This window comes from Thermobia domestica, chromosome 5, assembly GCF_964235325.1.
Source record: "Thermobia domestica chromosome 5, izTheDome1.hap1.1, whole genome shotgun sequence".
NCBI lineage: Eukaryota > Metazoa > Arthropoda > Insecta > Zygentoma > Lepismatidae > Thermobia > Thermobia domestica.
In genome coordinates, this window is record NC_137458.1 from 30,168,000 (window position 1) to 30,377,410 (window position 209,411).

The 209,411-nt window shown below is 36.2% G+C and overlaps 1 protein-coding gene across 2 annotated transcripts; it reads left to right on the top strand.

Moving 5' to 3' along the window:
• Positions 1 to 66,275: 66,275 nt before the first annotated feature.
• On the top strand, positions 66,276 to 200,703 carry LOC145685828 (leukocyte elastase inhibitor-like). 2 transcript variants are annotated; one of them, XM_081758418.1, is made up of 8 exons: positions 66,276 to 66,357; positions 71,173 to 71,285; positions 83,614 to 83,796; positions 87,238 to 87,451; positions 105,418 to 105,638; positions 125,494 to 125,673; positions 152,506 to 152,647; positions 200,500 to 200,703. In XM_081758418.1, exons 1-8 carry the CDS (start codon positions 66,336 to 66,338, stop codon positions 200,637 to 200,639), a joined length of 1,215 nt encoding a protein of 404 aa, XP_081614544.1. In that variant the 5' UTR covers positions 66,276 to 66,335; the 3' UTR covers positions 200,640 to 200,703. The 2 variants fall into 2 exon arrangements, with proteins under 2 accessions (XP_081614544.1, XP_081614542.1); XM_081758416.1 differs by lacking the exon at positions 66,276 to 66,357 and adding an exon at positions 66,362 to 66,470.
• Positions 200,704 to 209,411: the final 8,708 nt, after the last annotated feature.

The window sequence follows — 209,411 nt, forward strand, 5'->3', positions numbered from 1 at the left end:
TTATGATGTCTTGGTCGAGTCATTATCTGGAGATGTAAACAATAATGAGAGCAATAATGTTATGTCATTTAACGTAAACTTTGTAGTCGAGGAGGATGAAGAAAAAGAAAAGCCCGACTATTATTTTTCTTCTTCCCCCGTTGTTAAAGCATTGGCGGAGTCCAATTAACCTGTACTATTGACTGTGGATCAGATTTATGCCTTTTGGACTGGAATATTTGGAAACAGTTAAAATTAAAATTTTCATCTGCTAAATTGCGACCATATACTGGTTTATCATTAGGTGCCTTTGCTGGTACAGAGAAGTTTTCGGTTCAAGGTGTCCAGATATTTAGTTTAAATATTCAGGGTCATTTATTTGATATTCCGTTGTTTGTTATAAAATATTTTCGAACAGATCTTATTTTGGGTTGTCCATTTTTAGACAAATTTAAAGCTGTTATCGACAGGGAGAGAAAAGAAATCCGATTGCGTGATAATGCTGGTAGTCATGTCGTAATTCCGACTAATCAACCTAGTATTCTTATGGTAGCTTTGTCTTCAAACAGGGTTGAGATCGGGAGGACTGAATGGCCATTCGATAAGCAGGAATTACTTCCTTCCGAAGTTTTGTGTTCTGATGTCAACATTTTAGAGGTTCCTTCTCCAGAGGAAAATTCAGTTGCCTTTTCTGTGTCAGATGTGCATATAGTTCCTGAATCTAACCTTTCAGAAACTGAAATTCAGGACTATATCTCATCTCGAGAAGATTTAGATACTAACGTTAAGCAACGTTTATATAATTTGTTACTCCGATATCGTAATATTTTCTGCGAGTATCCTCGTAGGATACGAACGCCTTTGTACAAGATAGAATTAACTGACGAAGAACCTGTCGTAGGACCGTATTATTCTGTGCCAAAATCCATGGAAATGGAATTTGAGGCAGAATTACAGAAATGGATTGAATTGGGCATAGCCCGTGAACAGACCTCACCGTACCGGAACCCCATGCATTGTGTTCGCAAGGCGTCTGGTGCTGTTAGGCCTGTAATCGATTTTCGCCTACTGAACCACCGTGTTCGGGCTCCTAAGGCTCAGGTGGAACCAATAGGTGATATATTGAACCGTGTAGCGAAAGCGCAATACTTTTCGAAGTTTGACTGTTTGTCAGGATACTATGGTGTAGGTCTCCATCCTTCGTCATACCCCTGTACGAGTTTTGTTTATAAAGGACGTCAATACGTAATGATGGTCTTACCTCAAGGAATTAAGAGTGCGCCCGCTATTTTCCAGAGCGTCATGCATAGTTACTTCGATCAAAGTACTAAAGATTTTGTCACTTTGTTTCTGGATGATATTTTAATATCTAGTACTTCTCTAGACGAACACTTCGCCCATTTGGAGCGTGTGTTCGAAATTTTTGAGCGTGGAAATTTTTCCCTGAATTTCCGGAAGTGTTGTTTCCCAGTGAACTTCCTGGGACATGTCATTAGTGGTCAGACTGTTAAAGTTGACCCACGTCATAATGAACCGATCCGATGCTATCCCATCCCGAAAACCAAGAAAAAGATGCGTCAATTTCTAGGATTATTGGGATGGCGACAGCGGTTTATTCCCAATTATTCGACTCTTACTTCTCCGTTGTACGATCTCATTAAGAAGGATGTTAAGATCAAACTCACTCCTGAGGTTTTGGATCTCTTTTATAAATTGCGAGAAATCGTCAGTAATCCACCGGCGTTGGGACAACCGGATTTCAATTTACCGTTCCACATCCATTCGGATGCTTGTTCAGAGAATTTGGCTGGTTTTCTGGCACAGTACCCTGATGGGTCCGATCATCCAAATGTCATTGCCTACGCTAGTCGTAGAGTTAAACCTCACGAACTTTCATTGTCTTCTTTTCAATTAGAATTGCTCTCTGTTTTATTTTTGTGTGAACGTTTTTCACAATATATTCTTGGAAGAACTGCGTATATTCATACGGATAATGCTGCCGTCACTCATTCTTTTTCTATGAAGAACTTAGATACTAGGACGACTCGTATGCTTCTTAAATTACAAAGGTTTGACCTTGTTTTTGAGCATTGTCCTGGAAGTCTAAATTTTGTAGCGGATACATTGAGTAGGAATCCACCGGAAGTGCCTTCGAAGTTAGAAGAGTATCATGTAAATTTCTTGTCTGTTCAAGATTCGTCTCTTTTCAACCTGGAGAAAGTCAGGCAAAAGCAGCAGTATGACGACTTCTGTATTAAGTTAAGGTCTTTATTGGATAGTTCTCCAAAACATGTCCCTTGTTATCAAGGTTTGTTATATTTCAAACATAGAAATTCGAACCAATGGCTTTTGGTTATTCCTCAAGAGTTAGTAAAGGAAATAATTGGAATAGTCCATTCACGTGGTCATTTTGGAGCTAGGAAATGTGTGTCTTTATGTCGTTCTTTATTTTACTGGAAGAAACAAAGGCTGTCAATTCGACAGTATATCAGAGATTGTCTTGATTGTGCTGAGACAAAGTTCGCCAATCAAGTAATACTTAAAGAAGAAATTCATATAGAAGCGAGTCGACCTCACGACCGCCTAGCGGTAGACCTCGTTGGGAGGCTCCCAGTTAGTAATGGTTATTATTATATTTTATCTATTATTGATATTTATTCTAGATTTGTTTGTTTCTTTCCTTTAAAGACTGCTCATGTTAAAGGTATAATTTCAGTGTTGGAAAAGAATTATTTCTATTTGTTTCCTTATCCTAATGCCATTGTCTTGGACAAAGGTTCACAGTTCGTTTCGCGCCTCTGGCAGGACTATTGTAAGGAGCATAATATGAAATCAATATTAACGTCCAGTTATTCCCCTTCTTCGAATGGTTTGGCGGAGAGGAGCCATAAAGAACTCAACCGAATTATTCGTTTAGAGTGTCATAGTAATCATTCTAAGTGGAGTACTGTACTGAAGCAATGTCAGGAACTCCTCAATTATTCATTATGTAGTAGTATTGATTGTACGCCTGCAGAGCTATTTTTATCCTATTCTGCTATTGAAGCATTTAAAAAGAATTTTCCTTGGCCTGGTGTTCTAGAGAAGACACCTACCCAAGATCGTCATATTACATTGTATCCTAAAGTTACTAATAAAACTAAGAAATCTTTGAAACGAACAGGAAGGGAGGTTAAGTTAGAAGAAGGAGACCTAGTAATGGTTAAACTTCACAATCTTTCCTCTTCAGTCAAAGGAGAATTCGCTAAATATATGAAATGTTTCTCGGGCCCTTTCTTGGCTAGAAAGGTTCTGAAAAACTCAGTGATTTTACACACCCTCACTGGAGAAAGTGTGGGAACGCAGAATTTTCGTAACTTGAAGAAATTCAACTGCTCCAAAGAACGGAGAGATGAACTTCTTCGGAATTATCCGCATAATTAATTTTTTTCCCTTTTTTCTTTTCTTTTCCCTTTTCTGGTTTGTTTGCTTGTCTCTAACTAATAATATATATAAGGTGTTTAAAAATTTTTTTTCCTGTCCTCTGGGTGGATGTAACGTTCCTCTTTGAGCGTTACATTTTCTCAAAGAGAATATTTGCGGAAATGTTTAATCAGCTCTCAGTTAATGTTATTTCTTTCTATATTTTCCCAATTCTCGACTCTCATGAAGGATTCAAGATGGTCGACAATTGGACTAGTGTGTGTAGTTGTAGTATGCTACTTTTCTTTGTATGTCTATGGTTTGCGTTGAGCGGATTTTGAGAATAGCTCTGACTGTTTGAAATAATTTTGAATTTCGTGTTTCGTTTAAACAGAGAGATTAATTATAAACGTGAGTATATAAACGTTTACATATATAATTTTTATTTCCACTCAGTCATATATACATTATTATTAAAGTTGTCGTTTCCATTCTACGCTCTGATGCGCAGTATGGAGCGACCAATCAGGAGCGAGCAGGCCGTGGAGCGTGCTTCCCCTTTGATTTAGCTTCTTTGTAATAACAAACATGGTGGATGTGTAGTGAGAAGCATAAATCTTATGTCTTTGGACGTAAAATTTCCTGCGAATTATGTAGTAAACGATTGTCCTTTTTATTATCAATGCCCCTTTAAGCATCGCTGTGGTCAAACAGTATGTTGGAGGAATGAATATGTGATGAATTAAAGGGGATTCATCTAGAACTTGCTCAGCGTGTGTGTGTCTGACGTATTACTGGGATTGGTGCAATACTCGTTAATCACTGTTGTGATGAGAGTTGAAGTCTAGTGATCCTTTCAAGTCTGTTTTAGAACTACATTCAATTGCGTGTAGCCTCGTCTTTCAACGTAGTGATTCTGTGTCATCAGATTCCTTAATAAGGGACTCCATCCTGTGTTACTGGTTATTGGTCATACCTGCTTCTGTGGGATTAATGTTCCTGGACTGCGGTCGCTGTTGCGAACACAAGTGTTGCGGCAGCTTTGCAGCGAACTTCCGTCTACCTGGTGAAAGTAGTGGTGAAATGTGCTTACTTGGCATAAACTGAGGAGATGTCACCCTTTGGTCAACATGTGCCGAAGTTATGGTTATGATTGCTGTATGGTGAGATGTTGGAGAAGTCGTCAGGACCGGTGTCACCCTGGGACATTGTTTCACAATGTTTCTGCAGTGTTCCTACTCGTGGAGTTGTAGTAAGGTTTGATGAGCTTTGGTAACTGTTTTCCCAGGTAATTATGTCTACTATTCTTTATTCCGTCTCGTGAAGAAACTGATGTCGTCCAGGAAGTTGTGAAAGAAATTTGTCCACCGTTTATAATCCGTCCAAATCGTTTCCAATCACAATATCTAACGTCATATTAATATCTTCGTGTGTTCATTCTATTGATACAGATCGTTTATAAACAAACAATAATATACATTCAATAATTCTTGGTTTTTCAGTGTATATATATATATATTATCTGCGTCAGTTCACAATGTCTATAATATTGTCTAAAGTGAGTTTTGTCGGTAACATGTCCGAGTAAACGAAGTGCGTCTCTGTCCAGTAAGTCGAATCATACGCCGACGGGGTAGTCTAATATAAACACCGTTTCTTTCTTGCTTAAAAAAGGGGGAAATCATTTCCTAGAGTTGTTTAGATGTATAACGTATTACTCGCTACCATCTAGCTCATGTTCGTCCAGTAGCGGGCATTCCGTATTGTCTATTTTCTCAGGTACTTCATTGGATAAAGTAAAGATTGATTAGCGATGGCTAGTTTATGTCTGTCTAGTAGCGGGTATTCCGTATTGTCTATTAATATCTACATATATATATAGTTCACAATCCAAGTATTAAGTCGCCACACCACAAATTTTGTGTTAAATCCTCGAGTTGTCTTCATGTCATGTTTAGCTATAATGCTGCTCACTAGTTCAGTGAGGCGTGCCAAGACGGTGGGTGTACGATACCGCTCGTACTTCAATGCGAAAGTGTCAGGAGCTGAGTCTAATTTCACTGGCTGGTCTTGTATTCCCCATAATGTTCTACAGTGTGTATTGTTATTACCGCCGCTGTTAATTGTAAATTATGTTGAGGGAAATGCCCTCTTAACAGTTGGATGCGGACAAAGTGGAGATGTTATGTACTAAAAGGGGGAAGGTCAATCGACACAGCCGTAGGTCTACTCTCTCTCTGCAATGAGATGTTTACGAGCAGTAATGTAATTGGTAAATTTCCTCTTTGGTGAAGTAGCCTACCGAGGATTTTGTGCTAATGTCTAGTTAAAATGTAAACAACTCTTTCACTCTTATTACAGTTCTGTTTAACTTCTACTGTTACTGACCTTTGAGTTGTGTTGGCGTTAAAGGCTTGAGAATTTTAAACGGAATACACAATTTTTTTTCTCCATGAATCTAGCTATCCATGATCATAAATGTTAATGAGAGTCTAGTATTATACGTTATTACAAGGAAAGTTAAATAAACAGAGTTATAAGATATATGACGTTGTTCTGGAATGATTTTTTTCATCTCTCCTTCCTCAGCATCGACGATGCCATTAGTGTACAAGAATCTGGAGTTAAGTAGCGTTGTGTTTACTGGCCTATGAACTATAGTGTAAGAAGGAATAACGGCGACCCAAAATTTTTTTTCTTTCTTTCTTTCCTTCTTTCGTTCCCCAAATGTCAGCTACGGATACAATTCAAGGTAATGTAAATTGTTGCGTTTCAAGCTGGCTACCCAGCCATAGAATCGAACTAGCGTAAATAGCGCTTTTCAAGTTTGGCTTACACAGCCAGGATTGGCTCTTTTCAAATATAAGCAAACAACATTGACAGAATTATTAACTGACCTGCGAAATTTGGTAGAAATCGTTCGAGCTTGAAGTCCATATTTGATCAAGGCCAAAAGTCAAATACATACGGACTCTTATTACTGAGGAAGGAATTGTCCGATTTGAACTAAAATTGTCCTGAAGGCAGACACGTAGCCAAGGGGGGGTCCGGATCCCCCCTTCGAGACCAGAAATGAAAAAAATTAAGGAAGGATGAAACAAAATGAAATGATAAAAAGAAGGATCAGCGTTAAAAAATAAACTAGGCCCTACAGGAAGCTTTTGGTTACTCCTTCTTATGAGGAAATTTGTATTAGTTGCAATACATGGTTGCAAGGTGAGCGATATATCCTGGAAGAGTGAGGAAATTTGAAATTTCTAGAAAAGTTGCGGAATCCTCAGAATTTCTGCTACTTACTAGTCAGGGAGATTTGAAGCTTCCGAAAGCATAGTGCCGTTGTGTAACAGCGTGGACATTTTTTATCATAATTTTTCGTCATCGCATCCTTGCAATATCAAACACGTTATTTCAAAAACAATTTTCTACTGCTCCTTTAACCTGTCATTTGGAACAGATAGTAGCTGACGGAATAATAAAAACGAAAATATATGTGGAAATAAAGTTCTGTTGACATTCGATTCAACACAAATAGGAACACAGATATTGCAAAATATTTTACAAGACATTATTGACTATGTACTTTTTATAATAGTGAATATGTACTTTTTATAATATTTGAGGTCATATTGAGAGAAAAATTGTTATGTTTGAATAAACAGTGAAAGGATGTAAATATTGTATAATCTTTTTCATTACTTTTTTTAAAATTTTACTTGAGATTTCTTCATAGTTTATTAAAATACTTACCAACATATCCTCACAAACCAATATATGTTGATAGTAAAGTAGTTTAGATTGATCGAGCTCCTGGGCCTTCAGAATTTCATGTCACGCATTCCCCCTCCTCCCCGTTACGAAATCCTGGCTAAACGAACCAATATATGTTCTAGTAAAATTGTTTAGAATGATCCAGCCCCTGGTGTGATGACCAAGGGCGCCGATCCTCGGACCCCTTCCAATTCACGCAATCCTGGTTACGTGCCTGCCTGAAGCTTTCTTCTCAGATGGTCTACCAATTTTGATTAAAACCGGTATATACTAAAGGGATATTTTTTTCCACAGCCAACAACCCAAGCAGAAAAAATAGAAAATGGTTTCAAAATAAAAATGATAGCGAAAGGTATCGGAGGTCCTATAAGGTCGGAAGATAAAAACCTTATCAATAAAGCCTAATTTGGTTCCTGGAGAAAAGACAATGCTAATGTAACTTTTATATCTGAGAGACAGCTTGACACTTTGGGGGGAAACTGGCATGAAATTCTGCATAAATGTCTTTCCAGATTTAATTGATATCGATCAAGGACTGAAGAGTGAACCTAGTTTGAATTTTTTATTTCTCAAGAACAGTTCGATAGATTTGAACAAAATTTGAAGTCAAGATAATTAATAAAATATTTAGGGATTATGAAAAATCGTTGAGTACAGTGAAGGTCTCAAACACTGATTAAACGAGTTGGACCAAAATCGATGTGAACTCAATTATATCCTATTTCAGTGACCTACTAAATTTGGTTGATGTCAAAGATGAAATTTCGTTAAGGTCAAAGCACAAAACTTATAATGGATCAAAAATAACTATAAATATGATCAACCAGAAGTAAAAGTGGATCTGAAAAGGTGGGGGGACGGTAGGTAGCGGCATGACGCCACGCAGTTCTCCGTGGCTATCTTTGCCCATTGTAATTTTTTAAAAACTGGGCGTACATATTTTTTCGAGGTACGGTGATGGCGTCCTCCGCGTTCCCCCGCACCTTTATCCCTGTGATCAACAATACGTTTGCAATACCAAATGAATGGGGGAATGGTTTATAATGATTGTGGTAGGTTGTACAAAACAGTTATACTTTCTTACCATGCTAAAAAAATAGGTATGTTATAGTGTAAAAGATAGCAAAGTGCAAGAATTCTGATGAAACCTCTCAAGAGACACAAGGTGAGTAAATGGAGGGTGAGGATACTATACCTCAACTTTGTTGGTCCCAAATGATATTTCGAGCTTCTTCATATGGATCTTACTTAGTTCGTGTTATTAAAATTTTTTTTCTTACTTGATCCGTCCTAAGGGATTGCTGGATGCCGTAATGGATTATGCTTTTTAACTCGTATCCAGATCAATCCCAGAGCTCTTGATTCTAAACGATCCTCTGTAATCCCTTGTTTCAGGCATCGAATTAAGAATTCACGTCTATCTCTTTCTAAAGGTCTTATTCATAGAATGTCCCCTCAAGATCTGGTTTCCTCCAAAACATGCTTTGAGTAACACTTAAACTTTGATAAAATTTCCATCGTGTCCACTACACTTAAGCTGAGTGTCACTTTACAAGAATCTTGTAGCTGTTATAAAAAAGATCTTGCAACTCTACAACATTTCTCCATGTAAACATAGTCTTGAAAGAGACATACAACACTTTTTTCATCTTACAAGGAGTCAAACCATGTGCAACTTTCTGGATCGTCTTGCTTGCTAGCTGCTATCATCCTCCCACTGACATAAAGAAAGAAACAGTTTCGCTGCTTCCGAAACAACGAATTCTTTTCGAAGGGGAGGGGAAGCGCGCCAAAATACACGTTTTTAATAAAGAGGTTTACTATTTGTCTACTAGAGTGCAGTGCTGCATGGGTGGAGATATCTTTCTTGCTTTCAGAAAATTGTAATGTGTAAACAGTAAATAGAGAGATCAGATTACAAGATTTTTAATGACAGCTACTAGATTCTTGTAAGGTGGTAATCCAGGTTTATTCATAAACATGTTTCATGGATTTCTTAGTGAAAACGCATCTTGGTCAAGAAGGAAGATTTAGATGACTTGATGCCATTAATTCCAAAGGATGCCAGATGTTTTCACAAGTTTCTGAAAAAAAAAGAAAAAAAAACTTTCGGCTGAAGATGCCATAAATGATGTTGATGGTTTCGGACCCAGTGTAGATTTTAATGTTGACATTGATGAAAATTAGCCTTCAGAATGACACTGTTATACAATATTTTTCAGTTATAAGTAATTTGTTTCATAAGTTTCTTTTTTTTTTTTTTTTAACTTGGCATGATTTGTTATGTTTTCCCAATTGTGTGGAAATACTGTTGGCATCAACAACATATCGAAAATGTAATTAATAATTTGTTCACAGTGTTATTTGTACTTAATGTTTGGTTTGGAAATACACAGATGTCCAAAAGGTAAGCATAATACAAGAAGTTGCATGTAAAGTCCAGGAAGGGCATCGAGAGCATAGGAATTGTGGTGGATGGCGTGTATTGCTTGTGAAGAACATTGAAGCGGTTATGACAAAGGTCGGCCTGACCTCCCACGGGAAGAAAGCGAACGCTAGTGCTTGGATTCGAAATAGGTGCATTCTGTGTGTGCAGTGAATGGAGTGTTGTAGTGTATGGAGGGTACTGCTGAGGTGAATGTGACAATAGATTAATGGAATATGACACAAAGACGTCATTTGAATGCGTTTACCAAAGGCTGGATCATCAGGTGCTTGCAAAAAGGTAACACACAGACAGCAGTAATACGAGCCATCAATATGTCACAAAACGTAGTGTCAAGGTTGTGGAAACAGTTTATTAACATCGGAGTCATCAGCCGTAGGCCTGGTGGAAAACATCCACGAATGATAACTAAACAACAGGACCGATACTTGTCCTTAATTGCCTGCGAAATAACTGTCAGCGGAGCTTGCAACCGCCTCAGGGGTGAGAGTGTAACGCAATGCTGTGTACTGGAGACTTAGTGCCAGTAGTATGTATAACCGACGCTCATCAACATGCGTTCTGCTGACTCAGACACACAAAATGACCCTTTTACAGTGGTATCGAGAACAGCACCAGTGGACCCAGAACAAATAGGGCTGCGTACTGTTCACGGATGAGTGCTGATTCAGTTCTCAGAGCGTTTCCCATCGCACTCTGATCTGGCACGAACAGTGAACTCGCTCACCTCCCAAGAACATCGTGGAAAGGCATCGGTATTGTGATAGTGAAGTATTGGTCTGGGCAGGCATTACGATGAATGGTGGTGCTGACCTGCATACCTTCGAGTCTGGGTCCATCAACGGCCAAAGGTACTGAGACGAGGCTCTACATGCCCGCGAATTTTCAGGGCCGCACTTGGCCCACATTTTCTGCTTATGGGTGACAATGCCCTTCCACACCGAGCCAAACTGGTGGAAGAATATCTAGATTCGGAAGACATCCAACATATTGAGTGGCCAGCGTGATCTCCTGACGTAAATCTTATTGAACATGCATGGAACGCACTAGGAAGACGTGTTGGAACTCGCTAGCCACCTCCAGGACACACCAGGAGGTCTGCATTGCTCTTCATGAGGAGTGAAATCAGCTATTCCAAGAGCTCTTCCACAACCTGATCTTAAGCATGGATCGTGGACATGTATAGCTGTTCGAGGCGATCATATCCCATATTAACCTGTTTTCGAAGCCGTTAGTGCGTCTCACAAGGTTCTTGTGGTTATAAATATTTTGGTACCAAGTTTTGAGTTTGTGTTGTATGACCCCTTGTACCATGTTTTCCTTCAAATTTCGCCTGTTCCGTGTTCGTGTGGCCTTTGCGTGTGATATGTTGGTCTGGTGGTTCCAGTTGGTGCCCTATGTACTCGAACAGTCATTGTGCTTAAGTTTTGGACACCTGTGTATTAACAGTAATGCATCATGTCATCATTTTTGATTCTGTTTTCACAGTGAAACAAAATAAAGTGAAGATGAATAATCTCTTGTCTGAATATACTGAAATAATGTACTCGCATTACCAAACCAAGAAATTATTATTATTATTATTATTATTATTATTATTATTATTATTATTATTATTATTATTATTATTATTATTCAAATTGTATTACTTAAAATTTATATCGTTACAAAATTTGTAACAATCAATTAAGGCACATTTTAAGTTTCAAATGATTGTTGTAGATCTGAATTGAGCATCATGTGGTTCGGATTCCACGTTAATCAGTACCGGTAGGTCCACGTCTCAAATAGCCTCGCTGCTGAAATGGACGCTAAACTAAAATCAACAACTGTATTGAGCATTATTCGAATTCGCAATGATCAACTAAACCACAATCTGAGCTTTAAATTATTGTTACAGATTGTTTGTTCTTCGGTACAATCAGTTAATAGGGTTGTCAACCGTCCGGTATTATACCGGACAGTTCGTTTTTTTACCTGTTGGTCCGGTGTCCGGTACTACCTCAAAACAGGACGTTAAATGTCCAGTAATTTTTCTTCTTACTAGTCCTATTCTCTGTTCTATTCAGATTATTTTGAGGTGAGGGAAGAAATCCTTTGTCAATGAACATGGTTAAAGCACAGGTTATAATTCACTTTGATATCGACCTGGCGTGCGCAAAATTTGCTGAAGTGTTAAAAGCAGCAAAATTTACTGCTAGGAACTTATCAAAACTGCAAAAGTCAACGAAAGTATATTTTCGAAGGAGCAGGTACCACTGCTTCCAGGTCTAGTAAAAGTATGTAAGCATTATGAGACATTACCAGCCCCAGCGAAGCAGGTAAGACTTATTTTTTAAGTATATTTTGTGCATGCCATTATTGTATTCCAAATTATATTTGATTTTCAGTTTTAAAAATGATGTATTACTGATGGTAGACTATAAAAATTACATGTTCCAATTAAATCAAATCGGTAAGTTTAACAAATGCTTCAAGAGTAACTAAAGTTATTAAATTCGAACCCCAAATCGCTTAATTTTATGTAACGTAACCACTTTTATGTTTTTCACATTTTTTTTCACGAGTGATGATGTTACAATCTTAAGAGTATATAGGCCTACTTCAGAAGGGTGCCCGCTATTTACATTTTCAAAAGTTGGCAACCCTATCTGTTAAACTATTACTTTGTGGACATTTTTGGACAAACAACAGTTTTCTGGAAATAATCTATATATATAAAAGAGAACGTACAAATCCTTTGTTCCCTCATCACGCTAATACGGCTGAACCAATTTCTTTCATTTTTGGGGGGTTATTAGGATTTGGACCCTAGATGGTTTTTATCATATCACTTTAATTTTTAATTACCAGTGTCTTGAGATAATTGACCATTCAAGTGTCCATAACGTACAAATCCTTTGTTAGATCATCATAGGTAAAAATAAACGTATTTATATGCAACCCGCATGACCGTGTCACTCGGCGGGTTAACATAAATGACAGGCGCTATAATGTTAACATTTACTGCAATCACTTGAAAGCGAAAAAGTAAAAATTATCTAAGTAACAAAGTTTATTGCGTTCCGGGGTGACCGCAGCGAAGCGGGGCGGGTTAACATAAATGACAGGCGATATAATGTTAACATTTAATGCAATCTTCTATGGTTTTTATCATATCACTTGAAAGCAAAAAAGTAAAAATTATCTAAGTAACAACGTTTATTGCGTTCCGGGGTGACCGCAGCGAAGCGGGGCGGCTTAACATAAATGACAGGCGATATAATGTTAACATTTACTGCAATCTTCTATGGTTTTTATCATATCACTTGAAAGCGAAAAAGTAAAAATTATCTAAGTAACAAAGTTTATTGCGTTCCGGGGTGACCGCAGCGAAGCGGGGTGAACGCTGCTAGTGAGGCAATAAATGAGTTCTCACGTGAAACACCTACCAACACGCATTTTTACACCCTTCTAAATGAAAACAACAGTTTGACAACAATAAAACCTAAAGCTACGAGTTTCTAAGAACTGCTTTGTTGTAGGTTGGCATGGTTGCATAACATCGCCCATATCTCATTTAAGGATACTTCTATTGTTGTCATTGAAGTATCATAAGCAGGGCCCGAATCTTGTTGACCTAAAATTTTCTAAAAAGTGACCTATAAAATGACACTAAAATTTCTGTAAAATGACCCTAAAATTCGCAAAAAAATGACCTTAAAACTTGTGTTTTTTAAACGTTTATTTTATTAAACATTGACAGTTTTTTAATTTCTATTGGATTTTAATTACCATTTCTCACTTATTTTCAAAAGTTTTGTTTCAGTTAGTTGCAGTCCATTGAACATTTTTGTCTTTGCTTAAAAAAAATTAAGCAATAATATAGGTTAAAGGTACCCAATATGTAATACTTTTTGTTTCTTCTTTATTTCTCAGAAACGTGTATTCCAGAATAAAAATATTATACATCATAATACTTGTGGTACCTTTGTAAAACAAAATACAGGTATGAAAGTTTGTTCCACATTATTGTTTTTTTAAAATATTACGAAATTGAAAGAAACTCAATTTCCCATATTAGGCACACCCCGCTCCTAATATGGAACACTACCTGTTCTTAAAATGGAATACTAGAACAAAATATGCGCATCTGCCTACAATGCGACACTTGGATAATTCGAGCATGGGCAATGCATTCGAGCAATTTATTTGCTTATTTAAGAAATAAATTTATTTATTAGTTCAAGAAAAGGAGCAACGGCCCAACTCCGACAGCACATCGGCCCTTAAGATAAGTCTACGAATTGGAAAGGACTCGATCCTGACTTCAGGGAAAGAACCATCCCGACCAGTAGCGTAGCCAGGATGTGTTTGGGGGGTCCAAGTGCTGTTATTGGTACATATAGAAAAATTACAAACAAAAAAATATATAAACATGAAAATATATATATAAAAAAATTACAAACATCAAAGTACGAAAGTACATTGTCGGACCTCTTTGGGGGGCCCGGCCCCTCCGGACCCCCCTTTCCCTACGCCACTGCGACATACGCCTGATAGGACTGAGGAAAACCACAAAAACTTCACTCAGGATCGGTGGTCTGAGCAGGGATCGTGCCCATGATTGAATTATCCAAATGTCGCGTTGTAGGCATTGTAGCCTATATATCATATTTGATAGACATATCATATCAAGACAAGTGCACATAAAATTACATAACATTCTTAAGATAATTAAAATACAAAACAGCAGAAATACCAGAATTTACGTAGTACAAAGGTAATTATCGAACTTGACTTGACTTCTTCATTATTAGGCCTATGTTTGTAAATTACTGTAATAGGCTATAATATCTACTTATTTTAACTTTTGGAGTAGTTATAATATCTTTTAACTTGGAATAAGTATGTTTACTAGCTACAACCAATAATAAAAATAATAGAACGGGAATCAAACTACGTGCAACAAATAAAGTAAAAAAAAAAAAAACTATATAAAAGAAAAAAGTTCAAACATACTGGATTAGCGTGTCTTATGGCGTCTAAATTTTGATTCCAATTTTACTTTGCAGAACAATGGCCACAAACATATTTTTCTCCATCTTTCACGGGAGACATTTTGTGGGATTACCTTTTACAAACTGGGCATTGTAACCAATCTCCCTCCCCTGCACTGAGCGACTACAATTTACCACAATGCCCGCTTTCCTCATCATCGTCAACATCATCAGTAGGATCACTTAAACTGTCACTACTTTCGTTCAAGTCACTCACTGATTCTTCGGATTAACTATCTAATTTGTAGTAGTGTGAAGTCCTTTTCTTTGGCTGTTTCGATTGGATTTTGTTGGGTGGGGCTTAGAAAGCTAAACACCTTTTTAATTACTTGCAATGATGAGGTAAAGGTCCGTTGTGATGAAGTAGAGGCAGCTTCTAAATCGTTTTTGTGCGGAGTACTCGTAAGTACTTTTGCTTACCTTGCTTTCGACTACGTGTGCTGCGATGCTGCGGCTGTAGCTGTGGTTGCGGACTCACTACTTCAATCGGTACTGTCGTGCTGTACTCTTCACTTAACACTGCATACGACACGGCAGTTGAGACATTTGAACAAATAATTAATCTGTGAAAGTTTTATTCGAATTGGTTGATGTGCTCAGGAGTTATCGCGAGACACACAGACACACACAAACAGATAGCCACATACAGGGTTTCCATAAAGTCTGGGTAAATAGGGAATTCTAGTAATTTGCTTTTATTTTTCCAGATTGAATGATGACTGACTAAAGAAGAACGAGTCGAGTTGGTACTCTTAAGTGGACGAAAAGGATGATCGTATCGCAAAAATGCGCAAGAATTTAACCATCGACACCCTCATTGTCAACCTATTTGTTTTACTGCCGTCGGGAAATTAATCACGAAGTTTAAAGAAACAGGCAGTATGTTGGACAAGCCCCGTTCCGTGCTAGGACCTTTCTTCTTTGATGAACATATAACTAGTGAGACTTATCTAAACATGATGAGAAACAAATTGATGTCTCAAATTGAGCGTTTGACTGAGGGACTTCCAGACTGGTTTCAGCAGGATGGGATCCCAATCCATTTTGCTGCAGCTATTAGAGATTGGTTGAATGACAATTTCCCTCACTGGATTGGGAGAAGAGGTCATGTGAAGTGGTCCCCTCGTTCGCCAGACCTTTCTCCAATTGTTTTCTTTTCCTGGGATATGCTGAAAGAGAAAGTTTACTCGATGAAGATTAGAAATTTAAATCGCCTGACAGAACGCATTACCAATCGGTGTGCTGAAATCGACGGCAATTCAGACCTATTCCATCGAGTTCACCTTAATCTTGCAAAGCGCATCAAATTATGCATTGAAGAGCACGGAAATAATGTAGAAAATATTATTCATTGGCATTACATTGACTAAATTGTGCATTTCCCCATGTATCCAGACTTTATGGACACCCTGTAGACAGACAACACAAATGCGAAACGTTTCGACTAGGAGACTTCCCTGATGCTCGGTCTAAAACAATGTCAGGTCTTATATAACTTACAATTCAGTTATTCTTCTTCACTTGTAGTTCACATACGTATGAACCTATTTAGGAATATTCCATATTAGGATCCTGCTGGTATTCCATATTAGGAAAATCGCCATTTTGGATAGTTATCTTCCTACAAACGCTTACGTGATTCTCTGTGTACTGAATCTTTATGTCCTTATGGTACATTATATATGTAATCTAAATATCACAAACTCAACAATAATATATGCCTCTTTGCGTATATTCAGCAGCCTGGAAATGTACGTCCGAAAAACTCAAGTTCTTCAAAAAACTATTCTGCAACAAAAGGAAATGTTATGTTATCGTTCGGCAGCAAACCACTCATGCGCAGACGGAGGCTGACACAGTGCACAAGTTTACGTAAAGTCTATTCGGTGGCAACACATAGCAGACAAAATAGTCTTGTAGGCTATTTCATATTAGGAACGTATTCCATATATGGCGCACCCACCCTACTATTAAAACTAAACTTTGACAAATTTAGTAAATAGCTAAGCATTTCATATTTGCATTACAGATATATAAGCTTATATCCACTTAAACAACATATAAACATTTTATAATCGGTGACACAACAAACTAACTCAGGAACTTTGTAATCGTTACATAATTTAGCTCACCCCTTATTCAGCATTGCAGTAGATAACTGTAAACATGTACAAGTTCTCTTGAGTGAATGAGCGCCTGTTGCCCGCTAGCACACTCTTATATTTGGAAAAGCTCCTTTCAACGTCAACAGAAACTATAGGAGCATAATGGAAATGAACCATGTCATGGGGGTTAAATCTTCAACTTTGGAGGATAACACTTCACCTTGAGGTAAACTTGAAATTGCGCCAAAGTATTGCATCTGTTGTTGGTTTCCAGCATACATTTCAATTTACACACAATACTTTTGCCAACATCACCTGACACTTTTTCCAACGCCGCTTTTGTTTCTTGAACTACAAGTAAGGATTCCGCAACGGAAGCGCCTTTTGCCTGAAGAGTCATGATTGTAGGCAGGAAACCGAGATTCGAATTTTTATATGCCAATTGACACACTACTTCACTGTCGGAAAACAGATCCTGGGCACATTGGATTGCCTTTGCATCTTGTAATTCAAATGAGTTAGCAACACGTTTTACTACATTAGAATTATCGCAATAGTAAACGCGAGCGTCGATCCAGGTTCCCCTTCTCGTAACAACAGATTGTAGTGGCAAAGAAATGTTTGGCGCGGCAGATTTGACTGCCCTTCTGCGGACTGGAGCCTTCACAAATATATTTTTGACATTCGAAACCAAGGAATCGATTTTAGGGGGAAATGCTCGTACTGCCATTCGGTGTAAACCACGAACTAAGCACGTCACATGGATCAGCAGTAGCAGCCTTAATTATATACGGAGCAACATCTGTCACAAAAAATATATGGTCATGTTGGACACCTTCAGGCCAAAGTAGGGATATCAAGATACATTTTCATTTTCACGTTTACTATCCCAATTTGATTCTAATGTATATTTTTCTTTTACCATAATTTATTGTTCTTTTAGCAAAAAAAAAAAAAAAATCGAAAAGTTTACATATTGTAAAATGGTTGACAGATCCCAACACTTCACTAGTTAGTAAAAATATTTTGCTAGGTTCGTCGACTTTCATTGCCTCAACAGTAACATTGGCTATAGGCTACCTGTATAGCGTCCCTCCACATCACTAGTAGGGGCTGCGATGGCTCAGTAGCAGAGCGTTCTATTCTGATGATTGGGCCCTGGTTCGATTCCAGCTTTCGCCAAGTGAACTTTGTGATGGATAAACACCGTGTGCGTGAGCTTCCTCGGGGTTCTCCCGTTTTCTTTCACTCTCTTCATTCCACCGTTTCATTCATTTCTCATCATCACCGTCTCCTTTAGCCTAGAAGAGGTAATCTTGGGACGTAAAACTCAAAGATTTCATTTTTCGACACCACTAGTCTCGTCTCTCTTTCTGATTCCGAAGTTCCTCTCTTATTTTTCTTATTGTGTCCTCGCGACACTTTGGCATGCAATTTTTCCTAAGAGTCAATTCGTCTGAAATGGAACGACCTGTATGCCATTCCAGGAAATCCCACAACTTCACATCGTTGAGTTTCCAAAGAAGAATGGTTGAAGACATAAAAAATTCACACATTTTTTTTTTTTAATTTTGAGTGTTTACCTTTACTATTTGAAGCACTCTACACAAGTAACAACTGCAAACACTTCTTTTTATGCTTGTTTTCAACTGTGCGTAAATGTTTCTTATAACTGATATTCTTTTCCACAGTGTATCTTCTCTGTTGCTACTTTTACTTCACTTGCACCATCAGTTCTAAAAACATCCTAACCAAATTCAGAAACAATCTGTCTTAAATGAAAAGCTGTAGATGGTTAGGCCTCGGCGTTGTACGTACTGGAAGCGTCAGTTCACTCCCGAGTTGAAACTAGGAAACACACTTGAAGAATAAAAGTTTGCAAGTGTAGACCGTATATACGAGAATAATAGATGAAATCCTTGTTTAAAATCTTTGTACGCCTTCTAATTTATTTTTGAATTATTCAGGTGATCACATCCTTCGTGGTCAACAACTCAAAACCACATTCATTCCTTCGTTTTAGCCACCAAGCAACCTCCACCCCTCGTGAACCAGCTAGAACTAAAGCTTAGCTTAATGTAGTTTTTCCGCTCTAATAGTCAGGAAGCAGGAAAAGAGATCATTTAACTTCGTGTTTTCCAAATCCGTAAACAGTATTCATTTTAAGATTTCCTTATGTAGAAGAAAAAAAATACAAAAGACCATAAGTGATCTAAAAGTTACCTTAAAATATTAAAAATAACCTGAAACTTCAAAATGGCAAAAAGTGACCAAAAGTTGACCTTAAAGAAATACATTTTTAGAACATAGAGTTGGTGGGTAACGTTTTTTTTTTTTTTTTTTAACTTGCCTTGTCCTATGCTTAATAGAAGAAAGTTGACTTGTCAACAAAATCCGGGCCCTGATCATAAGGAAGAGGTAAATGATGAAATATTTTAGCATCAATTTCGCCTAAGTACAGTATGTGGTAGGGTTGCCAACTTTTGAAAATGGAAATACCAGACACCCTCCTGAAGTACATAATATATTATATTATACTTTTAACATTGTGATGTCATCGCTTGTCAAAAATGGGAACAACCTGAACGTGGTTATTTTACATAAAACTGAGCGATTTTCGGAGGTAGAATTTAATAACTTTAGTTACTTTTGAAGCATTTATTAAACTTACTTATTCCAGTTTTGGATGAATCGACACATGTAATTCTTGTAGTCCACCATCAATAATACTTCGTATTTAAAACAGAAAAACAAATATAATTGAAAATATAATTATAGCATACACAAACTATACTTGAAAAATAAACTTTTACCAGCTTTGCTGCAGCTGGTGATTTCTCATAATGCCTACATTCATATTTTTACTAGATCTGGATGCATTATTTAATTGAAGGATGTAGTTGAGATGAAGCAGTGCTCTTGAATTTTTTTTTTTTTTAACTTTCAGCAGTTTTGATAAGTTCAGTATATTTTCCTGCCTTCAACGCTCCATCATGTTCATAGACAAACGATTCCTTTCGTCACTCCATAATAATCTGAATAAACCAGAGAATAGGACTTGTAAAAGGAAAAATTACCGGACATTTAACTTCCAGTTTTGAGGTCGTAGTGGGCACCGGACAAGGAAGTCGAAAACCGAACTGAGTGGTAAAATATCGGATGGTTAGCAACCCTAGTACTTGAAATAGTGATTGTATTGTATCACTTTCTAAGCTTACAAAGAAATTATTTTTCTTCCATTTTTCTATAGGAATATGCATGAGGTTTTCTTTTACATTCGTTTATCTTTGGACATTTTTACCCGTTAAATTGTAATAACATTATAGAAGTTTCTTCTATTCTTTCTTGTTCTTCCACCAATATTTGTCTATCTATTTTATAGCAGCTGAAATGCCCATTCTTCGCATGGGTCATAAAATATCTATGTAAACAAACTGAACAACACAAGGAAAAAAAATGGATCGAAATTTAAGAAAACGTCTCTCTCCTCCAGCCGATGGGGGCTGTATTTGGAAGTCAACGCCTGTGGGAGTATCACCATTCATATCAGCGACCACGAAAACTATGGATTTGACGCTAATGTCGGTCATTTTGGATGATTTTTACATGTCTCAGTAATCTCTCCCCGCCCCCCGCAGGTGACTTCTGGCCCGCATACAATGGTAGCTGAATTTGAAAGTCACCGCTAATGGAAGTGTTACCATTGATCTCAGCGACCGCGAAAACTATGGATTTGACACTTAATATCGGCCATTTTCTACTACTTTTATATGTCCCGGTAAACGCCCCTCCGCTGAGACCCCCCCTTGTTTCGAATTTAAAAAAACGCTTCGTCTTGGTCTGCGGCCTGGACCAAGGATCAAAATTTGGTAACTCTCAGTCATTGGCGTCTCTGGCATGTAAAATTTGGGGGGGACATCAAAGGAAATGATCTAACTGCTAGTATCTCAGCGGAAATTTAGATTATGTCACTCAAAATATTGGGGGGGACGCGTCCCCCCGTCCCCCCCGCCAGAGACGCCCATGCCCTCAGTCCACTTGTCTGGGTCGCAGGCCGCACATAGACAGACAGACACACACACACACACACACAAATACTCTATTTTATTTACTGTATATTAGATTAGATAACACGAATGTTTCTCTTCTATATTCGGCAGCTTTTCTCATATTCACTCTTCGTACGCTTGTGAATGTTTCCATTGTTTTTAATTATTAACAGAAGTCGTCATTACTGTTGTTATTAACAAATTAAAGCCTATCGTTAGCGTTCAATGTAATGAAAAATGCAATAAGAAATAATTAACACCGTAAAGATAAGAGGGTCCAACTTGACAGATAATTATAATCATTTGATCTGTTTGTAGCGTTTTAATGTTCCGTAATCGTCAATGGAGGATTTGCTTTGAATATTATGTTTCCTGTTTATAGCATCTTACTTGATATAAAAGCTTATATCGGTGAAGAAATTCTTCCATGATTTACAACCTTATTAAAACGTTAATTATGAGAAAAGAACATTGAGAGACTATTTATATTGTCGCATTATGTGAAACAAAAGAAAGCAGCTTTCCGTGTGAATTGAAGTAACTACTCACTGTTTTACACATTTGTATAGGATTAATCATAACGTAATGTTTATCCTCTAGAAATGTTATCTGATTTGCCATATAAAGAAAATATAGTACTATGTTTACAATAGCTAGAATCAATAAAACAATGAATAAAACTGGAAATAAAACTGGAAGAATAAAATTTCATAATATTAGGAAATAACCATATGTGAAATAAATTGAATCATTCCCATATACAATATTTTACAAGAGGTTCTTAATTGTAACTGCAAGAAGTAGAGCATTCAAAATTGCACATAATGATTTGATGAGGAAAACTAAAAGAAACGAGTGTCTATTACAATTCCAAATTGAAGAAATGAATTGAACGAATCTACTCAATTCCAAAATTATCAAAATATATGAATTTTCTTAGAAAACTTCTTCAAAATTAATATCTTCTACAGTGGTGTACAATTATATAAAGAAAAGCTTCTATTTATATTTTTTTTCTGAGCAGCAAGCGCATTAATACAATAAAATTAAGTCGAACTTCGTGAAATGAATTATCAAAAGTTCATCACGAGGAAGGTAAATATTGATGGCACATATACTTACTATATACAGTTTGCAAAAATCATAAAACACTATTAAATAGGTAAATATGTAAATATGTATCTTCGTCTATGTAGATATGACTTGATCTCTGTTTGGTAGAACTACTTTAACAAAATTTTTTTTCGACTATTCTGCAAAGTGATGGTGTGAAAAAGGCGTCTTGAGGGTATACAATTGAAGAATACTGGGGGAAAAGGCGAAATATCACTCTTTGGTCGAAATTGAGTTATAAACATCAGTGTGCACGCTTCGAAGGGTGGGATCTGCTATCTTAATACAGGGTGTCCAATATACAATGTAACCCGGAGTTTAGGATAGTAGAACTTTTAAATCGGAAGCAATACATACATAACGGTTATACCAAAACGAAGCCTTGTTCATGCATATATATATATTTAAAGTAGGAAACAACGATTGGAGTGTACTAGGAACCACACATTGATGCCAGGTGTATTTTTTTTTTTTTTTTTTACAAATCACTTGAATTGCCTCATAACTCATACGTATGAATGTTCTGTCGTTAATTTTCAGTTTGTTTAGTTGTAACAGCTTGGAAACTCTGGAGAGGGAAAAAGATTTTTTAGGTTCTACTGATAACCAATCGAATGTGGCCTCTGTAAGGGGTAGGCCTAACTAGCGAAATCGAAGTTTTCATAAATTAACACTCAGAATTGGCAACACTGCTGATGTTTCTGTGCATCAAAAGGTGTGTTAAGGATCTGTCTACATTGTGCAATTCTTGAAAACAATGAAAAGGAAACTTTAAAATTATCATGATAAAACTTTTATTTACATGCACCCGGCAACACTGCTATTCATCATAAAGTGAGTTGTCAGTTCTACAGCAGATGCTGGAAGTTTCCCCCGTTTTGATTGAAACACATGTTTACACGTTTCACCACTTTGGAAGCAACTTTATCAGTGGCGGAGGCAAGGGAGGGCCAAGGGGGACAGGCCCCTTTGCTCGAATTCTTAGCCCCCTAGTGGCACCCCCACACAGAATGATATTGCTATAGATTGACAAACGATGAATGTGACGTGGCTACAAGTGAAACTACTACCAAAACATCTCTCGACAACAAAGTTATTAACTGCAGAATACCGTATGTTGCAATAGTCTGCGTTCGGAGTAAAACAGCATCAGGCTGGTTTTTGTTTGTAGTACAGCAAGATCTAATTCACTGAAATCTGAGCTGCATGCATTGACCTCACCAGCTGAAAATTCATTTTAACCTCTGTCTCTTATCTACTTTTCTCCTTTGTTTTTGACAAAGAACCAGAAAGAAAAGCAAGAGCAAATGGCATTCTCATTTGCTTCAAAGTTGAAAGTCATACTAAAATATAAGGCGCTTACTTACAAATACCATACACTGGAGTAAAACATTACATTTGCTTTGGACGAAAGAAGCTTTCGTACACTAAGTAATTAATTTCCATTGATTATGGCACCATAGAACAAATGCATAGCATCCATTAAATAATTTGGTAATACTATTAATAATTTTTTAAAGAATCTTAATATCGAGCCGTCTTGTTTAATATACAGTAAAAGAAGAGAGTAGGAGAAGAAGATTTTTTTATTATTATTTCTGAAATAATCATTCTCTCTGTTGTTCGTATTCCGATCGTTTGAGAAAAATAAAATACTGAATACTACCAACACTTACTATTTGCTACTGATACTGGTTTTTCCTCTCGATTACTTTCTGCTCCTGCCTCTAGTATGTCTCGTTTCTAACGCTCTTGGCCTTTGGCAACTCTGTAGAAACCTTCTGCTACGATGTTAAGAAGTGATACTAGCCACCTTCGGGAAACGGTGTCAGCGTTTCGTGGACCCATACTACTAACTAAAGGCTGGAGAAATGTAGTAAAAAAATCAGTGCCGCTCCTTCATATCTAATCTCAAAACAAACAATAATTATTTAGCATCGACTACAGGATAGTAACATTAAGTTACTTGAACTATACTTGAATTTATTTGAAGACTTTGAAACATCCGAGGCTCAGAGGATAGAAATAAGGGAAATGAGTCAATTGGGCCATAAACATTCTTCTAGTGACACCGAGGAAGAATTTTGGTAAACTTCCAAGTCGAAATATTTACCAGAGAGATCGATCACATCATCTTTTGAATCTGAAGTCGATATTCTACCTCTGAGCTTTGGCTGTTCAGTGTGGATCTGAAATGTTTGAGTATTCGAATTCACGTCAAATTCTAAAAACTGGAGAAGGTAAACAAACGAAAGAAAGGAAGAAAAAGGCCACTATTCTTGTTTTGCTGTAAGGATTTCCCATTGAAATGTCTGTTCTATTACTGTTTCATATTAGGAATAGAAAAACACATTCCCTCTCTTTGCTTCAAAGAGTGTTCACTTTATCATTTTAATTAAGTAAAGTCAAATTCATTATTCAGTTATAGACCTCAAGAGTAACGTAACCAAAAATAATTGAACTGCGTGCAGATCGAAATAAGAGGCGGTAGCCGGGGCAGTTGCTATATATACGAGGGTTGGCTGATAAGTTCTCGGCCCGACCCCCTTCCGAATGTACTACCCTGATGTAATTGATGTCATGTGAAATGTTGATCTTTATATGTTTAAGTACCAAATTTCACGATTCTACCATGAACGAATTTTATTTTAGAGGTAATTGAATGAACCATGGCGGCGCCAGATGTCAAATTCACCAAAGAGGAGTTGCGAAGTGTAGTGAAGTTCTTCTTCCTGCAACAAAAGTCGCCCAAGGAAATCCATGATTGCATGCTAAACGCATTGGATGGATAGTGCCCTTCATACTCCACTGTGAAGAAATGGTGTGCGAACTTCAAGCGTGGTGAATTTTCAACAGAAGATGGTGACAGGTGTGGCAGGCCAGTGTCGGTGTCAACTCCGGAAAAAGTGGACCAGATTCATGACTTGATTTTGAGCAACAGACGGATTTCGCTTCAGGAGATAGCTGAGAAAGTGCACATATCCAAAGAACGTGTTGGGTCAATAATCCATGATCAGTTGGAAATGCGCAAGCTTTCTGCGAAATTGATTTCGAAATGTTTGAACGCGGATCAAAAACGCGAACGTATGAGATCATCGTAGGTGATTTTACGGCATTTTGCGAACTCCAAGGACGATTTTTTGAATCGGCTTGTTACCCAGGATGAAACGTGCTTGCATTACTTTGATCCGGAAACCAAACAGCAGTCATGCGAATGGCGCCACTCAGGATCTCCAAGGCCCAAAAGATTCAAAGCACAAAAGTCCGCAGGGAAGGTGCTTGCCTCAATATTCTGGGATAAGGATGGTGTTTTGCTCTCAGACTACCTTCCAAAGGGCCAAACCATAACTGCAGAGTATTACTGCAGTCTGCTGGCTAAGGTAAAGGACGCTATTAAAGAAAAGCGCCGAGGATAGTTGACACGAGGTGTATTGTTCTTGCAGGACAAAGCTCCCGTCCACAAGGCTGGCAGAACAATGGATTTTCTGAGGGACCTAGGGTTTCAGTGCATTGACCACCCACCTTACTCGCCAGATATTGCCCTTTCTGATTATTATCTGTTTCCAAAATTCAAAACATCACTGAAAGGACAGAAATTTCATAGTGATGAAGAGGTGATAACAGCTGCGGAAGTTTTTTGTAGCCCTTGAGAAATCTTTTTTATTTTTTTTTTAGAGGGGTTGGAGAAGTTGCAACATCGAAGTGTGTTGACCTTCGAGGGGACTATGTTGAATAGTCTCACACTTTCATGCCTGGAGCTCAAGTCCTCCTGGATCGGGCCGAGAACTTATCAGCCCACCCTCGTATATAATATATATATATATATATATATATATATATATATATATATATATATATATATATATATGTGTGTGTGTGTGTGTGTGTATGTGTATGTGTATGTGTATGTATGTATGTCTGAACCAATTTTTCATTCATTGAACATGGCCCCCTCAAAATTTTCTTGGGCCCTTCATTGGCCCTCCCTGAAAAAAATCTAACTACGCTACTGAGCTTTACGAAGAGTAGAAGTGATAATGTTTTCAGTGCCACTGCGAACGTTTGTTTTCAGGTGTTTTATAATACGAGGATTGTTCTTAAGCAGCCCATAGAAATGAATAGTAGTGTTGTCAGGTGTATGTAAGTAAAAGTTTAATCATGATAATTTCAGTTTCTTTTTCATTGTTTCAAGAATTGCATAATGTAGACAAATCATTAACACACCTTTTGAATCACTGAAACATCAGCAGTGTTGCCAATTCAGAATATTATTCTATGAAAACTACGATTTCCCTAATTACCCCTTACAGAGGCCACATCCAATTGGTTATAGGTGGAAATGAATAAAATATTTTTTTCGCTCCGTAGTTTCGAAGCTACTCTAACTAAACAAACTGAAAATTAAAGACAGAACATCCATACATATGAGTCAATTTACGTGATCTGTAAGATATATATATATATATATATATATATATATATATATATATATATATATATATATATATATATATATATATATCTCTTTGGTTACATCTGGCAACACTGTGTGGTTCCTAGTGTACTTGAATCGTGCTTCCTAGATTAAAAATATATGCATGAACACAGCTTCATTTTGGAATAACCCTTATTTGTGTATCGCTTCCGGTTCAAAAGTTCTACTCGACTTCCATTGTATATTGGGCACCCTGTATTATAGACAAATAGTGCATACGTTATTTACAGTCAATAGATTTTTGGCCCTGTTATATACTAAGTAGACTGTGGATCGAAAGTGTAAAATTTAATTTTATCAGAATGACGAAATATTGACCTTTCGCGTTTCTTCCCTGTGGTCTTCAATTGGTCTACGGGGTATGTTTTCTATGCCAGGAAAAAAAAATATTGTCTTTTGGGGCCAGTATACCCTATTTACAAACGAAATGGTTTGCTTTCTCCTGTCCATGGACATTAAAAAATAGCATCTGTTGTAGCCTTGTTGTGTTCCTGTGAAAATAACAATAACTTCCAGTCGCTGCATACGTGTCGTTTGAAGTTCTTGTATTTGATGTAGATTATTATGAGCGGTAGACCACATGCTCCACGAACAGACCGATTAACATTGTCAATATGGGGAAGGACTGCTTCACACTTTATTTCGAGCTATCACTAAACAAGCGCCAGTCGGCAAGATTAGAGTCGTGTACCAAAGACTGTAATAAGCCTTGTATTACTTTGTCTACAAAATAGCCGCAAAATGTCTTTGTCGTTTCCTAAACGAATTTATTTTAACAAAGCGAACTTATTTTAACGAGTGTAGGGGAGGGGCAGGGTAAATTTCTTTGTTTTCTGGCATCATTTTTGGAGGCATTCTCCCCTTACACTCATAAAAAAAAATTGGTATGTGAAGCAATGAAGTAGTCTACTACATGGTACCACCTGTATGTGTGCTCGTATTTTATATGGGGGGAGGAGGGGCCAAAATTGACCAATTTTTTGAGTCTCAGTTTTTCTGAAGTAAATTAGATTTATTTTATTTTAAGAACGGTTCCATATAAAACAAATTTTAACAGAATTTAATCTAGAAGCATAGTTTTTCTTGCTACCTCGTTGGAATCTGTGTTCCATAACCTTTCCAACGATGTATCATTTATATCTCTGTGATAATTAGGGGGGTCACCAGGTCCCCAAGTCTACGATTTCGTTCAAATCCATGGCAGGCGTAGAAAGGTTAATACTGTCATTGGCTCATTAGTTGTTGAAGGTGATCTATTTGTGTTGATTACTCCAAGCATACTTGCTTGGAGTCTATTGCATTCATTAAGTCAAGTTTAGACCCCTACTTACTAACTAAGTAATTATGAAAGGCACTACAACTACATGTATTATACCGTAAACTGGGGTTAGTTGGAAAGTTCTTTTTTTCATAATGCCCATTGTTATTTACTGCAATTAATATTTCTTCTTCTTGTGATGTTTCTAGAGCTTAGTCCATGTTAACTTTTCCTGCAGTCACAACAAAATTTTACTGACCGTGAGACTGAAGCCTACCAGCAGCCAGAATATGCTGTATCCAAGTAGCCCCGCTTTTGGGGCTACTCGGAAAATATATGTCTTTTCGTAGTAGTATGAGTTGTGTGAAAGATGGGGCTATTTGGAAAGAACCACTTACAAGATTACACTTTCCTGAAAAGATTGATATGCAACATGTCTCTGTTTCTTTCATAGTAATGTGTTCCTAGGCTGTCTTAAATAAAAATACTTTTTTTTTTGCACAATCTTTTAGTTAAACACAATAAATTGTTAAACCAATCTAAACTAACTACAGTGGTAAGCTTGTCTTCCTGAACAGAACAAGTTTTTTTTTTTTTTTTTTTTTTTGCAATATGCTTTTATAAACGTGGTAGTTTTTTTTAAACATTTCAAGCGAAATTTTGGCAAATGCCAATACACGCATAAGCTCTTGAAACTTCTTCAGACACTACAACATGTCGTACATAATTTTATGAATTTATGTATGCATCATATCAGTAATTGCCTTACATTGGTTTCCAAAATTACCTGGTACCATTTTTTACAAGAGTACATTTACGTTAACTCTTTGCAAAAATATCATATGTTACTGTTATAATAATAATGTAACACAGTACGTTAAGAACAAAAAATAAATGCCAAGCTAGACTCTACTGGTAGAAATTCACATATTGAAATTCCTTGCTGCAAAGTCATATGGAAAAACAAGTTGTTCTCTGCAAAACTTCAATAACGTGATCGTTGTCCATCCCCTGATCAATATTATCATTTTTGGTAAAGAAAAAAAAGGAAAGGAAACAAAAAATGACCACAGATTGTCCCAGAAAGGAAGTGGAAATGTAAAACTAATTCGTCTCATTAAGAAACTTCTGAAATCAATGATATTTAACACAACCAGGTAAAAATCACTCTTCATTACTGAAACACAAGGACAATTTACAGAAAACTGATAAATAAACATAAAAAGGTATCAATTGCTGTGAGAATTTTATACTAGTCTATAACTAAGACACAACAATTATATCCATCTATATCTTCTTTTAGCTGACTATTTTTCATTGGAGTGGGAAAGAAACGACATATTTGTCATAATTCTCTCATTATTATACCAAGTAAAAAAATGTCAGTTTTCCAAATAGCCTCAGCCAAATGTCAGGTTTTCTAAGTAACCCCAGCTTACGGTACTTCCTGAAATCGTAAAAGTAACCAAAACATTTCATGCTTCTACATAGTGCTTTCATCTGCTCACTGTGAAGATATAACACAGAAAACATCATTGGCATTGTGTACTTGCAGTGAGAAGTATTGTGCATATATTAAGTGATTCTCTAGTGCTTCCATCAAAAGGTTTTCTGGCATGTGGTATTTACACGAATTTCTGTAGGCATTATGGTAATTCAAGCTGAACAGTTGTTTATTGATCAATCTAAATTAATTATTGTGCTAAGGAAAATTATAAAGATTATACATGTAATAAAAAATCAGAACAAAATGTGTTATTCTTCTCTTTTTTAAATCGGGACAATATTTTGTATTCTCAAAGGGAGCAATCGCGATTAATTGGGACGTACGGTCTACTCAATTCCAGTAGGTACACTCATGTCCAAAACTATTGTGATATGTCTATAAATATGTTATTGTAGGAATATAATTTGGTAACGAATTCGCCCGATATTTCTTATAATGTTAGTATCTGTATAATCGGCAAAGAAATGTATGTGGAAAATTTCATGTCAAAAGAGGAATAAATAAGAACAATAAAACGAAAATAAAACTTTATTGTCCATTTGGCAACATTTTGTTTTACTCATTCTAATTTTCGTATTTATAATTATTTTCCTATGAAATTTACCACAAATATACATTTCCCGATTATGCACATAGTATTAGTATTAAAAATACCCTGCAAAGTTATTATCAAATTACTAATTGTTACTAGAAGACAGTTATAATTATGTGGCATTCATTTTGGACGAGTGTAGGTAGATCCATAGATGGATATGTTGTTAAAATACAAGTCGTATTTTTTGATCAGACTTGCGCAAGCGATATCTAACCTTTCTGAACAATAGCAGCATGAAACTAAAACAATAAGCTTGTTTTCCAATACTAGTTTAAGTTGTTTTAAAATAAATCTTCAAAAAATCTAGTTCGCAAGCATCAAAGTTTGCTGCAACAATTTTATTACAACCATTGAAATCCACTGAGTGACCTACAACAGTACATGAATAGTTAAATGAGTTCCTAATGAACATTTTCGCAACAGTTCTCTTTCGTGGTATAGTGGCGCTGGTATAGTGCGTGGGATGAACTCTATTCCAAATAATATTGGTAAATTTAAGTTCAGCGACAATAAAGTTTTTGAATTTTTATTTCTAGCCCTGAACAATACGAAAAATCAACAGCTAATGTATTTTTTATGTTGTACAGAGCACTTCCCTCTACATTGTTTTCTTATTTAACCCTCGAGAAGTCGCGTTGGAAAAGTAACGCTAGTAGTCGTGCGCGGTCAAAAGGACCGCATGAACATAATGTGTTGCAAATATTGTTTTAAACATTTTTGTTGTATTAGAAACGTAATTTTGTATATTTTCTGATTAAGGGGAAATAAAGTTTTTACTATTATAATAAGTTTTACAGTAATAACTATTAGAGGAACCTACAATTAGACATGTACTGTTTTTTTTTTTATTTCTTATTTGCAATAAAATGTTTTTTTCGTTACATATTTCTTTAGATAGGCCTAGATAGCTACGCATTGGTTTTATTGAAAATTCTAAATCTGATGACGATCTTTTGTTTTTGTCAACTCTGGTTCGTCTAAAATTACAAATGCAATAGTAAATTAGTAAAAAAAAAAACTACACTATATAAACATAACACTAAAGCTTCACAGCGCATTTTACACTCAATTAGAGCTCACTCGTAGCTAAGCGGTTAGCATACACTCCTTTGGCGTGGGACTTCCGGGTTCGTTTCCCGGTTGGAGCTCATCTAGTTCGGATCCCACGTTAAGCAGTAGGTCCACGTCTTACATAGCCTTGATGCTGAAAATGGCGCTAAATTGAAATCAAATCAAATTTACATTGAATTATTTTACGGTCCTGTTATTTTGAAACTTCACCTATACAGTACTACATTGAATTATTTTAAGTTATCTTCAAATTTACACTGTTCTACACTTCGTTGTCGCTTATTTCGTCCTCTCCTGCTCTGACTACATTCGGGGAATCGCTGGTCATTTCTGGGTTTAAGATCTTCTGATTCGTTCGCAGAATCCTCCTTCACCTTTCGTGCTCACTCACTTTTATATATATATATATATATATATATATATATATATATATATATATATATATATATATATATATATATATTTGTTATGATCATCCTCAGACAAAGCTTCCAAGAGCTCATCTCGGCTGATGTATCCAAATAGTACATTTCTAACATTTCCCTCCGTTGTTTTAAGCTGTTCATTTCTAATTTTCTCTTTTCTCACACTTGGTATCAGTTTTTTAACTCTGTAGACCTCTCTTCCGTCCATCAAAATAATATTTATGTTTATAAAGCTTAAACCATCTCCAAAGCAAAGGTTACGTGCAGAGCGAAACACTGAGAAAAAACATTACACGGTTAGTCGCGCGCGGTGGTAAGCACCGCAGAATCACTAAACAATCACTAGTAGATAAACTAAACAACGGATAACGGAGTGATTGAGCAGGAATGTTCGGGAAGATGAGAGGGAAGATTAGCTAGACGGAGAAGTCTATCGGAAAAACAGAATGGACAAACGATCAAAAATAATTTCCCTGCGGTGCTTTTGACCGCGGCGCGACTACTCGAAGGTTAAGGCTTCCATATTTTCAGAGCGTGAAATCAGGACATTGTTCTGAATCTTTCCAACTGGAAGTTAAGAACACATGTCAGCCATTGACATTTTATCGGCTAAAATATACGTGTTAGTAATATATTTTGTAAGTGTTGTGAGAAAAAATAACAACGACAATCTGAAATAGAATCATTGACCGTTAAAGAAAGAAAACTGACATTTGTGTGTTTCGATCTCAGTTGAAGAACGTCGGCAAAAAGAAAGAACTCTTCCGACGATATCGGGATACCTGGTAGCCTTAGTCTTTCTCTAATAGCTGTCTACGTGAAATAGTACGTTATCAAGTTAACTTGTAAAACAATATTAGTGGTTTAGTTTGTGATTGTTTTCATAGAAGTACTGAGCTTCCAGTTAACAGTTGCTGTTACTCAACTATTTTAGTAAGTATTGCATTGTTATTGGAAAATTTAAAGTTAATATTGTGTGTCTATAACTCAGTGGCGGCTCTTAAAGTAAGTTCATCAGCAAAAAATTTATATTTTACTCCTAGATGCTATAATTTCTTCCCTTATCATGTAGCGATAAACTTAATTTTTAACGATGTGACTACAGTAGTAGTCCCCCCGTTATGCGCGAATGACTCATCCTCACTCTCTTTTATGACCGGGATTTTTGAAATTCGTTCCCTTTTACGACTAAGATGAGTGCTTTTGTACCTCGATTCTGATTGGCTGAGAGAGGTCACGTGACGTTAGGCCCCGCCCACGCGGGAAATTCAAATTTTCAGGTCACGTGGTATGACGTCATGAGTCACCCTGCGGGGAAATCCCTCACCAAGATTTTTGAAAATTGTTCCCTTTTACGGGTAAGATGAGTGTTTATGATTGGTTGACAGAGGTCACGTGATCTTAGACCCTGGGATATTTGAAATTCGTTCCCTTTTATGGGTAACATGAATGCTTTGGTACCACGCTGATGATTGGCTGACAGAGGTCACGTGATCTTAGGCTCTGGGATTTAAAAAAAAATTCGTTCCCTTTTTACGGGTAAGATAAGTGCTTTGGTACCTTGATTCTGATTGGATGATAGAGATCACGTGATTTTAGGTCCTAGGATTTTTGAAATTAGGGTGTCCTTTCCGATGTATACTTTGGTATCTCGATTCTGATTGGTTGATAGAGGTCACATGATTTTAGACCCGCCACACAGTGAACAGGTTACATGGGAAAACCCCTCACTTATTTGTTTTATTTTATGTGTAAGATGCGTGTTTTGGTACCTCAATTTTGATTGGTGGATAGAAGTCACATGATCTTACTCCCCCCCCAGTCCATGAGGGAAATACAGAGCGATATGACGGCGATCCATCCTAGACCAGGATTTTAGAATTTAGTTCCCTTTTTATGGTTATGCGTAAAGTTCCCATGAAGGGTTCAACCTCCTCCTTAAATAACCCTTTTTGGTATCATGATATTGTACTGAAGTTTACCTTAAATATTATCGTTCTCTTTGACAGATAAGATGATTACCAGCTTTTTTTACCTTGATGGAGATCCTGTCCTTGAATTAGTAGCCTATGTCTCTGGAAGTAACAATGGTGAAAGAGAGGTGTCGCTTGTAGATTTCTTATAACACATTGTTGTGAGTTTAAGCGATTTTTTTAAACGCTCAGTAAGCGCTTCATTAATGGAAACAGTGTTGCCAGATTTTTTTTTTTACCTAAACTGCTCCGATTCTTTTCGAAACGGTTCCGCAGAGTACAAGAAATTTTAAACTAAAAAATTTTTCGAACTAAAAAAAAATTTCAAAACTAAAAAAATTTTAAACAAAAATTTTCAAACAAAAAAATTTTCGAACTAAAAAATTTTGAAACAAAAATTTCAAAAAAATTTCGAACTAAAAAATTTGAAACAAAAAAGTTTCAAACAAAATTTTCGAACCCAAAAAAAATTTCGAACTAAAAAAAATTGAAACAAAATTTTGTCGAACTAAAACATTTTTTAAAAACAAAAGTTTCGAACTAAAGATGTAAATCACATCTACAAATTTTCGAATCAAACTTTTTATCGAACTAAACTTTTAAAATTTTCGAACTAGAAATTTAAACCAAGTTTTAGAAAAATCCTAAGAAATGTTTTTTCAGGAATCGAACTCAGGTCTTTCAAACCAAAGATGTGTATCCTAACCGCTTAAATGAATTCGGATTTAATCATGCTTGGTGGGTTTCGAACCATGGTCCTTGAAAAGGATACACTTATACTTTAAGAAAATAAATCTGACAGTGTAACGCTTCTCAAATCAAACTTTTTATCGAACTAAACTTTTAAAATTTTCGAACTAGAAATTTAAACCAAGTTTTAGAAAAATCCTAAGAAATGTTTCTCCAGGAATCGAACTCAGGTCTTTCAAACCAAAGATGTGTATGCTAACCGTTTAGCTATGAATGAATTCGGTTTTTAATCGATCTTGGTGGGTTTCGAACCATGGTTCTTGAAAAGGATACACATATACTTTAAGAAAATAAATCTGACAGTGTAACGTGGATTAAAATAAAATGCTGATAGACTTTTTTGTGTGACGACATAGAAGCACATATGATTGAAAATGCAAACGTCAGCGGATCGCATTACTTTTGTTTTACTACGAACGTGTCAGCATGATTCATGGAAAAAAAAGCAAACATTGACATTCTCGTATGGAATATGAGGAAAATGAAATGTCGTCACAGTTACGACAAGTAGTGACATGATCCTGGCAGAAGGGAATTGGCATCGGAATTGCGATATTATTGAGAAACGTGAATGACGTCACGATCGATTGTTACACATCGTTTTCGTTCGTGATTCATGACAAAAGCAGCGAGCGTTTTGATTGGTTCGTTGTGATGTCATTTTATAAATTTCCTCGTTTCTGATTGGTTGACGGTGACGTCGTTTTCACAGCGACCTAAATAAAAATCTAAATTTCATTTTTCAAATTCTACACCGCTCTCAACTATCGTGTGAGAAGGTCTGTTCTTTAAAAGTGTCTTCATTTAAGAAGCTTTACTACACCGACTTTTCGTTCATTGAATTTGAGGTAAGTTCAGTGAGATTTTATTTTTCACACAAGATTCGAAAAATCATTTTTATTTTATATTTGTGGGGGTGGATCACGAATACACTGTTTTACTTTTAGTACGAAATATTTAGACTATGAAGAAATTAGTGGAATGGGAAAGTGGAAGTACGAATCAGGAACCCCCACACATTAGAAGTAAGCACGATAAATGATATGTTTAGCGTCCCTTCAGCTTAATGTTGAATGTGAACTCCCGTCGGGAATTGAACCATGGCCAAAGATGTGTGCGCTTAGTTTTGAAAAGAATACATTACAAAATTTCAGAAACTATGTCTGAGAATAATATGGTTCGATACCCTTTGAAACCATTAGCGTCCCCCTTCAGCTTAACGTGATATTCGAGCAACCGCCCGGGATTGAACCAAGGCCAGAGGTGTGTACGTCAACCATTTAGCTTAGTTTTGAAAAGAATGTATGATAACGCATGAGAATATTAAATTTCAGAAAAGGCTTGACAACGCTCCGACGTGGGAAAGCAAACCCCACCGAGGATTGAACCAGGGACTTCCACATCCGAAGCATGTACGCTAACCGCTTAGTCACAATAATAATAATAAAAAAATACGCTATACAGATTTTGTTTTGACAATTACGTATGTGTAACGTTAATGGTTGGTGAATCTCTTCAACTTGCAAACGCATCATTTAAAGGTCGTTGTGAGTAGAAAAAATGCTTACGCGTACTTTCTAACATCTCAGTACTGTTGAAACATTCATTCATTCATGCATTCTTTTTATCACTATAGAATGGTAGGTCAGTTACATGCTGATGTAATGGTCTCGAGTTTGACAGCAATAAAACACACATTTCAGTAACATAATTATTTTTAAAAAAACTTTGATTTCTAGTACACGTGCTTTCATAATGAGATTCTGAACGTCACCGCCAGGAATCAAACTCAGGACCTTTACATGAATTGCTTAGTTAAGAATTTATCATGAATGTTATGATTTCCCGGGCTAAGCGGTTAGCATACGTGCATTTGGCGTGGGAGACCAGGGTTCGATTCCCGGCGGGAGCTCATGTGGTTCGGATTCCACGTTAATCAGTAGGTCCACGTCTCATATAGCCTCGCTGCTGAAAGGGACGCTAAACTAAAAAATCAAAAAATCAACTCAAATTCACGCTGCTCAATTCCTTTTTTCCCATTACATATTTGTTTTACCGTACCTGTTTGTTGTTTTCATTTTTTAATCATGGCCGAATCGGGTTTTACTGTTTGTAATGAAATCACTCGTCATTATAGACGATTTATGTACGTTTATGTATTATGAGGTGTGCACGTCAACCATTTAGCTTAGTTTTGAAAAGAATGTATGATAATGTGTGAGAATATTAAATTACAGAATAGGCTTGACATGCCCCGACGTGGAAAGCAAACCCACCGAGGCTTGAACCAGGACCTTCCACGTCCGAACCATGTACGCTAACCGCTTAGTCACAATAATAATAAAAAAATACGCTAAACAGATTTTGTTTCGACAATTACGTATGTGTATCGTTAATGCTTGATGAATCTCTTCAACTTGCAAACGCATCATTTAAAGGTCGTTGTGAGTGGGGAAAAAAAATGCTTACGCGTGCTTTATCACATCTCAGCACTGATGAAACATTTATTCATTTCATGCATTCTTTTTATCACTATAGAATTGTTTGTCAGTTAAATGCTGATGTAATGCTCTCGAGTTTGACAGCAATAAAACACTCATTTCAGTAACATAATTATTTTTTAAAAAAAAACTTTGATTTCTAGTACATATGCTTTCATAATGAGATTCTGAACGTCACCGCCAGGAATCAAACTCAGGACCTTTACATGAATTACTTAGTTAAGAATTTATCATAAACGTTATGATTTCCTGTTTATCAGGTGATTAAGATTTTTTCTTTCTTCTTTTCTTTTGTAGTAAATTCACGCTGCTCAATTCCTTTTTTCCCCACATTACATATTTGTTTTACCGTACCTGTTTGTTTGTTTTCATTTTTAACCATGGCCGAATCGGGTTTTACTGTGCGCAATGAAATCACTCGTCATTATAGACGATTTAACATTGAGGGCAGAATGCTCGAAATTCAATTCAACGCACCGCCCGTAGGAACCGATATCATACAGTATGTACATAACAGTTTCCAAGCGATGCTGGACCATTTGTTAGCCAATGTCGACGATGAGGCGATGGTTGGTTTATCGGTAATATCGCCACGCAATACCAATAAACCATTTTGGGTGAGTTTTCGCCAAGCACGAAACCTAACACTGGAAACGATGTGGGCCTCGTTCGAAAGAGTGTTACAAAGTAACAATGCATTTCTCCTGCACGAACCATTCACCGTTCATTTTCATCGTGTGGATATTCCAAGAGGATACGGATATGGAGATCGTTTAGCACAAGGAATACTTCAAAATGAAGAATTGTTACGTTGCAAGCGTGGGATTGTACGAGTAAAAAATCAAGATTCAAGGTGTTTGGCGTACGCCCTTGTTATTGCTATTGGCCTGAAGGCATACAAGAATGTAGATATGCAACGATATTGGCAATATCAACGTCAATCGAAATGTATTGTGGACGATGAAGTTGATGCATTATGTGCAAATGCAGGAGTCAATTTGGATCATGGTGGCAGTGTAAATGAAATTCGACAATTCCAGTCATACCTCAAAGAATATAAAATTACAGTGTATACTAGTTTTTCAGGTCATGACATCATGTACGAGGGGCCCAACGACGAAAATCGCACTCCCATAAATTTGATTTGTTTGGCTGGCCATTTTGATATCATCCAATCTTCAACTGCTTGTTTTGCAACCAAGTTCTACTGTGAAGCGTGCCATAAAAAGTATAGTAAACGTAATGAACATGTAAAAAATTGTCCTGTAACATGCTCCAAATGCTTACAGAGACCACTATGCGACAAGAACTAAACGCCGGTATTATGCAACGACTGCAATCGTCAATTTTATGGGGAAGAATGTTTTAACAATCATCGTAATATTGTATATCATCATGGGGAACCTGTATGCAAAATGGTGAAGCAATGTACTAAATGCTACAGAGTATATTCTTTTGTGCATACAGGACAACGACTTCATGATTGTAATGAGATCTTTTGCAATGTTTGTAAGAAGATTGTTCCGGGATCACATCAATGTTTTATGCTTCCTGATCGACAATGTTTGAAACCTGGTGTTCCTTCACTCATGCACGCAAAGAAAGCCTTGTTGATATTCTATGATATAGAATCTATGCAGGACACGAATATTGGCGATAATACGTATGTACACATTCCAAATTTATTGGTTGCACAACAAGTATGTTATGCATGTGTTGAAAACAATAATATCCAGCAGTCTTGCAGTACGTGTGGTCAGCGCCAGCATATTTTCCAAGGAGAGGATCCAGTTTATAATTTTCTCCAGTACTTGCGGGAACGTCGTCCCAATATAAATAGGATTTTCTGTGTCGCGCACAACGCTAAGGGATACGATGGGCATTTTATCCTAAAGGCTATGGTAGAACAATGCCAATGGAGACCTGACGTCATATTAAATGGGACCAAGATACTGAGTTTAACGTTGAATAATCTGACGTTCATTGACTCGTTGAACTTCCTACCTATGGCATTAAGTAAATTGTCAAAAGCGTTCAATTTACCCGCAACCAAAGGCTACTTCCCGCATTTCTTCAACACCAAGGAGAATCAATCGTATATTGGACCACTTCCAGAAACAAAGTATTATGGTGCAGATGAAATGGCCGTCGAAGACAGGAACAAGTTCATGCAGTGGTACAACGATCATCGTAATGACACGTTTGATTTCCAGAAAGAAATTCTCAAGTATTGTATTCAAGATGTCAATGTACTGCGACAAGCATGCGTTTCGTTTATGACGTCATTTGAAACAGAAACCAAAGTGAATCCCTTCTTGGAGACGATCACGATTGCAAGTGCTTCCAATTTAGTATTCCGCCGGAATTTCCTTAAACCCAATACCATTCGAATTCTACCGGCACATGGCTATCGATGGAGAAGTACCCAATCGATCGCTGCAATGCAATGGCTGGCCTACATTGAAAAAACCGAAGAAAAACAAATCTTACATGCGGCCCGACAAAAAGAAGTGTTTATTGCGGGATTCCATGTTGATGGCTACTACCAAGATCCTGAGACGTTAGAGGAGCACGTCTACGAGCATGCCGGCTGCTTTTATCACGGGTGTAAAGTATGTTTTACTACAGGCCGTAATCAGCCCATCTACAGCAATCCAGAAGACACCATGGAATTCCGTTATGAACGAACGCAACGCAAAAATGCAAGACTGCGTGAATTGGGGTACATTGTACATGAAATGTGGGAGTGTGAATTTAATCAGTTCTTAAAACAAAATCCTGCAATGGCGACGTATCTGAAGAATCACCCGTACATGAACCGCAGACCATTAAATCCAAGAGATAGCTTTTTTGGAGGAAGGACCAATTGCGTGAAATTGTACCACCAAGTCGATGAAAAAGCAGGAGAAGTAATAAAATATTACGATATTGTCTCGCTTTATCCTTACATAAATAAGTGTGCTAAATACCCTGTAGGCCATCCACGAATTTATCTACAGGGTGATGAAAATATACCACCAATAAATAAAGTCAATGGTCTAATCAAAATGTCGATATTACCAAGTCGCCATCTTTATCATGGTCTCCTGCCTTACCGATGTAACAAGAAACTACTCTTTCCACTGTGTGCTGCGTGTGCCGAAGAAATGAACCCAGACCCTACAGCAACGTGTACACACAACGACCAGGAGCGGTGCCTCACTGGAACATGGGTATCATATGAAATCCAGAAAGCAGTAGAATTAGGATATCAACCAGTGGAAATTTTTGAAATTTGGGACTATGACATTGAACAATATGATCCCATCACGAAAACAGGTGGCTTGTTCACGGAATATATCAATACATTTTTAAAATCAAAAATGGAAGCGTCTGGCTGGCCTAGTTCCTGTGTGACCGAAGAAGACAAATCAAAATTCATACAAACCGTCCTGGAGCGTGAAGGTATTGCATTGGATCCGTCCAAAATTGAAAATAATCCTGCACGAAGAAGTTTATCTAAGCTTTGTGGGAACTCTCTATGGGGAAAGCTTTGCCAGCGTACAAACTTTAGCCAGACCACAATTATTGATCGGCCGGAAGAATTTTATGAAAAACTCACTTCCCCCGACATTAAACTCCATCAAATTGTACCCATCAATGATACGATGTTGTATGCGTTCTGGGAGTACAATGAACATGTGCCTGTTCAAAACCGAAACACCAATGTCGTGTTAGGTGCATTTACAACATGTCAGGCACGTCTGGAACTGTACAAGTACCTGGAAATGTTGCAGGAACGTGTTTTATATTTCGACACGGATTCTGTGATATTTACAGAAAAGCCCGGGGAGCCAACCATTGAACCTTCTACGTACTTGGGATGCTTATCGAATGAGATGGAGTCTTACGGACCACGAGCATACATCAAAACATTTGTCAGTGGAGGACCAAAAAATTACAGCCTAGAAATATACAATCCGGATACCAACGTCACCAGCTACATATGTAAAATTAGAGGATTTACATTAAACTACAATGCAGGACAACAATTAAATTTCAATACGCTAAAAGAAATGATTACAAATCAATGCCGTGGACAAGTCACCATCACTATCCCCCATAAGATATGCAGGACCAAAGACCATACCATCGTCACACGAAAGGAAGAAAAAATGTACAGCATCCGATACACAAAACGTCGATTTAAAGAATTCAATTCTTATGATACGGTTCCGTACGGATATGTTAAAAAACAGAAGATGGAACTGGAAAAAGAAGATGAAAAAGAAAAAACTGTAAACACTCAATAAGGCCGCCATTTCTTTTTTTCCTTTTCTTCTTTCCCTTCCTTAACCACAAAGCAGCAACACCAAGAAGAAAATGAAGTACCCACAAGAGTTCATAAACCATCAACAACACCATCAGTGGAAGAAATGCAGAATCTCGTATCCAAGGGGAACCTTGACCATAAAGGTGCAACAGCTAGAAAAATGCAGTACCCAGAAAAAGTTCGTAAACATCCATCAGTGGATGAAATGGTGTTATCTCGTACCCGAGGAGGAAGATGAGCCTAAACAGATCCATCATTTACGAGTAAGTTTTATTTCTCTCTTATCAATATTTACTCATTTTTTATTGTTTCAGGAAAAAAAAGAGAATTCATAAAGTAATCCGTCGTTTCTTCTTTTTCTTTACAGGATACGTCTACAACATTCGAAGATGATGATACGTCCAACATATTCATTAAACTAGATCCTGTATTTATTATGTTAATAAATTGTATGAGAAGAGCACATACCTTTCGTTAAAATACAACAAGTTGAAAAAAAAATATGTTTTATTATTTCTTGAAACCCTGAACACTTGTTTTCAAATAAATGGTAATCTTGAAAGTTTAAGGTGGAAAATATATCCAAGATTTGGTTTACATGATTTTGTTCGAAAAATTAATTAAAGAATTTTTTAGTGTCCAAAATTTGGTTTTTAATTTAGTTCAAAAATTGATTTGAAAACTTTCAAATGTGGTTTACAACTTTAGTTCGAAACTTGTTTTTAAAAATTGGTTCGAAATTTTTTGTTTAAATTTTTAGTTCGAAAAATTTTGATTTGAAAATTTAGTTCTAAAGTTTTTAGTTTAAAATATTTTTTCGAAAAAATTTTTAAATTTTTTTAGTTCGAATTTTTTTTGGTTCGAAAATTTTTTAAATTCCCTTTAGTTCGAAAATTTTTTGATTTGAAAAATTAGTTCGAAAGTTTTTAGTTTAAATTTTTTAGTTCGAATTTTTTTGAAATTTTTGTTTCAAAATTTTTAGTTCGAAAATTTTTTGTTTTAAAATTTTTAGTTACAAATTTTTTTTTAGTTCGAAAAAATTTTTAGTTTAAAATTTCTTGTACTCTGCGGAACCGTTTCGAAAAGAATCGGAGCAGTTTAGGTAAAAAAAAAATCTGGCAACACTGTTTCCATTAATGAAGCGCTTACTGAGCGTTTAAAAAATCGCTTAAACTCACAACAATGTGTTATAAGAAATCTACAAGCGACACCTCTCTTTCACCATTGTTACTTCCAGAGACATAGGCTACTAATTCAAGGACAGGATCTCCATCAAGGTAAAAAAGCTGGTAATCATCTTATCTGTCAAAGAGAACGATAATATTTAAGGTAAACTTCAGTACAATATCATGATACCAAAAAGGGTTATTTAAGGAGGAGGTTGAACCCTTCATGGGAACTTTACGCATAACCATAAAAAGGGAACTAAATTCTAAAATCCCGGTCTAGGATGGATCGCCGTCATATCGCTCTGTATTTCCCTCATGGACTGGGGGGGGTAAGATCATGTGACTTCTATCCACCAATCAAAATTGAGGTACCAAAACACGCATCTTACACATAAAATAAAACAAATAAGTGAGGGGTTTTCCCATGTAACCTGTTCACTGTGTGGCGGGTCTAAAATCATGTGACCTCTATCAACCAATCAGAATCGAGATACCAAAGTATACATCGGAAAGGACACCCTAATTTCAAAAATCCTAGGACCTAAAATCACGTGATCTCTATCATCCAATCAGAATCAAGGTACCAAAGCACTTATCTTACCCGTAAAAAGGGAACGAATTTTTTTTAAATCCCAGAGCCTAAGATCACGTGACCTCTGTCAGCCAATCATCAGCGTGGTACCAAAGCATTCATGTTACCCATAAAAGGGAACGAATTTCAAATATCCCAGGGTCTAAGATCACGTGACCTCTGTCAACCAATCATAAACACTCATCTTACCCGTAAAAGGGAACAATTTTCAAAAATCTTGGTGAGGGATTTCCCCGCAGGGTGACTCATGACGTCATACCACGTGACCTGAAAATTTGAATTTCCCGCGTGGGCGGGGCCTAACGTCACGTGACCTCTCTCAGCCAATCAGAATCGAGGTACAAAAGCACTCATCTTAGCCGTAAAAGGGAACGAATTTCAAAAATCCCGGTCATAAAAGAGAGTGAGGATGAGTCATTCGCGCATAACGGGGGGACTACTACTACTACCCTCAAAATCCGCCAGTGTTAATGACTATGAAATATCTTTACATGACCACGACAATATTACAAAATATGAATCAGGAAGCACAAATCTTACGAAACGGAAGAGAAGAAAGGACAACATCCTTAAGAATGTATTGCCAATTATTTAAAACCAAAACTAGTGAGTTAGAAGCGCAATTGGTTGTGAATTTGGCTATTCACTTGCATATTTTAGTAATAAAGGATTCAATACAGTCACCGGTCTCTACGGAGATAATGTCTTCGACGTCAACATTATCTACTCAATCAACGCTATCAACAGCCAATGAAAATATCACCAAACAGTTAAACTTGCAAAATGATCCAGAAATATCCCCATGCCGTAAGCGTCGGTGGACCACCAATGAACAACTATCGAAATCTCGTCAAAAATTGGTGGTCCTGCTGCCACAATCTGTGGTGACCCCACTTTCGTTTTGAAAATTATACCACCAGCAGCAAAGATGCGACAAAACGCCAATGAACCACAACATTACTCCTCCAAAATATCCCTGTATTTTAAATCGAATGTATGCTTGATTATTTACATTAAGGTATCTAAGAAACAAAAACAAGTACCCGGGGTGGGCGCGAACCGACAACCATACGATTACTAGGCACATGTTCTTTCTACTTCACCACGGAGACGATAAAAGAAAATCGCATATAAAGGGATAAATCGTTGAGGTCTTTTTAATTTGGTCAATCAGATGCTTCTTTAACCGTGTATTTTCGACGATAAGCGTTTGGGATAAGATAAAATCAAAAGTCGGAGGGTGAAGTCCTCGTTGCTACGCATTGATAACTTCATCACCACCCCTTCCCCGACTATAGATATGTGTTGCGACTCGACGAATCCCTGCCGCCTTGGCACACTAGCGGTTATTCTTCGACTCTTCGCTGTATCGGCGATCGACATTTAACGGCAAGTGGGCCACTAGGTGTTGGCGACGTTTACGGCATGTGAATGACCACTGCAGATAAGTGACATAGAACGGAATATAATTCTACGAAATAAGTTGAATTGATTTTGAGTGTAACGTCCCGTTCAGTTGTTAGATCCAGAAAGAAATGTTTCCCCGTAAAAGAAGGTGGACAGTATTTTAGTAAATTTTACTACAATAGCTAATACAAAACGCAATTTATACTGGTAAAGCGATGTCGCTCATGAGAAGTGAAGAGACCCTTCTAGTTGTCGCCAACTTGAACTTCAATTTCATAATTTAATAAATAAACTAAGATAAATTTTATTTTTGTTTTTTTTACATATGTCTCATTATTAGTTGATTAATATCAGACTTCCGAAGAGAAATCTAATTGAATTTATTAACCGTGTCTATAGCGACAACTCCCAGTCACGACCTGTCTTCAGTTATATTAAAGGTAGGAAAGACTGCGAAGGAGATAAATGAAGTCATGGGGAAGGTAGAAGAGAGAGAAGGAGAAGAAAGCAGAATAGAAGAAAGAAAGAAAGAGAAAACTAGAAATGAAGAAGTACTGGATAATTATGGAAATATAGTGAGAAAGTTTAAATAAATATTAAAAGGTGATTCATATCCGGATTTTATTATTCGAGAATCAATTCTGAATTGTTCCTGATGAGACACATGTTCCCTCATTCTAAAGGTGATTCATATCCGGATTTTATTATTCGAGAATCAATTCTGAATTGTTCCTGACACATTTTCCCTCATACTACTCCGAACTGGATTCAGGTAACTTCACAAGTTGGGTTACTCTGACCCAGCCCAGACGATGAGAAGTATTAATGTAATCGTTTGTCTGTTATTTCTGAACATAAAACAAGTTTCATCCAGTAACTGATTTTTCATAGTGGAAATTGGACATACATTTGAGTTAGCCAAGGAAAGAAAAAATTCAACATAATACACATATTTTCCACCAATCGGAGTTCCTGAAATTCTTGAAAAGTCTGTCGTTATCCCAGCTTACTCTGTTGTTTCGGCTTACTTTCAGAGCCGATTTGGATTAATTTAGAATTAGTTTTCCTTCATGACCTCGGTCATGAACCAATACACACATGTTATAGTCATACACATACATAAGAAATGTTATTATTTTAGACCAACATTAGAGATTACCACTTAAAGCTAAAGTTATCACTCATTCACACACAAGCATACAGGACAATGTATTGATACAGGTAAGTAGGTAATATTTGCTTGGAACAGTGTTGCCACAATCCTTGCTCTGAAGTGGGCTGAAAAATAGTACCAAATTGAAACAAAAAGGGCTGAATTCATTATTTTATACCAGTGTAATACATGGTTCTATAGCACGAAACTAAAAGAGATAAAGTTCTCAAATCAAGAAAGTGCTCTTTTTAAAAAAATATTTTTAAAAAAACATCCAAATAGGAGGACCCAGTGGCGTAACAATGGTCTTTGGCGCCCCTAGGCAAAATCCCTAGTGGTGCCCCCCCTGATCCATATAATAGGCCAATGTATGACCATGGGACGCCGTCAAGGTTGGACGACGACAAGCCTGGACACTTAATTTTGGTCGCTCCCGACAAGGTTGGACAATGACAAGCTTGGACGACGACAAGCTTGGACAACGACAAGCTTGGACACTTCTCAATTTATCCTCTTGCACCAGTCTCGAACGAATTCCTGAGGTGTCCAAGCTTGTCGTGGTCGATCCCGACAAGCCTGGACACATCTCATTTTGGGTCGTTGACGACAAGGTTGGACGGCGACAAGCCTGGACACATTCCTGTTGTGTCCAAGCTTGTCGTGATCGATCCCGACAAACCTGGACACATCTAATTTTGGGTCGCTGACGACAAGGTTGGCCAACGACAAGCCTGGACACATTCCTGAGGTGTCCAGGCTTGTCGGGATTGATTTTGGATCGCTGACGACAAGGTTGGCCAACGACAAGCCTGGACACATTCCAATGGGCCGATTTGGTGCTTTCAAAGCACGTAGAAATAAGTTTGTTTAGCGCTGAAAGAGCAGCATTGCGTGAATTTCCACCAGAAAAGTTTCGTTCCGTTTCCAGGCTCGGGAGATGATAAATACCCAGGAAAGTAGCACCGCAGGCTCCATAAAGTTGCTTTCTTCTTTTTTACCAAAAATATTTCAATTCAAATATAAATTTTATGAAAATGAATATATTTGTGCGTGTGTATGAAAAGGTACAAGTTCGCGGGTATTGAGCTATTTGTGTTTTCTTAATGCTTGTTAAAAGTAATAACCATATAGAATGTGGTTTGAATACAATTTCAGCATTAAAAATTACTTTCATAAAGTTAAAAAAAATTATACACTTTTTATATACAGGGTTTTTATGTACATTTAATTTGACAAATCAAAATATCTTTGGAACGAAGAACAATTTTCAAATTCGGTTTACGCAACATAGTGTAGGGGGCACCGTGAGACGCTATAGAGTAGTATCTGTGGATCTAGTCTTCTTCTTCTTCTTCCCGAGTATTATCGATATGCAAAATACTGATTCCCCATTTCATCCACGGTAGTTCGCAGTGGAACAACATAAACAGTCTCGTTAATGTATCCTATCCCACACAAAGTGAGAACAGGTGATAATCCACTATTAGAGATCCTCTGCTAGAAATTCTAGAAAATTTCTATGCAGATTTTTCGAATATCACTTCTGATAAAAACATCACCCTTATTGAAAATATTATACTGATATTTCCAATAAGTATATTACAATGTATACACGGTGTCCGGTGAGGAAATGCAAAGATTTTGGGATGTGATGGGGAGGGGGGATCGGGAAGGTCACGCTAAGCACAAATGCTTATGTAAACATAGGGTCTATTCCCCTTCGTTTTGGTGATAGGGGTGGGGGTAACGTTTTTCGTGGTGCACTTGCCGACATTATAGCCCACCCTGTAGTTGGTCTTACGTTACATGCAGTTTATCCAAGTATTTTCCTATTTTTTAAAGGTTACTAGCCTTAACGCCCGACTTCGTACGGGAAGATCTGGTTTCTTAAAAATATTTTGGAATACTATTACCTATTTCTACTACATTATGCTACTACTACTACTACTCCTACCTACTACTACTACTACTACTACCTACTACTACAATTACCTACTACTACCACTACAACTACAACTACCTACTACTACCACTACTACTACTACAACTACCTACTACTACTACTGCTGCTACCACTATTACCTACTACTACTAATACTAATACTACCACTACTACTACTGAAACTACCTACTGCTACTAACACTACAACTACCTAGTACTACTACAGCTACATACTACTACTATTATTACTACACCTACTATTACTACTACTAATACTACTACACCTACCTGCAACTACTACTACTACTACTACTACACCTACTATTACTACTACTACTACTACTACTTACTACTCCAACAACAACAACAACAGCAACTACTACTATTACGGCGTTTGGAGTGTTAACATTGATCTAAGTGACCTCACCACCTATGTACAAGACCTATGTACAGGATGTATTGGTCATTTTCGACAAATTTTACATTTTAGCCCCTCCACCTTCGCTAGGAGTATTCCACTCCAACATTATTATCCACCAGACTATAAGGTATATGTGTGCCAAGTTTCGTTCAAATCGGTTTAGTCGTTCTTAAGATATTTCATTAACAACATTTATGCCATTATTTATATTTCAACCCCTCCACCTCCGACCCTGGACGCGCGAGGGGTGTTCTACTCCAATATTATTTTCTGCCAGACTATAAGCTATGCGTGTACCAAGTTTCGTTCAAATCGGTGTAGTCGTTCTTAAGATATTTTATTAAAGCCATTTATTCCATTATTTATATATATTTCACCCCCTCCATCTCCGCCCCTGGACGCGCTAGGGATGTCCTACTCCAACATTATTATTCGCCAGACTATAAGCTATACGTGTGCCAAGCTTCGTTCAAATCGGTGTAGTCGTTCTTAAGATATTTCATTAAAACCATTTATTTATACTATTATTTATATTTCACTCCCTCCACCTCCGCCCCTGGACGCGCTAGGGGTGTTCTACTCCAACATTATTATTCGCCGGACTATAAGCTATATGTGGGCCAAGTTTCGGTCGAACCGTTCTTAAGATAATTCATTAAAACCATTTATGCAATTATATCGCCATTTAAAAAGCATTGTGTAGTGTTCCACCCCCTCCCCCTCTGCAACGGGGTGAGTATGGGGTAGCTAACCCCGACAGTGTTGGTTGCCTAGTAGCAAGAAATATTTGTGCCAAGTTTGGTCAAAATCGGTTCAACCGTCTAGGAGGAGATGTGGAACATACATACATACATACATACGTACATATATACAATCATTTTTATATATAAGGATAACCGTTACTTGGTTAATAAGCCGTTTTTCTACAAAACTGGAAATACAATACTATTCTCAAACATACGAAAGCTCTACATTTCCACGTAGGAACAGAAGTTACAATAAAAATTGTGACAATAATAACAGTAACAATTAAAATAGGAGAAGAAATTATAATAATCATTATTACTAAACAAGCAAAATTGTTTGTTTCCAGTGGAAGTCATTATTTAACAAATAAACCGATTAGTAAGAAGTGTTTATGGCTTCTAAAGAAGATAACAACTTGACACCTGTGTATAGTTTTCCCCAAATCAGAAACAGTTTCTCTACTGACAGAGTTTCTACTCAAGAGCAGTGAAAAATTGTGTTGCAAAAGAGAATTAAAAAAAAAAAAACTCCGTTACTTCCCTATTGTATGCAGTGTTGAGACAAATTGCAGACCTCCTAAAAGCCTGTTTCATTAGCTTTAAAACAAGCTATAATATGTAATGTAAGACCAACTACAGGGTGTGCTATAATGTTTGAAACAAGAATGGGCAAGTGCAAGATGCAAAAAGTTATCTCCACCTCTATCTCCGAAACCCTATATGTTCACATAAACATTTTTGCTTAGAATGACCTTTCCTATCACCTCCCAAAGTCTTGGATCCAATATGGTGGCCGAAAGCATTTGTCATAAAAATACAGAGCCTAGACGCTGAGGCTAGAGACACCAAATGTGATATAAATAATGACCATCACGAGGAGGTTAGAAGCAGAAAATAAATTTGGGAAAAGTCTCCATCCTGAATCCAATATGATTCCTAAAATATAAGCACAGTATATGCACAGCCCGAACTACTGAACCTAAAAATACGAAATTTGGTATAAAACCCTTTCATCAAACGTGCATTAAAAGAATAATAAAAATGTTCAAGAAGTCGCCATCTTGAATCCAATATGGCGGACGAGAATATATTTCACAGTCGCTGGGGATAGAAACACCCAACACACAAATATTGATTATCGATATGTGATCAGAATATTTGGTATTCTTTCCTTTACCTGCCCATTCTCATGAATATTTCTACCAAATTTAGTACCTTCGATTTTTATTATAGGAGGCCATTTTGGATTCAAGACAACGACTTTTTCACACTTTATTTATCATTTCGTGATCACATCTTGATAATCAATATGTGTATTTCATTTGGTATTTCTATCCCCAGCGATTGTGAAATACATTCTCATCCACCATATTGGATTCAAGATGGCGACTTCATGAACTTTTTAAAGAAAGTATTTTCGTAACACACGTTTGGTGAAAGGTTTTTATATCAAATTTCGTATTTCTAATTTTCATTCTCATTCCCATTCATCATAATCAACATTTGTCTTTGATGTTTCTAGCTTTAGCCATTTGACCTAGAAATATAGATGAAGGTTCTGAGGTCCAGGGACTTTACCGTCCTTTAAAAATAGGACAAATTGCAAGAAAGGGTATTTTTTGCGGGGATATGAAGATTCGGTGTAGGGAAGTTCGGTGCAGGCCCTGGACATAAGGTGGACGCTTCCAGACCCTGGACCTGTTGTATCAGCAATCCATCATTCCTAGCAATTCTTGTGCAGTTTAGAACATTTTAAAATGATATAATGCATTGAGGAAAAATAGTTTTTAAATATTAATATATAATCATTTCTTCTGTATTTTTTTTTTTTTTTTACAGTATTCGATCTTGAGACTTCACGTTATATTGGTTTACATGTCTCTGTAAAACTGCTGTGGGTATGTCATATTTTTTACTAACACATCTTTTACGTTAGTTTGTTAACCATAATGCCCTTTTAGCTTTTTCAGTTAGGTCATTTGGGTATTTGCGATATTTTTTGGCACGGGGTTATGGTTTATTTAAAGACATTACGTACCTGTTCACGTGCCACTCTCAAAAATGCTGTTGTTAATATATAAAAATGTCTTTAAATCAAATTATGAAATTTCAAAACTAGTTTTGCACATGAAACATCGAAGTACAGTCAAAAACAAATTCTTTGAAGTCCCACAAGTCAAATTGCTTGGAGCGCCACCTTTGGAGTGAACAAAGTTAAACTAAGTTAATTAGTATTAAGATTCTTTGAACAGTAGACCTCGCGATAAATTTCTGAAAGATTTACTTAGGTTCGTCAGTTCTCATTCTTGGATCATTCATTTTCATTTTCTGGCTACATCCTTATCTGATTTCACCACCCTCTCCATCTTCCTCCGAAACAAAAGTAATTCTCCAAGCATATTTGTTCATTTCCTGTCAAAGTATCGTTTCGATTCATCAGTTTCCATTTTTGATCACCCCTGTTTCATTTTCTGTCTACACCCTTAGCTATTTTACCCCCACCCCCTCCGTAATAATATGCCGTAATCCGCGAAGTACGTTTGCTCGTTTTCTGTGAAACCCACACAGCACATAATGTATAATATAAGCATATTAAACGTCTAATACACGTTAGAATGTTTATTATACGTTTAATATACGTATATTATACATTGTGTGCTGCGTGGAAAGTTTTGTTTCGATTCGTCAGTTTTCATTTTTAGATCACCCCCTTTTCATTTTCTGGCTACACCGTATCCGATTTCATGCATCTCCGGAAACAAAGGTCGTAATCCCCGATATATGTTTGTTCATTTGCTGTGACAGTTTCGTTTTGATTCGTCAGTTTTCAATTTTAGATCACCCCCGTTTTTGTATTCTTGCGATTTTATTCCTTATCCGATTTTACCCCGCTCCCTCCGAAACAATAGGCCGTAATCCCCAAATATCTTTGCTCATTTGCTGTGAAAGGTTTGTTTTGATTCGTCAGTTTTATTTTTTTTTTTTTTTTAGATCTTTCTTTTCCGTTTTCTGGCTACACGCTTATCCGACCCCTCGCCCCACACCTGCGAAGTAACAGGTAATGGCCGAAATATGTTTGGTCATTTCCTGTGGAAATTTCGTTTTGATTCGTCCGTTTTCATTTTTAAATAACCCTCTTTTCTACTTTCTGGCTACACCCTTATCCGATTTTTACCCCCTCCCCTTCCTCCGAATCAATAGCTCATAATTGCTTATTTATTAAGCTCTTATAACAGAGAGTAGTTCATCAAATTCGTTTTTAATTGTGGTTTTCTTCGTTTTTCTATATTTTCGCACTATTAAGAGGGAATTTCACCCTCTTCCCCTGGTCCGATTTTGTTTCCCAACGAACTCGACCTGTCATTTGAACCAATAAACACTCTGTGAAACGAACAATAGACCTCGTGATAAACCTGCGAAAATTTCATTCGTATTTGTCAATTTTCACTTTTAGATAACCCCCTTTTGTAATTTTCTAGCTACACCCTTGTCCGATTTACCCCCCCCCCCCCTTTCCGAAGAAATACCTCCAGATCCCCGAAGTATATTTGCTGATTTATAAAGCTCTTGCAACAGAAAATAGACCATTAAATTAGTTTTTTTTATTTTCTGTGTTTTTCTACATTTTTGCACTTTTAATGGGGTTTCACTCCCTCCCCTTGGTTCGATTTTGTTCTCCAACGAATGATCTGTAACTTGAACAAATAAACAATCTGTGAAAGTTTCATTTGAATCGGTTCACGCGTTCGACTTTTATCGTGCGACATACACACAGACAAACAGACAACACAAATGCCAAACTTTCGACTAGAAGACTTCGCAAGCTCGGTCAAAAATTGTCAACAGTAATGTAGCTAAAAATAGTTGCAGAGAAAAAATGTTAAAGCAAGTCGCCAATCCTATTATTGCATGCATAGCAAGATTAGAGTATGAAGAGTACCTCAAACAATTAATATAGGGTTTCTCTTGCATTTATAAAACCTAAGAGTGAACAAATTTTAAAAAAATGAAAGTTTTGTTCGTATTCACCCCACTTGAAGGTATAAAGCATTACCATAAGATCTGCAGGGCAGGGATTTTTCTATATTCCTCAAAACTCCCCCTAACATCCCTTCAAAATTATTGAGAAACCCATCCTTCTCACTTATAGCTAGGAAGTTTCGGCGCAGGAACCTTCAATGCAAGAAATTATTATAATAGTTGTATTTCCACAAAAAACTATGAGACATGCATGGTATAAATTATTTAAGTCCTGCAGTAGGCCTACTTTTTAAAAAAAAAAAAAAGGCATGTTTTGATATGTAATGACATATATTATCTCTTGCAGGTCCTATTTTACCCTATCATTAGTCTAGACATTATTATGAAGGTAGGATTCAAATGAATACATTTGCTTCTAAATCCATGAAGTATCTGGGTTGTATAAAATATTTTATAGATACAAAAAAATAAAAAAATAAAATATGGATGATGTAATGGAAAATAATATTATGGAAGCAACACATATAGACAGGGTTGGAAATGGAAATTCACAAGTTATGGAACGCTGTAGTCCGCTCCGGTCCGAGTCGAGCCCTGATTATAGGACAACCTACTTTCGTGCATGGCAAAGTATTTACATTTTAACAAATAAATATCAACATTTTTTATCTTCTTATTGGATCACACAAACTGTTGTAGATGATGAATCTAAATTTAGTATGAATATACACAGTGGCGGCGATTGGACGTTAAAAGTGGGGGGGGGCAAGATATGATCTGAATATGTGTATATCAATGTTAGTGTTTCTGGTTGTTTCTAACACTTTGAAGAAAGGTTGTATAGCTAATAGGATACTATCTTTTTCAGTTAAAATGCCGTATATCGTGTTTCATATTTAATTAAATAAATTCACAAGAGCAACGCACACTGGTACTAACCCTTGATTCCTTACTCATGAACATCTTAAAATTCTGTCTGGAAAATTGTGTGATCAGATTATTTAACAACATATTTGTAAAACAAATAAATAGAAAGGATATTATTAATCAAACTAATGAATAATGAGGCTTGTTTTGTAGAAGTTATATTGAAACTGGGGATTAATGAACAACTTATATTTTTAATTCCACACTTGCCATTAAATGTATGTTATTACTGTTATTTATCTTGTTTCTGAAAGAGTTTTTGGTGTTGTGAATGCTGTTCACAACTTCAAATGTTTGTTAGGCGAACTTTACAAGGTGTTCAGTAAGTCATCTACATCTGCAACACTTACAAGTATCACGACTGTCACAGATGTCGCAGGACTGCTGAAAATCAAAAGATTGTTTCAGATACGTTGGATTTCAAGTGAGAAGGATGCATTATTGGCAGTCTTTACATAATTTTCTTGTATAATGCAATTCCTACTTTTGGAGTATGAAAATACTGACCATTTCAACAGAGACAGTTTTAAACTGAGTGGTATTTACAAATAATAATAATAATAATAATAATAATAATAATAATAATAATAATAATAATAATAATAATAATAATAATAATAATAATAATAATAAACTGTCGGGGAAAAATAACATTCTATTGCTCGCTTTTCTTCTGAATATTGCGTCCATTCTGTCTAATATTAGTAAAATGATGCAAAAGGAAGCAGTTTCGTACACTGAAATAGAGAAAAAATTGGCTCTACAATCCAAGCTCTGAGAGAAATGCCTATGAAAGATGATGTCAACCAAAGTCTTTGTAAAGATAGGTATTTAGTGCACTGCAGATAAGCATCTGATACAGGGAGTGATGATAGTGAGTTTGATCAAATAAGGGGGCAGGTAATCCAGGGTTTAATAGACGAAGTGGAAAGAAGGTTTCCTTTTAAAGATATGCTAAAGTGCTTTTCAATGTTTGAAAATAAAGATTGTAATAGCCTGAATGGTTTATACGGTAACGTAGGCGTACATAAAGCAGCTTAATTGTTTGGATTGAATCTTGATAGTGCAGTGTCAGAATGATTTGGTTTGATTTAGTTTAACGTCCCACGGATATGCCTGCTAGGCTAAAGGAGACGTGGACCTACTGATTATAATGGAATCCGAATCACTTTGGTCGTTCAACTGTATCCCACCGTGGAACCAGGGACCACGCTAACCGAAGTCAAGCGTGCTAGCCAATAGACCAAGCGGGGGTTCTACAATGTCAGAATGGAGAGAGTACAAGTCAATTTCTAAGTCGGTAAATAATTTTCAAGTTCTTAAAGCCTTAACGCGGAAAGTTCGTTCTGTGCCATTATCAACTGCTGCCTGTGAACGTGGATTCAGTGTTGTTCATATTAAAAGTTCCGAAAGAAACCGTATGTTGGCGGGTACCTTGAAATCTTTATTGATAATTAAACTCAGTGGGTTTCCTTTAAAATTATGGGATGCTATTACTGCTGCTCATACGTGAGTTTCTTCTGGCCATCACATTTTCAACTCCCGTTACACACGGAAAGAAAGTGAAGTTTAATCTTAAAAATTTTCTCTAATGTAAGATACGTTATTGCAAACCATATTTTAGGTCTATATATACAGTAACACAATCATTCAATACTCGTATTATTGTGGCTCTCTTCGGTGGTCGGTGGAAATTTAACGTCCTACGAATATTCAGTAAGGCTAAGGAAGACGGTCATGATGAGATGAATTATAAGGGTGGATTAAGAGAGAAGGAAGCGGGAAGACTCCGAGAAAACCCCAACACAATTGTTTGTATACCACAAGCAGAATTTGGTGCAAGCTAGGATCCAACCATTGATCCCACGCACCTGAGGTGAGCGCTCTACCACTGAGGCAACACGCCTTTTTGTTGTCTATCAAGTATTTGTATTGAAATCATATCTGTTATTTATAATAATATATTGTTGCTAATAATACAATATAGATACATAGTATTATTTAGACTTACAAAGGTGACCGTATATCTGAACGACCAAACTGAAACACTACGTACGTAGCGAAGAAACGAGAATTTCATAAAAAATAATAAAAACTATACTCTGACTCTACAGCTCATGAGGATCTATGGTTGGCCAGGTGGAGCGCTTCAAGTTAGTAGTTCTAATGCTTGGTTAGGACATCGGTTCTCAGGGACTATTATTTCTGACTTATATATCTCTACCGCTATTTTCGTGAATGCAGTCTTCAATATGATGGTAAACACAAGGGTACTGTGCTCCCACGAGAGTCTAACCCTGGACCATATGCACCGAAGTGTGTATTAAATGCAGTAGATAAGTTACCAATTTTGGGTAAATGAATAAATAACATTAAAGTATTTTTAAATAACAATGACGACTAGTTTGATCATTTATTATTATTATTATTATTATTATTATTATTATTATTATTAATATTATTATTATTATTATTATTATTATTATTATTAGTAGTAGTAGTAGTAGTAGTAGTAGTAGTAGTAGTAGTAACAATAATAATAATAATAATAATAATAATAATAATAATAATAATAATAATAATAATAATAATAATAATAATAATGTTTATTTCTGTGCCATGAACAGCCTAACGGCAAAAATACAGCACTTTATCAGACAATATAAACACATATTACATACAATGTAAGCTATATACTGAAACAATAAAACATAATGATAAAATAAAGTAAAATAATATCGGATTAATAATTCCTTGTCAAATTAACACCATTTTTTTTAGTATCAAAATAGTCGTCATAAATGGTAACTAATATTTGTCAAGCTCAAAAATTCATGCTTTTATACTGTTAAAAATAAATTAAACAAAATTAAAATAATTGGTCAGTCTTCTTAAAATTACAGATTTCGGATTCAACGGAACTAATGTTGATATATTTCTTGTATTATACATTGGTACCCTTATACCTATATTATGCAAGCAATATTCACTATGATAGCTATTGTCTAGTAATTTCTTAATAAAATCTCTTTCAATAACTTTTCTCCTGTCGCTCAATGCCTGCAATCCCCAAAATTGACACCAGTATTCATAACTACGTGAGTAGTAATCTCGATTCATTTTATAGCAGAGTAATAATAATAATAATAATAATAATAATAATAATAATAATAATAATAATAATAATAATAATAATAATAATAATAATAATAATAATAATAATCCATTAATATTTCAATTTTTTGGAGGCTCCACGAAGCATTAGTGTGGATCGTTGAACTTCTTCCCCCCCTTCCCATTTTCAAATGATTTCGCACCCTGTTGAAGGGCATGTATGTATGAACTGTAAACGCCTTAACTGGTAGAGATTGTTGGAACAGACATTTCAAATTGGGTTGTTGACGACAAGCCTGGACACATTCCTGGGGTGTCCAGGTTTGTCGCGGTCGATCCCGACAAGCCTGGACACATCTCATTTTGGGTCGTTGACGACAAGGTTGGACGACGACAAGCCTGGACACATTCCTGGGGTGTCCAAGCTTGTCGTGGTCGATCCCGACAAGCCTGGACACATCTCATTTTGGATCGCTGACGACAAGGTTGGACAACGACAAGCCTGGACACATTCCTGAAGGTGTCCAGGCTTGTCGGGATCGACCCAGAGATGCTTTGGCATATCTCATTTTGGGTCGCTGACGACAAGGTTGAACAACGACAAGCCTGGACACAAAAAGTGTCCAGGTTTGTCGTCGTCCAACCTTGGCGCGGTCCCATGACCATCTGTAGCTTACGCGTATGCGCCACATCCCACATTTGGCTAGCTTTGGGCAGTGTTGCCAACACGAAATTTTTCTTTCTGCTAAACAGGGCTAAAAATTCGCTAACTGAAAAAAAAAGCTATCACGTCTACAAAAATATTGTAAGTAATATTGTAATCGGTATTTAAGAAGATCACCTAATTATTACTCTCAAATAATGTTGAGATTAGAGCTTAAATAGGTCAGTATCGTGCTCATCCATTTAACACCACGTCATCTCAGTCAACGTCAGTAGCGGACGAAGGCAAAATTTTCCTCCTGCCAATGAGTCTTTGCCTCCTCACCTAGTCCTAGCCTATACTTTACATTTTACTACAGTGATGTTAGAAAATACGTTCGAAAATTTATTTTGGAGTGCTTGTTTGGGCGCCCCCTGACGTTAGCATCCCGGGCAGTTGCCCGGTTTGCCCAACCTTTGGTGTTTGTGCTTGGTTCCGTGTAGCCGCAGTACGTGGCAATTGTGCTGTGCCTCATGATAATACTTTTTAACTCGTTTTACTCCAGATCTTATAGGTCATAGAATTTGTCGTTATTGTTGAAAGCCTGCTGCGTAGGGGGATTTTATTTATAGTTAGTAAGCTTAGTACATGTAATATAGTACTGATATTGTATTATATCAGGAGGATTAATTTCTTAATCATACAGTGCTATAACCTCGACGAGTTAACAGTAATGCCAATAATTTGATACGCAAATGTAATAAACTGCGAGCGAAGTGAGCAGGAATTTTTATTCTTGCCATGTTTGGAAATGAAGACCACGAAAACTTGGGGCTCCATTTATATAATTTGCTTCTCTTTTACTAAAAGCCTGGGGCGCTCCCTAATATACCGAAACGTCCTGAGCCCATAGGCAATGCCTACCCTGCCTACCCTATTGCTACGCCACTGGGAAGACTCCAAACATCCGTGGAAGTAGATGAAACTTTTGTCGCACGTAGGAAGTATGACAGAGGCTGCAAATTAAAAGAGAAAACAGTTATCGTCTTCGGTATATATTGTAAGGAAACCAAACACGCCTCTATTTCAAAGTGACCAATAAACCAAAATGGTATTATGACCATATATGAAAAAAATGTATATAAAACGAGAAACAAATCAATCATCTCCGAGTTCGATCCTCATGACATCACACAGTATGAGTAACGTGAGATGTAGGAAAAGTCTTACTGACACTTTTCAAAATGTGACAAGTATTTGTTAAATGGTGCTGAATTGGGTGGAATTGTACCAACTTTTTCACAAAAGGGGCTGAAAATGCCAGCGTGGTACCAAGGGGCCGATGAATGACAAAAGGGGCTGAATTTGGTACAATTGTACCAAGTGTGGCAACAGTGGCTTGGAAGGAAACTACTACCCAGCTACAGTTTGGTAAACATTTATTACACCTATTAAAGGTAAACACAAATAAAATATTAATTACATGCGAATAAGTATACATATAGTTCTATCATTATACATGAAATGTTAAATTATGTCAATATAGATTTAATGTTAAAAGGGGATGACAGAAGAAAAATATAAAATATAGGTTAAAAATTAGTCATATCAAATTGCATCTCGTATGAGTTTAAAAAAAATTGTCAAGCGAGTCTTTTCTCGTCGTTTCAGATAACATTTTATTTTACGTGTCCATAATGCACCCTTTTGGCGTCTATGAACGTAATTCGAATTCATTTGGGTACATACATGAACTAATATCCATGCATTTGTAAATAGCACATATTCAGTTTGTAGAATTACTTGTTTATGCATTTTACCCATTCATAAATTAAGAAAGCAAAATTTTCTGTCATTGACTTCAATGTAACTAAATCACTTACTTCATCACATCGTTTGTTATTTAGTTAGCACTATATTCCTTAAGTTATCGTCGTATTATATTACATTGCACACACATATTCGTAGTTATATTAGTACAATTGAAAGAAACTAAACTTTTCGTAAGTTCGTAGAGGGTTTTTCGTTACAACGGTCGAAGGATAATCAGCAAGATATTATAGATATTGTTATTCACTCTCGCACCTAGACCACGATCACTAAGATGGAAACACTATTTGGGTTCGAGGGTTTGTATATGACAGGGAAACACTATTTGGGTTCGAGGGTTTGTATATGACAGGGTAATGGAGAAACAGCTGTATGGGAAGATTTCAGGTTCATGGACTTAAGGATAAACTTGATGGTACCTTAGGGTTATGATAACCTGCGTTGTTTACATGCAACATACAATTAGTACGACAATATGAAATGTTAATATACACATATACAAGTTAATCACATTACGAGGTTAAGGATGATTTTTAAACATAGGGCGGCATATTGCAAATTTACACTTTAAAATTTGTCGTATTTTATGAAAGTATGGTATGGGGTAGGTAACAAGACCCTTTATTCACATTTATCAAAGTATTTCAACATTATAAGTTTTTTCTTCAATATCACATTTACATTCATTACATCTTTATAATTCAATATACATATATTTAATCATTATTTTACCATTTCAAATTAATTACCCCGCTGAATACAATTTTTAGGTTGCAGCACTACATCATGTACAGTAAAATACATTCGACTATACGATGATCGAATAACCGCGAAATATTGTAAACGCTTACATCCTTGACGATTTCGAAACTAATGAACATTCAAGATTTGGGTCAGGTACATAAACTGAACGACGATACAAAAATTCATTTGACAATTTGCCATCCAGACAGAAAATCGTAAATTTTCCTTCGATCAGAAAATGGTAAAGGAAAACGAAAGCAAAGTTAGATTATATACTATGCGATCGATCACGACTACAGCGGGTCAAATAGTGATGGAAATGGTCCCTTGATATCTGACGAGATTACATAACTCCATGAACTATATCTCGCAATATCTCAATTGAATATTCAAGTTCAAATAAGGTATGTTAAGTGGTTAAGAATTGTCAAGTTAAAAACGGGGGAGGTTGAAAAATATTTCTTAGAGAAGAGAATAAGGAGATAGCTAGAGAATAGAAAAGAGGCGCGCCAAAGGAAATAAGCTAGAACACTAGATCCTATAAAGGTAAGTTGTCAAATTTAAACACAAGACAATCGTCAACTTCACAGCCAAATATACTTTTCAATATACCGAAACAGATGGCCAACTAGGTGCGTGGCCCAAAGGGGTCTCTGAGCGCCTAAGTACGAGTCCGTGCCTTCTAGGCAACCATCTCACAAGGAATAAGCCCTGTGGAATGATTCACTATTAAGCGTTTCCGGTACCAATTCAGTCAGGTTGCAGCCGGTTCAGCCGGAAGGTTGGTGAGGTCTCTCAATTTAGAAATTTCTAATACAAAAAAGAATATCCAACCCCTCAGAAAACTGAGATGAGTTCAAATTAAAGTATGAAAATAGCGTAGAATTTGATAAAATAAAGAAGTCTAACTGGAGTTTGCCAAAATTAAAAAAAATAATAAAATAATTTTGTACTGACAAATTAATATAAGCCAAATTTTGCCAGTCGCTCCCAGTTCACAGGATTCGCTAAATCTTGAGGTGACGATTAATTTCGATTACTACATAGTTTAGAACTAAGGAAAATGAAGATATATATGGAGGGAACATCGACACGCTGGTACGGAAATCATAAGACTCTACAGTAATAAATCTACTATGACATTTACTCTTATTCATTCTTTTACCTTAATGAACAGTGATGTGGGAGAAAAAATCTCAGTTACCAAGTAGTATCGTGAATATAAGGCTGGACGCGTATACTTCAACTGCATCAATTGCGGAAACAGCTATACTGTTCTGTTGTTACTTTTAAACTATCCAAAAACTTTACTACATAAACGCCACTCACGTCGTCAGACCAGGTAGGCAGTTAGTACGTATGATTACGGTTGATCGTCAAGCTACGAAGTGAAAACATAGTCTTTCATTTCTACACGACACTCATTCACATACTAAATTCCGATGTAGATTTCACTGTTCGAAACATTCATATCATAGCAATTCTCAACAAATGGCAAAGAATATACTGGGGTCATATACATCAAGGTGTCCTATCATTTGATCACAATAGTGGAATAAATATAAGTGAGTATATATATATATATATATATATATATATATATATATATATATATATATATATATATATATATATATATATATATATATATATATATATATACTCATATTTATTCACTTTTTATATCATAGATTCATTTTTAGACAGCCTATTCTTTAATTATACCCAAGACTATTTAAAGTAGTCACATTCTGTACTTTAAAATCCATATGCTACTAAAGAAATTATCGAGCACAGACCGGTACATGAAAACTCGCATGAACCAAAACTCAACTCTTACAATACACGCCACACTATATTCACACTTCACAGCTTAAAGATCGTATATACACAAGAAAAATCAATATTATTTACTGTACTCTTTGATAAATGTGCTTGTATTCTGACAACAACAATGAGATTAACTACCGAAAGCAAAAAAAAAAAAAAAAAAAAAAAAGGAAAAACTTTTATAACTATGATCTAAAGATGGAAATAGCGTCATGTATACTGGCTTGTGTTATGCACGAACGTAAAGTTTATTTTTGTTAATTATTTAATTATTTCACTACACAAAGGGATAATATTCAAAGTATAAGGCAACTAGTAAGGTACTTTATTCATCTAACTACACATACAGACTGGCTACCATATAATTTCAAATATTGACGAAAATAAGCAATTTTAACTTTACTAATCGTCTTAACTATGTTGATAAATAAACGGTTCGCGATGAATGACTATTCACTGGCGATTAGAGGGCGCTATAAAGTGACAATAACTTTGTACTGGAAAAAACGTGCTTTGTACTCGATTAGAAGCTAACTACAAGTTGTATATTATGAAATGACGATACAAAATCACGATGGTTTTGCATTACGGACGAATTTACTTATTATGTTAGGCCAGAAGAGATGAATAGTTACGAATCAACAGTACGCTGTCCTTAAACAGGTTAATAACACTCTCACACACATCAATACATACGTGTTACATCAACGTACGAACTAAAACTGCACATACTAATACATATCACTACAGAAATTTAAATTCTACATATCTAGACTAAACAAATCACTAACATCACCACATTTTCAATCGGCTCTGATACAGAAAAAGGAGGGAAGGGAATTAGGGCCAGGTGGCCCTTGCACTCAAACTAACCCATGTTTTCAGTTATGAGGTTATTGTTTATAGCACCAGAGAGACATATCAAAACTATTAAAGGAAATATCCCTTTCCTGAAGGGGAGGGAACCATTACGAAACTATTTAACCCATGATACGTAGGAAGCTGTCAATTTAAGAGTAAATAGGAGTTCCAGCAAGAGTTTATTATGACATATCGAAACTTAATTTAACTACTACAGAAACTTAGTATACTGCCATGTTAGAAAGAAAATCACATATACTAAACACATATAAAATTACATCTGGACAGGTTACCGCAACCAAACTGAATTCTGAGGGTGAAGGAAGAATTTTAGATGAAAGCACTAATTTCCAAACTTCGACGAGGTCACAAGACCGGAAAATCAACACACTTCAATCAGATAAACCTGTTCACTGTATCTGCAAACATGGCATCTGTTATATGGAATTTCAACATTTATTTTTACTGCTTGCATTTTTGGTCAAAATCCAATGGTTTGGAACTCCTTTTGCTTCCTACTTATTGATATGACTATTTTATCTAAGATTACCTGCTTATTGTTGATTTATTCTACAAAATATCCAAAATTTTACGGAGCAACTATTGAGGCAGTCTGTCCACGACGATTACAACACAAAAGAACGAGGTAAAGGCGCGCTAGAATACTGAGGTAGAATATAGTTACCAATCACAGCAAGGAAATTTTCGCGGCGGAAAATATAAAGCAAATGAAGAATGCTAAAAATTGGATCAAACCGGATCTTAGCAGAATATGAGCATCTTAGCAGGACAAAGGGGTCTAAATTATTCTACCAAATATTGGATTGGTGGACAAATTCAGAAAATTCTACCCAATTACTAACCTATAGATTAGATTGAAATAAAATATATAATTTCAATATTCATCCAATTGAGGTGCCTACATACATAAATTTACGATTAAATATTATATAAATAAAGAAATTATTCCCTAAAACAAAATTTTTCCTTGATTATTCTGAATCTAATGCGTAATATTGATTTGGACAAGGAACAAACGGAATTAATACGTAAACTAAAAATTATATAGTAAAATCTAATAATACACAATACGGTCAAAACTTCTCGGACCCCCCATAAAATTTATGCTACCTCAACTGTAATTGAATATTACACTAGGTTACCCTTTTCCAATCTAAAATGTCTGTACTGTTTTGCGTGTCGTTCGCTGAGCTTTGATAACACAGATTGCATTTGATTGAGGGAATACGCTAATCGAAGCATATGGGTAAGTGAATATATGAAGTTTCATTAAAACATCAAACACCACAAAGAGTATACAGTATGTTGAAAAGGTTTGATCTCGAAAAACGACTGAAACCTGAAACAACTATACTGGTTGTCGGAATTCTAAACTCGAGCAGAACAGCAGTGGAATTATATTTTAGAGAACCCTTCCTAAGTTTTTACCTTTACATAATGTTGCAATCGGAAGTCATACAGAAAATATGAATTCCGATTTCAGCTTCATATTTGCTTAAATAAGTTGCTGTCTTTGATGCAACTTTCCACAAAACGACCAGCAATGAGATTAGTCATCAGCATCTCGGAATAAAAAAAGTTAAAATAAAAACATAAAATTGATGACAAGAAAAAACAAAAAGCTAAGAAATGTTTCTTCAAAAAAAAGAACAAGAAGAAGAAATGAAACACTATTGCATTTTTTCTTGATTGTAAACGACATATCTCCTGTTGAACAGCTCTAGGTGATATCTCGATTTGTAAGACTATGCTGAAATCGATAACTACATATTTGCTTGTCGATATTTTGACGGATGAATTTTGGTTGTTTACATTTTTACTTTTCATATCAGGTCTAGTAAACGATGAAGAACCCAGCTAGTGAGTATGCAGCTCTCACTAGACTTCGTAGGAGAAAATCAATTGTGATTGGCTGAGTCTTGTTACTGTGCTAGAAAAGACAGAAAAACACTTTGTAAACGTTTTCTTAAAGATGTTTTATCTTTACTATCAAAAGGCACACAGAGTTCTCCCCACAGAGCTACTACTGTCTGCATCGCTATATAACCCGTGCGCCATCTGGTGGCTCATTCCCTAGCGAAGTCAACACACTATAAATTCCACATTTTAGTTTGCAGTAATAGGGAAAGCAGTTAAAATCAAGGATATTATAAAATAGAGGATCTGCCCATACAACAAAATCGTGAAGCCATACGTCACAGCTTCGCCACACCTACTCTGCCCACTCCGCGCCATTAAGATTGCAATGTTTCGAGCGAACAATCATGGCGGAAACGAGAAAAGCCAATCAGACCTGCCGGCTCAGACGATGCTCGGTTGTTTTTGGCTTCACTGATTTCATATGATAAAGATACGTATGGGCAGATCCTCTATTTTATAACATCCTTGGTTAAAATTGATTTTTTCATGTTTTGGCATTGCGTTACACACCTCAATTTTTGCAAAGTATGATACGAAATAAAGTTCGTGGCAGATCATACAATCATATGGACATTTCTGAGTTAATTTATGCAGTGTGATGAAGGAAAATATTTTGAAACTTTTATTGGGCAGTGTTGCTCTCAAGCAACATCGCATTCTATTGCGTTATCCGCACGAATTATAACTTCAGTGATCATTTACTTGGCATTATTGCGTCATACAATATTCATACACATGATTTGCGGGTCGCTTCTTCAGGTACTTCTAATCTTCGTCAACAGGGGATAGGTAAATTTAGTATTGTGGAAGCTTTATTTCCTGCGTTCCGCGAAAGTTTTTATTTTTATTTTTTATTTGTAGTTTCTTGCTCTGAAGGAAAATATTTCAACGAAACTGTTGGTAATTACTGAGAGTATTCTTATGATATTTTAATATAATAGGGCAATGCTGCTCAGTAGCTACACATAAAACCTATTTTATGGCAATGTTGCTTTGAAATGAATACACTGTATTTTGTACCCAAAGTACAAAAATACTTTAAAAATTACGAAATTATGATCAGGAAGACATGGTTCAACCATAAAAGCAAACTAAATATTTTTATGGTAATGATATTAATGCTTGCCCATTAAAGAGTTAAATAAAAAAATAAACTGTTTATTGTTTTAAAATATTAAATAGCTATTGACTCTTCTTCTATCCTTATATATTATATAATTTGAGCCCTGGAAATTAGTGTTGCTGAAATTATTCTGTTACCGATAATTATAATACTTTGTACATAATAGGTATACTTGAAATAATTAACTATAGTAGTATGTAGAATACCTAAGAATTGCATTGCTTGCTCGGACGTATACAATTGTCAGAACTTCGTCAATTCCCGGAATGTAATGGAGGATATACCTACTTAATATTTGATAATTTGAAGTATATTTACCTTAAATCAAGAATTTAATAGAGGCTAGAGGCTATAAGGGCGATTATATCTGTATCTACCAAAAATTCCCTTTAGATAAAGGATACGAGGACAAATCTGGTAATGATGAAGCTCAAATTTCTAATTATTCGGCCGCCGTTTCGCATTCGGATTCCAGTCCAGGTTGACCTGGGTCATCTCGCTTTTGTCAGTGCAAAATCCCCTGAGTTGATTCGTGCCGAATGAGACTTATGCGCACTGAATCGAGCTGGGTTCGACTCAGATATATATGTGTGCTTATCCGTGCCAGAATTTTCACAGCAGTGACTCCACCAGAACCGGAAGAGATTATGAATTTAAATGAAAACTCCGTACTAAACGTCTCCACTGGATCCAAAAACTGACGAATACGAATACTAATTACATCAACGTGTCTCTATCAAATGCCTTGTAAACATGTATGCTTCAAAATCATATTTTAAGCTTTTGAGAGAGATAAGGACATTAAAAAGCCCTGTGAGATAAAGAATTTCATTCCGCAAAAGCATATTAAAAATCTCTGTGATACAAAGAATTTTCGTCCACTGGAGTCTACACCAACATTCTGACAGACAACAGCTTCGTCAATTCTCATGTATACACATATAAATTAGCAAAACAAATGTAAGTTTTTAATGAAGTAATTTATACATGTATTGTACGTGAAGAATGGAACGCAGTAACTTGCAAGTAAAAGAATAACTTTTAGAGATTATTTTCATTTCAGATATCCGTTATAACAAGTTAATTATTTCGTGTAAGAAGAAGAAGAAGAACACTGAACAAGATGATAAAAGGTTCAATTTTAGGTAAGTTGTTAAATCTAGACTAATGAAGTTTCTTGACTTTTAAGTGTTTTTCAAAATTTAACAGATTAACATAAAATCAATGCTTGAAATTTTGCACTATGAGCCATACACATGTAAGAAGATTAGAGAAAAAAAAGTCGTGTAAATTAGACACAAGAAAGTAACATAACCCCAAAATATTTGCATGTATACGACTCTATGTAATCTGTATATATTCCTGTTAGACTAAAAATTTATGTTTTTGTTACTTCGTAAAAAAAAAAGTTTTGTTTTGGAAGAAGAATATTTCGTTAAAAAAGAAAAAGAACAGAGAAGTAACAGGACTTACTTGGAGAAGTAATACTCCCGGAAGTAGGAGCTAAATACACGGTTTTGATTGGTTGGCGTTATCCGTTTCTTATCACGTAACTTACATATAGCAGAAAACAAACGCTAGCTGCTGTCGGACTTTGTAGCCGATCGTGCTAGTGCAACATGCTACTAATGGAAATTGATTTTGGCCTTTGTTCAAACTCAGCCCAAGGGAAGTTTTTTTTAAAATTATCATAACATTTTTTCCATTAAAATAATAATGGAAAATAATACTCAAAAAAGGATTTACTTACTTTTATGTAGATAAGTAGTAGTAATTGTAGTAGTAATAGTAGTAGTAGTAGTAGTAGTATTAGTATTAGTAGTAGTAGTAGTAGTAGTAGTAGTAGTAGTAGTAGTAGTAGTAGTAGGAACGGGTTAGAAGCCCCGCAGAGCCTGTTTTTTTCCACCTTGACTTCTATGATATAGATTTTGTGATCAACTTAAAACAGCTGTCTAGGGTAGCGCGCGAAACAGTTACTTCCAGGAATATTACTCTCCCGAGCGGGTCGTGAAGTAATTGAGTGATTTTATCAAGGATGTTATAAAATAGAAGATCTGCCCATATGTATCTTCATCCTATTAATTCAATGAACCCCCCCCCCAAAAAAAACGAGCCTGATTGGCTACTCTCGTTTTCGCCACGAATGTTGGCTCAAAACATTGCAATCTTATTGGGCGGAGCAGGCAGAGTCGGGTTGCGAAACTGTGACTTAAGGCTTCATGATTTTGCTGTAAAGGCAGATCCTCTATTTTATAAGATCATTGGATTTCATAACACAGAAGGAAGGCAAGTCCCTTGGTTAATAGGTCAGCTGTCAATCAGAGTATGTTTAGGTTATTTGCTAAGCTCCTTTCCTTTTTTTAAATTTTAGTGAATAACTTAAAAACAATAAAGGACATCAGAAACATAGACTAAATTAAACTAAACTAACAATTGTTTCTAAACCTTTTCTTTTAGACTAGAAATTTAGAAGAATGCCGTCATAATTCCTGAACATTCAAATTCATATACTATACGGAAGATCTTAAAAACTATTACTAGTTCATATAGTAACGTTTTGTATATACATTTGGATTTCGAGAAACACCTATCTTTTACTCCTATGACAATCCGTTCCAGGGAACGCACATCAAGTATGTTTTGAAGGAGTTAACTACACACATCCACTCTCCTCTGGAGCTGAGATAGAGTTATCTCGTGTGACATAATGTGGAAGTTCCGTATGGTTTTCCCGAGCTCCTCAAGGTGCATTACATTAGACTAGGACACGCCGAGTTGATTTGACGATTGACGTTTATTGTGGGAGGATCTTCCTGAATGGTGTGTCTTATGACCTCAGAATATGTTACATTAAGACGACCGGGCCTTAGTTGATCTTCGACATTATCAGGGCTTGAAAAATGCACTCACCTGCTCGCCAGAGACGAGTATTTATGTTTACAATTGAGAAGTAAAGTTCATTCAATCAAAAACGTAAATTTAAGAATAAATAGCAGATGTCACTTTTCTTTTCATTTGGAAGAGACATACCAATAAACAAAATAAAAAATGTATTGATATGTTTACTGTGTCGCAAAGTGATTTTTGTTTAATTATATGAACACTGTGACTGCGAAATGGTCTGGTTAGATTTTTTGGCTGGCGAGTACTTGCAACCAAGATTATTAAAGCCCTGGACATTATTACAACCTGGAAAAAATTTCTGAAAGAAATGAGTCTCTGTACTGTGGTTCACTGTACCTTCCCTTTCACACGGGAAATGTTTCGGGTTGCTGACGCAGCATTATGCCCGAGTTCGAACTCATAATAGTTCACCTATCAGATGTTATTGAACACTCTTCATCACCGACAATAAATATTGAAATGAAATGAAATGAAATCTTTAAGTTTTACGTCCCACGGTTATGCCGGTTAGGCTAAAGGAGACGGTGATAATGAGAGATGAGTGAAAATGGTGGAATGAAGAAAGTGGGAGGAAACGGGAGAACCCCGAGAAAACCCACGAGCACGGTGTTTGTCCACCACAAAGTTCACTTGGCGGGGGCTGGGATCGAACCCGGGACCCCAAGCACCAGAGGTGAACGCTCTACCACTGAGCCACCGCGCCCCCGCAATAAATATTGAATGAAGATACTAACGAAAAAAATGAAATGAAATCTTTGAGTTTTACGTCTCACGATTATGCCGGTTAGGCTAAAGGAGACGGTGATGAGGAGTAATGAATGAAATGGTGGAATGAAGAAAGTGGGAGGAAACGGGAGAACCCCGAGAAAACCCACGCACACGGTGTTTGTCCACCGCAAAGTTCACTTGGCGGGGCTGGGATTAAGGATGCGCACGAGACGAGTCAAGACAGGATTTTCCTGACAAAATTCGAGTCGAGACACGGCTCTTCCAATAGAAAAATATACATTTTTCGAGTCGAGACATCACTTTTACAGCACATTTTTCGAGGCGAGGCATCACTTTTACAGCACATTTTCGAGACGAGACAGCAACAAATCTTGTCTCGTGTTCATCCCTAGCTGGGATCGAACCCGAGACGCCCAAAAGATACTAATGGAGTGGCGGACTGCATGTTAAATAGTTTACTTGCCACACTACCTCTTGGGCTAGTTTGACCTTTGCAGTTACGGTCTATCACGGCGTATACACTTGGTTGCTGTTGGGTTGTGGAGATATTGCCAAACTTATGATTATTCCTTGTACTTAATTCTACCCACCCTAAAAGCTCCTTTCTATGAAGCTAAACTCTCTGAAGTTCTCTATTTAATTCTGAATTGCATAAGACACGTGCAGCAATAATTTAGAAATGGAAAAGAATTAGAATGACATAATGCAAACGAAGGAGAACGGGAACATTAGCCCATCGTCACCACTTTGTTCTTTTCCTTGCTATGCCACAGTGTATTCGGAATGTTAGCAAAACTGAACAAGGCAACACAGAAATGAAAGAATCCTGTAACAGCTGTTACGGGTAAATATTTTTACCAAACTTACTTGTACCAAAACGTACATATATATATATATATATATATATATATATATATATATATATATATATATATATATATATATAAAAACATTTGATTTTAACCTAACATATCTTCGCTTATAAACGTAATACATAAACTTTCGTGGTAGCTCTATATTCGTAACGGGAGTTACACCATTTAACAGGTTGATAAATTTGCCCTAAAATCAAGCAATATACTTTTACATTTATCTGTCTTTGATGAAAATTCAACAGATAAAACAATATTATACTCTTCCCCATGTTTTCCAATCTTTCAGCTGCTTTCATCCATTTATAGCGATGTTGCCAAGTACCAGAATAAATTAATCTTCTTCAGCCCACTAGAAGTTTTCTGTAAGGAGGGATGCTATAAATCAAGCATGTGCAAGTTGGAATGGGAAGTGGGTCAATCGCAGAGGACTTAATGGTTTCATGGGCAATATAAGAGGATTTATAACAGAATCACAAGAACTGAATAGCCATAGTCAATGATATCGTACACTAACACTACAGGAACACAAAAACTGTTATAATAGCAACGGAAATGTTTACTTACTAAAATAAAGCAGAGGGGCTGCGGTGGCTCAGTGGTAGAGTCTTCACCTCTGGTGCATGGAGTCCCCTGCTCCCAGCAAGTGAACTTTGTAGTGGACAAACACCGTGTGCGTGGGTTTCCAAAGGGGTTCTTCCGTTTCGTCCCACTTTCTTCATTCCACCATTTCATTCATTTCTGATCATCACCGTCTCCTTTAGCCTAACCGTCATAACCGTGGGACGTAAAACTCAAAAACTTCATTTCATTCTTTTTAAAACAAAGCAGGAAATATCTATGTATTTACTGTTTTAGTGGAAACGAGACCCTTCATGTTCTGAACTAGTCTCTCAGTGCTCGTTGGTACATTTCATGTTCCTACGCGAAGGGTAATTTCAAATTGAACGTCAGTTCTCCAGAAAGAAAATTAATTCCGTTTCAGGGATAGCGTAACAAATAGATTTTCAAAAATGGGTCAGGAGGGCCGGATGAAAGGGTTCAGTGGGCTAGGATTAGTCCAAGAGCCCGCTATTACCCTTGTAAACTATGTTATAAACTATATGTATGTTTTTTTTAATGATATTTTCATATATTCCAAATTTCTAATTTCATTTTGCGTCGGATATTATTGTTTAGACAAAGTTTCGGCTTGCTCTAACGTGTTTCATGGTCTGTTTCTTAGAGACTAGAGACAGAGGCTCGATTTAGTTTAACAAACAATGTAGTTGAACGACCATGCTGAAGTCTTTTAAATTCCATCACTTGTAAAATTTATTCAGTAGTGCTTGTCCCAAGTTGCAGCCGCATGCCTCGTACACCTTTCTATACACCTTTCTATTTATAATTTCAGTTAATAACTCATCATAGTTCATTTGCACTGCAGTAAAGAGATTTTCACTTTTTCTTTCTTAGCTCTCGCAGTACTCTTAGCTCTTGTTAATGCAACTCTACAGAGAGAAGCTCATAGCAAAAAGCAGAATGAAGTTCGTGATGGAGTGAACTCTTTTGCCATCCAGTTGTTGAAGGTAAGTGAGGAATATCCTATAACACTTTTAGTTGATAGTTCTTTAGTATTCTTATTGAGCAGTAGTGGTTGTCGGAATGTGACGCATAAAACGAAACTTTTAGGTCTTCGAGATTTTAATGTTCACTATCTCCCCTCAAAATTAAGAATAAAATAGTAAACACATATTGATTAACTCTATGAACTACCAGAACTGAAAGAAAAATTTTTCATACTTATTAATAGAAGGAATACTTTAGAATCGTTCCCTTTGTGAAATCAAAGGCTTTCTTTGACTAGATATTTCATTAAAAATATCTTCATTACATTATTCACTATTGCGGAAAATATACGTCTTTCATTGATTTTTAAATGTAAGTTTTAGTTAAAAGTAGCTACTGTACACATTGTATTGACAATAAAGCTAAGAAAACACAAAAATAAGAAATAAACAAAGGTTTTGGAAACATCGAAAATCACAATCAAAATGTGTTTAGAATCATTGAAAACTTGAAGCAGAGAAAGTGTTTGAGACACTAAAACTAAAAAGCAATGAACGTTTTTGAAAACATCAAAAATAAAAATACGTATGTTTGGAAACACTGGATACAAACAGCAATGAAAGTGTTGGGAACACCAAAACTAAGAAACAAAAAATGTTTTTGAAAACATCAAAAATATAAATTAAAATGTGCGTTGGAAACACCCGAAACAAGAAGTAAAGAAAGTATTCGAGGCACTAAAACTAAGAGGCAAAGAAAATTTTTGAAAACATAGAAAATATACATCAAGATGTATGTTTGGAAACACCAAAATCAAGAAGCAAAGAAAGCGTTTAATAACACCAAAACCAAGAAGTAAAGAACGGTTTTGAAAACTGATAATATAAAGCAGAATGTGTGTTTGAAAACACCTAAAACAAGAAAGAAAAAAGCTTTTGAAAAGATCGAAAATAAAAATAAAAATGTGTATTTGAAAACTCGAAGTAGGATAGTAAATAAAGAAAACGTTTGCAAGAAAATGCCGAAAATAAGAAGTTTTGTAAAATTTTACAAAGTGTGATAACCAAAAGAAGTCTATAGTTCTAGAACAAGAGTAAATACTGACCTCTAGTTTGTTTAGCAACAAAACCTAGAGTTTTCTTCAGATTTCGTAGATGTATAAGGAAAATCTTTCAGTCCCTAATTTTTTGTTGGAAAAATGTGTTTTTAAACAGATTGTCGTTATACACTATATTAGTTTTTACCTCTGACAGTCATTTGCTACATGTGTAAAATTGATCTATCATGCTCACATTTTGTGATAAGTAAAATATGTATTGTTGGAAAGGTCCTTAATTTGAATTTTATACAGTTTCTGTCCAAGCCAGATTTTTATTTGCTATTTAAACAGTATTGTTTTTACGTTTTCATTATCCCCATTTTTTTAAATTTAATATTTTGATTACCCATAAAGTATGAACCTTGAGCCTACACACTATATTCACACTTTTATACGAGGTGTGTTCAAAAAGTGTCGAACGTTTGGTTGGCAAAAATACATTTATTGATTTGGAAATCCGAACAACTAACCTTCTTCAAAGTTGTCCCCACTTCTTCCAGCGCTGCTACCATTGTTGGAAACAGTTCTGGAACGCAGTGTTTGGAATGGTGAGCAACCGTACCGTAGCATTCTGCGTGTTTTCTTTACTCAAATAGGGTTCTTTTTAGTGGCATTTTCAGCTTGCGAAATAATCAAAAGTCACACGGAGCCATGCCAAAAGTCATACCGATGAGTAGGGAACTTGACGACACACTGGAATGTTGTGTTTTGGGGATGAAAGCCTGAATCAAAGCTCGCAGACACTCTTCTCAATCTCAAATTCTCGTTCAAAATTAAATGTACCGATCCGATTATATGGTTTCCACATCGGCATCGCCAAGCTTTTGGCAAAATTTGATGCAATGTCATTGCTTAAGTTTTTTTGTCATTTTACAAAAAAAAAAAAAAAAAAAAAAAAAAAATTGAATTGTGATAATCGCTTAGTATACGTCTTCACTTGTTGGCCGACTGCCAGCGGCTGACGCTTTCTCTGGGCGTTTACGCGGGAAAAAATAAAGTTCGATACTTTTTGAACGCACTTCGTATTACAGGTAAAGACTTACTGTAATGTCAAGTTTGAACTCGATCGGACTAGTTCTATTATTTTTTTTCTCTTTTATTTTTGTCTTTCCGAAAATATGACTAGAAATTTGACCATCCATAACTCAAAAACCGAAAGCCTGTGCAACGTAATAGCACAATCCTATATAACAAGTTAACGTCTACCGCAATACCATGTTCAATCTCGGTCGCATGAGATCGAGGTATCTTTTTTCAAATATTTTCAAAATTTTACTGCCATACCTTGACAACTGAACTCCCACGCAACATAATATATTTGCAAGATTGTCCAGCAATGCCATGCTTGATACCGATAGAATGAGTTCGGTGTAAGCCTTTTTGTTTTCGAAAATTTCATTCAAAATATGACCGCCCATAGGTCGGTAACTGAAAGCATGCACAACATAATATCTCACATAGTTATAGAGTACGTTAAAGTTTACGGCGATACCGACTTCGATCTCGAGTGGATGAGTTTCGTTACATCCGTGCTGTACTATATACAGGGTGTCTCAAAAGTCCCCTCGTATCGCGAAGTTCTTTTACTATCAGAGTTACAACAAAATGTAAGAGGGAAAACCGTCTCCAAATATGATGTTTTCAATCTAAAGTGAAGCAATATTTTAAATCGGAAGAGTCGTTTTGGCTGTACAGGCTTAATGTGCCCAATCGTAAATGAAAATACGTTGCCATTTACCGGGAAGTGGGTAAATTTTGTAAGAGTATGGAGAATGGGGGCGTGTTTGAAATGGTGGCTGGCCATCGACACGTAGCGTAAAAGACAGTAACTTCATTCACTTACGTTATGGGTCCAGGTAAATGGCAACGTTGCATTTTCATTTAACATTGGGCGCATAAAGAGTGTACAGCCCAAATGGATCGTCCGATTTAAAAAAATCCGTCACTTTAGATTGAAAACATCACATTTTGAGACAGTTTCTCTTCTTACATTTTGTTGCAACTCTGATTATAACAGAGTTACCCTATGTCAGGGAAGTTTTGAGACACCCTTGATTTTTAAGAGAAAAATCGAAAAATTAACGCAAAGTCATCAAGATTTCCGTTAATAAATCAGTGTGAATCCGTATGGCAATGTTTTTATAGAAGACTAAGAGAACCTTGACGGACAAAATCATGGAAAGGAGAAAGGGAAACATTGCATAAGACTGCATATTGCAAACAAGTAGGTTTATTAGGATTCCCTTTAGTAACGGAAGTATGGTGAGGAGACTACTATGTTAAGGGTTGAACTCATTTTGGGTAATATATATATATATATATATATATATATATATATATATATATATATATATATATATATATAAATTCACACCTGTCCTAAAAGTATCTCCCCCCTACGTGCTCTAATTTCATTACTTGGGGTCCAGGTAATTGGCAGTTGTTAGAACGCCTGGACAGATGCAACCCAACTTACACGTAACTTTTCTCGGCACTGACAGCAGTTGATAGCATATAGGTCTTTAAGCAAGTAAAATTGTGAGTAGATGACGCACGAAACATTTCTCCATTCTGAGATGAATGTCTGTGATTCACAGCGTGTTATCCATTGAGCATCATATATTAACCTAAATATTGCTGTGTATGTAATGTATTATTTCATTATATACTGTATATTCAAAGAAATAAAAACACTGATCACACATGAATTAGAAACTGCTTGAAAGTAGCTGAAACATCAAATCTAAAACAACTGCTGGAGATAAGTTTATAAATGACTGTCTCCATTGACAGACCTTCTCCAATTCTCCTTATTCCAACATCTTTCTTTCTAGGGAAGACAAAATCATGCTTCTCACACTGAGTATGCATTGAAATTGAAATTGAAACAGAAACACTTGAAAAAGTTTCAGCAGGGCCGGGATTCGAACCCGTGTCTACCGAATAGAAGTTCAATGCGCTAACCACTCCCCTACTGAGTCTTTACTATATATTTACAAGACTTTACAGAAATTTACATAATACGGTTGGCTCCTTAACAATACATTAGAACAAATACTGAGAAACAAACATATATACTAAGACTAACTTAACAATTGAGAGCACTTCCAAAGGAAAGCTAGCAGTAACAAATAGGAAAGGGAGGACTCACGAAAGTATTTCTTCTAGAGATCACTTACCGCGCCACTTAATATTCCACCCAAACTAATATCTAGTTAAAATCATGGAAAATATAAATAAGATACTAATGCTTGTGTGAGTGTCTTAATGACTTACTCGAGATTTCCTTGTTTAACTTAAAAACAAGTTATATAGACGTTCCTCAATGAGGGAAATATCACGAAACGTTCTTCAAGTTGAGGCTATATCATCAGTTTCAGGGATAGTCCCAATATACATTACATTTCATCTTTACCACAACTTATAATTTCCAAAGAAGAAAAGACGACAGAAATTATTTTCGGATTCTTTGAATTGTATCAACACGTGTAGAAATAGACAGTTCCATGTTTATGTTCCATAACTACTAGTTTATTTTCTTATATTCATATGAGGAATTTGTGTCAAATTGAACCGGTGGCACTAGCCGAGTGATCTCGGGCATTCGGCTTCTGGTCGTGAGGCGCAATACACTAGGAGTGCAAACTCCTCTGAAGAGTAAGGTCGGAATTTTAACTGTCCTCAGTATTTCTGTGTTCGTGTACCTGTAGTATTTGGAATACGTCGAAAGGACATGAGGTGCCAGGGGCGAAGAATACCCGGGTGGGGCGATTGGTTTAAAAATGTGAAAGCAGAAAACTCCCATTGCAGCTACTTGGGTTCAAAACCCGTCGTGGCAATTATTATTTTTTCTGTGTGGGAAGGTAATGTTTATGTAATTGTTATTATAATTATGCTATTCCTGTATTATTATTATTATTATTATTACCACAGAGGGAAAGAAAAAGTAATATAGTCGAAGGTATTCATAGGAACAGAAAAGATATACAGTTTGTGAGAGGTTTCTTAGGTTTACACATGAACGAAATAATATTATTACATTTATGGATTTACAGATAGAATTATCATATTACGACAACAATAAATCGAATGTATATATTTGTTAGTTGATATCAGTAATGCATTTTTTCGAGCTTCTTCTAGGTAGAAAGGTGAGGTAACATCTTAAATAGGATAATTCTCGTGATTAGAGTTGTAAATTCGATCACTATTTGCAATTTGTGCAGAGTTAGGAACAATTCCTTGGAACTCATTTTTGGCCCATAATATAGCAGTAAGGTCGTGTTTAGCCTTTATGTATTCATCAATTTTTTTGTCCAAACACGTTACGTTCTCAGACAGTTAAGAATGAAGGTTGATACGGATGACGTAATTTTGTGTTGTTGGCATTTCACTTGTGAAGGAAGTCGTCTCAACTTTTAGACCCAGAGAAATTGAATATTTTTCATGTTAGTATACATCAGAATTATCAATAGTGCAAATTATAAAACTTTCCTGAATTATCACAGTCGGAATCGTGTCTACGACCCCAACATTATGAAACTAACGCTTAAGCCACTACTCTAAGACATCATTATTCTGGGAGAAGGAAAAAACTGGATGTACAGTGAATTCACTAATTACACATTTACACGATTTCAGTGTAAGAATGCTGAAACTCTGATTTCAATCATGATAAAATAGTAAGGTATTATGCAGAAAGAATGATCCAGAGAAGTCAACTTTAAATTGACAACTCGTATGTATGGAGGCGCTGCCGTATGCTCTCGCCTTGGCCCTGATTTTTCACGGCACGGCATTGGACAGATACTCATATTGATTGGAACCTAGTGTGTCAGGCTACTGGATTGTTTTTTAAAAGTTAACTAATTTAACGAACCTTCCTCAGTACCTTGTTTCCTATTTTTAGGCGTTTTACTCACTTATACAGTTTTTCTAGTAACTCTTTAAAAACAGAGACAAAAAACAGAAACATTGAAGACAGTAAAAGTCACAAACAATATTCATGCGTTTTTCCCTTGCCTGGAGTAAAACAATAAAATATGGTGAACATGCAATTGTTGGTCTTCCATCTTCTACGTGTTGTCAAATCGATGGTTGGAGTGGGTCAGTGGTTCAAATGGATCGAGTTTTCTAAGTGGGTCAGTGGGTCGTGGGTCAACAGCATCTCACCCACTGCGACCCATCACCCATGACCCACTGCGACCCACCATCCACCGTGACCGAACACCCACTATGATCCACTATGACCCACCGACCCACTCTGCTCACTGCATTGTAGACAGCATCTTTTGAACGGCATATTTTTCACCCTCGACCCTAAGCATAGAAACTAAAAACAAGTATCTGATTGGTTGCAGCTTGCGATTGTCTGGTGTATGTATTGTGTGTTAAAGTAGTAATAGAAGAAAATTGTCACTTTGGAATTGAGGAAGAAAATTGAAGAAGCAGTTAAGGTCAAATTTATACCATGGCAGTCAAGGTGGAACAAAACGAGCCCTGCGGGACTTCTTACCCGCGTCTACTACTAATACTACTACTACTACTACTACTACTCTTACCACTAGTACTACTACTGCTTATAATATGTATTCGTATAGCAAAACTGCATGCGTAACGTAATCACTTTTTGAGTATTATTTTCATCTTATTTTAATTAAAAATTGTTTTGAAAATTTAAGAAATAAAATATAAAAATAAAAAACTTTCCTTGGTCCGGGTTTGAACCCACACCAATAACAAGTATAAAATTTAGCCCATTGCTTTAGTACACTCGGCCGTGAAGACCGCCGGTAAGAGTCACTTGAGTTTTGCTATATTTATGCTACGTGGCAAGAAACTGATAACTCCAACTAACCAGAACCACGTATTTAGCTCCTATGAGTAGGGTCAAGAGTGATTTTAAAATATGGTTCAGAACACGGGTGAATTTATGTACGTTTTACTTTCAAGGCCTCCATATCCCTTTGCATTTTTTTCTGATTACTTACCTGAGATGAGTATCTCCATGTGACAAAAGAACTTGAGGCATATTTGGATATTGATATTTGAGATTATAATAATAGCAATAGGACGTACACTACTACTTTGCTTTCGAGAAACACAGCCTGAGTTTTAGAGGTGCTAACACCTGGAGAAAATATATTATTGAATCACTGTAATATATAAATTATTATATGAAAAATTGAATGTAACTATGTGTGCCTAATCATCACAGCCAAATTGCAGTGAAATAAAATGATTTTTGGTATATAGTTAGGCCTTAATCCAAAATGGGATGTTATCATATTGCTTTCATTATAATAATATCCTAAGAAATAGTGAGGATTCGAATTTTTGCAAAAAAAAAAAAAAATTGAAAATCTCACAAACCGTTAAACTTACGGAGCTGAAATTCAGTATATTAACTCTTAATTGAAAGTGAACAGGACATTTTTTTTTTAAATTTTCCTTTATGGGGAGGGGCTACACTTTCTACATATGGTAAATTGATAGTGGGTTAGTTTGCAAAAATAATCCAAAACGATCGATATTAGTTGAGAAACAAAACCTACAATGTTTCGCATCACATATCCATATATGCTTACCATGCGCTTTCTACTATAATAATTGCTCAAGCTTGTTTATTATATGGAGCGCTTAGAACACAGGGCAATCAACCCATAAAGTTGTGAGAAAAATAGACATCAAATTTGTAATGTAAGCTTCTGTACGTTGGTCTACACAACTTCATTTGGGACTTTCAAATTTCTTCCGTTTCCACACTGAAAAGTACCGATAATGCAAAAGGAAATAATTAGACTATGATAATTTAATTGAAATTCATCGTAATTTTGCCCATGACAAACACTTTACCTTTTTATATCTTAAAGGTCAGGTCCACTGTTATTGTAACAGAGCGGTGTTTGAGGGTTTGACCGTAGAAATTCAAACCCCGATGAGTTAGAATTTCACAACCTGGTTTTGTTACTCTTTAGTTAATATAGAAGAGGCCGCGGATCATGTGTCAGAGTTGATAACGATGTGATTTGGTTGGTCAGTAGTTCATGGTGGGTGGTTGGTCAGAGTAGGTAACCGTGGGTGGTGGGTCATGTTTGGTCGTGGATCAGAGTGGGTCATGGTGGGTGGTGGGTCAGTGGGTCGTGTGCCAAGTTTTCATTGACCCATGCCATCTCTGGTCAAATCTGTAAAACCAAACCAAACAAATAGCAATATTAATACACAAAACGCTCAACATCTTAGCTATTCATAACAACTATTGCATGATCCGAATAACTCTAGTATATCCACAAATCATCATTTGTCATACTTTATCGAAATACGACATGACTTTCCCGACAACCTGATACTTTAAATGTTGTTAATACGCAAAGTTCATTGATCTCATCACTTATTCACTTACTCTCTTATGATCATCACAACCTTTAGGGTACTTTCCGTAGATATAGAAAGGTGAAATGTAGTATCCAGGCTTGATATAGCGTGCAAGTAAACAAATAAAAAGCAACAGAATGATATTTCCCTTTCCAAAACCCCCTACAATGGAGTGTGTTTATTATTCAATAAAAAGACTTGAAATCTAATCAGAAAATTCATAAAATATAAAGTATGTAGCCAAATCTCGACTTTGCATTAATAATAATAATAATAATAATAATAATAATAATAATAATAATAACAATAAAGGAATAACAGATTTATAATATCAATTAAATAAACAATATCTTTCAATAAAGAAAAAATAAATACCACCACGGGTTTCGAACCCAGGTCTCTAATTGCAGTTCTCTACCTTCACATTTGCCATTAATTCCTCATATAAAGATTAGAAAATAAACTAGTAGTTATGTTAGATAAACATAGCTCATTTCTACACGTGTTGATATTATTCAAAGAATTTGAAATTAATTTCTACCCTCTTTTCTTCTTTGGGAACGAAGGTAAAGAAGAATTATACTGTAAATCGGGACCATCGCTGAAAACGATGACGTAGCCATAACTTGAAGAACGTTTCGTGATATGTTCCTGATTGAAGGACGTCTATATAACTTGTTTTTGGCTTAAAGAAGGAAATCTCGAGTAAGTCATTGTGACACTCACGAGGAACGTCTCCTGATACGAGCATTAGTATCTTGTATAATCTTACATGCAACGATTTAAGCTAGTTAATAGTGTAGGTGTAAGACGAAGTGACGCGGCAGGTAAGTGGTTAGCGTATTGAAATTCTATTCCGCGGACCCGGGTTCGAATCCCGGACAGGTTGAAACTTTATCAAATGTTTCAATTTCAATACCTACTCAGTGTGACAAGAAAGATCTCTCCTCCAGAAAGTAAAAGATGTTGGAATAAGGAGGATTGGAGAAGGTGTCTCAATGAAGGCAATCATTTATAAACATGTTTCCTGCGGTTGTTCTAGATTTGATGTTTTCAGCAACTTTCAAGCATTTCCTGATTCATGTGTGGGCCGTATTTTTATTTCTCTAAACATACAATATATACAGAAATAATACATTACATACACAGCAATATTTAGATTAATATATGGTGTTCTTTGGGAAACACGATCTGAAACAGAGAGATTCATCTTAGAATGGAGAACTGTTTCGTTTCGTAAGTCACCTACTTTACAATTTTACCTGCACAAACATCTGGATCAGAGCTTCCAACTGCTGTCGGTGCCGAGAAAAGTTACTTGTAAGTTGGGTTGCATATGTTTAGGCAATCTCACAACTGCAAATGGCCTGGACCCCAAGTAATGGAATTAGAGCACTTATAGGGGAAGATACTTTTGTGGTTCAGTGTACACCACTGTAACACGGCATTTGCCAGTAGAACATTGACCAAGGCACCATGTACTTCGAAGTTCTATCTGTAGCTTCAACCGACAACACATTGCACGTTTCGTAACCATATTCCGACCAAAATCTCTCGGCATGCATGTTGCGATCGTTCGATATTATTTCACTGTTTACTGCAAACACGTTTATGCAATAAATGATCATTGATTATATATTCAGAATCCCTGTTTATATATTTTCATTCTTTCCAGTTTTTCATTACTTTCCGCTTTTACAATCTTACGTCTTTTATTAACCCTTTCTGACACGAGCTTTTCTTCATCTGATAGTGATTGAAGCAGCCGCCATCTGTTGGCAAAGGACATAACTCAAGCGTCAAATGCCAACAGTAATCATCCTCATGGGCTATGAAAGGCAAGGAAGTTGCATACTCCACTTTGAATTACCGAACATATTACAGGTTCGACCATATGACAAAGCGAGAAGAGAAATGTTTTCTCGTCTCGTCTTGTAAAATTTCGTAAAAGCCTCGTCTCGATTGTCGAAGATTATTGTCGTCTCCCCTCGATTTTAAAAATCCTTTTGTTGTCTCGTCTCGAATTATTCTTGTTTCGTTTTGTAAATATATGTACAAGGTTTATGGTTTAATTTCCTTTTTATTATCTTTATCTAGAACTTATCAGAATCCTTCTGCATCACATGAGATTTTGAGAAACGGTGTGATATAACAACATATAGAGAGGACCTAGGCGATTTCCCGCCATGTGAAATGGCATCATTTAATGTCCCCTTTCTCGAGAACGAACAAATCTTAGAAGCCACGATTTTAAATATGCCATCCCATCACAAACAACCAAAAGAAGTAAAAGAGCACTCGCACTCAAAAAGGCCAAAACATTACAAGTACAATCTCGTTGTGTCAAGTTTTTTCTTCCAAAAATAAAATAAAGCATAAACATCTGGAAAGAAAGGATGTAATATTTTTTATGTAATTCAATATCGAGCATCAATCTCAACATATCAATTTGCAATTGCAGTGCAACTACCTCTTTTATCTTTATTTGTTGAATTTTCTTTTGCATCTGTTATTTTTACCGCCCCTTGAAACTTGCCGTTCTGTGCAATTGCACGTGTTGCACATATTGAAGAGCCGATCCTCCATATACACCACATTTACTGCCGGAGTATATTATGTAATGATTTGCGTATCTTTAACCGTTGCTAAATGCTCATCATCATGCTCGTACAATTACTTCATGAATTTATAGTTTTTATACTACGAATCATTTAACACTAAACAAGTGTTTGAGATCTAAGACTGTGCTGAACTAGTGTTGTCCACAAGACACGGGGAATTTCTTGCTTTGACTCAAATTTTAAATAGGACTTCTCTTCTCGTGGGCAACACTAGACAGAAGGTTTAAAATGTAGGGTGGCGCAGGTAAAAATAGTCCGTGTAAGAGTAAAGGAAATGCAGTGAAATTACAGAAGTAAAGAACTGAATGGACTTACAATTTATGTACAATAAAAAATAGAGTGAAAAATAGAGAAAAAAATACATTTAAAGAAGATGTTGAAAGTGACCCCCTGTGACATCAATACACAACTCTGAACGTGTAGGCGTATTCAGATACACCGGCGTAAAGTTCGGATATCGATGGCGGAAAGTTCATGGCTAATGTTGTCTTTCAGTTATTGTATTGTGTGTGGATTAGTTTCATATACGTTGCTTTTCAGGTGCCCCCACAGGAAGAAATCACATGTGTTAGATTCGGCGAACGTGGTGGCCACAAACCTTTGCTGACAGTTCGTTCCTCAGAGAAGGCATCATGGACTAGTTCCAGAGACACATTAGAAGTGTGGCATGTTGCCACACCTTGCTGAAAGAGGCAGTGTTTTCTTTCATATTCCGTTAGTTGATCACAAAATGCATAAAAAATTTCCATATTTTCAACCATATTCAGGGGAGTGTCAAAACAATATCGATTCAATGTTGCACGTTTCTGTTACACCACACTAAACGCCGATTTTTTCATCATGGAGTGGTTGCTGACAAACAATGTTAGGGTTCTCCGTTGCCCAGCACCTCGTGTTCTGTGAATTCACATACCGGAAAAATGAAACCATGCTTCATCACTCATGATGTAATGGGAAGTTCCTAACAAACCACCCTTGATGTTATTAAGAATGATAATAATCGATAATTCTTGTATGTCGATTGTTATATATTATCGATTGTTGAAGAAATAATAAACGATAATTGCATAAACTGTCCGTTGTTGTAGCTGTTTACTCAATTTCAAAGTCGAAATATTGCATTCGCATTCAAAGAGAATGCCTCCTACTTTTAACTGCACTTCCTGTATAACTTCATTTCAGTCTACGGATACTATTTTCAATTTGATCTTAGATAGCATGAGAAAATAATGATTCTGTTTATTGATATTTCAGGTGTTAGGTGTAAACACCCAGGAAAACTTGGTGGTATCACCTTGGAGTGTGTCAAGCGTTTTATTAATGTTGCTAGAAGGAGCGAAGCATAAGTCCGCAAAAGATATTCTCACAGCGCTTGGTTTGCCAAGAAGGACAGAAGTAATCCAATCATCCTACAAAGATATAATTACTGATCTTCAGGTGTGTATTGTACGATACTTTGACAGTCAATTTTATAAATATTAATCAGACCGCCAATAACTAATGTAATTTCTCTTGTATCCTGCAGTAGCCACAAAAGAAAATCATGTTACGTCTGTCTATCATCAGTCAGTTGAGTACATTTCAAGTGCGGTGAAATCTAACTATTTCGACCATCCTTAAATATTTTGAAAAATATACAGGAGTTAAAGAAAATAACTACTTTAGTTTAATTTTTTTAGTAATAGTATTCATATTGAAACGAGTTTTTGCTATATATACACTGGTAGAAACGCATTTAAAAACATCCTAGCGACAACGTCTGATATGAACTAAATTCAAATCAACAGAATGTGTGTCCTTAGAGAGCACGCTGATCTTAGTTCGAAGATCCCAGCGAAACTACCATCATAAAAGACAAACTAAATTGTAGCATGAGGTTAGTACGTGAGGGATAAATGAGGATAAATGAAATACGTTCGGAGTCCATATATCTACTATCAGTAAGTGTATTGTTACAAAACGTGTTCCGGAGAAACATGCATAGGTAATATTTGTCGTGGAATTTATTGTTCAGAAATTCCCATAGGCATTTAGGTCTCTACCACTGTACCAATAGTCGATGAATTCCATCCAGGTAGAAATCAGTCGGTTGTTGGACAAACCACTCACTGACTGCATCCTGTGGAACAGACGATCCTTTACTACCTTTCATCAGTATTGTAGCGAATACACATGCATAGTATGGTTGTGATCTGTGGCAACAACATGCGCCCGACCAGGACAGGGAAGATCGCTTGTTGCTGTTGGATCTGTACGAAACATTCGTGCCCAATCCACAGCGGTCGTCTTCGATACACATGCATCTCCATAGATGTCCAGCAGGTTGACATTCCTCAGTAACTGTAACAGTGCATGGTGATTTGACTTGCACGGATTTGAAATGATAAATGACGTACTTCAAATGTTATTCCTGCAAAGACAAAGAAGTTTTACAACTATTACTACATGCCATAAGCAACTATGCCGCTACACACCACTACAATAATATAATTCTATTTCACTAACTGTTCTACCAAAGGTGTCCAACGGGCTTTATTTGACCACTTCTTTTAATTTAAATTTCATTGGAGAACGATAAGTTTATTCTGTCTTGGAATCAGTTGCATTGATCACAGTATATGTCTGGAATGTCTATTGTGCAATTAACCAATTTCAAGTGCGGTCGTACAGTATTACACAGTAATTCTGACGTCTGCTTCGCATTATTTTCGCTTGTTTGGGTCGTGACGTGTCAGTAACCTTTGATTAGGTACAAGTTTGGAGACAGAGGGTTTCCACACCAGATGTGTCTTATGTCACAATGAGGGCTGTCTAAACAGAAGAATCGTTTGGGACACTCTAACTTTCAGAATGGCGGCTTCGTATAGATCTCCATGTGAGGGTACGAGTACTGGGCAGTGGATTTGCAAACAATATTGGGTTACCGCATTCCTCTCGCAAGATTGACCTTGAGGATATAAACAATAGGTAACAGGTTGTTAGAAACCAACCTGCGTTAGAGTGTTCCTCTCGCACAATTACCCCTAAGAAAACGAACATTAGGCAACTCAGGGTAGCAGGTCAGGCCAGGATTACAGCGTTCCTCTCACATGATTTCCCGTACGGAAATGAGTACTAGGCAATTGATTGATGGAAGCAGGCCTCGGGTTACTGCGTTTCTCTCACATAATCATTCCTGACACCTAATCTCGCAGGATTACACCTGAGAACGTCTTTGTCAGAAGTGACTGCAATAGTAATGCAACTGAAGAACTCAATGATGAGTGCCGTAACTGTTTTCGCCGGAATGACGACCTATGTTCCGGTGTTCACACTTGTCATATAGAATCTACTAGTGGAATTCTGGTATGGGTTGCAATACACTACACATTCGTCCACATCTGATCTTCAGGAGAATATGGCTAGTGTGTTGTGTATTCGTCACGTGGTCAATTTTGACCTTTGGAGGATGGACATTTTGTAGCATCTCACCTTCCAACTGCACAACACGCGTCTACATACCTCCGTTTAAATTTACCATGGTCTATTCGATATATGCATTCTACCCTGACCAACAAGTTGTCCGCATCTAATTATTTGATGAAGGCTGACCGCCAGCAATACTCTGCTAGTGACTATTGTTAAGCCACTCCGCGAGCCACAGTGATTGTCTGGTCTATGCCCCAGATTGAGCGAATACATATTTTGTGACATTTGTCATGTTTACGCTTGCTATTTAATTCAGAACTCTATATTTTTTTAAAGGAATGCGTTTTATATATTCCAGAGGCCTCATGTTGAGATCAGCATCACAAGCATTATTTTGTGTTCCAACTTTAGGCGAGATTCGTGCACTCCTAGTATGTGTTCTGAAATGCGTTTCCGCCAGTATATATGCATAAATGTTTAGAGAGTATTGAAAATGAAGTTACCAGTGGGGCTCGGTCGATTTGCAGATATGTAGCAAAATGAATGACTGGGTCTCTGACGTAAGTAGGAATTCCCCATTACTCGGTTCAGTATCTCTTGTCGTCGGGAATTCTCTCGAGGAATTTGAAGCTAAAAATATATATAAAACGATAATCATGCCTGTTATTCTGTATGCTTGCGAAACATGGTCGCTTACTCTGAGGGAAGAACATATACTGAAAGTATTTGAGAACAAGATCCTAAGACGAATATTCGGACCCAAGAGGAACAGGAATGGGGAATGGCGGAAACTTCTTAACGAGGAACTACATAATTTATACGGTTTACCCAACATTGTTAGGGTCGTCAAGTCTAGAAGGCTTAGGTGGGCAGGTCATGTAGCTAGAATGGAAGAAAGTAGAAACGCTTCCAAAGTCTTGACTGGAAGACCAATAGGAAAACGACCATTAGGAAGACCTAGGCTCATATGGGAGGACAATATTAAGATGGATCTCGCAGAGATAGAAATACAAAGTAGAAACTGGATCCAATTGGCTAAGGATAGAAGTCAGTGGAGAGTTTTTGGAACGCGGCATTGAACCTCCGGGTTCCATAGGCCATAGTTACTTAGTTACTCAGGAGTGCAGGAAAGTTGCGTTAAATTCAATCATTCAAGATACCAACACACATGAGTTTGTGGTGGACATGATCCTGGCACCCCGCTTGTTCCGACTTTGTCCTCCCATCACCTCCTACTTGCTTCTACTATCAGTCTCCGTTGCTCACAAGACGATAAGAAATTACCGTGACAAAATGAGTCAAAGCACAGCTCTTCCAATAAAAACAGAACTATTTATCGGCACGATACATCTATGACACAACTTTCCGAGACTAATTAATATCAATTCTTTGCAGGTAATCCTATATTTAACTCATAAGACACAAATGTTAGCCTACAAGTTTATAATTTTTTTTAAATTCCATTTTCAGGATAACAATACCACAAACACTTTAGACCTTGCGAATGCCTTGTTCCTTCATAAAGAATTCAAACCATTAGAGGAATATGTAAGTGTAATTCAGGAAATTTATGATGGTGCCGTGAAGACGGTGAACTTCAAAAAACGCGAAGAAGCTGTTGCAAAAATAAATGAATGGGCGGACAAGAATACCAAGGGACTCATCAAGGAAATTCTTACTAAACGTGAGACTCAAAACACTACTTTCATTGTTATTTTGAACTGTTGTTTACAAGTAGTAGCCTATAGTATGTGTGTCATTATTAAGGATAGTGTCTTTGTTAAGAGAATACAAAAATAAATAAATAAATAAATGCAATCTGCAACGGCGCCGATTTCTTTATACGAGGTGCATACTGAAAGTCGTGAGCAACATGTTTTCACAACCGTAATCTTTAGTTGTAGGTGAAACCAAGTATATAATCTCAATCTACAGACATTTCTTTCCAGACGTTGAAGCTAGCACGTGACCACAGGCAGGATTTCCAAAATGGCGTACAGCGATGTTTCGTTCTAACAGAGTACTTTGATTGAACTCCTTGTTATAGAGGACCAATCTGCTTCTGAAATTCGGTGCAGACTGCAGCGTGCCTATAGAGATGTGTGCATGAATGCCAGCAGTGTTAGGAGGTGGGTGAAACATTTTAAAGATGGAAACACGAGTATCGAAGATGAACCTTGCAGTGAGCGCCCTCGAACTGCCTCCACGGAATGCAACAAGGTAAGGGTTGATGAGCTGATTAGGGGAGATAGTCGTATCACTGTGAATGAAATCGCTGCAAAATTTGCTGTTGAACATTGTGCGGTGCAAGAAATGATTCACACCTTAGGTTATCGGAAGGTTTGTGCCAGTTGGGTTCCACGTTTATTAACTAAGGACCACAAACGTCAGAGGCTAACCATTGCCTTTCTTCAGAGATTTCGACATGAAGGTGATGACTTTCTGACGAGTATTGTGACTGGAAATGAAAGCTGTTCCATCATTATGAACCTGAAACAAAACGACAGAGTATAGAATGGCACCACTTGAATTCGCCACCGAAGGAGAAAGTAAAGACAGTGCAATCGGCAGGGAAAGTTATGGGGAGCGTCTTCCGGGATGCACAGAGTTGCATTCTGGCTGACTTTCTTGAGCCTTGAGAAACCATAAATTCTGCTCTCTACATCTAGATATTTTTGAAGCTCCGTCGTGCCTTGCATGATAAACGTCCTGGAAAGAAGATCCTTCAACAGGATAACGCGCGTTCGCATATTGCACGTGCCACTATGAAGCAGATCAGGAGATTTGAGTGGGAAAGACTTCCACATTCTCCCTACAGCCTGACATGGCGCCCTCCGAATCTTTTCGGTTTTGTGAAGATACAGATACGAGGCCATCGCTACGAGACACTGAAGGGTATTCGGCAAGAAGTGCGTCAGTGTCTACGGGCAGCTGGAAGGAATTCTATCACAAGGCTATTTTCAAACTTGCAGAACGACTGGGAAAATGTGTGCAAAAAAACGGAGACTATGTGGAAAAGTGAAAGAAAGGTCTGTAGATTGAGATGATATATTGGGTCTCACTTACAAATACAGATTACGGTTGTCAAAAAATGTTGCACACGACTTTTAGTATACCTCTCATAAGTATCGGGAGTTCGTTCATATATGTGTTTCATTGTCGTATATCCAAGCAAATACGAAGGATGATCGTAAAAAAGGTACAAAGCATACAAGTTTTGTGTTATTCATTGTAACTGAACGAAAATTGATTTGTAGATTAACATGATTGTCTTGGTGCAGGTTCGAATATTTCGGATTCTGTTCATGTATACCCGAGGAGCGGACATTAAAAATTATGACAAAGGGAGTCACGAATAGAAGTGAGATCAATGGTGCGGTTCCTGTAGGCCCAAAACACTACACCCGCTAACATTCATAGGCAGATTGTAGAGGTGTATGGGGAGGGCAACATGTAGGCAAGTGGTGTCATGCCTTTAACCTTTTCCGGATCCTGGCTTTTTGGGCTATTTTTTAGACTTTCAGTCAAGTAGCTACTGTATCGTCACTATTTATCCTAGGATCATGGTTCATACCTCGTTCTCTTCACAATAGAGCTGGCTTTCAAATGGTACCACTTGCATGCTCATACCATATACCAGAAGCGGGAAAAAATGTCAAAGTGAAAATTTCGGAGGGAAATTTTTTTCTCGAACTTTGTCCCCCCCTGGACCCCCCGTGTGTGATTGTAGCCATCTAAAAAAATCTGATAAATAGTACTTGGTGTACTGAATGTGTGTGCCAAATTTCAAGTTTCTATCATGTATGTGAGGCGGGAAAATGACCAAAAACGGGATTTTGGGGGTAAAAAAATCCCTGTTTTTACCCCTTCGTCCCTCTGGTTCCCCCTCTGTTTTACCACTGACATCGGAACAAAAAATCTGGTAAATACTACTCGGTGGACTGAATGTTTGTGCAAAATTTCAATCTTCTACGTAGAAAAATAAGCCCGCCAAAAAATATTGAACATAGGCTTAGAAAATGAGAAGAGAAATTTTTGACTTATGACGTCATCACCTCCTATGTCTGGACGCAGGACGGTCTGAAACCATACGTAAAATGAAATGAAATCTTTAAGTTTTACGTCCCACGGTTATGCTAAAGGAGACGGTGATGATGAGAGATGAGTGAAATGGTGGAATGAAGAAAGTGGGAGGAAACGGGAGAACCCCGAGAAAACCCACGAGCACGATGTTTGTCCACCACAAAGTTCACTTGGCGGGGGCTGGGATCGAACCCGGGACCCCAAGCACCAGAGGTGAACGCTCTACCACTGAGCCACCGCGCCCCCCTGAAACCATACGTAATGTCTTCTACAAGGCCTCTTGGAAAACAAAAAAAGCCCGGACGAAAAAGCTCAAATAGAAGAGAAATAACGCAATGTACCATGAAAAGTGCATATGGTACAAATTGTACCATAGGATCCCGAAAGGGTTAAAGAAAAACGGACCAATATGGTTAATGACAACTCTGCACACAGCAGTAGAGCCAGTACCTCAAACATTGACGTTTACGCTTTTAACAATAGGCCATTCCTCCTATAGCTCTGACCTAGACTCCAGTAACTTTCATCTATTCCCTGTTCTACAGCACAAAAATGGCTGGTCAGTATTATCTAGCATGCGATTATGTCCAAGCCGCTCCCCCACGGTGACTACGAGAACTTGTCACGGATTTCTATGCAAATGGTATGGGAAACTTTATTTAGCGTTCTGACAAGTGGTTGAACGAAACTTGTGATTACATCGAGGACTAGTGTTAAGCGCCCTCTATCAATAGGTATGCTGATCTTTCAATTATGTCCCACACATAAACCATAATAAGGCTTTGTAACGTTTTCTCGATCGCTCCTCGTATATCCAGATTCTAGGAGAGCCAAACAAACTTTGGGAGGCACTGGTCCCAAGGATCGGCGCCCATGGCAATCTTGTTTGTATTTTACATATTCAGTACTTAAATAAATAAATAATTTGTTTAAGAAAAATTTTATGTTCAGCCGAAGAAAAATTTGTTCATTAACAAGCTACCACACTTTGTAGGATCATAAAAATTTGATTTCTCCATTTTCTCGAAAATTACGTATGAGAATTCACCCTCAAATATGTCATGTTGACTTCGATCCCGCTATCGAATGATGTACGATGCATTCCAAGCGAAATCGGTCAATTATGAAAAATGTTGTAGTTTCACATTCTTCGATTTTGCTCGTGCTTTGGTATGTTATGAAGTACCAAGAAAAGTGTTGAAATGCAAAGTGGTAGGTGCTGATGGTTCACTGTTTCCAAGGGCACTGAACGAGAAAAATGCTTCAAACATGCACGTATTAAAATATTTGTAGTTACAGTTTGGTGAATGTGAGGAACATGAAACTTTGTCACAGTACACATAGTAATACATGAGAATAAACAAAAAAGTAAGAAATCAATATCACTAATGCTGCCATCACAACGGCGGATCAAAGATAAAGATCATTAACGCAAAAGTGAGCCAAGTTTAGTCACCTCGTTGGAGTAGAGGGAGAAAGAACCATTAGGCTAACTTTTATTTTGTGATTCACAACCTTGGACCTTCCTCAGAACATCGATCTATATTTCATCTGGTGGCATGTTGCCCCTTCCTGTGTGTGGATCTTATTGTAACTCAATGTTGTCAATATCGGCCATATTTGGGCGGCCATATTGCAAAAGGACCTGGAGGAAAATTGTTCAGCACTTGAGAAAATAACCTGCTGTTGTGTGTCTGCTTGCACAATAAATATGATTTGGCGGTTCACCGTATTCTCCGAGTTATCAAAAGTAAAATATGGATATGTTCAGATAGTGAAAAACATAGTCGAATAGTACATGTAATGTAGATATCTATGATTACAACTCATATGTTCATCATAAAATATATATTATCACACCAATAGGTGGTTGACATGCAAAATTAATGCTTACGATCTCATATAAAAGGAAAGAATGTTAGTGATCCACATGCAGTAGTGGCAAAAATCAGTGTCAGCTGGCTACCCTGCCTGGTAGCGGAATTTATTCCAAAATATTGCATCTACCATGTTTGTTTTATTGTATCGAGCTAGTTTGAATGTGTTGAGTGCTGTATAAGTCAAACATCATTGCAACTGTTGTTTTTAATTCCATAGCAGAAATGTCGTACTCCTACTAGTATCATGCAGTGTTCTGTTGGGCTTGTAACTGAAGTCAATTGTGACAAGAGTTTATAAAGCTCGTCTGCACCCACACATGTCATCATTGCTACATGTCGTATCGTCCGATAAATCTTGAGCATGGTTGACATGTCTTGTTACCAAGTTTTTTGATATGCCATGTATGGATAACCTTTTATGACATGTGGTGCATATTGATTTACCAGGAATTAGTTTCATTTCTTTGGTACTATATTTCTTCGCAAACTCAACAATGATTTCCTGCAGGTTCTTTCTTAATACCTCCTTATGAACATGTGTGGAATTACAGCACGTCCGTCCATACAAATGGTTATACTTTGCAAGACACTTCTTGTGGTGCTCACACACAGTTGTAATGTCTGCAGACATTCTTATCTTCAGCAACTGCTGCCGTTACAATAATGTTTGACTTACACACCAGTCAACACATTCAAACTAGCACGATACAATAAAATAAACATGACAGATGCAATGTTATGGAATGAATTCTGCTACCAGGCAGGATAGCCAGACTGACACTGATATCCCACTACTGCATATGGATCACTAACATATTTTATTTTTATATGAGATAGTAAGCATTAATTTTGCATGTCAACCACCTATTGGTGTCATAATATGTATTTTATGATGAACATATTGAGTTGTAATCATAGACATCTACATTATATGTACTATTCGACTATGTTTTTCAATATCTGAACATAATCATATTTCACCTTTGATAACTCTGAAAATACTGTGAACCACCAAATCATACTTATTGTGCAAGGAAACAACGGCAGGTTATTTTCTCATGTGCTGAACAATTTTCCTCCAGGTCCTTTTGCAATATGCCCGATATCGACAACATTGAGTTAGAATAACATCCATACACAGGAAGGGGCAACATACCACCAGATGAAATACATACACCGATGTTCTGAGGAAGGTCCAAAGTTGTCAGTCATAAAATAGATGTTAGCCTAGTGGTTCTTTCCCTTTCTACTTCAAATAGATGACCAAACTTGGCTCACATTTGCATTAATGACCTTTATCTTTGACCCGCCATTGTGATGGCAACATTGGAGATATTGACGTTTTTGTATGTTCTCCTGTATTATTATGAGCACTGTGACAAAGTTTCATGTTCCTCACATTCACCGAATTATAACTACAAATATTTTAATATATTGTAATGTTTTGGTAGAGTCAAATGATAGACCGGGTGTCTTTTCCCCTTCACCAAGTTTTATTACAAAATATAATAAATACAAGTGTCTCTGATTCAATGTCTCTTCCTCAATGACCAAGTGAAGGAATATTAAATGTTTTGCCGGGTGCCCCTTCCACTCATGCCAGTTTCCAGAACACTTTGGCAGGTTGTAGATTACACTTAGATTATAAGTTTAAGATGGATCCCTAGCACAGTGTGACATAGGGTAAGGAAGAGGTGCTCCTAGTCCACAGCGAAGGTAAAGGTTAGGCGATCAGTTGGTCGACTGATGCTGGGTCTCTTGGTGGTCCTCCTTTTATTTGTCCTCCTCTGGTCCTTCCATGTGGTCCGTCTGCTTTCGGAGTTCCTCGGTGTGTTCCGTGTCGGCTTGTTGTCTGCTAGGTTGTTTATAATCATTAGCACGTGTTGAACTGACACGTGCGTCTGTTGTGATGTAGGGATTCTTGCAATATTCATGTTTGGAGCATTTTTCACGTGTTCAGTGGCCTCTATGTTGGAAACGGTGAACCATAAGCATCTGCGAATTTATAATTCAATAGCTCTCTTGATACCTCATAACATATCGAAACACGAGCAAAATCGAACTACACCCATGTGCTGATTTTGCTTGAAATGCACCGTACATATATTTAGACAATATTGTGGTTAAGTAAAAATCAAAATTTAATAATTATTGATAATTTTGGGCTACGTCTCATTAAACAAAATCAAATTTTAAGAGTTATTGATAATTTTGGGCAGTATTTCATTAATCAAAATCAAAGTTTAAGAGTTCTTGATAATTTTGGACTATATCTCATTAACCAAAGTAAAACTTTAAGAGTTAACGATAATTTTGGGCTTAATCTCATTTTTAAAACGCTGCCGAAATCTGAAAGCGTGCACGCAAAAAATATAGCAGCGAAATAGAAATGATACAATCAAAATTCGCAAGATACTTAGATTTCAAGGAAACAGGCATATATCGTACATTTGAAAAATATCAGTCTTTAATTAAACATCTGAACATTGAACATTATATCCCTCGACAGCAGAAGAAAAATTGGGTTACTTTGCCTTCTATGCAAAATTTTTAAACTACAATATCCAAATGTCACAATTACTTGAACTTCTGAAATTTAAAGTTCCCAACGTTAGAAGACGACCTCAAGCTAGCTTATTTCCGTGTAGAACATTAAAAACAAATGCAATGGAAAGCTCATCTATTTGGAGCATATGTGACCTATACAACAAATTTTGTGTGGTTGACCCAAATATTGATATATTCAGAATGTGCTTCACTAAATCAAGGAACACAGAAATACACTGAACAGCAAAAACATTATGAGGATCAATAGTTTTGAACGAAGTAATTGAGATTATGTAAATCACGAGGAACAATAAAACCGCATTTCTAAATCGTATTGGATCAGATGTTCTGCAGACAGGGATCAAAATGTTCTCCCTTGGCCACTATGTACACCAGACCTTACCCCATGTGATTTCTTTCTTTGGGAATTTGTTAAAGATATTATTTATATATTAATAACCTTGTTATCTGATAACAAATGCAGTGCAGCCCATTGCAATGGACATAACTACAAAACGTCTGGAAAGAGTTTAATTGGCATGTAGATGTTTGTCGTGTATAACCCAGGGAATACACATTGAAATATTGTAGATTTGCATCTCATACTTCACAAACCTGGACTATTTCTACTGATAACGGTGTATGATGAATTCACCTAAGTTGTGAAATGATTTTCGTTGATTTTTGTAACTGCGTCTTCTTTTGTGAATACCCTGTAATTACGCAGAGAGATTAAAACATTATTCTTTGATTACCCTATTATTATTTTTTTTTAAATTGGGTGTAGCTTGATCCGAAAGGTTAAATTATAACTATTTTTCGGATTCTAAGCAGGGGTAAAAGTGAATCTGAAAAGGTAGGGAGTGGATGACGTCCCCGGACCCCCCGTGTTTATCTTCACCCATTGTAATCTTTTTAGGAAGTGGGGGCAGGCCATAGATATTTTTTGGAAGTGTTGTAACGGAGTCCTCCCGCGTTCCCCCTCACTTTTACTCCTTATTCTAAGGATAATATAAACAGATACTGTAGACACTTAAAGGTAGACAGTTGCAAAGAGGAAAGCACAACCTACGTTACGATAGCTAGACTTAATATTCTCACACTTCAAACAATAAGCATTTAGAACTTCCATAAAATATCTAAACAGCCCATATATACAAGTTCTAATTACTTATTGCCAGAACCACAAGGTGTCAATTAGGGATGGCCAGACGGATCCGGATCTCGGATATCCGGATCCTAGAAGATCCGGATCTCGGATCCGGATCCGAAATTTCGCATCTTGGATCCGGATCCGAAATTTTGGATCTTGGATCCGGATCCGAAGTTTCGGATCTTGGATCCGGATCCGGATATCCGGTTCCTGGATCCACACCCGAAATTTCGGATCTTGGATCTGGATCCGGATATCCGTTTCCTGGATCCACACCCGAAATTTCGAAGTTCAGATTCGGACTCCTGTTTTGAATATTTTAGGCTTTAGATTGAGACCCAGAACTAAAATATCCATATGTATAAAATTTACTAGGTGAATTTTATCTAACTGAGTGGGAAGACAATTGAATTTAAATGACAAAAGATTACATCAAAATGTCATTTTAACATTTTTCGGGGTTAGACCATTGTTGCGCACACCCCATCATTTAGTCTTTAGTATATCTTTAAACGTACTACAAGTATGCCACTTTCATCTCAAGTCAGTAGTTGTATAGATCTGCCTTTTGTTATATATTAATCGAGTTAGGATTAAAATTCGATTGTTTGTGAGACCTATGATAATATTTTTAGAATGAGTTATAACGTGGAAAAACTGCATAGTAATAAAGCATATTTTCTTTGTGCCACGTTGGAATTTAATGTAGTCTATCTTATACAGTCGGCTCTTATGATTAATTCAATGATCTGAACTCCTTCAGCATTACGCTAAAATCATGGATGTCTTTGAATTTTCATCATCATTTCTATTTTTTTTATTACGAGCAAAATAAATATCATAAGCGGTATTTTACATAATACATATAGACGCAGATCAGTCAGTTGATTGCTTAAAGTTTATAGCAAAGCTATTACATTTCTAAGACACTGGCGGCCTTAGGACAAAATCCATGGCTTTCCCATAAAATCTTAAATCTCTCTATATAAAAAGGGCAAAGTCCTGAGTGACTGAGTGAGTGAGTGACAGATCACAGTACAGGCCAAATCGCTTAAGCTACAAACTTGAAATTTGGACAGTTTATAGGCTTTGTGACGTAGGATACCACTAAGGAAGGACTTTGGGAAATTCGACGAGGAAGGGGGGAAATGGGGTGGAAAATATTGATGATTCTTGACGTTAGATACTTCAAATTTGATATTTGGATTTCTCATTGAAAATAATTTGATACTTGTTTAAGTGCTTTTTGATATTTAAATTAGAAGGGACAGGGAAGATATAGAAAGTAAAAGAGCGGGTGGTAATAGCAATTATTGCAATTAGTATAATAATATGCCTATCTCTCGGAAACTTATAGGGTTAGAAACATGGAATTTGGTATTTGGACTTCTTACTTAAAATAATTAGATACGTATTTCAACGTTTTTTTTTATATGTGGCCCAGAAGGGAAGAAAAAGGGCGAGAAGAAAATTAAGTGGGGATTACAATTACTGTATTATTATGTTATATCCTTTAAGGTTAGAGACTTGAAATTTGGTATTTGCATTTCTCATTGAAAATAATTTGACGTGTTTCAGTGTTTTTTGACGTTTTAGTAAAAAGGAAAAGAAAAGAGATGGAAAGGAAAGAGGGTGGGGATTGTAATTATTATAATAACATGTCGATATCTGGGAACCTCTGAAGGTTAGGAGCATAGAATTTGGACTTTACATTTGAAATAATTAGATATGTACTTAAGCGTTTTTTGATGTATGTCTTAGAGGAGAAGAAAAGGGGCGGGGAGAAAAGACTTTTATATCTCGGAATCCTGGAATGTTAGAGAAATGAAACTTATTATTTGAACAAAAATTCGTTATGAAATGAAATCCTTGAGTTTTACGTCCCACGTTTATGCCGGTTAGGCTAGAGGAGACGGAGATTATGAGAAATAAATGAAATGAAGAAAGTGGGAAGAAACGGGAAAACCCCGAGAAAACCTACGAGCACGGTGTTTGTCCACCACAAAGTCCACACGGCGCGATCTAGGATCCACCAGGGACCCCAAGCACCGGAGGTGAACGCTCTACCACTGAGCCACCGCGGCCCCTTAAAAATTCGTTATGTTTGCAGGCGTATGATGTGCAAAGCCGTAGACCGAGCAGATGTGTGGGCTGGGGGGGAAAGCCCCCATGTACTCGCACTGAAATTCGGTATGTCTCGGGATACCGGAATGTTATTACATACAATTTGATATTTGAACTGAGATTCGGTATGGTTGTAGGTTTACGAGGTACGAGGTCATAGGCCGATCAAATGAGATATCAGAGGGTCTAAGGGCAAATCCCCAGACATTTCTTTTTAAATTGATTATGATTAGAGGCTTTTGTGGTGCGAGGCCCTAGTAACGGGGGTCTAGTGGCGAAGCCCCCAACTAGCCGAGATCTATTAAGTATATAAATGTATTTGCGTAATGATTGGAAATTGCATGTATGCCTGTGGATAAAATTGCATAAGTAGCCACGAGAAATGACAATCCTTTAAGATAAAAATTTTAAAAAGCTACCAAAATATACTCTTGAATGAGTTGTATATTATGTTTGCGCAGGGGCGAATCCAGAACGGACTCCTGGAGGGGGCGGATGGATTCTTAGGGGGCGGTTGGGGATGCTAGCAGTGAAAAATTACTTAGATGATCTGAAATTGCCACAAATTACTACTAAAGTACACTGTTAATGGTGGCGCTTGGTAGGGGCGAACGACTTTTCGCCCTCCCCCTGTATCCGCCTATGTGTTTACATGAATGATATAGCTCCTTATACAACCTATGTAGAGTTAATAGTAGTGGATTACTAATTACAAAGATACGTGTTACTGCTCGGGGCTCCATATGGTATTTTGTATACACATACAGTACATTAATACATTGATTTTGATACATTAATTGCCATTTAGAACTTCATCTCTACTACAATTCTTAATTCTAACTGGAGTGGTACGGTCACAGAGAAACGTATTTTTAAAGAAAGAAAAAAAGCTCATCAAGAGCAAGAAAAGGAAGTTGCTCCTTAACTTGATTTGATCTATATTTTATGGGCTGTTCCATTAGCAGTGGCCTAGCCCATCACGACTAGGAAATGGCCTCATTCAGTGACCACAATAACTCAGAAAGAATTAGAAAAGTAAGCAGCCTGAGTGTTATGAAGAAGCTTGAGACTAAGGTTTCATCTCAGCATTTGACTAGTGTCACAGAAAACAAAGGACAAATTTTCATCAGGACGACCGCTTTAAAAAAGATTTACTACCTTTTCGGTCAAGTATTTCCACTAGAATCGAATCTGACAATGAGATTGCTCTCACCTAAGTCGACAGTTTTACTCAATCAAATTTGGAGTAATTGTGACATATTAAGGAGCGAAAACTAAATATCAACAGAATGAAGAGAACGCAAGGCTGTCACACGATCAGATATCAAAAGTGTCTTAAAATCTTATTTTAAGCATAGGAATGAAATTCACTGTCAATAATTTAAAAAATTTTGCTGATTCGGAACACCCGAATTTTCTGACACGGAGTTTCGAATCCGAAATTTCGGATCCGAATCCAAGATCCGGTTTTTCGGATCCGGATCCAAGATCCGAAATTTCGGATCCGAATCCAAGATCCGGTTTTTCGGATCCGGATCCAAGATCCGTTTTTTCGGATCCGGATCCAAGATCCGAAATCTTGGATCCGGATCCAGTGTCCGGATATCCGGACCCAAGTGGATCCGGATATCCGGATCCAAAAATATCCGGATCTGGCCATCCCTAGTGTTAATGACACTGTAATTCCGAAAACTATCTTGAAAGTACACTCATGTCGAAAATGCCCACCCAACCAGGTACATTCTAGGAACGTGCCATTTAAGTTCCATATGTACCGTTTACGTACCTGGTACTTGAAAAATGTACATTTCATATGCATAGCACGTGTCGCTAGGTACGTGCCTTTCGAGGAATTTCTGACACTTGAAAGGTACTTTTACATGCTTCACTGGAATGTGAGGAATGTGAATGGCACATACCCCATGTACCATGGCATGGTTGTGCGTAAGTTGCTTCGTATTGCGACTAGGGTTGCCAATTTAGCCACTTTGTGACGAGATCTGGCCATTTTGAGAACGTCGTTAGTCACATAATTTCCAAAGAGCCAATAGTGGCTTTTTAGCCATATGCTTTTCACTTCTATAGCCACTTTCTGAGTTTAGCCACGTTGTAATATATTGTGTGTGTCATTTTGCAATTTACTGACGTTTGATGCGTTCTCTAGGTTGTAACATTCTAAACCCCACTGTCAGAATTGTCCTCATAAAATTAGCATTGATGGTTATATTGTGACGTTACACAGCAGAGAATTAGTTCAAAACCTGTACGTTAAAACTAGACGTTAAATAAAATTTTCGGGAAGACGTAAGTTTAAGTATAAACTAACTCCTTAAAGAAATGCAGCCTGATAATATAGACATCCTTCAGGAAATGTCGCTTTTCAGTGGCAATAAGCTTGAAACCGGTGAAACATCTTTTACTGATTTAGCTTCTTCTTTCACCTTCTGTGGAATTTGAAGATAATATCGACAAAATTGAAAATCAGTGGCGATTATAAATCTTCGATTGAAGAATTTTTGCAAGAAACTAGCTGAACCTGCGCTCTCTACACAGCGCATTATTCGCATATGAGCATATATCGCCTTATCATTCCTTACAACATCTGTACATGTCTCTTTACAGACACAAGTTAAAGACGTATTGATTTAAAAATAGCCAAGGGGTATCATAAAGGGGGATTTTTCGATTATTTTTCTGAATATCTCGCACCGTTTGCAAGATTTGAGCCTACTTCCGGTTGGAGTTTCTAATTCATGTACGACCAGTGTTTTCTTTCTTCTTGCATGCAGTATGTAATAAGCAAATACATTACATACAAAATTAATATATTGTCAGTTATATATGGTGCTTATTGGGAAAAACACTCCCCAAAAAAGTTCATCTTAGACTGGAGAAATGGTTATCCTTCCTTTTCCATTATTATTTGGCTATGAAACAAATGCCGGAGACATATACAACCGCTATATACAACAGTGTGGTGTTGGAATGTGTAATGATTAGGATGTGATGTTTTATTTTATTTTTTTGAAATTTCAATACTTCCAATGTACCCGTAAAAATGTACTAAAGAAATAGTGCCCATGTTTTTTAAATATTCAATTAGAACTGGACAATCTACATGAAATTTGCAATCGATCAGTGAAAACGTCATCTTTCTAGAGCCTGTAGTTTCTGAGATCTCATTGTCGAGAAACATATATGTGTATTTTAAAAGAGCTCCAAAGATGGCAGCACAATTCATTTGCATGTATTTCGGAGAAGGCTTACTAAAGGCAAAGGCCTTTGAACAATAATTTAAAAGGATAAACTTTGTGAAAAATATTTCTTTAAGTAATTTATTTAAACTACACTCTTTTAAAAATATTTGTCTTTGTTATAAACGTGAAATCACAAATAACCGTAAATCAAAGGTTTGAATGCTAAGATTATAGGTTAGAGCTCGGTCGCTCGTAAATGTTACTGTAGTATTTTAATAGATAGTTAAATTGCCGCACAGATGCCGAAGGAGGGCATATATTTTCAGAGTTAGTTGCTTGGCTTTTTTTAAAAGTACAAGCTTCTAAATTCGAACGTAAAAATGAAGCGTTAAGGTTTTAGTATTTAAGTACTCGCACCCCCAGTTGCATAGCACTGCCCTAAGGAACATTACTGACATGCCTAGTACATTCCTGGCACATGCCAATGCCAAGTAAATGTGTCAAGTACATACACGGTACGTGATATACACATAATAGATACATTCCTCGGTATGTGTCATGCACGTACTTTTGGGCGGAAGTAACCTTATTCCTTACATGTGTATTTCACATGATTGCTCTATTCACGTACCTATCATGTACATTCCAATGTACCTCGAGGAACATTCTTTACACATGATCAGTATGTACTTGTGTTGGGTGGGTGATTGTCGCATATCTACATATGTCTTCTAGTAAGCATATATTTTGATAATGATTTTGCAAGGAACTTTTAATACTGATATATGTGTATAATCGGGAAATGAATATTTGTGGTAAATTTCATAGAAAGAGAATTATAAATACGAAAATTAGAATAAGTAAAACAAAATGTTGCTAAATGGACAAGAAAGTTTTTTTGTTTTGTTTTTGTTTTATTGTTCGTATTTACTGCTCGTTTGACATGAAATTTGCTACATACATGTCTGTGTCGATTATACACATACTAACATTATAAGAAATACCGGGTGAATTCGTTATCAAATTATATTCGTACAACAATATATTTATAGACATGCGACAATAATTTTGGACATGAGTGTACAAATAAGTATGTTTCTAAGCATGGCAAATGCTAAAATATCCACATAACAACACTATCATTCATTCCAGATAAGCTAACACAAGACGAAAATAAATTTTTCCCCCACCACACACACCACACATCATCTGATAAAAGTGAAATTTAGTGTTCCTCTTTCCATCGTCAACAAGCGTACACAGAAGTATAAAGTATCTAAATATGTCTCATGATTTTTGTGTTCGTTATAGCACTACATAGAAGGATGATTCAAAAAGTAATGCCTCAAAGGTCAAAATTTTATTTGTGTTTGACAGATAGCACTGATACAGGTACCAGTGGAAAGCTTGCTATGTCAGCTACAAATGGTGGCATCATTTTCAACATAGTTTCCATTACGGGTAACACACTTGCGCCAATCGCGAAGCAAGGTTTTTCATGGCGTCGAAGAAGAATTGTGAAGGCTGTTGACGACCTCCTGCTTCCACCTCCGATTCACATCTCAAGCGTTAGCTCTGAAGATAACCCTTGAGTTTGGGGAAAAGCCAAATTCGCAGGGCGCAAGATCCGGAATATAGGCAGGATGAGGCAGAATGTCAACAACATTCTGCCAACAGATGGGACAACTTTGAATTTTTTTTGGCAGAGGAGAGGACGTGTGGCGGTACGTCATCGACTGACGCTTCGTTTCCAGGTCGTAATGGTGTATCCATGGCTCGTCGCCGACGATGAATATTCCTGGGCGCAAAACCTTCCGCAGTCAGAAATTCAATGACAGCCCGTTGTTTGAACCGGACGTTACCATTGGATGCTATGGACTGCTCCATTACACTGGAACGAGAAGAGATAGGAAGGTGAAACAAATGACATTCTAAAGCTTGAACATCAACACATTAATGATAAACAGTTCAGAATGTTTGCAGTACTATTGGGCAAGTAGTGGGCTTGGAGGCATTACTTTCTGAATTATCCACGTATTTTTTAAGTATTACATTTATCTGTATTAGTGACACAAATAACCATCTTTCAGTACAATTGTAAATTTAATTCAACACATGTAATTTACGGATTATTCCGGGGTTTTAAGGTAATGTTGGAATGGCAAATGATGAGTGTTGGGAATTGATAGAGCCAGTGGTCGAAGTGAGACGGTATGCGGTGGAATGCCATACCGTCTCTGGTTTTTCAGTGATGAAGACATACCGTCTCTGGTTTTTCAGTGATCAATACATACCGTCACTGGAAAATGGATGCTAATATACCTGTAACAAATCCATTTTTATATACAGTAATTGGCGTCAAAGATTTTATTTCTTATACAGAAATAATTTATAAATTAGCAACACCAACATATATTTTTCCAATCTTTTGTTTTAAAAAATGAGGTATCTACAAATAAATACACCCCTTGCTCCTTCGGAAGAACTCGTGTTGGTTGTGTCGGTTGTGTTGATTGCAGATAAGGCTCACATGACCGAAAGGAATGAATCATGGCCCCAAGCAAAAAATAATGTATTGATCTGACTAGTTTAAACTGAAATCGGAAAGTATTGTTATAAGTTTGTCTGGACTTCTTTTGTGTCTACAATGATAATCATCATCATCATAGATATTCTGCCTTTAGTGGCAGGTCACTTGCCGCAGCTGAGAAGCTTCCATGCTCCACGGTCCTCCGCTAACTTCTTCGTCTTCGCGTATGATCTTTCTGTTTTTATATCATCCATTAATTGTAGTCTCCTTCGCCCCCTCCCTCTCTTTCCCGCCACCATATCCTCTATGACGTCCCTCATGATACAATCTCTTCTTAGGCAATGTCCCAACCAGTTTCTCTTCCTCTTCCTAATAATGTCTAAGAGTGTTCCTTTCTCACCCACCATTTCTAACACTCTCTCATTCGTTTTCCGCTCGACCCAACTAATGCTTTCCATTATTCTACAATACAATGATAAAGAAATACATAACTGAGTCCGGTATTTACGAGAAAAAAATATAGTTCATGCAATCAAAAAATCTGTTGTTTTCATAACAAAAAGTATTTTTGCGCCTTTCTAATAATAGCACTATGCAGTGGCGTATTTACGATTTTGTTTCGGGAGGGGCTTTGCTAACTTTCGGGGGGGCTTTGCCTAAAAATGTGAAAATTTTGCAAGATATTTTATATACTTTAATATAGTAAGTAAGATTTCGGGGGGGGGGCTTAAGCCCGGAAGCCACCCCCCTAAATACGCCACTGGCACTATGAATACGTGTACGGTGACTATGTGTGTGCGTGAGTGTATCCCTAATATTTAGGTCTTTGTGGCGATCGCTTTTAATTCAATCTGATATTCTTAGTTAATGAAAGTTGAATATTTTCAATATACACTAGAGAAGTTCTTAGCAAAAATTAAAAAAAGCAAATCTCTTACAAGCTTCCCCAATAAAATCATTTATCAGGAAGTTAATCCTCATGACATAAATCTCGCTACATTGCTTAATTATTTCAGTAAAATACAGTGGGAGGCCAAATTTAAAGAATATACGTGGCTAATATATAATAATGGTGGATTTGGTTGTTCTATATGTACAGGTGCAAAAGGAACTTTGGGTGCATTCAAATCTGAAAATTTGAGCGTGAACGGATTTAGCGGTTGTCTGGTGTGGAGTGGACGCACCTTCCGGAGATCTGGAATATCCCTCAGTTGAGTATGGGTCCGGGAGTTGTCCCACGAGAAATTGTTTAAAACTTGTTCCTAAACCTTTTTTAAAAGCATTTTCATGTATAATTCTCTATAATACAACATAAAGGGATATTTTTTATTTCCCTTACAAATTGGGAAAGGGGGCAAAGCCTCTCGATGCTACCTTTCCCCGTAACTATGGAGAAACTCTCCCATGGTTTTGAGTCATTATGTAAATAAAAATGCAATATTTTAGGCAACATACCCTCACTGTATTTCAACATTTAGATAGTCTATATGTCGAGTAAATATTGTAATAAAACATAAAGCCTCTGTTTTTTTTTTCACTTCGAACACTGGAAAGATCATTTTGTATTCATAGGATTATTTCGTGTTCGATTAAAATCAAATTTTTAATACACAAATAATTAGTAAGTCTTTCAAAGACGAAAGTTTAGTATTGTTAGTAGAAGTTGCTGATAGTGGCTAAAAAAATGGAAATTTAGATTTGACATGATTTTGTACGTTTAACCCTGACCATAACACCCTACGCTTTTCTGACGTGTTGCGCCAATCAACTCCTTCCAGAATCAAAGCGAGGGGAATGGAATGCTCGCTTCTACCGGTATTCCTTGCCCGTTAAATTAGATTACTTCTATTATTTGTAAACAACTATCCACGCGAATTAGTTCTAGAGGATAATGCTGACCGAAATGCAACGTTTTTGGAGGACAGGTTGGATAACACGTCTTGAAATCGTGTGGTGTATCTGAAGCGATAATTTTGTAACGTATTATTACCAGGAATAAAATGTTTCTCTCCGTGACAGGATAATCAGTTTGTTTTCCAGTTTAGAAGTAGCAATGGGGAGCGGAGAATGGAGGTTTGTTTTTCATTGCCTAAGAGCTTACGTGGAATGAATAGTAGTTGATTTTTCTACTTTTAGATAACGTTAATGATGATACACGTCTTGTCTTGGCCAATGCCGTCTTCTTCAAAGGAATATGGAAGACACCATTTACTGCAAAATACACCAAACAAGCTGATTTCTACCCAAATGGACTCAATGAAAACCCAACCAAGGTCAAAATGATGCACATACAGAGCTCATTTTTATATGGAGAAATTTCGGATTTTGGATGTCAAGCGATAGCTCTTCCATATGATGTAAGTGTGGTTTGTATGCAGAATAAAACGTTTTAGTGTTACGATGTATGCAGCCTGTCAGTTTGCAAGTATTCAAATAGATAAACATTATCCTAGTATGTTTTCAACGTCATACTTCTGATTTCGTGGACGAAAAATCTTATTTCAAATGTCTTCTTAATATTACGTCACGATTAGGAATGAGTAGAACTGGAAATAAAACGGAAATAAATGGTATATTAATGAACGACTGTATTAATTATTGCACGTTCAGGTAATTTCTTTGGTTTCTGGCTTCAGTACATACAGTATATATTTTTAGTGATCTGGTTTGTCTTTATTATAGCTTTGAAAATATTCGACAGTATTAATAGGACAAAACTAATCAAAGCATCCAATATATAAATTAATAATACTTGTGTAACAGTTTCGCCAAGGCAACATTTCCTTCATCAGACACATTATGAAAGATCAGTAAAAGAATTAAAACTTAAATATTCACAGAAAGGTGAAAGTGAAAGTGAAGAAGTGCCCACATTTTCCAGACACAATCAAGTTTTCCTCTACTTTTTTACATCCATGTGCACAAAATGTAAATTTTTATTTAGGTGTTTCATTTCTTCTCACAATTCGCACCCTGTTCTGAATTTAAACCCCTGCCCATCTGTAGTGTTGTTTACTCTTTTACATTTTTTCATCTTTCTATTTTGGCCAGCACTGCCATAACTTGTACGCTTCTTACAAGTCCAATTCATCAATGCATCCTTCCCTTGTTTCTTAATCCATTCAGATTCTTTCCAGTTCTGTATCACACTTATGTTTTCCCTCTCCAGTTCTTGTATATCTTTCCCGATCTATTTCATGTTATGTTTTATTAACGTTCTTATACAGGATGTTTCAAAACAACACCGACAACGTTTGCAAGGTGATTCCTGACACTAAGATAAGACGAAAAGTACAGACCACCCTGGGTGCACAAATGCTTCCTTTCGGAGTTATAGGCTGCCGAAAACATTAAAAAAAAAAAAATAAAGGTCCATAACTCCAATACTATGGGACCTATCGTAGTCGGGTCAAGACTTTATTTAAGAACTATTATGTATCATATCCAAATATCCAAGTTTCAGAATCCTGCGGTACTTCCGCAACAAGTTTTATAGAGATAGTTGGTGAGTACTTCAAATTATTCATCCGTAGCCAAACTGCCTCTATAAAAATTGTTGCGTGAGTATCTTAGGATTCTGAAACATGCATTTTTGGATATCGCACATATACTAATTCCTAAGTGAAGTCTTGAGCCTACAATGGTAGGTCCCATAGTTTCGGAGCTATGGACCTTTAAAGTTCATTTTTTCATGTTTTCGGTGGCCTATAAGTACGAAACGAAGCCTTTGTGCACCCAGGTTGGTCTATACTTTTCATCTTATCTTGATCTCAGTAATCACCTCTGAAACGTTGTCGGTGTTGTTTCAAACCACCCTGCATACTGCGTTGTTCTCTCTTCTTAATCGAACGTCATCTTTATGTAGTCTTATTGTTTCTTCCTATCTCTTTCCTGTTTCTCCTATGTATTTCACATTACATTCTTTTACAACCGATTCGATATATTATTATTTCCCCTTCTGCCTTTATCTGTTCTTTTTTCTCCTTTTTTTCTCTGGTAATACCTCTAAAACCCTCTTCCCTTCTTTTTCTAAATGTTTTGAGTTCTCCTTTTCTCAGCAACGTCTATCGTGTTATCTAAGTCATCTGTATCATCTCAATTCCTAATCACCTTGTTCCTTCTTCTTCTGTATTTTCTTTCTTCCTGTTTCGTCTCCCTCTCCTAAAATTTTCTCTTCTCTATCAATTTCTTATTAGTAATTGGTATAGTATTTTCATGTCATCTTTCCTTCTTCCGTCGTTACCTTTTCTGCATATTCCGTGTAAATTTAATTTTTGTCCCCATATTTATGTCACTCCTCTTATGGAGGTATATCTCCGCAAAGCATTCTTTCCTGTACCACCTCGTCCTAAATTTCCCGCCAGATTTTTTCTTTCGTCGTATCCATGAAGTTTATCTCATTCTCCTCTTCCATTTCCGGCTTAATTTTCTTTTCCTACATTCTCAATTGACTTTTAACAATCTCCAAAATACTGTTGCGGATTTCGTTCAGAATTCAGTTGTCATAGATTTTTTCTTTATAAATGAGTCATTATTGTTTAGGTAAATCATGCACTTAGTGGGATCTACTTGCCATGCTTTATAACTGACATGATTGAACAATATTTGTTCCATAACACAGAAAGTTCGGATGCCGTCTATTCTAGCTTTAGAACTGTTTTGCCTTAATTAAAAATAAAACCTGGCGTAAGCATATCACTTTTAATAAATAATATGGTTTCGACAACGTATCATTGCCTTTGTCAGACATATTAGCCGTTTAGGCTCCACACTGGTAAGCCCCAATGTTAAATGAAAAAAGCAGAGTTGCCAGTTCAGGAATCTATTCCCTTGCGTTCTCACCATACCAACAATAGAGCAATGCACCATGAGTTCTCATTAGTGGCGTAACTACAATGGATCGAGTGGAGCAGCTGCTCCAGGGCGCACTGTAAAAGGGCGCAAGGGCGGAAAAAAGAATACGGAAAACTGTTCCTCATGCAAAGAGCGTTTGAAAACATTTCAAAAGAACGCTATGACTATTATCAGTTAATTGGCTACAGCCGATACCGTGGGCGGATCCAGGAATTTTTGAGGTGGGGCGCAGGTCTGAAAAAACAACTTCAGACATTTTTCTTTTTTGGTATTTGGCTCACTAACTAAAAATATGGACTGCAGTGCTTCATAATACGTATTTATCTCAGTCCTTCTAGAGGCGGCATTGAGGAAAGCCATGTTGTTCAAAACGAGAAAATCCACGACTATTATGAGCTGGAAACGCATACGTTATTTGCAATGAGTGGAGAACGCACTCAGAATTTTCCTTTAGAGAAAAATTTTAAAACCTTTTTTTTTCACAGCCTCAAGCGCTTCACTAGGGACTAATTTATATATTTTACTCCTCATGGAGGGGCGCGCGAGCCCCGCGTCCCCTTTCTGGATCCCCACTGCGCGATACCCGGACAATCGTCACTGCAATGTTTGTTTAGCTAGCTGCCTAGTGCAAATTTTGCATAATGAGTCATTACAATCAGCGCGCCGCGTCCCCTCCTGGGTTCCATCCCCCCACCCGGGAACAAAACGATAGGCCTGTTCGAAACCTTTAGTGTTTTCGTATATATTGTAGTGTTTTGTGTAGGTAGAGACAATAGTGGACTAGGAATCTAGCCCTTCACCGATTTATTTATAAAGATGCAAAATAGTCTTTGTGTTTTACAAAGTTAGTATATCAGAATCTCCCTTATGACCAAGGGTGAAGGAAGTTATGTTTCATACGGGAAACCCTTCGCTCATTGCAGCAACCGGGGTGATTTATAGTGACTCCAGGTTATGATCCTAGGAAATCTCCTCGGTTCATGGCCGCCTCGTGAGTTATGTTTTGTGTTGAGGAATCCCCTTCGCTTCAAAGCAGCCTCCAGGGATGTTAGGATAGGTAGAGCTCCTTAGTCCAGTACGACCTCCAGAGCTCTTGTGGGTTGGCGATCAATGATCAACTGATGCCTCCTTCCTCTGTGGTTCCTCTTTCATAGGCCCTCTCAGGTGGCTCGTCCTCTTTCGGTTCCCATCGTGTTGATCTTCGTGTCTTCCTGTGTAGTGTATTGTCTGCTTGTTTGTAAACGTTAGCAAGTGTCGTCCATAAACATGTGCTCATGTTGTGATGTGGGGATCCTTACAATATAGTAGTAGTAATCGCGGGACTTGAGGCCATGTTTACTGCCCCCTAGAGCGTGGCGCCCGCCGCCGCCGCCAAAAATTTGCGCCCCAGGCGCCCGGCGCCCATTTTTTGGGTTACGTGGCCCGGGGTCAATGACCTAGGGGTACATAGGACCACCCCTTTTAGATTTTGGTAGGGGTACCATGGCCCACCCCCCTAAATTTTGGCAGGGGTACCTAGGACCATCCCCCTTAAATTTTGGAAATTGCCAAATCTAAAAATTTGGTGTGGTAGCCTAGGACCATAGTATGTACCTCTATAAGTATTGGGTGTCTATGTCGTTCCCTTTCATGGGTAAAAAATTGCCAAAAATTCAAATTTCGGGGTTTTTTGACCTAATTTATCCTCTTGGGTGAGGTGTTATTATCCCCCCTTTGATGAGGTGTTATTACCCTATATGGATATATGTGCATATACAGGGTCAATTACCTTTCATAAGACATGGGTATATTTGTGCACCCCTTTAAAAATTTGGGAGGAGTACATTGGCCCACCCCTTAAATTTTGGAAATCGCCCAATTTAAACATTTGGTATCATAGTACTGGACCCTAATATAGATTACTATAAATTTGGGTGGTCTACCTCGTTCCCTTTTAGGGGTATAAAATTGCCAAAATATAAACGTAAGCAATACGTTGTATCATGTGTTTGGTTTTTTGACCTAATTTATTCCAATGGATGAGGTCCTATTACCTTATATGGTTATATGGTCATGTATAGGGGTCCATCCCCTATTATAAGACATAGATACATTTGTGTACCCCTTGAAAATTTTTTTGGGAATGATACCTTGGCCCACCCCTTAAGTTTTAGAAATTGCCAAATTTAAACATTTGGTATCATAGTACTGGACCCTAATATATATTACTATAAATTTGGGTGGTCCACCTCGTTCCGTTTTAGGGGCCATTTTGTTCCGCTTTAGGGGTGTACATGGATACAGTGGTCCACCTCGTTCCCTTTTAGGGGGCATTTTTGTTCCGCTTTAGGGGTGAACATGGATACCTTGGAATCGTCCCGAGTTTGATTCTTGGAAATGTTGAATTTAACGTCCCCGCGAAAACGGTGAGAAATGATAGGACGAAACATGAACTTACTTGACTGAGGATTGAAGCAGGGACCTCATACAGTAGAGACAAGCGCTAAGCGACCGTACACGTGTGTTGATTACTATGCAATGGTCCCGAGTTTGATTCTTGGTGCTAGTGTTAGAAAAATTTAACGTCCCACTTGAAACGATGATGAGAAATGAGAAAACATCATAAACTTACTTGCTTGCGGATTGAAGCAGAGACCTCACACATCAGATATAAGAGCTGAGTCACCATACTCGATTGAGAAGTTGAGTTTGTTGATTACTATGTAATGGTCCCGAGTTCGATTTTTGTGTTAGTTTCAGGAAATGTTGAGTTTAACGTCCCCTTGAAACGATGATGAAAAAATGATAGGAGGAAACATGAACTTACTTCGTTGTGGATTGAAGCAGGAACCTCACAAGTTAGAGACAAGCGCTGAGTCACCGTACTCCATTCAGTGCGAACAGTTTCGCGTATGAAAAGAAGACGAGCAGATTATGTTACATTACACATTTCAGTGCGAGCAGTTTACACTAGGTTTATGTTTCATATAGAAAGATAGAAGATCTGTGTTGTCATCTTTTAACTTCGTGTGCGACTTTGACCTTGAAGAAAAACCTTGCTGACTCAGTGCTAAGCATTGACGTATACACATAATCTTATTGTTTAGTTGGCTGTATTTAGAGATGAATCAGACATTTAAGGTTGTTGGTTCGAATCTAGTTGTGTTCGCTGTAACTCAGTGCCTGAGCGATACTTACCGAAATTTTTCCAGTGTTGCCAACACTATCAGGATGAATCGATTCATTTAGTCGGAGCAGTTTCGTGACGAAAACTGATTTTTGTTTTGTACACAAAAATTTTTCTGAAACAGAATTTTGTTTGTACATAAAATTTTTTTCTGAAACAGCTTTTGTTTTGTACACAAAAAATTTCTGAAACAGAATTTTGTTTTCGTACACAAAAAATTTTTCTGTAAACATTTTTTTTCGTACACAAAAAAATTTTCTGAATCAGTTTTTGTTTCGTACACTAAAAATTTTCTGAAACAGAATTTTATTTTGAACACAAAAATTTTATTTCGTACACGAAAAAAAAAGTTCTGAAACAAAAAATTTAGTTTGATTTTTTTTCATAAAACATTAATTTATTTTACCGGTAAACTGATTCAGAAAAAAAAATTGAAATCGCAGTACAGGAAAAAGAATTTGATTTTAGGATGTGAAATAAAAACACAGAATCATGTTTCTGTACATTTATTTTAGCATGTGAAAGAGAATACAGAATTTCTTTTTCTTCAAAGGAAGACGTGTCCGTGACGGGTACAAATTCTGTAAAGAGAAAATAAAACATATGAATATACATGGTAATATTTATTTTTTTCCTGTGAAAGAAGAAAAACAGATTATTAACATCGAACTAACTGATCAAGAGAGAGTGAGGTGAGAAAAAGAAAAGCAAATGTGACGTACCTAAATTCCTTTTTTTTCTCCACTGTTTTCTGCAAGGTGATGTCATCTGAGTTTTGTTTCCGCTGTGGCCTCGTTGAAGCATGTCCCGTGTTGCGGTTGATTCTATGCACCGTCTTTGGGAAGTGATGTTGGTGGAATTAGGGAAAAATATGGCTGTTATTCTGTTCTGGCTTTTTTATACCCATAGGGCAATGTCTCGTATGTGTCTGGTATTAATCGGCGTTTTTTATAGTTGAAACTGTACTTCTTTTCTTCAGGTTTTGTGACAAGATGGTGATGGTGGGTTCTGTAAATTTTGTGCGGCGTGCTAATGGAGATTTTTTCACTCGATTGATTTATGATCATTTGCTCCAGACTATTGAAATTTAACTTTTGACTTGCAGTATAATTGAGTGTGAATCCACGAATTTTGCATACATAACTGGTTGTTTTCGTGTCGGGGTCGTAGATTTCGAAGGCGTATTGTTTTGGGCCACCAGACACGAATTTTTAAATGTATGCTTTTGGTCCAATTGATTCCAGTTCATTTGACATTGAACCAAGAAATACTTCTGGTTCTATTGTGGGCTGTGATGGTCGCTGCGTGAATATCACAGAATCTGTATTGAAATATAGTACTCTTTCTTGCAGCAATTCTAAATATTTGTAGAGTTCCAGACGAGCTTGACACGTTGTAAATGCTCCAAGGACAACATTAGCATTGTTATTTTGTACTGGAACATCATCTTCATACTGCCAATAAAGGTATAACAACGAATCATTAACAGGTAAAATTTGGTTGACTTTTATATCTGGAGCAGTTAATTTCTGATACAGTTCTTTGGGGTCGTTAATGATGGTCGTTTGGCTGAAATTGTCTCTTATAGCGAGTCGTCCCCAGAAGGCATTCAAACAGAGTTTTGCAAGACTACGACGTGCTGAATTTGAAATTATATTTGCTGCATCCAAAGTTATGCCTTCACGTTGTTGTACCACTTGAATATACTGCTGCTTTTCTTCTTCGGTGATGCAATTGGCAGGCCAACCAGAAGCTTCCAGCTTAGATTTCAAAAATGTGTTAATGTATTCGCTGAATAATCCGCCAGTCTTGGTTTCTGGATCATGTACGGTGATGTCGTAATCCCAAATTTCGTAAATTTCAATGACTTGATACCCAAGTTCAATGGCTTTTTGAATTTCATAGGACACCCACGTTCCTGTTAGACTTCGTTCACTGTCCGAATGTGTACATTCAGAATCTTGATTTAATGCTGTGGCACAGGCAGCACAAAGTGGAAACAACAACTTCTTATTTGAGCGAAATGGCAGTACTGGATGAAACACATTTCTGCTAGGCAAAATCTTCAACTTGACTAATCCGTTGACATCTTGAATGTCGGGCATTTCTGGATCTCCCTGTAGATATATTCGTGGATGCCCTATTGGATACCGTCCACATTTATTCACATAAGGATACAGGGAAACGATATCCAAGAATTTTATTTCTTCGCCTTCATTTTCATTTGCGACGTGGTACAATTTAATGGCATTAACATGACCACCATAGAAGCTGTCTCTTGGATTTAATGGTGTCTTATTAGTATAAGGATGTGTGCTTAAAGAAGAGGCCAATGCTGGATTGGATTTTAACACTTGACGAAATTCACATTCCCACATTTCATGTACTTTATATCCCATGGATCGTAATAACTTCATTTTACGTTGTGTTCTCTCGTAGCGATAGTTCATCGTTTCTTCGGAGTTCTCATAAATGGGCTGATCACGGCCTGTAGGGACACATAGAGGACAGCCATGATAAAAACAGCCGGCATGCTCATACACGTGTTCCTCTTTAGTGTCGGGATCTTTGTAGTAACCGTCCAGATGAAAACCAGCAACATAAACTTCTTTTCCTCTCGCAGCATGTAGAATTGGATGGCCCTCTATTTCCTCCATGTAGGCAAGCCACTGCAAGCAATCCGTGACTGATTGTTTCTGTGACGGTATCCTCGTGCAGGAAGAATGCTAATAGTATTGGGCTTTAAGAAATTTCGTCGAAATACTAAATTGCACGCACTCGCCAAAGTGATAGCCTCCAGGAAAGGATTGACGTGAGTTTCTTGTTCAAAAGTGGTCATGAAAGATATACAAGCCATTCGAAGTACGTTGACGTCCTGGACACAATAGTTCACCAATTCTTCTTGGAAAATAAACGTATCGTTCTGGTGTTCGTTATACCATGTCATGAATTTTTCTCGTTCATCCACTTTCATTTCATCTGCACCATAATAATGGATGTCCGGTAATTTTCCCACATACGCTTGATTTGCAGCAGTATTAAAAAAGTGTGGAAAATATCCTTTGGTCGCTGGTAAATGAAATGCCTTGGATAATTTACTTAAAGCCATTGGCATGAAATTTAAGGAGTCAATAAACGATAAGTGATTCACTTTCATGCTTAAAATTTTTGCTCCGTTCAAGATCAAGGTAGGTTTCAATTCATGTTCTTCCACTAAAGATTTAAGAATAAAATGACCATCATATCCCTTAAAGTTATGTGCCAAAGATACAATAAGTTTGATGTGGGGTCGTGGTTGACGTAAATACGCAAGAAAGGCATTGATCGGATCATCTTGAAAAATATGTTCCCGCTGTCCACAAACTTCACACGCATGATGTATATCTTCATCTTGAACACAGTTGTAACATACTTGTTGGGCCACCAGTAAATTGGGCTTATGAATGAACGTGTCTTCATCGAAGAAAGTATCCTGTGTGGCTTCGATATCATAGAAGACAATCATAGCCTTCTTGGCATGTAACACTAATGGAACTCCAGGTTTTAATTGAGTCGTATCAGGCTTCATGTAGCATTGGTGGGTAGACGTAACGTGTTTATGGCACACATTACAAAAATAATCTGTACAATGATGTTCTCTTTCCCCTGTATGGACAAACGAATAAATGCGTAGACATTTGGCACACTGTTTTACCATCTTGCATATTGGTTGGCCCTTATGATATGGTACAGTCAGATGATTTGTATAGCATGTTTCACCATAAAATTTACGATTGCATTCTGGGCACTGCTTCTCCGTATTGGTCTTACTGCATGGCGGTTTCTGCAAACATTTCTCACACATGGCCGAACAGTTCTTAACGTGTGCAATACGATGATCATATTTTTTGTGGCATGCAGCACAGTAATAGCTGGTAGAAAAAACAGACGTTAATGACGTGATGATGTCATAATGAGAATTGATGCACATTAAATTGATTGGAATCTTGTCTTCGCCACCCGGTCCTTCATACAGAATATCTTCTCCGGAGAAGCTGGTGTATACGGTAAGTTTATAATTTGTCAAGTAGCGTTGCAATTGTCGCAATTCTTCCACGGATCCTCCATGATCTAAATTCACTGAGGATCGAGACAAAAGTTCAAGTACGTCTGGAATAACAACAAACTTGCGCTGTTTGCGATATTGATTGTACAGTTTCTGATTTGTATCTTTATGTTTCTTTAGGCCAATAGCAATCACAATTGCATAAGCCAAACATTTCTTGTCGGTGTTTTTCACTCGTAAAATGCCTTTCTTGCACTTTAATAATTCGTCGTTTGATAAAAGACCTCGACGCACCAATCCAAATCCACGGGGCACATCCACATGATGAAAATGTACAATGAACGGTTCGTTCATGAGAAAACTATCGTTACTTTGAAGGATGCGATCAAAGGAAGCCCATAAAGTCTCCAGTGTCAAATTACTTGCACGCCGAAAAGATAAATAAAACGGTTTGTTCTTCTCATCATGAGATAAAATCGACAATCCAACCATCGATGATTCGTCAACATTTTCCAATAAGTAATCTAACATCTGTTGAAAGGAGGCCTGAACCCATTCAACAATATCGGTGCCACTGGTCGGAGCATTAATTTGAATTTCCAGCATTCGTCCTTCAAGATTAAAACGCTGATAATGTCTATTGATTTCTCGCAAGACAGTAAAGCCAGAAGTAGCCATATTCAAATAGGAAAAAGGTAAGGTAAGCAAAAAGGAATAGGCAAAGAAAACAAATATCTAAAACGAGAAGAGAAAAAAAGCACGAATTAAAATTGAATTCAGAGATCACTAACACGTTTAACGTTATCAAAATGACTACACGATCAATCCTAAAAGAATTATCATATCTCAAATAGTTCTACTACTGAAACGTTTTATTGTCATCATACTGAAAATCAAACCCGGGACCAACATCAACATGTAAATGACCTAAGTTTCTGTAGTGATAAAAAGAATGAATGAAATTGTTTTTCTAACTGTGCTGAGAGAATCATTGTAGTAAGCATTTTCCCCTGACACTGAACTTTAAAACGTATGACGAACATGAAACGAAAAACAAAATCTCATGTGCTTGCTTTTTTCGAGCTAAGACAAGAAAGACTCGAATTCGATTCTCGGCGGGAGATCAGATCCCACATTAAACTGTAGGTCCACGTCTCACTTTCGGGGAACAAATTCGTGCGTAGTTTCTTTGTTTACGTTAATGGTAACTTTCAGAAACTGAGCTAAGTGGTTAGCGTTACGCACCTCTGGCCCGGGTTCAACACCCAGTATGCACTCAGATTCAACGTTAAGCTGTATTCCTAGACTCACTACTGAAGGGACGCTAAAACCAAAATCAACCAATTTCTCGTGCTTACTTCTAATGTGTGGGATGTGGCCCGGTTCAACACCCAGTATGCGCTCAAATTCAACATTAAGCTGTACTCCTAGCCTCACTACTGAAGGGACGCTAAACCAAAATCAATAAATTTCTTGTGCTTACTTCTAATGTGTGGGATTCCCGGTCAAGTAAGTGAGGGTTATTCTTCCATTTGCTAAATATTTCATGCTAAAATAAAAACAGTGATAACAATGTTAACCTCATGCAAAAGCACTCCATTGATATTAAGAAAACGCGGTTGATACTTACCTCAAATTCAAGGAACGGAGTAAAGTCACGCTGTCACTAGAGGTACACCTTCGTTCATTCACGATCTTCGTGGAAGTAGGACTTCAAAATGAAATTAAGAATTTTATTTAGATCTAAAACGTGTTCAACTATAAAGTGACAACACTATCAACCAATCAGAAACGAGGAAATGAACCAATGACATCACGGAGACCCAATGAAAACACAGCTTTCATCATGTATCATGAGCCGAAACGTGATGTAAGAAACAATCTGATTGGTTGTGACATTATTCACGTTTTTCTCCTTACACATCAATCGTTACGACATCTAGTATCGCAATTTTGATCATGACATCATACCGTTGACTCGTTAGTTTCTTACGACATTCAAATTATACATCTAAAATGTGATTCAGTTTTCTTAAACTTGATTGAAAAAATGTAACACTCATCGATATGTTACGAAACTGTCTTTGACATAAATGTAAAGTTGAGCTTTAAAAGTCCGTCAGCTGAGAAAAAAATGCTGATCTAGTATAAGCAGATTCTGCAATTTCACAATAACAAACTTCTATGCTTAACAACGAGCAGAAATGTGTAGTAATGTAACATAATCTGTCCATGTTCTTTTCATACGTGAAATTGCTCGCACTGAAGTTGGCATGGTGGCTCAGCGTTTTTTTTTCTGATGTGTGAGGTCTCTGCTTCAATCCGCAAGCAAGTAAGTTTATGATGTTTTCTCATTTCTCATCATCGTTTCAAGTGGGACGTTAAATTTTTCTAACACTAGCACCAAGAATCAAACTCGGGACCATTGCATAGTAATCAACACACGTGTACGGTCGCTTAGCGCTTGTCTCTACTGTATGAGGTCCCTGCTTCAATCCTCAGTCAAGTAAGTTCATGTTTCGTCCTATCATTTCTCACCGTTTTCGCAGGGACGTTAAATTCAACATTTCCAAGAATCAAACTCGGGACGATTCCAAGGTATCCATGTTCACCCCTAAAGCGGAACAAAAATGCCCCCTAAAAGGGAACGAGGTGGACCACTGTATCCATGTACACCCCTAAAGCGGAACAAAATGGCCCCTAAAAGGGAACGAGGTGGACCACCCAAATTTATAGTAATATATATTAGGGTCCAGTACTATGATACCAAATGTTTAAATTTGGCAATTTCTAAAACTTAAGGGGTGGGCCAAGGTATCATTCCCAAAAAAATTTTCAAGGGGTACACAAATGTATCTATGTCTTATAATAGGGGATGGACCCCTATACATGACCATATAACCATATAAGGTAATAGGACCTCATCCATTGGAATAAATTAGGTCAAAAAACCAAACACGTGATACAACGTATTGCTTACGTTTATATTTTGGCAATTTTATACCCCTAAAAGGGAACGAGGTAGACCACCCAAATTTATAGTAATCTATATTAGGGTCCAGTACTATGATACCAAATGTTTAAATTGGGCGATTTCCAAAATTTAAGGGGTGGGCCAATGTACTCCTCCCAATTTTTTAAAGGGGTGCACAAATATACCCATGTCTTATGAAAGGTAATTGACCCTGTATATGCACATATATCCATATAGGGTAATAACACCTCATCAAAGGGGGGATAATAACACCTCATCCAAGAGGATAAATTAGGTCAAAAAACCCCGAAATTTGAATTTTTGGCAATTTTTTACCCATGAAAGGGAACGACATAGACACCCAATACTGATAGAGGTACATACTATGGTCCTAGGCTACCACACCAAATTTTTAGATTTGGCAATTTCCAAAATTTAAGGGGGATGGTCCTAGGTACCCCTGCCAAAATTTAGGGGGGTGGGCCATGGTACCCCTACCAAAATCTAAAAGGGGTGGTCCTATGTACCCCTAGGTCATTGACCCCGGGCCACGTAACCCAAAAAATGGGCGCCGGGCGCCAGGGGCGGAAATTTTTGGCGGCGGCGGCGGGCGCCACGCTCTAGGGGGCGGTAAAAATGGCCTCAAGTCCCGCGATTACTACTATAGTTCCCATGCGATTACTTGTTTCATAAATTGCCATAAGTATGCTCATTACTCAGAGAGTAGGAAAACCTCTGTCTCAAGGTATATTCAATAGACAAACTTCGCACACATGCTCGAGTTCATCTGTGACCTTCTCGCGAACGCCTAATAAAGAAGACTGGATAAATTTGAGGAACAGGTAATTAATGGAATTGGAATATCCTGTAAAATGCAGAAACATGCGAATACCGTTAGAATATGCTGTAACCTTCAGATACAGCTGAGATAGTATTTTTTTTCTAACTCGAATAATTTTCAACCATACTGGATAAAAATAGTATATATTATTATGTTTTACTGTATAACTTTCAGTTTACATAGTAAATCCGTTTCGTTTTTGTCCAAATAAAATTACTTTAGAAGTTTCAGAATAATTAAGAAATATAGCTTTTCGGGAAATAATTTCTTTGATTTATATATTATTTTTCTCCGTAAATTTTTGTGTATGGGCATCTCATTTGGATAATTATAAAATATACAATATAATCCATAAATATAATCCAATATTATTTCAATATAATCCATAAATTAGTGCTTGGATAGAATTTTCTGAATTCTCCACCAATCCGAAATCTCGTAGGACACCCAGGATCCCACTTCGTCTCGATGAGATACCCATATCCTGCTAAAAATCTGGTTTCATCCAGTTTTTACTATTTTTTAATCGTTTTGTATTTTCCGCCGCGAATTTTCTGCGTTGTGATTGGGAACTATATGTCACCTTAGTGATTTGGCTCGTCTTTACCTTGTCTTTGTTCTTCAGCCACCGAAGGGTTAACAGCATCGCCGCTGTAAAAAATTTGATAAATGTTCATGAAGAGCTACTAATACCTCGTAATACTAAGTTAAAAAGCTAAATAAACAAGCCATCATCAAAACGAATCCTGAATTATTGAGATTTTACCCGTGAAACCCATCAGAAGATATGAAATATTAAACATTGTCATGATCGTCATGTTTGAATTAGTAAACATCCCAGGACAGAAGTGAAGTGGATTGTTTTTTCGTCTTTTTGATCTTTTAAACAAAATTTGGAGATTTTGAAAACAATTTGGAAATTTTTTAATTTTTCCCTTTCCATTCACAATTCGGTCAGGTTGCGGTAGCCTGTCTATGCATAGTTTTTTGAATGTATAGTATATTCGTAATTTAGTGAGACAGACATGGTGGTTTACGTGGTTTTTGTATCGGTTAAGTTAAATTTTAAAATGTCAGAGTAAACTCTAGTAGGGACTCCTATTTGTATACATGGTTGGCTATATATACACTTTGTAACTTGTTTGGGTAACCGTAATTATTTAAATTGAGACGAATAAGTACATCAAAGGAATAGTATTGCTAGAAACGATCAGTATTTCATAATCTTTATATAATTTTCGCCCTTTACACATATTAGTGACTCAAGTAAACCTGACCTCTGAAGGTTTGTATGTATTAACAGTATATTCGGCCTGAGGATGTAAGTAGTGTTTCTTTATTAAATATTTTCGTAAAGTTCAAGAAAAATTACAGAACGGTATAACCAATTAGTGAATTATGGTGCAGTTAAAGTATACGTATGCTCTCAACCTTTGACTCGCGATAGTACTTGTTTGCTGTTTCAATTTTTTTCTTGAATGTTACCTTACAGAATTAAGTCAGTCACAGTTTACATAGGTGACGGGATGGGTAGAGGCGAATAATATATTAGGTTTACTACAGTAAAAGTTTTTTCCCAATACCAGGATGCTAAAAGTCCCATGTTCATGAATCTTTATTTCTTTTACTTCTAAAGATATGGTAATTAATATTAATTAGCACTTTAAGATCACACGAATCTTGCGGACTGGGAGTGACTGGCAAAATATGGCTTATATTAACTTGCCATTACAAAATTATTTTATTTTTTTTTAATTTGGTTATCCTCGTTTTGGGATATTTCTTTACTTACTGACCTCTAAACTATTTCTCTCCATATCTTAACACAACCCTTTCTCCTTTGTTGTTTTCTAAGGATTCGGATTTTTTGCTAGAAATCTCTCAATTAAGAGCACTAAGACCACTCTGGCGTAAAGAAGGACCTAGGAGGACGTTTAACCGGATGCGGCGACAGTAGGGAATGTTGGAAAGGGGAAGTTTTTATAATTACTCTGTTTCTAAAATATCCCAGGACACAGACTAGTTGCGGTCTCCGAGTGGACATTTTAGGCTTGTATGGTGAAGGCCGCCAATTTTTTTGCATACAAATATCTCTGGCTTAAAATGAACACAACGGTTGTACATTTTTTATAGTCCGACTACTCCTTTGTTCTATCTTCCTCTGTAAACCTTTTATCTTTCTGTCTGTCTATCTTCTTATCTTCCGTCCTAAGATTTATTTTTTTCTTTCAACCTACCCCCTCTTTTTAACTTGTCAATTTATATAACCATTTAGTATAACTGATTCAAACTTAGAGATGTTATATAAATATTCCCTTGGATTTACACGAGATGTTGCAAGTTATAATTTGTAGGGTTATATACTTTCGTCATATATCAAGGGGCAGTTTACCACCGCTAGTTGACCCACTGTAGTCGTAAGCGATCGTCCGGTAAATGATTTAATTTTGCTTTCATTTTCTCCACGGTGAAATAACATTCAAATACTCTACACAATTTTTCTAACCTTAGTATATCCAGATGAGATATTTTGGGCTCCACTATCGTCACGATCATTGCGTTAACTTTTTTTGAGTTTTACATCCCTGCGTTAACTTTTGTTTCAATACTATAATATAGGGATGAATCCCCTAATCACACAATTACATACCAGGGATATGCTTATCATGTTCCCTCAAGTGCATGGGAATGTGCCCAGTATGTGCCTTATGTATCTATGAGAGAGAAATGACATGGGTGGCACGTGATAGTCACAGTTTATGTCCACCTCTAGACACATGCCTGACATGTACCTGGGAACTTCCTAGTACATTCTAGGTATGTTCTTCCCCATACCGTAAGCGAAAATTACTCCCCAAAATATGTTAAATCGCTTTTATGCGTATTTTTTTACATTAAGATAAGTCTAAAAACATTTTTAAAAAGTAAAAAGAAAATACCCGGGGAGAGGCGCGAACCACTTATCCTTTGATTACTAGGCGCTTGCTCCTACGACTTGCACACGAAGGCAATAAAGTAAACGTCGCTTGTAGAGAGATAAATCTCTCGAGTCTTTTTAATTTGGCTAATCAGAGTGCTCTTGTAACCCTGTATATTCTAGGATAACCGTTTGGGATCAGATAAAATCCATTCGCCATGTAATTTTATAACAAAATGACGCGCGTCTTTTTACTTTATTTCATAGTTCTTCCATATTGACTTTCAAATGATCGGCGACAGTTGGCATCTAAAAAACACAATTCTTTATCCCTAACTACGTGAATAATTAACTGTTCACATATGTATGAAAGATTTATCTTAATTTTATTCATCAGTTATGTTATTTCTTCCAAATTCATGTCCCATATTTGATGCATTCGTTGCTTCTTTTTTCTAAACGATTGTGTACTAGGACAGACAGTAGAGCAGAAAGCACAAGAAACCGTTGTATGTTACTGCGCATTAGCAAATGCAAACCGCTGACTGTCATTCGTGAATCGCTACAGATATCAATTATGCGTAATAAGGATCTGAAAAAGTATGCACCAAAAGGCAAGTACCTCGAACATGAAAGATATATGTCCCAAGTAACGATCTAAAAACAAATGACTATCACAGTGCGAAACTGAGCCAGGTATGTAAATGCTACATTTGTGGTACATAGTTGCACATATCAATTAAGTGTAACAAACACCTAAAACTTTAGGTAGCTGAAGTACATACTTAGCACATGAATACCACATTTACCAATTATCGGGTACCTAAAAAGTAGCTGGGACACCTAAATGGCACATGCCTAGCGTATCTTGTCCTGTTAGGGTCTTTCTGTTTAGGTTACATGGGCCCATGAAGTTATTGCTAACTTCTTTAAGTTTATCATTTGCATTGTAAAGTACAAAATTTTCAGTATTATAAACCGATTTACATGCCTGTCTACTACTCATAATACTTACTATTTGAATCACTAAGGATTAAGTAAAACGTAAATATTTCTTTTGTAGTTTCGTTCCATTTGACGTGTTACTTTGTTGTATGTGATATAGTTGTGCAACATTGAGATTTTATTGAACGGGGTAATTAACTAGAAATTGTAGAAAATGGGTCAATATATGTATTTTGAATTATGGATATGTAATGAATATATTGTACGTGTTATACTGAAGAGTATAGTATAGTGTTAAAGCTCTTCGTCTAATGTAGATAAAGGCTTTCATTACTTTCCCCGAGCGGTTGCGACATAAAATACGTTCGTTGCTATAGTTTCATGAATTCGATTAAAATAAAATGTAGACGTAGAGTATACCGTCTTGTATTTAAATGTCAGCCTTGCCCTTGTGATGTAATCCAACCTGTATGTGTATCTATCACCTATGTATTACCTCACTAATTGCATGGTGCATGAGTAAAAAGGCAGGTTATCGTAACTTATGATTAATATCTAGTATATCCATAAGCATTGTGAAACTGGAATTCTACTCTGCAATCATATCCCTATTTCCCTTTTGCTACGTGTGAATCTCCAAACACTAAATAGTGTTATTCATCTCAGTGACCGTGATTACATTTTGCAAGTGATAAGCAATGTCTATAATAAGTGTCTTTCTATGACAAGCCCACCCTGGGCAACTATCATAATAAATAATCCTATGGATTCGTCGTGCTTTCTAAATGATACTAATGTGACTTTGATGTTGAAATCTTCGTGTGATATTGATTTTGACTATATAACCAATCAAATTACGAGAATAAAAAATTAGTCTAATTAAACTGGATAATAGAAATTTGAGTGGCTTTAGAGACGGATATAGGTATATATTCGACTAACATTTCAGACCGAATATGTGTTAAATTGAAATAAGTAAATAAGCAGGTCTGTGGCACTATGGATGCCTCAGTGTTCAAAGAAACTGAGCATTCCAACTCAGATGGGAAAAAATGTGCTAAGCTTCAAATAATACATTCATATATTCACATATACATTCTTGCAAAAAACAGATTCATTCAATGATTAACGATGTGTAACAGTTTATCGGTCAAGAGGCGAACAGTTGGACGACAACTTCACAGCAGTAGAGTCTCTTAATTTTATGTAACTAATGGTTATAGCGCAAACTAGTTTGTTTGGAGATACTGAACTGTAATCAAATGAGAGTTAGCGTTATGATTCATTAATGTAGCTTGCGACCAGTACCAGAACATTACAAGCCTGCAATGGTTAACTTACCATTAAGGTCTTAAACCAAATTTCCACGTCGCTGTCATCCACGATGCTGGCAAAACGACGTTTCACCATCCATTTTGTCTGCATCACAATGATTCTTTCCGCCATCTAGCCTTGTTCCGACGGCTGTTGCCAAGTTGATGAGCGGAGCGCTCAGTAACTTCGCCCGAAGTGAACGGACCGCAAACCTCGCAAAGTCAACTGCATTTACTGTTTTCCATGTGCAGGCGCTCCCTGCCACATATGTGTGTAAGACTGCTATCTTGTAGATTGTTGTTGAGAAAGTATAACTGTTATGACGAACCTTTAGCGCGCATGCAACAAACAGTGCTCAACCTGCTTCTGCCTGCCGCTAATTATTGATATAGAGTGTATTATACCCATCTGAAGTCTTATTACATATCTAACTGAACTTTCTACATGTATAAGGTAAGCCTTCATCAGAAGGTAATCTCCAGTACAGCCAGGAAGTTCTTACGGTACGCAACAATGGATGCAGTAAGTGCACATTATTGTGTGAAGAATTCTAAAACATATCAAAACAGTTTACCAGCAAATGCTGTATGGTTGGAGTAATGAGGACCCAAGGAAGCAGACTCCGGAACTGATAACGTTGCCTTTTCATATAACATTGGACACCTTACAAGTGTGAAATCTAAAGAGACGGTGCGATTGGAAAAATTCCACCAATTTCGACTGAAAACTACCAATTTCCAACAACTTTCCTTTCTTTGTATTAAGGATGGCCAATTCCGGAATTCCGGAATCCGGAAAGTAAGATCGGAAAAATTCCGGAATTCGGAAAAATCAGGACTTCGAAAAAAATTCGTAATTCGGAAAAATTCCGAAATTTAGAGAAACCCGGATTTTGGAAAAAATCTAGAATTCGGAAATGCTCCGAAATTTTTCCGAATACGGGAATTTTTCCCAATTTCAGAATTTTTCGAAATCAGGAAAGTAAATTTTCCGTATCCGGATTCCAGAAAATTTTGGACACCCGTACTTTCTATTTTTTCATATCTAAACTCACACGGTCTATGCTTTGAACTTGAATTACACACGGTATAGATATAGATAGATAAATAAGGTAGGTAAGTATAATAACTAATAATGTATTCATTTTCCTCTACAGCAAGAGAAATTCTATATGCTGGTCTTACTCCCTTCTGAAGAGTCAACTGTTGATGATCTGCTTTCGAAATTTACGTCCGTAGATGACGTTATGAACACCATGACGAAACAAGAAGTTGATGTATACTTTCCTAAGTTTAACATCAGGAGTTCTTTGGATTTGAATGAACCTTTGAAGAAGGTAAGCTAATAATCTTAATATAAAAAACTAGCTGAAATGCCCGCTCTTCGCACGGAAAGAATAATTTTATGGAAAATATTTGAAATTCCTTAGGATATGCAATTTAATGAAAGCGAACTGATAAAATCAAATTAGATACTCTATTTTGAACAACACTACTTCTTAGGATAGAGCTTTTAATCAAAGTAACATGACAAAGCCCAGCTTGAGGTAGGATACTACAGGGTGAGGCAGAGCAACTCGCTTATTTGAATTTGGGGCCATGAAGTGATTGTTGCTCTGAGGAGGGTGAGGCAGGATAGGCACATTCGAGAGGGCGGGGGATAAAGTTGTGGCTTCGCTTTTTTAAATTGGTATCATGGAGTGGATGAAGCTGGAGCGCGTTCGCTGTCGAAGCATACTTTTCTAACGGTCGCTCAATCGTCGTCACGCAACGTGCATTCCGTACCCATTTCAATATTGCGCCCTGTGGTCGTGTTCCTGGCCGGTAGTCGATTGTTTCATGGGTGCCAACTTCATACAGACTGGTGATATAGAGAAAAACACCCTGGGCTTCCATGAACAGCAAGGTCAACCAGAAACATTGACATTGACATGACTTTCTGGTTTGTGATACCCTCAGGGCTCTGCTCGCAAGCATGCAGCTGCTGTTGGATTGTCTGCTCGTTCTATGAGACGAATTTTTAACGAAGAACTAAACTTTCATCTCTACCAATTGGCAGTAGTGCAGGAACTTAGTCCACGCAATTTTGTTAGGATTAGGGTCTATATTTCTGGGCTTTCAGCATCTATAGCCATTTAGCCCGTCATGTATGAGGGATAACGTCTCTCGGCGATCGCAGTATCCGAGGAAATGGAAGGAAGAAAGCATTAGGGAAGAAAAGAAGTGGTGTGGGACCTGTATGTTACGTACTACCTCGGCATTTACCTGGTGTGAATGAGGAAAACGCAGGATGGCTGGCCTGAAAAAGGTTTTTACACTTTTTCGACCGATTGACTCCCACCGGGAATCGAACCCGGGACCGCTAGTACTGAAGGCGAGAGCGTTAGCGACTACGCTACGCGGGGCCACCACGCGAGTTTGTTCCTCGACAAAATGAATGTGAGGTGCTTCTTAGCATGAATCACAACACACTTGTTATCTTCATTGATGAGGCTCACCTCCATCTTTCGAGATATGTACCCCTATGCTCTCAAAAAATGCGCTTATACTGTAACTCACGATTTTTACCATTTATTCCATTTTATTTACGTTTATGGAGAAAATTATGTTATTAGTAAGTGGATATAATAGAAAGCAATCCATCTAAGGAGATATTTCCCAAAAAAATAATAAAATAATACAAATATAAGCAAAAAACAAAATTATGTTCGGTTTTATGTATACTGTGTAACAAACCTTGTGCCGTTGATTGTTTGACACTTTTCTTAGTATAAAGCAAGATAAAGAAATACTGATTAATATTTGTCAAACTATCATGTGACACGGTTCTAGTTGCTGGAAAAAACTTCGTGAGAAAAATACCTCTAACTATGTAGGCTTCAATCTCCCTAAAAAAGACTCGCAAATTTACTTGATTCAAAAGTATTCGTAATATACCAATTATAAGATACAGTTTAAATAAAAGAAAATATTCAATCTGAACTTTATTACAAAAATTTAAACACTCAAAAAAAAATTTAACAAACCAACAATAATAATAACTTTGAACTCTAAGAATGATTCAACTAATATAAAGCTTTAAATACGATTAAATATAATTGAACAAGAAGTTTATATTGATTGAAAAATAGTAGTCAAATACAATAAATTACTTTTTTGTTTTATAATTCAATATAAGAACAATCTGATCCCTCTTAACAATTTCGAAGGTTGCCTAAATTCAACCAGAATAGAAAGTCGCAAAAACTAAATCAAATGACCACGACTTTAACTACAATTCTAAATATCTCGAAAATTTAAAAACTAATAAAAGCGTGAAGCAAACATGTAGAACAATTCGACGCCAAGTACTATTTCTTCTAAGAGAAAAAACTCGAAAATTAGGAAAAGTAAATGACTAAATGGGACGCTAAATATTACTTTTTTTTAAAAAAAGTTTCCGAAAAACAACGTTATTAGAATTTTCTTACCAAGATCTAAAGTCTAATAATCTAATAATCTAACAAATCTAGCTACTTGGTTTAGTAGGAAAAATTGTTAGCTGAATTAATTAACCAAGGTTTATAGGAATTAAGGTTCTAATATCTACACTCAGGTTTATACTCACCAATTCAAGACTGCTCCATTCCACCTATGGTATAGTCTGTCAAAATTCTCCTCTACTAGCCTCAACCCTTCCAAATTAGTTTAGTTAATAATACGACTCTTGGCTAAAAATTCGAACATAACTAGCGAACGCAGAACCAAAGTACGAACGCAAAGCCAAACGGTTGCCTTTAAATTCTTCGTATTCTACCGATCACATACTTCCGTCAAAAGCGATCAGATGTATTCCACTAGGTACTCCCAGACGGACATTCCACGCAGCAACTGACTGGCTTACGGCTTCCGCACACGAGCGAGGCAGCTGCCCACGCGCAATCGAGCAGACATAACGTCATAATTTTAAGCTTGAAATTGTCACAAACAAACTCGCTTCTATGACCTTCGTTCATTTTCTCATTACATAAGATTTTACCTTTTCTTTTTTTTACAAAAATTAGGAATAACTATACAGTCAGAAGTTATACATTTTTCTTTCTTTCTTTCATGTTCTTGGTATTCTTGATATTAGTCCATTTTTCCCAAAACACCAGGATATACAGGTTTTTCCAAAAATTAAAGGCAGCTCCAACTCAATGTAGCTGAGCATGCTACATTTCTCCCCCTCTGAAGAAAAAAAATTCCAAGAAGGATATTTTTTTCTTTGTATGGCCACCAGGAATCCTCCACATTAATACCTCAGCTGGAAAAACTCATAAAAAATGTATAATAAAAACAGGCATTAATAAAATGAAACACTCATGTACAATTACATTTGAATACTTCACAAATCACGATTCAATATAACTTCAAATATAAACCATTCTCAAATTTAATTTGAAAATTTAAATTCTTTCATTATATATTATCTCAAATTTTAAATTTCTTTCCAAAAAATTTAATTTTTAATCTCATTAAAATTTCTTAACATTTAGATCATGATCTATTTTACAAATTAAAATTTATATTCCACACATTAAAATTTCATAACAAACTTATACAAATTATATCAAATCACAACAAATTAAAATATTTTATGTGATTAAGACATTTTACTCCTTTTACATTTATTCTTACCCTTACTGTCATTCATTTTCCAGAAAGCGATGAGGAAAAACCTTCTGATTGAATTTTTCGAAACCGTAATTAAACATTTCTTCTAGGGAAAAACTTCTTAACATCCGACACATGAACTCGCTTATATGAGTCTCGAGAATCATCAGCATCAGATATCAATAGGGTATTAGGGGTCAAAAACCTCCGAATAATAAAAGGTCCATCCCACTTAAAACTCAAAGATTTAGTTACCCTATCGGCAAGAGAGGACTTAACATGAGATTTTATTAATACTTGATTGATAACAGAAACCACAACTGGACCTCTAATTTTAGATAATAATGATTTCCTCTTTAACCATGCCTTTTCCATATTCTCAAGAGCATTGTGCCATAAATTAGCATTATTATGCTTGAAAAATTCTTGGTCACAAATCTTCCATTTCAATTCTAATGGGGTGTTCAAGGGACGTCCGAAATATAATTCGTATGGAATCGATTTGAGTCCTGAATGTTCGCATATATTCAATGTATACTGTAACTCAGGTACAAAATTAGACCACTGTTGCTGTTTTTCCGCACAATAAGCTCTTAATGACGATTTCAAAATTTTTATGAATATTTCAGCTAAGTTAGCCTCAGCATGGTACGGACTGATCCTAATATGTTCTATTCCTAGTCCAAATAAAAAAGATCTAAAATGGGCAGACACAAAGACTGATGCATTATCAGTAGTCAAGGATTCCGGAATTCCTAGCCTACTAAACACATCCATTAACCTATTACAGATAACAGTAGAATTCAAAGTTCTTAATTTTTCGAGAAAAATAAATTTCGAACCATTATCCACCCCAATTATTATAAACTTAAAGGAATTAGAGGTCGGCAAAGGTCCTATAATATCGACCATTACATTCTGTCCAACTCTTGTTGAAAATTTCGAAATTAATGGACCCATTTTCTTTTTATTATTTTCTTTAACTAGCTGACAGGTTTTACAAGTTCTGACATAGTCCTTAACGTCATTTACTACTGAGTCCCACGTGTAGCGTCGCATTATTTTCTTTAAAGTACGAAAAGTCCCGGTATGACCACCTGTCAATTCGTGATCGTGAAAGAACTCAATCACTAATTTATTCAAATTCTTCGGAATTACTATTTTAAAAGGAAAGTTTAAGGCTTTACTCTTTTTCATTAATATCCCATTATTTAAAACATAATTTCGAATGTTTTCACCATATTCCAACCTTTCTATAATATTTCTCAACTCAGGATCTTCTTTTTGTAACTCCGGTAAGGGCTCTTTCACCATAGGCAATTGCCAAGAATTTGCCATTTTAAAATTCTTTTTCATTATAGCCATACCCACAGGTCCGTCCACTTGCACAAATTCAAATGGATCATACATCCGTGTCAGGAAATCTGCAACTACGTTATTTTGGGACCTAAGATGTTCGATAGTAAATGAGAATTGACACAAAGTCTCGACTAAAGGACCATATTTTAACAATCTCTTAGAATTACCCAAAATCCAGGATAACGCCTTATTGTCGGTAAAGACCACAAACTCATTAATCAAATAGTGGCGAAACCTATAAATTGCTTTAACGAGACTGATGAACTCGATCTCATAAATGCTCCTGTGTCGGTCAGCTTCCGTCAATTTTTTTACTAAAGTACGATACAGGAATACGATTATTATTCTCATCCATTTGACTTAAACAAGCTCCAATCGCTTTTCCTCCCCCGCCAACATGGATGAAAAACTTTTTGGACAGATCAGGAGTCCTTAATATAACATTATCTAATAATTCTTGCTTTAATTTATTTAAAGTTTTCTGATGTTCGATGGTCCATTCGAATTTTCTTTTTGTTGATTTTAACTCGCTTAATGGACCCATCAACTCCTGAAGACCACTACAAAATCGAGCATAATACGAAAACAATCCACAAATTTTTTGTACTCCGCGCCTATTTCTAGGTGGAGAGATTTTCTTAATAGCTTCGACCCTTGATGGATCAATTTCGATAGTATCGCCATCAGTTACAAATCCTAAGTATTTTATCTTTTTATAAAAGAAAGCACTCTTATAAGGGGAAATAGTAATTCCATATTTTCTCAATCTTTCGAGGACCATTTTCAAAACTTTTTTATGTGATTCTACATCAGATGTACATATTAAAATGTCATCAAAATAAGTTTTTACGCCTAGATCCTTCAAGTCACCAAGAATTTTATCAATTACCCTCGCTAAAATACAACTTATAGTCTTTATACCGACTGGTACCCTCGTATATTGAAAACTACCACGTGGGGTAACAATCGTAGTTATTTCGCGTGATCCCTTTTCCAGTTGCAACTGGAAATATGCTTTGGTAAGATTCCGGCTCGTAAAGAATTTCTTTCCCGCTAAACTCGTCAAACACTCTTCTAAATTAGGCGCAGGATAAACGTCATCCTTAATCAAGGAATTCGCCTTACAGAAGTTACCTACAATACGATGAGTTCCATTCTTATTTCGTACTAAGAAGCAACTACTTCCATAATCCGAATGATCTACCTCTGTCAAAATACCCTGAGACACAAGGTCATCGATACAATCATAAAAAAAAATTTCTTTGTTTCTAGGAATCGGAAATGGATGCTCCTTAAATGTTTTTTGTTCTTTTAAATAAAGTTTAGCTTCAAAGCCTTGACAACATCCTATTTTTTCTGTTATAACATCAGAAAATTCAGTACGAAGACCATCAATGAATTCTAAAATATCTTTATCTTTATATTGAAAATCCGAACCCGAATCTCTCAATATATCCTTAGAATTGTCTTTTGAAAACGACTCCGTTTGCAATTTATCTTCAGGGTCTATTAATTGTTTTTTATTGTTTTTACTAATTCATAGAATTTATTAGATTGCTCTAAATCCATATCTGAAGCTGCTGAATCACTATCACAAAAGTTCATATGAACCGCTGCAACACAGTCTTCCTTTCCTCGCACACATCGTTCCACTAATTTCTGTTCAAGTTCAGAAGAGGTAGCATTGTCAATCACCACTCGACGATGTTTCATTTTTTTTCTTCCTCTTCTTTTTCTTCTTCACATCAACCTCTATTGTATCTCCCTTTCCATTGATGGGTGAAGATCCAAACCTTTTATCCGTATCTCCTTGATGAAAAGATGTGGAAGGAAACGATCTCAGATTCGCATCTCCACCAGATCCTTTTTCCAAAAACTGAAGATAATCGGATATTCGTTGTCTATTTCTCAAATCATGTGAAAAACTATTATTCTGAGCTGACCCAGATAAATTCACACAATTGGAATCCACAAAATGTCCAATTAAAGTCTCTTTTTGTTCGGGTTGATTCAGTCCAAAAACACAATGAATTTCTTCAAGTTGTGCTGAAGTAGGCATTTCCAACAATTGCCGCTCAATGGTTGACAATTCTATATCACATTGGACCCCAACATCCAATGATCCTCTGCCATGATGAACTGTCTGATTCCTTTCCAAATTCCCATAAGATCTTGATTGGCCAACTGAGTACCCCGATCTAGGTCCGTTTCTTAGTGACGAATCATCTCGAAAAAACAACGAAGTCGATTTCTTAGGTTTAAGTTCATTCCAATCTACTCTTCCTCCATGATGATCAACACGATCAACTGACTCAAATCCTGAAGTCGAATTCCGAATGGATAATGTATCGTCTCTAAAATACAGTATAATTGATTTGCGATTATTACGCAAATTCAATCTTCCACGAACAAAGTTCACACTCGAAGAGGTACTTTTCAAAAATGGAGTTCCCAGAAGGCAATCACACGGCAAATCATTAACTACTAGAAAACTAACTCGCTCGAACCAACCAGAAAAATTTAGAGTGAGCTTAATCTCCTTACTGGATTCATAAAATGATCCCAAAGGTGCACGAATTACAATCGGAATGGTTTCCTCAAGATAATGCACGACCCCACAACGTTCAACAACCGATAAAGTAAGTAAATTATAAGACGACCCGCTATCTAAACAAGCACGAATTAACTCATTATTAACTCGAACATTAACAAAGGTAGCTACTGTTCCGTCTAATTGTGAAGGTACAATATTCTGTTTTTCCGAACCCGTATTAGAATTCATTGATCGTCGTAAATTTTTTGATTGACTTTTACCAAAATCACATGATTCAATTTTTCCTCTATTAACATTCAATGCATTAGAACAATATTCTCTATCATTTTTATTTACCAAAGCAATTGAAGTACTCGATGACTTATTTCCGATTCTTTTATTATATTCAACCTGATCTCGAAAGATTTTCGAAAATTCTAAAGAAATTCTTCTAAGTTCTTCTAAATTTCTTGGAATAGAAAGACCAAACATCTTAAATCTCACCGCGGGATTCATGCCATCAAGCATAATACGCATCAATTGTTCTTCAATCCAAGATCAAAGCAGTATAATAAATATCATTAATATATTGATCAACAGTTTCAGTTAACCTTTGCTTCCTAAATAGCCTTTCAGACATTAAAGCATGCCTAACTGAATTCGTGATAAATTTCTCAAAAATTAAATTCTTGAAACGCGGCCAAGAAATATTGAAATAAATAGCTCGCTGAATTTCCTCCAGAAATTCTCCTTCACTTTTAGATAACAAGGTACTATAAATAGCATTCAAAGGGAAATTAGTACTTTCAATGATTTGCTCTAGGTTGACTAACAAATCAAAAATAATATAGCTATTTTTCCATCAATTTTCCTAAAATTCCTAAATTTCTGATCTAACAATTCAGCATTTTTTTGAAAAATAAATTGATCGCAATAATTGCCAGAAAATAACATTGCAAGCGGTTTAGGATTTAATTCCCCTAAATGCTCTTTTCTTTTTGAACTAACCTCACACATCTGTTGATTACTTTTTTTATTAATACAGGATTTCCTCTACTAAACAGATTAACAGGCGTAGAATTTTTTATTGCTGACACTCTTCTATAATACTGCCCTAAACGTTGATATTTGTCAAATCCCTTACTCTGGCCCACAGGATGAGAACTCTCAGGTGGTAAGTTAAATTCTACCTGTCTATTAGCAATATTACTAACGCTCGAACAAACTTTTCCCAAAGGATTTAAATTACTAACATATCTTAACGGGGCATTACTATCAAAATACTCAACTGAGGGAGCTTGACCAAATTCTGGCTCATTCAAAAACAAATTTCTTCCAGAATGAAAACTATTTCTTTCCAATGACCTATTAACAGTTAAAGGAGGTTGTGCCAAACAACTAAAGTCTCTACTAAAAGGATTCTCTAAACTGGAACTATTTGGCCTACAAAACATATCACGCTGACTTCTGTCTCTTTCTACATTGTCACTCGGGCTATTCAGCATTTCTCTATTTTCTCTTGGATTAAAATATAACAAGGAATCTCTCATCGGTGGCGTTAAACTCATTGTCGATCTATCAAAGATACTATCGTTAAATCCAGTTTGATCAATGGTATTCCAATCAAAACTTGAATCTACCTCGGACATGTTTATGCTCACGTACTCCTCCGACATTTTCATTCCGTATAAATTACAAAATATAACTAACAAAATACAAAATATAGCAAAAATATTAAACATATAATATTACCAAAGCAAACTACAACTAAATCTAATCAAACTACGAGATACCACAGAAACTATCCCAAGGGTTCTAAAAATACACAATTCAATCGGATATTGTTTCCTCGCTCTCTGGAATTTTCTCTTTATTCGCATGAATACTTTAATATACCAGTCGTCAACCTTATAATTAAGAAACAATTCCAAAAAATGAAAAAATATTTGTCTTACAAATTTCAAGGAGAGATGCCTCATCAAACAAGAGGTGAGTTGCTGCGTGGAACTTGTAACAAACCTTGTGCCGTTGATTGTTTGACACTTTTCTTAGTATAAAGCAAGATAAAGAAATACTGATTAATATTTGGCAAACTATCATGTGACACGGTTCTAGTTGCTGGAAAAAACTTCGTGAGAAAAATACCTCTAACTATGTAGGCTTCAATCTCCCTAAAAAAGACTCGCAAATTTACTTGATTCAAAAGTATTCGTAATATACCAATTATAAGATACAGTTTAAATAAAAGAAAATATTCAATCTGAACTTTATTACAAAAATTTAAACACTCAAAAAAAAATTTAACAAACCAACAATAATAATAACTTTGAACTCTAAGAATGATTCAACTAATATAAAGCTTTAAATACGATTAAATATAATTGAACAAGAAGTTTATATTGATTGAAAAATAGTAGTCAAATACAATAAATTACTTTTTTGTTTTATAATTCAATATAAGAACAATCTGATCCCTCTTAACAATTTCGAAGGTTGCCTAAATTCAACCAGAATAGAAAGTCGCAAACACTAAATCAAATGACCATGACTTTAACTACAATTCTAAATATCTCGAAAATTTAAAAACTAATAAACGCGTGAAGCAAACAAGTAGAACAATTCGACGCCAAGTACTATTTCTTCTAAGAGAAAAAACTCGAAAATTAGGAAAAGTAAATGACTAAATGGGACGCTAAATATTACTTTTTTTAAAAAAAAAGTTTCCGAAAAACAGCGTTATTAGAATTTTCTTACCAAGATCTAAAGTCTAATAATCTAATAATCTAACAAATCTAGCTACTTGGTTTAGTAGGAAAAATTGTTAGCTGAATTAATTAACCAAGGTTTATAGGAATTAAGGTTCTAATATCTACACTCAGGTTTATACTCACCAATTCAAGACTGCTCCATTCCACCTATGGTATAGTCTGTCAAAATTCTCCTCTACTAGCCTCAACCCTTCCAAATTAGTTTAGTTAATAATACGACTCTTGGCTAAAAATTCGAATATAACTAGCGAACGCAGAACCAAATTACGAACGCAAAGCCAAACGGTTGCCTTTAAATTCTTTGTATTCTACCGATCACATACTTCCGTCAAAAGCGATCAGATGTATTCCACTAGGTACTCCCAGACGGATATTCCACGCAGCAACTGACTGGCTCACGGCTTCCGCACACGAGCGAGGCAGCTGCCCACGCGCAATCGAGCAGACATAACGTCATAATTTTAAGCTTCAAATTGTCACAAACAAACTCGCTTCTATGACCTTCGTTCATTTTCTCATTACATAAGATTTTACCTTTTCTTTTTTTTACAAAAATTAGGAATAACTATACAATCAGAAGTTATACATTTTTTCTTTCTTTCTTTCATGTTCTTGATATTCTTGATATTAGTCCATTTTTCCTATTCACTTCAAAACACCAGGATATATAGGTTTTTCCAAAAATTAAAGGCAGCTCCAACTCAATGTAGCTGAGCATGCTACAATTGGGGATCATGCTTTCGAGGGATTTTTGCAGTAGCAGAGTACAATTGCGCAGGGAATTTCAATTTTCAATTGGTGGAGTTGGATTAAGGAATTCAAAGTGGAGTAAAATATTGCATTTATTGGTTTAAGCCTAGTGTCTGGATGCTCTGCCAAATATAAATTAGCTTCTGTAACAAAATGTCGTACGGAAATATAGAAACAAACAGGAAAACTCTTGTCTTGAGGTTCGAAGTGATACGCACCATGGCTATGAGCATTTATTCGTTAAGAATAAGAGAACAAACAGAAAATAGTCATCGTGGTTAGGTGAGTAGATTGGCGGACTGGTAGTTTTTATACTATTTTGACACCAGATCAGATCCCACACTATCACATCCCATTTTTTCTTTTTCACAAAACATTATACGAAGTGTATAATTTTCATGTTAATAAGAACCGAAGCATTATAATAAAGAAATAACTTACTGATATTTTCGTTTAATGACGTATTTATCCAGAATTAGAGTACTATAGCTAATAGCTATTGTTTAGAATTGATGATGTTGTATAGCTTCTTCTCTCATTTTTTTCTTGGAAAAAGAAAAAAATTGTCTCCAAGAAAGTGTGAAGGATATATATATATACAGACAGAAACAGACATCTTAGTACCAAACTTGATTTATCGTGATGAAAGTTTGCCATTATTTAAAAATAAAAAAAACATAGCATTTTATTGAAGTTGGTTTCTCTTTAGCTTTTAGCTAAAATATATATTTTGTTTATAACACTATATTTTATAAGGCAAGGTGTGCGATCATACCCACAAATTTAGGTAGGGCGTGAAAGATAATTTTTATGCAGGTATTTTACAGGTTTGGATGCTTGAAAAACTAATACACCATGGTCTCGCTTATCCGATCTTTGTTTATTCCACATACCGTACTATCCGACATAACATTGCAGATAAAAAATGCCATTAATCAGCAAGAAGAACTGAGAATTGTGTTCTTAATCTATCTTTTGATGCTCTGAAGTCTATCGCCTAGCGCGCCCATCTACACCATAACTCATGTCTATTATTCAGTGCAGATACGTATCCAGGTTTTCTTTCCAGAGGGGACTCAACACGAATCCTCGTAAGCACGTAATTCTAATGTTTTAAAAATATCAATAATAATAATAATAATAATAATAATAATAATAATAATAATAATAATAATAATAATGCAAGAGTTCTGTATTTCTCTTAAACTGTTTCGTACTTTTCATTTATAAACAGGTTTACTTTGAAAAAACTGCATTGTAGCACAAACAAAATCAAACATATTTTCAAGAGACATACTATAACTAAGAAAAACTGTCTGCTACGTATATTACATAACAAAAATAGCAAGAAGGCAATGAGTGTATCGTTCTAATGCAATAAATTTATAACAGAACGGAAACGAAATTTTAATCCTATTTAAAACTGTTCTTTAATTCTACCTGGGAACAATGGGATTAAAGTCTGTTCTTAGAATTATAACAAGGCAACAGCACATTGCACAAAATTTGAACACTGACTCAAAGTAAACTGATATAAAAAGAACCTCAAAAGGGTAAAAGCAAGTTTATTAAAAAATGTGCTTGAGTTTCGGAGGGCTACAGCCGCCAGGACCTTACGCCGGATACGTCCCTGATTCAGTGCAGTGCATTTACTTGTTATAAAACATGATTATTAGACTCGTAATATGTAAAATTATTTCATAGTTTTACTTTTAATAGGTCTTTTCTTAACACATCCATATTATCCAGCGTTCTGCCTGCCTGTTTTATGTCGGATAAGCGAAACTCTACTGTATTTCCAAAGATAGCATATACATGAACTAGAACTGTATCATTCTAGAACAGACAATAGTATGAAATGCTTAAGCGTGGAATGAAAAGGCATAAGTACTGTTTTAGTAGCGTGAGAACAAATTAAAAACAATTCAATATATTTCTTAGGTTTCCGATATCATCTTGTGTGTCGATTTGTATTATTTTCAAAACATAGTTTAAAAAGTCATACCATTCGCAACATTCCGAAGGAAATTGAAAGAAAAACTCCCGTGTGCATTTTGTGCTAAATCGGCTTAAGCACATCGTCCGAAATCCGATTCCCACGTTAAGGTATAGATAACAAATTGGCACATAAAAAGAGTGTTAAATAAACCGAACCAAATAAATCGATCAGTCAAACAAAGCATACAATATAAGGAAGATATCAAGGATAAGGTCATTGCGTCGAATATGCGCCCCCTAAGGATAAAATGAGCTCTCAGGCTCAGATGGAAAAAGTAAACCAAAAAATTAGTATGCAGTTGCAAGGTTTAACACCACTGTAAATAATACCATTAGAAAGGATGGAGAAAAATGTTTACAGAAAGGCATCATACATCAAAATATGGTAAAGGGTGGTAAGAGCGCATTTTTTCCGACGCCGGGGTAATATGCGCACAGTGTGTAATTACATTCTCAAACCAAAATGTAAAACTACTAGCGAGCAATACATCAAACATCTGACACCCTAATATACAACCACATTATGAAATTATAGAATGAAGCAATACTTCAAACGTATATCATGAAAATAACAAGAAATTATGAAGAAATGTTTATGAAAGGAAACGTAAATTTAATTTTTTTTTTATTTGTAATACAAAAACGAACTTTTTTGCAACTGAGGTATTTTCCCTGTATTAATAAATCATAAACGTAGTTCAAAATTCTTCTTTCAAGTATTATAGCTCCTGACATAGTTGTGGAGCATCTGAACTGTCTACAAATCACAAGAAGTAATCACAAGAAGTAACACTATCTTATTTGTGGCACTGATCACAGACGGAGATGATCATGTCTTGGGCAGATACGCACGAAACATGATACCACAGTGCTCATCTGATATGCTGTATCCATTCTAGTCCGTTTTCTTCTGCGTAAAAATGCCCATTACAGACACCGCAATAATTGTTTTTGTTACGAATTGCAGGTGATGAATGGTCGTGTCCTGCAATATTTTTAAGTATTTGTGACTTTCGAATAAAAACCTGTTTTCATTTTCTCGGATGCAATAGTCTTAGTAGAAGGTTTTATCAGACGTAACAAGTCATATAGCAATAAGAATTGAGAACAGTAGCAATTTAACGTTTTTTCCCGTAGTAGCAGGAGATGATGTGTCACTGAGTGGCAATAGATATAATGACGTAAATGACGTGGTTGGCGATGGTCATTGAGATGTGAGGCTTTTGTTATCGGACACACATGAAACATTGCTGCATAACACATGGAGTTCAGTTTGAGGTAATGGTGCATCCTCATTATTCACATTCCGTACAAGCTGGTTCTCCTGATGGCATTGGCCATTGTCTTCTTCTGCTATGTTTATAAATTATGTGAATGATCGTTTCATTTTCTGTTTATTATTATTATTGTTATTTTCATTATTATTATTATTATTATTATTATTATTATTATTATTATTATTATTATTATTATTATTATTATTATTAATTCTTACTATTATACATTTCTTAACTCGTTGACTGCCATGTGTATGGAATTCCGCACACATGGCTCTCCCGTGCAGAGCCGCGTGTGTGATTTTCTTTGCACAAACAATATATTCCAAGTTTGTTGTGGTCGTTCTATAGGTGTGTATGTAATTAGATACATATCCCCATGCCCTAAGAATCGGTAGATCACCGATGGGCAACTAGCAACATCTCGCTAAAAATTGGCGGTCTCGCGGCGACAGTCCGCGGTGGCCCAACTTTCGTGCTGAAACAAAGACAACAACAAAGAATTACTGGGAGATTGTTGCCCGTGGTGCACAGGTGATAACTGTCAACAGTTTTAAATTTAAACGTTTAGAGTTTTCATTAAACACGAATTTACCTTATAGTCTACAGTGGAGAAGTCTCAGCAGTTTGCTAGGATCGTTACAATATCCAAACGCGAGAAATGCACTGCAAACCTGTCCGCAAGCTCCCAGCAATGTTCAACAGATATTTTGTTCTAATGTTCATTTCAATGCAAACCTATATACGAACTTCAATACGCCCTCGAACGAAGATGCAGACTATCCATTATTTGCAATATTATTATTATTATTATTATAAAATTCTCGCGAACCTTATTTCTAAATCGAAGAGTGCGGAGCCTCTCTCTCACCCACTGTATTCTCCTAACGATTACATTTATTGGTATATCAATCACTTCTTAGTAGAATAGCTTTACCTAGAGAGCAGCGATTAACCTGGTATTGTACTTTTCACTTTTTTAACTTTGGAATTGACAATCATCGGTTGGACATTTCAGTCGCACCTACCTGATATTAACCACGTTTCTTCAATGATTTCATAACATTGTATTATTTCTTTGTATTATTGATTAGCTTGGTTAGGTTCATTTAAACACTTTTTCTTTGCACCGACGTGTCACCTACATTTTAACGTTGGATGAAAATACACTAGCTCTCACCGGGAATTAAATCCAGAACCAATACATTTGAACCATTTGACCACAACAAGACACATTTAAAAAGAAGTTTCAATCTTGTTAGGAAAAGTGTGATTAGGTGTAACATTTAAAATATATCTAAGGAAGGGTACGGACCAAATACATTGACCTTTCTCGCTCGAATTTCTTAAACTGACTCGTGTTAGGCTGCAGCTATTACTAAAACATTTATTTGAAAAATGAGAATAAAATTATGGGTTTTGGAAAACTTTGTTCGAATAAATTTTAGGGTCAAAAGTAAAGTACTCATTAGTCATATTTCCGTTAGAATTCACTTATGCCATATATTAGAATTATTAAGGAAATACACTAAGGAACTAAATAGAATTATACTGGGTGTGTGAACTATGAGGAAAATCATCTGAATAATTTCTGAGAAAGTCGTCGAAAGAGTCACCCCCCCCCCCAAGAATAAACTATCACTTATGGATCTTTTCAGAACAAACGAGTTATGCTATGCTGTTAGTGTTTTCATAAAACATTTATTTATGAAATATGAACAAAATCACCTGAGTCGTACTTGAGAAAATCGCAAGGTAAAACTTACTCCTAAAAGTAAGATTCTTACTCCCAATTTTAGATTTTCAGGATGATGGAATTATACCATATCGTTAGGTTATTTATGTAAAATAATTTTTGAAATACGAACAACAAAATCTCCTGACAAGTAAACCTTACGTTTGGGTGAATCGAGTTGCTCACTGAGACACAAATGAGAAAGTAGTACTAAATGTATTCAGTATTTCAGTGAAGTTGTAGTTGCGAAGCTCCAGGTGTTTAGGAGATACAGCTACTAAAACATCACATCGAAGTACAGAATAGTCTTCATACAGTTGCAGGTAAAAGAACTGTAAGACCTCTTGTAACGACAAAAGGTGAATAACAAATATATGGGTACATATTAGGACTAGGGGGAAGTCATATAGTAAGGGTATACCTGGGGGCGGCTATCTTGAAATCCGCCATTTTGAATTAAGGTTAAGTTTTTAAAATAGGAATAGGGTCATATGATACATGATTTAAGGCTCAAATTTAATCAGAAGAACAATGGTGACGTTAATTTTGGTTTACGCGCAATTGGTAAAAAGTTACAGGGAAATTAAATACTGTTGCAGCATATGTATTAGTCCTTTACCCCACCTTGTAAATTTTGTGTTAATGATAATAATTAAATAAAAAGCAGGTGGATAAATATTAGGTCTATGGTAAGAGTTGCCTTGATGGCGGCCATGTTCAAATCCGCCGTTTTGAATCAGACAAAAGTTTTTAACAAAACGCATAACATTGACACCTTATTAATAGCAAATTTTACCATAAATCCAACGGTATAACCATTTTTGCTTTATCGTTAATCAGCATTTGTTATCGCATAAACAAGTTGCTAATTTAAGGAAAAATGACCAAAGTGGAATTGAGTCATAATTGAACTTGGGTCTTTATTCCAGAAAAGTCCTCAATTAGTACAATCAATATGTAGTTCAGAAAAGAGTGCATGACTTGCACAAATGCTCTGCTCACAGTGAGCACACCTGACAAAGGCAATCGAGTTACACTTGACAAATTCAAAATGGCGGATTTGAACATGGCCGTCATCAAGGCAACTCCTACCATAGACCTAATATTTATCCACTTGTTTTTTATTTAATTATTATCATTAACACAAAATTTACAATGTGGGGTAAAGGACTAATACATATGCTGCAACAATATTTAATTTCCCTGTAACTTTTTACCAATTGCGCGTAAATCAAAATTAACGTCACCATTGTTCTTCTGATTAAATTTGCGCCTTAAATCATGTATCACATGACCCTATTCCTATTTTAAAAACTTAATTTTAATTCAAAATGGAGGATTTCAAGATGACCGCCGTCAGGTATACCCTTACTATATGACTTCGCCCTAGTCCTAATATGTACCCATATATTTGTTATTCACCTTTGTCGTTACAAGAGGTCTTACAGAGCTTTTACTTCCAACTGTATGAAGACTATTCTGTACTTAAATGTGATGTTCTGGTAGCTGTATCTCCTAAACCCCTGGAGCTTCGCACCTACAACTTCACAGAAATACTGACCACATTTAGTACTACTTTCTCATTTGTGTCTCAGTTAGCAACTCGATTCACCCAAACGTAAGGTTTACTTGTGAGTTGTTTTTGCGAAGGTCGTTGGGAAAAACTTACCTCCAAAGGTAAACTATTCTATCTAATTTTGAGGATAAAAGATTTATGCCATATTGTAAATTATTTATGAAATCTAGAGCAAGTAGCTCGAGTCATTTTTAAGCAAATCATCGGGGAAAATTCACCGTTAAAGTAAACCTCTCTTGGATTTTTCTTTTCGGGACAAGCGAATTATACTTTATTGTTTGGTTACTACTGAAATGTTTATTACTAAAATTAGAACAAATTCGTCTCAGATGATACTTGAAACCGGATGTTAGGCAAAATGCCTATTCTTTAATCTTAAAGATATGATTAAAAATAACTTTTTAAAGTTTATATCGGGAGTTATAGTTTCTATTTAAGCCAATTTTATTTTGCCCATTTCGCCCGTTCCTGCCTAAATAATTGCTTTTTAGTGCCTAATATTCCCTATTAGTGTAGTATATGAAGCTCAAACTTTATTGAAGAAAGGAACAAATTAGCAACACGCTGAAAATTGGTACTGATGTCGGGAATGATGTTTTAAACAACATACCAAAAGTCCACTGAAATCCCAGGCGACCATCACCGCAATATTGGAAAATGGCAGCCGGATGTGTCACATGAACAATACCCATATAAAAATAGCAATATATTTGCTATGGTTGAACATAAAGAGATAAACTTAGTGTCGTTTTGAAGAACATAGATAACACAGTATTTTTAAAGAGAAACAATTTTTCATAAAGCGCATACTTTTACAAATGTTTAGCTCTAAATTCTAAAATTCCGAAAACTACCGTCAAACTGATTAAAAATTTTATTGAACTTAGGATGTACTTATTAACAAGTTAAAATTTGACATAGATGTTGGTAAATATTACTTAAATGACATACTAAAATCCCACAACTTTTTTCGTTTGCCATATTGGAAAATGTCCAAATGTCCGAAGTAATTGAAAGGTAATATTTTGTTAAGTGAAATACAAAATCTGGACCGGGCTAAATATTTGAGAAACTGTAAATGCAGTCAATCCTAAGTCAGTTGAGATCAATGGTGGTGCAAGGGGAAAACATTAAGACGTATTTAAGGTTGTTCTCCGTCATCCTGGTGACCACCATCTTGGAATCAACTTGTTTATTTTAAATGGAAACATGGTCGAGTGATATATTAAATAACAACCTCGTTCGAAGAGAAACACAATGGTAAGGTTGTTTTTCCAAAAAACTACAACTGTTTTGAAGTTGTGAATAGATTTAGAAAAGGGTATATGTGAAATGCTGTGAAATGTGCTGTGCGAGGTTTCGAATTGAAGGATAAAGTAAAAAACAAGCTTTGTAACATCTCACATTAACCAGGAAAAGAGAGATCAAACACACATGAGACAATTACATAAAGTGCTGTAAAACTTTGGACTGTTAAGTGTACTGATAAAGTGCTATATAAAATGTATTTATGAAATATATATGGAATACATGTCAATTCGTTTTTATATATACAATAAAAGTTAGCAAGTAGGTATGTTTCTATATTCTTGGAACATTATCTATGACGAATTTATTTTTAATTGTATTCAGTATTTATGTTCATTACTTCGAGTTACAATTTAGTCCCCATTTTACTCCCTATTTTCCACGTTTTTAATGCTTTAGCATCCGGTATCTAGTTATTACTAAGAAAATTGTCAAAAAAATTACTCCTTGAGAAAACCACTCCTCGATGTTTTCGGGACAAATGAGTTATGGTTGGTAATGAAACATTTTTTTACGAGATATAAACGAAATTACCTGAGGCGTTAATGGGAAAATCGTCGGGGGAAATGCTCCCTCTAAGAGTAAACTACCCCTTTTGAATGTTTACGTGACGAGTTATGTCATATTGTTAGGTTATTAATGATTCGTTGATTTATGAAATGTGATTGAGAAAATTGTTCGAAAAACTGCATCCCATACGGTAAATTACACCTTATATATTTTTTCAGAGCAATGATTCATACTACGGTGGAGGGTTGTTAATAAAATATATATTTATAAAAATATACAAAAGAGTTAGAGCTGTTTTGAGAAAAATTAATTAGTTTAAATTTCCATCCTTCAGTAAGCTACTCTTATTTTTCGGTGTCGAAGGAAAATTCAAATCGATAGAATGTTATAAAAACCTCATGTCTACAATTTTGTCCAGACGTTGAACGGTATGGCCGCTATTTGAGTACATGTAAAAGCGTGATGAACCGACAGATGAACAGATAGACATCGAAAAATCATTTTTTATATGTAGTTCATGAAACTTGAATTTATTGAAGTCTCGAATTCGCTTTTTATCACTATCACCACATTTTCTTCTTTCGTCGCTCGAATGTGAACGAATAGGTCTACACCGATACGTAAGGTAATAATTTGTAATAACAAAAATTTAATGAGTTACGTTTTATATGTTGTCGTGCTAGAAAAATGCTTATGCCTGCCTGTTATGTTATTTTAATATCGTTTTTTATGCTACTGTTTAATTTAGAAGAATGGTATGATTATGGTTCATACTTATGCTATCTTTTGGAAGCATTCGTGTTCTAGGCACCTAGACCTGCATAATTTAGTTTTGTTCAAAGAAAGCCTTCTTTATTCCTTACACAGACTTGTGATTGCATTTCTTGCACTTGTGGGTATGAAAAATTAAAGTCAATACTCTAAATAGGAACACACACACAAGAACACTAATTTGATATCAACCTTTTCCTTTCTTTGTTTTTTTATGACAACAAGCTATTCTACTTCACTCGCTGTAACTGTAAGGCTGCAGGTTAGGGTGACCAGACGTACTGATTTTCGCAGTACAGTACTGTTTTTTAAACAGCAGACTTAGTGTTACGAAGACGCCTAGAAAATCGAGAAATGTCCTTCTTTTTTAAAATGTCCTCTGAAACATCCTGGCTTACAATAACTTATTAGTAATATTTTAATGTTTTATTTTTTATTCACAACATTTTGAATCACATGCGCTCTTTTCCTAAATGATGAACTGCTGTATTTTATAACACACCTCGAAAGATTAGGAAAGGAAACAATGAAGAAACCACTGTTTTGCAATACAATGCTTCTACTGAGAAGGGCTTCTTGAAATATTGGTAAGGTAGAAAAGAGTTCTACTTCAAGATTCGACAGTGATGCTAACAAAATAAGTTCCCTCATGCCGGTCTAAATTTTCCCTCATTTCTTAAAATAATCTCACGCTCTGAAAATCGATAAAAAATATACCTACACGAAGTTTCACTGTACGATCATAAAAATAAATTACCGTTTGTCATGCATCAAAACATTTGGAGTTGTGTTGAATTCCTGGATATTTTTGTCCATTACTTTTCTTTGTAATGTAAATGAATGATTAACTTTAGAGTTAACGTTAAATGAATAAGAACACGGATACTGCCGACGCAGTAAAGTACAATATACTATTATATTACTGTCCTACCTGGTTACCCTATTGCAAGTCGCGTATATTTTTTCTGTTCCTGACACAAACAAATGAGTTGAAGTTCGTCTGCTGTGCAAAACCCGCGAGGGGAGGAGTAAACTGAAAACAGTCGCTGTTACCAATAGTACTATAATCCTGAATAGATACGTTTGTTAAAGGACACTATCAATAAGTCATTACGTTATTATATTGTTTCTGTTGTTATTATCATGACAATCATACATTTCCTATAATGTTTTGTAAAATAAAGATGGGATGGGATTCGATCTGGTGTCAAAATAGTATAAAAACTACCAGTCCGCCACTCTACGCACCTAACCACGAAGACTACTTCGTGATTGCTGTCTTTTTCTTAACAAATAAATGCTCATAGACATGGTTCGTGTCATTTCGAACCTCAAGACAAGAGTTTCCCTGTTTGTTTCTATATTTCCGTACGACATCTTGGTTACAGAAGCTCATTTATATGTGGCAGACCATCTAGGCACTAGGTTTAAACAAATAAATGCAATATTTTACTCCACTTTCAGTTCCTTGATCCAACTAAACCAATTGAAAATTGAAATTCCCTGCGCGATCGTGCTCTGCTACTGCAAAAATCCCTCGAAAGCATGATTGTCATTATACACAAAACCGAGCATAATTTTGTTTATTGCTTATATTTTTATTATTTTATTATATTTTTTGGAAATATTTCCATAGATGGATTGCTTTCTATTATCTCCTCTTACTAATAACAGAATGTTACCCATAAATGTAAGGAAAATGGCATAAATGCGAACAATCACGAGTTACGGTATACGCGCAAGTCTTTTGAGCATGTGGGTACATCAGCAGAACATGCGCTATTGGAGCTCTGATAACCCCAGACAACATTCGTCAAGCTTGCAATACCCTGGAAAGTATTGAACAGAACTTCCGTGTTCGATTAATGCAGTATGTGGAGAGTGATGGACGCCATCTGCCTGATATCTAAAACAGGAATTCTAAAAGAATATTGGATCACAGGTCCGCTTTTCTTTAATGAAGAGTTTATATACCAAGTTTCATCTTCCTTACTTGACAGGAACTCAGTGTAAATAACTTTATCAGAGTTACATGTTTCAATTTCGCAAAAAGTGAATATTTTAACCGATCGTATAGATGAGTTACATATTGTATACTATACAGGGTGGACCATTTATCTTGATATGCTCTTATAATTTGTAAAGTAATGCACAAAAAACGCTGAAATTTTGTACCATGCAAATATCGGCAGGGAAATATCGTCTGGCTCACCGTCCAATACCACAAGGCCACACTGAGAAAAAAGATGTAGGTGGCGTACTTGAAAAGGAAGGTTACATGCGTAATTCCTGTAGTTTTTGAACTTAACGTATAACTGAAAACGCATGTTTTATAATACTTTCTGTATAAGTGTTCCATCTATACCTACTTTCTGTATGAAACAATGTAGGCGGTCAGGATCTCACATACAAATGGACGTATATAACATATAGCTGAGAAATGTAACATAAGTATATGCATGTAATATACGGAAAACTGTTAGATGTCAGACATCCTGCAACGGCATGATGTAACATCTAAGGGCGGTGCGTATGTAGCATATGGATAACGTATGCTTCGTTCTGATTTTCTGTAGTAAGCAAGATTATTCTATATATTTGTACAGTATACCGCTGTCCGGAGAACGGATTTTTCTCAGTGTAACAGTGTTAGTAATCCAACATAAAGTTTTATTTTTTCAAACCACACTACATCAGGTTTTTAGACGTTTCAAATCTAAATGTTAAACGAAAACTTAAAATGTTACAGTTATTATTCAGTGTTGCAAACTAACGGCGCAATATTATCACAAACATTCTAGTTTTGGTGGCCTCTACAGCAGTGACAACGCAAGTAAGACAATCCCGACAGTGCACACCAAAAGTGTTTTATTGTCTAATACTATTATCATGATATGATGGATTTCGTATGAATGGGAACGAACTTAAAAGGAATTGAAAATTTTACTTTTTTTTAGAAAGTCCTTATTTCGAAACACTTCTTGGGTAAGTACCTTATCCAATTATATAGACAGTTTTCAATAGATGTGAATATTACAATGCCGTTTACAGAATTTAATATCTGAAACCGTTCTGGAGATATAGTAAAAAAAACTATTATAGTTTGAAACACTGCTAAAATTATGTATTTTTTTCGAAAACCTGTTGTATTTACACCAACTTAAAAGTGTTATTGGAATTTTATACAACCAAATTAAATCAAAAATTCCTTTAAAAAGTTTTTACAAGTACGCCGCTTTAAGTAATATTTCAAATTTTACATTTTTTTTTTTCATATCTTCCGAATGATTTGAGATATCAAATTGCTGTAAACAACTTTATGATCTTCATGTCTATTGAAAAGCATTTAAGCAAACATTGGATATGTATTGCCCCGTCCGTCATACTTGCATTCTTACTTTTTGTAGAAGCCTCCAAACTTTGGTTCCTTTTCGATTTTTGTGATACTTTAGTGTCCTTAGTTTGCAATATTGCATATCAAGTGTGGTATCGTAAACTTTTGTTTTACATCCGCACAAGACCGACCCTAGGCAATTTGCACCCCGTGCGATGGTCTAATTTGCCACACATCCTTTCTCCATAAAGAACCAATCTTAACAACCACGATTTTAAGTATGCTACCATATTACGCTACCATAACACTCCCACTCAGAAAAGACTAAATACTACAAATACAATCTCGTTGTGTCTGTTTTTGTTTAAATAATAGTGAAAGATAAAACAAACACATCTGCAAAGGAAATATAGTAATCTTTTATCTATCTATCTATCTATCTATCTATCTATCTATCTATCTATCTATCTATCTATCTATCTATCTATTTATCTATATATATATATATATATATATATATATATATATATATATATAATTAATTTAATATCGAGCTTCAATCACAATATATCAGTTTGCGATTCCAGGCTACTATCTCTTGATTTCTTGATTTTCCTTCTACATTTGTTAAAAATTTTAAGAATAAAACTTGTTTCCACTTTTAATGATAAGGAACTTGTTTGTGACAAAGACAGAACTAGTTTTCATATCAAAACTGTGATAACTAACTAAGTGGAACAGGTGTTTGCTACTGTTCGAGGATTGAGTTCTTGTATTTGACAACAATCAAGCAATTCATGCTGGGATTTGTTTGACTATCGGCTTAGCACTGCCCATGCGATCTTAAACTAATGTGATCTAAATATGATTTATGAATGTATTATTCAAATAAAAGGTCAGCTTAGTAAATTTAACTACCATCATCATGAAGTCTGTTTCTAACAAGAAATACATTTTTTAAATAATATACTAGTTATGATAGATTTTGCCGCTCTTCGAAGCTTGCTGCCCTGTGCAAATGCACGTGTTGCACATATACTGAAGTAGAGCATGTGCATTTGAAATATGTAATAACTTGATATAGTGCGATTTGGGAAAATAAAATTTTTTGTCAGGATGGCAACATTGTTAACCTTGTGATGCCACAGAGTGTCTCCCTGTCGATTTTACATGGTACAATATTTCAGGGTCCTTTGTCCATTTGTTAAAAATGACAATGGCGTATCCAGGTAAGTGGTCCACCCTGTATAATCAAGCTACTCTGATTAATATTTCTTTGGACCCAACAAAAAAGGCTTTATTGTAGTGTATACTTACTTTAGTATTGAAAGTAACTTCTTTTGGTACAATAAATAAGGAAAACTATTTAAGTTTCTGCCTCCTCTTGGGATATGTATTTTAATCAATGTGAAACGATAAAATCCTAGGTTGAAGTAGGTTCTTTGCTCAAAAATTCATTTCAAACAGTTCAAGTACTCTACCGAAACGACCTAATAGACAATATCAACACCCTTTATACACTGTACTGTACGTTACTAAAACATACGAAGGATTCTCGAGGGATGTTTTTAAAGTAAGGTCCGTTTGGCATTATCTAAGTAAGGTGCGAGTGTTCCTAATGTTGCACGTGATCAGAGTTTCCCAACACCTTTGAGTGTAAATACACTAGACTCTCGCTAGTCCGGCCCTCAGTAGTCCGTCCACTCAGTAATCCAGTCCCACATCTGGCGCATAACGTTACAACGATCGATCAACGACTGTATTGTTCATCCTGTAGCTGCGGAAAAATACATCCAGTAGGCCTACTATCGTGGCTTAAGTTTATTGTTGCTTGGAAAGCGGTTGCGTGATAATCCATGCTGCCGCTGAGCATTGTCATTGCTTGAACTAAACATTCGAGACGTGTTTCAGGATGATTATAATGACTGATATTCTACGTGCAATCTCAAGCATTACGTTTATCTATTTTTTTCTGTGATAATGTATAACCTTATATTTAATAAAGTATAATATTGTATGTGTTAAATTCAATTGCAGATACTCTCAATAATCCGGCTCTTTTGCTAATGCAGCAACCCTCTTTGCAAAAATTGTCCGGATTAACGAGAGTCTAGTGTAAATATAATAACATCGACAGCGTGTGGTATGTGAAGTAAGAGCACAAGAAGATCGAGCAGCTCGCTACCGGTGACATAAGATCTGAATTCGATTTCTGACTGTAAGAAATATGGCAGGGACGTAGTTTCATCACCAAATTTGAGAGGTGTACAGTCCAAATACCATGAGTGATAGCTAAATTCGTAAATGTTTAAGATAGTTTAATGAGAAACGGAAGGAGAATGTTTATAATGGATCACTGTCACGCTAGCGCCAGTGGTGTAGTAGAAATAAAACAAAATTGTGACAAGACGATTCACCCCTATTCCCACGATACTAGAGAATTTACCAGAAGCTTCACCTTGTTCTTTTTCAAAATCGTGTCGGAAATATTGGCTTCCCAAGCGAAACATTTTTGAGACATGGGTCTGTAAAAACTTGTCTCCTGACAGAACAGATATTCCAACATCAACAAAAATTATGCTGAAAAGTAGCTGGAGTTATGTAGAATATTCTAAAAAACATAATATACTCGAAATGTTTAGTAGTTGTTTTATTATTATTATAAAAGGGACCTTGCTTTAAAAACGTCCCTTGTATATAGATTAAAGATATGTTAGTAAGAAAGCAGATTTAACAGATATTTAATTTCATTATATCAATTTGGTACTACGAATGTGTTTGTGCGTTGCAAAAGTAAATATTACAGAAAATTCAATGTAATGGCTTCCATCGTTATATTCAGTGCCGGATTAACCCATTGTTTCCCAAAGAATGAATTTATAAAGAGAAAGAAAACAACGAAATTTCAAGTTAATTGGGTATACAGTTTCATCGCGAATGAAAATCCTGGAAGTAATTTAAACACCTGTCCTTAGATGGCTTGCAAAGTTTATACTAAAAGATGGTTTCCTTCTAAATCCACTAGGCTGCACGGAGAAAAGAGTTAAAACTGTGGTTTCACGCTGAAACCACTTGGGCCGGAAAGGGTTAAGGGGAGAAGGCTTAGGGGCCTGTAAACCCGGGTTTTCAAGTGGACGGGGGCCTCCAATCTGAACAAAATCTCAACTAGCAGTCTGAAAAGAATCATACAAGACACAATCGTCATCATAAGATAAAATATGAAAAAAAGTAATAAATATGTGGAACAAATTTCTTCGTTTGTTACATCCACCGTATCAGTAAATTAGCATTAATCAGTTTTAATAAAAAAGATCGAATCAAGTACATGCAGTCTCATGTAATTATAGAATATTATAGAATATGATAACTGTGCTTCTTTTATGTATTTGGGAAGTTCCATTACGTATATCACGTAATGCATGGCATGGTTGATGTAGAACTACGTGTATTTCCTTAACTTTCATACTGGACTTTCACAGAAATGTATTATGCGAAGTCAGTAGAGGCCACATATTTTTTTTTTCTAGCCCCGGGTCTCCAGATAGGTTAATCCGGCCCTGGTTATAAAAGAGTATTAATAGGAATGTCAATACAATAATAAAATTCTTATTTCAGCTTGGTATCGAGGACGTGTTCGATGATTTCAAGTCGGATTTAACAGGAATTGCAGTTTTCCCACCACTAGTAGTAACCAAAGTCTTTCAGAAAGCTCTTATAGAAGTCACTGAAGAAGGTACAAAGGCAGCTGCAGTTACAAGTAAGTAAGAATGATCAAGCTTAAAAGTATATAGTGCAGTACAAATATTGTTCAGAAAGCAATTACAAAGCTTTAAAGATGGGTTACAACAAGACAAGTTTGGTTGGACTGGAGATTAGGGTTCTTTTTGAGCACCGAGGCTGTATAAGACGTAGATCTACAGTTTTAAGATGGAATCTCAAGCATGGTAATGTGTTCAAATTTTCAAAGTTCTCAACACCAGAAATTGAACACGAGACCCTATGGATTATGCGCTATCCACGGGATAGAGCAGGGGCGGATCCAGGACGGACTTCTGGGAGAAGCGGTCGGTTGTAATACAGCTACTCAGAGCTACTTTTAAAAGCTCCAAACTCTGGGATGGGTTTTATTTATATATATAAAAAGAAAGTTTCCTCTTCTGGGTGGGGCAATGGCCCCGATCGTCCCTGGATCCGCCTCTGGGATAGAGCAGCACAAAGGAAGCAACTTAATTGAAATTATTGAAAATAAAACATGAATATATTAAAGAATACTAGGGATGCGCACGAGACAAGATTTGTGGCTGTCTCGTCTCGAAAATGTGCTGTAAAAGTGATGTCTCGACTCGAAAAATATATATTTCTCTATTGGAAGAGCCGTGTCTTGACTTGAATTTGGTCAGGAAAATCCTGTCTCGACTTGTCTCGAGCGCATTCCTAAAGAGTACTTATTGTGCCATCGAAAACTTTCGAAAACATTATGACCAAGTTCTGAACACACAAAGGACGTATGCGAACCGTGACAGCTAGATACTTATGAAAATTGGTACTCTGATTCATTGTGGATAGCTAATCATCGTGGTGACAGTCATTTGGTGCGGGAATGCCTTGTTTAGCCGCTACGTATAATACATATACCAAGCAGTAACCGGGTGAAGCTGTTCCGAATTATACCCCAAAAATGCCGGAAAACCACAGAAAATGAAAAATATATTCATGTAACCTGAAACCTACGAGAAGGAGACACGTGACCGACTACACAACAGTAATGTGACACAAGCAGTGTTAAAATCCCAACACAAACTTTTAGTTTTTCAAATAGAACGTATACCATTTTATGGCATTAAAATAATTGACATAAAACGTGAAAGAAAATAAGCAAAAGGTGAGTCATGAGTGTTGTCAAATAAGGGAGATATGAGGCTGTAAAGTTGAGAAATTATGGGGTCCTGCAGAGAAACGAACAAATATACAACAACAACAAGACAGCAGATAGAACAAATGTACAGTAGGGAGTAAACCACAGCATGCACTTGCACAGCATCCAGTGACTAACGGGCTTGATACAGGATTGACCTAAAAAAATGGCATATGTTACAGTAAACGTAGAAAGAAGAAGTCCTGTGTGACATAATGCGGAAATGTGAAAAGCAAGTCTTCTCGTAGCGCAGCAATTACAATGGCCTTTGTGTGAGATCGTTATCTCGAACTGTTCCCGAATGCTATAAACCCGAATGCCGAATCTTGGGATTGCCAACACTGCATAAAATGTTACATGCCTTCCAAACCACAGAAACGATGGTGTAACACCTGAAGTGAATAGAAAAGGCACGAAAGGCAACAAGTCTGTGACAAGAAATTACGTGAGAATCAACTACAATCAATACAAGGTAAGTGAGAATCAATACAAAGATTAATGACTTGTGATAAGTGTCAGTCTAGAATATAGGAAACGTTAGCATGTAAGACAACGATAAAGACATAACACACTGGATTCAGGTTACCAGTAATAACACGCGCAAAATATTTCAACATAATACAGCAATACATACATCAGAAAAGCCATAGATAGTAGGGCAAAATACATACATTTCTCGCCACAACTGCACACTCGATATGACTCGATCAAGCCCGTTAGTCACTGAATACTGTGCATGCTGTGGTTTCCTTTCTACTATACATTTATTCTTTCTGCAGTCTTGTTGTTGTTGTACATTTCTTCGTTTCTCTGTACAGACCCCATAATTTCTCAACTTTAGAGCCTCATATCTCCGTTATTTAGCAACACTAACTCACAATTTGCTTATTTTCTTTCACGTTTTATGCCAATTGTTTTAATGCCATAAAATGGTATACGTTCTATTTGAAAAACTATAAGTTTGCGTTGGGATGGCAACACTGTTTGTGTGACACTACTGCTGTGTTCTTGGTGACGTGTTCCTCTCCCATAGATATCAGGTTACATGCACATATTTTCCATTTTCTGCCTCTTTCTGGCGTTTTGGGGGTTTAACTCGGCACAGTTTCATCCGGTCACTACTTGGTTTATGTAGCGGGTAAACATGGCATTTCCGCACCGAAAGATTATCACCACGATGATTACAATTAGTCAAGGTACAAATCTGCATAAATATCTAGCTGTCATGGTTCGCATACGTTCCTTGTCAGTTGTGTAACGTTAAATACAGATGTTGCTCGTATTTTTTCAAGTGATACAAACATCAACAACTGTGATAGACAAATGGCGCCTGCAGGTAAGTTTTCATTGTTCTTGTTTGATGATTTGTTCTCGTTTTAAATCAATGTTTAACTGGCCACCATAAAAGGATTTGAAAAGGAAGGGGGACGCATAGCGTCACAGCCTCCCCCCGTTCCTATCTTTGTCCATTGTATTTTTTTAGAAAGTGGGGGAACGGGACAGATATTTTCTGAAAGTGGGTGGAAGGCGTCCTCCCGCGTTCCCCCTCACTTTTACCCCTGACATTAACCCCTCTCGTACAAAAAGACTTTATATGAAGTCCAAAAATAGATAACAATAATTTTAAAAAGGAGAATTGATAAATTTGTTTTCTGAAGTTAGCAACTCTGGGAGTGTGAAAAGACACATTATTCTACTTTTTACGAATTGCATCAAATGAAAATGAATGTGCTTTGCAGTACTACAAGAAGAGTGTATTAATAATTATTATTAATTATTAATACACTCTTCTTGTAGTACTGCAAAGCACATTCATTTTCATTTGATGCAATTCGTAAAAAGTAGAATAATGTGTCTTTTCACACTCCCAGAGTTGCCAACTTCAGAAAACAAATTTATCAATTCTCCTTTTTTAAATCGTCCTATAATACAAAAAATCATAGTATACTCATTATGCACGTGGTAATTGAAGGGAGAATTATAATACTAATAATAATAGCAATAATATATAATAAACTTACCTAGTAATCTTCATTTTTGAACTCCAAATAGCGTCACTGTTATCATCATTTTTAAATCCTTCTAAACACTACTCTAACTAACAATAATGTTGCCATCTCGTAAACGTAATTGACTTTAAAGAAGGGTTGTAGCGTTGCCATTTACCAATTCCCAAATCATTATTTATTTATTAGTGAGAATTACTGCTAAAAATCTCAATGTGTGTGTGTGTGTGTTATAATTATTTAATGCACATGCACCATTTATTTGCACATTCAAAAACTGTAATAAAGTTTGCGTTCTTAAATTACTGTATATTCACCTATTATCGCATTGGGATTATCGTATATACCATTAAGGATTAAATTACCAATATTCACCTATTATCACAAGGGGACTATCGTATATAGCATTAAGGATTAAATTGCAGTATATTCACCTATTATCGCAATGGGATTATCGTATATACCATTAAGGATTAAATTACCAATATTCACCTATTATCACAAGGGGACTATCGTATATAGCATTAAGGATTAAATTGCAGTATATTCACCTATTATCGCATTGGTATTATCGTATATACCATTAAGGATTAAATTACCAATATTCACCTATTATCACAAGGGGACTATCGTATATAGCATTAAGGATTAAATTACCGTATATTCACCTATTATCGCAATGGGATTATCGTATATACCATTAAGGATTAAATTACCAATATTCACCTATTATCACAAGGGGACTATCGTATATAGCATTAAGGATTAAATTGCAGTATATTCACCTATTATCGCATTGGGATTATCGTATATACCATTAAGGATTAAATTACCAATATTCACCTATTATCACAAGGGGATTATCGTATATAGCATTAAGGATTAAATTACCGTATATTCACCTATTATCGCATTGGGATTATCGTATATACCATTAAGGATTAAATTACCAATATTCACCTATTATCACAAGGGGACTATCGTATATAGCATTAACGATTAAATTACCGTATATTCACCTATTATCGCAATGGGATTATCGTGTATACCATTAAGGATTAAATTACCAATACTCACCTATTATCACAAGGGGACTATCGTATATAGCATTAAGGATTAAATTGCAGTATATTCACCTATTATCGCATTGGTATTATCGTATATAGCATTAAGGCTTAAATTATCATATATTCACCTGTTATCGCAATGGGATTATCGTATATAGCATTAAGGCTTAAATTATCATATATTCACCTATTATCGCAATGGGATTATTGTATATAGCATTAAGGACTAAATTACCGTATACTCACCTATTATCGGAATGGGATTATCGTATATAGCATTAAGGATTAAATTACAGTATATTCACCTATTATCGCATTGGGATTATCGCATATACCATTAAGAATTAAATTATCGTAAATTCACCTATTATCGCAAGGGCGTTACCGTATATAGCATTAAGGCTTAAATTATCGTATATCACGAAAATTGTCGGAAGGTTGGTAAACCTGGACACTAGTAGCTTTCCGGCATGAGTACGTAGGAACGGTCTGTGACGTAATTGTCTATTTGCAGTCAAGTGTACTGTTTTTGGATATAGTCTGAGATAGAAGATATTTTCTGCCGCATTCATATAATTTCTCGGTCCTAAAAATGTACTTTTACGTTCAAAAGGTAAATATTACAAGAAGTTCAATGTAATGGCATATACATCATGTTACATTATCAAACGGAAAGGCGGGTTAACAGGAGTATCAATGCAATGATAAAATTCTAATATTTAAACTGATATCTTACCTGTTTGAACATTTTGACAAAATATTTCCTGAGTTGGAAAATATGGCGAATAGAATGACTTGCCTCACACGAAGCTTGTTGCTATAGTGGATTCAACGTCGACACTGTCGATCTGAGAATACCTTGTAACTCGTTGGGAAAGTGTTTGTGTCGCAGTATCAGTGCAATAAATTAAATTTCCTGAATTGCCCTCGTATAACAAATGAGAATAAAATTGGTTTCTAATGCCTCTAGTGAGATTAGGGCATTTCTATGTAGATTTAAGACAATCAATTAAGTGTGCAAATATTTCAGAATTAAGAATCTTTAAAGCTGTTACAATTATTTACGGCATTACGTGCTACGTTTCAGTGAATTTGGGTTTGAGAATTGAGGCGTTAGTGACAGAGTGAGAGAGAGAGAGCTATGCAACAAATCTTGAAAATTAATTTTTTACCGTTTCTAGTCTTCTATTGCCATATGTTATCTATCATGTGACATAGGTTCTACGTTTTCTGCAGCAGATACCCCGAGTTCAAGAGTACGTCCTCAGCAGAATTTTGAGTGAGAGAAGGAGCTATGCCACTTACCCATGGTGACTGGCATGGCATTAGAGGAGGTACCAGCAGTTGAACAGTAAAATAGTACAGAGTGGTGTTACAATATCTGGTGCTAACTTTCATATCACGAAAACAATTGCTGTGAAATTTGATAGAACACTACCATTCATACTCTTCTTCAAATACGTGTTTTCATATGGAACACTTCAAGAAAATGCCATTTCGTCGACCCAAAACCATAAGAGATCTCCACATGACTACGCTTCTTGAAAATAATACCACTACTCTGTTCACATGGACGACCAATATCAGCCCTGAAGTTAAAAGATCTCATTTCAATAATGCGTTATAATCGTCAGTTTTTCATGGTGTTTTCGAAAAACTAACATCCAGAGAAACAATGGACAATGAATATTCTCCAGAAGACGTGCTGTCTTTCTGTATATTCTTAAACCCGTGAACATGATTTACACTCAGGCACAAGTATTTAAGTCATATTAAAACTCTTTGGTGTACTATAACCGCCTTCCGGGTTTGTCCTACGTCGTTTTGCCAATGAGTATTCTCCGGAGACCTGGACTTAACCTGCTTAAGACGTTGAAGGACATCTCCAAAAAGGGATTGCAAAATCGTTCCCAAATTGCTTGTTCGTCTCAATAACGAGATGAGCATTAGGCACCGAGAGGTTCGGATGTCTCGTCTCGAAAAACTCACGGATGATCAAACGGTCATTCAGACCACAACGCACACAAACATTATTCATACACACAACGAAAAACACTGGATTAAAAGACACTCTGTTTATTTATTAAAATACTATTAAAGAAAAATGAAAATGAAATGAAATCTTTGAGTTTTACGTCCCACGGTTATGCCGGTTAGGCTAAAGGAGACGGTGATTATGAGAGATGAGTGAAATGGTGGACTGAAGAAAGTGGGAGGAAACGGGAGAACCCCGAGAAAACCCACGAGCACGGTGTTTGTCCACCACAAAGTTCACTTGGCGGGGGCTGGGATCGAACCCGGGACCCCAAGCACCAGAGGTGAACGCTCTACCACTGAGCCACCGCGCCCCCTACTATTAAAGAATAACAGAGACAAACAATCACAACACTCAACACTGAATATGTATAATTATTTTCATTAATAAAATCACACTTTACTTTTTCACTACACTATAGCCCTTTATCACTTTTATACATATATGGAAGCTTATAATGGGGATTTCATTATAGATATTTTTCTCACACCGTTAATGCACATGGGGAATTAGCACTGTGGGGGTAATATCGGGATGATCCCACGAAGTAATATGGTTGCTGGTCCAGAAAATCTTTAGAGATCAACGTGAGTCTTCAGCATAAGCATATAGTCATCAAAATGGAACGATAATGTTGGAGGGCGCGTTTATAACTAACAAGTAAGACGCACTAGGTATATGAACCTGGGATTTCACTGATTAAGGCTAGCCATAACTAGGTCCTTTACTGGCTAATAAAGTATACCCCTTAGCACAACATTATACTTGATGCAAGATACAACGTATGTGGTTGCTGATCTCAATTACGGAGTAAAACTCCTCGAAAGCCGAAGTCCGAGATACGAGCTGTACTGATCGACTGATTATTGATGGCAGTTCATTCTCAAAAGCACTTAGGTTGAATCATCTGTATGTACATGCAAATCGAATATGATAAAGAATTAACGTTAATTTAAGTCCACTGGCCACGACTCACAAGATATTGCGGTAACTTTATGGTGGGAACGTTCAGATAACGAACTGGTAAAGCGATGTTGTTGGCTTCCTTCTGTCGTTCCTACATCTTGTATGCTTTGGATTGCAGTATTTCCATAAATGATTGGAAAATACACATAATTCAGTTCCAAATAACCATAACACATACTCTTTACATATTAACACTTTAAGCGCCAAGGGTCAAAATCAGAATTTTCCTCTTGGGACCAACTACATATTTTCTATTTTCCCTTATTTGGCCATGTGCATAAATTGTATGCACAAAAAGTTTTTACCTGTGGGCCATGTGCATATATTTTCTGCATGATTCAGTGTACAGATTATAGGCTTGTGTAGAGATTTTCTATACATTTATCGTTGAAACAAATGTACAGATATTTAGTACTGGCCCACGGGAACAGCATATAGCGACAGGCCGTTAATTACTCAAAAGTTGGTACCGCTGCAGGCAATCAAAGTTCATTGTTGTTAGAAGCTAAATTGTAGTGCATTTCAGTTAACATTACGCTGTTGTGAGAAGCACCTGCTCCGTGTAATAATTCTTTTCCACCTCAATATGGCAAACGAGGACGCAATAAGAGATATCTTGCAAGGAATGGAAAGTGATGTGAGTGACTTAAGTGAAGAATTATTTAGTAACATTACTAATTCTGATGATCCTCCTTTTTCACCACCCAAGACTGTCAGTGATTCTTCTAGCGGTGAAGAATACGAACATATCCTTAAGCCATGCCGGAAAAGAAGACGTAGATCACAGAATAGTGAATCAATATTTAGTGGCCATCAAGTGAGTGATTCCGAAACGGACCCAAAGGAAACCGAATCTGGGACTAGTTCCACAAAAGAAATTGTGTGGTATCAAGTGTCTGGAAACTTGCACGAGTTCGAATGTGATTTCGATAGTGGTGTGACGGGCGAGGTTATTGACATTTTGCAAGGTACAAAAGACGTTCTAAAATACTATGAGCTGTTTGTTGATGACTCAGTATTGGACTTAATTGTAACTGAAACGAACAGATACGCAGAGCAATGCATTATTTCTCATATTGAAAACGAAACGTCAACTGATCATACACGATTGTCCATGTGGTATGATACAGATAAGAGTGAAATACTCCAGTTCCTAGGTTTGATTTTATGGATGGGGTTGGATAAAAAACCAAATATCAGGAAATACTGGTCTAAAAGTCCACTATATGAAAACAATATTAGTAAGTGTATGTCTCGAAACCGGTTTGAACTACTTCTTAGTATGTTTCATTTCTCTGATAACGAATCAGTGGAAAACAAATCTAACCGAATGCATAAGATCAATCCCCTTATTGCCATGCTGAATGAAAAATTCAAGATTGTGTACATACCCGAACAAACTGTATGTATTGATGAGACAATGGTTCCTTTCGAGGAAGATTTAGTTTCAAGCAGTACATACCAGGTAAGAGACACAAATACGGACTGAAATTATTCAAGCTTTGTGTCAAGGGTGGATACACTTGGTACGTAAAACTCTACGGAGGAAAGGAGGCCAAATCAACAAAGCAAGCTGTGTCAACAAAGATAGTGATGGAAATGATGAGTCCGTTATTGAATGCCGGTAGAACGTTGTTCACATACAATTTTTATACCAGTGTTGCTTTGGCTCACGAACTCAACAGCAATCAAACACATTTGATAGGAACCCTGAGGAAAAAACGGAAAGGAAATCCAAAACCAGTAGTTTCAGCGAAACTCCAAAAAGGTGAAATGATCGCTCTGCAAAGCAATACCAATGTGATTGTGGGGAAGTGGAGGGATAAGCGTGATGTTTTATTTCTTTCCACCAAAGATGTGCCAACCATGACAGAAGTTACATACAAGCACAACAAAAACACAACAAAAAAACCTTCCACGATTTTGGAATACAATGAAGCTAAGTCGTATATTGATGTATCCGACCAGATGGCTTCTTATGCAACAACAACACGGAAGGGAGTGAAATGGTACCGAAAAGTGGCAATAGAACTACTTACTAACACGGCTGTAGTTAATGCGCACGCAATTTTCAAAAAGGTGACGGGCGAAACTTACCAAATTACTGACTTTCGTGAAAAGCTTTCCCTTGCTTTGATATTTCGTAAGAAGAAAGAAGATACAGTTCATCCCGATGGGCAACCTTCTTCAAGAAAACACATTCTCCAAACATCAGATAAGAAAAGGCGTCGTTGTACAGAATGCTATACCAAGCTGTCTCAGAGCTTTGGAAGAGCACATGCAGCAAAACACTCTAAGCAAGTTGTAACCGTGTGTCCCGCGTGTTCAGAGGACAAAGCGATTTGCCAAGATTGTTTTTTTGAAAAACACAGTGTAAGTTTGAATGGTGATTTCCCTACTAACTCTTGAGATAAACTGTCATTTGTTCTTATATTTTCTTTTCTTATATATTCTATCTTATTTTCTTATATTTTGTTATCTCTTGGTTTATAAAAGCTAAGAATGAATATTTAGAAAAAAACATGAAAAACATACTTGTTTGAAATGTTATCTCCAAATACTTTGAAATTTCGAGAATTATAAGAACTTATTTAGCCAAACTTTTGAAATAAATTTATCGTAAATTTCAATAACATGAAAATTTACTTCTCAATTTTATCCCAGGGGCCATGTGGATATAATTTATGCACACTCGTATTTTCGCAAAAAATCATCATAGAACATAATCAAATGTATAGAACAACAAGAAAATTAATATTTTTAAACAAACAAAGAATAAAAAAAGAGAGATCCGAAACAGAAAAAAATGAAATTTATGCATTGGCCTCCAGCAGAAAACAAAAGTGTGCATAAAATATATGCAATGGCCCCCAGGAACAGACCAAGTGTGCATAAAATATATGCACATGGCGCTTAAAGTGTTAATAAATCAGGAAGAAACACTGAGAAGCTTCGTCGCTCACTAAAATGTTCTCACCACAAAGTAACGTTTTAGAGATGTATGTGAAATAACGATGAAAGACTTCTTTGTCGTGTTATGTGGGAAGAAAAACAGTTCCCACCAAAAAAGAAAATATTTGCGTCGCAGAATAAAGTATAAATCAAAAAATAGTTACTGGCTTTACGAAATGTACAGAGCGTCCACAAAAATACTTCTATAAACCGGTGACGTTTATAGATTTACGTCCGGCAAGGGACCGACCTCTCAAGTACATACGAAGTTGAGGTTGAGAACACCTGGGCGTTAAATAAGATTGGGATAAAGTTAGGTTTCTTACCAAAAATTTAAAACCAGTTAGTTGGCAACACTGTAATATGGTGTGAGATTTACGTGCATAAAAGTTCAATGGTTTTTCACTTTATATTGTATAATATGATGTAAATGTATACACACAATGACTATTCATGAAAATATTGACTTCAATAATTATCAAAGATCTTAATAAAAGTTAGTATATTTCTCCTTTAGAATATGCTTACATATGCACATAGAACATTAAAACATATGCAAATGGAAGAAAATGTAAAACATATTATATATTAAAATATTAAAATTATTGTCAAAGTTTCAATATTGGCTTTATATACTGGAAAAATATGAAAATCATTGAAAAAGTAAAATGAATAAAAATGTAAACACATTATAGATTCACAAGGTACAAACAAAATAAGGTTTTAACCTCTATGATTCGTTTTAAATAAAGTTAGTGCTTCGTGTTGTTTAGCGAAAAAGAACGAAATGTCGTTTTTCCAAAATAAAAAAAAAACTTAAGTGTCAAAGCTGACGTTCATAGTGATTCCAACAAACAAGCATGATTCTGTATATCAAGAAAAAAGGTTGTGATTTCGTTGATATGTATGAAGAAAATTCGGCACGCCATAAGATTAGAATAACATCTGCTCGTCATGTGAAAATCGAGATTTTTATTCAATAATGCTCAATACAACAAACTATTTCATTCTGAAACAAAATTATTATTAGCTTAGGTCTAGTATAATAATTGCTATTCATTCCCAGAAAACGTATATATTGTAGGGATACCAGAACGTGTGGGTATTATCTGCAAAAAACGTATTAATAAAACGTTGAAAACTATAGAGTGTAGATCCAAGTTTTTCGATGGTCTGAATCAAGGAAGTTGTCTCACTAGTCCAAACATTCCTGAAAATAATGTTTTATTAATATATATAAAATAAGAAAGTTTGCTCTTCTGGGGGGCAATCGCCCCCCTGGATCCGCCCCTGCCGAGAGAGAAGTTATGGCAGTGAGGGTCAGACAACCACTATTTTTCCAGTCTAACCCCAAATTAGTGATATTTGTGGTTAAAGGTCCGTAGCTAGACCTTTATTTATTAATCATTAAACAACTTTATGATACACTGGACTTCATAAGTCAATAAACAATTACGAACTTTACAAACAATATACTATAAATAGTATACTTGGTGTTCTCTTATTTCACACAAAAATCATTTGAAGGTTACACGAAAAAAAAAAGGGCTCATTGCAATTTTTGCGAGAAAATCGACATGGACACCACATGTTGGTGCTAGTTTGTACTTTTAAATGTACTACGAATATTGTGGTAAAGTAACAGGTTGCAGAGAAACTTACGAAAGAGAAAGAAGCAATACATGAAGAAAAGGGACCATCAGCATTCTAAATTGCTTCTCCTGAAAGAAATGTAAAATGTTGAATATAGCCCCTTCTTTCCGTGTACCCTTCATTTGGCTTGTTATTTTGAATGATACTTACTGATAGACTGTTAGTTTGACTCGAACTCGTGGCACGTCCGTAGGCTACTATTTTTGTTTCGTGTGTTGTATTTATGGCTACTTTCAGAAGCATTGTAAGTGGTAAGTCCTTCCAAATATTTCTTAATTTTCATAAAATAGTAAAATTTATGAGAATTGTATTATTATATTGCAAAAGAACATGCAATTTACTGTATGTCAATATAGATAGCTACACTTATAACCAAATAATTCTGGATAAAAGAAAATATTTTTTCCCGTCGTTACATGAAAAAACTCTCATATTTTCTCAAAATGGGAAAATCCGGGTACAAAACCCAAGAAAAAATATTTTCCCCGTTTTTTGCCAATCACTACACACAAGTCTCTTCATAAAGGTGGTGCTTGTCGGGGAGGTATATACAGGGAGTTTCAAAACAACACTGACAACCTTTGGAGCTGATTCCTTATACCAAGATAAGACAAAACATATAGATCAAGCTGGGTGCACGAAAACTTCCTTTGGGAGTTATAGGCTGCCGAAAACATGAAAAACTGAAATTTAAAGGTCTATAGTTCCAGCACTATGAGACCTACCGTAGTCGGGTCAAGAGTTCACTTAGAAAAAAGTGTGTGTCCTATCCAAATATCCATGTTTCAGACTCCTGCAATACTTCTGCAATAATTTTTATAGACCTAAGTAGTGAATAATTCACTTCATCCCCGTGGGAAAATTTTCTAGAATTTTCCTACGGGAACGTTCCCTGGGCGCTGTTGCTAAGCTGGTATACGTATGTTCAGACTCTTGTATGCCTACCGGCTGTAGAATCAAGATGAAACATGCCTTTTCGTCTTCTTCTTCTTCTCGTCGTGTATTGGCTAGTTATTTGAGACCCCGCCCCGCCCCCGTCAGTAATCATATAATGAAACATGCTGTTGCTAAGTATTAGGATCCCTTGTGGGAAACTTTTCGTCTTAGGAATGTTCCCTGGGCATTGGGTTGCTAAGATGAATATCGTAGTTCATGATTGTTTCACAACGTATTGGATTCCATTGATTGAACATAATGTAATAACGGAAGTTTGTCATAACATTTGATAATGTTTTCATAACGTAGGATGAAAATTTGTATACTCAAGTCAACAGGGGCGCTTGTATTGCATGTGAAAAGTGTCATATGAAGAATCAAATGAACGAAATGATGATGATGATGTCTGTAATGCCTAGTAATTAAAATCACTTTTGCAGAGAATTCAAAGATCAAATTATGTCAACGAATGTGCTGCTTATGTTGAAGTCGTGGTGAGATATTGCTTTGAAATACATTCCCATAGCATGAACAGCTGCGTAATCGTACTATTGATCGTATTCTCATATAGATGAGATGCGTGTACAAAGATGCCTGCCATAGAGAAGCCTGTATAAACAAAATGAAACACGACTTTCCCAAGTCTTGATGTGATAGGTATTATGTGATGTCTATTGAAACCGTGATGAGATATGTTTTCGATCACTAGTATGCGACCCCGATTATTGAAGACGTGTGTGAACTTGTTATGACATGTTTTGTCGAAGGTAATCACGTGTGTGTGTGTGTGTGTGTGTGTGTGTAGGACGGAAAAAGAATAATTGTAAGTGAGAGTTAACAGAGAGAAGCTGTGTTTAATACATCATCTTTCGCGCCGAACTTGTAATATTGTGTGTGTGCTTGTTCCGCTGGATTTCGAGAGCTGTGAATAATTGTGATCATCGGACGTTTCTATTAAAATAGGTAAGTAAAAAAATATATTACTAAAATGTTACTGTCCATGATTATCCCTGAAGGAATAAAGCAGTATGTTATGTCTTCATTTAACTATAAAGGCACTCAAGACAACAAGGAAACAATGTATACTCATTTTGATAATGAGAAGGAATTCTAACGTTAAAAAACACATACACATTCATATAAGCAAATCTGAACTGAATGCTGCTTCTTCTCGTTGTACATTGAATTCCGAGGAAAAGATATGATAAAATGCCTGAGGGTTTTCTGACTCGTATTGCAACTAGCTCCCAGCTGTCGTGAGAAATGTCTGGAGTCTTGTATAAAGCAAATAGTGAACGTTGAACGATAAAGATGTATCAATTGTAGTTTAATGTTAAATTAATATTATAAAAGAAGAGGTATATTATGTGTTTTAATTTTGATAATATCATGTCTACCTGTCTGTCTGTCTGTAGTATGTGCTCGGGGCCAGCAAACATTGACGGCTTAAGCTGAGATCGAACCAATGACCCCCAAGCACTGACCCACCGTATCCCCCTAAGCGATTGATAATAGAATAAAATTTCGAACGTATCGTGTCTACCTGTCTATCTATTTGTCTGTAGTATGTGCTCGGGGTCAGCAAACATTGACGGCTCGAGCCGAGATCAAACCAAGGACCCCCAAGCACTGACCCACCGTATCCCCTAAGTGAATGATAATAGACTAAAATGTGGAACGTATCATACGACCTGTCTATCTCTCTGTCTGTAGTATGTGTTTGGGGTCAGCAAACATTGAAGACACGAACTGAGATCGAACCAAGGACAATCAAGCACTGAGCCACCGTGTCCCCTAAGTGAATTATAATAGAATAAAATGTGGAAAGTATCATGCTACCTGTCTATCTGTCTGTCTGTAGTATGTGTTCGGGGTCAGCAAACATTGAAGGCACGAACTGAGATCGAACCAAGGACAATCAAGCACTGAGCCACCGTGTCCCCTAAGTGAATGATAATAGAATAAAATGTGGAACGTATCATGCTACCTGTCTATCTGTCTGTCTGTAGTATGTGTTCGGGGTCAGCAAACATTGAAGGCACGAACTGAGATCGAACCAATGACCCTAAAGCACTGAGCCACCGTGTCCCCTAAGTGAATGATAATAGAATAAAATGTGGAACGTATCATGTCTACATGTGTGTCTGTAGTATGTCCTCGGGGTCAGCAAACATTGACGGAACGAGCTGACAGCAAACATTGACGGTTATGCCGGCTAGGCTAATGGGAAATCTTTGAGTTTTACGTCCCACGGTTATGCCGGCTAGGCTCTTGGAGACGGTGATGATGAGAAATGAATGAAATGATGAAAGTGGAAGGAAACGGGAGAACCCCAAGGAAACTCACGCACATGGTGTTTGTCCACAACAAAGTTCACTTGTCGGGAGTAGAATTTGAACCCTGAACCCCATGCACCAGAGGCGAACGAGAGAGAGGTCAAACTACAGTACACATTGCAATGATCGTTTGACATCCCATGAATGTTTTAACAATGAACATTCGTCCCTATATGTAGGAAATATAAATAAAAGTGCATATCTGTATGCATGTGTTTCTGTCTGTGATCTGGGGGGTCAGATAGGGAGGCGAAAAGTTATCAAAATTTAGCTATGCTCTCAAACCAAGACGAAGCGAAGATATGTGTTTAGCCATTGATAATATCATATGATAGTTATAAATAAAGAAGAAGAAAAAGAAGAAGATGAAAAAGAAGAGAAATATAAGGAGCTATTATAGATATTAGAAAATGGATGTGATAGGATGATAACACAGGAGGAGGAAAAGGAACCATCCCTCTGTATTGAAAAAATTAAACAAATGGTTACAAGAAGAAGCAGGAGAAGACGTAGAAGAAAGGACAAACGAAGAAAAAGAAGAGTTGCTAAATCTTACGTTTTCGCAGATAATAGAAGAGGCTTACAATGGATCAGCATTTAGTGAAAATGAAAAAGGTGTGGCTCCTATTAATGACTTTTTAAATTCTATGTTCAGTGAAGTGGAAGTGTATTTAAATAACAAACTAATTTCATTTCCATCTCATAATCATCCATATCTATCATACATCGAAAAACTGTAAAATTATGATGATTCTGCTAAAAAATACTCATTTTCAATGTGCATTCTGGTTTCAAGATACTGCTGGACATATGGATGCAACTTCTAATGGTAATAGAGGATTTTAACAACGTTCTGAATTAACAAAAAGCAGTGCAAAATTCGACATGCTTGGACATCTTCATTGTGATATTTTTAATCAGGATAAATTTTTAATCCAAGGAGTAGAATTACGCCTCAAGTTAATTCCTGCAAAGCCAAACTTTTGTCTCATCGCTAGTGATTCGTCTGTTGAGGCTAAAGTGAATATTTTAGACGCTGCTTTACACATTAAAAAGATTAATGTTAGTCCTACAATAAAACTAGCACATAACAAGCTTCTACGATCAACAACAGCCAAATATCCTCTCACAAGAGTGCAAATGAAGTCATTCGTCATTCCAAAGGATCTTTAATCAAAAACAATCGATAATTTATTTATGGGAGTATTACCAATTCGACTGATTGTTGCGTTTATTGAAAATGATGTTTATAGAGGAACGATACTTTAAATCCATTTCATTTCAAACATTTTGACATCAATTTCTTATCATTATACATTGGTGGAAAACCTGTACCTTCAAAACCTTTACAACCAAATTTCGAAAACAAACTATATGTTTCTTCACATTATACCTTATTCTGTGGATCAGGTATTCACTTTTCCTATCATGGCAACAATATTTCTCGCCTTCCCTTTCCTCAAGGGTACACCATCTTTGTTTTCGACATGGAGAAGCCAGCGCTGTGCAGCATTGGACATGGTTGTGCTCGTCTGGAAGTTCATTTTAAGAATCCTCTACCAGCACCTGTCTCATGCATCACATATGGCGAGTTCCAATCTTTAGAGGTGGATCGTTAGAGGAACGTCATCATTAATTTTTAGAGGTACGTATTATTATTGCTGTATTATTATTTAAATACCGTAACATATATGTACATGTCTATATTTTTATACATGATGTCCTCTACACTAGACTTATTGCATGCACTTCAAACAAAGTCTTTATTTCACAATCATTCTATTGGCGTATATGCAGCGAATGAATTACCAATGCATGTTCCACTACCTGCAGCTATCATCATAAATACAGATCCCGCTAATAAAGTCAGTACCCATTGGATTTCCGTATATATTAATACTGACGGACATGCCCACCTTCGATACATTTGGATTTTCTCCATATGTAATGCAACATATTCAATTTCTACGTAGAAATTCACTTTCTTATACATTTAATAATAAACAAATTCGAAGTGTAAAATCGCCCCTATGTGGACTTTATTCATACCTATTGCTTTGCCCTAAAGCTAAAGAAAAGTCCTTAAACAAATTTCATTATAACTTCTCATCAACTCAACAGAAAAATTACCGCCGATTGTTGTATTTACTACTACAGGTAATCATTTCTCCTGTATACATATTCTCATGTCTTCATCATCATTATTATTTATTATGGATGTATTTCTTCTTCGTTTGTTTTGGATACTTTTATTATAGATAAAACAAACCTTAAATTCTTTCTATTACTGCAGGTTGTCATTTCATTTTCGTTACTATTATTATAACGTCTTTTGTATACATATTATCATTTGTTGTTTTATATGTTCATGATTATAGATAAAATAAACTTTAATTTACATTTTTCATTTTTTTCATTTCAGAGTAAAGGATCGTCAGCGTGTGCATGGGCGACATCATTGTACACTATCACTTCTATCTACGTTCCATCGTCACCAGTACAAGCAGCATCATCATCATATACGCCATCTGTGGAGTCATCATCAAGTGGTCAAAAAGACTATTAAAGAACTGTGACTTTTAAAAAAATCATTTGCACAGTGAACATGAAGTTAAAAAAACATGTACCATACTTACCTTTGTTTTCCTTGTGTAAATATTATCATCATCAATAAATAGTTTGTATTCTTCTTTTTCCTTCCATGTGCTAATGAATATATATGTTTTATGATCAATTATGTAATCAAATAAATATATCATAAAATATATTTTTAAACCTCATTGAATTAAATAGTTTCATACTGTTTTAAAATATCTAGAACTGATTTTTAAATTCAATGATGTAATTATATAACTAAATAATATTGATTTCAAATACTTAATCACTTATTCTTTCATAAATTAAACCAAGTATGTGAATTCATTATTATTATTATTATTATTATTATTATTATTATTATTATTATTATTATTATTATTATAGGACTTTTTTAAAATTTAATATTAATTATTTTAAAGTTTCTTTTTCCAAATAAACAAGATCTATCATGCTTAAGTCAGAGTTGTATAATAATAACAATAATAATAATTTCAAATACTAGCTATTATTTAACAAACATTTCAAGTATATGAATTCACTATTATTATTATTATACATAACACTTATAGTATACAGGGAAAAATATGTTAGGAATATACTTTAGGAATATGTTATGATAGGATTTTCTTATAATAAAAAACATTACTACATTAATAAAAAATCCTATCATATTGAAGTGATTGAAACAAGCACAAAACACAAATAAAACATTTCACTTTCACTACATTTTTTATTTTTGAATTTATAACTACACTTCAGTATAAATCAATTTTCTTCTTCTTTATGAACAGACGTCCACTTCGATGATACCCTCCGAAGGTTGAGCATCGGTTTCCTCTCACCATGGCTGTGTCTATACACTATCAAATAAATCAGCCATAATTGAATCTATGAGTTTTTGCTTGCAAAATACTGTCATTTCCAATTTTGATCTTTCATCGTCAATGTTCACATCACTGTTGTTATTAAGAGATACACTTGGAGAACTGATGTTCATACCGTTAATAATACTCTGTTCATCTACACATGTATGGATTCCGGCAAGTTTTCTGCATGTAAGACAATGCGATTGTACATGATTGGGAATAGTATCTGTGCACAAGTCAAAATATTCACGTAGCACAACACTGCAAACTTTACTGTTTTTCACAGCATGTTCAATACACGGTAATATTTCCAAGAAATAAAGCCAATCACTTGAAGTTAAGGACACAGTGTTTCGAGGAGCTTGAAGTGTTCCTTTCTTCTCTAACATCTATAATTTTTCACCCATTAGTTTTCACACTACAAGTTCGTTTTTCCGGCTAAGAGATTTTATAAATATAATTTCCAATTGAGAATTTAGATAGTCCGTAACAAACGGGGTCAAATATACCAGTTTCTCCCACTCTGCCAATTTTAACTGCACTCCAAACACAAGTCCTTTACCAACACGAATCACTGGCTCAAATGTATCACTATCCAGTCCAATACAAATTAATTTGGTTCTCATTGAATGAAGTCCATATTTTACATTTAATAAGCACTCTTTCCTGGTATCCATACTTGATGCACAAGCACTCAAAGACATGTTACTCCAGTAGCTGGTCAACACAGAATAACGACACTTTGCATACAGATGACTGCGCGTGCATGAAGAGGAGGTGCGAAAAGGAAAATACATGTTTCATCTTTTGTTTCTACATGTCACCATACACTTACGATGAATATACCAACTCAGTAAATTTAAGATCGTGCATGTTACGTCCAGATACATTAATCTTCATTCCTCTATATGTTAAACATACATTTCCACTTTGTAAATACGTTAATAATGCACCATTATCTGTTTCCAATTTTTCCTGGTAAAATCACTTTTTCGCCTCATTCAAATATTACACATGCCTTCCTACCATAGATCGTTGTAATTATCTGACAGTTTACAATACGAAATGGTACGCCAATCACTAAATCACGCATTTTTGGAAAGGGTGCCATTGGTGGCATATTAAGCTTATCTTATAAATTCATTGACGATGCCATCTTTAATCTGACGTTTCTTCCTTTGCAACAGCTGCTAAACACAAACGTTACACTTACGCTCTTCGCAGGAGGGGCGTGGGGGTTCAAATAACTAGCCAATGCACGACGAAAAGAAGAAGACGAAAAGGCATGTTTCATCCTGACGTTACAGCCCGTAGGTGTCCAAGAGTATAAGCATACGTATACCAGCTTAGCAACAGCGCCCAGAGAACCTTCCTGTAGGAAAATTTTTGAAAATGTTCCCACGAGGATGAAGAGAATTATTCACTACTACCTAGTTGGTCGGTACTTCAAATTATATGCCCATAGCCAAACTCCTTCCATAAAAATTCCTGTATTTGTACTCCAGGTTTTGAAACGTATTTTTGGAAAGTGCACATATTAATTTCTGAGTGAAGTTCTGAGCCGACTACGGTAGGTCCCATAGTTTTGGAGATATGGAACTTTAAACTTCGTTCTTTCATATACTCGGCAGCCTCTAACTTCGAAGGGAAGCATTTGTGCAACGAGATAGGTCTATACCTTTTGTCTTCTTTCGGTCTTAGGAATCACTTCCCAAACGTTGTCTGTGTTGTTTTGAAACACCCTGTATATGCAGTACTTGAATACACAAAGTCGGTCCCAGCAAAATAAAAACTGGTAAACAACTAACTTGTTAGCGACACAAAAGTGTATGTCTTTTGATTTTTACGAGAACTGTATAAAAGAATTGTGCGTAAAGCGTGCTACTTTATTAACTTGATTTCATGTATTTGTCTTAAATTATCTTCGGACAAAGATCAGTATTTTCATTAAACAGAAATTAAAATTTTAGTTAAATGATAATTTTAGGCTATATCTCATTAGGATTCAGTCAGGGAAGTAATGTTCCCGGAAGTAGGAACTAAATACGCTGTTCTGATTGGTTGACGTTATCAGTTTTCTATCACGTAGCTTACATATAGCAGAAATCGAACGTTTGTTACCGTCGGCCTTGTAGCTGAGCACGCAAGCGAAACGTCCTAGTAATTGAAATCTCTTTTGGCGTCGGCTCAATCCTGTCCAAGGATGTTTTAAATTTTCATAATACTTTTTTAATTTTCATAACACATTGAATTAATAGAATATATCTCTGGACATGGACCGTATAAATCTCATCTGAGAAGACTTAACGCTGCCGACTACTAAATATTTTTGAAAAAAAAAAAATATTTTTTCTTTTGCCCGTTTTTCGTAAGTGGAAAGAGGTAATAAAATGTAACTTACCACAGTAATAGATAATATTATTCTACATCCGAAATTACGAATCGGAAGAATTTTCAGTGTTGCAATCCATAGCAATTACAGTGTGACCAGAATTTGAATTACTCAAAAATCTAGGTTAAGGCAGCGACTAGAAAAATGAACTCAACGGTAATTGATGACTTACCTTGCTGTCTATGTTTCTCGTTTACTATTTTTTAAATAATGTTTCCATTTATTTTATAAACCTTACATAAATTATTACAATATAAATAAGTCATTACCAAATAAATAGAAACATTATTTAAAAAGTAGTAAACAAGGAACATAGACAGCATGATAAGTCGTCAATTACAAATCGATTGAGCCGATTCGTATTTTCGGGTGTAGAATAACATTATCAATTATTGTGGTAAGTTACATTTTATTACGTCTTTCCACTTACGAAAAAAAGGCAAAAGAAAAATTATTAGTTTTTCAAAAATATTTAGTAGTCTGCCCCCTTAATATAATTAATGACGATAAATGTACGTGTAATGAAGTACAAACACCAGAACATGTCTTCTGGAATTGCAATAATTATTTATATAACAAATAACAAAATAAGAGAAATAAGAGACCAATTAAAAAGGGATAATATACAAACTTTAATAAACGATAAAATGAAATTAGGAAAATTACAAATTCTTGTAAGACATGTATCAAGGAACTTGCGAAAGGAAAGAAACAATGAAATAAGAAGAAATTAACAAGACCCACACCCTACATTGTAAATATAAAGAAATAAAGAATTAGAAGAAAATAAAACTAATCAAACAGAAAATTCTGATGACAATTCCAGAACTTAAACTTTCACGTTCTTTATTTGTGTTAGTGTATAGTACCTTGTGTAGTGTTTTGCTAGTGGTGGCAGGATTTTAAAATATAACAAGTGTTTTAGAAGAAGAGAGAAAATAAGAAGACTTTACAAAGCTGGTGAGAGAAATTCAGTCAGACCAAAATAGTTCTGATGTTGATTTCCAGAACTAGCAACTAACGAAAAATTGGAAATCTGGAAGTCCAATTTCCTTTCAAAAAACTTTCTTTTTTAGTGGGAAAGACAGGTATAAATAACATCAAGAAATAAATAACATCAAGATATGAGCTGACAAAATCTTACAAAAGAAATCTTACCAAATGTACTAATTCTTATATACATGAATTAGAACATTAGAGAGGCTTCCTTTCCTTATATTGGAGCTTTCTTTTCGAAGTTACTTCCCTCAATTGTCGCCATTGCTTTCTACCTATGTACGCTATCACACATAATCTCACAAAAACAATTTATAAATGGGCAGTAATACTCAGAATTCATGTAATGACAATATTTTACACAAGATTACATTTTAATTACCAATGTCTGTATCTCGAAAGGCTGAAACCATTTCTACATCAACTAGTGGAGTGTTGCTTAAGTTGGGACAGCTCCTAAAATGGAACGTTGTCAGCACTGCTCTACCAAGCGTGTTGCATGACGTGCTTCGAGTGTTAGTGTGTAGAGATTGTATGAAGAAGTGTCATGACTATAGTTGTGACGAGCTGCAACAAGAAATACATGTGTAACAATAGCAAGTTTGAGGAACGTCTGTCTAAAATATTTGAATGGTATATAAAATTCGCCTGTACTGCTATAAGCGAGAATTTTGCGTAGTTTTTCTGTTGTGATAATTATATAACACTGACGCAAATCTCGGAGAGGTTGAGGGGGACATGTCAACTACAATCTTGGAACTGGGGGACTGTCCCCCAGAATAATCTGATTTGAAAAGTGTTTTTTGGAGAAGAAATGTGGTGATTTGTGTCCGATTGCGACAATCAAATTGACTTCTCCCAGAATAAGCCTCGAATTTGTCAGGCTACCAATGTTGAAGGCAACTCTACTCCCTTGGTCCTCCACAGCATCGTCTTTCAACTTCATAAATATTTTAAGCTTCGCCTTAAATAAAACCTGAACAGTCTGACCCGTGCCCCCAATTTTGTAGACAGATCTGCGCCGCTGACTTTATAAGTATATGAATGTTCTCCAAGCACGAAGGCGTCATAGATATTACGGTCTCTTGTTAAATGTGATAAAGGTGGAACAGAAGGTGAGTTCGTAAGACGGGATAGTGGTTGCAAACGTAACATGAGACAGTATCCCATCTTATGAACTTGGCTCAAAGCATATATCACAATCATAGAAAAAGTGTAGAAGGAAACATTTCAGATTTCAAGCTTATTAAATAGGTAAATATTCCTTCAAGAAGCTCTCAGTCTGCTTAACAGAAGTTTATTTGCTGAGTATAAACAATCGAAATAGGCTACTTCGGAAAAGGGTAGAATTTGAATGTATTTTGGGTAAACTGGCATATGCGATATATGGGACGTTTTGGTCTTGTTAGTATACAGAAAATTCCACTCTCTATGTTTTTCATAAGCTTAACTTTATCCAGATGTTTGGGTGTTGGTGTAAATAATTTGTTTGAAGGGGGGAAGATCAAAATTCTCATTACAAACTAAAGTAAAAATGAGTTGTAAGTTACCGTTTATAAAAGTTATAGAAAATTTGATGAAACAACTGCCCAATCTCGCGCTCTTATTCATGGATTCAACAAAGAAAATGTTGATAAGTTTTTGATTTATTAGAAAAGCTGCATAACGAATGTGGATTTACTACTGGTAATATCTACAACTGAGATGAAACAGGCATGGAAACTGTATGTAAACCGTCATAACTGCAGGGTAAGAAGAAAAAACATATGGTGGTATTACTCTGCTTAGAGGGGGAGAAATTAACTTTAAACTAAATGTATTTCGAACGGTGGCGTGTTGTTTGCCACGGTGTTGTTTGCCACGACTCGATTTTTGTGTTGTTTGCCTCGATTTTGGCACTGTCTTTGCATTCCGATCTTATCAGATCTGATTATCGTGAAGATACAGACACACTTAGCGTGTTTGCACACGATACCGACAAGCTCGGAGGAAGCCCCGATAATATCGGTGTCGGTGTCGGCGTACTTTGCACACGTTGCCGACAATATCGGTGGAAGCCCCGACAATATCGTTGCCGGTGATGAGCGAAGTAAGCGACACACACAAAAAATCTTCTCCATATATGAAAACAAATAAAAAAAAATAATTGGGAAAATTATTTTTTAAAACAAGGACTACAAAAACTGTTCTGAAGAGGTGTGGAGGACGGTACAAAACTTAGAAAAAATAGGCCTATGCCTAAATATGTTTAGATTTACAGCGCCGTGTTAAATAGATGCTGTAAACATATTATTTTCGTTTCGATGAGAATTGATGCTGCGGTACATTGCAAACTATATTAGTTTTAATTTTAGTTGAAACATTGTTACATATTGTATGTATATTATTTTGTTTTCCATGCAATTAACACTAATGTCATAGTAGATTAAATGATAAGATTCGAATTAGTAATTCTGTTTTACATTTTTCCATACATACACTGGCGCAAATCCCGGGGGGATGAAGAGGACATGTCCCCTCCAATCTTGGAACTGGGGAGATTGTCCCTCCCCAATAATCCGATTTGAAAAGTGTTTTCTGGGAGAGAAATTTGATTATTTGCGTCCGATCGCTAGAAAGGAAAGTGAGATGAAATATGAAATAAATGTCCACTCAGAATAAGCCTCAAATCTGCCCGCCTCCCAATGTTGAAGACAACTCTGCTCCTCTGATCCTCCAAAGCATTGTTTCTCGACTGCAGAAAAATTTTGAACATCGATATATATATATATATATATATATATATATATATATATATATATAGCTATATATGCAGGGGCGGATCCAGGATATGATCAAGGGAGTGGCTAAACCATATTTTGCCGTTTTATCCAGTGTAAAGCAGGATTGAAGCCCATTTTTCCAGTGTATATCTGAGCGTCAAGGGGGAGGCTATAGCCCCTATAGCCCCCCTTGGACCCGCCACTATATATATAATATAGGAACGATCTTACCCGTTCCCCCTCCCAATGTTGAAGCTGGGGGGACGTGTACATACCTGTCGTTTCTCGTTTCTTTTCGTCCATAAATTCAAAATCCTGGACAAGGCTTGCATAAACTTCTCGCCATGCTTTTTGCTTTTCAATTCTGTCCTTGAAAGAGTCTGTTATCTTATCCCATATGCAAGGTCTACATTCCACAAGTTCAATAAGGGTTAAAATATCGAATGGAAAAATTCCTGCCACCTCTAAAAATCTAAGCAAAACTAGAAAGATAAGAATGCAGTAATACACAACCTTTTCACCCAGTCACTGTAGCTAAACTGCAGAACTCTATCAGGGGGTCGATCCCAGTACAAAGGGGAGAGGGAAAATTTGGATACATAGCTTTGGTCTTTGTTTTCAATTGCCATTCCACAAATTATTTTTAAAATGGGGGATTTGGGATAGTTTTGAAAGTGAGAGAAAAAATCTGCAACAAGTGAAGCATGAAGTCACATCCCTATTGTTGAGGTCACAATCAAGAAAATACCAAATGAGTAACTTGTCCTTGGAGCTTTGGAAAGAGTGTTTGTGCTGGTTTCGTTTCAAAATAATAATAATTCTACTTGTCAACAAATATTGTATCCAATTATTGCTTATTGAGTGGGAACGGGAAAAGTGATCTGCACACAATTCTGATGAAAATAAAAGGAAGTAATAATAATCAGGATTTTTTCCATATGGTTATATTCAAAGTGTACCAAAATTTGAAAATTATGCTTAAATAATTTCCAGAATGTATTAAAATTTAAATGCATTAATAAATTAAAAATATACCATCAAAGTGTGTGTGTGTGTGTGTGTGTGTGTGTGTGTGTGTGTGAGTGAGAGAGGGAGAGAGAGAGAAAGAACAAAAATAAAAAAGAGTGGAAAATAATCAAGAAATTGGTTATCTAAATTTCCTATGTTCTATTTGGTAATAGCTATTTAGAGGGAAACCAGTACTCTTCAGACTTCCCACATTTTATACTTATTTAATAAAGGGAATTAGCTACTCCAAAACAGAGATTGTAAAAAAAATAATAATAAGCTGTTCCGAAGTTGTTTATAGGACAAGATAATAATAATATTATTATACAATTGTAATAGAAAAAATGGAAACAACAAAATTCCAAAGACAAGAAACGAAACAAAAATACACAGCGCCTTGTTACTCACTCTCTTCATCTAACCCGCTGGCCGGCCGACATTATCGGCCGCATGTGCATCCAATCATAAGAAAATATTGCCCCCGACAAAATCGGTGTCGGCGATACCGCCAACATTATCGGGGGCTTGGCCGACAGCATCTGCGTGTCGGAGGATGGGCCGATAATATCGGTGGCGGCAAGCTACGATTTGAGTACATTGAAGGGCGTTGGCACTCTACTCAGAATTACTAGAGAACGCAATTTATCGAAATGATCTGAGTATATAACATTATAGCAACATTTTTAATAGTAGTAATGATTAATTTTATGTTGATATAATCAATATGCGCTTATATAATTAATTAATAATTAATTAAAATTTGTTCCAATTTAGTGCAATAATTAATAAAAATTTCGTTCTGAAACTTGAATATGTTATTCCCTGATTATTATTGATTAGAATGAAATGGTATTAAATTTTTCTTGAAGCTTGATTTGTTTTTAATTATCTTAAGAACTACATGTTGGAATGAAAAAATGCAACTGAACTGCACACCACAGCGCAAGTCCGTTTTTTGACTACTTATATTCGTCGAAAGAGGCCAGCGATCTTCAACATTTATATATCGTTCTAAGCACTGGAATGTCTTCTTCCTCTGAATATTATACATCATCATGTATTACCAACGTACTTTATGTATTTCGAGAATAAATGCGCAAAGTGTTAACATTTTAAAAGGAACATCTGTACGCTAGCGCCACTCGCATTTTCGACGGGATGTTCTACAACTACAAGGTCCTACTATCACCTATTTCGCAGTATAGCTAACGAGTTGAAGTTGTCACCAATCAGGAGTGAGCTGATATACTGCAAATACATAATGGCTCGTAAACGACCTTTATCAAAAACCATAAAACGAAATAAGCGCTCAAAATCTGCTCGAGCCGCCGCTAAACCTCGCAAAACAAATTGTTGTTCCTGTTGATGATTCTTCTCCATGTTATCAAGAACAAGGAACCGGTGAAGATTCAAGACAGCATGAAAGGTAAGATTATGTATATATATTGTTATGTGTTTTCTGAGATTGTCGTTGTATTTGTATACACTTTCTTTCGTGAAATCGTATTTGAGATCACTCCTCTACTCTCCACCCAGTATGTCAAAGTTGGTACTGAGTCCAACTCCCTTTAAGCCTCAGTATCGGGACGTCTTCGGCTTTACTGGTTCGAAGATGATGAGAAAGTGCACTAAAAGTCTCAATAGTGGGGGGAGACTCGTATTTCAGAGGTAGAGCTTGTACTGGAAATCGAAACCCAGGTAACATATGAAGACTGTGAACTGAATCCAGATAGGGAGAGATAGCATGACTAAATTAAAGAGACCATTTCCATTGTACGGTTTATTTATAACAATAAAAAAAATAAAAATGAAAATACAAAGAATCTTACAAAGAATCTACTCGGTTGCTTGAAATTACAACTTTAGATTATTACTACATAACATGTATGGGCACAACCCCTTTATTACCAAACGGGTGCTAGAAGGTTATTATGCTAAGCCGCGATTTATTGAAAATAGTAAGTTTGATGATTCGTACTTGCAACTTGCATTGGCCCAAAGGGGGAGTGATAGTTTTCGAAGTGGAAACTTTATGTTAATCCCTAACAAATCTCAAGGTGCTCATCCCGAATCGAGGGGGGGACTTAGAAAAATAATCACATACCTGTTTTTACTACGAGCGTCCGGGACGACGATCCAAGAACACTAGACGAAGTCCGGAAACAATCAACCCGAGCTCGGCGGAGAGCCTCGCTTTTATAGCGACTTCGTCCCACGCATTTTCTGCTGGTTATGACGTAGCTCGAAAGCTACGTCACGAGCCTTGCCGAGCTTGGAGAAGCTTCTTCACGCGCATGCTCAATAGTGGCCACGACTTCTAGTTGTTTCTATGATTTTCCCCCATCACGCCGGGGCTGAAGTATCTATTTTACATTTACTAATACATTTGTATTTCACGCATAGCTCCAAATACATAATGTTTTTATGTACTTATCGCTTGCGTGGTGTTAACTAACTTTACATCCGTGACCCGGCACTGTGATCTAGGTAAATCAAAGCCAGGGTCATACCACTATTACATGCGTGTGGGTTGGTGTCAATGAGGCATCAGATTGCTGATACAATCAAAGCCTCACCTGACTCCGTTCTCCCTTTCTCTCTTTTCTTTGCAACACACACAATTAAAAAAGCGCAGGCGTCTCGCCCCATAATTTGAGTCCGGCTTAGGACTTCGAGGCTTAACTGTGTAACAATATATATATATATATATATATATATATATATATATATATATATATATATATATATATATATATATATATATATATATATATATATATATATATATATATAAAAGCTTCGTGTTACTGAAGTATGTTAGTAGGTAACTCTTTATATTCGTTTCACTTATTATTTAATGTATATTTACATTATTTTTGTCTCTCTTGTTTTTAAATTGTTTTGTTTTCGTTGTTTAGCATCTGTTCTCAGTACCTATCAATTTCTATATACAATCTGTAATATATTGACTCACTATTTAGTCTGGGACGTAATACTCTCTCACTGCGAACCACACAACGGTACCAGTGACAAGGAGCGATGTATACGAATATGATGTTGATTAAAGAGAAGAAGTACGATTATAATTACATGCCACTTGGTCCTCAAACATATTTGTCAAATAAAATATTTACTTTTGCAAAACTGAGATAGGCAGCTTCAGAACTGCGTAAACTGACGAGCAACTAGTTATATAATGCAGTATAACTATATGGATATTGTTCATGGGTGGACAACTTCACACTATCCCTCCTCTCCCTAATTTATTTCTAGTATAAAAGAACTCTTTCGAAAATAATAATTTTAGCAACTAACCTAAACTAACGATTTGAGGTGAAAAATCTCAAAATCGGACGGGTGTGAAGTTGTCCCGCCCCTTATTCCATTAGTTTGAATAATAATAATAATAATAATAATAATAGTAATAATAAGTCTCATCTATCAGTAATGAGTACATCCTATCTCGCAAACGGTACGGTAGGGCAAGCAGATGAACCAAGAATTTTTCTGCTTTGCACATCACGTGACTGACTAGCTTTGGGTTAAAATTCCAAGAATTGAGAAGAAGCAAGCAAACGAGGTGATCTGATAAGACTTTTTTTCATTTGTGCTGCACAGAGGGTTTTCACATTGGAATTGGCATGTCATTTCTACTCCCCCTCCTGCCGGATTGGTTTTCCTCATTCTTGTTCCGCCAAAGTATTGACTCAGCCGCGGACATTTCAGGTGCCATAGTAGGGTATCTGTTTCGCTTCCTTTCTTTCAAGGCATGATAAAAACGCCAGAGTCACTGCGAAAAGTAGTGCATTTCATATGTTGTAGCTACAAATGAGTGTATTCTCCATGTTAGCATGCGTCTCTATCCTCTCATCTGGTTTATAGTTTTAGTCGTCTTGATCCACCATTTTTTTTTCAACGTCGACCAAGTGTTCACATCGGGAATCATATTCGCAAGCCCCCGCATCGTAGGTTATGACTTGAATGATTTTTTTTTTCTAAAATTTTTTTACATGTACTATAGCAAGCAATTTATGCAGCTATTTAACTTCACTTGGGTACTTTCTAGCGGAAAAAAGTGTAGAAACAAAGGATGTAGCTAAGGGGAGCACGGGGTCCAAATCTTGACTTGCCTTCCAAATATTTAAACTAGTATATAAATACTAGTTTGCTATGTATACTACTAGTTTAGTATATATGCCCCCCACTCAAATCAGAACTCTGGCTACGTTCCTGGTAGAAACTAAAAAAAAAAATGTAATTGCTGAGCATTTTGAACATCCGAAAACGTGATTCGCAAAAACAAAAAAAAAAGCAAAAAAAAAAAAACTTTTGACGCGCAATTACCAGCTCTGATGATAGTTGCATCACAAAAGTGGCATGATTTAAAAAAATCATTTCTCAGTGAGATCCGACTTTTCCAACTTCTAAAATGTGGAATTTGCTATTTATTTTTCTATAGAAGTATTTTTTTTTCATTTGCTCAGAATTTTCTGGGATGGGTTGGGTATGAACCATAGACCCCCGTCCATCTGCACGTCTCTATATATATCACGTAACTATCATTCTATCACAATGATGCCTGTGTAACTTCTGGATTAATTTTAGACTTCCAAACTATGCTATGCATAAGAAATTGAAGTCCTTTAGAATGACTGTGTCCGTCCGTCTGTCTGTCTGTCTGTCAACAGGTATCACAGCAAAAATGGTAAGAGCTATTTTCATACAATTTAAGCGGTAAAATCTATCGACAAGTGGTTTTCGGGAATCGATTCAACATCCCATCAACAGATTCCATCTCCTTCAACAACCTCCTACTTATACCGGAAGTGGTCGATTTTTACCACTTCCTGTTTCAACAGTAATAGACTGAAATAGTGATGTCGTCATTTCCTTTCCGTTACCATGGTGATCGCCATGTTCTTTTCTATACAAACGCGTGAAGCGAATGAAGTATATTCAAGTTTAGTACAAACAAGGATAACGACTGTAAATTTATTTACAATCATAAAATGTTTTAACGACTAATAAAGTTGGTGGGAAAGGGTACAGATTTAGAATACGGAAATGCGTTTAGGAAACTACAAATACAATTAAAAAATCATAAAAAAAAGACTAATATCCAAGGAACTTATTTCTAAAGGCACCACATCTCTAAGTGATAAGGTAGAAGTCAAATAATTAATGTAAACGTCAGGATTACGTGATCCACCTTAAGAAACAATTATACACAGTAGAAACTCCGTAACATGCAGATTGACAAACTGTCAGCACAAGGAAAACTGTAAAAATATAAGATTTTTTAAAAGTTTTTTTTTTTTTTTTTTTTTTTTTTTTTTTTTTTTTTAGAACAGTGTTAATTCTATTGGGACATTTACTTCTCTTATGTCCACTCTGATAATGGAAATTGCAATATTACAAAACAAAGGGGAAAAAACAAACTTTTGGAAATTTTCAATCCGAACCATCAGTGGATAGATATAGGTAAGATGTTTTCTTATATTACTTATCAACTTGTTCTTTTTTCTTTAAAAAATGCCTTTAGAAACATACAATAAGGAAACATCCAATTATGAATGGTTCAGCATATATTCTAAACAACTGTTAAACATTAATCCTGTACACGTATGCAATCTTATGATACTTATATTAATGAATCAAAAATTTTCCAGAATTATTTAAGGTTAATACCTGAATATGAACAAGATGAGTACATTTGTCTCCTCTTCTTCTCTTTCTATATCTTTGTTTTTTAGTTTCATTAATTAGAAATACAAAAATTCTTAAACGTATTCTTAAAAAAACTCAAATATTTCATTCACTCTAACGTTTGCAATTTCAAAATATTTCATCACTATTTTCACTTTCCATTTAGATTCTTTAGGCATTTAAGCTACTTGTTGTTTAGAAAATAAAATGGCGATCACCATGGCAACAAAAAGGATGTGACGTCACACTATTTCAGTCTATAGTCATAATCCAGAAACGATAATAGCTAGCGTCAAACGGTTCTCAGGAATCGATTCAAGGTATCAAAGAAACAAAACACTTCGACTTCTGTATTTCCACTAAAACCGGAAGTGGTAGAAATTCACTACTACTTCCGGTTTCAATATTGATTTTCATTAAGATTTATCGACAAGCAGTTTTTAGAAATCGATTCAGCATCCTAAGAATATGTTCTATTTTCTTCACCAATGTTCAAGTTAAACCGGAAGCTATACAAATCGGCCACTTCCGGTTTCAACAGTATTTGTCATAACTTAAAAACGGTAAGAGATATCGACAAAAGGTTTCTGAGAATCGATTCATTGTTCCAAGAATAGGTACAATCTCCTTCGACAATCTTCTATTTAAACCGGAAGTGGTAGAAATCAACTACTTCCGGTCTCTACTATTTTCAGTTTTACTATGTAATTTGTATAGTTTGGAAGTCTACCGTAGTTTCATACTGTGGAACGATACTCACTTGTTTCTTCTTTGCAGCTTTGATTCTGAAACTTTCATACTTGAGACTGAGCGTGGAAATGTGACACGAAATGGCGTCCCAAGCGGCTATCGAATTTTTAACTTGGAACATTTTCTCCAATGGGCATTAACACTTCAAGATAACCATAGAAGAATATGCACTGGCGGTAAATTGGACTTTATAAAAGAACGGCGACTAGGACTTGTTAGTTATTTGTACTTCAAATGTCGAGCATGCAACCGGGAAGTTAGCCATTCTACTGAGAAATTGGACTCAAAAACGAAAGTGTCAACTGTTAATGCGTCAGCAGTTTGGGCCACGGTATCTATAGGAAGTGGTTACTCTCACCTAGAAGAATTACTCAGCATTTTAGATATTCCATGCATGAAGGGAAACTTGAATCCGTAAGTATAGTCTATTTTTTTGTTCTATATTTATCCAGACACATGTACACAAACCAATCAGACAGCATCATATTGTGCGTGTGCGTTTAAAATTAGATGTATTGTATATGTTAACCTATAGCGAGTGACAAAATCTACTATCTCATTTTGATAAAGTATCTGTAAATAAAATGAGTTCATGTGGTTTACAAGTGTCAGTAGTGGGAGAAAATTTGTAGTATTTTGACGAAAACAGGAAAAAGATCTTCAATGTTCATGAAGGGATTAATGATTTGGGGAAAACCAAATTGTAGCCTAACGTTCATTCACTACTATGACTCAACCTTACTGAAAGTGATGAATAAATCTCATTGCTTGGTATTGCGCGTTCGTTTTGTCTTCTTTTATCGTAAATATTTTGATTTACTATTTTTTTCGAAATGAGACGTGATTATTTTATTTTTCGTTTTATAAAGTAAATTTGATGTGTTTTACATGTGTCACTTGTTTTTTCTTTCGTGATTTTCATTTCGGAGAATCTCGTCATGAGGTCTCATTTCCCTTTGCCAACATCCTTCTTCGTACTCCACTAAGAATTACTTTTCACATTCATCTGCGAACCTTATACATTTTATCGTTGTTCTGTAACTGATTCCTTTCTCTGGATGGATACACATTGAGTAAGTAGAGAAAATTACGAGAATTTCTGGGAGCCTATCAGTTTTGTGGATTCGTGTAATTATAAAATATGTTTCAACTCTACGATTCCAGGTTGTCTCGAAACTTCGTTTTTACATATTTCGCAAACATATACCTCGACAAAGATAATTTTGAAGGATATGTTTAATGAACATTCCTTTTAATGTTTGTAGGAAAAGTAGCTATTTGTGCTTACAATATCGCTTACAAATTTCAGTTCACCCTGTCCTGTTTAAAGAATGCTTTACATTATTTTTCATATTAGGTCAGTTCAGATGAAAGAACTTTAATTGAAGTATCCTCCCGCGGACAACATGGGAATTCAATTTATGAAGAACATTGCCGCAACCGTCTAACGTCATCCATCTTCGGTAAAGTTGTGAAACATAAAGTTCACACTTCGTGCCATGTGTTGGTGAAAGACATTTTACACAAGAGAAATCTATCGACACCATCAATAGAATACGGAAGAAATCATGAAGATGTTGCTCTACGAAAGTTTGCGGAGGAGAAGAATGTGAAAGTAGAGAAACGAGGATTATATATTGATTCTAAGTATAGTTTCTTAGCTACTAGTCCAGATGGCAAGAAATATTTTTCAACTTCTTTGTTGATATAATATAGTAAGTGTTTAAGTCTAATAAGTGCTGTTTGTTCAGTGTGATATAATTAGAGGTATAATTAGAGGACTGAATCTGAACGAAACCAAACCACTTTCTTTTTGTTTATGGAAAAGGGACAGACAAATTATTATATTACTTTTTTAAAATCTATTTTCGTTCTTGTCTATCAATTAATTCTCTTCTAATCATATTTCAGGATATGTAGTAGATGATGGGTTAGTGGAAGTAAAGTGTGTTCCTTCACTCAGAAATAAGGATGTCACTGAAGAGAAAGAAAAAGACAGGGGCATTTTTTCTTAGAGCTCTTCCAGACGGAACTATAGGACTAAATACTAACAACGACTACTACTACTAAATTCAGGGCCAGTTGAATATTACCAAATTAGACAAATGCTTTTTAGTTGTATACATTAATGATAAATCACCTTTACACATTGTGCAAGTAAGAAGAGATGAAGAATTATGGGAAAATGTTATGCTACCGAAATTTATACGGTTTTTTAAAGAGTGTATGCCTCCTGAGATAGTAGATTCTATGGTACAACGTGGGATGCCCTGCAGAGACCCGGAATATATCCTAAGTGCTCAAAGCAAGATCGCCAAGAAAAAAAGACAATGATCGAGCAAAGATGAAATAGGTGTAATAATGTACATACTTACTGCAACGAATTTGTGTTCTAAATAATCGTGTTCAACATGTGAATATAATTATTGTTACTATTATTGTATATTTGCAGTTCGTTAATTACTCTTGTAATGTTTTATAATACTGCTTCTATCGTGTTATTCGAAATGCTGGGAAATGCCATGATTTACTGGATCATGGTTAGGAAATACCGTATAGAAATAATGTAAATATTTTCTTAATAATGTAAACTTGTATTTTGTTTATTTGTTGCTCTTTCTATTATAGTTGCGCTGTGTATTGTATTTGAATTTGTTCATGATGTACTTGTTAGCATAGGCGCCGACTTTGGGGGGGCAGGGCACTTTTGGCCCCCCCAATATTTAAAGGTGGAGTCCTGGCCCCCCCAATATAATCCAGTTGAGGAAGAATTACCAAAGAGGAGAAAGAATTTCTGTCGTAAATTACGTCGTGCCTTTAATTCAATATTAAGAACAGCCTTCTTATTCGATAAAAAGCACCGTTTTCAAATCGGCGTTTAACCTTTTTAGGATTTCCACTTTTTGAGGTAAATTTTAGACTTTTACTCAAACAGCTACTGCTTCCTTACTATTTATCGTAGGATCGTGGTTCATACCTCGTTTTTCTCAGGATAGATCATACTTTCCAACGGTACCACTCTCTTGTCCGTATTATAGACCAGAAATAAGAAAATTGAAAAAAAAATCGAAATTTTTGTGCAGCTCTTTCCCGGGCCTGGGTTCACGTAGGGATCTGAATCTTTAAATAAAATCTTGTTATATACATAATACGTGCGCAAAATTTCGTTCTTGTATCTTGAAAACTGAGGTCGGGAGAATTTTTTGAAAGTCTGAAGGTGACCCATCTTTTCATATATGTATATAAGTAGAGGAAGTTCGGGTATTATGGAATAGTCGGATAATATGGAATACCTCATTAGCTCGCCTGTGAGGTGTTGCTTCCAAGCGGGGAGAAAATAAACTACTACCTCACGTCCCCATGATGCTCTACAGTCAGTCTCCATGAGATTGTGACATTCGTTGTGTTGGTAGACGTGAAAATCTGATTTCTTATTCAGGAATACTTTTACAGGTAAGTGGTTTACAACCTGTATTTTCCTATTGAAATGTAATAGAACAACAATTCTTTATTTACTATGACGTTGGATATACAGAGTGGTAGTTTGATAAGCGCCATTATCCTATACACCTTCGAATGCGTTTAACAGCTCTTTCGTTTCCAAGCTGGCGTGGAGGGCAATATGGAATACCCGCAAGAAAAGCATGGTATTCCGTATTCCGTATGGTACTCCGATTACAAAAATGTCTATCGGTATTGGGCAATTAAACATAGATTTATGATGACAACAATTATGTATTATTAAATACAAGATTTATGGTGTATTTTTTATTACAGCAAATTGTCTGATGATACAAGGGGTGAGCTTGGGTCCAGCGTTCATGTTTAATGTGTGCCGATCCTGACGCAGAGTATTAAATTTATGACTTTTGCAAGTAATCACAATCAGTTATGGCTTGGCATTCAGAATTTTCATATATTGTCACTATATTCATTGTATGTTCAACAGAAAACGTTTTTCTTTTCTATATAGCATTTGTATTCCATATTACCCGACTATTTCATATTACCCTCCAAAGTGGTTTCTTTACAAATTATAAATTTTACCCACCCCTGTAACGAAACTTCTTTATCAAGATATACATAAATAAAGCCAAATATGTAAGGCGTATACTTGTTTTCCTTTTTGTTTCAATGTGCAATTATTAACTGAGTTACAAAAATGGTATTCCATAATACCCGAACTTCCTCTATATATACCTAGGTATAAAATATTTTTTAAAAATGTACTGCGTCATTCCTATTTAGCCTATAGTCATGGTTCAAACGCCATTTTCTTCAGTATAATAAGCCCTTTCCAACGGTATCACTCCCATGTCCGTATCATACACCTGAACCAGATAATTAGGGAAAAACTCGGAAGTATTTTTGCAAATCGAACCAAAACATTTTGCCCCTCTGGCCTGGGCCTGGGTTGACGTAGGGATCTGATTTTTTTTTCTAAAAATACATTGTTATGTACATAATACGTGTGCAAAATTCCAATCTTGTGTCTTAAATACAAAGGGCAGAAAAAATGTTGAAAGTCTGAATTTAGGCTCTCTCTTTATACACACACAAACGTATATACTTATAAATATTTACTGCGTCATTACTATTTAGGCTAGAGTCATGGCTTAAACGTTATTTTCTTTAGTATAACAAGCCCTTTCCAACGGTGTCAAACACATGTACGTATCGTATTCCTGAACCTGAAAAATCGGGAAAACTGTTTTTTTTTCTGAAAAAATCAGCCCCTCGGAACATTTGCGTCCCTCGTGCCCGGACTCGGCTTCACGTAGAGATCTCAGAAAAATTTGAAAAATATCCAAAGGTACATACAATTCCAATCTGATATCGTGAAAACTACAGGCGTGAAAATTTTTTGAAATTTGCCTTAAGAAAAAGTAAAAAGTCACGCCCTTCCGCACCCACTTGGCGCAATCAAGTTGACCATCTGGTTCCAAAACGCATCTGGGGTGTTCTTTGGTCCATCCTTGACTTGACTAATAGAAAAACGACTTAGTAACTGTTATAGAACCTAAATAAGAGGTCAAAGACCATAGTACTCCATGGTAACAAAAGTTACCAAAAATCCTAAAAGGGTTAATAGAGCACTGAAGCTTCAACCAACACTATGGTAACACTAATATGAGAAGTGAAGATCAATGTGGTGCAGTGAAGTTCCCAGAATTTGAACTTGAATTTTTTTTATGCGTTTACACAAATTTGACATAGGTCATGAATTTAGCAGCGGAGCGGATACACCAGACCGTGATGTGGAGGGAAGGGGGCCTTTATCCAGCAGTTGGTAGAAAACGGCTGAATATGATTATATATTTATCCATTGTTTTGGCCCCCCCAATATTTTCTTCAAGTCGGCGCCTATGCTTGTTAATATTGAATAAAGTAACTTAGGGTATTATTATATGATATAAAGACTCAAAATAGAGAACTAAGAATGCTCTAAATAGTGTAAATAATTTATAAAATGAAAATTATCATTGCAACACTTTATTTTTACTCAAATATTCTGTTACATATTTTTTATTCACATAGACTCTTATGTACTTGTGTTACTAAGAGTCTCACACAAATAACTACTTAACATTACTTAAATTTCCAAGTTCCAAGTTTTTAAATGTAGTTTATAATGTAGTAACAGTATTCTTGCGCTGAATAACCTAACAATCATACCATTATTTGTATTTTATCATAAATAAAGAAATCGCTAGTCTGACTACCCCAGGTAAGTGGGAAAGCAGCCAAGAAGACATTGTATCAGTGTTTCTCAAACTGTTTGGTAACAACTCCCAAAATCGGTAAAATATCAAGGAGTTTAAAAATATTCATTCGTAAATGACTTTGTGACATTAGTATTATACAAAGAGGAGGCGTCGTAACTTTTAATGACTTCTAAAGCGGGTCTAGAGGTAAATTGTTTGAGAATCACTGTGTTACACATTCTTGACGGTCACAAGCCCGGTGAATGCTGAGTGACAGTTGCCGATTGCTTTTCCTGTCATTTGTATTTTGTGTATATCTTTGTGTAGAGAGGATAGAAGAGTAGTAGTGAACACGAGGTATGTCAAGGAAGAATGAACATCTCCGCTTTATAGGACGAGTTTTCTGGAGTGAGTGACAGCTTCTACACGGGGAGGGATACTGACCGCGGGTTGAACAGAAGGATGGTGGATCACCATTGAAAGAACTCCCCCGCCACGGTTAGTGCTATAGATATAGACTGCTGCTACCAAACATGTTCTTCTAATTACTTGGTTCTCAAGACAAGTTTTTGGGCCATTCTTTTTCCTTGAAATCCCATCCTTTCAATTCGTATTTGATGCTTTTGTATTTCAAGGCGACAGAAGAGGTTTCTATGGCTTTTTTTTTTATATTGTCGTTTTAAAATTTTATTAAATTTTATAAATAATAATAAATGATATATATAAAACCGGAGTAACCAGACGACGGTGTATGGCCCTGCACCGGCCCCAACCATGGGTTTTCCCAGAATTTTGTCTGGGGCTCTGTATTTTTGCTGGGGGAGTTTGGATATTGATGCATGGAGGAACAACATAACGTAAACGAAATTACATGTGTGATAAAATAAGGCGGAAAAAACATTCTTCTGTACACCTTCTCCTTCTGTACATAACAAGTATACCTTCTCCAAAAAATACTTTTCATGGCTTGATCGAGGGCTATTTCAGAATTTACTATCTCTACAGGGTACCCCTGGAATTTTCAATTAAAGTTTCTAACATTTCTTCATACATTTACCCAGGGACTGACTACTTACCAGAGAGTGGGTCCTAGGGATCCGGACCCCCCGAAATTCCGACTTTTTTCTAAATTTAGTCTAACTTTAGGGGCAATTTTACACATTTTAATATAATTTAACCTCGGACCTCCCGAAATGGTTTGGACCCCTCCCAAAATAAATTCCTGCGTACGTCTCTGAGGCAAAGACATTAGCAAATACAGATACTTTATCTTTAAGGGTGATATGAAAGGCTATATATTTTTCTCTGTATCCATCGATGAATTATGGCAACAACCGTTCAAACTATTGAAACAGATCAACGTGAAGCTTCCACCACAGCAAGCATATATAGCAGGTACGTATCCAGGGGGGACCTGGGGGCTCATGTCCCCTCCGAAACTGAAGCACGCTTTTAATAAACATACTTTTACGCTTTTGAGATTCTTTTGTTTCAAATTACTTCGAGTCTGTCACAATTTTGGGCAATGTGTTTCGTCTTCTTTTAAGTCTAAGAACATACCGTGATGCCATTGCCCCTTGGTGGAATAAAAAAAAAGAACACTTTTAAATAAGATTAAAATTTTGTTTCTGTTCTGTTTACATCTGAAAATGTAATGGAACTATACACTCAGTGTTTTCTTGTTATTTTTGTTATATGCTATCGCAGACATTTTCCTTAGTTACATATCTCTCGGAAATATTTGTTGGACTTTCCTTGTGCCACAATACAGTTCCTTCAAATTAAACTGGTTCTTATAATGAAAAGTAAGGAAAAGTTTAAGCAAGAATAGAACTGTTGCCTTATATTATTATTATTTTAAAAACAAATTTATAGTTTAAAACATTAGAATTACGTGCTTACGAGACTTCTCCTTGTTACCCCCCGCGAAAAGAAAACCTGGATAAGTGCTTAATATATAGTGATTAAATTCCCATCAAATCAAATAAGTTCTCATGTATCCGAACTTGATACATGGATACATGTATTCAAACTACAGACCAGGAGAGCATAACGTGTTCTACAAGATAAAATTTTGAGATGACCAATTTCACATCACATGACAAACTCAGGATTGTGAAGACAAGGGACGTACGCAGGGAGTGGGTCCTGGGGGTCCGGACCCCCCAATATCCCGACATTTTTGTAAATTTAGTCTAATTTTAGGGGCAAATTTACAAAGTTTAATATAATTATTATCCGTTAATATAATTATTATATTATCCGTACGGTAATCGAGTTTAGATGTACATCTGCGGACAGCCAAATTACTGTACAATTTCCATCTATACATCGAACAAAATCTGTTTTTAAATACTTTAGTATTTTATTTCGTAACACAAGAAAAGGCTTGATGGGTTGAAAATATATAAATATTGGAAACAGAAGGAAGAAGTTAAAGGGTTACTTACAAAAATAAAAAATAACGTAAGTGTATTAGCGCGATATTTCGCTCATTGGTACGCGTTTTCGTGCACAGAGAAATAATAATAATAATAAAAACGTATCAGATACTCCATAGAAACACATTATATACCAAGCAATACAGAACAAGTGATCATTTCATTTCTTCCTTTTCTCTGCAGGTATTTATTAAATGTATTTAATTTACTGGTATTTCGTATTCTAAAAATGTACAAGAATAAAGATAAAACAAGAAATTCCGATTTATCGCAAACTTTCAATACTTTTTTCCTTTTTGTGAGATTTCAAGGGGGTCCGAACCCTCCCCTTGGCTACGTGCCTATCAACAATATAGCATATAAAGAGATTGATTATTCGGAATAATGATGAGAATCTTGAAAATATTTTCATTATTTAAGTCACTGGTTCTTAACAATGGCTTAACGCCCCCACAGGCGTTTTCTTTCTAAACGAGGCTTGGAACAAAAAGGGGGGATTGGAGGGCGTTTGAGATTTCATGACATGTTATAGACTGTTTTCTTATTATTAGACGTAAACCATGACTTATTTTACCAATACACACAAACACACACGTATAAATGTACAAAAGAATTGTATATATAAAACAATTATGTTCTTTATGTTCATTATTCGTTACGCACTTAGAGTGAAAGGAAGGGTTGCCAGGCAGTTTTGTTTTTGACTCCCTGGGATAAGTTGTAAGTTCTCGGTTTTGTCACGAGAGAGGTCGGATTAGACTCGCTGCTGAAAGAGAACATTAAGTTCCAAACAAATGAACACAAAACATCTTTAATATCACAACAGTTTAGTAAATGGCTAGCCCTATAATTGCATTTCCTCTTTTAAATTGGATTTCTCAATATTATCTTCTGTTACATAATGTTCTGTTCGATATGCTACGTGACTAAAGAACTGGATTTTATATACTTAAGAAAAATAAAAGTAAATATTTATTTTACGTCCCACGATTATGCCGTGTAAGCTAAATAATAATAATAATATGATGATAAGAATGAATAAAAATAGTGTATTGAAGAAAGTGGGAGTAGAACTCCGAGAAAACTCACGCACATAGTGTTTACCAGCCACAAAGCTCACTTCGCGCGAATTGGTAACTAACCATAGACCCCAAGCATCAGAGATGAATGCTTTACCACTGAGCCACCTTTGCCCCTATATGCTTAGGCTGTCTTAAGAATAGGAAAAGTTACAAATTGTCAACTGTAAAACAAATATGTAAACCTACGAAGCTCAAAGCTGATGTCATATAGCCCTTCTGCTATTTCTTAAACATTTCTGATATCTCGCAGCAGGCTTTCTACAGAGGTAATATACTGTACTATAGAGGACAATTTATGCACCCAGAAACATGAAATAAAGTAATTACTATAACACCATATCACATTTGGCTCACTTCTAGGCCGCTCCTATTAGAACCTTGTCCCCTGCATTCACTGTATCCTACATCAAGTCTTACATCTTCTGATGAATGGCTTTGCATTTCCATTCTTCTGCAAACATTAAAATTAAACGTAGCTTCTTCCTTCAGCACCTTCGCAAGGCTAAAAATGTGCGGAGAGGTTCTGGATATCATTTTGTTTAAGCGGTTATGCCAACATTCTACGGTATTATTATGTTCGATGCCTCTGGCTGCTACAATTCCAACTTTTCACAGGAAGATTTGGATTTTCCTTATATTACTCCGTAAAGTAATCGTTGAAATTCTCGATTTTTTGTCCAGTTGAGCAGTTCTCGACGATGATCAACTAACCATGAGGGATATATTCCAGTGCTGCACTCATCCGAAAATGGCGGCTCACCTTCTCATTCTTAAGATAGTCATCGACTAGCTCTACTTTCCGCCAGATGTTCTGGTTGAAGTGTTAGTTGCATCCTGAAATCCCTAGCTGCAATTTGAAAATCCACCTTCAAAATTCTTGGGTGATTTTGTTCACACCAAGTTTTCACATATGAAAGTAGATGTTTGTAAATGTTCTCTGTTTTATCAGGGAGCAAAGAGTACGGACATGGCCAGATCAACGTTGAAAATCATAGACACTGATGTACAGATTTTTATTTTTATTTATTTATTTATTTATTTATTTGTGTGCTCTCTCCTTGTACCTTGTAAGCCGCCTTCTTACTTCACAATCTGCGAAGTCATCCTCTGACTTCGCTGTTCCTTGACAAACTTATTTTTTTTTTTCTATTTACACACAACTGGAAAAAGTAACATGCATTAATTCAATAACATAATGTAAAGAATGCAGGTTTAATTTAATGATGAAAACAATGGAGTACCATTTTCCTGCCTCTATGATCGTGTAAAAGTTGTTTCAAGTCCATTCGAGACTCTTGTTCAAGTGTCTTGAACAATACTCCTTTGAACGTGTAAATTTGAAGTATTGAATGGTCTTGTTCAAGCTTTCTTGGATCGTCTACAAGCAGCATTAGAAAAGCGCATTCTTAAGGACGTTTATGTGTTAATACTAAAACTTAAGAGCCTTTCTCATATACTTACCTTCTGAAATTCAAGATAAACAGATAAACAGGTCAATGCTATGGAGGTCATAAAAAGGCCTTACAAAGAACTAAGTAGATAGATGAATTCTAGAAAAAAGATTGTAATTATTACATATTATTGAATTTATTAAACTGTCCACATTATTCCTATACGTGCATATACTAAATTTTGCACAAGAAATATGAATATGAATGTAGGGTAAATGCACCTATATTCAACCATTTTCTCAAATGTCAGCCATGTAGCATACTCAAATAACCACAAACAAAAATCAAAAACGAACTTCCTAAATTTTTCTTTTGCTTAGGGAGTCTATATGTGGAAAGTTACTTTTGTCTTCTGTATTTGACTTCTAGAGTTTATGAAGAAGTCAAAGAAGTGTTGTTCCGATATGACATCTGGTAGAAGATACGACGTCTAGCACACATTTGTGTTTAATAATAATAATAATAATAATAATAATAATAATAATAATAATAATAATAATAATAATAATAATAATAAATACACTTTATTTTAGGGACAACTAAAACTCCTATTATTATTTCTAATAATTGTTGTTTTCAATGTATGAACGTATATAAAATATTAAAAATGTTATTAAAATAAAACTGTACTTCCAAAGAATAAAAATAGTTCTTACTTCACGAAGACCATTTATTTAACTCACATTTGCGGGCACTGTATTTTAAAATATTTCCTGATAGTATGAAACAATAACAAGCAAATATACACTGAGAAAAATCCGTTCTCCGAACATCGGTATATTGTACTAATCTCTTGCTTACTACAGAAATCAGTATGAAGCATACGTTATCCATATGCAACATACACAGTGCCGTTAGACGTTACATCATGCTGTTGCAGGATGTCTGACATCTAACAGTTTTCCGTATATCACATGCAAATATTTATGTTACATTCCTGGGCTATATGTTATATACGTCCATTTCTATGTGAGATCCTGACCGCCTACATTGTTTCATACGGAAAGTACGTATAGATGTAACATTTATACGGAAAGTATTATAAAACATGCGTTTTCAGTTATACGTTTGCAGTACGTTAAGTCCAAAGTGTACATGAATTATGCATATAACCTTCCTTTTTAAGTACACCATCTACATTTTTCTTTCTCAGTGTATATAGAAAACCTCAACAAAAACAAATGTAAACGGAAGATCATACTTCGAACTGATGAAACGGAGATTATATTTCCTAGCATAACTATAAACGCGAAACAGTATCCTTCTAATTTTTTCTAACTTTGCCTCAATCTTCATCTCAATAGAATCAGCCTATACAAATTCATTAAAACCTAAATTAATAAGCAACCGTGTGCTGTCTAACGTCAAATGACCAAAAATATAAATCCACTAAAATGGCTTACGGCCAAAGTCAGAAATGGAAAATTCAAATATAATTTAAATTTTGAGAATAAATTAAAACACTCCTAAAATCTCTTTGGGCAAAAATGTTTAATGAATACTTAGAACTAGGTTACGAAATAGGAGCAGAAGCCCAATAACGTGTTTAGAATCGTTTGTATTGTATGTATTCTGTTTATAAATATGTATAATTGATTTGATTCTTATAATATAGTAATCTGGCAACCCTCAGCTTATTTGTCGATTTCGGATAAATATTCACGATTATGATATAAGATAAAACAGAGAGAACAATACCGTGGCAAACAACACCAAACTCGAGTCGTGGCGAAATACACAGTGGCAAACACGTAATCTTTCAAACGGGCCAACTGCTGTTTACGTGATGTGATCACAGACAACAGACAACGCTGACTTCAATATCATGGAAACAATTATAGAAATTGCAACAGTTTCCCAACTGTTTAACTGTCAATGTTCCCAATTGAGAACATGCTTTTAGAAATCCTGTTGAAAGGTTGTAAACTAACGATATGGACGAGTGTTGGCCTTTTATAAAGCAAGAATGTTGAATCATTTATCTTCGCCATACCTCTAGTAAAGGATTTCTAATTCGTGTCGAATTACTATTTTTCTTGAATATTTCTGAAATATCAACTAAGAAACATCAATCTGTATAATAAATTACATTGTATTTGTTTAATTTAAAAGAAGGGGAGTAACATACATTTATTCTTCCATGTTCCCAAATGGGAACATTGGCAGTTGCGGTTTACATTACGGAGCAAGAAACGACGAAGGAGCTTTGAATTTTCACTTCAAAAAGGTGCCATAACTACTTTCATCTTCAACAATCCAGCCTTCATTACTAAATGTAGTAGTGTTTGCTATTCCTGTCGACGTTATATATTGCTTTCAGTGCCAACAAAAGTAATGACAAACATTTTTTAGAAAATAAATTTATTTTTGATTTACTATACACTTTTTGAAAAAATAGAATCATTCTGTTAGTAACTCGTGTAGGGGCTAGTGCATTTACCAAAGCTACTCTTTTCTTCAGCTGGGATTAGTGATAAGTGTAGAATACAATTATGTCTAAGATCCTTAACCTACAAATACCGTAGAAAACTTTATGATTCTTGGTGAGTCTGTTTATGAGTATTTTATATATTTTATTATTATTGTTGTATTACTAATACTAATTATGCGATACTATCGTATCGCATGGTCAAGTGGGAGACAAGGCAGGAGCCTTAACTTGGCCATGTAAAATAAGACTAAATAAAATAGTAATAGTAGTAGTAGGAATAGGAACAGGAATAGAAGTACGAAGGGGTTGGAAGCCCCGCAGGGCTCGTTTTGTTCCACCTTGACTTACATGATAAATCCCGTGACCATCTTAAATCAGCTGGCTAGGGTAGCGCGTAAAACAGCTGGCTAGGCAAGCGCGCAAAAAAGTTACTTCCGGGAGTATTTCTCTCCAGAGAGGGTCGTATCTCATTAACTTAATTGTGTATTGTTGTCTTCCTAGTGTCAGAATGAAGAGTTCAATAAGGTGATATTACACCATCACTATATAACGATAATATGAATATGTTACTATGGCAAAAGTCCGTAACGTATGATATCCCTTTCTTTTATGGCTAGATCTGAATATTTATGTTATTTAGTTTAGACCAGACATGGATATCTAGGCTTTTTACAGTTAATTTAGAACATCAAAGGTATATTGTAAGGGAGTGTATATGCGTTTAAGAAAAAATATATTTTGTAAAAATTAAGATGATAAATGTTAAAGTATTTCCGCAAAATACAGAAACTCGCATATATCGTATTCTGTGTTATGTCAATTTGAACAGTTAACTAGTGAATTACGTTCAAGTATTATCAAAAGGAACTTAGGACATATACAGTGTGTTTCAAAACAGCACGGACTCACCCACAATTTTTATAAAGGCAGTTTCGCTACGGACATATAAGTTGAAGTACTGTTCAACTACCTGTATAAAATGCATACAGAAGTAACGAGGGATTCTGAAACACGGATATTTGGATAGAGCACATACTAATTTCTAAATAAAGTATTGACCCGGCTACGGTACGTCCTATACTGTTGAAGCTATTGACCTTGAAAGTTTATTTTTTGCACGTTTTCGGCAGCCTATAATTCTGAAAGGAAGCATTTGTGAATCCAGGTTGGTCTATACTTTTCGTCTTATCTTGGTGTCAAGAATCACCTCCCAAACGTTGTCGGTGTTGTTTTGAAACACCCTCTATATAACGAAGTGTAAATGGAATCAAATGTTATAAGTTTCACTTGAATAAGTGGCATGTTCTCGTTCAGCATCAATTTTAAATTCAGAAAAGTTCATCTTTTATTATTTTCTCAAAAACTACACATGAGGTTCTACACTCCTATCATTTTATTCAACCCAATTAAGTCTACGGATTGGGACATGAAATTTGGATTTTTCTTTTCGTTAAACGATTCTAATGTTCTATTGTGCTGCCAAAATGTCTTGAGCCGTGGCAAAAATGCGAACTAAAACTCACACCTGGACACACCCACGCGTTGAGCCTATAAGGGTCTCACTGTTGCTAAGCGAGAGAATCGTAGCGAAAGGGAGTGGAATTCCTTCAGTCGATAGCAGCGCCTGGAACGGAAGACTAGGTATCAAGTCATTGTGGTATATCTTTAGACTTCCTCTAAGTTTAAAATGAAAATAAAATATTTCATTTTTACGTCCAACAGTTATGCCGGCTATGGAAAAGGAGACGCTGATGATGCTAAACGAATCAAATGATGGAATGAACAAAGTGACATGAAACGAGAGAACCCAAAGACAACTCACGCACACAGTGTTTGTCCACTACAAAGTCCACTTGGCGCGAACTGGGATCGAACCTATGACCCCACGGACCATAGGTGAATGCTCTATCACTGAGCAACCACTGCCCTCTCTAAAGTTTACTACAGGCTTTGATATGCAAATAATACATGTCGAAGTAAATCAATAATCTTATTATATAAAAGAGAACGTACAAATCCTTTCTTCCCTCATCACGCTAATACGGCTGAACCAATTTCTTTTATTTTTGGGGGGTTATTAGGATTTGGACCCTAGATGGTTTTTATCATATCACTTTAATTTTTAATTACCAGTGTCTTGAGATAATTGACCATTCAAGTGTCCATACGTACAAATCCTTTGTTATTAGTTCATCATAGGTAAAAATAAACGTATTTATATGCAACCCGCATGACCGTGTCACTCGGCGGGTTAACATAAATGACAGGCGCTATAATGTTAACATTTACTGCAATTTGAAAGCGAAAAAGTAAAAATTATCTAAGTAACAAAGTTTATTGCGTTCCGGGGTGACCGCAGCGAAGCGGGGTGAACGCTGCTAGTCAATAATATTCAAAAAGAAAATAGTTCATTATTTTTACCTGTAGCATTTATTTACGTGCCACCAAATTAATCATAAAATAATTCTGTATATTAAGTGTTCATACATTAACGTTTGATCTGTGGTTAATGTAAAGACGGTGATTGTATTGAAATAACGTTTCTAATGTTACAGGTGGAGAGATGTTTTTTTTGAGTGCTCATCATAAGGTAACACCTCCTGCCATCTTCAGAGCTGATCGTCCTTTCGTCACTTTCATCGTAGAATCGACCTCTGGAGCCATTCTTTTCAGCAGTATTTTCAGAAGACCATAACTGAATTATATGCCTTCAGATTGATTATAACGTATAACACCATTAATTAAAAATACCTATCTAAATTTTACCTAGTACAGTTATTTCAAGTATTCCTCTAGATATTTTCTTGTTGATAACTTGAGAAATAGTGGGGTGGAAATGATAGTAACACTGGAAGATTACTTATACTACAATGGCGGCTCTTAGGGGAAGTCGCTTCGCAAAAATTAGACATCTATGACTTTAAACTAAATAAATAAATCTTACCTAATGTACTAATTCTTAATCATGAATTAGAACATTAGAGAGGCTTCCTTTTCTTAGTTTGGAGTTTTTTTTTTTCGAAGTTACTTCCCTCAAAGGTTGCTACTGCTTCCTATCTATGTGCGCCATCACACATAATCTCACAAAAACAACGTACAAATAGACGGTAATACTCAAAATTCATGTAATGGCAATATTCTATGCAAAATTATATTTTAATGATGAATGTCCGTATCTCGTAAAGTTGAAACCATTTCTACATCAACTAGGGAAGAGTTGCGTAAGTTGGGACGGCTAATAAAATGACACGTTGGCAACACTGCTCTACCAAGCACGTTGCATGACGCGCTTTGAGTATTAGTGTGTAGAGGTTGTATGAAGAAGTGTCACGACTACAATTGTGACGAATTGCAACAAGAAATACATGCATAACAATTGCAAGTTTGTTTGAGTAATGTCCTTCTAAAACATTGGAATAGTATAGAAAATTCGCCTGTACTGCTATAAGCGAAAGTTTAGAATTATTTTTTCTGTTGTGATAACTATATAAGTATATGAATGTTGACAATGCATTAAGTTGTCATAGATATTATGGTATATTGTTAAATGTGATAAAGGTGGAACAGAAGGCGAGTTCGCAAGATGGGACAGTGGTTGCAAGCCTAACATGAGACAGCATCCCATCTTATGAACTTAGCTCAAAGCATATGTCACAATCGTAGAAAAACTGTAGAAGGAAACATTTCAAATTTCAAACTTAGTAAATAGGTCAATATTCCTTCAAGAAGCTCTCAGTCTGCTTAACACAAGTTTATTTGCTAAGTATAGTAAATCGAAATAGGCTACTTCGGAAAAAGGGAGAATTTGAATGTATTTTAAGGTAAATTTGCATCTGATATATGGGACGTTTTGGTCATGTTAGTATACAGAAAATTCCAATGTCTATGTTTTGCATAAGCGTAACTTTATCCAGATGTTTGAATGGTGGTGCAAATAATTTGTTTGAAGGGGGAAAAGAAAAGGTCAAAATTCTCATTACAAACTAAAGCAAAATAAGTTGTATGTTACCGTTTATAAAAAATTATAGGAAATTTGAGGAAACAATTGACCAATCTCGCGCTCTTATTCATGGATTCAATAAAGAAAATGTTAATAAGTTTTCAACTTATTAGGAAATCTGTATAACGAAAGTGGATTTACTACTGGTAATATCTACAACTGAGATGGAACAGGCCTGGAAACTGTATGTAAACCGTCGTAACTGCAGGGTAAGAAGGAAAAAACATATGGCGGTATTACTCTGCCTAGAGGGGGAGAAATTAACTATGAAACATTTAAATGCATTTCAAACAGGCCAGCTGCTTTTTACTTGATGTTATCACAGACAACAGACAACGCTGATTTCAATGTCACGGAAAAAAATGTGGAAATTACAACCCTTCCCCAGCTGTTTACCTGTCAATGTTCCCAATTGAGAACAAGCTTTTAGAAATCCTGTTGATAGGTTGTAAACTAACGATATGGACGAGAGTTGGTCTTTTATAAAGCAAGAACGTTGAATCATTTATTTTAGCTGAAATATTTTGCTGTTGAAACATTCTTAAAACTTTTGAACAAAAATGAACTTTTATATTTTTGCTCTCTTCTTCATAATTCTAGTAAAGAATTTCTAATTCGTGTCGAATTACTATTTTTCTTGAAAATTTCTGAAATATCAACTGAGAAACATCAATCTGTATAATAAAAAGCATTGTATTTGTATAAATATAAAAGAAGAGAAGTAACATACATTTATTCTTCCATGTTCCCAAATGGGAACATTGGCAGTTGCGGTTTACATTACGGAGCAGAGACAACGAAGAAGCTTTGAATTTTCACGTCAAAAAGGTGACAACTACTTTCATCTTCAACAATGGTGCCCTCATTACTAGTGTTTGCTATTCCTGTCGACATATTTTGCTTTCAGTGCCAACAAGAATAAGAACAGAGACTTCCTTTCAAGAATATATATATATATATATATATATATATATATATATATATATATATATAAAAGCAAAAATAGAATCCTTCTGTTAGTAACTCGTGTAGGGGCTAGTACATTTACCAAAGCTACTCTTTTCTTCAGCTGGAATTATTGATAGTGAATAAGTGTAGAATACAATTATGTCTAACGAGGGAACCTATCCAAGTGTAACTCTGACTTCGAAATTCTGGGGAGCCCAGCACCTTTTGAATGAGAAAATTATGTCCCCGGAGCACTAGCAGGGTCCCAGGCGGTGTGCAACTCAAAATTTTCAAATGGAACCGGGGGCCAAGTAGCATATTGTATGAAAGTTATAGTTAAATAAAAGAAGATAGAACAAATCTCAACTCTCTACGATAACCCTGTGCAAACGGGCAACTGGTCAAAATGTCAATACAACCTACATCAGAAAATCTATGGCCACGCTTCTAAATCCGTTACGTTGCGACAATAACGAAACAGAAAAATACGTTTAAAAGTGTAAAAGGTATTGAAGTAAAGCAAATTGCTGCAGAGTCTCTCACAGAGTCGCACAACAGACCTTATCAATGTATATGTGTGACGTCGAATGACCAATGGACCATAGAATGACCATGACCATTGTATTTTGTGTCCTAGAAGAGAAAGGATACATTGTCAATCACAACCATCGTGGAGGTTGAGAAGTTCAAAATTCAACGGGTCTGTTTTCATTGAATTTTACGACATTTGTTTTCATTTTGTCTAGCGCAATATATGTTTTCTTTACTAAAGTAACATTCTGCAAATATACCAACACGTATATGCGAAGTTGTATATCTATTTTCTTTGGACATAGTTTTGTTTACTTATATTTCATCCACATATACTTCCAATAAATTGCATATTGCTGCAAATCAATATTGTATTGTCACAGAGTATTTTGTGTGCCAATATTCTATGAAACACTACCTTCTAGGACGTTCATTATGTTTTGGCTCGTCTCCCACCCCACTTGGTTATCGTTTTCTTTCCCGAGTTTACAATTATCAAACAGGTTTCCAACTTTATATTTTAACTAAATATTATTCTTGACCATTCCCTATAGCCCTAGAAAAGCACCCTCCGATATATTTTATTTCTACACCATTATTCCAGTTTTCTCCAACCTCATTCCTCTCCAATTTGTCTCACAGTTTCAAGGTCACTCCTTTTCGTCTTTACCATCATGTTTCTCGTTAAGCAAATCCCCCAAGGGAAATTTCACGGTGCAACCTGCGAATTTGGGGTCCCGATTCGCGAGGCATATACCGTTGTCTTTTGACCTTCTCACCCTCCACGACGGTTGCGATTGACAATGTATCCTTTCTCTTCTAGGACACACAATACAATGGTCATAGTCATTCTATGGTACATTGGTTATTCGACGTCACACACATACATTGATAAGGTCCGTTGTGCGACTCTGTGAGAAACTCTGCAGCAATTCGCTTTACTTCAATACCTTGCACTTTTAAACGTCTTTTTCTATTTTGTTATTGTCGCAACTTAACGGATTTAGAAGTATGGCTATAGATTTTCTGATGTAGGTTGTATTGACATTTTGACCAGTTGCCCGTTTGCACAAGGTTATCGTAGAGAGTTGAAATTTGTTCTATCTTCTTTTATTTAACAATAACTTTCATACCATATGCTACTTGACCCTCGGTTCTATTTGCAAATTTTGAGTTGGACCCCGCCTGGGACCCTGCGAGTTCCCTGGGGACATAAATTTTTCATTCAAAAGGTGCTGGGCTCCCCACACTAATTTGATATGTATTCGCTGAGTTTCCATACCCGACCGTTTCCGAAAAATCTGACCCAGAATCTGATTTTGTAACGTATAGTATGGAGCTCAATTTCTAACTTTTAACACTTATATCTCCGCAACGGTTGAGATCGAGGATGTATCCCTTTTCGTGTTATGTTCTTTTGGAACAAGGTATTCAAGAGCCATAGTCTCGAGTCAAAGTCAGAGTTACACTTGGATAGGTTTCCTCGTAAGATTCTTAACTAACAAATATCGTAGAAAATTTTATGATTCTTGGTGAGTATGAAGTATAGAATGTCTTCGAAGACGACGTAGATTTACATAAAATTTCTCCAGATGAGGATGGTCGCCTCACAGGATAAGATATAAATGATATCATGTTATGGGATATCTGTGGACAAATTGAATTGCACTTTGGTTATATATGTGCAGATATGGGGTACTTTGATGTGTTTGACAAATTATTATCGAACGATCACCCTAAAGTTCGCTGCAAAAAGTGGTGGTGGAACCTATTTACTAATAACTTGAATATTGCTGCGATAGTTAGCTGGTTTATGCATCGGGAACTACATGACAATGACGAAAGTGAGCATCTTGAGTTCAGAAGAGAAGTGGCGATGATCCTTATGAGCCAGAATATGAGAACCACATCAAGACCACGACCAAGAACACCAATTTCTGCATCACGTAGGAAAACTGATGGACATTCCATAATGCAATGCGATCGTAGAGGTGTCCTATGTGGAAAGAATGCTCGTTTGCAGTGTTTCAAATGCAAGAAAAGAAAATCTTTGAGTTTTACGTCCCACGTTTATGCCGGTTAGGCTAAAGGAGACGGTGATGATGAGTAATGAATGAAATGGTGGAATGAAGAAAGTGGGAGGAATCGGGAGAACCCCTAGAAAAGCAAGGTATACGGTGTTTGTCCACTACAAAGTTCACTTGACGGGGGCTGGGATCGAATTCGGAACCCCAAGGACCAGAGGTGAACGCTCTATCACTGAGCCACGGCAGTCCCCAAACGCAAGAAAAGAATTGACATCCATTGCTTACCTAAATATAACGCCATTGATACAATGTAAAATGGCCTTTGTATTTCTGTAAAGATAATAAAATTGTATGAAATTTCAAGTTCATTATATTTACGCTATATACTGTCTGGTGTTGTATTGCACTACATTCAAAATTATATTGGATTCTTCTTCACAATAAAAACGTATATATACTTAAAATTCATTATCATTTTAGACTCAAACAATAAAAGACTAAACTCACGTAATAGTATGTATTTACAACATTTTACAAGCAAAGCGTCAATGTTCCCAAATGGGAACACGACATATTTCATACATGCAGAACGATCTTTGTAAATAAAAGCAAACAAAACTGTAAATTAACTTCAATTTAAAAGAAAACAAGAAAATTTTAGTTAGATATTTACTTTCTTATTAATTCAGCAGGTAAACCGCCGGAAATTTTGAAATGGTAGAGCAAGTGTGGAAAATCGATAGCCTCATCGGCATCTCCTTCACTCACTCACTCCTATGCAGACACTTGGACTTAGTGCACGGCTTCTCCATGCGTTCGCAACGCGATTTTATGGCTCATGAGTATGGTTGGATACGCTGGGGCAAAATGCGTCGACTCGAGCGTATTTGGTGCGTTTCGGAACAATAGCCCGCCTGCTATTTCGGAATCAGTAAAAGATGTGCAAAGGAAGGAAAAAAGGAAAGACGTTTCCAGCCAAGGGAATTTTTAGCAAGAAACAACTACTTGAAAGATGCTTTGAGGAGAGTATAGGAACTCTGCTATTATAAAGTATGTGCGAGTATAACAAAAGAAAATTCCGAAAAATTAGCTAATCACAGAAAGATTTATGTAACACAATAGAGTTATTTCCCGTAATTCGCATGAATGAAAATAAGGGGTAGCAGTAAGGCCTGGAAACCCTGACTGGCTCACAGTATGATTTATAACTCTGAATCAAGTAAAATTACTGAGTAGCCACCTAGGTCGTGTTCGCTGCGGGGGTAATGCATCTGAAACGCATCCTCATATAGCCATAGCCTTAAGTTGTATCGGGAGTGTCGCTGTGCATCTCAGCGACTTCAAAACCTGTATAGTCGACACTAATAAGACCTATCGCTCGTTATCAATTATTTTCACATATGAGCCTCTTTCCATCCGTTATTCATTCTACTCTACGAGCAACATCTTCGGCGTTATCTGTATCAGGAAGTCAAGAGTTAAGTATAAGGAGCATTCATTTAATTCGTAGTCACCCTGTATAAGTATGGGAAATTGTTCACCAACCTTAAAAGTAATCACCTCTGGCAGCGACGTACGTACTTTGTCCACTGTGACACGAGCCACTGGATGTCTTTCTGGTAGAAGGTCTTGGGCTGCCAGCGAAGACACGACGTCACCTCCTGTATGATCTCATCGCCTGAATGAAAACAGTGTCCACATACAGCTTTTTTCAGTGCCCCAGGTAAAAATCAGAAAGAGAGAGGTCGGGGATGTAGGGCGGGTGACGGAGAACATCCCACTTAAACTTTGTCAAAGTCCCTTGCTTTACGTTGGTTGTATGCGGCCGAGCATTGTCATGAAGAAAAATCACATCCGCCGACAAATTCCCTGGGCGTTGGACTTGCGGAGATTGTGCAACGTCTCTCCGTACCGGGCGGCGTTCACTGTCTGTTCGTGCTCTAAAAATTCCGTGTGCAGTAGTCCTCGTGTAAGAGAAAGCTGATCTTTCATTATGTGTAGTCACTATGTTCAAGAAAGACGTAAATAAATTTCCACTGTTGCAAAGTAGCACCATTCAGAGTAGACATGGAAACATTTTCTCTATCTTTCAAATGCGATGAAAACAAAGAATCAGACATACTTTTACCTCTCAACGTCATTATTCTCATTGGTTCGCGGAAGCAAACTGCGCATAACGCAGAAAACATTACTCGCAGTGGAAACAATGGAAGTCCTCGATACCACTTTGATTTCCTTCCACGCTACGCCACTTCACATAGTACGTGCTAGACTTTTAAAAAAAGCGACTGTCGTTCCACAGTGTGAAACTGCAGTACGATAGACTTACGGAAATTCAAGACCCAAACTTGAAGTAGTACATTTGTAACTATTGGTTGCAATAGAGTAGTAAGATTAAAGATAAAACCTGCTCCTCGACGCTGAATCCATATCAAGATTCCACTACTACTTGCTATGCCCTACTGGTTTTGTTCTATGACGATAAAGGTTGAAACCGGAAATCGTTAGCTTGAACCAATTCCGGATTGAATAGATGGTTGAGGGAAGTGATAGAACCTACTCTTCTTGGAAACTAAATCGATTACAAAGAAACACATCTCGATATCTCTTACTTTTTTTCTCTGTTGAAATCAGTATTTAAACCTGAAGTAATACTGAATACTAACCACTTTCCATTTTGGTAGTGTGTTCGGAATAAATACTATTTGTTGCCTTGGGACAGTTAATTCTTTGAAAAAAAAACTCGCTATGTTACTGTTTTCGTTCTATGGTGATAAACGTTGAAACCGGAAATGACTAATTTCAACCACTTCCGCTTTGAATGGATTATTAATGGAGTAGATGGGACCTATTCTTGGGATGCAGAATCGATTTCAAGAAACCACATCTTGATATCTCTTAACGTTCTTTGTTCTGATACCTGTCGACAGAGAGGTGGACGGACAAAACCGTTCTATAAAACTTCCGACACTTATGCATAGCATAGTTTGTAAGTCTAAAAAAACTTAATATTCTTTATATACAAACACAGAGAGAAACCAATTAAATGTCTCCTCAATGATCCCAAACTGAACCATAAAATTCCTTTCAGAAAAGTTACTTTGCTATGAATTGAGGAACTTAACCTCATAACATTAATTTTACCTTGTGCTAGAAGACAGAGAATTTTCTGTTCAAACATACAAATATATCACAGTAACTTATGTTGAAGAAACAAAGAGCCTTTGTGAAAGGATAGTCACCTGTTTGTTTGTTTGCTCGTTTGTCTGTTGAAGTTCGGCGTCCCTTTTCAGCATCGAGGTTACATGAGGCGAAGACCTAAAGTTTACAGTGGAATTTGTGCATTCAATACTCTTCTACCGAGACTTGAAACCCGGACTGCGTGTAGACAAAGCGCGCACGCTAGCCACTAGACCGGAAATGTTTCTTCCACGTTTTTCGATCCTCAACTTACTCTTTTAACTCCCAATATTTTCTTCTGTTTCTCAAATCATCGGTGATTTGTTCTTCTTCTTGCTATTCCTCGCTTTCCTTCTATCGCGGTATGAAGATAATTTATTGGCAAGATGTATCCAATTCAATTGGCCTTCCTATGAAGGATGCGGCTAGAAGTGTCCTCTTCTCTCCTATCCGTTTTAAAACATCTTCGTTTGTTGCTCTCTCTGTCCATTTTATCTTCTCCATCTTCCTCCAACACTACATTTCGAAGCTCTCTAAATATTTTTCTCTAACTTCCATAATGTCCAAGTCTCTGAACCATACAGTCCAATGCTTCAGATATAGCAATTAACCAACTTCTTCCTAAGTCCAATATTGAGCTTGCTAGTTAAGAGTGACCTTTTCTTGTTGAATGCTTCTTTCGCTATGGCAATTCTTGACCTGATTTCTTTGGTGCAGTAGGTGTGTCTTGTCAAAATACTTCCCAGATACTTGAAATTCTCAATCTCTTCAAATCACCTCC

Coding starts and splice junctions, on each gene's coding strand:
- LOC145685828 (XM_081758416.1), top strand. CDS start 66,437: ATGCTTGAAATTTTGCACTATGAGCCATACACAT. Junction 71,286..83,613: donor TTGCCATCCAGTTGTTGAAG/GTAAGTGAGGAA, acceptor TTGATATTTCAG/GTGTTAGGTGTAAACACCCA. Junction 105,639..125,493: donor CGATAGCTCTTCCATATGAT/GTAAGTGTGGTT, acceptor TTTCCTCTACAG/CAAGAGAAATTCTATATGCT.